Source organism: Schistocerca cancellata, chromosome 1, assembly GCF_023864275.1.
Source record: "Schistocerca cancellata isolate TAMUIC-IGC-003103 chromosome 1, iqSchCanc2.1, whole genome shotgun sequence".
Taxonomy (NCBI): Eukaryota; Metazoa; Arthropoda; class Insecta; order Orthoptera; family Acrididae; genus Schistocerca; species Schistocerca cancellata.
The window spans coordinates 476,640,396-476,928,753 of record NC_064626.1 but is presented as its reverse complement, the minus strand read 5'-3'; the positions used below and the strand labels follow the sequence as shown (position 1 = coordinate 476,928,753).

Below are 288,358 nucleotides of genomic sequence, written 5' to 3'. Positions count from 1 at the left end.
AAAAGGACATTTTACTAATAACTATATTTGCACATTCATGAACAAAAAAATTTACATCGAACACAACAGAGTAATTTGCACATTCATGAACAAAAAAAATTTACATCGAAGACAACAGAGTAATTAGCGCACACAAAGAGTGTTAGGCAATGCCAAAGAGGTCTATTTTACACAGTGCACTTTGCGCCGTCACACATGAAATATATTGTTCACACAATTCCAACACCCCTCCTTGAACTTATATTTTGTGTGTTGCTTCCACAAGATAAACCAAATAGTCCCACAATCTTCTCAAACTTCTCCCTTTCCAAGGGTTTGGTCAGAAGGCCAGCTAACATGTCTTCTGTGCACAGATAGCCCACGGCAATGTTCTGTGTCTCTGTGGTCCCGAATGAAATGGTGCCGTATATCAGTATGCTTTGTCCTAGCACTAGTAACATCATTTTTAGCTATGTTTATGGCTCCCTTATTGTCACAGAAGATGGTTGTAGGTTCCTCAATTAAATTGGGTTCTATTTCACTTATTAATGTTCGTAGCCATAATGCTTCCTGTGTGGTGTAAGATAGTGCCATATACTCGGCCTCTACGGTGCTCAATGCAACAGTTTTTTGCTTTTGACAGGACCATGATGTGAGGCCCCCCATTAATTTAAAACAGCAGCCAGTGGTGGAGTATCTGTCTCCCAATTTGCTTCCCCAGTCCGCATCGCTATATCCCTCTAGTTTTGCGTTACCATCTCTATGTTATTTTAACTCATAGTTTGAGGTTCCTCATAGGTATCGGAATATCCTCTTTACAGCTTTCCAGTGCTTTTCCTTAGAGTCTCTGCAATATCTGCTCACTGCATTGGTGGCAAAAGCAATGTCGGGTCGTGATGTTTGAGACAAATATAACAGACTCCCTACTGCTTCTAAATAAGGAACATTCTTGTCACATTCCACATCAGTCTCATTTACACTTAACTTCACTCCTACTTCCATTGGAGTACTTATGGGTTTGCAATCACTCATGCCAAATTTCTCTAATATTTTTTCCGTGTATGATTGACTTATGCTCAATTCTTGTCTTTCTTCATCCTTAGTAATCTGCGTACCTAAATAACGTTTGACTTCTCCCAAATCATGCACCTTAAACTTGGTTTGCAGCTATTTCTTGAAAATTCTCATTTGGCCTTCACTTTCAGTCAGGATAAAGAAATCGTCCACCCATATCGCCATTATTATTATTTCTTCTTTTCTCCCTTTATAGTAAATGCTGGGATCTGCCTTGGATTGCTTCATATTCATATTTATTAGAGTTTCATGTAGGCATCGATTCCAGCAACGTTCACTTTGTTTAAGTCCATAAATACTTTTCTCAAACGCCAAATCTTTTTACTTTCTGATCTGGTTTTTATGGCTTCCCTTGGTGGAATGACATACATCTCCTCCTCCAATTTTCCCATTTAAATATGCCGTTTTAACATCCATATGATGAATTATTAAATTTCGTTTTACTGCCAAGGCTAAAAGATATCTCAGTGATGCATACTTGACTACAGGTGAAAAAGTTTCTTTGTAATTTACCCCTTGTTTTTGTGAATATCCTTTTACAACAAGTCTTGCTTTGTATTTTGTTGATGAGCTTTCAGTGTTCTTCAAATTGAATACGCATCTTGCCTGCAGTGGTTTCTTATCTCCTGGCATATCTACCCATTCAAAGGTTTCGTTCTGATATAGAGATTCTAATTCTCTCTTCATCACTTCTTTCCATTCTTGAGAGTTTGGGCCACTCATTGCTTCTTCTGCTGTTCTTGGCTCATCATTAAAGGACTGTGCTGTATACATCTCAAAATCCGGATATTCCTTCGGTTTTGGTACATGAGAAGAATGCCTTACATTGTTTTCGTCATTTTTTTCATCCTCTAACTCATTGTCATCATAAATTGTATCCATTTGTCCTTGGCTGTCGTCTTCCTCTTCTTCACTTTCTATTTCCTCACACAAGGTTTCACCTTCTGAACTAGGTGCAGTTGACTTAGTGGTTTTGCTCTCTTTTGAGTCCTTTCTATTTTCAAAGAATATTACATCTCTACTTATGACAATCTTTTTAGTCAATGGATCCATTAATCGGTAGCCCTTTGAATTTTCACAATAGCCTACAAAAATATACTTTTTAGCTTTCGGATCCCATTTTCCCCTTAGCTGTTTTGGAATATGTGCCATTGCATCACACCCAAAAATCCTTATATTGCTTAGATCAGGTTTCTTTCCTATCCATATCTCATAAGGGGTTCTATTCTTTAATGCTTTTGTAGGTGATCTATTGTTCAAATATACAGCTGTTGACATTGCCTCTGCCCAAAAATCTTTGGATAATTCAGCATGTCATCATGCTCCTTGCTTTCTCAACAATAGTCCTATTAGCCCTCTCAGCAACCCCATTTACTCTTTCTGTTTAGATGTCCAAGCCTCCGGAGCCATAAAAAACCTTCTGCTGAATATACTGAATCACTAACATTTTTATGTTTACTGTCAATGGTATCCAACTTAAAAATACCCCTTTCGTTACTTGCTGTAGCTATAACTTCACCACTTTCACTGAATACTCTTGCATCCTGCATGTCAAAAGTGACTGTATTTCCTTTCTTGACAATTTCCCCTACAGACAGCAGGTTAGTTGCCACATTTTTCACACAATGAACATTGGGTGCTGTAACCATATCTGATTCACCATTTACACTTACATTTAGATGCAGTTTCCCAGCCAGGTGACACTGGAGCTTGGTGCCATCAACAATAGATATTCCCATATGAGTCTTATCGTTGATGTCATAAAGAAGTGATTTATCTTTAACAATATGCACAGATGCACCTGAGTCTAAAATCCATTCCATATCACGATTACTCATCCCACAAAAAGAATAAAAACATGAGTGCCTTACCTTTGTTATTGGTCCTTCTCTCTGGGCTATCAGTAACATACCTCTTTTGCTGAGTGTCTGATCTTGGGCTTACTTTTTCTTTGCACTGCGACGCAATATGTCCCATCTTCTGACATTTATCCTGCAGGATTTTCACCTTAACACTGTCGCCTGTTATTGGTATACCCGAGCTTTCAAGTCCCATAATCATAGGTGCATACCTTTCGGGCAGTCCTGCCAACAGCAATGTTCCTATCCATTCGTCAGCGATCTCGAATCTGATGTTTCTCAGTAGGTTCGACATGGTTATTAGTTTGTTAACGTATTCGTCTACACTCTTACATTTGTCCAGACGAGTGGTAATTAACTCGCGTAATAATCCTACTTTTCTCGTAAGACCACCATCCTCGAATGCACTTCGTAAATTGCCCCAGACTTCTTTTGCTGTAGCATCTTTTTCAACGTGAACATAATTCACCGAATCAATCAGTAATATCAATTTTGATTTTGCTTTCCTATCCTTATTTGAATAATTCTGATCTGTGGATTTCTTTGCCCCATCTACCACGTCCCATAGGTCGTCTAAACGTAAATACGCTTCTACTGCGAACTTCCAGGTTGCAAAGTTTTCACGACCTATAAGTTTTTCAATCTGTGGAATTTGTGCCGCACTCATTCTTAACGGTAACTTGCTTTTTATTGCCGTAAAGAACACCGAAAAATAGTGCAGAAAAAAATTGCGATCGTCTTGTAAGGATAACTCGCACTTCACGTAAATTGGAACTTTTCCAATACTTTCTCCCTACTATCTTGTTGATATACTTATTCCAAATGCAACCTGGGCCCATAATCTATTGGAATTTGCGCAGCTGAATAAGTATTAAGGAGAAAAAAAGGACATTTTACTAATAACTGTATTTGCACATTCAAGAACAAAAAAAATTTACAGCGAACACAACAGAATAATTAGCACACACAAAGAGTGTTAGACAATGCCAAAGAGGTCTATGTTACACAGTGCACTTTGCGCCGTCACACACGAAATATATTGTTCACGCAATTCCAACACACTTGATCCATAAGAAATTTAATTGCCATAGAGCTTGCTCTATAAGGCTGCATTCATAAATTGACATTAAGCATCAAATGGGGCTACAGTACACTTTTAACAACAACTTAGCACACATTGTACTCTAGAAACCCAAATGCAAAAATCAGTTCATCACTCCTGCCAGATGCTGGTTCATGTAAAACAGACAGTATCATTACCCAAAACATATTCATCATTGTCATCTACTAATCAGAACTGATAATTTCTAATATCACACAGAGAGAGAGAGAGAGAGAGAGCAACTTGATAGTGTCTATCGTGCCCAATGACATTGGATCCGTCCTTGCATGATGTTTCACCAACAACTGTCTCTTTTTTTTGTGACAATATGTAGTAAATTTACTGTAGTACCAATGCCTGTGCCTGTCATTGGGTGACTGGCAGTGCTTTCTTAGCTCTTCTGACTGCTTTTCTCAATTCTTGGGGATAAATTTTTATGAGCATTTGTATCTTGCTGCTTTTTTGAGTTTTTCTTACATTTGCTGATAACACTTCCTTCCTGCAGCCCTTTTGCATTGTTCTTACTTTTCTGCCAGTGTTACTCCACTATTCTTCTTTTGACAGTTCTCTCTGCCTCTGTCTTACTGCTTCAGTTTTCACTGTTTTTTCTTGACCTGCTTGCTAGTTGTAAGAGACATGGCCACTAAATTTAGCTAATATTTTGGAACGAGAGTGGGCTTGTGTCATACCTAACAAAATGAAACTTACATAATGATAGACCTCATATTTCAGAAACAAACATTATTAGATGAGCAATATTAAGAAAAGGACAGACTGCTACTTATGGTAAAGATGAGCTGTTGAGTTGCAGTCAGTCACAATGAAAAGGCTTCTTCAGCAAAGAACACACACACACACACACACACACACACACACACACACACACACAAGCATGCATGCATAAACACACACATGACCACTACCACCGGCAGCTCCAGTCAGAGCTATAGACTTGTTATATTCAGAACCCTGTTGTATTTTGTTGTTAGAAAAAACAACTTTATTTATTCTCAGTAAGGATCATGTGCTGACAAAAAGTGGCGAGTTTGGTTTTGAAATCCTTAGATTTATTTCTGAATCTAGAGGCACTGTTTACACAAGAAGTCACTTGACCAAGGAGCTTCTAAAGACACCTAAGAGTAAAAGTGCAAGTTCTGTGACTCAAAATAAAAAACAGAGATAAACAAAACATTATGCTCATATATGGTGTTGATTAGTAATTTAACACACAACTTCTTTTTATATATACTAATAAAAAGAATTTACTTTAACACTTTCCCTTGTTACGTAGAAATCAACAAACAGGCAAACCCGCAAAACAAAACTGAGTTTTACAACAGTCCCATTTGATTACACAATATCTTCATACATGTCTTTGGTAGAGCTTTGGTCATGATGTCCGCTACATGCTCTTCAGATGGGATTTGATGAACTCTAATTCTTCCTTCATAAAGTTTTTCACAAATAAAGAAATGCTTGGTGGCTATATGTTTGGTTCGGTGTTGAGATTCTGGATTCTCTGCCAACTTCAGTATGCCTAATGCTGAACTGTCAATTCGGAGATTTGGAATTTCATATAGTCTTGTTGTTTCTGTGAATAGACGAGTTAATCAAATAATCTCCTTGACAGCTTCATTTGTGGTAACTAGTTCAGCTTCAGTTGTAGATGTTGCTACCATGGTTTGTCGCAGACTTAGCCATGATATAGCCCCTCCTGCATAGTTGATGACTACTCCAGATGTTGATCTGCCTGTTTTTGAGCAGCCTCTAAAATCTGCATCACTCCAGAGTTGTGCTCTTTCCTCTTGATTTGTATGTGATTCTATATTCTGTCCTTCCTGATACACAACGAAAAAAGCTTTTTACTCTTAATATGTCTTCTTTGATGGGATTCTGAAGGGATCTTGACAGAACACTTTCACTGAAGGCTAGGTCTGGTCTTGTGCCAAGCATCAGATACATTACTGCTCCAACTGCTTCTCTATGTGGAAAAGACTTTTCTACCATCTCATTTTTTCCTGACTGTGAAACATCTGTAACTTTCAATATTGTGGTAGAAACTGCTTTACACTATTAAAAGTTGAAACATTTTAAAATTTGTTGTGCATACTCCTTCTGGCGAATCTTGATACAGCTGTCCTTGCCATGTTCAATTTGCAGACCTAAATAATAGTTTGCAGGTGCCGTTGTGATCTTGAACCCGTTTTGCAATTGTTGAAAGAAAATGCTCAAATAATTTGAATCAGTGGCAGCTGCCAACCTGTCGTCAACATACAAAATTACCAGAACTTCTTCAGCATTTTTATTTTGAATATACAACCATGGATCTTCTTGGCTTACTCTGAAATCTAGACTGACCAAAAATTCTCTGAATCGCTTGTTCCAGCATCTTGGTGCTTGTTTTAAACTATACAGGCTTTTCTTCAACCTGCAAACTCTGATGGTACCATCTTCATAACCTATTGGTTGTGCTATATAAATGGTTTCCTCAAGTTTTCCATACAGAAAGGCCGTTGACACATCAAACTGTCAGAGATACTTTCTTTTAGTTGCAGAAATACTCAGATTAGACTGAATCGTTGTCATTTTTGCAACTGGACTAAAAGTTTGACTGTAATGTACACCTTCTCATTGACTGAAACCCTTTGCAACCAGTCGAGCCTTAAATTTTTCGATCTGACCCCCTTCATTTGTTTTCAGTCGAAACACCCACTTACATGGTATTGCCTTGGCACCCTTCGGTAAGTCTTCAAGCTCCCAGGTTTCATTTTCGATCAGAGATTTCATTTCTGTGTCCATCGCTTCTTTCCATTTGACGCTGTCTTCATGTCTAAGTGCATCTTCATAGGTTTTAGGAACCTCAATTGTGACAAAGAAATCTTCTGTTATCATTGCATAATCATTGAGGTATTTTTGTCACTTTAATGATGAACGATCTCTTAACTTCACTCCTAGTTCCTCTTTGCAAGTTTCCAGAATGTCATCGTCAGATACTGTGTCTGAACTAGTTTCGTGCTCCAAACTATTTTCAGAGTGTGTATTTTCTTCACTCTCTCATTGATTTTTAATATAATCTGGGCCTGCAATGGGCTTTTCAACATCTTGAAATGGTAGTGTAACGTGTTCGGTACAGCATCTCGGTTTTTCTTCAAATTGCACATCTCTGGACAGTACGGTTGAATTACTTTCTTTTATCCAAGTCCTGAAGTGTTCATCGCCATCATAACCAATGAGATGTCCTTTCACAGTTTTCTTGTCCATTTTCCTTTGTTTTTCACTTGGAATGTGTACATAACATGTTGATCCAATAATCCTAAGATGTTTAGTTCGAGGCTTTTTCTGTTCTCATAACTCATAAGGACTGACACCTTCTACAGATGACTTCCCTATCCTATTCAAGATCTAAATTGCTGTGTCAACCAGTTCACCCCATATCTGTTCTGGATAAGTGATATCTGGATTTGAATACCTAAGTTTCCTGGTCATCTCAACAACTGTCCTATTATCCCACTCACAAATACCATTTTGCTCAGGAGTATAGGGAGCAGTCAATCACTGTGTTATACCATTTGAACTTAAGATGGATCTAACCTCTTTGTTGTCAAACTCCTTGCCATTGTCACTCAGCATCTCTTTAACAGAGTATCCCAATGCCTTTGTACATGAGGGAAAATCTTTGAGAATTTTACTCAACTCTGATTTTTCTGCAGCAAAATAACCATAGCAAAACTTCGTGTAATTGTCTTTGAACAAAACAAGGTAATGTTTCTTCTGGAATAACTTGTGTACAGGTCCACACAGATCAGCCGATATCAACTCAGCAGGCCTTGTTGACTTTTCTCTAGTTCCAAATGGTTGACAATGTGCTTTCTCAAATTTTCATGGTTCACAAATCTGTGCCCCTTCCTTAACATCAGTTATAAGTTTTGTTTTAATATGTCTTGATGACCCCATCTCTCATGATACGGTTGAAGTACATCAAATCTATCTTCCACTGAAAGATACACAGTTGCGCCCTTCTCTGGCACTAAGGGCTTGATTTCTGCTTTGTATAAAGTGCTACCAACTTTTCGATTTCCACATAGTTCACTCTACCACCAATTATCAAAGAGTAATATGTAGTACTTGACTGAAATATATTATTTTTGTTATGATCTTGGGCAGCTAAAACAGAAATAAGGTTTTTGGAAATTTTTGGTACATAACAGCCATCAGTCAGGGTCAGCTCTTCACATCTGCTGCCAACTGTTGACAGAATCTGAATTGATCCTCTTCCTGTTGCTTCTAGAGATTCCTGTCCAGTGGCCTGTATACAGCAGGGATTGTTGAATGCTTCAGAGCTGACAAAGTAATCAGGGCTATTTGTCATGTGTTTCGTTGCACCATTGTCAATCCACCAATTTTTTACATCCACTTCTAATGAACAAGCCTTGCCACAAACAGTAAACAATGCTACATTAGTTACTACAGTTTTGTCCATGTTTTTCTGCACAGTTGTATTTTTAGCTGGTCTTCCATCGGCAATCCATTTCTTACCATATTTGATCCAGTGGCCTGGTTCTTTGCAATAGTTACATTTTCCTTTAACTTTGAATTTGTTAGTTTTTATTTTATTTTGTACACCTGATATGGCTACTAATGCCTCTTGTTCGATTTTGTCACTACTTTTTGTGAAATTTCTCTGAAACATGCACAATTGTCCCTTTAATTCATCAAACATTTTCTTATCATCTTTCGGTAATAACATCCAACTCGATTTAAAGGAATCAAAGCTTGCAGGTAGAATATGTAAAACTTTACATACCAATATCAAATCAGGTAGCACAGTTTCTCCCTTTGTTTTAAGTCCGTGGTTCAGTTCATTCCACAGACTTGTTAAATTCGGTATGTATGTGGAGACGTCTTCTCCCTAAGTCCAATTAAATGCGAAGAAATCTGAACAAATGTTGAGCAGCTGGTCCTTTGATGATGCTTCGAAATTCTGCTTCAATGCCTCCCATGCTCCATGAGCCGCTTATTTGTCCATGATCTTGTGATACACAGTGTCTGTAACTGCACTTGTAATCATCGACTTGGCATAACTGTTCGCTTTGCGATAAAAGTCTGACTTAGCTTTATGATCCTTTATTGCAGCATCATTAGCACATTCAGACAGTGGCTCAGGTTTTACTGCCTTGCCATCAATTACATCTGAAGCTCCTTCATGATTGTCAATTAGATCTCGTATTTTTCTCTTCAACATTGCCCAGTCAGTTTCAGTATTCAATGGCTTGATTTGTTTTACCAAATCCATTTCAACTCTAAAACCAAAAACACATTCTCAAATAAGAGTTAAAATAAAACTGTAAACGTCACTTTTTGCACACGTTTTTAAACACTTAAGCAGTGACTGGGACCCATAACTTGTATTTTGTTGGGGGGGGGGGGGGGACAACTTATTTATTCACAATGGTGCTGACAAAAAGTGGTGAGTTTGGTTTTCAAATACTGAGATTTATTTCTGAATCTAGAGACATTGTTTACACAAGAAGTCACTTGACCAAGGAGCTTCTAAAAACACCTAAGAGTAAAAGTGGGAGTGTTGTGACTCAAAATGAAAAACAGAGATAAACAAAACATTCTGCACATATATGATATTGATTAATAATTTAACACAAAACTTCTTTTTAAATATGTTAGTAAAAATAATTTACTTTTACATACATTGTACTTTAAAAACCCAAAAGCAGAAATTAGTTTGTCACTGCTGCCAGGTGCTGGTTCAGGTATAACAGACACTATGTCAGTATCAGTAATCAGAACATATTCATCATTGTCATCTACAAATTGCACTAAGAACTGATAATTTCTAATAACACACACACACACACACACACACACACACACACACACACACACACACACACCCATCTGCACATATACAGACACAGATAGACATGTGTAAAGGCAAAGAGGTTGGGCAGAGATGTCAGTCGAGGCGGAAGTACAGAGGCAAGGCTGTTGTTGAATGGCAAGTGATGTACGAGGGGCGGCAACTTGAAATTAGCGGAGGTTGAGGCCTGGTGGGTAACAGGTAGAGAGAATATATTGAAGGCCAAGTTCCCATCTCCAGAGTTCTGATAGGTTGGTGTCAGTGGGAAGTATCCAGATAACCCGGACAGTGTAACACTGTGCCAAGATGTGCTGGCCGTGCACCAAGGCATGTTTCGCCACAGGGTGATCCTCATTACCCACAAACACTGTCTGCCTGTGTCCGTTAATGCGAATGGACAGTTTGTAGCTGGTCATTCCCACATAGAAGGCTTCACAGTGTAGGCAGGTCAGTTGCTATATAAACAAAAATGCTGTGACTTACCAAACGAGAAAAACACACACACAAATTTCGAGGTTGCTTCATCAGGAAAGAGGGAAGGAGAGGGAAAGATGAAAGGATGTGGGTTTTAAGGGAGAGGGTAAGGAGTGAAAAGACTTGCCTTAGGGGGGGAAAGGATGCGTATACGCTTGCATGCACACACACACACACACACACACACACACACACACACACACACACACACACACACACACACACACACACACTCCCAACGATCATGTACCATGGTCGTGGAACCCTTGTCAGCCGGAAGAATGATGATGGATCGGTCAGTTTTCAGATCACGGATAGCCTGGGCTTCAGCTGTGGTGATGTTGGGAGTAGGATTAAGGTTTTTCAAGAAAGATTGAGAGGCAAGGCTGGAAGTGAGACAGAACAACCCCAAAAGTGCCCCACTTGTGACAGGTCAGTTGGTAAATCACATGGGTGCTTTCAAACGTGGCTCTGCCTTTGATCATCTACCGTCCGGCTGTTCAGAGCATCCTCCTACAGGCCAACTGCAAATTAGAGCAGCATGCCACCCTCCACCACAAAAAACTATCCAATCTCCTGGTTTCCCACCTCCGGAAACGCAACTCACTCACCCTCCACAACCTTTCCAGCAAACCTCAATCTCCTCTCATTGCACACAGACCCAGTCTCTCCCATCTCCCACTTCCAGCTCCACTCCCTCCAAAACCTCAAAATTCTAATCAACACAATCTGGAACCACAATACCCCAATTCAGTAGTTAACCTTTCCTCCAAACCTCTCTCCCAATCCGAAACCTCTGTCCTATCCAAAGGCCTCACCTTCAGCCTTACTCCCAGATTCAACCAAACAGCCCTCGTCAAAGATTTACTGTCCTACACCCGTACTCTCTGCTGGAAATATCACTTTGCCACAAAGAAAAATAATCCTGATCCTACTCCTAATGATCCAACTCCCCAAGACACTATCCAAATTGAACCCTGCCTGGAACAGTTCCATCCTCCGTCACAGTGGGACCCACCTCCTCTTCCTCAAAATCACCCTCACCAAACCTTCCAGGAATTTCTCACTTCCAGCCTTGCCTCTCAATCCTTCTTGGAAAAACCTTACTCCTACTCCCAACATCACCACAGCTGAAGCCCAGGCTATCTGTGATTTGAAGGCTGACCGATCCATCATCATTCCTCCAGCGGACAAGGTTCCACGACCGTGGTACTTGATCGTCGGGAGTATGTGGCTGAGGGACTGCGTCAGCTTTCAGACAACACCACATACAAAGTTTTCCAAGGTAATCCCATTCCTGATGTCCAGGTGGAGCATTAAGGAATCCTCAGAACCTGAGGCCCCCTAGAAAACCTTTCACCTGACTCCATCAACCTCCTGACCCCAGCGACACCCTGCACCCCTACCTTCTACCTACTTCCTAAAATTCACAAACCCAATCATCCCAGCCGCCCCATTGTAGCTGGTTACCAAGCCCCCATAGAACGTATCTCTGCCTACGTAGATCAACACCTTCAACCCTTTACATGCAGTCTCCCATCCTTCATCAAAGACACCAACCCCTTTCTCAAACGCCTGGAATCCTTACCAAATTTGGTACCCCCAGAAACCATCCTTGTAACCATTGATGCCACTTCCTTATACACAAATATCCCGCACGTCCAGGGCCTCGCTGCAATGGAGCACTTCCTTTCACACCGATCACCTGCCACCCTACCTAAAACCTCTTTCCTCATTACCTTAGCCAGCTTCATCCTAACTCACAACTTCTTCACTTTCGAAGGCCAGACATACCAACAATTAAAGGGAACAGCCATGGGTACCAGCATGGCCCCCTCATACGCCAACCTATTTATGGGTCACTTAGAGGAAGCCTTCTTGGTTACCCAGGCGTGCCAACCCAAAGTTTGGTACAGATTTATTGACGACATGTTCATGATCTGGACTCACAGTGAAGAAGAACTCCAGAATTTCCTCTCATCCTGAACTCCTTTGGTTCCATCAGATTCACTTGGTCCTACTCCAAATCCTGTGCCACTTTCCTCAACGTTGACCTCCATCTGTCCAATGGCCAGCTTCATACATCCGTCCACATCAAACCCACCAACAAGCAACAATACCTCCATTATGACAGCTGCCACCCATTCCATATCAAACGGTCCCTTCCCTACAGCCTAGGTCTTCGTGGCAAACGAATCTGCTCCAGTCCTGAATCTCTGAACCATTACACCAACAACCTGAAAACAGCTTTCACATCCCGCAACTACCCTCCCAACCTGGTACAGAACCAAATAACTAGAGCCACTTCCTCAACCCCCCCAAACCCAGAACCTACCACAGAAGAACCCCAAAAGTGCCCCACTTGTGACAGGATACTTTCCGGGACTGGATCAGACTCTGAATGTGGCTCTCCATCAGGGATACGGCTTCCTCAAATCCTGCCAGGAAATGAGATCCATCCTTCATGAAATCCTTCCCACTCCACCAAGAGTGTCTTTCCGCCGTCCGTCTAACCTTCGTAACCTCTTGGTTCATCCGTATGAAATCCCCAAACCACCTTCCCGACCCTCTGGCTCCTACCCTTGTAACTGCTCCCGGCGTAAAACCCGTCCCATGCACCCTCCCACCACCACGTACCCCAGTCCTGTAACCTGGAAGGTGTACACGATCAAAGGCAGAGCCACGTGTGAAAGCACCCACGTGATTTACCTACTGACCTGCCTACACTGTGAAGCTTTCTATGTGGGAATGACCAGCAACAAACTGTCCATGCACATGAACGGACACAGGCAGACAGTGTTTGTTGGTAATGAGGATCACCCTGTGGCTAAACGTGCCTTGGTGCACGGCCAGCACATCTTGGCACAGTGTTACACCGTCCGGGTTATCTGGATGCTTCCCACTGACACCATCCTATCAGAACTCTGGAGATGGGAACTTGCCCTTCAATATATCCTCTCTTCCCGTTACACACCAGGCCTCAACCTCTGCTAATTTCAAGTTGCCACCGCTCATACCTCACCTGTCATTGAATAACATCTTTGCCTCTGTACTTCCACCTCGACTGACATCTCTGCCCAAACTCTTTGCCTTTACATATGTCTGCTTGTGTCTGTATATGTGCGGATGGATATGTGTGTGTGCCAGTGTATACCTGCCCCTGTTTCCCCCCAAGGTAAGTCTTTGCGCTCCCGGGATTGGAATGACTCATTACCCTCTACCTTAAAACCCACATCCTTTCGTCTTTCCCTCTCCTTCCCTCTTTCCTGACAAAGAAACCTTGGGTTGCGAAAGCTTGAAATTTGTTTGTGTGTTTTTCATTGTTTTTATTGTCTCTATCAACATACCAACACTTTCGTTTGGTAAGTTACAGCTTCTTTGTTTTTAGATATATTTTTCCCACGTGGAATGTTTCTGTGTGTGTGTGTGTGTGTGTGTGTGTGTGTGTGTGTGTGTGTGTGTGTGTGTGAGAGAGAGAGAGAGAGAGAGAGAGAGAGAGAGAGAGAGAGATAGCCAGCCATAGCCATGTAAAATCACATCTGTAAATAACTGAACGTATACACTGAATTAGTCAACCATGTCTGATGACCCTTAATACAAGCTAGTTGTCTAAATAGCACCATGGGCCTATATAATGTAATTTTAGATTAATTTTGTTGGTCTGTATAGTGTCTCACATTTGACAATCCACTTGTCTCACAATTTGTGTTTGTATGAGGCGTGTAATGAGATAATAAAGATTAAATTTTACAACAAAAATAATCAATATTTGTCAATATAATGTAATTGGATAGCTAAAAAAATCTACTCAGCAAGTGTCACCGCTGTGCCACACTTCTCCCATGCCCTGCTTTTTATTCTTAATTAAATTATTGTTGATTATTACTGCCAGTTTACGTAATACATATCATTATGACTAATTAAAAGCCTGTTTCTTGTCTGTCATGCAGGTTTCATTTTCGGCATTTTTGAAGCATTCTCATTGGCCTCTAATACATAATTTTCTTCTTCATATCTGTACTCACTAATGCATGATAAAATGGTGTCGAACATCTCTTAAATGACATTCTGCCATTTCCATTATTGATCAATTTTGGCCGTCACAGGTTTATCAAGTGTAGGCTACAAAGATGTCTCTTCACCAGCATCAGTTTGCGTGTGATATCTTGGCACCTGGACAACTTAGAGGCCTATAATCGCATAAGTCAATTATCACTCGATAGTGGCGTAACAGCTTAAATTGATCAATAGTGGAAAATAAACAATGACTTTGGTTAGTGGTGGAAGTATTGTCATTTCAGAAATTTTATAGGGTTATGGTACCTGCTTGAAGAAAAGTAATATATACTAAGACAGTAGTAATGAAGTTAGTGACTAAGGAATGTCAGATGGAGTGTAAGTTATTTTGTTTGTTCATTGTATTTCATTCATCCCTTCATGATGAGAAACGTTCACGGATGTGAAATGAGTCAAGGTTACATTATCATGAGACAAAGAAATTATAGAAACTTAGTCTGAGTAATGTATTAACAATAAACTATCACTTTACTGCTTGATGCTGTCCATACTTCTGCTGTTTAAATTTAGTCAAGCAAATTAGAAAGAAAGCCATTTTTCAGAGAAAGCAAAATAATGGGTGAGAACTATGTTGGTATAAATGATATTTTTAGCAAAACTGAGTTAAGTGCACTTTAGACCATTAAAACAAGGGATACTTGTGAGTGGCACAAGATCCATGTCCTTACTGTTAACGTCTGCCATCTATTGGCATGTGGTGTATCACAATCGATAGGCAGTGTCAGGACGGTACAAGCAACACCATGTCGGATGCTCCAAAGAATCATGATTTAGGCTCTCAATTACAGACGAAATCACAATCAGAAATGAGTAGTTCTACCTTTCAAGGTATTAAGTGTTGTTCAGAAATGACTGATGAAGATTTATCAGATGATGATTCAGTTGCAGACGAAGATTATGTTCATGTTAAAGGTAACAAAAGTTCAAACATTTTGTGTAACATTTTAGTGACTACGTAAGGATTTGTTTTGAAATTTTTGATGACTTTTGTGGCCATTAGAAATGTCTTAAACTATTTGTGAGTAAGCACACATCAAACTAGCGTAACAGCTTCTCCTTACTGTCAGTGAAAATTAGGTTCCACGTAAAAAATACTGTCATGAAAACATTGTCACTTGCACTGGTATGTCACGGAAATGCTCAACATCTTTGAGTACATTAACATTCCTTTGACACAATTACATTCACCAAAACGACAAGATTTTTTTGGGAATTTTATGTATAAAACAGGTGTTCATGTAGATATTTGCTTTATATCGATGCTTCAATGGTATACTTCCTTTTCTATCCAGATGCACCATCTTCCAATGGAAACGAAGATCATATTAAGCCAGAAAAAAACCCTAACAATAAAATAATCCATAAAACAGTTGAAAAGTTGTGCGTAGAAGCCCCTCATGAAGAAACTCAAGAAGACATTGTTTCGAAAAAGAGAAAAAGGAATGTGGAGTCATGGAAAGTGGATAAAAGAAAACGCCTAAGAAACCTGGGACAGGAATATACATCTACAACAGGAAAAATTATGCATGCAAGAGTCATCCAGCCATTTCAACAAGTCTGCCGATATGAATGCAGGTCTTTCACAGAAGAAATGTGAAGAACTATCCATGAAGAGTTTTGGAAAACTGGTTCTTGGCAATAAAAAATGTCTGTCATAGTAAAATGTGTTTCAACTGCCAAACCAAGACAACCAAAACAAAACTGTAAGAAGTCAAAAACTCAAAGTACTGTCATTATCCTGGATGGTAATAGAGTATGTAAGGAGTTCTTCCTGAGGACATTAACTATAAGCAATCACCGGTTTCCCAAAGCTGCATTATACAAACCAAGAGTGGAAGGCCTATCTCCAGTTGATCAATGTGGTAAACATGTTCCTGGAAATGAAGTACCAGAAGATCGCCTCAATACTGTAAGGAACTACATAAAAAGCTTTCCTCATTACACAAATCGTCATTCTCATAAACATAATCCTCACAGGAAATACCTGTTGCCAGAGTTGTCTGTCTCAAAAATGTATATGCTTGATACTAAGAAGTGTGAGGAAGAAAACATTTTGGCAGTAAAGGCCTGCATTTACCGTAAAGTGTTCAATTCAGAATGTAATCTATCATTTTATAAGCTAAGGAATGCCACCTGCAATACTTGTGACCGATTAAAAAATTTAATCAAAGCAGAGGTGGATACCAGTAAAATTAACAATCTAAAGCTGGAGAAAGAGCTTTACCTTAAGAAAGCTGAGCAAGCAAGAGCCGCTAAGAAAGGAGATACAAAGAAGGCAAAAGAAGGCTCAATACATATACTTACTTTCGACATTCAAAAAACATTGCCGACTCCAATGCTAACAACCAGTGTTATTTACTACAAGATACAGCTTTGGACATTTAATCTTGGAATACATGACTGTAGAACAGCTTATGTTTTCATGTATATATGGCCTGAAAATACTGCCTCACATGGACCTTCAGAAATTGGTTATTGCTTATTGAAGTATGTAAAATCATTGCCATGCGATATTAAACAGGTTATTGCCTACAGTGATAGTTGCGGTGGGCAAAACACAAATCAAATAATCGCCCGAGTTTGGCTCTATATTGTTGCTCATACTTCTATTGAAATTATTGATTGGACGTAGTTACTGTGAAAGTGATGCTGATTTTTCTCACATTGAGAGGAAGAAAAAGCAAACCCAGTTATATTTGTGCCATGAGATTGGATGAATCTTGTAGAAAATGCTAGAAAGAAATGAAGCAAGATGATTTCCTATCTACAGAATCAATTGCAAAACTTCTCATCAACAGAAAAATAGACACTGTGAAGCAAAAGGTCAACTGGTTGACACTGAGATGGATGCAATACAGAAAAGCTGAACCAAAAGCTTTCTTCATCAAGGAGACATTGAATGAAGACACAATTTTGAAAAGTAAATCTTGCATGTCCATGTAGGTCTGGAACAATACCTAAACAACTTCCACTACTTTGACATTGACCAGTATATTTAAAGCAAGTAAAAATTGAAAACTTGATGTCGTCGTTACAGTTTATTCTTCCAGCGTACCACAACTTCTATAAGAGTCTAACACCGATTCAGAGCTCACCAGAAAACCAACCAGGATGTCGTGGTCGCCCTGGTGGTCGTGGCAGAGGTCAGCGTCATTATTCACACTTTTCACAGTACACTGCACAGCCAGGTTATGAAGAATGCTACCCTGACAATTGCAGTAGTGATGAAGTGAATGAAAGTGAGTAAGAGGAAAGAGTTTATTCTTTAAAGGTATAGTGATACAAGTGACATTGTATGAAGACATTTTGAAACCCTAATGGTACAAGTGATATGTATATTTTAAACTATGGTGCCTTACACCAAGGACCTTCAGATACTTATCATAAATATGTCCCTCAAGTGTAAAACGTTGTGTAAATCTTTTATTTCATTTTGTGTAACCTGCGACTTTATGTAACACTGAAATGTTGAAGGTCGTTTTCCTCACAGTAAACTCTCTGCTACTTATACCATTATGATTTTCACCCATACAAATAGAACGCGCGCACACACACACACACACACACACACACACACACACACACACACAGCCAACATCATCTCCTTGTGCTAAGGCCTGACAGTAACTGCGGCTGAGGTGAGTGACACATCTGCAGTGATGAGCAGCCCCATTGTGAATATGCCAAGGGTCTTGCTGAGGCGTTCAAAGACAAAAATTACCCTTCAAACATTGTCTAGAAACATATCTTCTGTCCCTTGTCTCTTGTGTCACGTACCATCCCCCACATGCCCATTGTCTGGCTACAAAGGACCCAACCCCCTTATGACTTGGTACCACCCAGGACTGGAGGAACTGAATAACATTCTCTGTCAGGGTTTTGACTGCTCCTTGTCATTACCCTTCCGCACTGGTGTTCTGCTGCCCACCCAACCTATGCAATATCTGTTTCTTCCCATATCCCACCCTTGTTCCCAACACCTAGCCCCATGGCTCATCCTGAGCTACGTCGCACAGTCATTAGCACACTGGACTCACATTCAAATTCCCATCCAGCTGTCCTCCCTAAATCACTCGAGGCAAATGCTGGGATGGTTCCTGTGAAAAGGGTACAATCTATTTCCTTTCCTATCCTTTCATAATCCAGGCTTGTGCTCTGTTGCTAATAATATAGCTGTCGATAAAACTTTGAACTGTAATTTTCCATTTTTTCTCGTTCCATGCCTCATATCCTTGTAATAGACCTAGATGCAAGACCTGTTACACACACACACACACACACACACACACACACTCACACACACACACTACCGTGTACTCCAGTCCTATCACAGGTACAGGCATCTGCTAACCCATCAAAGGCAGGTACACAGGTGGAAACAGGCATGTGATCTACAAACTTAGCTGCAACCACAGTGTCATATTCTACTTGGGCATGACCACTCACAAGCTGTATGCCCACACGAAAGGCCATTAACAAGCTCGGGCCAAAAGACAACTGCACTAGGCAATTCCTAGGCATGTGAGCATGCAACTCAACATGAATGCTTCACAGCTGTCACCTTGATTCTTGCCACCATTACCAGTTTTTGTTAATTGTGCTAGTGGGGATTCTTCCTGCAACATAGCCTTCATTCCTGTACACCCCTCCTGCACCACACTTAACCTTCACTGGTTCCTGTCCGCCACGCGTCTGTCCTCTTCCCTGCTTCCCTGCTCCCACTTCAGCGCTCCTCTTCTCCTCCTGCTCCCCTTCTCCAGCTTCCATATGCACTTAGCAGCACACTATCCTGTCCCTGCATGCTCCCACAGGCAACACAGCATCTTCCCCCACACCTACCCCACTCTGCCTCTCCTTTCCCCTCCCTGCCCCACATCTCTTCTACACACACCTGCAAAGAGTTTTGCTCACTGCAAATGCATTTGCAGTTGAGCCTAGTACTGAGAGACGACAGTGGCCACGTGTGTTAGAGTTTTGTGTGTGTGTGTGTGTGTGTGTGTGTGTGTGTGTGATGGAGTTAGAGAGTTAATATCTAGCAGTAACTTTTTTCCAGTGTGCCTGTCTACCACCCAAAGCATCCTGTGTGTGATGAGTAGCATCTATCCTTCTCATATTGTTGTTACACCATCCTAGATTTTCAATTGTTTGATAGTATGAGTCTTAATGAGATTAAGACTGAAAACTGTTAGCTGTGATCTTGTAGCCATATTCAGCTTTCACCCAAGCAGTGTGTGCTAAAGTTGAATTGAGACCTCTTTAGAATGCTTCTCACCACCAAACGTTAGGCTACAGTTCTGAACCACACTGTATAGTCTTTGGAAGATCTTTACAACAATGGACCAAGTACCAACCCTTTTGGCACTTAACATATCAAGTTCATCCATTCTTAGGCTATTTGTATGCTCAAGATAGTATGTTAATGAGACCCTCTATTTTATGTTATAAAGCTAAAAATCCATCCATCCATACAAGAGGGAAGTCACTGTTGTAAAACTTCAGTTTGTCAAACAGAATTTTGTGATCCACAGTATCAGAGGCTTTGGCAAGTTAAAGAATATACTATCAGGTTAATTTTCCTTTGTTTAGCTCTGCTATCACTACATTTGTAAGATTTCGTATTGCTTTATATGCCAAAAATCATTAATGAAAGCAGTATTATATCATAGGCCATGTTCTCAATCATCTTTGAAAAGACTGGAAGTATAAGGGGTAGACAAATGTAAACCAGACACCTGCAACAACAGGACCATGGTATGGTTCCATTCCAAAGTAATCACCATTTGCGTTAAGACAATTATTCCACTGGGAGATGAGATAATGAATTCCTGTTTTGTACAATGCGGTCAGCTGCTGATGAAACCACAATCGAACCCACTTTGGACTTCCTTGTCTGACTGAAACCAACATCCATGCATATCTTTCTTCTGATCACTAAAGATGTGAAAATCACATGGTGAAAGATTGAGGCTGTAAGGAGGATACAGCAGTGTTTCCCAAAAAAGTTGCTGAAGCGTAGCCTTCATCTTTTCGGCATGTGGAGGTGGGTGTCGTCACCCAACAGGATGAGTCCATCCAGCAGCAGTCCTGCGTGTTTTGACTTTACAGTGCATCACAGTTTCTGCAAGGCCTCTCTGCGGTGCTGCACATTGACTGTGATTCATGCTCACAGAACTCAATGTGTGTAAAAAAAAAAAAAAAAAAAAAAAAGAGGCATGTGAGGAGGGCCTCCCGTTGGGTAGACCGCTCGCCTGGTGCAAGTCTTTCGATTTGACGCCACTTCAGTGACTTGCGCTTCGATGGGGATGAAATGATGATGATTAGGACAACACAACACCCAGTCCTTGAGCGGAGAAAATCTCCGACCTAGCCAGGAATCGAACCCGGGCTCTTAGGATTGACAGTCCGTCACGCTGACCACTCAGCTACCGGGGGCGGACAACGTTTACATGACCCCTGCAGTTGAAGGAGGTGGTCATCTTGACCTCACAGAACCTGTGTGAACAGTTTTGAATTTCTTTGATGGAGGCGTTATGGGATGTTTTCACTGTTGGCTTTGATGTTTACCCTCGGGCTGTTAGATGGAATCATCCTGTTGTACAATAATTCCACCCTCACACTGCCTATGGGACCAAGGCTATGCTTCAGTGATTTTGTTGGAAAACACTGCAACATCCTCTGTACACCCCAGATTTCTCATCGTGAGATTTTCACATCTTTGGAGACCTAAAGAAAGACATGCATGGATCTCAGTTTCAGCTGGATGTGGAACTGCAAGAGAGTGTGGTTGTGGATCCGTCAACAGCCAACCGCATTCTATGAAACGGGGATTGATCATCTTGTCTCCCAAGAGGATTAATGTCTTAATGTGTGTGGTGATTACTTTTAATGGAACCATTCCAAGATCCCACTGCTGTGGGTGTTCAGCTTGCATTTGACTGCCCCCCATATTACACTTGATGAAAGAAAGAGGGGGAGGGAGGGGAGGGGAAAGAGGAAGCAACAAAGCAATGAATTATGTGCAAAACGTTACATTTGATAAAGAAAAGGAATTAACTCAGAAGAGGAAATAAATTAAACTGTACAAACACTTAAATCACTAAATTACAACTAAAAGTACAGAAGAAAAAAAGAAAACTGTGCTAAGGTAAATGTTGCTTATAGAAACGAAGATTACAAAATAGAGAAGAAAAAATGAGCCTTAGCAAAATTAGGATCCTGCAATATAATAAAATGACAAAATCTTAATCAAGGGAAAAGATAGAAAATTACTCTTGAATAACCATTCAGTGGAAACTGCACACAGTAACCTCTTTAGTTACTAGATATCAAAATGTAATATTTCTCAGCAACCTTAAATAAACTGAAGTAAGTCCATCTATAAAACTGGGGCCTATGTGACTTGACATTGTATTTTCCTGCATGTCACACCAGGAACATGTGGGTGACACCCTTCACCCTCTGATGGATGTGATTGTTTTGAAAATACACCTACTGGTTCAATTTGGTTTATAGTCTGAAACTTGTTGGTAGTGTTTGTAAATTTCACACTTCTATGATCTTTAAGCAGTAAATGTAAGTAACTGAAAATGTTAGCCACTTATGACTGCCATGACTTAATAACCTGACGGTGTCATTGCATGGCCACATTAGAGGTACCTGACTGACATTGTGGCGTGCACATGTTGCCTAGTAGGATTGAAATTTTGAAACTAGTTTGTCGTTGGACACAGCCAATTACGCGGGTGCTCACTGCCAATGAAGTTCAGCACAGATTGCACCTTCAGCGTTTTCATATCTTTAGTGTCAGCAAGATGACTGATTCAGAGTTTACTGAAGAGGGTGGGTGCAATATTTGTAAGCTAGTAGTGATGAGGAAGACATTTCTTCTGATGGATATTGAGAATTTAATATGGAGTCAATGTGAATCAAAGAAAAAGGAAATACTACTGTTTGGACACAATAAGTAGACGCTGCATGTGATGGCTGTTGGGAATGGCAGGAGGAGTGCCTCGCCTGTGCATGAAGACTGCTGAGGGGAGAGGAATGGTCAGGGGAAGACAGTGCCCACTTCTTTTTGGAGTGCTGGCACTATTACCGGTGTTTTGTGGTTATAAGAAAGCAGAGGTGACTCATGAAAATATTGGCAGTGCTTGGAGACAGGTGATTATTTTCCAACTAGTGCTGATTTTCTCCACTACTGGCATAACCAGAAAAATAGCCAACTTCTTTTGGCCAAAGAATAAAGTGGCCACTGTAATTGTTGTACATCAGCAGTTGGAAACAGGAACAATTTTTATCAACTACAAAGTAGCGGAAGTTGAAGACACCCACAAAATTAGAAGTGTGGACTGTGTGGAATACAAGGTACATCATTTGCATTCAAAGACATGTTGGGTTGACAAAAAGCTATTTCAAAAACAGTTCACCATTTGGGATATCTTTTCGCTGTTGGTGGATAAAATAATTTTAGACCTAATTGTACCAGAAACTAATAGATAAGCAGAACAACTTACACATAGCACTAGAATGTTACACCATAGTGGAGTCAGTAATTGGATCTCAAAATGCGGAGAAGAGGTAAAGAAGTTTTTAGGAGTACTTATGTTGAATGGGTTTGAGTAAGCTTTGCCCTATTCAGTCCTATTAGTCAACCATACATATTTACCAGAATACTACAAAGTAGCACTGCACCATTGACAACTGCACTTGTTCTTACTGCAGAAACACTTGAAGGATTTCCTGGTTTTCACTACACTTTGCGAAATATTGCTATGATAACTTCCAACAACACCACTGAAATTACTACTACTACTACTACTACTACTACTACAATTCCTAGCTACACAATGCTTTATTTTTCCTTGGACTGGCATTGAGGGGGAATTTATGCCTGTATTCCTAATCAGTCATTTGCTTCTTTATGTGATGGAACAGAAGAATTTACAGATCAGGATGATGTCCTGCTTTGCATGGACTTCAGGGCATGCTGTTTCTGAGTTGCACTTTGGCCTCGCCTAAATCAACATTAAATATGCGTTGTTCAGCTGAAAAATTAACATTGGATGCACATTCTGCTGCCACTGCAATTTCAAATGACTGAACAAAGTGAAGAACCTTGCTTAAACTAAGATCAGACTTTCTAAGAACAGTAGCCTGAACTCCCTAGTTTGTAACTAGACTCACTGTGATACTAAAAATTAAATATTTGGTATAAGATGTTTTAAATTCTGAGCCAGAAAATTGCAGTGTAGGTTGACCAAACAAGATTTCTATGACTGATTCGCTTTCTTCTGACTCTGATTCATACTTAGTCTATTCGCCATTACATTGTTTTGTATCTCAAAGTTAATGGACAACAACTGTACAAGATGTTGAAGGAAAGGCTACAGGTTTCTTTGGGTAGTCATAAGAAGACAGCAGATAAAAAGCTGAAGTATTAAAACTCTCATTTAAAATTGTATTTAATCAAGAAGTTTCTACCATACCAGTACTTGACTGCCGCACAGACTAAAAAGATGAGAGATTAAGATTAGGACTCCCAGTAAGTGACAGTTATGCTGTCACCATGGTATATACCTGTTGTAGCCCACACATGGCTAGCTATACAGTAACCAACTCTGTCATCATTGGTGTGTGGTGTGTGAAGAAAATATCGGCTCCCAAGTAGGCAAAGAGCAGGGTTTATTTATAATGATATAGTGAACACTTCACAGTAGATTACAAGAAGAAAGACTCTTAGCCAGTTAGTGTCTGTATTCCTGGTTTCCCTATATGAATTACAAGAGTAGGTAACACTTGTCAGGTAACGACAGTTCTTTAGTCAAATACAAGAAGAGATAACACCTGGCAAGTAACTGCCTATTAATCCACTAGTCCGATTAAAATTACTTGATTGCTGACACTTCATGTATTGCAGCTGGTTTCCTCCAATCAGAGCACTCAACGTCATGACCCAGCTGTTCATTGTTGCCAACCCTTCACAACAATTAGTTCACTTGAAATTACTTGTCTGGCTTTCTTTTTTGATGTGTTTGGATCCCAAATTGTGGGTCAGGCCCTTTGATTAACAATGCCAACGAAATATGCACTAACCAAAGAAAAATTCAGCATCATTTATGCAGTTGTTATAACCATAGAGATTGGCTTACATTAGATAAACTTTGTATGACAATGCGTGAAGCCAAATTTTTGAAGGATGTTTTAATCATTGTGCTTGAGTCACCAGAGTCATAAATACAACAGCATTTTGCAATGTAGAGTCATAGTGAAGCTGTTAGTTTATAAATCTCATGCATAGAAGGTCAAAGGTTCAACTCTCATCAAATACAGCAAAACTTTTTTATTTCTGTAAATCTAATCAAAAGATTTTATCATTTTTATTCTGTTACTTGGTTTAAATGTAATTTTTTTTATTTCTAATACTTTGCTGTGTCATTTTCTTCATCGTATTGACTTTATTTGCCCTTATTTTTCTTCCTATCACTCTTTTTTTTTTGTTTGGAATCTGCTTGTGTCGCCAGTAATCTGCAACCAAGTGTCAACCAGGACTGCTCATCAGCTGGTAATACAGCATCCCATGTAGCCAGTGTGAGGACAATGTCAGGCAAGAAATTAAAGTTTGCATTTACCACTAAAACTGAAATTTTATTGCTGAATATACAGTATTGTGAAATTTTTCTGCCTCGAGTTTGCTAGGTGAGGTTAATCTTAATGCTGTGAACAAAGGGATTGTGATTTTAGTTCTACCACAGATTGTTGATTGCTCTTTTCTTGGATACATTGCACATCACAAGGTTGTCATTAGGTTAGGATGTGAGTTTAAATTCAGGGCTACAAAACCCATCATTTGCTGCAGTTTAGCCATTGGTCATTTGAAGTCAGTGCAATAGTGAAGCTATGTAAATCTGCTGTACCTCCACCCAGAGTCATTGTTCAGTATCAAGAAATATCCCTACAAGGTGCTGTCTGTGAAGCAAACTTCCCTGTAGACCTATCTGCAATAGGATTAGGTTATTTAGAGTAGAATGCTACTTTTTGAATCGACATTAGAAGTGGCTTATGAGTTTCTTCCTCTTAACATCCAGAGCAGGTGACAGCCTTCCTCACAAGGTAAAACATAACATATTCCCCTCCATGGATCTGAGTGTAGTACCTATGACCACATGTAGCTGAAAAGATTTAGATGGTTTCGTTATATTCATTACAAAACTGAAACAGTGTGCTGTATGTAATAGTGTCTAGTCCTGAGGCAGTATCCTTAGTAGCAGACAAGGCAGTCTAGTTCCTACAGAAAGAAGGGGCTCTTAAATCCTTCCTTGTTGTCAGAACTAAAGTACAACCACATTATCTCTGCAACTTGTTTCAACTGAGGGGTGAGAGATCTTTAGTTTCCATGTTGCGTTATGGAAGTAACTAACAACTTTCTACACTATGAATATAATGAAAGATCAATGGCTGGGAATGACACGATGCCTCAGTGAAATGTGTCACTTGGCAGGTGGCTTTGGAACCCAGAGTTCAAGATATCCATTAATAGACCCAACAAGCAGAAATGACCAGAGGTTGACCAATTCAGATTTTTATCAAGTGCATAATGAGGTGGGAAGTTCGCTATGTAAAAGGTGATTTTCAGCGAAAAAGGAAAGACAGCAACTAATGCCTGCTTGCTGGTGAGCATTGGTGTGTGTTTCTAACAAACAATATGACTATCAGCCATAGCTCTGTGACCTTTTCCCCCCTGCAGGTCCACGTGTTAGAATAGGCCTGACGTATTCCTGCCTGTTGTATAAGGCAACTAAAAGGAGTTTCACACATTTTGGCCTTTATGTGATGGTCCACTGTACGGTTTGACCTACATTCTTCAAAATTTTCTTGAAGAACAAGCCAATTGGGGAAGGCCACCTTACAAGATGCATCGTGTCCATCGTGCATTGAGACCTTTAGCCCACTTTCTCATCGTCGCATTGCAGTCCTGCCCAGTCTCCATCTCTTGAGCAAGGACACCTGCCTGGGTGTGTTTTCCACCATGCACTATGCAGTGTCGATTTCTGCACCAATGATGACCATGGGCTTCTTTGCACCTGATCTCCAGCACGGTAGCCAGTCCATTGTGGTGGGGTCGCCATGTACCCTATTGGTTGTAGCCCCCTGACCACACAGGGATCGCTCTGCTGATGCCTGCGCCGTTAACTCCCCATGTGTGCCAAGGGGTAGATGCCCATCCCTTTGGAGCATCGGGTCTCCTGGCAATGGCCATCCTGCCAGGTGGCCTTTGCTGCGGCTGGGTGGCGCCCGTGGGGAGGGCTCCTGGTCGGAGTGGGTGACATCAGGGCAGACGACACGCGATGAAGCGTAGTCCATCATCTCTTGCTGGTGGTGAAACACCAGCAGTGTCTAAGCAATCACGAGCTCAATTCAATGCACAGAAGTAAGAGCCCAAATCATTCCCCTCCCTGGCCACATCCTGGGAGGAACGTCAGGCTAAGGATGAAAGTGGATCTTATTTGTCCTGGTACCTTTTATGTCTGAGAGCTGATGGGGGAATCTTTCATGACGACGAAGCCTCAGTTTTTTGTTGAGCATTTAGAGGACAAGTTCAGGGAGGTGGAGGGTTTGTCCAAAATGAGATCGGGGTCAGTCTTGATCAGAACAGCATCCTGTGCCCACTCACGGGAGTTACTTACTTGTGACAAGCTGGGAGATGTTTCTGTGACCATCCCGCCCCATAAGAGCTTAAATATGGTCCAGGATATCATCTTTCACAGAGACCTTCTTTTTCAGTCTGACGATGAGCTGCGCGCCGATTTAGAGCGGTGAGGTGTACATTTCGTATGGCGTGTCCACCAGGGTCCGAGGATAATCTGGTTGCCACCGGTGCCTTCATCTTGGCCTTTGAGGGTGATACATTGCCCGAGAAGGTAAAGGTGGTCTACCAGTGTGATGTAAAGCCCTATATCCCTACCCTGATGCGGTGCTTTAAGTGCTGGAAGTTCAGCCATATGTCTTCCCACTGTACTTCCAGCGTCACATGCTGAGACTGCGGACGCCCATCACATCCCAATACTCCATGCGTTCCGCCTCCCATCTGTGTCAACTGTGAAGAGCACCATTCGCCTTGCTCGCCTCACTGCAGGATTCTCTAGAAAGAAAGGAAAATCATGGAGTACAATACCCTGTACCGACTGACCTACACTGAAGCTAAGAGTGAATTTGAACACATGCATCCTGTGTGTGACATCGTCTTACGCCGCAGTTCTGGCACCATCAGCTCAACCAACCCAGGTCAACTCTCAGAGCCGGAAGACTACACCTGCCCCCTTGATGGTGGGGGGCATTTCCCTCCCTGTTGCTCCTGCACCACCTACTTCGGGAGCAACACTCCCCCCCCCCCCCCCCCCCCCCAATCATCAGGGATGTCTGTCCCCACTTCTAAGCCAGAGAAGTGTAAGTCTTCTTTGGCTTCTCTCGCTAGGAAGGTGTTCCTTGGGTCACTCCCTTCCCAGGTTTCTTCTGGTGGGAAACATTTCCGAGGTTTCTTCTAGTGGGAAACATTTCCGAGGTTTCTTCTAGTGGGAAAGACGACACCCGCCATTGGCTGAAGAGCCCAAAAGCAGCTGGTTGTAGGGCTTCACGCTCATCCTCAGTCCCAGAGACTGAGCCAGTGAAGTCCTCCCAGCCAGGGAAACACAAGGAGCAGCGACAGAAATCCAAAAATAAAACCCCTAAGACCAAGGAAATTGCGGTGGCACCCACACCAACGCTACCTACAAGCTCTGCAGCTGAGGATGGGGTGGAGATTTTGGCGTCCGCTGAGGACCTAGATCTCACCAGACCCTCAGACACAATTGATATAGACTGCTCAGGTAATAAATCGGTGGCAGCAGGTGACTCTGAGGCGTAAACTGCCTCATTGAATGTTCCATGCCATCCCAGTCTCACGATGTCATCCTCCGGTGGAATTGTGGCGGTTTTTTCCACCACCTGGCTGAGCTACGGCAGCTGTCAAGCTTTCCACCTGCTATCTGCATTGCCCTCCAGGAAACCTGGTTCCCAGCAATGCGCGCCCCTGCCCTCCACAGCTATAAGGGATATTACAGGAACATGTTCACTACAGACCCAGTTTAGGACTCGAGTGTCAGGTGGACTTTGTGTTTATGTCCTAAACTCGGTCTGTAGTGAACATATGCCCCTCAAACCCCTCTTGAAGCTGTGGCTGTCAGAATAAGGATGTCGCAGGAAATAACTGTCTGCATTGTATATCTTCCTCCAGATGGTGCAGCACCCCTGTATGTATTAGCTGCACTGATTGATCAACTCCCTAAACCTTTCCTACTTCTTGGAGATTTTAATGCCCGTAACCCCTTGTGCGGTGATACCATGCTTACTGGCCGAGGCAGAGATGTCGAAACTTTACTGTCGCATTTCGACCTCTGCCTCTGAAACACTGGGGCCGCCACACATTTCAGTGTGGCTCATGGTAGTTACTCAGCCATTGATTTATCAATTTGCAGCCCAGGACTTCTCCCATCTATCCACTGGAGAGCACATGACGACCTGTGTGGTAGTGACCACTTCCCCATATTCCTGTCACTGCCCCAGTGTCGGGCGCATGAACACCTGCCCAGATGGGTTTTGAACAAGGCGGCCTGGGGAACTTACACGTCTGCTGTCACTGCTGAATCTCCCCCACGCGGTAACATTGATGTGATGGTTGAACAGGTGATTAGCACAATTGTTTCTGCGGCAGAAAACGCAATCCCTCGCTCTTTAGGGTGCCCAAGGCGTAAGGCTGTCCGTTGGTGGTCACTGGAAGTCACTGAAGCAATTGAGAAGCATCAGCGAGCTCTACAGTGTCATAAGCGGCACGCTTCCCTGGAGCACCTCATAGCCTTCAAACAGCTGTGTGCCTGTGTTCGCTACCATATCAAACAATGGAAGGAGTAGTTTTGGGAGAGATACGTCTCCACCATTGAGTGCCACACGTCACCTTCCCAAGTCTGGGCAAAGATCAAACGTCTTTTTTGGTACCAGGCCCCAATAGCTGTCCCCAGTGTTACCATAAATGGTGAGTTATCTACCGACGCAAACGCGATTACTGAGCTCTTTGCTCGAGCCTCTGCGTTGGAGAGTTACCCCAGGCTTTCGCACACTCAAATGGCGGCTGTAAGGGAACATCCTTTCATTCACTACACGCTTCAGTGAATCCTATAACGCCCCATTTACAGAGTGGGAGATCCTCAGTGTCCTTGCACATTGCCCCGACACAGCTCCTGGTCCTGATCGCATCCACAGCCAGATGATTAAACATCTCTCATCTGACTACAAGCGACATCTTCTCGTCATCTTCAACCGGATCTGGTGCGATGGCATCTTTCCATCGCAATGGCTGGAGAGCACCATCATTCCGGTGCTCAAACCTGGTAAAAACCCGCTTAATGTGGATAGCTATCGGCCCATAAGCCTCTCCAACGTTCTTTGTAAGCTGCTGGAACGTATGGTATGTCAGCAGTTGGATTGGGTCCTGGAGTCACGTGGCTTGCTGGCTCCATGTCAGGGTATCTTCCGCCTGGGTTGCTCTACCACTGATAATCTTGTGTCCTTCAAGTCTGCCATCCGAAGAGCCTTTTCCAGATGGCAAAACCTGATTGCCATCTTTTTTTACTTGCGTAAAGCATAAGACACGACTTGGTGACATCATATCCTTGCCTTGTTTCTGCGGCAGAAAACGCGGTCCCTTGCTCTTTAGGGTGCCTGAGGCATAAGGCAGTCCCTTGGTGGTCGCCGGAAGTTGCTGAAGCAATTAAGGAGTGTCGGCGAGCTCTACAGCGGCAGGAAGTTTTATCCAAAACTTCCTGTCGCTTCGTGCTTTCTGTGTTGCAGTTGGTGACTCCCATAGTTTCATCCATATCCAGGAGAATGGAGTCCCGCAGGGCTCTGTATTGAGAGTCTCTTCATTTTTAGTGGCCATTAACGGTCTAGCAGCAGCTCTCGGGCCCTCCGTCCCACCTTCTCTGTATGCAGATGACTTCTGCATTTCGTACTGCTGCTCCAGTACTTTTGTTGTTGAGCAGCGCCTCCAGGGAGCCATCCACAAGGTGCAGTCATGGGCTCTAGCCCATGGCTTCCAGTTTTCAGCTGAAAAGTCGTGTGTCTTGCAGTTCCGTCGGCGTCGTACCATTCATCCGGAACCCGCACTTTACCTTAATGACGATCCACTCACTGTAGGGAGACCTATCAATTTCTAGGAATGGTTTTCGATGCTCGATTGACTTGGCTCCCTCATCTTTGTCAGCTTAAGTGGAAGTGCTGGCATTACCTCAATGCCCTCTGTTGCCTGAGCAACACCAATTGTGGTGCAGATCGCTCTATGCTGCTGCAGCTCTACAGAGCCCTAGTCCAATCCCGAATTGACATTGGGAGTGTGGTTTATGGTTCAGCAGCGCCTTCAGCATTGCATTTACTTGACCCTGTGCACCACTGTGGGGTTCGATTAGCAACAGGAGCTTTTAGGACGAGTCGGGTGGTCCTCCACTGCAAATCAGACGTGCGCAACTGCTCACCAGTTATGCAGCACACATACATAGTTCCCCTGAGCATCCGAATTACCACCTCCTTTTCCCACTCGCGGCAGTCCATCTCCCACATCGGCGGCCCAGATCGCGGCTAATGATTGCGGTTCACGTGCGGTCCCTTGTCTCCGAACTGGAGTCCTTCCCTTTACCACCTCTACTTGCGCTCCGTTCACATACGCTCCATGGTGTACGCCTCGGCCGCAGCTTCGTCTGGACCTTTTGTATGGCCCTAAGGACTCTGTTAACCCCACCGCTCTCCGCTGTCACTTCCTCTCTATCTTGACGTGTTCCGGGACTCTGAAGTGGTTTACACCGCCAACTCAATGGCTGATGGTCACGTAGGCTTCGCAAATGTTCATGGAGGACATATTGAGCAGCACTTCTTGCCAGTTGGCTGCATTGTTTTCACTGCAGAGCTGGCGGCCATATCTCGTGCCCTTGAGTACATCCACTCATGCCCTGACGAGTCATTTCTCGTATGTATTGACTCATTGAGCAGCCTACAAGCTATCGACCAGTGCTACCCTCGCCACCCTCTGGTAGCATCCATTCAGGAGTCTATCTATGTCTTGGAACAGTCCTGCCGTTCCATGGTGTTTGTGTGGACCCCAGGACATGTCGGAATCTCTGGCAACGAACTTGCCGACAGACTGGCTAAACAGGCAAACTTGGAAACTGCATCTGGAGATACGCATCTCCGAAGCTGACCCCACTGCAGGGTTTTCTGGTTTTGGGAGATAGAATGGGATAATAGCGCGCACAACAAACTGCGTGTCATTAAGGAGACTGTGAATGTGTGGAAGTCTTCCATGCAGGGAATCTTTTGTCCTCTGCGGCTCCGCATTGGCCATACATGGTTAACCCATGGTTACCTACTCTGTTGCGAGGACCCACCTCAGTGTCGCTGTGGCTCTCAAATGACAGTCGTCCACCTCTTGCTGGACTGCCCACTTTTAGCCATTCTGTGGCAGACTTTTAACTTTACCAGCACCCTGCCTTCAGTGTTGGGTGACAATGCCTCCACAGCAGCTTTAGTTTTACGTTTTATCCATGAGAGTGGGTTTTATACTTCTATCTAGGTTTTAGCAGATGTACTTTGTCCCTCTGTGTCCTCCACCCTAGTGCTTTTAGGGTTGAGGTTTGAATGTATTGCAGAGTGGTTGGCTTTCCCTTTTTATTCTTGTGGTTGGCCAGCCACTGTAATCTGCTTTTATGTTTTACTCTCTTCTGTTTCTAGCATCTCTGTTGTTTTCTTGTCCTCTTTTGTTCCTTTTAGTGTTCGTTGCCTTCCCTTCGTTCTTGTGGCTTTTCATTTCTTTCCGTTTGTGTTATATGTTTCGTCCGTTTTATTCTCACACTTGTGGAATTGTTTTATTAGGAACAAGGGACCGATGACCTCGTAGTTTGATCCCTTCTCCCACCTGTAAACCAACTAATCTGTGACCTTTAAATTCATATGTCCTGTGAAACAGAGTTTATTACTGCTGTGGGGGCATCAGATGTTTTAAAGCTTGTCTCCTCCATGTGATTACTGAAACCACTCATGTTCCAGTGAATTAAAGCAGTCACTGTTCAGTGAGGATTTTCTCTTTCTTTCCCACTGCTGCGATGATGTGAAGCAGATCCAAATTTTTTTGGCAGAGCTTTATATGATCGTCAGCACCCCAAGGCCTACTTGCCTCTATGACAAAAACATACCCAACACAGTATGACCATCAGATCGGACAGACCGTAAGAGCTCTGTGTGATTTTCTAAATAACTCTCCACATTCAACAGTCTTCTTAAAATGATAAAATTGGCTATTCACACAAGATCAGTGCACAGCCAATATAAGTAATATATGTTGAAACATGCCCCAATATCCCACCATTCTAGTGCTATGGAGACAGCTTGAGAGGGTGGTGGCTCTCTATTTAGCTGGGAGTTCGACTTTCAGAAGCTGGAACTCCGGGGCACACCACAAACAGATGACATAGGAATGGTCATTGATCCAATACAAAAAATAAGCTTCTGGTCTGGCAGCTGGATCACTAGTTCTTGCTGATCAATCTCTACACAGACCCTGAAGCTTTCTGGACCTGGACTTAGATTTTTGAACTCTGTGTGTGTTGTTAAGATTATTCTGGCTTTGTTCCCTTGTACTGAATTTTGGTTCATGTTACTTTTATTTGTAAAATTTCTACTTTGCCACATTTTCAGATACCAAATTTGCATTGATCTTTGTTTCCAATGCTGTGTGGCTTGTGGCACTAACCTGGCCTGTCTGTGTTAGACTATAACACAAAAGTGGTAATGAGGAACTCAAACCCTTGCATGTTACTAGTGCATCATGGATGCAAAGTTTGTAGAATAGTGGCAACAGGTGGTGGTGTTGCAACAGCAACAACTGCAACAAAGGAAAATTTAGAGTGTTTGAGTTATTATGGAAATACCAAAGCTACTTTCTGATGAGTAATGTAGCACACAACAATGACCTGCCTGCAATATCAACACCTCTGTTATTTATGCCAGCTTGTACATTTCTGGCATATGACTTTTATGAGTCTAATAACATTTCTCTCACTCATGTTCAGTCTGCTGTTTTTATTGTCTTCTAATAGTCTCATTTATGAGCTGGTTCGCCATCTAAATGTACATATACACTCTGCAAGGTACTGTACGGTCCACGATGAAGGGAACATCATATCAGTATTATTAATACTCTGATCCTTTCCATTCACATATCAAGCAAGGGTAAAACATTGGACATATGCCTCTGTACATGCCACAATCTCTCTTATGTTAGTCTCATGACCTGTACAAGAGAGTGCCATGTTTATGGCTGTTCGCCGACCATTTCAGTAGCAAAACACACTCCTGTGTCCTAGTGTGTTGGCAAGCTCCAGTCATCCATCAGAATGAGTCCATGTCCCAGCAAGTCTGTACCAGCCAGCACATGCTCTACACTACGTAAACATTCTGGACAATGACCAAAACAAGCTGCCTTGTTGTCTCTGGTATCTCCAGCAGTGGCCATATGAGGCGCCAGTCTCACTGCCAGCAGAGTTCGCCTCATATGCTGGAATCAGGTCAGGTGCTCCCCATAGAAATCCTTCTGCCTTACTGTTCAAGACATCACTCATTGACTAGCAGCCAGCATTCGCTTATGCTCCAGGCTTTATGCCGGCCATGCCCAGAGGCCCAGCCTTTGGAGCACAAGGATTCCTCAGCATCCTCTCTGGACACTACATTGGACACGCTCAAGGATTTCTAAGTTGCAACACACAGCACTCAGCATTTGCTGAGTACATTTTGAGTTTCACCCTCGCCACCCCCAGCAATGCATTCTTACAAAGTACATGCTGAGCTTGTGGTAGTCATTCCATGTTGACTCCAACACTATAGTCTGATTAAAATTAGTTGGTAGTCGACGTCTGTCACTTGCCTCTACAGTGTTGCCACATCTGCTGGCAGCTACTGCCCGGTTATAGACAACACACGGACAAAGCTGTTCACTTCACAAATGTTGTTGATGGATAATATGGAGCAATGCTGGAAGCAGCTACCATGAGGTGTGATGGAAATGGGAGGAGCTCTCCACAGGAAATATGACTGTAAAGGTCACAGATCTAAGGGTGAAAATGGCATTATTCATTAGTAACACATGCCACAGGCATTAGTCGCTGTCTGCCATTTGTCACTGAAAATCACCTTTTACATAGTGAGCTTCCCACCTCATGATCCACTTGACAAAAATCTGAATTAGACAACCCCTGGTCATTTCTACTTCTTAAACTCTTGGTTCCAATGCCACCTGCCAAATGACACATTTCACTAAGGCATCATGTCATTCCCAGCCATTGATCTTTCATTCTGTTCATAGTGTAGGCAGTTGTTAGTTACTTCCATAACGTAACTAACATCAGGTGTGAACAAAAGATCCCACATCCCTCAGTTGAAATAAGTTGCAGAGATAATGTGGCTGTACTTTAGTTCTGACAACAAAGAAGATTTTAGGAGACCCTTCTTTTTGTGAGAACTAGAAACTGCCTCATCTGTTACTAAGGATACTGCCTGAGTACTAGACACTATTACAGCATACTGCTTCAGTTTTGTAATTAATGTAAAGAGCCTCATCCTGAATCTTTTCAGCTGTACGTGATCGTAGGTACTATACTCAGATCCATAAAGAGAATTTGTTATGATTACCTTGAGAGGAAGGCTGTCACCTACTCTGGATGTTAGAAAGAGAATTTGTTATGATTACCTTGAGAGGAAGGCTGTCACCTACTCTGGATGTTAGAAGAAGAAACTCGTAAGGCACTTCCAATATGGATTCAAAAAGTATCATTCTAATCTAAATAACCTGATTGTATTCAAGGTAGGTCTACAAGGAACTTTCCTGAACAGACAGCACCTTATAGGCATATTTCTTGACACTGTAAAAAATTACTCTGGATGGAGGTACAGCACATTTAAATGACTTCACTATTGAAGTTTCTGTGAAAGATTACCAGTTTTACTGAAATCCTTTGTTGTAGTTATTCTTCAGTTTTTGCTGGGGTATATTCGGTAACAAAAGTACTCTGATAAGTGGCCAGGCTGTCATGGCAGTCATGCACAGTATTTCAACAACAAACTGTCATCATCAGACCAAAGTGCTCATTGTAAATTTTAAGACTCGCCCACACTATGCCATTTCTATGCTTAATACACTCTCTGGTGCATAAAGCAGTGTTTTTCACCACAAGACATTCTGACCTCCAAGCATTAGTTTCCACGTGTGTACTGTCAGAGTTCTGATCCCTGCCTGTCACCGCCAGTACTCCTCTGTGATAACTGTGTGCCTTTCATTCAGATCTGGCCCTGACAATTTCTACCAAGAGAGACGATTAATTCTGCACCTTGTGTCAAACAATCAGATGGATAACCTGGGCCGAGGTAGTGACTTTGTTCATTGCCCACGGTTCTTACTATGCTGCTGTATCATCTATTACCATCACATCTGGAAGTGACTATTTCCTGTAACTATTAATTTTGAGACCATTTCATGTTTTGTTTGTAGTAGTTCATTCATTTCAATGAATGTATTGTTTTCGTAACCACATATGGACATTGATCTTGCGCAGTACCTATCATGCCTTATTTCACAATTTTTGTAATTATTTTAGTAAGCTAGGTAGAGAAATATTCCTATACGGTAACCCAACATGATAAACTCAGGCAACTTAATCTTCAAGTTTGTCATGTTGCTGGCTGCATCGTCCCGTTAGGTGTATATTTCAACTCGCGCAGTACACCAGCAATTTCTGTTTCTGTATTATGGACACTACTGCGCTGCATGCAAAGAACTATTTCCCTTGAGCCTGCTTGGCACATTCAACTGTTGTGTAATGTAGTGTCCATGGTTTCCACCACTGGCCCAGCCGACACCTTGCCACATGCGGCCACATCTCCATTGCTTCATGACATTATCGGACCACCGGCAGCTCAGCCCCCAGTGCCAGACTCCGTGGTGACACCTGCACTGGCCCCTGTATCTACCATCACTTCCATTCCTCCTGACATCATCATGATGATGCCATCTGATCCACTGCCTGCCATTGGCACTCTGTCTGGCTGTGCTGCTGCTCACCTGCCGCTTTTCAAGCCCCAGCACCAGCGCCAGTAGTTTTGGTTGGTCGACACCATCTTCACCATCAACCAGGATGACACCAGCTTCACTAGGTTGACCAGCCAGTTCAAGCTGACATATGCGGTGGAGGTCCCCAATGTCATGTCGTCACGCACCCCCCACAGCTGCTGACCACCTTTGTGATGCAACTCAAGTCTTCCGAAATGCAGCATGTCCAGGTCCTCCTCTCCTTTGAGTAGTGTGGGGACTGGCAACCCTTGCAACTCCTAAATCACCTCCAAAGTCTGACAGTACCACACAGCCGCTGATACATCTGGCTTGCTCGCCTCCCAGCATTGAAACACCCAGCTGAGGCATCCCAAGCCAACCTCTCTCTCATTGACTGCCAGCCTTTCCAACAGTGTGCATGAGACACTGCTCTCCCTGCTTGTGACTGCTGCCACCATGAGCCAACCGCACCCCCACCCAGTGCAGTCAGCTGGCCTTGATTCAGCTAGCCACTTCACCACGAGCTCTCCCTATCCTCTAAAGATGCCACTGGCTGTTCCCCCTCCCCATCAGCCTGCAATACAGTGCCCAGCAGCTGAGTATATATGACATCCTTTCCCATCTCAGTGCCAGCATGGCAACGCTGTAGATGACCATGACCTGCCTCAATTGTGACTTCTGTCATCCATGCAATCCCAGCCCCTTCACAAGCAAAGACAGCTACTGCTGCTTCCACTCCAACTGCCGTGCTGACATCTCTCATACCCTGAGCAGTTTGGCTCAGATGCTATGAACTGCAGGGAGCCCTGCTGTTGGCATACAAATACCAACTGCTGCCGGGGTTATGCACCGTTAACTGCTGCCGAGTCTCACAGCACCTGTTTGTCCGTGATATACGCTCCACCATGCTATTCCTGATCGACACTGGTTCTGAGTTGTCTGTCTTCTCACGGCGGTTTATATGAGAGCCCAGCACCACTTCTGCCATCCTCCAATTGGCAACGAATAACTACCATAGCCACTTCCAGAATACATCATCTCATCCCCAACCTCAACCTGCAATTGGACCTCCTCTGTGGCATCATCAGACTGCTGCCTGTCATTGCCAGCTGGCACCTCAGTGACAGTGATACCAGAAGATCACCAAAGAGCACAACTCATTTTGTTGCTTTTTAATGTGAAGCTGGTTTCAGTTTCTGGCTCATATGCTGACCTTCTGGTGCAATTTCATGCTCTCACACACCTGTCCTGTTGCCTCAGGAGTTCTGCCATTTTACTATCCACTACATCGACACCACTCTTAGATCTGCTGTCTTTTGCCGGCTATGGTCCTTAACACCAGACAAACTCAAGAACGTCAAGGCAGAGTTTGACGAGTTGCTTACTGCCTGCATGCTACAGGCCTTTCAAAAGCCCATGGACATCCACCTTTCGCCTTGCCAAGAAGAAGGATACTGTGTCCAGACCAAGCGCCTGCAACTCTCGCTTCCCACGAAGCAGACCGGTACAGCGGTCCCCGGACCGAGTAGGGGTCAGCCTGGCCGGTCGTCCCGGAAATACAGACGCTTCCCAGAGACCACCAGGAGGCGTCCACGGTGCCGCAAGAGGTCGCTACAGCCGCGGACCTCTTTCCTTCTGCTTGACACGTGACTGCAAATAGAGCCAGCCATATCCATGTGCCAAGCAGTATTTAGGCTAGCGCAGGAGCCTGGAGAGGCAGTTCACACAGAGTGAGCCCACTGGTGTCATCGTAGCCGCCGCATCATCGTCCACCGCCACCAGCGTACCGGAGCCATCCTCACAGGGCCTCTACTTGCCCTCGGACTCAGGTGATGGCAACGTGGACTCCGCGCCGCTCTTCACGAGATGCCTGGGGCTTGGTTTGGTGAAGTTGTGTGGTTACTACAGACAGTTTATGTTTGGAAGAATCTCTGATTTAGTTATCGGTAGGCTTGGAGGATCAGTTCTACCTCACGAATATTGTTTTGTAAATTTTGAAGAAAGACTTTAGTTGAAATAAAAACACTATAATTCACACTCTGAGATTTTCCTAAATGCGGACGGCGGATATATTAAAGGATGGCTCCTGGCACTCTTTCAGTGATTACTGGAAGCTAAATGCCCGTCAGCATCGTCGTCTACACAGTCAAGTGTGTTCTCGATGCCAGCGTTCGTGCTGTAGTTTGGCTTTCTTAATGACATGTGTATGTTGGTCTTTTTGCAATACCTATCGTTTCTTATTTTGCAGTTTTGTAATTATTTTATTAAGTTACAAAAGGAAACATTTCTACACTTCCATGCACTGGCACTTTGTCGACCAGGGTATATCGCATTGTAAAAAAGCATAAGATGCGGCGCACATTCCGTTCATCTACAAGAATTAAATCGCTTCTGGACAGTGGAAAAGGTGATTTAAGCTCCCACAAGTTGGGAGTTTACTTGATCCCTTGCCAGAGTGAACTGTTGTTCATAGCTCAGACTGGTAGAATTATGGATGTTACACTGAACACTGACACGCACATCTAGGTCAGTCAGATAAGTTGCCTGCATGGTAATGGGACACTCCGTGAATTTCAGACAAACAGAGGTGCTGAGTCAGATCTCCAGCCCCTCAGATTCCATAATAAAAGAATGTATTGAAGTTAAAATTACTCAACACCTTATTAAATATGACAAGGACGCATACATTAAGCCTGAAATCCAACCTACTATCTGCTTAAAAAGCAGCAGATACCTAGACCATGGCTTGAGAATGAAAAAGCCAAGAGTAAGCAACAACATGGATAGTTGTACTTAGTGGAACAAGAATGTACCAAGAAAGGCACCAGGCCATTAACAGACAATAAAAGATGCTGCTCCAGTCTCCCATCATCATCATGTGGCTGCTATGACGATCTGACTGTTCACCCAAAAACACAGTTGCTACGCAGACTCTTCATGCAAGAGAATGGCGTCCCTCAAGGGAGCATTTTAAGTGTCACCCTCTTTCTCATGCCTATATATCACATAACTGGTAGTATCATCTGTAGGCAATTTTATGATAGTGCTCATCGTCCTACCTTGTATTCACAACTCATTAATTATGGTTCTATGTCAGATGGTGGAGGACTGGGCACCAAAGATGTACTTTACATTTACAACATATAAAACAGTGGGTCTTTTTTTATTCATGGCCATCATCACTTTAATGAATCAAAACTACTGCTTAATGGCAACATTCTCCATTTAAATCAGTAAGACAGTTCCTATGTCTTGTATTTGATCAAAGGCTTACATGGCTATCACATTCATGGAATCTTAAACTAATATCCCTCAAAGGCATAAATATTTTGAAATTTCTTAGCTGAAAAGTTCAGATCGTTGAAAAATCCTGTTTACAACACTTCTGAAAACATTTACCCAGTCCTATCTAAATTATGGGAGTACCATTTATAAAGCAGCATGAAATTCGTACTTAAAGATGTTGAGTGCAGTATGCCTTGTAGGCATCAGGCTGGCAGCAGGGTCTTACAGAACAAGCTTTATCCCTAGGCTCTGTACCGAAGCTAGTGAGCTCTCGCTTATCCACTGGCACCTTTGCCATGCCACTTGCCTTTAAAGCCAAGTCAATCAAAGAGTCTCCAGCATCATTGCTCATCCTCCAGCAGGGCAGCTGTTTCTCTTGAATTGTCCATTGGAGGTACTTCCACGGTGTTGGAGCACCTGCGAATTTTGGATGATTGAGAGATGCACGAAAAACTGTAAAAAAAAACTTGCATATAACAAGCTGAGTACTCCATCCTTTGGGCAGCCATCCAGGTCTGTATTATTCTTCTTTCGATATTTTGGCTGACAACTGTACAGCTATCTTCAAGGTTAGTTGGCAACACAATGAAAACCTCTTTGACCAGGGTTCATTTACTTCACAGAATTGAGGCAAGTGGTTTTAATTTTGTCACTGACACACCTTGAAGATGAAGATGAAGATGGATGGATGTATGGTTGTCAGCTGAAATATCAGAAGAAGAAAAAACACTGTCCGGGATTCACATCTGAAAGATGATGCAATATTCTCCCTCTGTGAAATTTCAAGAAACAAGAGGAATTCTGCTGTATTTATCGACATATGTTCCTTTCATATTTTAAAGGAGCACTGTAACAGCCATGCTTTACCCAGATGACTTGAAATAAAGGTACTTAGTTGCATGGTTCATAGTTTTCTCAGGCAGTTCCTGAGAGGGTATTCTGCCCCAACCTGTATGTGATGCTGAAAACTCAAGTTGATGAAATTTACCCATACAAAGAAGCCTTTCCGCATCTGCTCTGACATTAAGTTCAATCCCTTTTATAGTTTAAGTATTGCATAAGTCATATCCACTGCCCAACAAAGGTAAGTTAGGCATCCAGAAGATGTGATTGGATGTCAGTTGTAGCTTCGTACATTTAAACACCATTAGGGATTTGGAGTTTAGTGTTTCCATGGTTAGCATTTCTACCACTCCTTGTAGGGCATATAAGGGCATGAACAGTGTCAGATGTCAAGTGCTCACTGCAAAGGACACAGAGATGCCGCATACTTGTGTGAGAAAAGGGTACCAACACCTGACAAATTCTGAAAAGGATCTCAGTGTGTGTCCCCATTTGGCCATTCAAATCGTGTGGAGATCCAGATTTGTGGGACATTCAGATGTGACAGTGGCCCGATATTGGACAGCATGGGAATGTGCAGGATGGCATACTCATCACCAAGGTTCTGATCAGCCACATTTTACCATCACAAGGGATAATCGCCTTATTGTTCACTAATGAGAGCGGAGCCTGCCGTACAAGAACAAGTAATGGACTCGCTGCAGCAGTCTGTGTCATTTCGCATCATTGGCCAGAGGCCACACTCCCCTGAGAGTTGCCATGCCATACACAGGGTGCTTAAAACGCCACAGTACAAATGCCCACATTGGGAGTGATGCCCTGACAGGGAAGCATGAACTGTTGATGAATGCTTTCAGCACTAAATTGTGGCTCTGCTCTAGCCCGATGGCCATTGTCAGTGAGTTTGGTGATGACCTGGAGAGAGGTCACTTTCTTCCAACGTTTTGGAGGTGAGCAATAGGGTTAGTCCTGGCATTGTGGTGTGGAAAACCATTATGTATGACTTCAGGTCATGAATGATAGTGACTGAGGAAACTGATACCCTCAGGAGCTTAGCATTCGTTTGCTGGGTTCGGGTTTTGGGTGACCGCAGGGTTTCTGACCTGGAGACTGGTTAGTGTTGCCAACACACCACAACCATAAGCTCTGGGCATACTTCAGTGACCACTGTATGGTGCGGTGATGGTACTTTGGGTGCCACAGGGAACAGGCAATACCACCTGCAGAGGAGGCCTGAATCAGTAATTGTGAGAGTGTTGTGTTTAGTCTGTCTGCTTACCAACTGGTGCTACGCATGCAATGACAGACTGACTGTGAAGCTTCAGCAGTGTTAAATTATGGAAATTTCTCTTGTTCATTTTATATGTGACACTGTTATCAGCAGTTAAAAAACCTAATTATTTCTCATAATAACATCAACATGCAAAAACTAACGTAAACAGCACAGTTCAAGATCACTAATAACGTGTGTCACCCTATGATATTTTACTTCAAAAATGTAATCCCACATAAGTGATTTACAAGGAATGAGTTCAGTTAACAAATGAACGACAGTGTGTAGGCAAACAGTTTATTGCTCTGTTTTTATTACAGAGTAAGTAGCTAAATGATATATACAACAGGTATTCTTGTAAGAATTTTTTGGCCTATTGTGTGCCATTTTTACTTAAAGAATTGCATAGTTTTGGCACTTTCTCTTAAATAAACATTGCCTCTGTGAAATACGAACTATATTTTGCCTCTTGTTCAAAATTTGGTTAACTCTTGCTTTTAGCTGCAGGCATGTATTTTGACCTCACCTGGTCCGTTTGGTTCATAGCAAAATTATTTAATACAATGTTACTTGCAATGTGCGTAATTCATTCCTGGATCACACTTGCTGAATGAGCAGGGCAAGAAAGTCCCAATAAACTATTAAGCAAACACCTTCCACCCAAAATTTTTAAGATATTTCACTGATTCTCTCTTTGTAAGAACTCTACCCTGAAATGATTGAGTAACATGTTCATCACCAGCATATATCTTAAGATGCATATAGCCCACAACATCACGTGGATAACAGAGACCATCTCTGTCTGCTGCATCAATTAAACTGGAGGATGACATGTTTTCTATGTACAGTCAGAAATACTGTACAATAACTGCACATTGTCTGTTTATTACATGCATAGAAACAATATTCTGCTATGTGATAAATGATAGACCACATTCATTAGAAATTTCATTCACATCATTTCTATCTACTACACAGTAATTAGATTCTGACACGTCTGTCACGTATAATCTTCACAGGTAGAAAAAAATTGCAGGGTCACCTGTGTCCATCAAGCCACAGATTCTAATGTTGTTTTCTGCCTAAAAAATGTGTTGAACTGAAATATTATAATTGAAACCAGCCAGCTGTTGATACTGCACAAATCAAGCCTCCAAACTGACTGACTAGACTTTCCCTGGTGGGAAAAACTGTGTCCACAATCAATAAGACAATGCTTGGACAACTGTATCATTGTTTCTGTTGAATGGCTCAAAACAAAGTGTTCCTCTTGTCAGTTTGTTGCCAGTATTTAGTTCCTTCCACTTTTTTCAGCCACTGGACAAGCTCCTGAAGGAATGCTAAATGAGGAGAGTTTCTTGTATTAATTGGCTCATGAATGGATTTCTCAGTCTCTATCCAAAAAAGGCACAAAATAACATATGGGAAACAACCCAGTCTCTCTTCTTCTATCATTATCAAAAATATTTGAAAAGGTAGTCAACATAAAAATTCAAAATTTCATAGAAAAATTTAAAATAATCTCAAAATCAGTATGGATTTCAAAAACGGCAAAACCACAGTAACTGCTATAAACCATTTAGTAGATCACCTCTGTAGAAAACTCACTGCATGCTACAGGAATCTTTTGTGTCCTATCAAAGACCTTTGATAGTGTGAACCACTCCTTGCTACTCTGTAAACCAGAAAAGTGTGGAATTATGGGCATAGTATTAGAATTGTTTAAGTCCTTTCTAACCAACCAAAGACAAGGAATGGTTACATCATCAAAGAGAGGAACTTGTACTTCAAAATGGAAAACCATTACAAATGGAGTACCCCCAAGGTTCTGTCTTAGGACCCATTCTGTTTCTGTTTTACATAAATGGTCCATCACTTAATTTTGAGTGTCACTCAGTTTTATTTGCAGATGACACATCTGTAATCATTGAAAGTAACAGTACTGACCAAATTCCCCAAACTCTATTAACTACTTTAGAAAAATTAGATACCTGTTTTGATTTAAAATTAACATAGAAAAGACTCAGTTAATGCAGTTTAAAACAAAACAAGCAAAATTAAATGATATTCAGGTCAGTCAGAGAAACCAGGATTTGCAGGAAGCTAGCTGTGTGATATTCCTAGGAATGCAGCTGGATAAAAATCTGTTGTGGGACTCACATATACAGCACCTTGCAAATAAATCAAATAGCCTAGCATTTGCAATGAGGATTTGTAAAATGCTATCAATATCGGCATAAGAAAAGTTGTATATCACAGCTGCCTTGAGTCAGTAAAGAGACATGGAATTGTATTTTGGGGTAACTCAAACCATGCGTGTCGAATATTCTACAGGAAACCATTAATAGAAATGTGCACAATGTAGGGCAAAGAAAATCATGTTGCCCACTCATAAAAAATCTAAGTATATTAAGTGTTCCCTCAATGTACATCTATGAGCTGATTATCTTTGTACACAGTAACCCTGATTTATTTGTAGCAAATCATTTTCATCATGATTACAACACCTGAAATCAGAATAATTTTATGCTACCCACCCATCATTCAAAACATTATACTTAAACTCTACATTATATGGCTATGAAAACTGATAACAAAGTGAAAGGAACAATTGCTCAGCTTAACTTTAGAAACACTGAAAAAAACCTTATATGAGAAACTTGTGCAAAATATTACTATTCAGTAGAAGAATTCGTGAATGACAACCTGAAAATTTGAGCAGTAGAGAGCAAGTACTTAGGGCTGTTAATTTTTAAAAGTTTGTTACCTTTGAAGAAAAATTATTAATTGCTTAATTAATTAATTAATTAGCCAGTATGGTATATTGTATTACTGATATTATAAGGAAAATTGTAAAGCAGTTTTTGTATTCTGATGAGTCTCCTGTGCATTAAGTCAATGACTTGAAACTGTATGCTAATAGACAATAAAGTTCACTTCTATTCTGTTCCCTTTCCACAATATTTTAACACTAATCACATACCAACACTTACAAATTATCTCTATGAATGAAACAGTGATTTGAGATTGTGTATAGCTTTCTCAGTGCTACTTTAGTGCATTCGCGAAATATTCTTAAAGCCAGAGAAATATTTTGTCCTAAAATGCTATAGATACATTGCTTTCAGAGAAAGAGAAATTCCATATTTTTGAAGTTGGTTTTTCTCAATTGAATGTACAGATTTTAAGGCACCAAAGAAAGCTACAAAGATAAGTAAATAAAGACAATATGGGATATAGTGAGGGAAGGACTGGTAGAACCAGAGAGGAGCACATAGCATTAAGAATAAATGATAAAACGGGTGTGTGCAGTGTTGCTGGACATTTTAATAAGCATTTCATAACTGTTGCTAAAAAGATGGGGTTGTCAGGTTCAGTAGATGATGCCGTAGAATATGTTGGATCATTCACTGCAAATAACTACAGTAATATGACTATGACTCGCAACATTGGTAGAAGTAATGTCCACCATAAAATGCTTACAATCAAAAAATTGTAGTGGCTATGATGATATAACAACAAAGTAAATTAAACAGTGTGGCTCTGAGTTTAACTACATTTTAAGTTATTTGTGTAACCAGTCTTTTATCAATATAACATTTCCTGGAGGATTGAGACATGCTGAAGTTAAGCCTTTGTAAAATAGAGGAGATAAGGAAATACCATCAAATTTCTATCTGATTGCACTTTTGCCCAGATTCACAAAAATTTTGTAAAAGGTAACATACTACAGTCTTCTTAACCAGCTGACCACAAATAAAATATTATCCAAGTCACAGTTTAGATTGATATTGAGAAGGCTATCTACACACACAGTGAGAATGTACGTAAATCATTACACAATAAATTACTGGCTACTGGTGTATTTTGTGATCTGTCAGAGGCATTTGACTGCGTAAATCAGGATATTCTTTTAAGAAAATACTGTGGTTTAACAGGAAATGCCGAAGAAAAATGATTCAAATTCTATATCTGTGGCTGAAAACAAAGAATGTCAATAGCAAAGAGATGTCTATTAAGCTATCAGGCATCACCCGTCACCCAAATGGGAACCAGTAACGTAGTGGCCCCCCAAGGTTCCATCTTAGAGCCCTCACTTTTTCTTGTGTATCAATGACCTTTTTTAGTAACATTATCAGATGCCAAGAGTTTGTTTTGTTTGTGGATTACACAAACATTGCAATAAATTGTAAATCAAATATAGTCTTGCAAAGGTTGGCTAATGAAATTTTTATGTATGTTAATAAATGGTTCCTAGCCAATTCTGTGCCACATAAAGCTTGAGAAAACATACTATATGTAGTTCAGGACTTCTAAAAGGTTTCCTGCCAGCATATGCCTAAAATATGACAACAAACAGACAACAGTTGACACTGTTAAATTCTTGAGATAACAGCTAGTCTGTTAGCTATGCGAATGTTGTCAGACATAGGTGATATAAAAATAAAGAAGCTAGCATACTATACTTACCGTCATTCCATAATGTCATATAGGATTATTTTCTTGGATAGCTCATCAAGCTAAGCTAAAGTTTTCCAAGCCCAAAAAAAGTGCAATATGAGCTATTTGTGGTGTGAACTGAAGAACATACTGCAGCTAGGGCTGTTTAAGGAAATGGCGATACTATCAACTGCTTCCCAGTATATTTATCACTTAATGAAATTTTTCATTAAAAATATATCTTTCCTTCAAACCAGTAGCTCAGTTCATGGATCAGTTCTAGAAATAAGAATAACTTTCACAACGATTTAAAGTCACTTTGGTTCAGAAAGATGTCTACTATTCAGCAATAGACATTTTTAATAACAAGCCAGCAGCTATAAAAGGTTTAATTAATAATAAAGTTCAGTTTGCGAAGATTCTGAAGGCGTTATTGATGGCCAATTTCTTCTACCTCATCGATGAATTTCTCAGCAGAACTATTTGATGCATGTAAATTAATAATATCAAATAGTGTGAATACTGTGTGCAGTCTGACTTCAGAACAGATTTTATGCAGTAACTTGATCATTTTAAATAAATGCTGTAATTTTTTTTTAAATTTGATCATGCATGGTTATAATAGTCTAAGAATTATCATATGCACCTAAGTATATTGAAATTTTAATATTTGGTGACAAGTTTTATATCCCTTTAAATGTAAATATGCTTAAGATTATTAATTTACTGATTCCACAACCACAAGGGCAGTTTCATTTGGGATCTGTGGAAGGTACATTAGCATACCTGTTCTCATTTTGTAAATATTTACTGTGTATTGCTGTTTTCCGACATGTTCCACATCCCAGAGAATCTCCTCACTATGGATCAACTGTAACGGAAAGTACACATAATCTAATATGATCTAATCTAAAGCTTTAGCAGTCCCTTTGAATTCTGGGAATATTATTTCCTGATCAGAAGCATACAGCCAAGAATTTCACACACAGTTTAAGACATGAACAGGGTCATCCACAAAAATTAATTTTCTGCTTGGATATTTTGGTTGTGTGTACTACGTTTTCAGTTCTGGTGGATCACTTAAATAATAAATGGCCTTTCTATTTACATCACTATTATCAACCAAAAAAGTAAGCACTATGAATCCTGTGTGTTCCAGGCCAATAACATTGCATTTAACCATAGAGCACAGCTGAATACCAACAGCATTTGGAGCTGGTAAGATACAGACAGCATTTAAAAAAAGAAGACAACAAGCTTGAAATCATAAATACATAAGCTGATTTTGCAGATTCACTTTTGTGTACAGCAGGACCTATAACGCTGCCCTTCTTGTAATCCATCTGTGGCGTTGCATAAATTTCATATGTTAATAATAAGACCAGTTAGTCTTCCTGAGATAACAATGGAAATTTTCTTTTTACATAATGAAGAAAATTTTCATTCTGTTGTCTTCTGATCTGTGTTTAATTTACCTCCTTGTGTCTGGCGATGGAAGAATGGGATTACAAGAGTTCCTGATAAATTTTTATGCATGTGGTAAAATAGAATATACCAAGGAGGAAAAGAAACTATAGTCTCCCAGGAATAACATTTGACATTCACCTTCCTCACAAAAATAATCTGTTCTTTGAGGAAAGCTAAAGCATGACTTTTTTCAGGAAATCTTTCTCCAGAATGATTAATTACCTTTTCCACTGCAACTAAACAATTTTCAACTGACTGCTTGCCAGATAAATGCTCCACAAATATGCAGTGTATATTCTGGATGATTTTTTTCAAATCCGTGTTAATACATGACACAGCTACTAGATATGCACTTTTTACTTCCACTTGATCGAAAAAGTTAACAAATTTAAATCCTTACTAATGTTGACACAGGATCTCATTCTTGGCTGTGGTTCCTCAGTTATAATTATAAACAATAGCATTTTCTCTCTCTGTGCAATAAACCAATCAGGGTGCAAAGTTCTGGAATTTAGTTTCATGTTTAGTTCTTTGATAGCTTGCCTAAAAGCTTCAAAACAATGTCTCCTCAGTTTCTTCAAGTACAAAAGCTAACTGTTCATTTTCCTTCCTTATTCTGTTTTCTGGTCCTTCCTTTCTATAGTTTTTGACATATGCTAAGGGCATTTTGGAAACAGTGATGGCACAGCTCCTGTAATAACAAAAAATTCATAATTTCATTTGGGCTATTTATAAACAGCGTGCTCAGGCAAAATAGATCTAACATAAAAACATTACTAGATTCTGTAGATTATGAAATTACTTTCTATTGGAATGCTTACAAAATATCAAAATGACTTATATTTAACCAATCTAGGCTTCTATAAGGGTTTTGTTAACAGCCTTCCCATTTTACTATCATACATACTGGTTTCTTGTTCCATATCCTGGTGCTGAAAATGTGGTTCACAATCCTAGAAGATAAAAATAGCATAACATTTTTTTCGATCTCTCTTACAAATACATAATATTAAAATTGTATTAAAGTACTGTGGGTATATTAACATATATTACTTCCCTGTAATTACTCATTGGCTGAAAATCATCTCTACAGATAGCTTGAATCTATTTCAGCTTCTGGGAAGGGAATAACACTGACCTTTGGGCCATTTATATAATTCCCTCTGCAGCCATGCACTGAAAATCACTAATGTTTTTTCAGCAACACCAAATGCTACAGACGATTAAACCTCTCACACTTTGAAAATGCTCACACATATGAAAAAAAAAATTTAAATAGCACAGGGGTGGAAACTCGCAGATCAACAGACCAAACATGACAATGGCAGTGCCACTCTTAGAGTTGGCATTGACAGGCCTGTTCTGTAGGTGGCTTTGGAACAGAAACTTTGCTTGACCACACAGGTAATGAGGATGGTGAAAACCCCTTTAAAAATTGGGGGGGGGGGGGGAGGAGGGAAGTACTGCTGCACCTCAGTTGTATGGGGCTTTCCTGCACACACAGGGCTCTGTCATGGTGGACCTGTATTTCCCTAGCTGCTCGTGGGACTGAGATGGAACCCTTGAATTTAAACTCGTCTGCTCCCAGAGGAATGAGTGTACTGCTAGTGAATATCAACACTTGATCTACCAAGAAGGCTTGTGTAGCCAGGACTCCTGATTCAGGGATCATTCAGAGTACTTCAGCTTATTGTCATAAAATGCATGCTGCTCGTCAGAATGTGCTTCTAATTGTTACAAGGAAAGGGGGCAACTATGAGAAAGTTTCACCCTTCATATTTAAAAGGATGTAGAGGACATTGCTGACACTTCAACATCGTTTAAGTGATTGCAAAATGGAACACTTTTCGTTAACACATGTAGTCCTCAACAAGCAAAAAAACCTCTTAAAAGCTAAATGCATTGGGGAATATGTCACTGAAGCGGAACTGTACATCATGAACTACAGCAAAGGTATTAGGTCATGTAGAGATCTTGTTGACATTCCCAAAGAAAACTTAAAAAATGAATGGGCTCAAGAAGATATTGTGGACATGCAGAATATCATGTAAAGGGTGGATGAGGGATCTGGTAAAATCCTGACTCCTTAATCCTTACCTTTAACAGCATGAAACTCCCAGAACATATCAAGACAGATTGTCTTCACCTGAGGGAGTAGCCTTATATTCCCAACCCAGTGCACTGTGCACTGTTTTAAGTGAGAGTGTTTTGGGCACACCATCTGGGGTGTAAAGGAGAAGCCATTTGTGGCGCGTGTGGTAAGCCCGCCCATGAAGATGTCATTTGTTCGTCTCCTCAAAGTGTGTAAATTGCTCTGGGGATCAATTTGTCTGGAGTAGAGACTGCAGCATCTACTTTGAAGAAAGAATGATATGGAAGATTAAAACAACCTCATATGATGAGGCCAAGAAGGTCTACGAGGCCATGCAACCTCCCACATTCACACATCTTTCGCTTCCGCCCTTAAGAGCATATTCTCTGACAGACAATGCCACTACACAAATGGAGGTCACTAATGTCAACACTACTACCTGCTTTTGTTGGTGCACGTATAAAACTGCAGTTGTTCCAGAGCCCACAGTTCTCCCCACCCCGCCCCAAGAACATCAGATAAAGTGACAATTGACAGCACCGCAGAGCTCGACTACCACAGTTCTGGTAATTCCTACAAAGCCAAGTCTGGTAAACAATCCAGCACTTTTCTTATTGCTGCTGCAATAGTTCCTACAAAGCCATCCCTGTCCAAAACAGCAAACAAAAGGCTTTCATTATAGATGAGAATAGCTAGTAAACTGTCAGTCCATGTTGACATCATTCAACCTAATGGTTGTACTGCTTCTGCATCAGAGCCAGTAGAATGTGAAGACTGACCGGAGCAACCATCTCACCCCAAGACTGATCCTCCACGCATTGCAGGCTCCCCACTCTGGCGAAGAGACAGAACGACAGTGCAACCCTGTGATAAATGGCTCTCATACTACAATGGAATGTGAAAGCATTCAGGACTTATGTGGACTAACTTAAACACCTTGCACAAACACATCCCCTGTGCCTGTGTTTATGAGAAACCTTTTAAAGCCACTGACACCCCTGTGCTTTGGGTCCCCACAGCAAGAATGACCCGACTGCAGAAAGAGCAAGGGAAGAGTTGCAGAGTTAGTCAATAACACACACCACTCCTCAGCTCTCTCCTTTGTTACTGACATCAAACAGTAGCATTGAAGTTCATAGGGGTCACAAGATCACTATTTGATCACTGTATTTGCCTCCTCATGTGCTATAGACTGTGAGATTCTAATGGACCTTTTAGAACAACTTCCTCACCCATTTCTCGTCCTGGGTTACTTCAGTGCCCACAACACGTTATATAACTCAACTTGCCCTAGGAGTCGAGTTTTGAGAATCTCATGATGTCTGGAAGCTGTGCATTCTCAACACAGGCAATCCCACTTATTTCTTGGCTTCTGCTGGGTTGTCCTCAGCCATTGACCTCTCTTTGTGCTGCCCAGTGTCTGCAGGAAGCAACTGGTGTCCTTCATTCAAGTGACCATTTCACTGTGGATCCCTCTACCAGTTGACCCTTAATAGAAAGCAAGCTACTGAAATGGGTGGTCAGCTGGGCAAAGTGGCTGCTGTTCAGCCTGCCGGCTGTGTTTGAACACTGAAGCAAGGTCCAGAAATGAGTGGACCACATCACACTATTGAGCCACCATGCCACCGACTTATTCATCCCAAAGTCCTCAGGTGGTCTTTGAAGGCAACCTGTAGCTAGGTGGACCATTGAGTGCTGCCCATCTGTCCAGGCCAGACATGTGACTGTATGGCAGTATAAATGCCACCCAACAGCAGACAACCCCATAGCCTTTTGAGTCGTGAGAGCCAAGCTTGACATATCATTAAGGAGAGCATGGCAAGCATTTCTGGACTCTATCAACCATTCCACTTGTTCTAAAAAAGTATGGAAAGCCATCAGGAAGATTTACAGAAAATACAATCATTTACCGATAGCAAACAGTGGTGCCTCCACCATAACACATGGAGACATTGCCCATTTTGCACTGACTACTGCCAATGCCAGCCAGGGCCTGGCATTTCACCACTGCTGTGTGACCACTGAGAGGGGCCAGTTCGGCTTCAAATCCAATAGTTCTGAGTCTTACAATTGCCCTTTCAACATGTGGGAGCTGGTTTCAGAACTGTCTGAGGCTCGTGATACTGCACCTGGTCGTGGCCAGATCCAGTACAGCATGCTTCAACATTTGCAGGCAGCATCAAAGGAAATCCTCCTGAAATATTTTAATTTGATATGGCAGACAGGCAACTTTCCCGACTCATGGAGAAAAGCCATTTTGATACAACTCTCCTCAAATTAGGAAAGGACAGAATGTGTCCCTACAGTTACTGGAGTGTTGTAAAGGGCTGTGTTGGAGAGATTCTGGAGTGAATGGTTAACCATTGTCTAGACTGGATGTTTGATACCAGGGAACTTCTTAACTGCTCCCAGTGTGGTTTCAGATTTGAATTCATTGTTGGCACTGTGACACTGCTAGAGGTAGCTATCGAACATGCTTTCCTACTTAAACATCACCGTATCACAATGTTCTTTGACATCACTACTTGGAGGCACAGTGTTTTGGGGCAGCTTCACCAGCCACCTCCCAATTTTCATGGTTCTTCCTGTCTATGCAGTTTTTTAGGTGCCAAGTTGGTGACTGTTGAATCCTTCTGAACAGGAGAATGGTGTTCCTCGGGGCAGTGTTTTATGCCCTTCACTGTAGCCATAAATAGTATAAAGTCCACTGAAAGGAGTACTGTACAATGTTCCTTTTTTGTGGACAATTTTGCGGTTTTTTGTTTCGCCTCGCGTGTTGCATCAGCAACACATCGATTGCAACTTACAGTGCAGAGGTTAGAGGAATGGGCTGAAAATAAGGGTTTTCAGTTTTCTGCAGCTAATATATATATATGAAAGATGATGAGACTTACCAAACAAAAGCGCTGGCAGGTCGATAGACACACAAACAAACACAAACATACACACACTCACACACACACACACACATATATATATATATATATATATATATATACACATATATATATGTATATATATATATATATATCCTGGTGGGGCAGCGGTTTGTTGCGAGAGCTTGAATTTTGTGTGTATGTTTGTGTTCGTTTGTCTGTCTGTCGACCTGCCAGCGCTTTCGTTTGGTGGGTCGCATCATCTTTGTTTTTGGGTATATATATATATATATATATATATATATATATATATATATATATATATATATATATATTTTGCAGCAGCAATAAGAAAAGTGCTGGATTGTTTACCAGACTTGGCTTTGTAGGAATTACCAGAACTGTGGTAGTCGAGCTCTGCGGTGCTGTCAACTGTCACTTTATCTGATGTTCTTGGGGCGGGGTGGGGAGAACTGTGGGCTCTGGAACAACTGCAGTTTTATACGTGCACCAACAAAAGCAGGTAGTAGTGTTGACATTAGTGACCTCCATTTGTGTAGTGGCATTGTCTGTCAGAGAATATGCTCTTAAGGGCGGAAGCGAAAGATGTGTGAATGTGGGAGGTTGCATGGCCTCGTAGACCTTCTTGGCCTCATCATATGAGGTTGTTTTAATCTTCCATATCATTCTTTCTTCAAAGTAGATGCTGCAGTCTCTACTCCAGACAAATTGATCCCCAGAGCAATTTACACACTTTGAGGAGACGAACAAATGACATCTTCATGGGCGGGCTTACCACACGCGCCACAAATGGCTTCTCCTTTACACCCCAGATGGTGTGCCCAAAACACTCTCACTTAAAACAGTGCACAGTGCACTGGGTTGGGAATATAAGGCTACTCCCTCAGGTGAAGACAATCTGTCTTGATATGTTCTGGGAGTTTCATGCTGTTAAAGGTAAGGATTAAGGAGTCAGGATTTTACCAGATCCCTCATCCACCCTTTACATGATATTCTGCATGTCCACAATATCTTCTTGAGCCCATTCATTTTTTAAGTTTTCTTTGGGAATGTCAACAAGATCTCTACATGACCTAATACCTTTGCTGTAGTTCATGATGTACAGTTCCGCTTCAGTGACATATTCCCCAATGCATTTAGCTTTTAAGAGGTTTTTTTGCTTGTTGAGGACTACATGTGTTAACGAAAAGTGTTCCATTTTGCAATCACTTAAACGATGTTGAAGTGTCAGCAATGTCCTCTACATCCTTTTAAATATGAAGGGTGAAACTTTCTCATAGTTGCCCCCTTTCCTTGTAACAATTAGAAGCACATTCTGACGAGCAGCATGCATTTTATGACAATAAGCTGAAGTACTCTGAATGATCCCTGAATCAGGAGTCCTGGCTACACAAGCCTTCTTGGTAGATCAAGTGTTGATATTCACTAGCAGTACACTCATTCCTCTGGGAGCAGACGAGTTTAAATTCAAGGGTTCCATCTCAGTCCCACGAGCAGCTAGGGAAATACAGGTCCACCATGACAGAGCCCTGTGTGTGCAGGAAAGCCCCATACAACTGAGGTGCAGCAGTACTTCCCCCCTCCCCCCCCCCCCCAATTTTTAAAGGGGTTTTCACCATCCTCATTACCTGTGTGGTCAAGCAAAGTTTCTGTTCCAAAGCCACCTACAGAACAGGCCTGTCAATGCCAATATATATATATTAGAGGGAAACATTCCACGTGGGAAAAATATATCTAAAAAGAAAGATGATGAGACTTACCAAACAATAGCACTGGCAGGTTGATAGACACACAAACAAAAACAAACATACACACAAAATTCAAGCTTTCGCAACAAACGGTTGCTTCGTCAGGAAAGAGGGAAGGAGAGGGAAAGACGAAAGGATGTGGGTTTTAAGGGAGAGGGTAAGGAGTCATTCCAATCCCGGGAGCGGAAAGACTTACCTTAGGGGGAAAAAAGGACAGCAAATGAGACATGTTTTGAGTGCTAAATTCCTCATCTGTTCTGATTGCCTGAGTGTCCTTCACTCTCTACAATGCTTGTATCCAGCAGATAAAGTAGTCCAGAATATCCAGGATGCCCTCCAACTACAAAGGCTGGTGAAGGAGATGTGTTTCAGCCGGGGGCCAGGGCATATGGGTATTATGGGAAATGAAAGGGTAGATGTATCATCCAAGGAAGTATGTTGCAATCCTTAGTTACTTCAGTGTGCCATCTCCCTGCATGCTATTGACTCGTTGTTGAGGTACACAGTCACGCAGTGATCAGGCGAAGAATGGCTGAAATTGAAAAACAGTAATCTGCATCTAGCGAAGTCCACAAGACAGCTATGGTGTACCTCTTTCCAGCCACACAGACAGGATGAGGTACTCCTTACACATCTTCACATAGGCCACAGTTCTATGACACTTGGCTTCTTGCACCATGAGAGGACTCTTCAATGTGTGGTGCTTGTGGTGCACAGATCACAGTGCACCACATTTTACTAGACTGTTTGATTTTCAGACCAAATGGCGGCAGCTCATTTGCCAACAGATTTGATTTGACCTGTATTTTAGTTGAAAATCAAATGGATGTGGTACAAATTTTAACGTTTGTAAATTGTCCATCTTGTTCCCTGAAATTTTAGGGCAATGTTTTTAATATGTTATCAGGGTGGCTGGCTCATCCTTGCTTTTGGTAAATGATCAGCCAGTCACGTAATTCTGTGTATCTGTTGTAGTGGCTTACGTAGTTTTACTTAACAGTTTTAGAACATCTGAACAATTTCAATGCTACCTTCCATGATATGACCTAGTGTGATTGTGCTGGTGATCATGGCTGGGAGTGAGTGTGATTTTATATCAGATTGATATTTATCTCTCTTTTTTCATGTTTTCTTCAATTTAACCACCTTATTTTTTAGTAATTTCATAAGGATGCTGATAACATCATCACTGAGACTGAGTGCCTGTAACCCACAAACACAAACACTGTAACTCTGATAGCACAATGGTGTGTCATGGACATCCTGCTTTTTCATGATGTTATCTGTCATGCGCAAGTGTTGTGGTGACATTTTTCAGTGGGACAATGCTCATCCACACATGGCACATATGTCTGTGAATTGTATGTATGATGTTGGGGTACTCCTCTGGCCAGTAAGATCACCAGACGTCTCCCCAATAGGACGTGTGGGGCCACGTAGCTTATCAACTCTGTCCCGTAGCCAGTCACGTCCCCATCTGACAGATAAATCACCTTCAACAGTGTCACGTGAACTCACTCCATGAGACAATCAAACATGTGGAATTTAATCCAAGATGTTGACACAGAGACTAGTGGTGAGCAACTTTGCACTAACACCTCACCTCCTCTTGACAGCAAAATTTCTTTCATCTTGATTTTAACCTGTTATGTACGAGTCGAGCATCACCACACTGGTGTGTGTTAGTAACCTCAGCTAAGCAGGTGGGTACTTGATATAAAGCTGCAAGGAATACACAATTTAAAAGAAAAAGATTTTTTTTCTATATGTTGGTCTTTGGGGACATGAATGCAATCATGAAAGACAGATGACTTCATGTGTGGATGTCGTGGAGTTAAAGAGAGAGTGAATATATCGGAGGAAAATGTGTGGGATGTTCATTGTTTAAGGGAGGAGTGGCTATTTTAATGAGTCTGTAGCCAAATGTTATATTCTGCACAGTAAAAGTCTGTCTTGGGCAAGATACTGAATATAGTTTTCACATGCACTGCCAATATTATAAAAACATTTTTTCATTTTATTTGCAGGACATGATAGATGCTTATCTAACAAACGCATCCTGCTTTTGGAAGGCAGTCCAAAGAAAGAGTGGCAGCTTACTCCACATTACAGCAATCGCGTTTCTGCTTTGAATGGAGGTACTAAATCTCTGCTAGAATCAATTGGTGCTTGGGAAAATATATATAAAACAAGATGTAAGGCTGTGAAGAAAATGCAAGTGAGTAATAGAAGTAATTCTCAGAAGAAAACCTAATTAGTTCTTAATTTCTTACTCTCTTGTGTATTGTGTACCTGTAGAAATTATAGTAATGTGAACTCACAGTATTTTACCAGCCTAATAACTACAGTTGGTAGTAGCTGAAGCATGTGTGAAATTAATCCCCCCTTCCTCCGCCTAGAGTGTTGGCAAAACATTTGTGTGTACACTCCACTGCCTTCTGTTATATTCTTAGTAATATATGATGTGGTTTCTTTTTCTTCTGTATTCCCTATAAACACATTAACCTCATGTTTCATTGATTGTTCTATATAGGGCTCATGGGAGTCAAGAGAGGGAGATCCATGTAATTCAGAGTAGCAGTTTCAAAATTAGGATTGAATAAGGTAACACTTTAAAAAATACAAGGGGGTGGAGCATGAGAAAAGTGAGAGAATGTGTGGAAAACAATGGGAGAGAAATGAGTGTATGCAAGAAGTGTGGCTGGGGCAGCAGAGGAAAGTAGCTGGTAGATGTTTAATCTAGAGGGATTACACTGTGTAGCATGTTCAACAAATAGGTGATAGTTTGCTGTTAGCTGCAGTTTGACAGTGGGCATACACACAGGTAAAGAGCTGATTGTCCCTATGTAAAATTCTCCTTCTTCCAATGCATATCTAATAATGGATGCTTGCTATAACATTTTCTGCAGCTTGTGTGTTCTTACAGTGCTTATCCCTGGTTGAATGCTGCACAGTAATAGTAGGACAGTTTGTATATGAGGTAACTAGTTTCATAGGTGGTGTTACCTCTGACTGAATAGGAAATAGTTGTGACTGGGCCTATAGTCGGTGCTGGTGAGTTGGAGTAGGGGAATGTGGAAAAATGCACACAAGAAGAAAAACAATTCTTTAATACTCCAATATTGTATTAGTGGTGTTCTCCATGACACAGTCACAGTGATTAAATATCTAGGTGTAATATTGCAAAGTGACATGAAATGAAATGATCATGTAAGGTCAGCAGTAGGAAATGTAAATGATTGACTTTGGTTTATTTGGAGAATTGTAGGGAAGGTTAGTTTGCCTATAAAGGAGACTACAAACAGAACACTTCTGCAACCCGTTATTGAATACTACTGCACTATGAAATAAATGCATCCAGAGTATTTCTGGAGAAGTGACACATGCCCCATGGGTTCTAGATGGTGAGCACCTCAGTGAGCTCAGTCTTAGTTTGCTGGGTACAGGCTTGGTGGACCCATATTTCCTGAACTGGGGACTGGAAAGCAATACCACACCTTTGTAACTGTAAGCTCTGGGCGTGCTCCAGCAACACCACTATGTGATGCAGTGGAATGACATTATGCATCACAAGAAACAGGATGTTAACTGCCAGGGCTGCAAGGAACATATAAATAGATGTCTGGCTGTTGGGGCAGAACAGTCGTTAGGAGGCAACCTCTGTGAAACCTGTCGCACCTCAGTTGTACAAGGCTTACCAGGCATGTGGGGCTCTCTCTGGATGGGCCCTTATTTCCCTAGCTGCCTGTGGGACCGAGATGGAACTGTTGAACTTTTCTCATACACCATTCATTGGAATAAGTGTACTGCTGGATGATATCAACACCCAACACTGCAAGAGGGCTTGTGTAGCCAGTCCACTTCGATACAGGTATCATTACAAATGCTTCAATTCATGACAACAGAAAACATGCAGTTGGAATGTGTTTTTAATTAACTTTTCCTCTTAGCACGTTCACGCTACATAGCAGTGGTCTTGCTATTAGCTGACTATAACACGTGTCCTATGCTCTGAATATCTGCTGTCATCGGCTGGCAAGATCACGCGGCATGAGGTACAACTGGCTTACAAAAAGACATCCCAATCGCTCCGGAAACTAATATGCTGTGTTTGGTGCAATTCGAATTTATACTTGTGTAATACAAAAATATGCAGCGTAAATGTTGTTGCACATCAAATGTCTTTCCAAACCTTCTCTCCTTTTTTTTCATCAAAAGTCTTTCCAAAACCTCTTCCCCCCCAGGAAGTTCTATGCAAGTGTATAAAACATTAACCGTTCAAAGGATTGATAAGTTTTACAGTTCTGAGGGCAAAAATATACAGAAAACTTACAGTCACTTAGCATGGAAAAAGTGTATTTTCGCCCAGTGAAAAGTATATTTTTTAAACGGGATATCAGAGAAAAATCTGGAATTTTTTTTCCTTGTCCACGTACACACCCTGTCTTGATGCAGGGATTATTACAAATGCTTCAGCTTATAACAACAGAAAACATGCTGTTGGAATGTGTTTTTAATAGTCAAAAGGAAAGAAGTACCTTTGAGAAAGTTTCACCTTTCTTATATAAGGATTTATAGGGCATTGCTGGCACCTGTAATTTATGAAGCAATTGAGGAATGGGATACTGTTGGCTGAAACATGTAGTTGCCAGCAAGCAACAAACCTCTAGGCACCTAAATGCTTCTGGAAATATGCTATTGAAACAGAGCTACACAGCATCTTGAACTATAGGAAGGATGTTGTATCATGCAGGGATATTATAGATATTCCCAAAGAAGAGCTGATGTGCAAAATATGATGAAAGGGTGAGATGATGAAGTGGCAAAATCGGATGCCTTCATTCTTAGATTGCACAACACTTCCAGAGCGTATCATTTGCTTAAGCGTGAGGCCTTACATTGGGCACGCCACTCTAAACTGTGAGAGAGAAGCCACTTTTGGTAAATGTGGTAAGGCCGTCCGTGTTAGAGTCATTTGTTCATCTCCTCCAAAGTGTGTTAATTTGCTCTAGAGACCACCTCATCTGAAGTAGAGACTACAATGCGTACCTTGAAGAAAGAAAGGCACAAGAACCAAAAATAATTAAGCATACTCCTTATGGTGAACCATAAAAGATCTATAAAGTAATACAGCTTTCCATTGTCACTGTTTGTTTGCTTCAGCTTTCAGAAAGCCTATTCAAAAAGCTGATGCCTCTATAAGAAGATTGGTTAATAATGCTAGCTCTAGTACCTGGATTTGTAAGTGTAGTTGCAATGGTGCTGTTACTAAGCCTATAACTCCCACAGAACATCAAAAAAAGCCATGGTTGCTGACTTTGAAGTGCTTGCAGTACTCAAAAGTCATACTCCACACAAAACAGACCAACAGTGCCACTGCCACAAATGTTCCCCTGAATCTCCTCTGGCAAACAAACAAACAAACAAACATGGAAGTGTTAACCACAGTATAAGACATGTTGTGAACAATCAGACCATGTGGATCTCATTCTGCCTGATTGTTCTAATGAGACAGTGGATTACAAATTCTGCCTTGAGCAACCATCTAGCCCCTTAATTAAACCTCCAAACATTGCAACATTGCCAACCTGTCAGAGAGACATGGATAAAAAAAAACCTCATTGATAAAATGGCTCCCAAATTACAGTGGAATGTCAGTGGGTTCAGGAAACATGTGGAAGAAATGAAACTCCTAGCACAGGAACACATCCCCTGTGTTTGTGTTTACAAGAAACATTTTAAACTTAATTTCGTCCAAGTGCTATGAGACTATATACCCTCCACTGCAACTGTGACCTGAGTGGGAAAGCCCCAAGGGAGGGGTAGATGTGTTTGCGATAACACATATCACTCCCCTACTCTGACCCTAGTTAGTGACCTGTCCCTAGTTAGTGACCTAAAAGCAATTGCAGTTGAAATCCATGTGGGTCAAAGCCTCATTATATGTTCTCTGTACTTACCACCACAAGAAGCAATAGATTCTGAAGCTCTTGCAATTCTTGTAGAACAGCTCCCCCTACTATTTCTCTTACTGGAGGACTTCAGTTCCCATAATGTATCATGGGGCTAAAATTCTACTTGCCACAGGGATCTATCTTTTAGAGAACCTAATCAAGTGTCAGGAGATGTGTATCCTGAACACAGGCAGTCCCCCTCATTTCAGTGCTTGCTACAGGGTCATCCTCAGTCATAGACCTCTCTCTTTGCTTTCTAACCATTACATATTCTGCTCAGTGGCAAGTTACTAATGGCCTTCATTCCAGTTGCCATGTCCCATTCTGGATCTACCTACTAGATGGAGAAATCCTTGAAGAGAAGCTGCTGAGATGGATGATCAGCAGAGCAAATTGGTTGTTGATCATATATGTAATCCACCATGCTGCCAACTTTTCCTCCCCAAAGTCTTCAGATCTTCTTAGAAGACAGCATGTGCCTTGGTGGGCTGACAAGTGCCATACAGTAAACGGTGTCAAGCATGCAGCACTGTGAGGATTTAAGTGCCACTCAGCAGCAGGGAACCTCACAGCCTTTTGAGTAACAGCCAAATCTTGATGCATAATCAAAGAGAGCAAGAGAAGGTCGTGATAAGTCTTTATGGACACAGTCAACTGCTCCACTTGTTCCACAAAATGTTTGGTGACCTGTCAGCAGTGATGCTGAAGCAGGGTTTTCTCTTAGCAACACCCAGATAATGATGGAGCGTTTTGCAATGACTACTGGCACTGCCAGCTAAGATCTGGTGTTCCGCCACTACTGTGTTTCATGCGGAGTGGGGAGTCAGTCTTCAGATCCATACATACATACATACATTAATCCTTATTCCATAGATCATGAATACAACATTTCATGATGATGTGGAATGTGTCACTTAACATAAGTTTTCTTTAGACAAAATAATTAATTAAGGAGTTGTCATTCAGAATTTTTTTAATGTGCTTTTAAATGTTGGTTGGCTATCTGTCAGACTTTTAATACTGTTTGACAAATTACCGAAGATTTTTGTGGCAGCATAATTCACCCCTTACTGTGCCAAAGTGAGATTTAATCGAGAATAGTGAATATCATCCTTTCTTCTAGTGTTGTAGCTATGCACTGAACTGTTATTTTTCAATTGGGATGGGTTATTAATGACAAATTTCATAAGTGAATATTTGTCTTGTGAAGGTACTGTGAATATCCCGAGTTCCTTAAATAAATGTCTGCAAGGTGATGTTGGGTGGGCTCCAGCTATTATTCTGATTATATGCTTTTGTGCAATGAATACTTTCTCTCTTAATGATGAATTGCCCCAAAATATGATGCCATATGAAAGCAGTGAATGAAAATAGGCATAGTAGGCTAATTTACTGATATGTTTATCACCAAAATTTGCAATAACCCTAATAGCAGGAGTAGCTGAACCTAACCATTTTGGTAGATCATCGATGTGTTTCTTCCAATTCGATTTCTCATCAGTGCACACACCTAGAAATTTTGAGTATTCTACCTTAGCAACAGACTTTCGTTCATAGTGTATGTTTATCAATGGTGTTATGCCATTTACTGTACGGAATTGTATAAACTGTGTTTTCTCAAAATTTAATGAGAGTATATTTGCAGAGAACCACTTAACAATTTTCTGAAAGACATTATTTGCAATTTCCTCAGCTGATTCTTGCTTCTTGGGTGTGATTACTATACTTGTATCATCAGCAAAAAGAACTAAATTTGCATCTTCATGAATATAGGGTGGCAAATCATTAATATATATTAAGAACAATAAGGGACCCCAGTTAGAGGACTGCTGGTTTTTGTAGACTATCTGTACTGTTAATTTCAACCTTCTGCATTCTTCCAGTTAAGTATGAATTGAACCATTTGTTCACTGTCCCACTCATACCACAATACTTAAGCTTATCTAGAAGAATTTCATGATTCACACAATCAAAAGCCTTTGAGAGATCCGAAAATATCCCAATGGGTGGTGTTCAGTTATTCATTGCATTTAATATTAGATCAGTGAAAGCATATATAGCATTTTCTGTTGAAAAGCCTTTCTGAAAACCAAATTGACATTTTGTCAGCACTTCATTTTTACAAATATGTGATACTACTCTTGAAGATATTACTTCTTCAAGAATTTTGGATAAAGCTGTCAGAAGTGAGATTGGGCAGTAGTTGTCAGCATCAAATCTATCCCCTTTTTTATGCAATGGTTTAACAATAGCATATTTCAGTCTGTCTGGAAAAATTCCCTATTTCAATGAGCTACTACATATGTGGCTGAGAATCCTACTTATTTGTTGGGAACAAGCTTTTAGTACTCTGTTGTAAAGGTCATCAATTCCATGTGAGCTTTTACTTTTGAGTAAATTTATTATTTTCCTAATTTCAATAGGAAAGGTGGGTTGAATTTCAATTTTATCAAATTGTGTAGGTACTGCCTCTTCCATATACTGCCTTGCATTTTCTAATGAATAGCTGGAACCTATTTTCTCTACCACACTTAAAAAATGATTATTAAAAATGTTAACTTCTTGTTAACAAACCTTTCATTGTGTTTGATAGAAATACAGTCTTCCTGTGCTCTTGGTTGCCCTGTTTCCCTTTTCAAAATATTCCAAATTGTTTTAATTTTATTATCAGATGTGCTAATCTCAGACATAATGCACGTACTTCTGGATTTTTTAATAACTTTCCTTAATACAGTGCAGTAGTTTTATAATGTTTCATTGTTTTGGGATCATTATTGCTCCTAGTTACAAGATACATTTCCCTTTTCTGTTTACAGTTCTCAGTCATACAACAACCCTTTCTCCATGTGGGTACTGAATTCTGCACTGTCGGACGCTAGTGATACTGCACCCGGTCATGACCAAATCCAATGCAGCTTTGGAATATCAAGTCTTTTCTGTCTTAACATACACGAATGAAATAAAGAGTGATAAAAACTATGCTGGTACACTATGTAATCTCTGCCACACTGTATGGTGGCTTGTGGTGTACATGAGATAGCTCCCAGATCTTAGTCTGCTTCCCAGATCTTTTAGGCGCCTCTTCTGCAATGGCAGCTATACAAGAAGTGTGGGATGTATTTAATCCTTGTGTTTATAATAAAAGTCTTCTTTAGAGTAGGTGAGTTTCATCCTATCTTAAAGCATCTTCAGTGGTCACTCTAACAGTTGAGGTTTACCTTACAATCTTATATTACCCCAGATATTTATTTAATCCCCCATAAAACAATACTACTGAAAACCAGCCTTTCCAGAGTCTCAACACTATCAACAATTGATCTTCCAAGCACCTGCAAAAGTCTTGTCTTTTCAGGAGGCTTTGACTTTTGTCCCAAACTCAGATCTACGAGGGGGATTTGAAAGATCTGTGCAAATTCCATCGGTGCATATCGAGGTCATGTTTAGTTAGTAGCATCTTTGGAAAGAATGCACACCAAGTTTCAGCCATATTGGTCTATTTCTTTGTGGTTGGCATTCGTGTGAATCAAGGAAGTTGAGTTATTGTCAAAAAATGGATGAAAAAGAATTTCGTGTGGTGATTAAACATTACTTTATGAAAATCAAATGCCTCAGGGGACTAAAGAGAATCTTGATAAACATTATGGTGACTCTGCACGTTTGATTAAAACAGTTTATAAGTGGTTTCAAAATTTTCGGAGTGGTCATATGGACACAAGTGAAGCTGAATGTTCTGGATGCCCTGTGGAGGTTACAACTCCAGACATCATTGATAAAATCCATGATGTGGTAATGTATGACAGAAGAGTTAAGGTGCATGAGATTGCTAGTGCTGTAGACATCTCGAATGAATGGGTACATAATATTTTGTATCAACATTTGGACATGAGAAACCTATCTGCAAGATGGATTCCGCAGTTACCCACACATGACCAAAAACAGAATCGTGTAAAGTGTTGCAAGGATGGTTTGCAACTGTTCTGGAAAAATCCTCAGGACTTTAAGTGTCGTTTCGTCACTGTGGATGAAACATGTATACATTACTGTACTCCTGAGACCTAACAACAATCTAAACAATGGGTTACCAAGGAAGAATCTGCACCAAAAAAAGGCGAAGACCATTCCTTCGGCTGGAAAGGTTATGGCGACTGTCTTTTGGGATTCATGAGAGATAATCCTCATCGACTATCTGGAAAAGGGTAAAACTATTACAGGTGCATATTATTCATCGTTATTGAACCATTTGAAAACAGAGCTGCAAGAAAAATGCTGGCGATTGGACTGCAAAAAGAGTCCTTTTCCATCACGATAATGCACCAGCACACACCTCAGCAGTTGTGGTCACAAAATTAATGGCAATAGGATTCTAACTCATTTCACATCCCCCCTATTCTCCAGACTTGGCTCCCTCAGACTACTATTTGTTCCCCAATTTGAAGAAATGACTGGCGGGACAAAGATTTTATTCAAACGAGGAGGTGATTGCAGCAACTAGTAGCTATTCTGCTGACTTGGACAATTCCTATTATTCGGAAGGGATCAAAAAATTAGAACAGTGCTGGACAAAGTGTATAAGTCTAAAAGGAGACTACGTCGAAAAATAATAAAAGTTGGTTGGTTTGTGAGATTGAAGGGACCAGACTGCAATGGTCATCGGTCCCTAATAAAAAAGGTTTACCCCAAATACGTAAGTAGTTTTTATTTTTGCACAGACTTTTCAAACACCCCTCGTAGCAACACTGTTCTTGTAAACTATTTGCTTTTAGTTTGTTTCAGCCTCCCTCCAAACATTTCCCCTCATCCCTCTTTGCCTTCATTTCAGTACATCCCCCCCACCCCCTCCTCTGTAACCTGCAGGGATTCACATCTAACCTGGATTTCATGTACCCTTCCTGTGTACACTAGCATTTGTGATCCAGTCCTCACTACTTTTTGTGATGTACATTATTGTTTTGTATATATACAACGATGAAAAAGTTAAGATACCTAAATTCTTGCAACAGTTTCTGCATGTTTCAGAGGTCTTTCTTCTTAAAATGGTCCTAATTGCTTTTTTTTGTAATGTGAACACTCGTTTTGTCTCTTGTTTGTTTGAGTTTCCCCACACAGTCACTCCATACTCTAAGTATGGTTCGAAAAGTCCATGATACACTGTACACAGAAGGTTCTTGTCTGAATACTGTGATAGCTGCATCATTAAGAATATGACAGAGCTCAGTTTCTTACAGACGTTATTAATATGTTTTTTTTTTGTTTTTTTTTCCAGTTCATTATCCACAAGAATACCTAAGAATCTAGCAGATTCTACTTCTTCCAGTCTTGTTCCATCAACCTCTAAATCCATGTCTACAGCCTTTTCCTTGTTTTTAAACACTGCATACATAGTCTTTTTTAGATTTATAACCAGTTCATTTTCCAACAGCCATTGAGCTGTGACATTTGCAGATATGTATGCTCTTCTCTCAAGCTGTTCCATATTTTGGTCACTATTTAGTATTGTCATGTCATCAGCATTAACAAATACATTAAATACAGGGCTATTACAAATGATTGAAGCGATTTCATAAATTCACTGTAGCTCCATTCATTGACATATGGTCACGACACACTACAGATACGTAGAAAAACTCGTAAAGTTTTGTTCGGCTGAAGCCGCACTTCAGGTTTCTGCCACCAGAGCGCTCAAGAGTGCAGTGAGACAAAATGGCGACAGGAGCTGAGAAAGCGTATGTCGTGCTTGAAATGCACTCACATCAGTCAGTCATAACAGTGCAACGACACTTCAGGACAAAGTTCAACAAAGATCCACCAACTGCTAACTCCATTCGGCGATGGTATGCGCAGTTTAAAGCTTCTGGATGCCTCTGTAAGGAGAAATCAACGGGTCGTCCTGCAGTGAGCAAAGAAACGGTTGAACGCGTGCGGGCAAGTTTCACGCATTGCACACGGAAGTCGACGAATAAAGCAAGCAGGGAGCTAAACGTACCACAGCCGACGGTTTGGAAAATCTTACGGAAAAGGCCAAAGCAGAAGCCTTACCGTTTACAGCTGCTGCAAGCCCTGACACCCGATGACAAAGTCAAACGCTTTGAATTTTCGGCGCGGTTGCAACAGCTCATGGAAGAGGATGCGTTCAGTGCGAAACTTGTTTTCAGTGATGAAGCAACATTTTTTCTTAATGGTGAAGTGAACAGACACAATGTGCGAATCTGGGCGGTAGAGAATCCTCACGCATTCGTGCAGCAAATTCGCAATTCACCAAAAGTTAACGTGTTTTGTGCAATCTCACGGTTTAAAATTTACGGCTCCTTTTTCTTCTGCGAAAAAAACGTTACAGGACACGTGTATCTGGACTTGCTGGAAAATTGGCTCATGCCACAACTGGAGACCGACAGCGCCGATTTCATCTTTCAACAGGATGGTGCTCCACCACACTTCCATCATGATCTTCGGCATTTCTTAAACAGGAGATTGGAAAACCGATGGATCGGTCGTGGTGGAGATCATGATCAGCAATTCATGTCATGGCCTCCAAGCTCTCCTGACTTAACCCCATGTGATTTCTTTGTGTGGGGTTATGTGAAAGATTCAGTGTTTAAACCTCCTCTACCAAGAAACGTGCCAGAACTGTGAGCTCGCATCAACGATGCTTTCGAACTCATAGATGGGGACATGCTGCGTCGAGTGTGGGAGGAACTTGATTATCGGCTTGATGTCTGCCGAATCACTAAAGGGGCACATATCGAACATTTGTGAATGCCTAAAAAAACTTTTTGAGTTTTTGTATGTGTGTGCAAAGCATTGTGAAAATATCTCAAATAATAAAGTTATTGTAGAGCTGTGAAATCGCTTCAATCATTTGTAATAACCCTGTAACAATGGCCCCATTACCGAACCGTGCGGCACTCTATATTTGATGGATTTGGTTTCTGATTGGTACGAGTTTCCTAATGATACATACTGCTTGCGGTTGCACAAGTACGATTTTATCCATTCACCTGGTTGCCCTCGAATGCCATAGTTGCTTAATATTTGTATCAGCATTTCATGGTCAATGGTGTCAAATGCCTTTGAAAGATCCAGAAACATTGCAGAGACAACCTTTTTCTCATCTAAGGACTGTAAATTGTATTCTGTTAGACTGACAATTGCTGATTCTGTAGATTTACCCTTTCTGAAACCATGTTGTGAGGGCATGAAAATGTTATGTTTGTCCAAATAGTTAACTAATCTGGTATACATAAGCATTTCTAGGATTTTTGAGAAACCTGATATCAGTGAAACTGCACTGTAGTTGTTGGGATCATCCTTACACCCTTTCTTGTACACTGGCACTACCTTCGTTATCTTCAGTTTTTCTGGAAAAATTGCATCTCTGAAAGAACAGTTTCTATGTTCAACAGTGGTGTTATTATCTCCTCACATACCAGCTTTATTACATGATTTGATATTTCATCATCACCAGCTGATTTCTTGGACTTCAGTTTCTGTATAGTTTTCCGCAATTCATCTTCCGTGACTGGTCTTAAGAACATAGTACTGCATGATCTTTTTGGCACCTTAATAGCCTTCTGTTTTTGACTATTTCTTTCCAATTTTAGGTTTTCTACTACACTGATATAGTTATTATTCAATATGTTTGCTATTTCCATACCATCTGTGACCACTGTGTTGTCTATTTTAATTGACCTAATACCTTCTTCTTTGTTTGACCCATCTTTTTCCTTTCTTTCAGCATTGATTGCATTTCAAGCTGCCTTTGCCTTGTTTTTTGAGTTCGCTATAGTGGTGTCAATTGCTCTTGCTTTTGCTTCTCTTATTGTTTTTCTATACTTCATTTTTAACATTTTATAGTTTTCAGCTTCGCCCATCCATCTCACATCCTGAAGCTTCCTTCACTGTTCTAGTATTTCACTGGTAATCCACTGTTTGATCTTGCTGCCTTTCTTGTCTCTTTACCTTGGGAAATGCTACATTAAAATGGTTCTTAATTGTTGAAATAAATGCATCATATTTTTCATTTACACTCTGGGCCTGTAGGGTTTCATTCCAGGTTTCCTTACGTAACATTGTTCTAAAGATGTTAATATTTTGTTCACTGATGATCCTAATTTCTTTGGTTGTTTGTTTTGGTTCTGATACTGTGTCATTACTTCTGCAAAAGCTGATTAGTTGCCCATGATGATCAGATATTTCTGTCTGAACTACATGTGACTCATAGTTACACATATTAGTAATTATGTTTTCAATAATTGTCTCACTTTCTGAAGTCACTCTTGTTGGTGCAGTTATTGTCACTTTCATGTTATGCTGTATTAACAATTCTTCAAAATCCTGTCTTATTTTTGTGTCTTTTTCCCATGTCAATGTTGAAGTCTCCACATATAATAAGATTTCTCTTCATATTCTTTCTCAATAAGCTAGCAATTATTTTAGAAAGATGCTAATATTGCCACATGGTGACCTGTACACATAAAACACTCTAAAATCCTCTGCCACTAAACCAGTAACTTCAAAGTCTTTTTCTCTAGCTATGGGAAATGTAGCAGCTTCACTGTTTACATTCTTTGATAGAGTGCCTGTTTTAATATATATACAAATGCCACCACCCTTATATTTAGATCTGCAGAAGTAACTAGCTAGTTTGTAGTCCTTTATTGCTGCCACATTATGTATTTTACTTTCAGTTAGTCCATGTTCACTTATGCATAATATGTCTGGTCTTACTTCACTCAGGAGTACTTCTGCTTCTAATTTTTTGTTACCAAAGTATTGAATATTTTGATGAAGTACTTTTATGTAATTTTTCTTTTGTTGGTTTACATGTTGTGAGCTGTATTCTTGGGCAAATTCTTTAGTATCGTCTTTTTTTGTATGGTGCTTATATTTTTCTTTTCCAGCTGGAGTGTATGATTTTTTACCCCCTTCAGGCCATATTAGTTTCCCTTGCATCTAATGATTTTGCAGACATTTGCAAACATTCTGCTGAACGTTACAGACCCCATTCGCTAGTGAGTTTTCGCATAGAAATTTGTTTGGGTCTATGAAAATTGCCCCAAGACGATCACATTGTCTGGGAACCCATGTCTATGGCCCTCTGAGTCTCATGGACGAATAGCGCGAGCTGGGTTTCACATGATCGTCTTTTTCAAAAACCATGCTGATTCCTACAGAGTAGATTTCTGTTTTCCAGAAAAGTCATTACACTCAAACAAAATACGTGTTCCAAAATTCTACAACTGATCGACGTTAGAGATATAGGTCTATAGTTCTGCACATCTGTTCGACGTCCCTTCTTGACCTGTGCCCTTTTCCAATCCTTTGGAATGCTACGCTCTTCTAGAGACCTACGGTACACTGCAGCAAGAAGGGGGGGCAAGTTCCTTCGCATAGTCTGTGTAAAATCAAACTGGTATCCCATCAGGTCCAGCGGCCTTTCCTCTTTTGAGGGATTTTAATTGTTTCTCTATCCCTCTGTTGTCTATTTCAATATCTACCATTTTGTCATCTGTGCGACAATCTAGAGAAGGAACTACAGTGCAGTCTTCCTCTGTGAAACAGCTTTGGAAAAAGACATTTAGTATTTTGACCTTTAGTCTGTCATCCTCTGTTTCAGTACCATTTTGGTCACAGAGTATTTGGACATTTTGTTTTGATCAACCTACCGCTTTGACATAAGACCAAAATTTCTTAGGATTTTCTGCCAAGTCAGTACTTAGAACTTTACTTTCGAATTCATTGAACACCTCTCGCATGGCCCTCCTTACATTACATTTCGCTTTGCATAATTTTTGTTTGTCTGCAAGGCGTTATCTATGTTTATATTTGCTGTGAAGTTCCCTTTGCTTCCACAGCAGTTTTCTAACTCGGTTGTTGTACCATGGTGGCTCGTTTCCATCTCTTACGATCTTTCTTGGCACATACTCATCTAACACATATTGTACGATGGTTTTGAACTTTGTCCACTGATCCTCAACACTATCTGTACTTAAAACAATACTTTTGTGTTGAGCCATCAGGTACTCTGAAATCTGCTTTTTGTCACTTTTGCTAAACAGAAAAATCTTCCTACCTTTTTTAATATTTCTATTTACGGCTGAAGTCATCGATGCAGTAACCGCTTTATGATCACTGATTCCCTATTTTGTGTTAACTATTTCAAATAGTTTGGGTCTTTTTGTCACCAGAAGGTCTAATATGTTATCGCCACGAGTCGGTTCTCTGTTTAACTGCTCAAGATAGTTTTCAGATAAAGCAATTAAAAAAATTTGACTGGATTCTGCCACTCATTATGAACGTTTGAGTCTCCCAGTCTATATCCGGCAAATTAAAATCTCCACCCACAACTATAACATGGTGGGGAAATCTACTCAAAATATTTTCCAAATTATCCTTCAGGTGCTCATCCACAACAGCTGCTGAGCCAGGGGGCCTATAGAGACATCAAATTACCATGTATGAGCCTGCTTTAACTGTGACCTTCACCCAAATTATTTCAAATTCGGATCTCCGTCAATTTCCTTCGATACTATTGCACTTCTTATCACTATAAACACACTTCTCCCTTCACTGTCCAGCCTATCTCTGCGGTATACATTCCAATCTGAGTTTAGAATTTCATTACTGTTTACATCTGGTTTCAGCCAACTTTCTGTCCCTAGTACTAGGTGGGCATTGTGACCGTTTATTAATGAGAGCAGTTGTGGGACCTTTCTATAGACGCTCCTGCAGTTTACTATTAGCACATTAATATTGTTATTCCCTGTTGTATTTTGCCTACTCATACCTTTCCGCGTCTCAGGAGGCATCTTGTCGGGCCTAGGGAGGGAATTCTCTAACCTAAAAAACCCACATGTGCACTCCACACATACTCCGCTACCCTTGTAGTGACTTCCTGTGTGTAGTGCACGCCTGACCTATTCAGGGGGACCCTACATTTCTCCACCCAATAGCGGAGGTCGAGAAATATGTGATGGTGACGGGAACAAAACAATTGAAAGGTTTGAGAAAAAAATGGGGCCCACTATGGAAACTAAGGTACTAAGCAACACCTCAGTAGGGAAAAAAAAAACCTCAAAACAGTATGAATTGTGACCTCAGCCAGTGTAGATGCTAACCATAAAATGTAAGGAAACTCAAAAAATGCGTTCACAACCAAGAGGCAATAAGAATTCAAAAAGGGTCCCACAAAGTCTTCATGAATGTATTCCCTTGGCTGTTGTGGAGGGGCCAAGGGGACAGAGACACTCTAGGAGCTGCCTGTTGTCATGCACACTGCTCACAAGCTGTGACAAAATTCACAATTTTGCCATCATTTCCTGGTCAAAAAACATGTCTCCTAGTGAAAAGTTTAGTGTGTGAAACTCCCCAATGGCCTTTGACAGAGAAGTCATAGAGCCTCGTGCCGTATCACGGCAGGAATGTGACTACTCTGGGAGAGAGGTGTTCTATGGTCTCTTGTCAAAAACAGAGGGGCAACACTGCAAGGAAAAATAGTTTCACAGGGGGTTCATAGCCCAACCTGATGGTTTTTTGGCCAGGCCTGTTGAAAAAACCAAACTGCATGATGGAGAACCGGGTCGGAGGCAACAACAGTTGCAATGTGCAAGCTTGTAATTGGGGAAAAAAACCTGAACTTCCCGGAAGGCATAGACTACGGTGAGGGCCTCTTTTTCCACTTGAGTGTAATGCTGCTGGGCAGGAGTGAGAGATTTTAGATGCGAAAGCAACAGTTCTTTCAGTTCCATTGGAATATCAGTGGTGTAGGACCATCCTGAGGCCATACTGTGAGGTGTCACTCATAAAAACTATGAGCTGGTCCAGAGAGAATGTAGCTAAACATGGGGATGAGAGTAGTTTGGATTCCAGCATTTGAAAAGCATGTTTGCAATCTGGGTACATTCTTGCATAACAATATATGCACCAGGTAGGCCAATGTGGCCACCCTGGCAGGAATTTATAGTAGCAGGCTACCTTCCCTAGAAAGGCCTGAAGCTCCTTCGTAGGTGAGGGGAGAGGCATAAACAAAACAGTGCAGTGTTCTGGCAGAGGGCGAACTCCACCCCAAGAGACCTCAGACCCCAAATAAACAGGAGAAGATTGAAAACACTGAGATTTTGTGAGGTTATACCATAAGGCTGTGGATTGTAAGACAGAAAACAAAGTGCTCAAATTTTTCAAGTGATCAACCGTGGAAAAGCCCATTACAAGAATATCATCCAGATAATTAATGCAAGCGGGCACAGGCATAGTCAATTGCCCTAAAAATCATTAACCATTTACTACTACAACAGCTGAACATACAGCTTAAACTCTAGAATCTGTAAGACCAACATTTCAGCTGCAGCACTTGAGCACGGATTAGGTCAAAGAAACTAACAGTCACATGAATCTCACCTGCCTAAGACGGGCACATGGGTCAAAGCAATCAGATAGATCATGTATTTTATGATTTTTGAAAAGAATTTAACTCAGGACCTCACTAACACTTATTAACAAAAATAAGATCATACTGATTATCAAACAAAATTTGTCACTATGTTGAGAATTTTTTGGAGGGGAAAATGCTATGTGTGATATCTTGGATGGAGAGTTATCAGAGATGTAGAACTAACTCATCTTTGTTGTGGTCTGGCAATTGAATGATAACAATATTTGTTATGAAGGAACTTTGAAGATACGATTGAACATTTTTTCTCTCTGTTTGCTGGAGACTATTTTTTGTCTCATTGGCAGCCTGAAAACTAAAATTAGCTATTTTTTTATGGAGATACTATGATAAAAAAAGTTGAGGCTTCTCACATTACCTGAGGAAGTACTTGTCATGACATATTAGTGCATAACTGTTCTCCGACCTTGTGTTGCGACATGTTCAGTCTAAATTAGTCAATCAGTGGCAGTGGATGAGCAGTTTAAAACTGTCCTTTTCTTGCACTCTCCTGGAAAATGCCCCGTACAAGGTGTTATATTGAAGATGTAAGAATTGTGCTGCAAATTTGTGTACCTAACCAGATATGTTGAGTTAGTTATGATCACTTCCTAGATAGTTTGTTGTTTGTTGAGTTTACACATATCTGCATTCATTTCTTCATCTGCTCAAAACATTTCTGCTCATAAATTTTTATGATGCTGCACAGGAACCATACCATCCTTTCCATCCAGCAGAGCACACAAACAAGGCTACAGTAAACTGCTCGCCCACTACCACTGATGTGATCATCATTTTTTAAAACTTGTAGCACTGCTACAACAAATAATACTAGCAGCCATGCCATGTTTGTGGTGAGACTGTATAGCTGTGATATTTCTGACACTGCAATGTGGTAGGCAGGCAGGCAGGCAGGCAGGCATGTTTCAGTTAACATATGCTTTTTATATACATATGTTCTGTGCTGGCCATAGCAGCCAGATGCCGGACACAGTAGTGTGTGTGTGTGTGTGTGTGTGTGTGTGGGCGCGCACGCGCGCTACTTCAGAAGAGGCCTTTTGGCCGAAAGCTAAAATGTATAGCAGTTTGTTTCTTGTGCCTGCCTGCTACAGGTGAGCAGCAATCTATCCTTTTCACAATACTGATTTGATACTCTTTGATACTCCACACCTGTTGCACTGTTAGCACTGTTTCTCAAAAAGCTTCCTGATTTATTTTAATATCGAAGATGCTCTCTATTGTGTGTTATTATGTTAGCTGCATACTTTCTTAAAGATTGAATGTCAGTGGAACTTGAGCCTCAGAGTTTCTCTGTATGTTTAATGGTCAAATTGAGTAGCATCTCTGTTAGAGATGAAGTAACTACTTTCTGGTCCTTTTTACTTAAAATATAGGCTTTTCTTCTTATATATGTAGCTCTTTCTGTCTTCATCACCAGTGTTACCTCAATTGCATTGTCATCGTTGTGTGAAAACATCCTCGCATAGGTAGGGTTTGTTTAGCACAAAGAACTGAATGCATTTTCTTAGTAGATAGGGGCGTTATTAATCTATTACAGGTAATTTTGAGAGAAAGCCTTTATTATGTTTTCACAATTTTTTTTTTTGTTTCTTAGACCTCATATTAATTTTCATCGTGTTATGAGATGGTAAATATCTCAAAATATCATGCCATTACTTGAGAATGTAGGAGTTGTTCCAGGAAGTAATGTAAATGTAGTAGAAAACATTTTATTCAAGATCTTGTTAAAGCTATTACAGATGTTTGAAAGACTTTGAAGTAACCCTTGTTGGCATCCACACATTTTTTTTCCAGTGACTTTGGCATGCACTGTACACTTCTTGCAAGGTGTTGACAAGAATCTCATTTAGAATCTTCCACAAGACAGTTTGCGTACTTCGGTGGCCACAAAATATGGGTTCCTTTCAGGCCTGATTTGACCACCTGGAACATGAAAAACTATCGGAGCCAGATCAGGCATGTAAGGAGTTACAGGAATTACAGAGCAGTGTTGTGAACTTGTTCTCAGCAAGGAATTCCTGGATGCAAAGAGAGCCTTGGCTGTGACCTCCTTTTTCTTACTATCTTGAACACATCTACATACTATATGACCTGTGCTATAATTCACTCACTAAGTCAGGGCTCAGTGTTTAAAGGGTCCTGAACATGAAACATATTTTTGTTACTTTTGTTGGCTTATGGCAGTCCAGAGCGGGCCTCTGGGCCCTCCGTAAATAGCTTCAGCCACCTACAAACTTGAAAATTCATCGAAATGGGCTCTGCATTGACTTGCTGAATCAGGTGGTAGATGTTGGCAAGAATTTTGTGAGTATAGTACAAACTTAATCATGTACTGTTGTTCGAGTGTTGATTCCATTGCATGTTGTGACTCATGCACTGTCTTTAAGTTAATGGAAACGGCTATTCTTATGCTCCCAGAGCTCAGAGCAGACCAAGATAGGCAATATTGAGAAGCACCAATTAATTTGACTGGTCAAAATGTGCTGAGAAAAATTGGAGCACCATGAAAAAAAAAAAAAAAAATTACCAGTACATCACTTTATGGAGATACCTTATACATGTATAGAATAACATAGTGATAATATCCAAGACTTAGTTGGGAAACATTTCATGTTGATAAATACTTACCCTCATTCTTGACTTTTGTATGCAGTACTGCAAATTCTCCATTTGTAGATTTGCTATGAGCATAATAGACCAGCAGTTCTCACTCACCTGACATCCTCTTTGCTGAAGGTGTTAGAACTTCAAGTTTAACACATATATTTCGGAACGACACAACAACACATATAAGTCACAGAGTAAGTTGACAAGTAAGACATGTGTACACGTTAGCATTCGAATGAGCACTGAGTCCCAGTCTAGCGGCCGCTTCTCGGCTGGCCGCTTAGGTGGCGCAGCTGCTGCATGGCTGGCAGACAGCGCCGCACGTAGAGGACGCGCGTAATTGCGCAGCAGCACTTTGAATGATCGGCGAGTCACAACACTTTTCCCCCCTTTGAAATTGTTGCACTGGTCTTGATGGAGGTGTCCTGGAGATGGCTAACGTCCATAGGCGTTGTTTGACTCGCCCTTAAGTCTCGAGGAGGAGGCTTCCCGTATGGACGGAAGTGTCCCCGATGATAACGGGTCGAGATGACAGGAGACGTAGGGGTCGAATCTGCTGGGGCCCCATGCACCAATCTGCCCGTTGCAGCAAGTCCAGTTGATATGACAGGAGAGTTGTGAGTATTGAGAGATGCCAAGATCCCGAGCGTCAGGTAGAGCCAAAGGTGGTGTGGCGGCATTCGGAACAGGCGTTGCTGGCACCCGAGGCCGAAGCTGGTCCGAATGACGCACTGCAACACCCGTGTCCGTCTGGATTTCATACAGGCGTCTGCCACGGTGTCTTAAGATGCGGCCGGGCTCCATTTTGGCCGCCTGCCATATCCCCATACCCAGACGAGGTCGTCAGTGGTGAACCGGCCAAGTGAAGGCACCCGCGGCCGTGAGGTGGGAGGCCGCAGAAGATGAAGAAGCGTGCGGGGCTGTCGGCCATGTAAGAGCTCAGCCGGGCTGTGGTCGCCCATGGGGGTGAAATGGTAAGACACCAGAAACTGGAGAAGCGCATCATCAGCAGCAGAAGAAGTCAGAAGTTTCCGCATCTGAGCCTTAAATGTGCGGACCAGTCGTTCAGCCTCACTGTTGGATTGTGGATGGAACGGCGGGCTGTGTCATGCGTAACGCCGTGACGAGCACAAAAATCCGCCAATTCGGAAGAGGCAAATTGCGGACCATTATCAGTAACAAGAGTAGAGGGGAGGCCTTCCAAAGAAAAAATGCGGGCGAGAGCACTGGTGGTTGCCGCGGTGGTAGGTGACGTGCAACGTACAATGAAAGGAAAGTTAGAGTAGGCGTCAATTACGAGGAGTCAATAAGTACCTAAAAAGGGTCCCGCAAAGTCAGCATGAATGCGCTCCCAGGGCTTCTCAGGCGAAAGCCACGGTGACAAAGATGACTTCGGGGCAGCGGCCTGTGACGCACAAGGGCCGCAGGCAGCGACCATGTGTGCTATTTCAGAGTCTATGCCAGGCCAGTACACATGACGGCACGCCAGAGATTTTGTGCAAGACACACCCCAATGTCCTTGGTGAAGGAGGCGCAAGACCGAAGCACGCAAAGACGCAGGTACCACAACACGTGGCGAAGCATTGTCAGTGGAGAGCAGGATAACACCATCCCGAGCCGTGAGGCGGTAGCGCAAAGTGTAGTAGTTCCGCAACGAATCAGAAGTCTTAGTGGACGGGCGATCTGGCCAACCCTTCTGAATACAGCGTAAAACCTGGGAGAGGGTAGGGTCAGAACCCGTTGCAGCCACCAGCCTGTCCCCAGTGATGGGGAACCCGTCCACAACCCGCTGCTCGGCAACATCCAGGTGGAAACACAAAAGTTTGTCCCTATCGAATGCCTGATCAGGACCCATGGGAAGGCGAGACAGAGCATCAGCATTCGCTTGTTGAGCTGTTGGCCGGAAATGAATCTCATAATTGAAACGGGACAAGTAAAGAGCCCAACACTGGAGGCGGTGTGCAGCCTTGTCGGGAAGTGACGTTGATGGATGAAACAAGGAAACAAGTGGTTTGTGATCCGTAACAGGATGAAATTTTGAGCCATAGAGAAAAACACCAAACTTATGAAGAGCATAAATGATGGCCAAAGCTTCTTTCTCAATTTGAGAATACTTTTGTTGGGCATCCGTGAGCGTTTTGGAGGCATAAGCAATGGGTTGTTCCGAACCGTCAGAAAAATGGTGCGCAAGGACGGCACCAACTCCATATTGAGAGGCGTCTGGGGCAAGAACAAGATGTTGGCCAGGTCGATAAGTAGCCAGGCACGGGGCCTGTTTCAGCATAGTCTTCAATTTCTGGAAAGCCGCTTCACATGACGCGGACCAGTGAAAAGGCACGTTTTTATGCAACAGGCGATGCAACGGCTGAGCCACCAAAGCTGCAGACGGTAAAAACTTGTGATAGTATGCTATTTTCCCCAAGAAGGCCTGCAGTTCCTTAACAGATGTAGGGCGAGGAAGGGCATCGATCGCAGCGACAGTTTGTTGAAGCGGGCGAATACCATCCCGACAGAGTTGAAACCCCAAGTACGTGATAGATGCCTGAAAAAATTGTGATTTCTGAAGATTACACTTAAGACCGGCAGTCTGTAAGACATGAAAAAGTGTGTGGAGATTTTGAAGATGTTCTTCAGTGGTGGAGCCAGTGACAACAATGTCATCCATGTAATTGATACACCCAGGGACAGGGAGCAATAATTGTTCCAAGAATCGCTGAAAGAGAGCAGGGGTGCTAGCAATCCCGAATGGCAAACGTTGGTATTGATAGAGGCCGAAAGGCGTGTTAAGGACCAGAAACTGCCGGGAAGCAGCGTCGAGAGGAAGTTGATGATAAGCTTCCGACAGGTCAATTTTAGAAAAATACTGGCCTCCAGCAAGTTTAGTGAACAGTTCTTCAGGCCGGGGCATAGGGTAAGTGTCGATGAGGCATTGAGCATTTACAGTGGCTTTGAAATCGCCACAGAGACGAATATCACCATTGGGCTTAGCAATTACAACGACAGGAGAGGACCACTCACTGGAAGTGACAGGAAGCAAGACCCCTGAAGCAGTGAGACGATCCAACTCCCATTTTACCTGATCACGAAGGGCCACAGGAGTGGGCTGAGCCAGAAAAAACTTAGGCCGAGCAGTGGGTTTGAGCATGATATGAGCTTCAAAGTCGTTTGCACGGCCTAACCCAGGAGAAAAAAGGGACGAAAATGTCGTCCACAAGGAATCCAGTTGAGCATAAGGAATAGCATCAGAGACAATATTGACAGAGTCATCTATGGAGAATCCAAAAACGCGAAAGGCATCGAAACCAAAAAGATTTTCTGTGTTGCTCTGATCGATCACAAATATGGGAACAGTGCAAATGACGGATTTGTAAGATACCTCAGCATTAAACTGTCCCAAGAGAGAAATCTTCTGTTTATTGTACGTCCGTAATTACCGAGTGACAGGGGACAGGAGTGGAGAACCCAGCTGAAGATACGTCTGAGAATTAATTATAGTGGCAGCAGAACCGGTATCCACTTGCATGCGAACATCTCGACCAAGGATTTGGACAGTGAGGAATAACTTCCCCGAAAGGGAAGTAGTGCAATTGACAGGCAACACAGAATCAGAAGCAGCATCATGTTCATGAACATCATGTATGCGGTCGGATTTGCAAACGGAAGACACATGACCTTTCTTTTTGCAATTGTGACACACAGCCCAATGTTGGGGACAATCCTCGCGTGTATGTTTCATAAAACACCGCGGACATGAAGGAATTTGCCGGGGGTTTTGCTGCAGTTTCTTAGCGGGTTGTTCACGGCTAGGCCGAGGCTGCGCGTGGGAGCGCACTGCGGCCACGTCGGCCGGCGGGGACGCGCCGCATGCGTCGTCAACAGCGCACAGAGGTTGTATTTCCCCGACATCACCCCACACCTCTATTTGCACCCCAGCGGCGCGAGAAATTTCAAAAGACTGCGCAATGGAGAGAACTTCATCTAGAGTCGGATTCGCCAACTGAAGGGCACGTTGCCGAACTTCTTTGTCAGGCGCCGACCGAATAATAGCATCTCGTACCATGGAATCGGCATAGGATTCTTTGTGAACGTCAGTAACAAATTGACACTTTCAACTGAGGCCATGAAGTTCAGCAGCCCAAGCGCGATAGGATTGATTTGGTTGTTTTTGACAACGATAAAAGGCAACACGAGAGGCTACCACATGCGTTTGCTTTTGAAAATAGACAGACAGAAGTGAGCACATTTCAGCAAAGGACAAAGACGCAGGATCCTTCAAAGGAGCCAATTGTGACAACAACCGATACATTTGAGGTGAAATCCAGGAAAGGAGCAGAGACTTACATGGTTGTTCGTCCGTGACATGAAATGCCAAGAAGTGCTGTCGAAGACGTTTTTCATAATCAGACCAGTCTTCCGCCATCTCGTGGTAAGGAGGAAAAGGAGGTATAGCCAATGACGAGAAACGCCCCGCATTTGACGCCGCGACGAAATCGCGAATTGCCGCTGTTAGAAGCGTTTGCTGTTCAAGGAGATTTTGCAATAGTTGCTCGACAGTAGCCATGGAACCCTGTGAGTCAATGGTGAAAAGGAAAAAATCCACTACCTCGTCGCCAATTGTTAGAACTTCAAGTTTAACACATATATTTCGGAACGACACAACAACAAATATTAGTCACAGAGTAAGTTGACAAGTAAGACGTGTACACGTTAGCATTTGAATGAGCACTGAGTCCCAGTCTAGCGGCCGCTGCTCGGCTGGCCGCTTAGGTGGCGCAGCTGGTGCATGGCTGGCAGAAAGCGCCGCACGTAGAGGACCCGCGTAATTGCGCGGCGACACTTTGAATGATCGGCGAGTCACAACAGAAGGCAACGGAAACTGCTGAGGTGACAGAAAGACTTCTCATTGCTTGATAATCTGTAGCAGTAATATTATATGATTGATCTAACTGCTTTTGTGGTGTGGGAGTTGAAGCAAATTTCCACTTCATTATATCACCAGGAAAGCTCATCTGAATAATTCCAGAAAGTCTGAGGCCTTCCTTGTTGGCTTGTTAAAGTGATGGCATCTAAAGCCTGTCAATTTTGAAGTCTTTATGGCAGGTTTCATTGCTGTATGTGCAATACGTTTCATGGTTAGTGCACTTGACCATCTGAGTTCTTTGTCTATACAGTATTGTTCCAAATTCTAGTAAATCATGCTGAGATTGTGGCTGCTTATCTTCTTTATTCTGTTTACATGCTATAGATTTTTATAATGTAAGGCATAAGAAATATAGACATACAAAATGGCAAAAACGTTCTTGTATCTTTGCAAAATTGTTTGATATTAGAGGTCTTTTCCTATGGAAAATGTTACTACTTCCTTATAATCTCTGAAACAAACCTTTCATGATACAGTGCACTTATAACAAGGGCTTGGAACCAAAAGATCATTATAAAATAAATAAATAAATACTCTTCAAAAAGTAACTCCAAATCAATACTAAAATTTTGACAAACTAACTGGTTCATTTAAAAAGCATAGTTCTTTTGACTTATGTACAGTAAATGTAGACTGCAAAATATTAGATGTTGCTGCTCATTTATTTCATCACCACCACCACCACCACCACCACCACAACCACCACCACCACCATCACTATCACCATCATCATCATTATTATCTTTTTATACTAACAATCACATGGATTGATGTATTTGTAGATTCAGTGTTAGATTAAAAAAAAACTAAAGGTTTGGGGTTCAGTTACTGGCAAGTTTAACAATTTGCCTGTGACAGTTAATTTTACTTTCCTAGAGATGTGTTGTGTATTTGTAAAGTGCCAGGTTGCAAAGTTGTTCAGGTTCCATATGCTGTAGGTATTCCTGTAATTGGGTGGGGAAGTTAGTTCGGAGGTTGAAGGGTGAAGAGCGTGACACATCCAGTATAACCATGCCCAGTGGAACCATTGTGAAGATCAAACAAACTCTGTAACTGTTTTTTTTTTTAGAATTATTTGCTTAAATTGCATCTGATGGTTCTTGATATATGTCCTAGTCATTAAGTTGCTTTGTAACATTTTGACTTTGCCCACAAATGCAGTTGGTGCTGATGCAGTATACTTAAAATTTGATGTATATTGACTTAAAATAAGTAATGTGTTGTGCCTATTCTGACTGTTCACTGTTGATTCATTTTCCTACAATTGCCATCCAGATGTTATTGTATTTCAGGCTAATATCACCTCATGAAGAAGTTGGTTATAGAGAAATATGGCATTCTACCTCTTTTGTTGCAATATTTTATTTTTCCTCTGCATATTTCTGAGTGGTTGATTTTCATAATTGTTTTTTGCATGAGTTACGATTTCCCATATGTTCTAAATTTCCATTTTCTGTCTAGAAATGTGAAGTCAGTGGTATTAATATTGACTCAAGTAGAACAAATCATTTTGGATTCCTGTGATTGAATACAGCGTTTTACTTTTTGGAATGATTCTATTTTGTCTCTGCTACTTGTGTTTCCATTTATTTATCATGTTAAAACTAGAAAGTTTTATATTTCATCTTTCTATTCTTAGGTTTGGGATGCTCTGTCAGATGCAATGATAACATTCAACAATGATGGGATGGCAGAAGAGATTGCATACATAGTTGAAAATGACCTTTTAGTAGACTCAGTTAGTAAATGTCTGGAAGAAAGAACCTCCAATGTTGAAGTCATCTATGAAGCAAAAGTTAAAAATTGCAAATTACCATCAAGTGATGTTTTATCTGGTGCACATGACCTTGCACAGATTGAAATGGAAGATGGTACTTCTTACAGCTGCAGATTACTGGTGAGTCACAGCAATCTTTTATTTCATTGCTGATTTCACTTAAATAAACAATACTGTGAGTGAAGACCACTACTTACCTTGCATAGGAATATTTAACAGTTCAGAAAACTGATTAACTTATGATTTATTTGTCTATCCAATGCTCAATGTTTCATCTATATGACGAGTGACTGAAGTGGTTGGGACCCTGAACTTGCATTCAGGAGCAGAGTCAACTCCCTATCTCTCCATTCACATTTAAGTTTTATGTGGTTTCCTTAAGTTACTTCAGTAAAATACCAGAATGGCTCCTTTAAAAAGGTCCTATGCAATTTCCTATCTGGGCCTTGTCTGATCTAAGATTGAACTCCATCTCAAGTGAAGTCTCTGTCAACATGACATTAATCCCTTACTTTACTTTACTTTCATTTCCTTTCATTTCATTTCATTTCCTTTCCTTTCCTTTCCTTTCCTTTCCTTTCCTTTCCATTCCTTCCTTCCTCTACACAGATGGTGTTGTCTTTACACATAACATTAATTTTATATGATATTTTGCATTTTGAGTAAGCAGTATGGAATGGAGATATTTCAGTGTTGAAAGTTACATATTAGGTATTGGAAATGTATGAAATAAATTTATGATAGTACTTCCCACCAAATACCCAGGGGTTTGTAAAGTGAAGGGGGATGACTGCTATCAGCTCAGCGGGACATTAAGCGGTATCAGCAGCAACGAGCGAAAATGTGTACTGGACCGGGATTCGAACCCGGGATCTCCTGCTGGCTAAGCAGGTGCAGTAACCACTGCGCCATCCAGGACGCAGCTTTATTGCAACTGCACAGACTATCTCAGTACACTTCACAGTTGATCCACACTCCCACTGAGTGCCACCTATCTGCAGTCGCCATTGATATTACTTAGTGTCCTGCTGCAGCTGATAGCAGTCATTGCTCTTCAGTTTACCCCCCCCCCCCCCCCCCCCCTGCAAACACAGAGGTTTGTCTAGCTAGCAGCTCAGAAGAATGTGTCATTCCTGTTCACTCCACAACAGCCCCGAAAATATTGTCTTACCCATAAACTTCATTTTTGGTCTTCTGTTGCACTCTTCTTTTGTAGTGAAACTTGCAAGTGAGAAATGGGTGAAAGTAGTTCACCATTGGCAATGTTTTAACTGAATAAAATGGTGTACAAAAATGAAAAAACACATTTCAATAGTTGCATGCACAGTTTCAGTATTAAGAAATTACTGGTGCCACGTAGCACACACAAATGAAAAATTTGAAGAGACCAGATGATTTAACATATTTATATATCCTGAAACTCTTGAATTCAGTCTGCACTTGAGAACATGTGTTTAGAACAGTACTTAGTATTCTGTCTACAGGACATAAGAATGTGGCAGCAAGTTGACTGTGCATTCTGATCACATTCATTCTTCTCAGCTGCAGACCAGAACAAAAGGCACTTTTTCCATGAAGATACTAAGTGCAGGTAGTCAGTGTCTTTACCACCCAAAAAACTATGGGGAGCCATATCACCACATGGTGTTAGTCTGACAAACTGCTGTTCTTCTGATATGCACAAGATAGAGTTTTGTGTTTTCATAAGCTGCAATTTACTTTGGAAGCTTCATAGAAATCTTGAAGAGTACACCAAATACAGACCAAAGGAAAGTGCTTCAGAGCCTGATTACAGTCTAGACTTATATTGCAGCTGAATTTTGGTTAAACTTTCCATAACTCTACATAACTTTGGTGGACTATAGCATTTTTAATACCTTGCGTAATGGATGAATTTCATTGTCTTCTGTTATTGCATTTGCCATCGGTTCTTGCACTGCTATTGTCTTTACAGCTCTTTTAGCAATTGGATATTTATGAAACAGTAACTGAGAAAATTAGAATTTTGCAGCGTATGTACCTTATAAGGAAAATTCTGAAAAAGGTAAACAATAAAGGTTTTTCGCACTTCCAGCAGCATCAAGTGGTTTAAAATCCATGAGCTTTCAGCCGAATACTTGCGAGCTAACATCACATAGATGTTCAGGCTCACATGGGGTTCCTCTTCTTCTAAATGTTTTGGCTCAAACTCGTCTGGGGGTTGAAACACATGTGTCATATTACGTGCCCCTTTGGTTAAATTGTCTGGCTGAGGGCAAGTTTGCGAAATACAAAGTTAACATAACATATAATAACAATAATAATAATATCGGGAACTAAATTAACAAACCATAAATTATGAAGGCCACACAGTTGCAATTTGGTTAGAATAATGTTTATTCAGAAAGAAAACTAATAGCAAAAGTGGTCATATTTAGAATTACTATTACACTCGAGTGCATATCCATTTGACACAATTCGATCATTCACAAACTCATCGCGAAACACAATACTCCACTTCGATATTTACACGAGAAGTCAGAGTTCACTCCAGGTGTGTGGCTGCTCACCGCTCAGAGACTAAGTCCCGCAATACCACACAACGCGAAGACTCCAAGGAGGACTCAAAGAAGTATGCGGTCTTGACATTCTGTGGCTCAATAACAGGAAAGATAAGCCGGCTCCTAAAGAGGAATAAAATTGATTTGGTCTTCAGGGCCCCAGCAAAAATTCGACAACTTTTGAGGTCTGTGAAAGATGATGTAGGCCTCATAATGCCAGGAGTATGTAAAATACCATGTGGATGTGCACGGTTCTATATTGGACAGACTGTGCGTACTGTTGAACAGTGCTGTGTAGAACACGAGAGATGTTTACATCTACAGTACCCAGAGAAATCAGCGGTAGCAGAGCATGCATTAGAAAAAGGCCATCATACTGCTTTCTACGAGACATCTATTATCACACGGACTAACAGTTTTTGGGATAGCATAAAAAAATAAGGCATTGAAATAAAAACTTGTGACAGCATGCTCAATAAAGACGGCGGCCTGCAGCTAAGCACAGCGTGGGACCCGGCCATTGGAAGGCTGAAGCAGGCGAGGAAGCTGCACAACGCAAACATTACCATATATGGTGCTGGAGTGGGTACCAGTGACGTTATGGGAGGGAGCACGGCTATATAAGGACGGCAGCAGCAACCAGAAGACAGTCACCATTTCACAGTGGCTGAGGAGTACTCAGCAGAGATATTGTGGATTTTAAACCACTTGACGTGGCTGGAAGCCTGAACCTTTATTAGTACATATCGCCGTGAAACTATGCACTCCTATAAACATAAACAAATAAACTGTGAGAGATTGTTCAGAATGTGATTTAAATGTGTGAAAACTGCACCGTCTTTAAAAGTGAAAATAAATTCTCTTTAGGTAGTGATTTTAGCTCACCCTATTTTAAAGGTTAATGATAGCAACTGTTAAAAGGAAAGTTTAATTGTGGAGTAACTGACAGCACTCTTATGTGTACATTCAAATAAATTAACTGACATGCCTTCATTTCATTTCCATACAAATGTTGCACTTCACTTAAATTTCACTCACCTGAGACATGTATCAAGACCTGTTACAATTCTGATGGGAAAGATGAGGCCAAGGCACTGGTGAAACATCCTGACAGCCTGAATGCCAAAAATTCTGTATAAAATTTGTTTTCAGGCTGGTCATTATGACAATGCATTGTAGATACGAACTGACTGTGCAGTTAAGGAACTATGCACTTAACACATTTCTCCAGGCCCTTGACTTTTCTACTTCTAGGAATGCTAGATTGATGATTGTGATTTTATAGTCTGTGTTCCGACTAATAGACTACTCAGGAATGGGAAAAGGGGGAACAACTCAAGACATACTAGATATACAAATGAAATCATTTCAAAATTTTACTACGTAATATCAGATAACATGTCAAATAAATAAATAAGTAAATAAATAGAGTACCAGTTCCAAACACAATCTGGACTTCACATTTTAAAATTTGGTTTAATATTCCTTTTTTATTTTGGTAGAAGGGAAAATTACTTACATATTAGCACGATCAGCATGTTAGGAAGATGTGTTATACCATGTGTTTGTTGTTGTAATTTTATTATTAATGTGCTGGTGGTGCTTTACATATTTGTATTTTAATACAGTGTTTGACAGAACATTAATACTTGTGTTGTTCATCTGAATTACTCTTTTCCCGCAAGGAATTTTGCAGTTCTTCCAACTGGCTGGTAATCTTATTGAAACGTTCTTCAGACAAAGAATTTTGTCGCCGTTGTTCAGCATGCATTGCCTTGACATGTGCTATCATACGGTCTGTAGGTGCAGAAGCCACTCGTCTAAGGGTACACAACTCATCATCATGCTCTGTAGGATCAAAAAACACTGAGTAGGCAAGTTCATGTTTGTTTATTCGTCCAGGATGTTGAAGCAGTGATTTTCTTTCTGCAACAAGCCGATACGCAGAACGTGCTATTTCTGCAGGTAATCGATCAGCCTGCAATTACAGTGTACGTAATCAGTTCAGAATATGTGTTAGACTTCATGATTGATAAATAATACATAACTTAAAACTTATGAGGTATTTACAACACAGAGGGAAATGGGGATCTAAACAGTTTACTTTTTCTTCCATAGTTTAGTTTATATCAACTGTCTTTCTTTTTATTTTTTTTTTAAATTATATGTGCAGAAAGAGACAACAGTTATTAAGAAAAAAAATGTTCAGTTGCATATTTTATATTCTAGGCAGATATTTACTGTCAACATTTGTTGAGTGAGACATTTGTGCTTCATAGCAACTCAACTAAAATGTCATTTGTTGTCTGCATTAAATGCATGCCATGTCTTGTCCTGTAAGACATATAAACAAAATTAGTGTTGAATTCCACTATTTTTTACTCTTTGTCTCTTAGACATAAATCTTCCAGTCTTTCTACTACCCTGTTTGACAAATGGTACAGAACAACAAAATTTCTATTTCTGTTAAACGGAAGTATCTGCATGAAATTATTTGTTGATTCAGTGAAAAGTGCTCTATTCCAGAAGGATACATAATGTTGTTATTAAATCTCACTTAAAAAGAAAAAATTCTGGTTTATGCAGTCTGCAGTATAGATATCACAAATTTGCTGAATATATATAGTCAGTCAATTACAGTGCATTGCTACCAGAGTGAATAGTTCTCCTGGGGGAATGTTACAGAGAATTATGAATTAAAACAGAAACAGGTTAAGTAATGAATGTCATGAATTGGCCTATGTATTTGATCTTGTGGTGTAGCCTGCTAATGTGCCCTTCCTTTCATTTTTTTACTGAAAGGCAAGGCTCAAGAGGAAAAAGTAGGATGATGCTGTGGTAAGTATGTTTAAAACCACCATACAGAAATGGCTTACAGAAAGAGCATTTTATAAAGTAGAAGAATTCAAATTGTGCCGTAAAAGTACTAATGTAGTTTCATGTAGATCAAACTTATATATGTGAAAATGTTGAATATATTGTGTGCGGTATGATGGACATTTTGTGTTTTGATAGCCAATTATCATCTGAAAATATCTTTTAGACCATGGGTTTTATTTATGTAATTGTATGTGTGTATGTTCACAAAGAACAAATTTACTGCTTTGCAATGCGTAAAGATGGATAGTAAATAAATACAGTCACATTGTTCCAGGTAAAATTGTATGAACTGGACAAGTAAACACTTAGGTTGTATCATCAAAAATACTTGTGGAATAATTGTTCATTTTCAAATCATTTATTTCCAGAAAACTGGGTCTCTCCATGTTTCATCTCTGATTTAATGCAAATACAATTGCATGCTTGTTTTATATGCTGCCTGAACTATGAGAGCAACGTTAGTATGAGGCAGCAGGGATCACTTACAGCTTGCACAGCATATGAATGGTATTGCTGTTGTAGTGTCTGCCAGTCTGCTTGTTTCTGAGTCTACAGATGATTGTGAGGTAATTGCTGAAAGAACACATGTGGAGACCATTCAATACTTAGAACATACTCCTGTCAAGAAGAGCAAACATTAAGTGACATGTTGTAGTAGTTAACACATTGTTCTTATATTCAGGATGAAGGTGTTTAATTTTCCATTTGGTCATTCAGATTTATGTTTTCTATGATTTCTCCAAATTATTTCTGTTGCACAAAGTGACAGTATGTTTTTTCACCACCATTGGCCAGTTGTTCCAGCACTGTGTCTATAATGAAAATACTATAGGTTGTAAAACTCAGAACCTTCCTCCTGTCTTCAAAAGGAAGCTGCTGCTGTTTCTTTTTCATCAGGCTGTTTACTGAATCTTGCAGAGTGTCACTTTCCTTTTGGTTTGTATTTCTTAATTTTGATTGAAATACATTTCTTTTTATTTATATTTATTCATTTTTATTGAAATACAAACATAAAGGAAAACAAAATCATACAAGACTCAGGATAAATGAGAAACGTTACAGCCTATAAGCAACAATTCTAAGTTATTTTATTCAATACCAGTACATTAAGATTTTCCTATTCCCTTGATCTGGGTGTTAATAAGTTCCAGTTTTATGTATTTTTCATGGTATTTCTATTATGCCATACACACAGACCAACTTTTCTGCTTTTTATTTATTTTTGGCACTTTATCTAGAAGTAGTATATTTTCTGAAACCAAGTTGAAATGTCTAAACTTTTAGCGGTAAATATCCATTGTCATGCAGGAAAATTTGATAAGCAGGTGATAATGCACTAATGTAAATGTAATTAGAGATTATTTAATCACCTGTGGATGGTTGGGCCGGACGTAAACTGAACTGTGGTATGGAGAAGTGAGCAACAGTGCACTTTGATGGGCCATAGAGAGAAGTCGTGGTGGCAGCCATGTCAACAAACGTGAAAAGAGGGCACTCTCCAGATGGGCCACCAGTTCAGCCTGTCGTACAAGACGGTCCAGACCTGCTGAACGCTGTAGACCCTGATGTGTGTAAAAGAGAAATCTTGTGAACTGGAGTGTAGGAAAAGGCTTAGCATTAGAGTATTTCATTTAAAAAGAAGAGGTTCACATGTAACTCGCCAAGACCACTACCATTATTAATTGTTGCAACTTCTGAATTTTAATTCAGTAAACCCATTTTGTAAGTTGAAATATGTTTTATTACTCTCATAAAGAAAGTAATTTGTATCTTGTAGTTGATACAGACTTCACATCTACCAACAGAAATGACTTCCTTGAGGACATGCTCACATTTGGGTGTAATCAATATATAATGAAGGCATGCTCCACAATACTGGATGAATATTTCTGCATCTGGAACAGTTTTAAGCTAGTTTCAGTTAACTTCGCCTTAATAGTATTCCGGCTGAAGAGCTGCGGAAGCACACTGGAAACACTTCAACTCAGTTGATTTGTATTTATAGAGAGTTTTTGAGGTTTACAGTACTGGAAGTAAAGATCTAGTTTTCATGTGTCCAGTAGAATCTTGTGATTAGTATTCAGAGATAAGTATAGATGTTTTTGAGTCTAAATAGTTTTTCCCTTTATTCTTATTGTTGTTGTGTTTTGAAGCTATGATGCATGTTCTGAGCTGATTAAAGGAAAGATCAGTGCCACTAAAAGGAATGATATCTGTGAAATTTAAAATTTTCCAGTGAATTAATTGTTCAAAGAAATTTTGGGATCGCAGCCGGTCATCGTAAACTTCACTCCACCATATTTAAACTGGACACGTGACGATCATCTTCAAATGTCCAGTTGAAATATCGTAGAGTGAAGTTTATGATGACCAGGGGTTATATCTTTCAAAAGACTTCATAATACTTGAAATACCTGATGCTAGATAAGCAAGCACATTCAGTGGATAAAATTGAATAATTGAAGGAGTTATCATTACTATCAATCATGTGGTTCCTCCAGCTTGAAAACTGACAAAATTTTGCCAGTGACATCCAAATTAGGAATGCAGATTAATAGTTGATGCACCTCATATAGACTTGACAGAGCTCTCTAATGCACACGCATGTGCATGCACATGCCCCCCACCCCCACCCCCACACACGAGAGAGAGAGAGAGAGAGAGAGAGAGAGAGAGAGAGAGAGAGAGAGAGAGCGGAGGTGGGTGGGGTGAGTTATTTTATTTTACTTATTTTGCGTATGGCATTACGTATGAACAGCAACTAGCAATTGTGGATTACATAGTTTTACAAAATTTTACAAAAATATATTACTTTCATAATTTATAATTTAAAAAATAAGTCTTTAAATAAATATCTAATTTGTCGATGCATTCAAGGCCTGCATCTGTCACTTCAAATAAATCTTCCAAGTTCCCATGGTAGGCTCTTCTCCTACAGCTTGTTACAATGTGAGGGATCGTCTGGTGTTCATTTCCACAGTCACACTGAGAAGATGAAGCCCTTCCCCATCAGTAGAGGTTTTCAGCACAGATGCCATGGCCTGTGCAGCTTTGATTGTTTGATTTCCAGGCACATCGCATTAGTTCCATACTGGGTGGTCTTGTGTCAAGTCTTTGGAAGGTCTGATGTTCTTCATGGGCAATAGTGTTCCACATTTCTGTCCACTTTTTGTTGATACTGTAAGTTGCTGCCTGTAGTGATTCTGCCAGTAGGACAGATGGCTGCCTAGACTTTAATTGGTTCATTCGGAATGCAGGAACGTCAGAGTGCATTGGAAGCTCGGGAATTTTAAGTAAGTTTTGGTATTCCTTGAGGAGGGCGTTCTGTCTTTGGAGGTCTGGTGGAGCAGTGTTGCCAGAGGTGGTAACCAGTATAGAGGAGGAGATCTGATGTAGCCTGTTATTGTCCTCATTGCTGCATTTAGCTCCACATTAATTTTTCTCACATGTGTGCTATTGAACTACCCTGGGGCACAGTATTCAGCAACAGAATAGACCAGCCCTAAGGCAGTGCATCGCAGTGTCGTTGCTCTTGCGCCCAATGAGATACCAATCAGCTTCTGTATGATATTGCATGATCTTAGCTTTGATGCAGTTTTTTCTATGTGCTTCCTGTAAGAGAGGGTTCAATCAAGAGTCACTCCTGGATATTCTGGAGAGTCTTGGTGGTGAAGGACCTGACCATTAAAGGTGACATTCAACTTCACATTGGCCATTCTGTTGTTATGGTGAAAGCAGCTGACTTTAGTCTTCATTGGATTTGGTATCGGTCTCCACTTTTTGAAGTATTCATCTATTGTGCTTAGATCTGCGGATAGGATCTCCCCATCACCTTCAAGAATGTTCTCTGCTGGGTGGCCAAGGCCAAATCATCTGCATAGATGAACTTCCTTTGTTTCAGGGAGGTCAGATGTATAGAAGATGAACAGGATTGGCATCAAACTGAGCCTTGAGGAAGACCATTATCAAGTTACTTCTGTCTGCCTAGTTGGTTGCCAAGGCCTACTTGGTAGTATCTCTCAGATAGCATGTTGTTCATGAGCCTGATTGTGGTTTGGCAGTGTGTGACACTGGCAAGTTTGTACAAGAGTCCTTGTCTCCATATTGTATCATAGGCAGCAGTAAGATCAATAAAAGCCACTGACATTTTAAGGCGACGTTGGAATCCAGCTTCTATGTGTGTATTTAACCTGAGCACTTGGTCAGTGCAGCTTCTATTTGGTCTGACTCCTGCCTGTTCGATGGGAATAACTTCATGTGTCTTTGGACCGATTCGGTTGAGGATGACTCTTTCCAAAAGCATGTTCGAGCAGCTAGCAGTTTTGTTCGCTGGTTTACCCGGCTTCAGTATTGATATGATTTTTGTTTTTTTGGAGGCTTTTGGCATGCTCCCTGATAGCATAATATTAGTGAAGAAACTTGCAAGCCATCTACGAGTCCTGTTTCCACAATTGATGAGGAACTCCGGCTGTATCCCGTCAAATCCTGGAGCTTTGCCTTTTTTCATTTCTTTGATTTCTGCAGTGATCTCATCTACAGTGAAGTCTCTGTAGTACTCTGATTTGTTGGGTGCCTTCTGCTTCAGGTTTTTAAGTTTTTTGTTAACCATTCTTGTGTGTAGCTTATTGGGGAAGGGGGGGGGGGGTGCTTTGGAGAGAGAACTTATTCTGTTCACAATCTGGTGTGGTGTTACTTCAGGATATTTTCGGGTGGGTGGTCGACTTCCTCCCAGTTTTCTCAAGAGGTTCCATGTCTCTCTGCATGACCTCTTAAAAATCCATACTTTCTGTTTTTTGCTCCCAGTCCTCTTTACGAGCATTATCAAGGTGTTTTAGGAGTTCTACAGCAGTTCCGCTATCATTGGTGGTTAAATAGGACTGATACAGTTCTTCACAGTCATTACTCCAGGCTGGTATATATTTTCTCTGGAACCCTCCAGGCATGCATTTTTTTGCTGTTGTTAGAACTGCTCTGACGAATCTTTCATAATTTTCACTTAATGGGGGGATCCATCTGATCACTTTATCAAGTTCTCTGGAGAATTTAGTCCAGTCTGCTTTTCTGAAGTTCCACCTTGGTCTAGGCATTGATCTATTACAGGAATTTGAAATCCTATGTCTATAATTACTGGCCGGTGTTGGCTTTTTGGGAAACCTCCAAGGACTGTCCTTACTGTATGTAGAAGTTGTCTCTGGGAGTCCTGTGTTACAAAACATAGGTCAAGATTGGAATCCTTGTTCCAGGCTGCAGATTTAAATGTTCCCTTGTCCTTTGAGTCAAAAGCTGGGCTAAGGTTGGTATGTTCAGCCCAATTTGCCAGATCCTTACAATTTTCATCAGTATCACTGTATTGCCAATTGCTGTGATGGCTGTTGAAGTCGCCAATATATCCGCTTGGATGCGATGAAACGGGAAGAACATGAGCTGGCCAGTTATCTGCTGGAGGCTTCTAGACATTTGTTACAGTAACATCTTTAACTTTAACTGAAACAGTCTCAATATTTTTTATGGAGTTTGCAGATATCAGATGCACATTTTCAATGTTGCTGCGTATATGGGTAGCACAGCTGTAGCTCTGGTGGTATGTAGCTCCCAGGACTTCATAGCCAGCTACACGTCCTCTTGGAATACAGTCTTCATTCGTAACTATATGAGTTTCTTGAATGACTGCCACATCTACATTGTTTTCGAGTAGCATACGGGAGAGATGTTGTGATTTAGATCGGCTGAGCCCTTCGACGTTGAGCTGTAAAATCCGAATGTTGTGGCTTAGGTGTGTGGTTGGTTGGTTCTGAAAAGAATCGTTGTGAAGTAGTCTCATGTTCATGTTTAACCCAGGAGATCTGTAGTAGATAAATCTAGATGCCAGCTCCAATAATCATGTAGCACCACCCAGGAGGCTCAAAAAACTTTAGAATGAATGTAGTGAGTCTGTTGGCAGGAGGACACTCAGGAAACAAAAACTGTCTCTTTGCAAATACACATAATTTCAACAGTATATTCTAACCACTTTTTGTGAAGAGTAATAAAATTTCGTTTATCATCTCAAAAAAAAAAAAAAAGAAAAAAAAGAAAAAAAAGTTACATAGTTAATTTTTTTTTGTTTGTTTCTTCTTTGAATTCCCTTGCTCTATACAGGGTGAGTCATAAATGAGCCGAAACATTCCAAGGACTGTATGCTGATATGAAAAGCAACTCAATAATGATTGTTGTTAATTTTTCTCCTGTTGATAACATTTACAAGATAAAGAAAATAAGTTAATCACGAAATGAGGCACCAGAGAACCTCAAGATTGTGACATATTATCCTCCCACAGATGCATTACATGACACACCAAAGTCCTGATTTGCATCACCCAGCACTGAGGAGATATGGGAAAAGCTCATTTCTTCTGTGTGAGTATGCAGTATGAGAAATTACGTAAGAACTTGTGAACCAAATGTTGCTGACTGGCAGAGTGTACAGTCCCATGTCACATGAAATTTGAGCTGCGGCTAATGACTTGAGGCAAAATATGGCACATGTGTCCTGTTCACAACAGCTCTGCACCGTGCCAGCAGCTGCTAAGGATATTTCATGATGTTCTTTACATGGCAACTTCCACAAACGAGTAAAATGGTGTCATGAACATCATTTAGGGCATTGCAGATGGAAGAGCAGTAGTTGGAAGATAACTCTGCCAATAAAAATTTCCTAGTACATACATCCCATCAGCACCTAGACATTTGATGGAGTATAGTGCATTTGTGGCACCTACAGCATCTAGTGCCCGGGGTAAGCCAGTCATCGAAGTATAATGAAGATGTTGAAGAGAATATGTTGCTGCACTCTGTTGCTAAGAACTGAAGAGTAAGCACCAGGTCTCTTAGCACTGTATTAGAAATGTCACAAAGTACTACACTGAAGCTAAGTCATCAGACAAAAGACTAGAAGTTTTAAGTATGAGGGTACTAACAAATTTATGGTGTCAATATCTGATGGGGGAATTATTGCTTGGTTCCTTTTGGGACTAAATGTGCCATCACCAAGATTTACAGAAGAGCAATGATTATCTATTGGAATATCGGAAGAAGTCAATTACACAAAAAATGATGTAGCTTGTCCACATGTGGTTTACACCGGAGCAGACAGAAGCAAACCCAATCAAGCAAGTCTTCACAGATAATTTGCCACTGTTCGCTACCTTTCGCATGTGTCTGTGAACAACTGCGAGGGAACAAAAGAGAACTCGAGATAACAGGTATAGCCTGTGAACATTGTGTTATTGTTTTCTGGCACTAATATTCACTGCACAGGATACAACACTACAATTAGAGCCACAGTGCAAAACTTTAAGAGAGAATTGTTTTGCACAGGGAGTGCATTATTTTTGATAAACTGACCAAAATGGCATAGGAAAATAAGAATGTAGGTCTCTGAATTTGCACGTAAGATTGAAACACATGGAGATAGTGTACTAAACATTGAATTGCAGCTTCAGTTTGTTTTGGCATTTATTTCAAACTTTGCTGATATGCTGGTTGATGCTTTTCCGTTTCTAATTCATTGCAAATGAGGAGGAAATTTATAAGCAGAACACTAATCATCATCAAACAACATAACCTGAAGAAAGGTTAGCATTTACACTTGATTTATTGTTGACCTCCCATCACTTAACTTGCTGACCACATTCAAAGACTTTGAAAACCCCAGACATTTGAATCATGTCAGATTATTTTCCCAGACGCATACAGTCTGTTGATAATAAGTTGGTCTATGGCCACAGTGTCCTGGAGGGCAGGACATGAGAGGAGGAATGTTTCCTTGTTGTCTCTCAGTGCTGAAAAAAGTTGTACCTCGTATCAAAACAGTCTCAAAGATTAAAATGTTGAATCCTGAACTTTCTGAAAGTGCAGTTAGTGATGTCAGGCCACAACATACCTGGTGCTGCTGCTAAATGTTACCCTCATTGAGTCTTTCACAAAACTGTGGTTGTTCTTTTCAAGACTTGTAAAAATGACTGCAGTGTATTTGAGTTATTGTTGGATTTTTATGCACTGTATATGTGTTTGTGCTCTAGCGAGACAGCAGGTTGTATAGATTTTACTACTGTGTGCCTAAATATGAGCTTGTATCTGACAAGAAGACCTTATCGAAAGGCCTAGTTTTGATTTTTTTCACATATACTAAGAGGATTTGAAAATCTGTGCCCAGACGTCAATATCCTAAAGCAATGCTACATAATTTTGAAAAAGAAAAACTTGAAAAGTTGCCTCTTAAAAATGGGATGATTTCTGAGCACTGTTACCTGCTAAACATTTGGCAGATGTTTCATAGATGCCTGTAGCTGAATGGGTACCCCACACATAGTGAACCCACTGCCCCTTTTCCCTCACGCTAAGACCAATGCTGTGACATAGATCAAGAGAATGTTGATATCTTATCTGTTGCACAACAGTGACAAGAACATTCTTCATTTTTGGGCTTTTGTACAGGAATATTTTACTCGTCTCCAGCATCACCCGTGCTGTTGACAGTAGTATGCCAATTTTTTGGCCAGTGTTTTCTTGGATCCTCCCTGCAGCTGGGGTGTGCTGCACATAAAAAGGTAACTTATAGTGAGTGTCTAATTCTCAGTGACAGGGAGACATTACATTTTTCTTCGAGATGACGTGCGCGGACCTCGTCTGCAGGATGAGGGGATCACCTTGTAACCACTCACATACATCTGAAAAAGATAGCATCGAAGACTGGTGATGAAAAGACACTAGTGCAGATCTCCTTTACAACATTTTTTTTCTTTTTACTTTCATTTAAATTCTGTATTTTTTGTCAAGTAAAAATTGTAATAAGTAAATATTGAATCACAGTTTTCTAATGAAAATAACATTTTATTTTTAATTATGTGTCACATGAAACAAAAATGAGTTATATTCATCAATAATACATTTACTGCTAATGCCCACTAATTTCTTCTTCCGTCGTTTAGTGGAGAAACAAGCATACAACATGCACCAGTTTTATTGATGAAACTTCCTGACATGTTAATCTGCTTTTAACCTGTGTGGAACTTTCATTTCTGTTCACACACTGCGGCAGAGTGAAATTTGTTCTGGATTAGTATTGATGTATTCACATGTCCATGTCAAATTTTAATTTGTTTCATATGAATGACCTATAGTTGAAAATAAAATACTATTGTTATTAGAAAATTATGATTCAGTGTGTAACACGTCCGTATTTTATGTATCCCGCTCGTTCGGGATCTAATAGCAGCCCAAATAAATTATTAGTTAATGTGACCGTGTACCTAATGGGGCTGGCAATCGGAATGGACTGCTACAGAGTTGTTACATTCCATTTTGTCCTTCTCAAATGCTGTAATAATGAAATGTCTGGTGACAAGAATAACGCCAACACAGCTTCACTAATCAAGACCTATATTCGTCTCAAAAACACAAGAAAAAGGAGACAGCCACTGCCTTCGTCATACACTTTTAATAACGGCTAATCTCAGCACAGGTTTCTTCGTTATTCACATTCGTCACACGCTGATACAATCACTGCAATCCAACACTACAAATCCAAAATAATGCTGGCGCGGTAGACGCGAAATCAAAAGAACGCCACAGAAATATCACTGATCACTCTCGTAATTATACTTTATCACTTTCCCGTATTATTCTAACACAAAGGGGTTAAACCGCGGCGATGGCCACTCCCTTTGTCGGTAAACCTTGCATTACCACAACTGCTGGCTTCCGCACAGCTCGGCCCGCCACACGGGACTAACTCAACTCTACACTCGCTCTCGCAACACGACACACTATCGATAGTTTGCCCTGTCGACCTGTGCCGAGTGCAAACTTATAGTAAGGGCCTACGCACCCCTTACAAGTGTTTCTTTATTACAGTTTCCACTTGACAGAAAATATGGAATGTAAATAAAAGTAAAAAAAAAGTAATTGTTGTAAAGGAGATGTAAACCAGAGTCCTTTCTATTACCAGTCTTCAGTGCTACCCGTTCAGTTACCTACAAAACATCTGCCAAATGTTTGGCAGTTAACAGGGTTTAATGTCAAGTCTCGAAGATGGTTTTGCTCATACCTGCGTGCAATTGTCTGGCAGATAGGGCGGCACTGTGGTGCAACTAATTGTCAATTGCCGGAGCTTCTCATTGTCCTCAGTAAACAAGTATGGAAAGCATATGCGTGGGAGACCATCTAAGTGTGATGGTTTTTAATATAAAATGTATGAAATTGCCTTCACGCCTGTCCTCATTTAGTGAATTTTCACTAAGACGTATTAAAATCTATTTGAATTACTCCAGACAAAAAAAGATCTGGGCATACCCCAGACAGCCCAGACAGCTGTATAAAAAATCCCTCCAAGACACCCACAGATGCACTGAAAATTAGAAAAAAATATGAAGAAATCAAGATATATGGCAGTTATTATTATTGGCAGCTGTGAATTTACATTAATGATTGTTGCACATTTCAGTAACTGCCATGTCTCATTGGTTCTGCTGGCTGCAGCAACATATGTATAAGGAAGCTAATCTTAATAAAATATGATTAATGAAATGACATTAGAGGGCAGATAATGTGAGCCCAGGTGAATTGATTTTATTTATTATTAAAAATCTTGAACATAACACTTGTAAGTCAGCCATATAATTACAGATACTGTGAACACAAGTGGTGAGAATATATTTTTAATTTTAATCAGTGCAGCATAAACAAAGATCATGTAACTTACCAAACAAAAGCGTTGGCATGTTGATAGACACACAAACATACACACAAAATTCAAGCTTTCGCAACCAATGGTTGCTTCATCAGGAAAGAGGGAAGGAAGGGAAAGACGAAAGGATGTGGGTTTTAAGGGAGAGGGTAAGGAGTCATTCCAATCCCGGGGGCGGAAAGACTTACCTTAGGGGGAAAAAAGGACAGGTATACACTCGCGCGCGCGCGCACACACACACATATCCATCCGCACATATACAGACACAAGCAGATATTTGTAAAGGCAAAGAGTTTGGGCAGAGATGTCAGTCGAGGCGGAAGTACAGAGGCAAAGATGTTGTTGAATGACAGGTGAGGTATGAGCAGCGGCAACTTGAAATTAGCGGAGGTTGAGGCCTGGTGGGTAACGGGAAGAGAGGATAGACTGAAGGGCAAGTTCCCATCTCCGGAGTTCTGACAGGTTGGTGTTAGTGGGAAGTATCCAGATAACCCGGACGGTGTAACAATGTGCCAAGATGTTCTGGCCATGCACCAAGGCATGTTTAGCCACAGGGTGATCCTCATTACCAACAAACACTGTCTGCCTGTGTCCATTCATGGGAATGGACAGTTTGTTGCTGATCATTCCCACGTAGAAAGTTTCACAGTGAGGCAGGTCAGTTGGTAAATCACGTGGGTGCTTTCACACGTGGCTCTGCCTTTGATCGTGTACACCTTCCGGGTTACAGGACTGGAGTAGGTGGTGGTGGGAGGGTGCATGGGACAGGTTTTACACTGGCTCGGTTACAAGGGTAGGAGCCAGAGGGTAGGGAAGGTGGTTTGGGGATTTCATAGGGATGAACCAAGAGATTACGAAGGTTAGATGGATGGCGGAAAGACACTCTTGGTGGAGTGGGAAGGATTTCATGAAGGATGGATCTCATTTCAGGGCAGGATTTGAGGAAGTCGTATCCCTGCTGGAGAGCCACATTCAGAACAACCCCAAAAGTGCCCCACTTGTGACAGGATACTTTCCGGGACTGGATCAGACTCTGAATGTGGCTCTCCAGCAGGGATACGACTTCCTCAAATCCTGCCCTGAAATGAGATCCATCCTTCATGAAAGCAATTTAAGCTGTCCTCTTAGGTTCCTGGCATGCTCTGAGATCACCATGTGTAGGGAAATAAACAGCTAAATATTTATTTTGTCCTTTGTTTTCTAATCTGAAAGAAGTGTAAATAACATTAAATATTGCAGAATATACTTGTATTACAATTATAAGAAATAATCAGAATGTGTTAAAACACTAAGACAAAAAAAAAGAAACAAAGAAAAAAAGTTAGCATATGGCGGAATGCGTACCCACTTTCTTCGACTCTGCAATCCACGTCTTTATCCAGTATGTTGCGTCAAAGACATGTGTTTTTTGTCTTTTGTATCGACTCTCATAGTATTTCTTAAAGTTTTATATCATTGATGTGTAATTAAGGGACAATTAATTATAAGGAGTATGTGTTTTTGATCAATGTTCAATGCACTGTTGCCTTATCACAGCATACTAGTAGATGTTCAGGCCTTTGAAGCAGCATACTACGATGAATCACAAGTCCGTATGCCATCTCTGTAGTTTTCAAAAGTGCAAGTACAGCAAAGACCATCAGCAGAAATATACTACTCTTTGTGAAAGGAATGCATTAGGTCCCAAAATGTTTACCGTGGAATACTAGCAAACTGAATATGACAAAATGAAGAGCACTCGCACTTGCCTGCCTTTTTTTATGCCAGTGGGAATGTTTGTTTACTTGTGTTCCCTTGTAAACCATGCTTTAATTACATTTCTGAGATTCTTCTTCTTGTTTGCTTTGTCTGTATGCTGTTTTTTAAGTGATCTCCCTTTCTTATTTAGCTGGAATTTTTTACCTTTTTAGAGATCTTTTTTTCTGTAATCAGTGGTCTCTTTTAATCATTCTCTGGTCTCTTTTCTTTATCTGGCAACTGTTTTCTCTTTATTTACCAATCTTTTGTAGTGTGTACCTGTTAATTTTCATTGTTTGTTAATAATTTATTCCATTATTAGATGATCTACATCCACTGTTGAACCATCTTCAATCTTTGCCTGGTAGCTGTTTCTCCTTGTTTGTCGACCATTTTCTGTCTTTTGACTATTGGTTTTCTCCACTTAGCAATTGATTTGCACTGTACATTTCAGTCCAGTTGTACATATCGTTTAATGTCTTAGGTTTAGCATACTGATGATTGGATTTAGTACTTTCCTGATTCTTATAATTGCACTGGCAGCACTTGTACATTTTGTGAAATCTGTCGTATGTAATTACCAACTTAATGGACTTTCACTATCATAGTTCACTGTGACTTGCTCAGTTATCTTTGTTCATTCATTTAGAGAGAAAGCAAATTTACAATATTGGTGCATTGTGCCAGCACTTTTATATCCTTTGGTGCATAGTCCTACATCTCTCAGAAAACATCAGTGGAATATCATGAGATTTTGGGCAACATATTTTAGCTTCTTAATGTTATATTTGAAGAAAGAAAAAGATGAAATGAAAAAGAGAGAAAATGAGTTCTGAAATATTAGTTTGATATGTTAGCCTTATAATGTTTTCAAACAGAGGAAAGTAGAGGTTACAGTATTAACATTATTACGGAAAGGATAGATTGCTACTTACCATAAAGGCGACATGTTGAGTTGCAGACAGGCACAACGAAAGTAGTGTTACACATTGAGCTTTTGACTAAAGTCTTCTTCGAAAAGGAAAACACACACATTCTGTCAGGAATGACTGAAAATAGCAATCATGTGTGGGTGAGGTGTACCTGCTTGTGTGAATGTATAGGAGACTTTATCTGAAAACGCAATATGTAACAGTCATTTCATTGTGCATGTTTGCAATCAGCATGTCATATTCATGGTGAGTAGCAGTCTATCCTTTTCCTTGTAATGTTTAGTTAGTTTGCTGTGTGTTTGCATCTTTAGGGCCCACAGTGAAATTTGTTTTAAAGTATTGATACTTTCTGCCCATCATTTTATGAGTGTGCACTGCGTACATGCACTCATGTAATTCCTCTTACTGTGTCACCTGCTGTGTGGAATATATTAGCACATAGTTTTGATATAAAGTGAGTAGTCAGCACTTATTTATTGTAATTGTTATAGCTCCATAGGAATTATTTCTTGAAGCTCCCAATTTTTTTATATTTCAAATGTCTGCAGAATGTAGTAAAAAGTGGTTAATTTTCTTCTCTTCGTCTCTTGTTCAATGTGGAAGATTTCTCTGCAATCTGTGTGCCATGTGCTTGACAGCCTGAATATATGGCACATTTTCATTTTTAATTCAAATCTCTTAATCTTTGTGGATAACTAGGATTGGAATAGTAACCAGGAAACATATAGATTCTAGTGATGAGTCATAGATATCTGTGTCATTTATATAGAATACACTGCATGAGAAATGATTCATGTGACCAGAATAAAGACAGATGGTGGTACCATACCTGTATATCACTGACAGCGAGTCCAACAAGCAAGTTTGTCAGAATGACTGTGACGAGAAGCACGAAGCCGAAAAACAGCAGATGTGCAGTCCCTGCATACTGCAGTGGCTGGTCCGCATCATAAAAAATGTCCTCGAACTCCAGCTCTCCAGACATCATCACCACAGTCTTGAGTACACTGCGCAGCGCACCTCTGGATGCACAGAACGTCATTCTGTTGAGAAGTGCAGCTCAAGTGTACTTCTGTTACAATGATAATCATGACCAAAATTAAAAGTACATTTGAGAGCAGAGCTGTAGGCCAGAAAGTATTATGTTTGTTTGACATTGTGATAAATAGTAATTTATTAATAGTCATACTCAGCTCTTCATAAAGTAACCTAAAATTTTACAAGTATATAAACAATCCTGGTAGTTGCTACAAGTAGTTTGTGATGACAATGGGTAAAATACCCTTGTTTTGAGGGTTCTCTCATGTAATTAATTGAAATATCTTATGAGATGAACAATTGTATTCTGCATTTCCCTGAAGAAACAATACATAATGAAAGTAATGTTTTATGACTTAAATCAAATGGATGCTTATTGTCTGCAAATTGGCTTGTTAAACAAAAATTAATCAGCTCCCTCTACATACCTTGACAGTATATGTGATTTGCTGTGACAAGGACTACAAAAATGTGTAAGATGGCCAGATGGGTTGGATACTGACAACAACATTTGAAGCATTATTCCAGACTACTCCAAAGACTTGCAGTAGCATTCAAATACACAGACTTTGCAGACTAGTCAAGGTATGTGATTGCTTCCCTACATTTCCCATGGGATGGAGTTGCTATTTTATCTTGGTCAGTATCTACGTTAACATCTCAATTGGCAGTGTTAGTAATGTTGCAGTCATTAAGATGAGAGAAAAACAGTAAAATCTGGGGCCATTTACTGTGATGTTGGTGGACGATACATATCACCTCAACTGAAGGGTCAATTTTTGCACAATAAAAAATTCCAATCAGTATCACACAGCCTTCCTCGATGTACGTGCAGATTCCCCAAAAGGCTTGCTCAGGTTTTGAGTACCCTGTGTTATCCACATATATCTGCAACGTGTAACTTGTTTCCTGTTGTCCATGGTCCTGAGCTGGTATCTCACAGCTCACTGACATCAAACAATTTTGTGGGCAAGAGCAAGAAATTCTGTTCCAAATAACCATTTAACCATATGATATAATTCCTTCCCACGTATTCATTGGGAATGGGCCAGGAATGACCAGTGGAGACTTCCTGCTGCAATTCCTACCATGGAGGCAACAGTGTTTTACCCATGAGCCATGATAAACATTGTTTATATTTTAAACAATCTTTCTGCTGCAATTCCTTACAAATTTTTTATAGACAGGGATATTTCCCAATGCAGGTAGTCAATACCAATGATAGTATGAAAATAGTGATAAGTTTAATTAGCAATCCTTCCCATTGTTTCCAAAAAAAGCAACTCAAATTTGTGTTCTATGGTCATTCAAAGTAGCTTATATGTTAAACTGTTTACATTCTGTCATTACTGAAGGGGCTCAGTGCCTAAGACACTGGGCTCTAAAATGGGATTAATGAAGTTGAATTCATTGCCTAGTTACTTTCTCCTCGTTTTGTTTATACATATCACTGTACATAGGGTGTTATTGGCATATGGGTCTTAACTGAGAAGAGCAGTTTTAAAATAACTTTTGAATCACTAACAAATACTACCTATTTTTATTGCTAGTCATTCAGTTTTGAGATTACTGAGAAACACCTTATGTTCACCTGATGATAGTTATGTGTGTCACTGTGATCCCACCTTTTGGAATGATTCTCTTGAATAAATGCACTTCCAATCTACAATGCAAAACTCAGGAAAGTTAGTTCTGCACTTCTGTTTCATTTATGATAAGCTTAGCGCCGACCTGCTTGTTTTCTTTCCCACCTTGTTAATTATTAAGACAGCTCTGCGATATTGTGGGAAGTGGTTTCCTGTTAACTTATTGTTACTGTGCAAGGAGGAATGACTGCCCAGAATTATGTCAATGCTTTGGGTGAACAAGTGCATTCCATGGTTCACAACATTCACAAGATGTTCAAGAACAAGGAAAATGTCTTCCGAGATGGCAACGCCAAAATGCACACTAACTATTCTGTTTAGACAGGGTTTGATGAACGCACATTTCAATCCCCCTCCTGTCCCACACAGTTTCGCAGTATGCGGATTATCAAAAATTTCTGATTGCTGTAGATTCCCTCCCTCATTACTGCTAATGAAACAAAGTACTGTACAAAATTGCTCTTGAACAATTGGTGACCTATTACCATTCATTCTACGAAGAACTAGAGCTGTATATATTGCAGGTTAAATAATCTTGTTCATTCATGTGTTATTTTGATGCCAATCTGTGCAATTCCTATACAATGTAAGTTAATACAAAACTGTATATGTACTGTGTTTCAAATTGTGGCAACTAGATGCACTGAATATGGGAATAAGGAACTGAAATCAGAAGAAATATGCAAGTTTCAGTGGTTAATTAGTTCTAGTCATTGCATAAGGGCTGTTGTGTTATTACTCTGTGTCACAGGCTGTGGAGGCTCTTTGCTACAGAATGAGCTGCATTGAGCTGCTTTACTTAAGTCATCACAAATAAATTTCGAGTCTCTTCCATCCTGATTTTCTCAAGTTACTTTGAATGTTGTCCAAGTATTTCCTGTGTGATGTCCAAGAGATCATCCTCCAATGGGAAACGTGGCTTTCGTCTTATGGTGCTCTGTAAGTGTGCCATATTATTTGGTTTTAATTTCGGCTACTATACTCAGTTCATTAATAAGTTCATGGTTAAGTAATATTCTCCAATCATTATTAATGTGTCTTCCATAAGATTTCACATTCAAGTAACTTTCTTTTTCTTTTTAAAGTCCAAGTTTCAGATCTATAGATTAATGATTTTTCTATGTGGACTTCTGAATTCCTAGAAAATAACTCCTTTTGAAAACTGTCATAAGATTCCATTTCATTATTTACAGAGTTGTCCGAGGTTCGCATGGAACTGATACAATTAAGTTCTTTGTTCCAGTATGAGATTTTCACTCTGCAGCAGTGTGTGTGCTGATATGAAACTTCCTGGCATATTAGAACTGCGTGCCGGACCGAGACTCAAACTCATGACCTTTGCCTTTCACGGGCAAGTGCTCTACTAACTGGACTACCCAAGCATGACTTACAACCCATCCTCAAGCTTCAATTCTGCCAGTACCTCGTCTCCTACCTTCCAAACTTCACAGAAGCTCTTCTGCGAAGAATGTAGGAGATGAGGTACTAGCAGAATTGAAGCTGTGAGGACGGGTTGTGAGTCATGCTTGGGTAGCTCAGTCGTTAGAGCACTAGACCACAAAAAAACAAAGGTTCTGAGTTCAAGTCTCAGTCCAGCACACGGTTTTAATCTGCGAGGAAGTTTCAAATTCTTTGTTTTTTGTAGAAGCTTTGTTATTTATTTGTCGTGCGTTGTTATTTAATGAAAAGTGGAGAGTTGTACCATTGATAGCATGTATTACTTGTGCTGTAAGAACATTTAATTCATTTTTATGATCGGTGAGTACAGTAATATCACCACAAATGTGAGGATATTAATGTTGCTATTTAATTATTCCCTATTTTCTAATAAATTTAATTTTTCACTTATTTTGCTGGTCGTAATACTGTAAATAATGAATCCACCCTGTTGATTCCTGTTTTGATATCTGTAGGGACTTTGGTGTCAACTTTTATTTTACATATTGGGTTTAGAGTGCAGAAGTTTGTTAAATTTGACATTTCATAGTTATACCAAGATGCCTTATGTTTTTCCATAAAGTCACTGTTACTATTGCCAAATGATGTTATTCAATTGATGAAAAGTATTATCTAGGGGAATGGCAATTAGTATGAGCTGGTGAAAAGTAATGGCCAATTAGTTTTTCTCAGATTTGCCCTTAGACAGTGAATACATGCAGCGCTTCGAATAAATCATAGACATCAACACCACTCCTCCATTTGCTAGAACTTAAATGATGTACTTGTTGAATCTGTTTCTGTTAGCTTGGGCAAGTTCAAAAGAATGCAGAATCTTCAGCTGTGGTACATATTACATAAATTGAAGGTGGAGGGGACAGAAAGGAAATGAAAGTAAAGGGAAGGAACTGGTGATATCAGCTGCATGGGGACTTTATGTGGAATCAGCAACGACGAGTGAAAATGTGTTCAGGACCATGACTTGAACCCAGGATCTGCTGCTTACTAGGCAGTTGGGTTAACTACTGTGCTACCTGGACACAGTGTTTATTGCAAATGCGTGGACTTTTTCAGCATGCTCCCTGGCTGACCCACACTCCCATCCAGCACCACCTGTCTGCAGTACCCATCCATGGCCTTTATGCTCACTAATTTTAGATTCACACTAGAAGTCAAACGTAAATGTGCATCTGCACTGCAGGTTGTGATTCGCTGCCCATCAAGATGAAGCAATTATATGAATGCAAGGTGTCTGTTCTTTCAGACGTCTGCACTATGCAGAATCTGCAGCTCTGATACATATTATGTAAACTGAATTTGGAGGAGGGAGAAAAGAAAGGAAAGGGAATAGAAGAAACTAATGATATTAGCTGCATTGGGACTTCATGCGGAATCAACAGTGACAAGTGAAAATGTTTGCTGGACTGGGACTCAAACCGAAAATAGTTGATGCATTTGCAATAAAAACTGTGTCCAGGTGGCTAATTGATTAATGCAACTGCTTAGAAAGCAGGAGATCCTGGATGTGAGTCGCAGTCCATCACACATTTTCACTTGTCGCTGCTGATTCCGCATAAAGTCCCGATGCAGCTGATATCATTAGTTCCTTTCCTTTCCTTTCCTTTCATTCCTCCCCCCCCCCCCCCCCCTCCAACTTCAATTTAGATATTTTTTTTGTTTTTAAAATTCAGTCTTAATCACACCACGTATGTTACAAGCACATAGGTGACCAGTTTCGGTCATATCTCATGACCAACATCAGACCCATGGCATCCATTGAAGATGGTAGGTGGAGCACTCTTCTTAGCTGCTGTGATGTCAAGTGGTTGGATGCCATGGGTCTGATGTTGGTCATGTGATATGACCGAAACCGGTCACCTATGTTCTTGTAACATACGTGGTGTGATTAAGACTGAATTTTAAAAACAAAAAATTTAAAAAAATTTTAATCACTGTTCCAAAAATGTTTATAAAAATTACATAAATTTTATTTGTTTCTGAGTGAGTGTGGAGGCTGGAGAATGGTCTAATTTTCAGCATCAGTTTACAGTGTTAAATGTGGGAAGTAATATTATCAAAGTAACATTAACCAAACAATGGAAAATCCAGGATGGAATGTAACAATATTATGAGAAGGAAAGTTGCTACTCAACAAATAGCGGAGATGGTGAGTCGCAGATAGGCACAACAAAAAGACTCTCACAATTAAAGCTTTCAGCCATTGAGGCCTTTGTCAAAAAACACACACACACACACACACACACACACAAGCTCAGGTCGCATACACAACTGTAGTCTCTGGCAACTGAAACCACACTGCCCACAGCAGTTTTGTGTGTGTGTGTGTGTGTGTGTGTGTGTGTGTGTGTGTGTGTGTGTGTGTGTGAGTGGGCGCACGTGCGTGTCTGTTTTGTTGACATGGTAGCATTAATGTTTAATTAGTCCAATGAATGAATAATGAAATCCTACCCACTCAATCCAGTTTCTGTTTCCACCATATTTTAATCTGCAGTGTCATTCAGGTAGTGTGGGCTAACCAAGATTGGATGGTATAGGCCACATTTTTTTTTTTTTTCTTTTTTGGGTACTGGTGAGGGTGGGGGAGTGGTCTGAAACTGCAGTGATGCCTCCAGTGTTTTGGAAGGTGAAATAAACAGAAAGGTCTGTTGCTGATTGTTTCAGTGTTCCTAGAACTACACTGCAAAAGAGATTAAAACTGTTATAGATAATGAGCAATGAAAATATTTATTTTACTTTCAACTTTTAAAATTAGAAAAGTATTGTTTAACTCACGTGCATTGTGTGAAAAAAAAACGAAACTATTGTTTTCTGTTGTAAAATTTACATTTCTGTTATAAGTTTTCACTTTGATTTTTTATTATATTGGTTCACTATGTTTTCTGTCCGTCTGGGTGTCTGTTAAGACTCCTTTTTCTGAAGGATGGGTAGAAGTATCTGGCTGAAATCTGTGTCACAAACTAAGGTGTGAAAAGTTTCTAAGTCAGTGCAGTCAAATGATATCGCTATTTATATCACACATTTCGATACTCACAAACTCGCTTGTCAAAACATATAGAGGACTTCCTGTTGACTTACAATCATGACATTTGACAATAAGCAAGGTTTCACAGTACAAGTAAAGGGAAAAAATCCGAACATTGTTGGTTTGTAATTATATCACATAAAAATATTTTGTTGCCATTTGTTGCTTGTCTGTCTGTTGAGACCCCTTTTTCTTAGGAATGCGTATAAGTATCAAATTGAAACTTATGTCTAATACTGAAGTCTGTTTTTCCTTGAGAGTGTAAGAAATTTAAGCATCTAGCTTGATGCAATCAAAAGATACAGCAATTTGTAAAGACCTTTTTTTTTTTTTTTCACGAGCAGGTAGAGGTATCAAGTACCGTAGTGTCAAATGTTAAGTTCTGTGGCCCTTGGTTGTATAAATAATTTAAGCTTCTAAATCAGTGGAATCGAAAGATATGGCCATATGTCACATATTTTGATACTTGCAAACTCGCTCATCAGAAGCTATAGAGGAACTGCCTGCATATATGTGTTGCCCCTGATGATCTAGTGCTAAAGCACAGTCCTAGAAACTGAGGGTCGCAGGATTGAATCTCGGTCGGACCACTGGTTTCTTAGTCTTCGTTTTGAACTAGCCTTCACGATCTCATGGATACCATATTATACAAGTTCTCATCAATGAAATTTGAAACATGTCATGCAACTCTGCACATATCCACCGACAAAGCGTAATGAAAAAATAGATTGAAAAAGGTAGAAAAAAATAAAGACTTGCATCTGGCCATTGAGCCATAAGCCCATACTAGCCGCCATTTTCCTATATCTTGTTCTAAGTAAGATATGCATAAGAAATACCACATATTGTTCTAAGAATGCTTCGAACCAGTAAAACTGGGGAAAAAAAATAACGAGATTCGGGAAAATCTGAGGAAGCGAAGGTCGTTACACGGTGGATTAAGGACGGAAAAGACTCACCATGATTTAATAACGAGATTCGGAAAATACTGAGGAAGCAGAGGCTGTTGCACTAACGGTTCGAAAGAGAACGCGCAATCAAAGGTTGGTACAGAATCTTACGTCTGTGAAAAGATCTATGCGCAAAGCGTACAACTACCATTATCATACGTTAGCGAAAGATCTGGCAGAGAACCCAAGAAAATTCTGGTCCTGTGTAAAATCGGTAAGTGGGTCTAAGGTTTCGATCCAGTCACTTGTTAAACAATCTGGTGTGGCAGTTGAACATAGCGAAACGAAAGCCGAAGTTTTAAATTTCACGTTTAAGAAATCGTTCTCGCAGGAAATTCGTATAAACTTACCATCGTTTGACCATCAAACGGGCTCCCGTATGGATGACATAATAGTAATTTATAAGCTTGCCTGACGTGGGGAAGCAACTGAGGGATTTGAAAACAAGTAAGTCGCCAGGTCCGGGTGGAATCCAATTTGGTTTTTCAAACAGTACTCTACAGCGTTAGCCCCTTACCTAGCTTGCATTAATCGCGAATCTCTCGCCCAGCGCAAAATCCCAAGCGACTGGAAAAAAGTGCAGGTGGTGACTCCAGTATTATAAGGAGCGCAAAAGAACAGACTCGCAAAATTACAGACGAATATCCCTAACATCGGTTTGCTGCAGAATCCTTGAATGCATTCTCACTTCGAATATGGTAAATTTTCTTGAGTTCAAGAATCTTATGTCCACGAATCAGCATGGATTTAGAAAGCATTGCTCGTGCGAAACTCAGCTTGCCCTTTCCTCACATGATATATGCGAACTATGGACGAAAGGCAACAGGCAGATTCCATATTTCTAAATTTTCAGAAAGCGTTTGACACGGTGTGCCATTGCAGGCTGTTTAAGAAGGTACAGCATATGGAATAGGTTCACAGATATGTGAATGACTCGAAGACTTCCTAAGGAATAAAACCCAGTATGTTTTCCTCAATGGCTAGTGTTCATCAGAAACAGGGGTATCGTCAGGAGAGCCTCAGGGAAGTGCGGTTGTTTGCTAATGATACTGTGGTGTAAGATAAGGTGTCGAAGCTAAGTGACTGTAGCAGGATCCATGATGATTTAGATAAAATTTCTAGTTGGTGCGATGAATGATAGCTAGCTCTAAATGCAGAATAATGTAAGTTAACGCAGATGAGTAGGAAGAACAAACCCATAATGTTCGGATTGGGCGTAATGTTACAGAGCGATATGAAATTCAGCGATCATGTGAGGAGTGTGGTTGGGGGGCAAATGGTCGACTTCGGTTTATTGGGAGAACTCTAGGAAAATGTGGTTCATCTGTAAAGGAAACTGCATATAGGATGCTAGTGTGACCTATCCTTGATTACTGCTGGAGTGTTTGGGGTCCATACCAGGTCGGATTAAAGGAAGACATTGAAGCAATTCAGAGGCGGGCTGCTAGATTCATTATTGGTAGATTCGAACAACACGCAAGTGTTACGGAGATGCTTCAGGGAGTCAAAAGGGAATCCCTGGAGGGAAGGCAAAGTTCGAGGAACGCTATTGGGAAAATTTAGAGAACCGGCATTTGAAGCTGACTACATAACGATTCTACTGCTTCCAACATATATTTCGCGTAATGACCAGAAAGGTAAGATACGAGAAATTACGGCTCATACGGAAGCACAAAGACAGTCTTTTTTCCCTCCCTGTATTTGCCAGTGGAACATAAAAAGAAATAACTAGTAGTGGTACGCTATATTCTTCGCCAGGCGGCATACGGTGGATTGCGGAGTATCTATGAAGATGTAGAACTCGTTTTCGATAGCAACAGAAAAGTTACAGCCGTAGCAGGAGAATGCAGATGACTTCTATAGCCGTCTAGACTGGCCTGCCACAACTGCAACATTTTCGTTTATGCCAAAAACAAGTTGCCGCACGGTATTCCCATTTTATCACTGTGCTGTTTCATTTTGTATGTGGCGCTGTAGCGGCGTGCCACGGCACTCTGGTGCGGGGATTTCAATGTTCGCTTGGACAGCAGACATGCCCTGATCAGCCAGAACATTATGACCACCAACTTGACTATTAATGTAAAACTCGTCTAGGCGATGTCAGCGTCACCTGGCGAAGAATCGTTGTTAGTGACACAAACGCACGGTGCCTGTAGTATCAGTGAGCGTGCTGTCCGTGTTTAGAATGGGGAAGGCGCGCGATCTATCTGAGTCTGAACCGAGGGCCGATTGTGACGGCCGGTAGGAGCATTTCGGAAACTGTAAGACTTGTCGAGTGTGTGGTGAGTGTCTTTTATACGTGGCGAAATAAAGGTGAAACCACTTCCAGACGTCATGACGTTGGGTGGCCACCCATCGTTACAGATGTACGTTGTAGGCAGGACAGGTTGGTAAACAGGACAGGAGGCGTCGAACTGTGGCGGAACTGACATCAGACTTTAATGATGAACAGAGTACAAATGTGTCTGCACACACAGTGCACCGAACACTCCTAACGGTGGGCCTCCATTGCCGACAATCCATGCAAGTGCCAATGTCAACATTACGACATCGGCAATTGCAACTGAATGGGCACGCGACCCTCGGCACTGGACGTTGGCGTAGTGGCAGAGGGTGGCGTGGTCTAATAAAACATACCTTCTCCGTCATGCTGACGGGAGGGTGTGAATTCGTGATCTTCCAGGGGAACAGCTCCTTGACATCTGTACTGCGGGATGGAGACAAGCTGGTGGAGGCTCCGTTATGCTCTGGGGAACATTCACGTGGGCATCCATGAGCCCAGTGGCGTTCGTGCAAGCAACATTGGCGGCCAAGGAATATCGTATACTGGTTGAAGATCACGTACAACCCTTCATGACTACGATGTTTCCTTACGGCAGTGGTATTTTTCAACAAGATACGATATACGATGTGCTGTGCCCCCCCCCCCCCCCCCCCCCCCACAAACACACACTCGCCAGATCTGAGCCCGATGGAACACATCTGAGATGTGATTGAACATGGCGTCAGAACTGATCGCCCCCTTCCCGGAATTTACAGGAATTAGGTGACTCGTATGGGCAGATGTGGTGCCAGCTCCCTCCAACGATCTACTAAGGCCTCATTGCTTCCATGCCATGATGCATCACCATTGCTATCCATGCCAGTGATGGACATACCGGCTATTATGTAAGTGGTCATGATGCTCTGGCTGATCAGTGTATATCTGCAAACAAGCAAATAGTTAATTCTTTACGTTTTCGAAGTGATAATTAAAACTTTGTGTGTAACCGTGGTAATTGCGTGTTATTCGATGTTGTTGCTTCAGCGACTTCTGATTTGGCAGTCTCTTAGATTTGTTAACCCTGAAACATTGATTGGTAGTATACAGATGCAGAAATTTACGGATAAATAGCTTTGTTAGTATAAAAGACAAATTTCCGCGTTTTAAAATAGGTTTTGTCGGTTTTAGCCGTGTGGGCCAGTGTACATACCTTGTAAGTGGCACGTCACGAGTCGTCTTATTAAGTTGCGACTATTGATGTATATCCTGAAATTGGCTGGAAGCGTATAGATTTTCTCAACCGCTGAAAGACAGCAAATTCGAGAGAGAAACTCCGTGGCTGTAAACCGGCGTGGCCGACTTACTTGAAAGGCGCGTGGTGGTGGAAGATGACGCCGAAGCTGAGGCTGAAGGCGACGAGCAGGCAGCAGTAGGCCATGAGGAACTTGGCGAAGTTGACGGCGACGGTGGTGAACATCTGGACGTAGAGGCCGAAGACGGGGAAGCGGCCGACGAGCAGCATGAGCTCGAGCCAGGTGAGGAAGATGCCGAGCGCGAGCACGTGCCGCTGCCACACGGGCTCCTCGCCGGCGCCGCCGAACCAGCAGAGGAAGGCGCTGGCGATGATGAGCCACTGCAGCCAGTTCTCCCAGGAGCGCAGGTAGCCGGCGCGCGAGTGCACCATCTGGAAGAGCTCCTTGGCGAGCAGCAGCGTGTTGAGCGCGAGCAGCAGGTAGCCGGCGGGCGCGTGCAGCCACAGCCAGGCGGAGGGCCGCGGCGCGCCCGTCAGCACGAACACCGTGTACGCGAACACGAACACCGCGTGGAACAGCAGGCTCAGCAGGAAGAACTTGCGGATGCGCCGCCACTTGAGGCACAGGAACGCCTCGCACAGCGGGTGCTTCAGCAGGTGCCGCAGCCCCACCTGTGGCACACGTACGTAAGTAATGCAACACATTTTTTCCCATCAAACCAGCTTGGTTTTATTCAGGATTCCAACACACACATTATTCCCCATTCCCTTGGTTGCAAATGCCTATTTTCAACATAATCTCCGTTCAATGCGACGCTCTTGCGCCACTTTACTGGGAGGGGCTGTATGTCCACATGGTACCACTCTACTGGTCGACAATGGAACCAACATCTTGCTGCATCAATGACCTCCACATCATCCACGCGCTGCTTCCAGCGGAGTGCATCCTTGATTGGACCAAACATGTTGAAGTCGTAAGGTGCGAGATCCGGGCTGTAGGGTGGATGAGGAAGCACAGTACAATGTTTTGCGAGCACCTCTCGGGTGTGCAGTCTTGTGTTGTCATATAGGAGGAGGAGGAGTTCGTTTGTAATTTTGTGTCGACAAACACGCTGAAGTCGTTAATTCAGTTTCCTGGCGGTAGTCAGTGCTGTGTGTGGCCGGGCCGGCACGCGGGAGTTTGGACAAGTTTGCAAGACCGTGTTGCAGCAATGACAGATACCGTGCTTTTGTTTACTGCCAGCTCTCCGTATACATTCTACAAGCGCCTATCAATATCTGCGACGCTCTGGTTTTCCTCCAAAGAAGTCCAGTGATAGCTCTCTGCTTGGAACGCACCTACATTACAGACGCCTTTTTGAAGGCTACATATAAGGCCGCCACGTATCGGAACTTCATGAAAATACAGGGGCTGAAGCGGGAATATTCCACGATCTCCCACAACCCATTCTACATTTTTCACCGAAAAGTGGCCGAGAAAAAAGGGTTGCACTACTTAGTGGACGTCCAACGTACTTCATCGTTTATTTTCGTTTGATTCGTGTTCGTGAATGGAACTGTGGTGCCTATTTACAAGTCCGCAGAATTGCGTAGACTGCCTAAATTCGATGCCTCCCACCCTGTTTCTGCGTGTTGCACGAAACTGAAGGGAAATCTATTGGCTTGTTCAAGCAGCACATCAGCGGGCGATGAACAGCTAAAGGGCGCTGACGATTTTCGCACCCCTCGAGCCTTGGATAACAGATAGATATAGACCCCGCATAGCTCTATCTCTACCGTATTGATGTTCGAAAGCAGGAACTAGGCACTCACATGACGGGGGGGCAAAAAGCCGAGTCTCTGTCACTACGCACTATGCCAAGTGGAGCTGACAGTTGAAGTTTTACTCATTTAGAGCTGAAATCAGGCATTGATTTTACTACTGAACGACGTGTTGTACTAGTATTACAGAAGTAATAGTACAATTCGATTTTTCCGAAATTTCCAATGCTAATGCGGTGGTTATCCTTTTCACCGTTACTTAGGTGATATGGTAACAAGCACTTTGGGACATTGTATTAGCGGTTCTTTCTTTTTACAAACGACGGAATTACAGTTCTTCAGTGAATTCCTTTATTTTTTGTACTGCGAGTCATTTAATTCACAGCGTCCACAGGAGTATAACACAAAATATTTTTTGATATTCACCCTCTACCTCCACCACATTTTAATTCTTTCTCTCCCTCCCTCTCTCTCTCTCTCTCTCTCTCTCACACACACACACACACACACACACACACACACGCGCGCACGCGCGCGCGCTCAGAGCAATCTGTCGGCTGATAGCGCGGTCTGTGTGTAGGTCGCACTTGTGAGGGCAGATAGCAGATCACAGTGATCAGTAGCTGGCTGCTCGGAATTCCCACGCAATCTGATGAATCGCATGCGATGTTTGAAAATATGGCTGCCTGCCTGCGACTCGTTTACTAGATACTAATCGTAGTTACGCAGTTTTGTTTCATTTCGTGTTTTTGTTTACTGCCAGCTGTCCGTAGACATTCTACAAGCGCCAAGTAGAGTAAAAAATGTACGTTAGAATTTATAGTTAATGAGGAAGCACGAATCACATTGAAAAGTGGGACTATTGCTGAAGTTCCGACTTACATTTAGAAAAAAAATACAAATATAAATCCGGCTGCGGTGGCAGACCGGTTCTAGGCACTTCAGTCCGGAACCGCGCGACTGCTACGGTCGCAGGTTCGAATGCTGCCTCGGGCATGGATGTGTGTGATGTCCTTAGGTTAGTTAGGTTTAAGTAGTTCTAAGTTCTAGGGGAATGATGACCTCAGATGTTAAGTCCCATATTGCTCAGAGCCATTTGAACAAATACAAAATCATTCACACTCTCCGATTTCGCAGTGACTAAAATTTTGCAGCTTGTGCTGCAGAATTAAGATTTCATAGGAAGCTCATGGCAATAGTCACCATAAGCAGTGCTCCATCTTGTGACATCCATTTTTTTTATGAAACAGTTAGATGCTTCATTAAAGTGCGTAATTTCTGAACAGAAGGAGGTAATATTAATTGGACATTTTAATATAATGTTTAGAGCATACCTGTCATTTCGTGTAATTTTAACTCTCCCTCATACATGTAAACCAGCAGTGCTTCACTTGACAGTTTTTTGCAGACACATACAGATTTCTAAGCGTAGCGTTTTGAAAGAAGTTAATAAACAACAGCTCCATTTTTTAAATTTACTTCATTGGGAGTATTAGTGGACAAAAGAGATCAAGTGCAATTCATTTTCCACAGCGGAACCTCACGAGAGTCGCGTAAGAAAAAATACTGGTTGCAGAGGTGTACAAATTCTCCTTCCAGCCTGCCTGCCCCTATCTCCGCCGCAACCACTGAAGCAGCTGAACCTGCCGCAGCGGAAACCCGAGAGTACATGTTTACTGAAGGACAGCGGTTAAAGCAGGCCAACTTTGGTTTCCGCAACCTGGCAGGCTTCGCGAGACCTGTCCAGCCTGCTACACCTGACAGCACGTTGCGCTGTCGATCCGACGTGCCTAGCTGGCCAGGTGTATGTTTGCGTAGCTAGTTTCACTGCAGCTCGTTTATCGAAACGGTGGGAGCAGCAAAATGAATGAAATAAACTTAAAGGCGATTGAGAAGAAATTAAGAGTTTGAAATATATACCAGTCATGAGACAGAGTTGACCCTAGTTGTTTTTGCGCCCTAAAACAAAATCAAACCGAAACGAAACAGACTCCATGACTAGAAGGAAACGTTTTCGTTTGTTTATGAGGCAGTTTCAAATAAATCGGTAAGTGTCTCGCAATGCAAACTGTTTACAGAGCTACTAAACATTCATTGTGGGAACTTAGAGTATGTTACGACGTGTTTGCAAATTAGATCAGCAGTTCCTCACCCCATGTTTCGAAAAAGGACAAAGACTTATTGGCCGACAAGTGTGTGGAAATGTCTGCCAAGGACTTGAGGCACGTTAGCAGTGTATAGGCTTTCAAAATTCAGTGCGAACATTGGTTGAAGCAGGAAAAAAATGGTTCAGTGGATATTAAAAACCGCCTACCATTTGTATACAACGTAGCGCGCAGACAGCATAGTATGAAAGCAAAGCTTCTTTTTGATTAAAATAATATGAAAAAAGAGCTTCGTGTTTGCTAAATTTTATTTGGGGAGTTCAGAATGAACTATTTTGGCCACTTAGAATGAATTCAGCGAACCTGCAATAACTACACATCCTGGAAAAAGAAATTAATAATGGTATAAATGGGGTCCCATTTGGTTGGTAGAAACACACTATGGTTGTAGAAACTAGACTTACAAACCATTTCTTTAGTTGGCTTTGCAGTATATTAGACATCTTGGGGTTCTTAGGTGCAAACGACCGCGAATTTCAAAGATGGTTGTGCTTACTACAGAAAACAATTATTACAGGTCATCTGATGCTGGTTGGATTTGAGAACAGCCAACACTAATCGAAAGAGGGTGAAATTGCAGAGAAACCCCTTCATATCGACATAAATCTAAAATACGCCGGAAAGGAAAAAAGGACAAATAAAATCCATTTTCTGGCCTACAGTGACACGAAATGAATATGCATTATATTTAATTGCGTGCCGTCTTGTGATACTGGAGAAAAAAAGAGCTCATCATTTAAGAACCTTACTCATAACTTTCCAATGAAAAGGTAAAGAATAAACCGCTACGTAGCGTAGCATAGCGGGAAGACGGACAGGAAAGCAGGATTCCTTTAGCCTGCTTGGCTTGGGCATGCCGGTGCGTTCTGCTGATAACATGCGGTAGCTTGCACACCTGACTAACAGGCAAGAACGGACAGTTTAAAAGTGGGCTGGATGCCGATTAAATTGTTTGGTAAATCGATCGTGTACGGCGCGGTTGAAGCAAGCGACCGATTGCAGTCGTTATCGTTAGCGATCCGTCGCTCGTATGTGGAGAGCTAAAGCGGTCCCTAGACTGTCAATAATTTTGGGCGGTTGACTCTAGACAGCGAAGTGATATTGCCCAGCCTTCATGTTTGATCTCGGAGGTGCAAATATAGCTGATTTCGACATCAGCCGTTATTTGTCCCTCGGGCTGGCTTTATGAGATCATGCATATGGATGGAGTGAGGCAAGGTGTACGAAGAGTGGAAGACTGACACGTTACAATGTAATAAGTGACCTGTGTATTAGCGACACAAATGATAATCGGCACTTGTAGAGGATGGACGCTCAATTTGATGTGCTTTTGCGTATCAGCACAATCGGTAAGCCTAAAGGTACGTTTACACCTTAGCGACTTTCTGTGTGCACCAGGCGCACGAAGAGACAAGGAGGCGCATACACCCTGGCAAAGTCGCGCATGCCTCTGAATTGTGCGCACGGGGGCGCGGGGGTCTTCCCGTACCAGACGGGGAGATACGTGCCTCTGCTTGCTTGTGGGGCAAGGACATCCGCACGGCTAGTAGCCGCAAGGCGCATGGGTATAAACGCATCTTAATGGTGATCGAAACGTGCGCAACTGTCACAGAAAGCTGAAAACAATTAATAAAGATAAGAGACGGTGTACGGACGTATTTAGTACTAGAAATGTTGTTGGATTTGAATAAGAAGGAATTTCTTGCCCTTGCAATAAGTTCATGCCATCGAAAGTACAAAAGTTTTGGCTCCAGCAACCTCTTGAGCTCCAGCTCTGTGTTTCATTGCACTTCCTATTATTAATCTGCATTGAATTTAAGTTCTTTGCTTATTGTAAATTACCAGCTTCCGGATGCATTTTTTTATATTTAGACAACAACTAATGGTATTGCTCGGTTTGAACCGCGTGACCGCTACGGTCGCAGGTTCGAATCCTGCCTCGGGCATGGATGTGTGTGATGTTCTTAGGTTAGTTAGGTTTAAGTAGTTCTAAGTTCTAGGGGACTAATGACCATAGATGTTAAGTCCCATAGAGCCATTTGAACCATATTGCTCGTTTTTTTATGGTTACTATACTATGTTGATTTTACATAGAAAAAAATGGTTCAAATGGCTCTGAGCGCTATGCGACTTAACTTCTGAGGTCATCAGTCGCCTAGAACTTAGAACTAATTAAACCTAACTAACCTAAGGACATCACACACATCCATGCCCGAGGCAGGATTCGACCCTGCGACCGTAGCGGTCGCTCGACTCCAGACTGTAGCGCCTAGAACCGCAAGGCCACTCCAGCCGGCAATTTTACATACAGTAAGAGTGGCAATCCCCTAAAGACGTACAATAAATCTAAGCTGGAAGTGCGTTCCGCTGATTTTGAAGCCATGTCCAGAATTTGGTTTACAAACACAACGAATGGCGGAAAATAAAGTTTGAATTACGTGATTGGGTTGACGAAGACGAAAACTAATGGGTAGGGGCTTTAGAGTACAACCATTTTGCGCAGTAAGAGTCTAATTTTAGCTGTTCCGTCAATATCTCGTATAACCTCCAGTTTCATCCAAAGACGATCAGGAACACTGCACAGTACGAAATATTTCACAGTATTATTGACCGTCTAGAGTTCTGCTTAAAGCTGCGTTTACACGGTCTATACATTTGACAATGTGTGGCTTTCTGCATCGCTATCATGTGGTTGCAATACATGGAAATATTGCAGGATGGCCGGCCAATATTTTTGTTGAATCAGATAGTTGCAGGTAGTAGTCGACATATTGCTAAGGTTTTGTCGGTGTTTTCCACTAAGTGTGGAGAATATTTCGTATTGCCGGGCAATTTCTCTCTCTGTACGTGTTTGGAAATGCTTCCCTAAAATATCAACATGAACATTGGGTTGATAGTCTATGCTGCTTAAATCATTTGCTTTTAAACGATATATTCAGCATAAAATTTTAGCATTTTGTGATAGAAATGGTATGTATACAGCACCAGTTCACGAGTTAAAATTTCGGGAGCCGTTACTTAAAAAAAGAACGCATCGATAAAGCACGCCGCGCGGGATTAGCCGAGCGGTGTAGGGCGCTGCAGTCATGGACTGTGCGGCTCGTCCCGGCGGATGTTCGAGTGCTCCCTCGAGCATTGGTGTATGTGTTGGTCCTTACAATAATTTAGGTTAAGTAGTGTGTAAGCTTAGGGACTGATGACCTTAGCAGTTAAGTCCCATAAGATTTCACACACATTGAACATTTGATAAAGCACGATTTCACTTTTTCATGCTAACTTTTCTCCTCGTGGAATACAAGCGCAGGAGAACCGTACTCACTGACCCTAACTCGCTTTCGTCCATTTCGCGGCCATAGCCTGGCCCGTGTAAACACTTCTCGTCAGAAAATGTATTGTCGCAAACATTACCGGATAGCAGTGACTGACAATTGTGCCAAACATGTGGCTGGAATTCGAATGGGCGGCAATGCGGCCAGGCAACAGTGCTGGGTCCTGTCGTCATCAACGTGCATTTTTAATGGCCCGTTTAAAAGTGCCTTTATCCTCTAACGCATACCCTGTTTGTTTCGTTGTTTGCTCACCTGTAGCTCTACTACTTCATATGCCATGTCGGATTCAATCGCTCTGAAGCGAAAGTGTCGAGTGTAGCTTACATATTGAAATCTGCATGCTAAGAAAATGACATTCTTAGGTGGAGTGACATACAAAAGGAATAGCAAAATCACACCATTATTCGTGCAACTTGATGTAGTTAAAAGTCGGGAAAAACGACGTCGGTGTATAAATGTACTACCTTGAATCTGTTTCTGTTTGCAGTTCAAAAACTGTTAAAGTTGTAAGGCTAAAATTTTAAATAAAGTTCTGTCTGAAATTGCCCTATTTTCGAGTTATGATGCATAATGTCATTTGTGGTAGGCATTACATCATGAGTGTTAAGAAGATGCGGGAAATGACAGATGAAGATCCGACAGGGAGTACCAGCCGTATAAGTGCCACTGTAGAGGGTCCTCAATCAGCTGTATGGTGCCTGCAAACAATATAGCAATTCCACCCTTTCCACCTGCAGAAAGTACGGGAGCTGACACCTGTAGCCTGTCCTAAACGTCAGAATATCTGTCAGTGGTTACCCGGGCGCCATGATGCTAATCCACTGTTTTGTCGTCAGGTATTGTTTACGGATGAGAGCTTGTTTACCCGTGCGGGTATCGTGAACGCTCATAAAATGCACGTGTGGGCGTATGAAAATCCTCGCGTAACTACATCACGTGGAGATCAGCATCATTTTGCAGTGAACATTTGGTGTGATATACCGGACAGTCACTCGGACCGCATGATGTTCCACTGTGTCTGACTGACAAGAGTATATAGACAGTTTTTGGAAAATGAATGGGGTGGTCTACTTCATGATGACCAACTCGCTACACGAATCAACTTATGGTTTACGCCCGACGGTGCCCCTGCACACCTCAGTTGGGAGTATTTCAGTGTTGCTTGTCCCGGTTCGTGGATAGGTTGTTGTGCAGGGCCAGTTGCTTGGCCCGCCAAATCTCCGGATCTTAACCCCCCTAGACTTCTACCTTTGGGGCCGTGTTAAGGAGCTCGTGTATGGTGTTGCAGTTGAGAATGTAGCACAATTAGAGCAGCGAACTGTAAATGGCTGAGCACTGGGAAGAATGAGATGAAAGGAGCCAGCATCATTCCGAGAGCTGAAAGTCGTCGAGCACGTCACTGTCTTTATCTAAATGGATATCAATGTTCGTGGGCAAATTTAAGGTACGTAGTTGTGTTGAATTTCGGGTCCATTCGTGTCGTTGCTGTCACAGAAAAATAAATTCTGTGTTGTGTATGTTGCACTTGTGAGTCCTCCTCTGTTGCATTTCTCGGAAATAACTGTTTCCAGCAAAACTTTATTTAACTTTAAGTCTTATTTTGATACGTACGTTACTCCCATGAAATGTATGTGTACAGTTGCTTTTGAGTCACCAACATGTAATTTTGTGTTGTCTGTAGCTCACTTGTGATCCCTACTCTACTTCATACCTCGTAAATAAAGCAATTTCTTTAACATTGTACTCCTATTTCGATGCACACATTACACACACGAAGAGTGTACAGTTTGAATCACCCTATTTAATAGAAATCGATCATGTTGTTATTTCTCTTTTGATATACTGGCTGATGCCTGCTTGGTATATTTCTAACGTGTAGAATTCTCAGGCGTCTTTATATATATTGCCTGAAGATAAAATTGTGTAATTTCGAAATCGATCACGTGCATGAAATATTTCTAATAAAAACAGCTGAATGAATTATCAAAGACCAGTATATAAATAATTTATGTCTTTATGCTACGTCCCACATCCTCTTAGAATTTGTTGAAGGGTAAAACAGTGATTTAACCGGGGCTGTAAACTTTTCCTCGACATTAAAAATTTATTGACGTTGTCGACCGGATTCTTTCGTCTTGTAAGCATTATCAATTGATAACTGCCATATGCATTCTGCCCCGATCCCTTTTTCATTTCGACATATATACACATTAAAGGACATGTTAGTATATGTAATTTCGTGTGGGCCTATTCGTCAAGAGGCAATTCCTACATTGTAAAATCAAAATTTTAACAGTTGGTTGCTCAGAACTGGTTGGCATGTGAACTAAGTTGTGTAAAAGGCAGATCAAGATACTTATGAACACACGTGGTGGTACATGTTCGTGCCCATGTTCAATCCCTTAGTTTTCATTAACACGCATATTCACACATACCTTCACCTGTCTTTTATAAAGGTCACTTGTCAGTTCGTTTACAAAGCATACTATTGTTAAATTTTTTGACAGTCAGTGTAGGAACTGTAGAAGAGTTCATAGATGAAAGTACTTACCCACTGTTTAGTAAGTATTAGTCTCATTACACCACCTGGTTTTTTTTTTGTTTTTTTTTTTTGTGCACTGGTAACACATAAGACGCAGGAAGTCAAACTGACGCTCTTCAGTTGTCTGTCAACGCACATGTCCGCTAATGCGTATCTGCTAACGTTTCCGTTGATCCATTCGTTTGCCAAGTTGAAGAAGTGATCATCGCGGAAATGGTGTTTGTGCACACAGGCAGTGTTTGACGAGACAGTACTAACAGTCTTATGGGGTTTCTAGAGAGCGTCATGAGGAACAGCTTCAAGATAGGAGCACGTCCGGCAAAATTATCCAGTGACGCTACAGAGTGGGGACGTTACAGGGACCAGCGCGTGCAGCTAGGCAACCATTTGGCAGCACATCTGAGGTTTGTACGCTCTACACTCCTAGCATTCGTTTAGGCATGGACGTGTTCGACGCCATCTAATGGACCCCCTCACAAGCTCAATATTTATTGAACGATAATGTGTATTGTGCGCAGTAGTATTGACTGTCTGTGGTCGGTATTGACGGTTTGCGCGATGTATTAAAACAAGTGTAGAGTTCCAACAACATTGTGTAAAAATGGTTCAAATGGCTCTGAGCACTATGGGACTTAACATCTGTTTTCATCAGTCCCCTAGAACTTAGAACTACTTAAACCTAACTAACCTAAGGACATCACACACATCCATGCCCGAGGCAGGATTCGAACCTGCGATCTAGCGGTCACGCGGTTCCAGACTGAAGCGCCTAGAACTGCACGGCCACATCGGCCGGCTCAACATTGTGTAATATACTATACTGTGTAAGAGTAATATTGCGCAACACGCGTCGGTTCCTGCAGAGACCGAGAAAAGTCACTTCACTCCGGACGAATTTCCGCAAAGATCTGAAAAAGTAGATGGTAAAAAGTCAGGGAATGGGCTGGAAATTGCATGACAGCACCATGTGGTACTTTGAAGAAAGAAAGATCCCGATTCATGGATTGAGGGTACTCATAATCAAGGTTATTACCGTGATTGATCACGACATGCCTCATACCTCTTTATCCACTACATAAGAGGAAACTGAAGATCATGGCATCATGACATTTAAACAGAAACATTTTACCTATACCAGTTCTCAGAATTAACAAATAAGGTCAGGTCAGCTGTCCAATGAGCTTAGATGTTTATTTTTCTTCCAACTGTTGTCCCGGTGGTAACACACATAAGATCGTAGGATTGATTGTGTAAGGTTTTGATCAGCATAATTATTTTATTTCGTTTGCTACAGTAGTTACGGTAGAAAACTAGAAAACACCACAGCTACACGATAAATTATGGAGTTCAGTTGTTTAATTTGTAATTAGTTGTTGTAGTTTACGGATCTGTGCTGCCATAAGAGCCAATAGTCCAGTGAAACTGTCAGAAAAAAAGCCTGTACCTTGCAAAAGGTGGGGTAGAAGATTTTATTTTTTTAACTCGTTCATATTGTTGGAAAGGTTAGAAAACCAAGTTTTGCCAACAAAATTTCTCTTGGGAAAACTTTCTGCAGTCAAAAAACTTCGAAAATTTCGGACTTTTTTCAGTTTTTTCTTAATATCTCAGTTTCATTTGCTCCTATCGCTTTGACGTCTACTTTCTTTTTTAAAGAGCACAAAATTCTCTACAAATTTGATTCTTACCATTTTTTTCTACTTCCAGTATCTAAGGCGCTACAGCGCGTCAAAAAATACCAATTTTTCAAATTTCGAGCAAAGAATAGTTGGTGACAATTTCCACGATGTAAAGTTCCGTAGAAGAGATAAAGTTGTGACTCTCCTTTCTGCGTTCAATTCTGTAAAAGTTGGGAGCACTAAAATTACTCCTGTTGATCCTTTAACTCTTTTCCAAAGGATTTGTTTAATGAAACAAAGTGAAGAAGAGTTAAAAGCCTTTCTGAAATATGAACTTGCTCCTTACCCAATGTCCCTATTCTCAGAAAAAGGCATGCGAAAAGGAACAAAATCTTCATTCTACAATGCCTTCGTTCCAGTGGAAGATGTGAAGTCAGGTGGACCGAGTAAATTTTTTGTCATTGATGGAGGGTACCTTATCCACAAAGTGACTTGGACTCGAAATGTTTGCTTCAAGTCAATAGCTCAAAGCTATGCTTCTTACCTGCAACGTCACTTTGGATCTCAATTTGCTATTTAATTTGATGGGTATCCACGTGAGGGAGACAAATGTAGCACAAAGAGTGCTGAGAGGATTCGTAGGTCCAAACAACATTCTTCGGTTGACATTGTGGTTGAATCAGAGATGGTGAACCAAGTCCCTAAGGACAAGTTCTTGTACAATGAACGAAACAAGATGCGTTTGATCACACTTCTTAAAATGGAATTTCTGGGGTGTAGCATTGAAGTGCACCAGGCACAAGAAGATGCTGACGTTATAATTGTAACATCTGCCATTTCAAGAACCAAAGATTTTGGAAGTGTTGTCATTGTAGGAGAAGATGTTGACCTGCTTGTGCTCATGACCGGTTTGGGGCAAGGCATTGAAAACTTACTTTACTTAAAGCCATGAAGAGGAAATGCGGAAGACAAATGGTTTTCCACTGCATCTTACAAGTTTGACAGTGAACATATTCTGTTCACTCACGCCTTTAGCGGATGTGATACAACATCTGCTTTTTTTGGTCAAGGAAAAATTAAGTGCTGCAGTATTGTTGCGAAAAATGAACACCTAACCTCAGCGCTTTGCACGTTCAATAAACCACATGCTACCCGTGAAGAAATAATAACTGCAGGAGAACAGGTTACTATCGCATTGTATAGTGGAGGTGTCAGCAGTTCCCACACACTAGACCATTTGCGGTACCAGCTATTCGCCAAGTCTGCCACAAAAAGCAAACTGAATCTTGCACGGTTGCCACCTACACAAGATGCTGCACAACATCATTCGTTGCGGACTTATCAACAAGTCCAAAGTTGGATGGGAAACTGGGAACCTCCTGAGAAATGGGGCTGGAATCACAGTGACCACGGTCCAATACCCGTTATAATGAGCCAAGATCCAGCACCTGAAGCACTTCTTCACATTGTTTCATGCTCATGCAAGCTGAACTGTGGCAGAGCGTGCTCCTGCAGAAAAGTGGTTTTGAAATATTCTTCAATTTGAAAGAAATGTATTGGGGTCAACTGTGAAAACGTGCCAAAATTTTTATATGAAGACAGTGAAGAAGATGTTATGGAGGATGTTGAGGAAACCGCTTATGAAATCAACGAACTCTTGCTAAGGCTGACTCGCTGTTTAAAGAAGAGGTCAATCTGGGATCAACTCTTATGTACAGACCCTGAATCCGTAACTCAAGGTATTTCTGGTGACACTGAGGAACCTGGCCCATCAAAACATTGGAAGTGATGCTCATATCTGTCTCAAGTGCGCTTAAGTGCAATATTACAAGTATTACACACCCAGAACTGTCAAATTTTTTTTGTAACTGACAATGCATTTTAATTGTAATAAAGCTACTTATTTTTAATGTCAACTGTGTGGCTTTTATACAAAAGCATAATTACCTACCTAATTAGGTTGCCTATTGCAGCTAATAATAGTTCAGTTTCCTGAGACAATTTATTTTGTGTGTGTGTGTGTGTGTGTGTGTGTGTGTGTGTGTGTGTGTCTTAATGATGTATTTTTATATTTATAGTTTTACAAATACCAGGGCTGAGGTGGCCCATAGTGAACTTCAGGCAGTGATGTAAGAATCACAATAGTTGGGTGCCCAGCAATCCTCATGTTGCATACAGAGAAATTGAATACCTGAAAGTGAGGTGGTAAATTCCAACTTATAACATGATGTATAATGTATTTATACTACACAAACAGAAAATGAAAAAATAGTGTTCAAAAATAAGGTATCTTGCCACTATGCTCAAAACTTGAAAAATTGGTATTTTTTGAGACGCTGTAGCGCCGTAGATATTGGGACTAGAAAAAAATGGCAAGAATCAAATTTGTAGAGAATTTTATGCTCTTTAAAAAAGAAAATAGACATTAAAGCGATAGGAGCAAATGAAACTGAGATGTTTTGAAAAAACTGAAAAAAGTCCGAAATTTTCGAAGTTTTTTGACTGCAGAAAGTTTTCCCAAGCGAACTTTTGTTGGTAAAACTCGATTTTCTAATCTTTCCAACCATATGAACGAGTTGAAAAAATAAACTCTTCTACCCCACCTTTTGCAAGGTATATCTACTATTTGACTGGATTAAATGGTTCATTGATATATTTAAAGAAAGCTCCTGGGACATGTTTTGCCCGTTCTGCATGACGTCTGCTTGTATTATTGATTTCTTCGTGGCAGTTTCAGATCCACTTGAAAGTGGCCTGTATGTGAAGGCCGAGACCGGTCGTGCACATAAATCAAGAATACATCAGAAACTCAAGGGGCCTTTCATTAATTTCTACCTGTGTTTTCAAGGCAAGCAACTTAATCGCAATACTTTCGAGTTACACATCGTTGAGTGCCGACATGTTCACTGTGAAGACAGAGTGCTGACTGACGTGTCCCAGGTGTAATTACTGCGCAGTTAAATTGTGTTCTCCTTACCCTCACGCTATATTGTCATAGTATTGTTGTGACAATGATACTGAGCCTGTGCGGGGTGCTTTGGTAATGAAAGTTGTCAGATTCATTACCAGTAATACCGTTTACGATCAGTCAGCGTACAGACTCACTTTTGCTGGCGTAGGAGCAGCCTAGCGGCAGGCGTTGTTGGTCCTTGTTACTTCGATGTTCTGCCTGGTCTTTGGTTGGTCATCACACACATCCATACCCGTGGCCGGATTCGAACCTGCGACCGTAGCGGTCGCGCGGTTCCAGACTGAAGCGCCCAGAACCTATTGGCCACTGCGGCCGGCCTTGACTTTTCCAGACATACCTTTCCAACCTGGATTTATCCCTCAAGTTATCCTCTACAAACCCTCGAATTGTGTAGCTTTCGTTTTGTTACACCCCGTATATCTAACTATTACTTGACAATGCCTTAAAAGTCGAAAGAGGCGTTGAGTGAATGTCAATTTTTTTTTATGTTTACAGTTGCTGTTGAATCACGGTTCTAATCTTCGACATAAGAATATATTTCTGATATTGTTTTTGCATGAGGTCCATCTGTCTTACTAAATAAGATTCCCCCAGGAATTTCACTTCATTTCTTTTCTAATCGTCCTCCGTGGCCTACAGTAGATCTTTGTCATTTACTACACACACACACACACACACACACACACACACACACACACACGACATCTGAGCTTTTTCACACCGGAATTTTGATCTTATCGTTTGTTTATAGACTTTAAGTAGCTTTTGGCGTGCACGCTACCAGACTATTTTTGGAGTCCTTGCATGCACATTTTAAAATTGTCACGTGTCACCATTTGTATGTCAAAGTGCATTTGTTGCCACTTTTCAGGCGAGTAATGTTGCCTGCTGTCCCATTATGCGTTTCTATTTTTTATTTTTATTTATTTTATTTTTTTAAGAGTTATGTCAAATGTACTTTTGAACCTTATTCATGTATTTTCTATATGTGTGCGTGGGGGCTGGATGCTCTGTGCTGTGTTTCTAGCAAGTTTGCCGGATGTATTTATTTAGAGGGTAATATCTAAATTGAAGCAGATGGAACACACACACACACACACACACACACACACACACACACACACACAGCGCTGCACATATGTGACACACACACACACACACAGCGCTGCACATATGTGAGAGATTCTCGTAGTAAATCGTAACTAGAATTAACAAAATTTAAAAACAAGCTAATGTGTGGGCAAACAGCTGTTTGTTACCTATAAATAGAAACTAACGTCAAAATCCTGATATAAAAAAGTATTCAAGACAGTTGCTTTGCACATCTAGTGCGTATTAATCACGTATTACAGGGCAATGAGCATACTTCAAAAATAAATGAAGCGAAGGGCTTATGGCTATCTCTTAGAGTCTTTTGAATAAAATCTTCTCGTGCTTCCAGCCGCGTCAAGTGTTGAAATATCCCGAGCTTTCGGCCCGTGGTCTTCGGTGATTTTCGCGTGGTAACCGACTGCCTTCTGGTGGCTGGCCTCGTCTTAATATCTCAGTGATACTGGCTGTGACGCCACAGGTGTTCAGCCCATCGCCGTATAAGGCAATGTTTTCGTCCCACGTCTGGCAGGCCCGATTTGGCTTTGCGATCGCAGGGTTCCTTGCTTTACTTAGCTACAAACTGGTGTCTTTATTTTGGTTATACTATATATTTTGATCTCTATAGCTTCATTTTTTGCGCCGTACAGTAGACCTTTAGCCGAGGTGGTGGTAGAGCTGTCGTTGGTTGCAATTTTGTGTCCATTTTCCAATGCACGTTCAACAAGCGCTACATCTACGTAATTTTAAATGATGATGCTTTCACGTTCTGGCTGCAAATTACTCTGCTACCTGAACAAGCCGTTCATAAAAAGTCGGTTTACCGTGAAAATAGAAAGTAATGGTATGTTGTTTTCTTTGATGTGGAAACACATACAGCACCACTACACTTAGCTATAGAATGTACAGCGAACTACTAACACCTGTAGATAGCTGCTCTTCACCTTCATCCACCCAGAAGAGATGATTTGCGTTCTGCACACGTTAAGCAAGGGTGGACACCAGGTCTGCGACGCAGGACCATTGAAATTTCGATTGAAAGAGTCACACACCATTTTCAGTTTCACTTGTTAAGTTGAGAGTCTTTTTGTGACACCAAAGAATAAACTCAGCGAGAAAATCGACCGACTACACATCGTCGTCCTATCGGAACTGCAAAAAGTCAGCGGCTGAGTGCAAAAGTTCTATGAGCGGAAGACGGTGCACAGTGGAGCACAGTAACAAGAAAATCGAAGACCATCTGCCAGTAAGTTTCATATCAGCGCACACTCCGCTGCAGAGTGAAAATCTCTTTCTAGAAATACCCCCCTAGGCTATGGCTAAGGCATGTCTCCGCAATATCCTTTCTTCCAGGAGTGCTAGTTCTGCAAGGTTCGCAGGAGAGCTTCTGTGAAGTTTGGAGGGTAGGAGACGAGGTACCGGCGAAAGTAAGGCTGTGAGTACGGGCTGTGGGTCGTGCTTGGGTAGCTCAGGTGGTAGAGCACTTGCCCGCGAAAGGCAAAGGTCCCGAGTTTGAGTCTCGGTCCGGCACAAAGTTTTAATCTGCCAGGCAGTTTCATATCAGGGCACACACCACTGCAGAGTGAAAATCTCATTCTTCAAGGTGTCACTAGTTTGAGACCTTGTGCACTCGAGTACACAATGCACATTGTAGCACTTCCATTATCAGTGACATATACACCTTATTATCCTTGCATTTAAATGAGTATTAGCCTTCAAGACAGGTGGAGCTGAAGTACACAGTGCTCAAAACGAAGTGAGTGTGCAGCAGGTTAGAGATTGTAAACACAGTACAAAACACTGCATAGACATTTAAAGACATGGCAGAGTCGGTAACGTGGTAAACAGACAATTAACAGTGGAGGAAGCCAGTCGTGGAGTAATTCTATTGCAGGAGAATCGTCCACTACGATGTGTAGCAAGAGAAGTAAGTGTAAGTCAAAATACGATATCTAAGTTGTGGAGACGATAGAGTGAAATGTATATTCTTTCTAGACAGCAAGGTTTGGGTTTTAGAAGGAAAACAACAGCTATTCGAGATAGCTGTATTTGAATTCTGGTATCAAGCAGCCGCATAAAAACAACACGTGAACTAGAAGAAGAGTTTCGCCAAGCTATCGGACAGCTATTAATTGATCAAACAGTCCGTAATGAACTACGCGAGAACCAGTTTAGGTACAGAAGGCAGAATAAAGTGACTCGTTTAACCAGATTACATAAACAAAGGAGATTGTGCTTTCCCTAGGACCACAGACAGTGGAGGCATTGGAGGAAAGTGCTGTTCTGCGACGAAAATAGAGTGAACTTAACATGGAAACTGTGGTGCATCGGGCTATGGAGAATTAGGGGGAAACGTAATATGGAATTACAGAGTCCTCAACAGTCCCTTTTGGAGGACGCGCCAGAATGCAGTGCGAAGGAATTACAGTGGACACAAGAACAGAGCTGCTTGTGATCCACAGAAGGAACAATAGAGGTCAAACGGGGGAGAAATAAATCAACGCAATGCTTGATCCTCGCGTACGACCTTTGTCACAAGATCTTGGGGAAGAGTTTCTTTTGATGCACGATAATGCTTGTGCCTGTGGTGCAGCCTCAATGCAAAATTTTCTTCAGCGACACAATATCAATGTTCTGCTGTATGTACCATGTAGTTCCGACGTAAACCCCATTGAGTAAGTATGGGATTGTCTGAAGAGAAGAGTTGTGCAGATCCTCCAGAAACGCGGGGAGCCCTACTAGAGGAGTGGCAAGAAATACCACAGCATTTTATTGAAAGCTGAACATCGAGACGCTGTGCTGCCGTTATTGAAGCAAGAGGAGGCAAAACGAGCTACTGACGTGCATGAAGTGCTAGAAAACGTGTGTGTGTGTGTGTGTGTGTGTGTGTGTGTGTGTGTGTGTGTACAGCAAGATCCACTGCAGTTTCGTGCTTCTTTACGGTATTTTATACACAGTAGGAAGGAAAGCATGTCCCTTCTTTGGGGTGTATTCATTTCCGTGTAAGAAAATGTGGACAATTTTGTAAAGTAAGTTTTCGTTTGGGAAAAGTTAATATTTTGAAAATTTCATGCATTTAAAATCGTGACAACTTCTTTTTAGTAATGTAATTCCATAAAGCCAGGTACCGTATATCTCTGAGCAGTTACGTTAAGAGGACGATACGGGAAAAGGGTCCGCCGGCACGGTCCGCGATCATGTTTACAATTTCCCATCAACCTGCCTGCAGCAACAGCCGGCCGGCGGGCTGGCAGTATTCGCGCGGCTGCACAATCAATAAGCATTGCAAGTTAATAAACGCATTGACAATCTCATCCGTCACCCAGATCATGAGCAGTTCCATGCCACTGCCGCGCCTCTCGTCTTATTCTGTAACATCGCTTAATAAAATTAGATAAAATTCGCCATCAATAGAGTATCTCATTCGCCACACTCTCCGCTACCGTATTCCAGTCAGGAGAATATTTTATGTCATTGCCTTGTAACTACAGGGGTAATCTTCAAGGTAGAACAAATCCTTATCTAAGGGTGGAAAGAACACAAATTTCGTTTTTCTTCCTCTCTCTCTAACAATGGGCAATTTGCTGAAATCTGATTTATCACGGATAAATACATCTGAAAAAAGACAAAATTAAATATATGAGTGTGTTAAGCTGTATTGTCATAGAATTAGTAGTGTACATTGTCACTCTGATAAAGGTCATCTGGCATGTGGATGAAACGTTGGAGCATCATACAACATGACATGACCATACATCAGAAGATTCCGGGAGAGCTTGCACAGTTGATCCTTTCATATCAGTGGCTACAGAAATAGAAATGTTTGTATGAAATTAGGTGTCTGTAAAGCGAAGGCTCACGAGCCGCGGTTTACTTCAGGCCGACATGGAACTTCTTGCAGTTGACGTATCTGGGACGCTATCATTTTACTAGTTGTGGACCTTTAATAGGGTCGTAGCATTTTCCAGAAACTGCACTGTCACTTTTACCTTTGTCAGGATTGTGGGGGATGGGGGAATGTTACAGTTCAGGACGCAGGAATAGGCGAATCAATTAACATCTTTTTTCAGTTGCATTCCTCTGATTTCTGTGTTTCCCTTATTTCTGTCATTATGCGACCCGTAATATAATTGAAAGCTGGAGACTAGTAACTGCTGCTGATGTGCTTGGGATTCCTATCGGGTTAGACTAACAGAACACGTCAAGCGTGTATAGAGAGAGACAAGGCGTGGCTTCTTTGACTCTCGGGAAAGAAAAAGAAATGCACTGTCACATTTTACCTACAGTATCACAGGTGGTAAATACTAGAAAAAAGCCACCCAAAAATCTCACCAAAACCTTCATAGCAATTTTCAAGACAGGTTTTATAAAATGCTCTTCAGCTTTTATAGAGATCACGAAGAAAAAACATGTACGCATGACATTTCGTATATAATCAGCCAATCGTTTCACATGTTATCCGTAAATGAAGTGGGGGAAAACCCTTAAAATATGGTACAATAAAAAGAGTGAGTCCCCATTCACCAACTCAATATTGAAACAAGTTGAAAGATGGAAGAATACGATACTGTGAGAAGACTTTAACAGACCTTAGTCAAAACAAGGTAAACTATATGATCAGAAGTATCCGGACACCTGGCTCAAAATGACTTACAACTTTGTGGCGCCCTCCATCGGTAATGCTGGAATCCAGTATGGTGTTGGCCCACCCTTAGCCTTGATGACAGCTTCCACTCTCGCAAGCATACTTTCAGTCAGGTGCTGGAAGGTTTCTTGGGAAATGGCAGCCCATTCTTCACGGAGTGCTGCAGTGAGGATAGGTATCCCAAAAGAATTCTATATGATTCAGCTCAGGACAGTCTATTACAGTCTATTACAGGGATGTTTTTGTCATGTAACCAATCCACCACAGGCCGTGCATTATGAATAGGTACTCAATTCTGTTGAAAGATGCAATCGCCATCCCCGAATTGCTCTTCAACAGAGGGAAGCAAGAAGGTGCTTAAACATCAATGTAGGCCTGTGCTGTGATAGTGCCATGCAAAACAACAAGGGGTGCAAGCCCTCTCCATGAAAAACACGACCACACCATAACACCACCGTCTCCGAATTTTGCTGTTCGCACCACACACGCTGGCAGACGACGTTCACCGGGCATTCGACATACCCAAACCTTGCCACCGGATCGCCACATTGTGTACAGTGATTCTTAACTCCACACAACGTTTTTCCACTGCTCAGTTGTCCAATGCTTACGCTCCTTACACCACGCGAGGCGTCGTTTGGCATTTACCGGCGTGATGTGTGACTATGAGCAGCCACTCAACCATAAAATCCAAATTTTCTCACCTCCCGCCCAACTGTTACAATACTTGCAGTGGATCCCGATGCGGTTTGGAATTCCTGTGTGATAGTCTGGATAGATGTCTGCCTATTACACATTACGACCCTCTTCAACTGTCGGCGGTCTCTGTCAGTCAACAGACGAGGTCGGCCTGTATGCTTTTGTGCTTTCATTATCACACTATCACATCGGAAACAGTGGACCGAGGGATGTTTAGGAGTGTGGAAACCTCGCGTACAGACTTATGACACAAGTGATACCTAATCACCTGACCATGTTCGAAGTCCGTGAGTTCAGCGGAGCGCCCCATTCTGCTCTCTCACGATATCTAGTACCTGGCAGTAGGTGCCAGCACAATGCACATAATATGAAAAATGTATGATTTTGCGGGTGTCCAGATACTTTTGATCACATAGTGTATATGAAGCAAACGACATGTCCTTACAATTTTTGACATTCTTGGGAGAACATACTTTGTTAAAATTGTTTCACCTTGTGTGCGAGATAAATTACCGGCTCAGCGTTTTGGCCCTGGCAAACCTTTCAGTACCGATCGGCCTCGTGTAATCCCCTGCGTTAGGCATCATTTAAATGCGATATGGATGGGCCTAGGGTTAGAATACTGTTGCCTCGATCTTTGTCAATTTCACGGACAATGAAGCCGCTACTTCCCTTAGTTGGCATCACAAGGCTGAGAGGACCTTGTTCAGTCCTCCGAGCAAGGGAAAACCTGTGGCAATACCGAGAACTGAACCCGAGTCCCTCGCGTGTCAATTAGACACGCTGACCGCTTATTTACGGAAGCGGACATGAGACGTATGAGACAAGCGAGATACCTTCAGGTTTCACGAAAAATGTAATAATTCTAATTTCAAGGAAAGCAGATGTTGGCAAGTGAGAATGCCGTTGGTGTAATAAAAAAATGGAAATGTCGTGTGGCTAGGGCCTCCCGTCGGATAGACCGTTCGCCTGGTGCAGGTCTTTCAATTTGACGCCACTTCGGCGACCTGCGCGTCGATGGGGATGAAATGATGATGATTAGGACAACACAACACCCAGTCCCTGAGCGGAGAAAATTTCCGACCCAGCCGGGAATCGAACCCGGGCTCTTAGGATTGACAGTCTGTCACGCTGACCACTCAGCTACCGGGGCGGACGTTGGTGTAATAATACTGCCACTTACTTACAGCAGAATGGGGGGAAGACCGGCAGTAGTTGGCTCAGGGGAGATCAGTTTGGGTTCCAGAGAAATTTAGTACGCATGAGCCAATACTGCCGTACAACTTATTTTAAACGAGAAACTGAAGGAAGATAAACATATGTTTAGAGCACTTGTATATTTAGAGAAATCTTTTGAAAATGTTGCCTGGAGTACACATTTTGAAATTCTGAAGATAGCAGTGGTAAAGTACAGGTATTAATGGGCATCTACAACTTGACCAGAAACCAGACGATAGGTATATAAGACAAAGGACGTGAAAGGGAACCGGTACTAGAAGGAGAGAGTAGCCTGTCCCCGACGTTATTCAGTCTGCACATTGATCAACCAGCAAAGGAAACCAGAGAGAAGAAATGAAAACTTTGAGATTTGCAGATACATTATTGTAATTCTTCCAGAGACGGAAATATCTTGGAAGAGCAGATGTATGGGATAGGTAAAGTATTGAATAGAGTTTCTAAGATGAATATCAACAAAAGTAAAACAAGAGTAATGGAACGTTGTCGAATTAATGCAGACGATGTTGGGGGAAATTAAATTAGGAAATCAGACACTAAAAAATAATCGATGAATTCTGTTATTTAGAAGTGAAATACCAGTGATGGCCGAATTAGAGAGGATCGAATAGCTAATGAGGCAGTGTTGAATGGAATGAAGGAGAAAATAAATTCTTGACACAACTTGATCAAAAGAAGAAATCTGTTGGTAGACTCAACCGGAGGCATCTGCGAACCATCAATTAAATAATGGAAGGGAGGGCCGGAGATCAAGATATGTAGTCGCAGGTTAAGTTTTTACTACAGAAAGCATAAGTTAATGTCATTGTAGTGTTCATGCATAGATGAATAGGCTTGCACGGAATAGGCTTCCGATGAGAGCTTCATCAAACATGTCTTCGGACTGAAGACCACAGCAACTACTACACTCCTGGAAATTGAAATAAGAACACCGTGAATTCATTGTCCCAGGAAGGGGAAACTTTATTGACACATTCCTGGGGTCAGATACATCACATGATCACACTGACAGAACCACAGGCACATAGACACAGGCAACAGAGCATGCACAATGTCGGCACTAGTACAGTGTATATCCACCTTTCGCAGCAATGCAGGCTGCTATTCTCCCATGGAGACGATCGTAGAGATGCTGGATGTAGTCCTGTGGAACGGCTTGCCATGCCATTTCCACCTGGCGCCTCAGTTGGACCAGCGTTCGTGCTGGACGTGCAGACCGCGTGAGACGACGCTTCATCCAGTCCCAAACATGCTCAATGGGGGACAGATCCGGAGATCTTGCTGGCCAGGGTAGTTGACTTAAACCTTCTAGAGCACGTTGGGTGGCACGGGATACATGCGGACATGCATTGTCCTGTTGGAACATCAAGTTCCCTTGCCGGTCTAGGAATGGTAGAACGATGGGTTCGATGACGGTTTGGATGTACCGTGCACTATTCAGTGTCCCCTCGACGATCACCAGTGGTGTACGGCCAGTGTAGGAGATCGCTCCCCACACCATGATGCCGGGTGTTGGCCCTGTGTGCCTCGGTCGTATGCAGTCCTGATTGTGGCGCTCACCTGCACGGCGCCAAACACGCATACGACCATCAATGGCACCAAGGCAGAAGCGACTCTCATCGCTGAAGACGACACGTCTCCATTCGTCCCTCCATTCACGCCTGTCGCGACACCACTGGAGGCGGGCTGCACGATGTTGGGGCGTGAGCGGAAGACGGCCTAACGGTGTGCGGGACCGTAGCCCAGCTTCATGGAGACGGTTGCGAATGGTCCTCGCCGATACCCCAGGAGCAACAGTGTCCCTTATTTGCTGGGAAGTGGCGGTGCGGTCCCCTACGGCACTGCGTATCCTACGGTCTTGGCGTGCATCCGTGCGTCGCTGCGGTCCGGTCCCAGGTCGACGGGCACGTGCACCTTCCGCCGACCACTGGCGACAACATCGATGTACTGTGGAGACCTCACGCCCCACGTGTTGAGCAATTCGGCGGTACGTCCACCCGGCCTCCCGCATGCCCACTATACGCCCTCGCTCAAAGTCCGTCAACTGCACATACGGCTCACGTCCACGCTGTCGCGGCATGCTACCAGTGTTAAAGACTGCGATGGAGCTCCGTATGCCACGGCAAACTGGCTGACACTGACGGCGGCGGTGCACAAATGCTGCGCAGCTAGCGCCATTCGACGGCCAACACCGCGGTTCCTGGTGTGTCCGCTGTGCCGTGCGTGTGATCATTGCTTGTACAGCCCTCTCGCAGTGTCCGGAGCAAGTATGGTGGGTCTGACACACCGGTGTCAATGTGTTCTTTTTTCCATTTCCAGGAGTGTATTATGGGTACTGTACTTTCCAGTATTACACGTACAACATTCATCATTTTTCTATCTTAGAGAAACAAGTTAGATTTATCACTTTGTTTCTGCAGTTATACCAGCCTGACTAATCAAATAATATTCACGTTGGTGGAGCTCTTTGGAACTGCCATGGCATTCCTGAGCCTCGGACACTGGCATCTTACAGCCTGGACTGGAACTTCGCCAGTGTTGTCGCCTCGCTTACTTGATTTATAGTTGTTTCTGTTTGGGTGGTCTCCCGGATTTCAAAGTGGTTTCTGTGGAGTGTAGCCACTCTATATTTTATAGGACAGGGTTAGATGGCTCAGATATAAAAATAAATACTATATTTTTATTTACTTTTTCATCGCTGATTGTCACACAAAATATTTGATAGATAGTTAACAGACGACAGATGACTGTCAGTGATGTTTCAGCTGATTCTGCAGTTGTTGCTACGCTACAATACTATCTGATAGGACAGGATGACAAAACTTTGTTCGTCCGGTACCGTACTCGGGAACCGAGAGGCAAGTAGAAAGTGCGCGGTAGACAATTATTGCGATCGTTCGTGAACAGTGGCTACAGAAATACACGCAAAGGATAGCAACATTAACAAGAAAGTTGGAAGCGTAAAAAGAAACATTACATGGATGTCACTTTGATGTCTAATATTCTTTGATTGATGTTCTATACCAGTTTATTTTCCATTTGGTATGCTTGTTAAGTGAGGATCGATAGGAGTAGGAAGTGATGGTGCTGCGGGTGAGTAACATTAGTTATGGACGAATGTCTCCATGTGGAACGTGTAACATAAGGAGCAGTCAAAAGATAATTATAGAGATGGAAAATAAAGTAAGTAAACTGTTCATTATTTCAGAAGTACTCGCCATACTGTAAACACATTTATCCCATTGAGAGACAAGATGGTCAGAGCCTTCATGGGAAAATGTTTGCGGTTGCCTACAGAAGCACGATTGTACCCAGGAGTGCGCCTCTTCGTCCGAAGCAAATCGACGCCCAAGAATGCCTCCTTCATGACTCCAAAAATATGGAAATCGCGTGGGGAGAGATCGGGACTGTACGGAGGATGTCTAAGGGCTTCCCAGCGGAACTTCTACAGCGTAGCCAAAACAGCCTCGGCAACATGCGAGCGGACCCACGCTGCAAAAATTTCAGGTGGAAAGCCCATACACATCCCCCGTCCAGTCCCAATCTCTCCACATTTGAGTTCTATATTTGGGGCCCTGAAGGAGGCATTCTTGGCCGTTGATTTGCTTCGTACGAAGAGGCGCACTCCTGGGTACAATGGTGCTTCTGTAGGCAACCGCAAACATTTTCCCTTGGAGGCTCTGACCATCTTGTCTCACAATGGAATAAATGTGTTTACAGTATGGCGAGTACTTTTGAAATAATGAACCGTATACATACTTTTCTTCCATATGCCTCGTTTTCATTTGGCCTCCGCTTATCGATATAGCCATCTGGTACCGGAATGTGTAGCGACTACTGCAGGTACTTTGAGGAATACCCATAGACGTTCTGCAACTTTCCGGAGGGTTTATTATCAAGTTAACGTGCAAAGGAAGAATGTAACTATTAAGATCGATCTTGTATGCAATAGCTTGGCAGTGGAACAATGAAAAATATCTTTTTTTGTATATGGGAAACAACGTAAGCGAACTCGGTTCGCATCACGTATATTAGATCCGCAGCTAAACAGACGGATTTTCGAAATATGTCACTAATGAAAATAAATAGTTAATAGGTAAAACATTTACAATATCGACGTTTACCAAGAAATACACTCCTGGAAATTGAAATAAGAACACCGTGAATTCATTGTCCCAGGAAGGGGAAACTTTATTGACACATTCCTGGGGTCAGATACATCACATGAGCACACTGACAGAACAACAGGCACATAGACACAGGCAACAGAGCATGCACAATGTCGGCACTAGTACAGTGTATATCCACCTTTCGCAGCAATGCAGGCTGCTATTCTCCCATGGAGACGATCGTAGAGACGCTGGATGTAGTCCTGTGGAACGGCTTGCCATGCCATTTCCACCTGGCGCCTCAGTTGGACCAGCGTTCGTGCTGGACGTGCAGACCGCGTGAGACGACGCTTCATCCAGTCCCAAACATGCTCAATGGGGGACAGATCCGGAGATCTTGCTGGCCAGGGTAGTTGACTTACACCTTCTAGAGCACGTTGGGTGGCACGGGATACATGCGGACGTGCATTGTCCTGTTGGAACAGCAAGTTCCCTTGCCGGTCTAGGAATGGTAGAACGATGGGTTCGATGACGGTTTGGATGTACCGTGCACTATTCAGTGTCCCCTCGACGATCACCAGTGGTGTACGGCCAGTGTAGGAGATCGCTCCCCACACCATGATGCCGGGTGTTGGCCCTGTGTGCCTCGGTCGTATGCAGTCCTGATTGTGGCGCTCACCTGCACTGCGCCAAACACGCATACGACCATCATTGGCACCAAGCCAGAAGCGACTCTCATCGCTGAAGACGACACGTCTCCATTCGTCCCTCCATTCACGCCTGTCGCGACACCACTGGAGGCGGGCTGCACGATGTTGGGGCGTGAGCGGAAGACGGCCTAACGGTGTGCGGGACCGTAGCCCAGCTTCATGGAGACGGTTGCGAATGGTCCTCGCCGATACCCCAGGAGCAACAGTGTCCCTAATTTGCTGGGAAGTGGCGGTGTGGTCCCCTACGGCACTGCGTAGGATCCTACGGTCTTGGCGTGCATCCGTGCGTCGCTGCGGTCCGGTCCCAGGTCGACGGGCACGTGCACCTTCCGCCGACCACTGGCAACAACATCGATGTACTGTGGAGACCTCACGCCCCACGTGCTGAGCAATTCGGCGGTACGTCCACCCGGCCTCCCGCATGCCCACTATACGCCCTCGCTCAAAGTCCGTCAACTGCACATACGGTTCACATCCACGCTTTCGCGGCATGCTACCAGTGTTAAAGACTGCGATGGAGCTCCGTATGCCACGGCAAACTGGCTGACACTGACGGCGGTGGTGCACAAATGCGCAGCTAGCGCCATTCGACGGCCAACACCGCGGTTCCTGGTGTGTCCGCTGTGCCGTGCGTGTGATCATTGCTTGTACAGCCCTCTCGCAGTGTCCGGAGCAAGTATGGTGGGTCTGACACACCGGTGGCAATGTGTTCTTTTTTCCATTTCCAGGAGTGTAGATCAGAATCAAAACTAAACCAGGACACTGTGGTATAGTTAAAAAGTTGGGAGGGCTGTAAGCTACCTAATATCCAGTGGAAGACGACGAGGAAATTAATGGGGAAGGAAATAAGTCGTGCCCTATTTAAAGGAACAACCCCAACAATTACCCTAAGTAATTTAGAAAAGTAACACAAAATCTAAATATGAATGGCAGGACGAGTATTTGGATGGCCGTCATCTGGAGTAAAGTCTAATGCTTTAGAACTGTGCAGCTTCGCTAGATAATACCCAAAGGGTTACAAGAGAACAGGCAGTGAAAAAGTACCCATAGTAAGCTTTTTGGATTTAGTTACGTAGAAAAACACAAGCTGAGTGAATTATTTTTCTTAAATCGTAAGATATCGTGGAACAGTTGAGGGAAATTAGTTTTGTTGAAATCATCTCGATATCAATGAAATCATCTCGATATGAATGAAATATGCAGCACATCAATAGGCATCCAGAAAGGCAAACAGTCCAGTCAAATGATGCACTTCATTTTGGGAAAAGTGAGCACCGAGACAGAGATATGTGATCACAATGAAATTTATTCCACCGACGGCACATGAGACTACGCAAATGATTAGCATTACAGACTTGTACATGCACTATCATTCTGGAAATTCAGTGCAGAGTAGTGCTATCACGTGCTGCAATCAGAGGCGCTAAACGTCGTGGCATGGAATCAGAGAGTGCCTGAATATGCTTCTTGGTAATACTCTGCCACGCGGTTTGTAGGCGCGTCCACTAGGCATCAACTGTTGCTGCAGGGGGACCTGACTGAACAAGTTGCAGACACGCCATATCCCAGACATGTTCCGTGGGCGACATGTTAGGCGAACATGCATTCCACGGAAGCAGTAGTACCCGTCGTTTTTCGAATGAGGCTCGCACATTTCTCGTCATGTGCGGCCGGACGTTGTCGTGTTGAAATATAATATGTGCAACGGCCTGCAGGAGAGGCAGTGCCTTGGGCTGTAAAACCTCCTTGATGTAGCGGTAGCTGTTGAGATTTCGCTCAAGACGTAGAAGGCGAGATCACGTCTTACACGCAGTGGCGCTCCTAACCATCATATTTGTCGTTTGTCCGCGATACCTTTTAACATTACAGTCTGCCCGACTGCGTTCACCGCGGCGGCGTCTAACTCGTATGCAACCATCACTGTGTCACATGTTGAAGCGGGACTCGTCCGAAAACGCTGCATTTTGCCACCCAGCACGCCAGTGTCGGCGTTCATATGTCCATTGCAGTCTGCGGCGTTGATGGGTTCGTGTCAATGGAAGCCGACGCCGTGGCATGCGTGGCACCAGTCCAACACGCAGATGATGTCGCCGAACCGTCGATGCAGACATGCTCACACCCGTTGCAGTGCTCGAATGTCGCGCCAGCTCTGTGGACGAAGCTGTTCTGTCCGTTACTGCCAAGGGAATGAGATGTCATCTCGTGTTATAATTACATTGTGGCGTCCAGTACCCTTTTTGTGCTGTGTACGACCCTCATTTCTCCATTGATTCCACATAACGTCTCAATGTTGAAGCTGCGTACCTTGTACGAGTCGCAATGTTACGGAACTACAGACTCCACCTCCCGGAGACCAATTACCCTGTCCCCCTCCAAAGCACTCACTTGCCGATATTCCACCCTGTGATGTCGGCGAGTCATAGTGGCACTTGGTTGCGCATTTCCATTTCGTATGACGGCTCCGCACCGACTGAACGTTGCATAACACTGACATGTCCAGTCACAAAAAAAAGAGGGCGCAGTTGGGTCTACGCGCATGCCACCTCTGTGTCATTTAAATCACTTGTTATGATTCCGCTGTTCTGTACATCTTCTTATCGTGGCACGTTTTAGACCATTGCTTATGAGTGTTTCACTTTTTACAAACAGTAGTGTATAAGACATCGAGGTTTCCGAAACGGAAAAGAGAAACTAACCACTGTACGTCTTTTCAAAAGTTATTATTCTGTGATTCATAGACCCTGGCTGAAGAAAAGGTCGCTTGGGATGTAAATTATAACTGACCGTGTCAGCGTCCCGCAACTGAGCTCTCTAAGCAGTATCATGGTTGGAAATCTAATTTATGAAGTGAATTATTGTCTTTGAAGGTACCTTTTGACTTGTCAGCTTCTAAAGCTGCAGCGAATGTTTCAACGCGATGTGGGGTAACTGCGGCTGTATACGTAGTGAAGACAGAGTCGTTTATTGTGACGGCGGCTTTACGGGCGCCGGCAGTCGTCTGCAAAACAAACCCGCGGCGCTGAGAATGACCGCAGTCGGCGCTCAGCTTCTTGGGAGACAATTTACTGTTATGGTTGCGTTCTGAAACTCTGTGCGTAGCCGATTTCTTGTCTGTTATCTCGTCATAGGCCTTAGCGTAACAGCAGGAAAGAAGGCTAGAGAGTAACGCCCCATCGAATTGAAGTCGTTAGAGATCGAGCACTTGTCACGTCTGGAAAAAGGACAGCAGAGGAATCGACTGTGATCGGTTAAAGGAATCATCCCGGCGTTCGTCTGAAGTAATTTAGGGAAACCGCGGTCAACGAAAACGTGGGTGGCTGGAAATATATCTGAACGGCGCTCCAAAATTGTTGTATGCTCTAATTCAGTGCTCTCCAAAGCCTCTATCCGTCGTACAGTGGAATCAGGGATGTCTTCACTCACTCGCCGCTCGCTTAATCGTCTCCTTCGTATGGGTTCCTGGACAAGTCGGGAAAAGAGGCTGCTGATGTTGCTAAGGCAGCAACTCTGCTACTCAGGCCTTTTAGCAATTCTGTCGCGTCGGACTGTCTGAGCATTGCTATACATCGGAACATTGTACCACTCTTGACACCAACACTGGTCGTCTTTCCTTGGCAACAAACCCAGGGAGATCAAACCCATCCCCATGGCTTGAATGACTTACTCTCCTTAATTTTGCACGGAGGAGATAATTTCGAGTAGACTGCGTATTGCACACTCACTGTTTAGCCATCGTCATCTCGTAAGTAGCGAGCCCGCACCACTTTTTCTCACTGTGACACTGCGCCACTCTCTGACTCATTGCAGCTTTTTTAACCTCACACGCTTTAATGTGTGTTTATCAACAGAGTTACCCGAGATTTTAGTAGAAACAGCACAAGCTGTAAAACGCGTCCTACTCTTTACTCGTCATAGCAGCATAGCGAAGAAAATTTAATTTTCGCCTGCGGACACCGGTTGTTCTAGACAATCATATCAACGGCCTTTAAAAAAGTACGTTTGTTTTGATTGTTCATTTTACCTTTCAACTATGTATGTTCGTTTTTAACTAGCGTTCCAGGTGAACTTCATTCTTCATTATAATTTTACCCACCTACTAATGCCGTTTAGTCCCCCTATGTGTTACCTAACTTCAAGAACCACGTAGTGCTCTCCCTAGAAAAGGTCAATTTTAAGTCATGATTTTGTCGTTAATGACTTCAGCTCTTTAGCTTCCCAACGCCCCAATAAACAAACTCCATCCGAATCACTGGCACTAAGTGTTTTTATAAAATGAAATAATGGTTCAAAAATGGTTCAAATGGCTCTGAGCACTATGGGACTCAACTGCTGTGGTCATAAGTCCCCTAGAACTTAGAACTATTTAAACCTAACTAACCTAAGGACATCACACACATCCATGCCCGAGGCAGGATTCGAACCTGCGACCGTAGCGGTCGTGCGGTTCCAGACTGTAGCGCCTTTAACCGCTCTGCCACTCCGGCCGGCCAAAAATGAAATGACTAACTCGTCCTGACCAGTATATCTCTGCTGTAGAAACTGCAGTGGATGAACAGCACAGCGTTAAGTTTCCGCAATCATGATTTCTGTTTACTTACGACGTATAAGCCGATCGTAATAATATGGGGTTTAGTAGGTGAAATAGACTTGGTATTGTGATTGATACTGAGCTTTGTCCAACCTGCAAGTTGATTTTTGTCGTCTTTGCGAATCTTCTATGCAGATGCTTGATGCACGATTTTCACTAATGGCTCCCAATAAAATGTTTTGTTTGCAACAGCAGCTTCCGTTAACTGGCATTACCAAGCTTGCATTGTCGCGACCCAACATGGGTCCTATGACCAACATGAGTGAAGGTGTGCCCTGTCTCTGTAGTGCAGTCGCGACGAGTATTTTTTATTGTGGGCTGAGGCGTACTAAGTCACATTTAACGGAGTGAGGAGGAGGTGGTCTAAAAATGGTTCAAATGGCTCTGAGCACTATGGGACTTAACATCTATGGACATCAGTCCCCTAGAACTTAGAACTACTTAAACCTAACTAACCTAAAGACATCACACACATCCATGCCCGAGGCAGGATTCGAACCTGCGACTGTAGCGGTCACGTGGTTCCAGACTGAAGCGCCTAGAACCGCACGGCCACAGCGGCCGGCCGGAGGTGGTCTCCTAGGTTTCTTATCACCTTTGATTCTAGAACGGGTTGGAGAGGTTATAATTTGTAGGAAGTGAATAAAGGTATGAACACTTAAATATTCAATTAAAAAACAGTTTGTTTTCTCGATAGTTTAATCTTACTTGGAGAGGCTTCTTATGCTGCCTTATAGCTTTGTAAACCAGTAAGTATACCCTAATACTATATATATTACCTGCCGGTTTCTTAGTTTATTATTTATTTAACCTAATCTAATTAGGGCCGTCAGACCCTCTCTTACATGGGACCAGGGTTTAACTCTTACACTATCTTTTTTACGCCTTTGTTATGTAGAGAATGTTGTTGTTGTGGTCTTCAGTCCAGAGACTGGTTTGATGCAGCTCTCCATGCTACTATATCCTGTTATCCTGTGCAAGCTTCTTCATCTCCCCGTACCCACTGGAACCTACATCCTTCTGAATCTGTTACGTGTATTCATCTCTTGGTTTCCCTCTATGATTTTTACCCTCCGCGCTGCACTCCAGTACTAAATTGGTGATCCCTTGATGCCTCAGAATATGTCCTACCAACCGATCCTTTCTTCTAGTCAAGTTGTGCCACAAATATCTCCCCAATTCTATTCAATATGGTTCAAATGGCTCTTAGCACTATGCGACTTAACTTCTAATGTCATCAGTTGCCTAGAACTTAGAACTAATAAAAACTAACTAACCTAAGAACATCACACACATCCATGCCCGAGGCAGGATTCGAACCTGCGACCGTAGCGGTCGCTCGGTTCCAGACTGCAGCGCCCAGAAGCGCACGACCACTCCGCTCGGCCTCTATTCAATACCTCCTCATTAGTTATGTGATCTACCCATCTAATCTTCAGCAGTCTTCTGTAGCACCACATTTCGAAAGCTTCTACTTTTTTTTATTCTAAACTATTTATCGTCCACATTTCGCTTCCACACATGGCTACACTCCATACAAATACTTTCAGAAAAGACTTTCTGACGCTTAAATCTATACTCGATGTTAACAAATTTCTCTTCTTCAGAAACGCTTTCCTTGCCATTGCCAGTCTACATTTTGTATCCTCTCTACTTCGACCATCATCAGTTATTTTGCTCCCCAAATAGCAAAACTCCTTTACTACTTTAAGCGTCTCATTTCCTAATCTAATTCCCTCAGCATCACCCGACTTAATTCGACTGCATTCCATTATACTCGTTTTGATTTTGTTGATGTTCATCTTATATTCTCCTTTCAACACACTGTCCATTCCGTTCAGCGGCTCTTACAGGTCCTATACTGTCTCTGACAGAAATACAATGTCATCGGCGAACCTTAAAGTTTTTATTTCTTCTCCATGGATTTTAATTCCTACTCCAAATTTTTCTTTTGTTTCCTTTACTGCTAACTCAATATACACACTGAATAACATCGGGGATAGGCTACAACCCTGTCCCATTCCCTTCCCAACGACTGCTTGCCTTTCATACCACTTGACTCTTATAACTGCCATCTGGTTTCTGTACAAATTGTAAATAGCCTTTTGCTGCCTGTATTTGACCCCTGCCACCTACAGAATTTGAAAGAGAGTATTCCACTCAACATTGTCAAAAGCTTTCTCTAAGTCTACAAATGCTAGATACGTAGGTTTGCCTTTCTTTAATCCTTCTTCTAAGATACGTCGTAAGGTCAGTATTGCCTCACGTGTTCCAACATTTCAACGGAATCCAAATTGATCTTCCCCGAGGTCGGCTTCTACCAGTTTTTCCATTCGTCTGTAAAGAATTCGTGTTAGTATTTTGCAGCTGTGGCTTATTAAACTGATAGTTCGGTAATTTTAATATCTGTCAACACTTGCTTTCTTTGGGATTGGAATTATTATATTCTTCTCTCGAAGTCTGAGGGTATTTCGCCTGTCTCATACATCTTGCTCACCAGATGGTAGAGTTTTCTCAGGCCTCTCCCAAGGCTGTCAGTAGTTCTAATGGAATGTTGTCTACTCCCGGGGCCTTCTTTCGACTTAGGTCTTTCAGTGCTCTGTCAAACTCTTCACGCAGTATCATATCTCCTATTTCATCTTCATCTACATTCTCTTCCATTTCTATAATATTGTCCTCAAGAACACCGCTCTTGTATAGACCCTCTATATACTCCTTACACCTTTCTGCTTTCCCTCCTTTGCTTGGAACTGGATTTCCATCTAAGCTCTTGATATTCATGCAAGTGGTTCTCTTTTCTCAAAAGGTCTCTAATTTTCCTCTAGGCAGTATCTGTCTTACACCTAGTGATATACGCCTCTACATCCTTACATTTGTCCTCTAGCCATCCCTGCTTAGCCATTTTGCACTTCCTGTCTATCTCATTTTTGAGACGTTTGTATTCCTTTTTCCTGCTTCATTTACTTCATTTTTGTATTTTCTCCTTTCATCAATTAAATTCAATATCTCTTCTGTTACCCAAGGATTTCCATTAGCCCTCGTCTTTTTACCTACTTGATCCTCTGCTGCCTTCACTATTTCATCTCCCAAAGCTACCCATTCTTCTTCTACTGTATTTCTTTCCCCCATTCTTGTCAATTGTTCGCTAACGCTCTCCCTGAAACTCTGTACAACCTCTGGTTTAGTCATTTTATCCAGGTCCCATCTCCTTAAATTCCCACGTTTTTGCAGGTTCTCAGTTTTAATCTACAGTTCATAACCAATAGATTGTGGCCAGAGTCCACATCTGCCCCTGGAAATGTCTTACAATTTAAAACCTGGTTCCTAAATCTCTGTCTGACCATTATATAATCTATTTGAAACCTTTCAGTATATCCAGGTTTCTTCCGTGTATACAACCTTCTTTAATGATTCTTGAACCAAGTGTTAGCTATGATTAAGTTATGCTCTGTGGAAAATTGTACCAGGCGGCTTCCTCTTTCATTCCTTACCCCATTCCATATTCACCTACTACTTTTCCTTCTCTTCCATTCCCTACTATCGAATTCCTGTAGCCCATGACTATTAAATTTTTGTCTCCCTTCACCTGCCTGATTAAGGGATCTGACATTCCACACTCCGACCCGTAGAAAGTCAGTTTTCTTTCTCATGATAACAACGTCCTCCTGAGTAGTCCCCGCGCGGAGATCCGAATGGGGGACTATTTTACCTCCGGAATATTTTGCCCAAGAGGACACCATCATCATTTAACCATACAGTAAAGCTGCATGCCCTCGGGAAAAATTACGGCTGTAGTTTCCCCTTGCTTTCAGCCGTTCGCAGTACCAGCACAGCAAGGCCGTTTTGGTTAGTGTTACAAGGCCAGATCAGTCAATCATCTGGACTGTTGCCCCTGCAACTACTGAAAAGGCTGCTGCCCCTCTTCAGGAACCACACGTTTTGTCTGGCCTCTCAACAGCTACTCCTCCTTTGTAGTTGCATCTACGGTACGGCTATGTGTATCGCTGATTCACGCAAGCCTCCCCACCAACAGTAAGGTCCATGGTTCATGGGGTGGGGGGGGGGGGGACGTAGAGAATAACAATTTTAATATAAACAGATAATATTAAAATGATGCCGCGCGGGATAGCCCCGCGGTCGCGGGCGCCTTGTCCTGGTCTGTGCGGCTCCCCCCCCCCCCCCCCCCCCAATCGGAGGTTCGAGTCCTCCGTCGGGCTTGGGTATGTGTGTTGTCCACAGTTAGTTTAAGTTAGATTACGTAGTATGTAGGTTTAGGGACCGATGACCTCAGCAGTTTGGTCCCGTAAAACCTTACCACAAATTTCCAAAATTTATTGAAATAATTTCAGTGTCTGTAGTGACGTGAGGTTATAGCACTGATTGTGAATTAATAAAGTTAATACTGGCAGTGCTTCTACCATTGCTGCTGCTGCTACCACTACCACTAATAATAATAGTAATAATGCCAACTCATTCACCTACTTCACAAAAAAGGAGACACCGAGCGAGGTGGCGCGGTGGTTAGACACTGGACTCGCATTCGGGAGGACGACGGTTCAATCCCGGGTCCGGCCATCCTGATTTAGGTTTTCCGTGATTTCCCTAAATCACTCAAGGCAAATGCCGGGATGGTTCCTCTGAAAGGGCACGGCCGACTTCCTTCCCTAATCCGTTGAGACCGATGACCACGCTGTCTGGTCTCCTTCCCCAAAACAACCAACAACAACCAACAAAAAAGGAGACAAATCTGATGTGAATAACTACAGAGGAGTCTCCCTCCTTTGCGTTCCTTACAAAGTCCTCTCCGCTTGCCTCTTACAACACGCTCAAGAACAACTCGAATCCGTGATAAATGATTATCAAACAGACTTCAGACCACGCATATCAGACATCGAACAAGTTTTTAACATGAAGTCTATGCTGAAAATTCGAGATACATGAAGTGTCCCAATCATCTGCACATTTGTCGACTTCACGAAAGCTTACGACTCCATCGACCGACAGTTCCTGTTTAATATACTCAATACAATCTGGATCCAAAAACATAACGTCTCATCCAACAATCCCTAACAGACCCAACTTCCAGAGTCAAATTCAACAGAGAAATCTACAACCTCTTTCCATTAAGACTGGCGTCCGGCAGGGCGATAGCCTCTCCCCACTAATTTTCAACATCGTTTTAGACAAAGACATCAAAGAATGGGAACAAGAAGTGAAAAATCGAAACATCTGAAGACCCATAAGGCTATGAAAAGAAAAAGATAACATCGACGTCACATGCCTATCCTTGCTGATGACCTCGCGGACCTGTCCTGTGATGAACAAACAGCAATTCATCAGATTGAAGTCCTCAAAGAATGTGCCGAGAAAGTTGGACTGCAAATTTCTTTTTCTAAAACCGAATTCATGTCTACAAAACACACAATTTAATATTAAAATATGGCATAGTAAACAAGGTTAACCACTTCAAGCACTTAGGAGAAATTATCGAGCCTACAGGTACAGAAAGGTTAGCACAAAAAACACGGGAACTCAAAATTCGGAAAGCATATGGGAAAGTTGCGAGCATCTACAGTAGAAAATGCATAAACATCAACACAAAAGTTCGACACTACACGACTGTTATCAAACCTGAAATACTCTATGCCAGCGAGACTGTAAACCTTAATTACAGAAGAGACCTCGAAAATATCAAAAAGGCTGAAACAAAAATCATCCGAAAAATCCTTGGCCCAAAACTTACAGACCAAGAATACGGTCTACAATCACACACAACCACAGAAAAATATTCCAACATCGAAACCGATTTCCGCAAACGACGACTGAAAATCTACAGACATATCTTGAGACTAACAAAGAAAATTTTGACGTCCTTATAGAAACTGAAAACGACAACAGTTTGGATAAAACAGGTCCAAGTTGATCTAAAAAAAATGCTAAAATCTCACCGATAGACATCGAGGTCGAAACGTCTTCAGACATAAGGTCTACAGCTGGGAAATTTCATTAGAAGACAAACCCAAGGTACCTAGAAGAAAGTGGTCAGATGACGTCGATCTAAGCACTGCGAGAGGATGAAATAATTCTGGAAGAACAAGAAAAATAACAACCACAGGTCATAATTTCGTTTATGTGCTTCTCTATGAGTCTAAACAATGTAAATAAATAAATAAAACGGCATTCTCTATTGTATTGCGGGAGCTTATTCGAGCGTGGGGCTCCTGCTACTGAGAAGGACTTCGAGAAAGTGGCTGAACGATGAAGTGGGACAAGGAGGATTTTGCTTTCGTAGGAACGGTTGTTTCTGCCATGTTGTTCAGACAATAGCGTTAAGGTCGAGGAGAGATATGGGGGACAGTGTATTTTGATCAGACAGTAGAGAAGACAGAGGGTATGGAAATCTCTGTGCTTGTCTCCACACAGCCGTCCGTCTTCCACGTTGGTGTGTATTTTAGCATAATAATTCTATTTGTATAGTTTTCTTGTTAGGTAGAAGTTCTAGCTCCGAATCACGCAGTATTGAGTCTTATAGGGGGGCCTCTTCATCTGAAATTAAGGTCCTGTGTTTTTAATGGTCTCGCTCTAGTGGTATATGATACGTAAAATCTGTTTAGGTACTGCATCTGTGTATTGTATTATACACCCTGTTTTCTCATTTTAAATGTACCGCATTCATTTGTATTTTACTTCGTCAAAATTTTAGGATAAGTTATTGCACAGGTGTTGCTCCTAGTAATTCCATGTTATTAATGTTTTATGTGCAGTACATTTAAAAGTTTCAGTGGCTATGTTTATCCAGTTTACGATCTCTCTGTCTTACCAGCAGCTACAGGCTCTCTACCAGCAGCTGCATGGCAGCGCCACCTACTGAGGTGATTCTGTATTAGGCGTCAGTACTAGTACACGACGGCATCCGCTATAGTTTTACAACAGGCCACACTTTACGTTATGAAAGGCAAGCAGTTATTTGTATTCGCACCCTGCAGTAAGTGGAATGTACATTTCGTATGTAGAACTAGAAGAAGAGAATAAAGTAATGTAAGATGAGGCATGGCTGTGGACGGACTAGAATAATTCAATTAATTGCTTTGCAGTGGGAGAAGAAAATGGCAAATGCCAAAACCCAATAACATTTATAGATGTTTCCATGTCTAAAGCTAGAAATACACAAAATGTTCGTTTTTAAAATTGCGCTGTTGCAGTTCTGGGAAACTGTAGTACCACAAGGTGTAAATAATTATATACGTTAGATCGATCCTATCTCCACTCCGGAAGAACTTGGCATAGCTCTTAGGGATAGCATTTATTTTAGGAAATTAATGTAATGATACCAAGACTAAGCGGAACTGTCTTTCATCGGACTTTGGCTGGATCATTCGATGGCAAAACTTTTAAGTTCTGTTTGTCTCTAAGGCTTTCCCATTACGATTTTTCTTCTTTACCATGTAAATGAATGGCTGTCGATCGATGTAGATGTATTGTCGGATCCTCATGCATTTGAACTCAACTGAAACGATGAGGTGTGTGTGTGTGTGTGTGTGTGTGTGTGTGTGTGTGTGTGTGTGTGTGTGTGTGTGTAATCTGAGTAATTGCTTTTATCTCATCATACATTTCATCAATCTCTTCGTCACCTGCGGAGCTAGTTGGCATATAAATTTGTACTACTGTGGTAGGCGTGGGCTTTGATTCTATCTTGGCTACAGTAACGCGGTCACTATGCTGTTCGTAGTAGCTTATCCTCACTCATATTCTTTTTTTTTTTTTAATTCGTTGTTAAACCTACTCCTGCATTACCCATATTTGATTTTGTATTTATAACCCTGCATTCACCTAACGAGAAGTCTTGTTCCTCCTGCCACTGAAATTCAGTAATTCCAACTATATCTAACTTTAACCTATCCATTTCCTTTTTTAAATTTTCTGATCTACCTGCCCGATTAACGGATCTGACATTCCACGCTCCGATACGTAAAACGCCAGTTTTCTTTCTCCTGATAACGACGTCCTCCTGAGTAGTCGAATGGGGGACTATTTTACCTCCGGAATATTTTCTCCAAGAAGACGACGTCATCTTTTAACCGTACAGTAAAGCTGCATGTCCTCGGGAAAAATTACGGCTGTAATTTCCCCCTTTTTTTCCAGCCATTCGCAGTACCAGCACAGCAAGGTCGTTTTGGTTACTGTTGCAAGGTCAGATCAGTGAATCATCCAGACTGTTACCCCTGCAACTACTGAAAAGGCTGCTGCCCCTCTTCAGTAACCACGCGTTTGTCTGGCCTCTCAACAGATACCCCTCCGTTGTGGTTGCACCTATGGTGCGGCTATCTGTATCGCTTAGGCACGCAAGCCTCCCAACATACATATATCCTGAATGACTTAATTAAGAATAAAACTGACGACGTGAAATCCACTTGTGAAACGAAACACTAATAATTTCTACACGGGCGAGACCAGTAAGGAACCTGTTTACATTACTAATGTAGTATGATAAGAATCAATTAGAAGGGACTTGGCTGTTACCAAGAATTCAAGAAAGTAGTGTTTCTTTGAAACGGATTTGGTATCTTCGAAACGGATTTTGTATATAGTCTACAAACGTGCGTGGTTCAAGTTCCAAACCTAATTGCTAGGCCAGCTATAAATTACTGACATCGCCTCACAAGCAAGAGACTCATTCTACATATTACATATATCTCATACGTAACTGATTAATAATATAATTAGTGCATGCCTTACACCGTGAGATATATAAGGTTGGTTTCATATTATGAAACTTGAAAGCATTACAAGAAGAATTTTTGACACTGAAAAGTTGTTGGGTTGATAATTGTGGATGAACACGCACGTATGAAATGCTCACGGTTTGTTCGATAGTTGTATTTCCGGCAATTCATTCTCAGCTGATACGTCAGTTCTCACGGCCTTCTCATAATTCGTACCCGCTGGTGTACATGGTGAGCAATCAGATTGAGAAGAATTATTGAAAGAATTACTGGAACTTTAAAATGTTTGTTTTATTTCTTTCTTTGGATTTCTGGCGTAATTATCCGCGTCTTACAGTCGAGCTTTGGCTGGAACAGGGCTGGTGCGACATGGAATGTTTCTAGATGCTGCACCAACCCACGCCCAGTCGGGTACTGCTGACAGAGGACGCTATTTGCTGACAGGGGGACGCGTCTAAAGTACCCTCTACCAGCCAATCAGAGGGCTGGGAACGGTGACATGGGGGACGCCGAGCCGGTTGACCAGGGCGCTCCGGTACTACGCGGTCGCTCTCTTGTCTGCCAGCTCTCGTCCCGACCAGACGTCTTGTCCTGCTCATCTTCCCGGGCAACAAGCTCCTCAGTCTGATTGCGGCTGCCTCCTGCTGTTTCTGTTTTCCTGTATTCCTTAGTAGTAGGAGCTGATGCAGTAAACTCCGGCGAGTGACATGCCTTTAAACAAATTTCCTGACACACTCGGACGCCCACATCCCTCTTAAGCTGTAATCTCAGTCCATTCATGCACTCTACATGAAAAAATACTAGACAGTGAACTGCGGTGAAAGTAATAATGGTACTACATATTCGTAGCCGAAACATCAAACATGTAACGCAGGGATACACTGTATGATTGGGACTGTGACCGTGTGTTAAAGACCACCTCTTGCAGCACCAGATGTGTTGTACTGTGTCCTATCCTCAAATATTTATGCATAAAAAAATGAAATCATTTGTGAGATTACAGTCAGTGTGAAGTGCCTTGCTCCCTTTGAACTACATGGCTAACAAACGAACAGGACATCTACATCAGCGTCTAGATTGATACTCTGCAAATCACACACAAGTGCTTGGCAGAGGGTTTATGGAACCACCTACACAACCACACTATTATTCCAATCTCGAACAGAACACGGAAAAAACGAACACCTATACCTTTCCTTGCGAGCTGTGATTTCCCTTATTTTATTGATGATTATAGTTCCCTATGTAGGTCGGCGTCAACAAAATATTTTCGCATTCGGACGAGAAAGTTGGTGACTGAAATTTCGTGAGATTTCACCGCAACGAAAACGCTTGTCTTAATAATGTCCACCCCAAATCCTGTAGCACATGAGTGACAGTCTCTCCCCTTTTTGTCGATAGTACAAAACGTGCTATTCATTTTTGAACTTTCTCGATGCACTTCGTTAATCCTGTCTGGTAAGGATCCCAGACCGCACAGCAGTACTCCAAAAGAGGACAGACAGGCATAGTGTAGGGAGTCCCTTTAGTAGATCTCTTCATCTCCTAAGTATACTGCTAATAAAACGCAGTCTTTGATTCGCCTCCCTACAACATTTTCTGTGTGTTCTTTCCAAATTAAGTTGTTCGTAACTGTAATTCCTAGGTATTGAGTTGAATTTACAGCCTATAGATTTGACTGATTTATCATTTAACCGTAGTTTAATGGATTCCTTTTAGCACTCAAGTGGATGATATCACACTTTTCATTATCTGGGGTAAATTGCCAGTGTAGGACTAGGTGAAATCATCTGCAGCTGCTCTGTGGGGAAGACAGATAAGGTACTCTGTGTGTGAAAATAACGTTGTGACTGACAAGTGTGAGTAGTAGTGATGAAAACTGCCTGCTCGTACACAACATGCCAAGCGCTCATTCCATCGATAGTTTGCGCGGACCTCCTATCTCGTGCAGCCTGCGTCGCCTGCCGAGGCTCTGTTCCTTGAGCCCGCAGAGCAGCAGCAGGGCGAGATCGTCGAGCCCGATGAACAGCTGTGATTGACTGACGCCGGCCCTTGCCAATAGTCACTACACGTCAGTCACAAAGTTATTTTAATGGGAGTGTAGAAGGGCGCAGAACCTGTGCAGCGATGTTGCACTGAACGAGCGCTCCTCTCGTGAAACGGCAGTTATTGGTGGGATGTGGTAGGAGGTACGGCACTGTGCCTGGGTGTACCTCGATGAAGGCGAGCAGTAGGCCGGACTCGCCGCGCTCGGCGTTGGGCACGAGCACGCGGAAGTCGAGCCGGAGCTCGCAGTCGACGTCGCCGAGCTCGTGGTCGTGCAGCGTGACGGCGCCGTCGAGCTGCGTGACGAGCGCGGGGATGACGTCGGGCACGCGCCGCACCAGGAAGGACAGCGCCGAGACGCCGCCGCGCGTGCGCGCAGTCACGTCGGCGCCGCGCTCCAGCAGCAGCGCCGCGCACGCCGAGAACTCGTTGAGCGCCGCCAGGTGCAGCGGCGTGTAGCCGAACTTGTCTGCGCGGTTCACCGACGCGCCCGCCCCCACCAGCAGCCGCACGCACTCCAGTGACCGCGACACCTGCAATGTCCCCCGTCTCTACCAAAAGCTTCCCGCAGATCCAGCAGACAGTTTCTGCTGCTCATAGTCTGCGATTTGCAGCACTCACCAAATTAACACTTTGATTTAAAAAGTCGGCTCGCAGCAGGCTTTAGGTTTCAAGTGCGTTATTACATTGCCTGCTGTGAGGCGGGCCGAGCAGCTATAGCTCCATCTTCGTGTTACTACGAAGAAAACACCCTCCAAAAATTGTGTAGTGTGCGAAGCAAGCAAGGAAGAAAGAAAGTGATACACGTTACGAATGTGAGAAATACGAGTATATAGTGGCGTTGCACATCCCTGTATTTTTTTCGGGTATACCACAGTAACAAAAACTTCTAAAACAGTATCATCACTCCTCATCACTTCAATAAATACCAAGGATAGATTTTTAAAGAATTCGTACCACAAAAATATATAATTTTGAGAAAAGTATATGGCAAAATATGCTCATTTTCGTAAATATAAATAGTAAATACAGGGTCGACTGTGAGGAAGAATATTACTTAGTCGATGGGTTAATGAATTAACGAATTAAACTAGTGTAATGCTTCGTGGTTATCTGTTGGGAATAACACTGACCTTGAGACTGTTCTACGATAACCATTATCTGCCCCTTGTCTAGTATCACCTTTTGTCATCGGCACCAGACCTAGATTTAACGCTAATTCAACATCTTTCTTTATTGGTTTTCGGGGAGTTATGCACAAAACTGCAACTGAGACCTAAAACAGATAATATTTAGTCTATATAGCTTCATAAAGATTTGACTACATAAATGAATAAAAATGCCCGATGCTCTCAGACTAGGCTTAACTAGGTAGGAAATAAGAGACTGCGTTGCATTGCATTTGCCAGCGCGAGGAGTACTTCTGCTGCCACGTGTACCAACCAGGTCCTTTGTACAGCCCCGGTTCAGTAAGCAAACACTATACCTGTACTTGGCTGTAATGGGTCGCTGGCCTCTGGCATGTGACCGTCATGCTCGGGTGATCCCCGTGGCGCGGTTCTGGCGCGTTTCCTCGGCCTCCCGTCAGCGACTTTTCGTAGAATGACCCTCAGTCTCACTTTCTGTATTCATATAAAAACAGCGAGAAACTTATCATTGGGATTGGTGATCACGAAGTAGATGAAGTTAAGAAATTCTGCAGCAAACCAATACTTGATGGAGGAGGAAGGAGAACATAAAAAGCAGACTAGCATTGGTAAAAGGGCATTCCTGGCCAAGAGAAATCTACTAGTACCAAAACTTAGGTCTTAATTTGAGGAAGAAATTTCTGAAAATGTACGTTTGGAACACAAGATTGTTTGGCAGTGTGACTTGGACTGTGGGGAACAGAACAGAAGAGAAGAGAAGCATTTGAAATTTGGTGCTACAGAAGAATGTTGATAATTAAGTATACAGATAAGGTAAGGAATGACGAGTTACTCCACAGAATGGGCGAGGAAAGGAATATATGGAAAACAGTGACAAGAAGAAGGGAGAGGATGATAGGATGAACATCAGGGAACAGTTTCCATGATATTAGAGGGAGCTGTAGAGGAAGACAGAGATTGTTTTACATCCAGCCAATAATTGAGGACGTAGAGTACAAGTGCTAGTTTGAGATGAGAAAATTGACCCAAGAGAGGAATTCGTGACAGGCAACATCAAACCAATTAGAAGCGGAACAAATTCTCTCGCATAACCTTTGTAAAATCTTAAGGATATCTCATCTGGTCCTACTAAGCGATCGGTTATATCTGCCATTTAGACGTTCATACGATATGTGAAATGAGTAACTATGTTACAGCGGTGAAGCAATTTCGGAAGAACGAATTCAGTATTTCGGCCTTCTCTCTGTTATCTTCCGTTTCGGTGCCATTATGGTCTCAGAGTGAATGAATAGATGATTTCGATTCGCGTACTGATTTTACATAAGAGCAAAATCTCTTAGGGTTTTTACCCAGATCGATTGTCAAATTTCACTTTCAAAGTCATTGACCACTTCTCTCATTGCTCTCCTTACGCTCCTTTCGCTTCGTTCAGCACTCAGTTGTCAACTGGGTTCTCTTGAATCTGAGATGACGCTCTTTTTGTTTATGGAGCAGTTTTCTAACATGTCTATTAAACCACTGTGGGTCTTTCCCATCCCTTAAGACATTGCTCGGAACATACTTGTCTGAAGCATACTGAACGACGCTTATGAATTTTTTTCCATTTGTACTCCACAGCGTCGTCCATATGACTGAATATTTGATGCTGGCTACTCATACACTCCGCAGTTTTTGTAGTCATTCCTGCTGCGCTAAAATATCTTCCTATCTTTCTTAACATTTCTTGTATAAACTGTAGTCATTGTTGCTATCACAGCCTGCCTCAGCGTTAACTGGGTTTCTAGATATGCACTGCAAAGGGAGTATCAGTCTTCAATACACACATCTGTAACTACATTTATACTTTGGAAATCAGTACATAACATTTGCGAGGAGGACCGATTTATTGTAACTTATGGAAATTTCTTCCTTTTGCCTTCTCGGGTGATGCATGATGATAATTCTTGCGTAAATGCCCTGTGCATGTTGTTATCGCTAAAATTTTGTTTTCGTGGTCTCCATGGCTGAGACACAAAGGCTTCAAATGGCTCTGAGCACTATGGGACTTAACATCTGAGGTCATGAGTCCCCTAGAACTTAGAGCTACTTAAACCTAACAAACCTAAGGACGTCATACACATCCATGCCCGAGGCAGGATTCGAACCTGCGACCGTAGCGGTCGCCCGGTTCCAGGCTGAAGCGCCTAGAACCGCTCGGCACATCGGTCGGCGACACAAAGGGAACAACGGAATATTCCAGGAGGTTTTCTCAGGAGACCGCTTACTTTCCTTTGAGAGTCTGTCATTTGAAATTTTTCAGGCTTCCTGCCGTATCACTGTAACACTTCTGTGACCATTAACACTGCTCTTCTTGTGCAAGGTCTTTATTACTCTGTTGACGCGACTTGATATGGACCGCCCACTCTTACGCAGTACTCTAGTCTGAGTTAAATGAAATTATATGTGATTTCTTGCATAAATAATCTGCATTTATCGACATGCATGTAGTAAATTGAAGGTTGCAATGCTTAGCTCACTGAATCTGTGTAATGGTTACACTATACGTGTTGCATCCTCCGCAGACTGTATGAGATGAGTTACTCGAGATGCTAATTCTTAAGTGTAGTCAAACGCTGCTATATATTTACGTTTCGTCAACCCCAAAACTTTACGTAATTCTATATCCCCCCATGAACCATGGACCTTGCCGTTGGTGGGGAGGCTTGCGTGCCTCAACGATACAGATAGCCGTACCGTAGGTGCAACCACAACAGAGGGGTATCTGTTGAGAGGCCAGACAAACGTGTGGTTCCTGAAGAGGGGCAGCAGCCTTTTCAGTAGTTGCAGGGGCAACAGTCCAGATGATTGACTGATCTGGCCTTGTAACACTAACCAAAATGGCCTTGCTGTTCTGGTACTACGAACGGCCGAAAGCAAGGGGAAACTACAGCCGTAATTTTTCCCGAGGGCATGCAGCTTTACTGTATGATTAAATGATGATGGCGTCCTCTTGGGTAAAATATTCCGGAGGTAAAATAGTCCCCCATTCGGATCTCCGGGCGGGGACTACTCAAGAGGACGTCCTTATCAGGAGAAAGAAAACTGGTGTTCTACGGATCGGAGCGTGGAATGTCAGATCCCTTAATCGGGCAGGTAGGTTAGAAAGTTTAAAAAGGGAAATGGATAGGTTAAAGTTAGATATAGTGGGAATTAGTGAAGTTCGGTGGCAGGAGGAACAAGACTTTTGGTCAGGTGAATACAGGGTTATAAATACAAAATCAAATAGGGGTAATGCAGCAGTAGGTTTAATAATGAACAAAAAAATAGGAGTACGGGTAAGCTACTACAGACAGCATAGTGAACGCATTATTGTGGCCGAGATAGATACGAATCCAACGCCTACTACAGTAGTACAAGTTTATATGCCAACTAGCTCTGCAGATGATGAAGAAATTGATGAAATGTGTGATGAGATAAAAGAAATTATTCAGGTAGTGAAGGGAGACGAAAATTTAATAGTCATGGGTGACTGGAATTCGAGACTAGGAAAAGGGAGAGAAGGAAACATAGTCGGTGAATATGGATTGGGGGACAGAAATGAAAGAGGAAGCCGCCTGGTAGAATTTTGTGCAGAGCATAACTGAATAATAGCTAACACTTGGTTCAAGAATCATGAAAGAAGGTTGTATACATGGAAGAACCCTGGAGATACTAAAAGGTATCAGATTGATTATATAATGGTAAGACAGAGATTTAGGAACCAGGTTTTTAAATTGTAAGACATTTCCAGGGGCAGATGTGGACTCTGACCACAATCTATTGGTTATGAACTGTAGATTAAAACTGAAGAAAATGCAAAGAGGTGGGAATTTAAGGAGATGGGACCTGGATAAACTGACTAAACCAGAGGTTGTACAGAGTTTCAGGGAGAGCATAAGGGAACAATTGACAGGAATGGGGGAAAGAAATACAGTAGAAGAAGTACGGGTAGCTCTGAGGGATGAAGTAGTGAAGGCAGCAGAGGATCGAGTAGGTAAAAAGACGAGGGCTGGTAGAAACCCTCGGGTAACAGAAGAAATATTGAATTTAATTGATTAAAGGAGAAAATATAAAAATGCAGTAAATGAAGCAGGCAAAAAGGAATACAAACGTCTCAAAAATGAGATCGACAGGAAGTGCAAAATGGCTAAGCAGGGATGGCTAGAGGACAAATGTAAGGATGTAGAGGCTTATCTCACTAGGGGTAAGATAGATACTGCCTACAGGAAAATTAAAGAGACCTTTGGAGATAAGAGAACCACTTGTATGAACATCAAGAGCTCAGATGGAAACCCAGTTCTAAGCAAAGAAGGGAAAGCAGAAAGGTGGAAGGAGTATATAGAGGGTCTATACAAGGGCGATATATTTGAGGACAATATTATGGAAATGGAATAGGATGTAGATGAAGATGAAATGGGAGATATGATACTGCGTGAAGAGTTTGACAGAGCACTGAAAGACCTGAGTCGAAACAAAGCCCCCGGAGTAGACAACATTCCATTAGAACTACTGATAGCCTTGGGAGAACCAGTCCTGACAAAACTCTACCATCTGGTGAGCAAGATGTACGAGACAGGCGAAATACCCTCAGACTTCAAGAAGAATATAATAATTCCAATCCCAAAGAAAGCAGGTGTTGACAGATGTGAAAATTACCGAACAATCAGTTTAATAAGCCACAGCTGCAAAATACTAACGCGAATTCTTTACAGACAAATGGAAAAACTAGTATAAGCTGACCTCGGGGACGATCAGTTTGGATTCCATAGAAATATTGGAACACATGAGGCAATACTGACCCTACGACTTAGAAAATAGATTAAGGAAAGGCAAACCTACGTTTCTAGCATTTGTAGACTTAGAGAAAGTGTTTGACAATGTTGACTGGAATACTCTCTTTCAAATTCTGAAGGTGGCAGGGGTAAAATACAGGGAGCGAAAGGCTATTTACAATTTGTACAGAAACCAGATGGCAGTTATAAGAGTCAAGGGACATGAAAGGGAAGCAGTGGTTGGGAAGGGAGTGAGACAGTGTTGTAGCCTATCCCCGATGTTATTCAATCTTTATATTGAGCAAGCAGTGAAGGAAACGAAAGAAAAATTCGGAGTTGGTATTAAAATCCATGGAGGAGTAATAAAAACTTTGAGGTTTGCCGATGACATTGTAATTCTGTCAGAGACAGCAAAGGACTTGGAAGAGCAGTTGAATGGAATGGATAGTGTTTTGAAAGGAGGATACAAGATGAACATCAACAGAAGCAAAACGAGGGTAATGGAATGTAGTCGAATTAAGTCGGGTGATGCTGAGGGAATTAGATTTGGAAATGAGACACTTGAAGTAGTAAAGGAGTTTTGCTATTTGGGGAGCAAAATAACTGATGATGGTCGAAGTAGAGAGGATATAAAATGTAGACTGGCAATGGGAAGGAAAGCGTTTCTGAAGAAGAAAAATTTGTTAACATCGAGTATAGATTTAAATGTCAGGAAGTCGTTTCTGAAAGTATTTGTATGGAGTGTGGCCATGTATGGAAGTGAAACATGGACGATAATTAGTTTAGACAAGAAGAGAATAGAAGCTTTCGAAATGTGGTGCTACAGAGGAATGCTGAAGATTAGATGGGTGGATTACATAACTAATGAAGAGGTATTGAATAGAATTGGGGAGAAGAGGAGCTTGTGGCACAACTTGACTAGAAGAAGAGATCGGTTGGTAGGACATGTTCTGAGACATCGAGGGATCACCAATTTAGTATTGGAGGCAGCGTGGAGGGTAAAAATCGTAGAGGGAGACCAAGAGATGAATACAGTAAGCAGATTCAGAAGGATGTAGGCTGCAGTAGGTACTGGGAGATGAAGAAGCTTGCACAGGATAGAGTAGCATGGAGAGCTGCGTCGAACCAGTCTCAGGACTGAAGACGACAACAACAACAACAACAACAACATATGAAAAGGTATTTGCTAGTGCGTGACACACATTTTTTGTCAAGATAAGACAGGATATCACTAAGATTTGCATCCGTTGACACTTTATCGTAGATAACAGCGTTATGTTCTAAAATCCAGAAATTGGAACTCGTACCATTCGGTAGGCATCAATATACAGCGTGATTTCTTCTACGTGTTCCCAAATCAGGTGACGTACGGAAATGAGAAAAGAAATCGAGAAGTTATGTACCATTTTTCCCGCAAACTAATATTTATGGAGCCATCGCTACCTTTTTCGATATTAAATCGGGAGGACATAGAACTAAATAATTCACATGTTACGTAAAATTACCAAATTCTAAAGATTTCATGTAGTTTCTACCTGTAAACGAAACAAGTCGGTCGCAAAAAGTGAGAAAAAACATCAGGAATGAACCAAGAAAAGGGGATCGTAACTTTGAAAACATCGTACTTTCTGCGGCCTGGTTAACGGGCTACTTGGCGCATGTTGTCGAGGGGGTGTGGTATCATTTCCCTCTTCTGTCTGCCATAGACAGTATATACTCAAAAGTATCCAGACACTTACTAGTTGTGGTATCGCGTCGAAAAGTTGGCAGTGGGATTGCAAGTTTCCGTGCGACGCTAATGGCAGTCGTGCGGTTTCTGTCGGATCCAGTGGTGTGCGCCCACTGGGCCACGCCTCCGGTGGCATTGGGCTACGAACGCCCTCTGCCACCGCATTGTAGGATGGCCGCCGGCAGCCACTCGGCCCACTTGCACTTGGAGCTTCGTCGTTACGACACCATCGGTTGTGCTTAGTACAGTGAGCCTCATCCTAGTTGCTGTTGTATGAGCTGGACTCCAATTCTAGCCTTTTGTTTGTAATGAGTCTTTGTATGCTTGGAGACATAAAAGTTAAGTAAATCTTCGGTTTGTTGTCTTAACTTGTTCGCCAATCATTTCTGCTCCTGGGCATCTTTCCTACGGCGGCAGTTGCCGCACCGCTCAGTAGCCAACTTCACCTTACCGTTGTGTACGAAGCTGTACACAACAATTACTGTACATCCTTCGTCTTAACGACGGTTGAATTTTGCTGGGGACACTCCCCCCCCCCCCCCCCCTCATGAGTCGAAACCAGAGAAGGTGGTGACGCAGGATACTGGGATCTGGAGCCAAGTCGATGTTCCAGTTCATCCCAAAGGTGTTCCGTTGGGTTCAAGTTGTTACTCTGGGCAAGCCAGTCATTTTCAGGAATGTTATTGTTCACAAACCATTGCCTCACAGATGCTGCTTTATGACAGGTGGCACTGTCATGTTGAATCAAACAATTATCGTGTTCAAACTGTCCCTCTACTGTATGAAGTACACAATGCTGTAAAAAGTGTTCATATCCACACACATGTAGCATTTTCTTAAGGGCAGCAAGGGAACCACAGCATAACCCCCAAACTGTAACGCCATCTCCTCTGTACATCACTGTTGCACTACAAATAATGTCAATTAACGTTCTCCAGGCATTCGCCATACCCAATCGCTTTTGCGGGGTAGCCACGGGGTATAGCGTGAGTCATCAGTCTGGATCACTCATTTCCCGTCATCATCTGTCCAGTGGGGTCGCCCTTTACACCACCATAGATGTCGCTTAGCACAGACTACAGAAGTGTGTGGTGTATGATGAGCTGCTCGGCCATAGTGCCCCATTCCTTTTAGCTACCTATGCACAGTCATTCTGCAAACTGAACCAGTCGTAGCACTTTGGATCTCACGATTGATTCCTTCCGCTGATTTCATGCAATTTTTTTACAACCACCCTCTGCAATTCTTGGCTGTCCCAGTCCGTCAGTAAATGAGGTCTGCCTACTCTTGGTTTAGCTGTGGTTGTTCCTTCGAGTTTCCACTTGAGAATCGCATCACCAGAAGTGGACTTGGAATGCTTTAGGAGAGTTGAAATGTCCCTGATGGATTTGTCACTCAGATGACATCCTATGACCAGCCCACGTTCCAAGTCACTGAGCTCTGCTCACCGATCCATTCTGCTGTAGCTGCTTCTCTACTGACAACACAGTATTCCTCGCCTCCTTTTACACTAGCGGGACCGCGTTACATAGGAGTGCCCAGAGACTTTTGATCAGCTACTGTTTTGTAAACACGAATTAGGAAGTCTGCCTTGCATTCCCTTGTCCTGAAATCAGGGTGTGGTTACTTCTTCTGGTCTCAGGCGGTTTCCAATGGTCTTTCCTATAAACAAGGAATTCTGAGTTTAAGAGATGGCTAAACCATTTCACTAATGTGATTTCTGGCTGCCTGAAGATAAAACTAGAGCGGATTGAGATCAAAAATCTTTGCTGTTGAATGCAAGTTTACTGAAAACATACGTAGGTAACTCTTTCCATCTCTCTCTCTCTCTCTCTCTCTCTCTCTCTCTCTGTGTGTGTGTGTGTGTGTGTGTGTGTGTGTGTGTGTGTTATGGCTCTGAGCACTATGTGACTTAACATCTATGGTCATCAGTCCCCTAGAATTTAGAACTACTTAAACCTAACTAACCTAAGGACAGCACGCAACACCCAGTCATCACGAGGCAGAGAAAATCCCTGACCCCGCCGGGAATCGAACCCGGGAACCCGGGCGTGGGAAACGAGAACGCTACCGCACGACCACGAGCTGCGGACAGTGTGTGTGTGTGTGTGTGTGTGTGTGTGTGTGTGTGTGAGTGAGAGTGAGAGAGGGAGAGAGAGAGAGAGAGAGAGAGAGAGAGGGAGAGAGAGAGAGAGAGAAAATATGGCCGCTATCTATGGTGCTAAAAGTAAGACTGTTAACATATTCCAAACAAATTCACCTGCAATTTTTGGAACGTATGGACCCTGATGTCGGAGGAAGATCATGAAAGAGCTCATACGATCCGTTTGGTACTTTCACTCCAAAGCTTAACAAAAGAGAATGGCTTGTAGTCGTGCTTCATCTGCATCCCATCCTTCTTGATAGGCTAGTCCATATTTATTTGTGTTACAGCGATAGGAGTCCACAGAGGAACGCAAGAGGGCATTTGCACCTAAGCACCCGCCCTGGAATCTGGATTAAAATGTTTTTACTCATTGTAGAATTCTCATTTACTGCAAGAAGTGAGTGGATAACCATCAATTCTCTGTAAGAAGTTTTTCTTGTCACCTGTTAAATTTAGTTCTTGTGGCACGACACTTCTCGGAATTGACCAATCCAGTTATATAAAAAATGGCAGTTTTACAGACATATATTGTTATTAATGCGTTTCCTTGTTATAATTGTGTAAAACTTACTGATCAAAGCCGTTATACTACTGGCTGAAAGACGTGGCACATCCACAATCTTCCGGCTTTGGTTACGATGGTTGCACTCTTCAGTTACGTGTGACTCTTCCCCAGTTGTGTAAGGCGAGCTATTTAGAAGTTTAATGTGGCACTTGTAGCTTGATTGAAACCGCACACAAGCATGTGGGAGAGAGGCCCAGTGACTGGACGCGCTATTTCTGAAAGCGATCAGCGCGCTGATAGCCGTTCGCCGTTGCTGCGCCAGTTGCGGAGGAGTTGCGTCTTGGGCGCTCCATTGCATTTTTCCAGCACAGTACTTTAATCTGGAAATCAGCAGCATTCACAGAAACACACAAAACTCGACATTCCATATAGCGGTCAGATTTCTGGTTTACTTGTTGTAAATGTTGTATTACCTTGCCTCATTCCAGGAGTTTCTCTTTCTATTGTCGAATTGACAAGGTATAAATAACGCAACAGATAATGATTGGGTAGCCTTGGAGACGAAATAGTGAAAGCAGCAGAGGGCCATATAAGCAGAAAGACAAAGAATAGTAGAAATCCTGTAATAATGCAATTGAATCTTTCTTTTGCTTATGCCTCTATCCCGCGGGTCGCAGGGTTAGGTACGGATTTGGCAAGGTTAATGTTAAGGGGTGGTCAGATGCCCTTCCTGCCGCCACCCCGTACCCCTGGGACAGATTTAGTGTACCCCAGCTGTCTGCGTCTAGTGTAATCCATGGAACAGTCCGAACATGTTGAGGTGTCTGCGAGTCGTGTAATTGAGGCGGGACGTGGGGACGAGCCCGGTATTTACCTAGGGGGATGTGGAAAACCGCCTAAAAACCACATCCAGGGTGGCCGGCACGCCGGCCCTCGTCGTTAATCTGCTGGGCGGATTCGATCCAGCGCCGGCGCACCTACCCGAGTCCAGGAAGCAGCGCATTAGCGCTCTCGGCTAACCTGGTGGGTCAATAATGCAACTCAATCTAATTGCCTAAAGAAGAAAATATGAAAATGCAGCAAATGAAGCAGGCCAAAGAGAATCCAAAAAATGAGATTGACAGTGCTGATCGGCAATGGCTAAAGAACCAATGCACGTCTTTAGAAGAATGCACAACTAGGGGAACGATAGTTGCGACCTGTAGGAAAATTAGAGAGACCTTTGGAGAAAAGAGAAGCGGCTGTACGAATATCAAGCATGCAGACAGGAAGATACTACGAAGCAAAGAACGGAAAGCTGAAAGGTGGAAAGAATAAGTAGAGTGATCGCAGGGCGATTTTACTAAATGGGGACAAACTGCGGGAAACGATTCCTGGGAGGATAAAGGAGCAATAAAGGGTCATATAGAGATACGGTCGCAAATGCGTCCCAGTGTAGATGCATAAACTGGAAAATGGAGGAAGAAAAAACTTGACCGAGTAGGTTTCAGTGATAGAAAGAACACATGAGAACACACCAGGCAATTAGGAATGTTCTCTGTTGTTTTAGCTCCACGGTCAACAGAGCAGAAATGTCTATGACGGTAGCGCGCACACACGTCGGAAATAGGCTCCCTCTAGTGCTATGCAGGGATGATACCGGTACTTAAGCTCTCAATAACCGCTATTTTTCGATACTTGTTTGGTTTCGGTTATAACATTTTTTAAATTTTTTACTAATAACCGAGTAGAAAAACGAAATGTCATTTAGCCATTTATAAATCAACGGCCTTTTTTTTTAAAAAAAAGGAGTACCTTTTATTCGTAAAAATTTGCATTGGTTTAAAATATTGCATTCTTACAGAAAATGGGGAAAGCGATCAATGCTATGTGCCGAGAGAAACGAGCAACAACAACGTGGCATAAGAACTCCGAATTAGTGAAGCTGAATTAGGGTTTAGTTTCGCCGTTCTGGCTTCTGACGGGCTTAGCACAGTTCTTCAGACCTTTGTCGGTATTGCAGAATTTGAAGCTGCTATTTCTCAATCAATATCTCCTAGATTGGCATCACGAGGCTGAGTGAACCTCTTTTCAGTCCTCCCAGCAACGAAAAACTCCCAGCAGTACCGGGAATTGAAGCCGGGTCCTCCACAAGGCAACAAGTCACGGAAACCACCCAGCTGAAGACGCGGACAGTGATGGTTTACTAGTCTTATTTTTTATCTGACGTAATCCTACGTAATTGTCCGCCAGTTCAGCAATTGTAATGTTCTTTGGTTTAAAGTTAAGTTAGACTAAGGATCGTCACATGGATACTCGTTTCGCTTTTCTGGTCATGCTGTCTCTCTGTGTATTACTAGTAACGTTAGGAGCTTTTTGGGGGGGGGGGCGGAAGGGGGGGGTAGAGAGTGGAATTAGTGACTATGAAATATGTACGAGGGTAAGTCCGTTATTATCCGTAAAGCAGGTATAAAATTTTATTATAATCATTTTTCGACATAGTCTCCTTGCGTTTCAGTGCACTTGGTCCATCGTTGTACAAGCTTCCTGACGCCCTCATAAAAGAAGGTTCTCGGTTGACCTGCAATCCAGAAATGCACCGCTTCTTTCACTGCTTCATCCGAGACAAATCGACAGCCCTTTAATGCCTGTTTGAGTGGGCCAAACAAGATAGTCAGAAGGGGCAAGATCGGGACTATATACTTTAAATATGAGTTTCTGGGATGTTTCAGCAGTGTGGGCAGCAGTACGTGGACGGGTATCATCATACAACAACACAACACCTTTTGAGAGCAATCCTCGGCGTTTGCTTCAAATTGCAGGCTTTACCCTGGCGGTAAGCATCTCACTGTAACATACACTGTTTATTGTTGTGCCCCTTTCCCCATAATGTTCCAGTACTGGACCATGTGCGTCCCAAACAACCGTAAGCATCAGTTTTCCTGCGGACGTTGGGTCTTGAACTTTTTCTTGTCGGCGAATCTGGATGTTTCCATTTCGTACTCTGCCGTTTATTCTCCGGCTCGTGATGATGGATCCATGTTTCGTCACCAGTAATGATACTGTCTAAGAGGTTGTCCCCTTCGTTACCATAGCGATCCAAATGTTTTTTGCAGATGTCCAAGCGTGTTTGTTCATGCAACTTTGTGAGTTGTTTTGGGACCCATCTTGCACAGACTTCATGAAACGAAAGTCTGTTATGGATTATTTCGTAGGCAGAGCCGTGACTATTTTGTAGACGATGTGCCACTTCGTCAATAGTTAATCGTCTGTCTAAGGGAATCATTTCACGTGAACGCTCAATGGTTTCTTCATTTGTGGCGGTAAACGGTCGCCCGTCTCCTTCATCGTGCGTAACACTTGGGCGACCATTTCGGAATTTTTCAATCCATTCGCAGACACTCCTTTGTGGCAAAACACTTGATCCCGTACTTTACCGAAAGTTTTCGATGAATTTCGGTCCCTAATACGCCTTCCTACCACAAAAAAAGCGGATCACTGAACTTTGCTCTTCTTTGGTGCAAATAGACAGCGGAGCAGCCATGATTAACAGCACGGCAGCGATAACAAAACTAACCTAGCAGCTTGAAAATTGCGAAGATATAACAAAAAATAAACAAAGCATGCCTCATCAACGTAAAACGTCAGTACTACCAAAATAAACAAAAATATAACCAAATTGCGGATAATAATTTATTTACCCTCGTATTTAGTAGCTACTTACCCAAAGCCCATTGTTAGAATACACTGTTGATTACCAGACTCAAAACCCATTTAGTACTGCGGTCTTTATACAGGAGGTGTAATTTATCGTCTCTTATCTTACTGTATACTGTGTATTGTAAAACTGTCACATGACAAAATGCGGAGGAGGAGATTAGTGTTTAGCGTCCCGTCGACAACGAGATCATTAGAGACGTGCCCTTTCAAAGGAACCATCCCGGTATTTGCCTGAAGCGATTTAGAGATATCACGGAAAAACTAAATCAGGATGGCTAGACGCGTGCTTGAAGTATCGTCCTCTTGAATGCGAGTCCAGTGTGCTAACCACCAAAGTCGAGACACACTATAGGCTGGTCTGCAGCGAGTAAGAGGAGGAAAAAACATTAATTTAAGAGCGCGTGGCAAAAGTACTCATATGCAAAATTAAAAGCCTGCACCTCGCTCGGTTGACAAAATGCTTGATTATTTTCGTTTTCAGTTTGATTTGGAGCATTTTGATTTAGTTTCCTATTACATTCTCTGTTTTACACAGAGCAAAGTCACGCAGATGTATGCTAATGTGAAACAAACAAAATGTGAAAAAGAGAAAATGAAAAGGGAAAAGTTTGGTCTTGTAATGAGGATCGAATCAGGAACCAAAGAGAGACCTGTTTTCCAGATCTCTGTGGGATTTTTTCCCCAAACTTTACCGCGAAGAATTTAGGATTCTTGGTGTTGTTCTTACTTTGCATATAAAGCCTATTATGTCAAGAGCCGCTCCATATTAGCAGAAATATTAGGTATTGGCTACCATGATGAGCTATTTCTCCTAAAAGTAACATGAGTTTTATTATTTGGAAGTAATACCGACATTTTTCTTAGTTAGATGCAAATAAAATTGTATTACTAAAAATTTCTTTCGTCAGAATTTAAAAGGTATGTTAATTGTGTGAATTAAAAGAAGAGCAAGTGATACAAACATTTTCGACGGATAAAAATCGTATTACAGTGTTGTTTCTGTCTGCTATTTGTGCTTATGCCCTATTAATTTATATGACACACAAGACGCTCACGTGGTTTTTCTTCTTCTCTTCTTGTTTTTCCTTTCTTTATGCCTAATCCTTTCTGGCGGCGCCGAGTTTGGTTGTCATTGTTTCAATTTTGTTACGGTTCTTATAATTTCGACTTCGTTATTGTAACTAACCTATTTTTCTTATCCTACTCTTCACTTTACTTCGTGCTAATCCGTGCTGTTCCACATTTTCAATTGTTTTGTTCTGTCTCTATAAGATAGTTCAAGCTTTCTTTCTAAGTGGGACCATCTACCATATATGTAACTTTGGAAACTTTTTCTTTAATTATAGGCTAGAATGTGAAAGAGTAATCATTTACGAAGAAAGTTCTCGCACCCCTCCCCCAACCAATTAGGTAGATTAAGTAGTGTGTAAGCCTAGGGACCGATGACCTCAGCAGTTCGGTCCCATAGGAACTTACTACTTACTCCCCTTTCTTCTTCATGTTTTTCTTTTACGTCGCGGCAGTAACGCGATCTATAATCCAAAGTGTTGTTTCCTGGCCTCCTGAGCTTTACACTCTTTTTCTCAAGTTTACAGAGTTTTTGTTTTGTTTCTTAAACAAACATAAAACTATGATGTGGCTCGTTCTTTGAAAACGGAAATGGAATCAAACTTCGTAATATTTGGAGTTAGAGGTGCCCTATAACTGTTACATATGTAACCATGGAGATGAATGACTTATCTTGCTACCAGTTTCGAACTTGAATGATCAAGCCTTCATCTGTGCAACAGTGTGAGCAAACAATCACGGGCCGGCCGCGGTGGTCTAGCGGTTCTGGCGCTGCAGTCCGGAACCGCGGGACTGCTACGGTCGCAGGTTCGAATCCTGCCTCGGGCATGGGTGTGTGTGATGTCCGTAGGTTAGTTGGGTTTAAGTAGTTCTAAGTTCTAGGGGACTTATGACCTAAGATGTTGAGTCCCATAGTGCTCAGAGCCATTTGAACCATTTTTGAAACAATCACGGCGTCAGAAATGACCGGTCTGTGTCGGATCCTTTAACATAAGTTCAAATCTGCCTGAAAATACTTATTATTTCTCGATACTAACATTTATAAAAGACATGACCTGCATTAACATTCCTTTCGTGTAATAAGTTACTGCTGTCGTCGAAAGCAAGATGAAAATGATGCAGCAGCATCACCTGGGCAAATGTTCAACATGCGAGGTCTACTCAGGATGGATCACCCAAAACTTACACCGCAAATATTACGGGAATGGAAAGTGCTATTGATGTGGGGCAATTTGCACAGAATGGACTGGTTGTCAGTAGCTTGTCTTGTTAGCCCTTCATCAGAGTGTAATAAACTTTGAAAGTGCATTTTTTGTGCAAAGACACACTTTTTAAACACAACAATGCGTATTTTGACATTAACAACCTCGAAGTAGGGTAACTTAGAATTTCAGTGGTGCCTGTTCGTAGGATTCTAGAGCTTGTCGTTTACGAGATATCGCGTTGAGTAAAGTTTCCACAGTGATATTTGTTTGCGTCGTTCAACCTGTTTAGTTGCTAGGCACGATGTTGTTACGTTTGCTTACAGTGTGCTTGTGTGTTCTTTGAGTGTATTGCAGTTTTGTAGTCAGTTAGTTTGTGACAGTCCAAGTAGAAAATCGTGAATGGATAATGGGATTTACCTACGCATAAAAAACCGACATGCTCATGGCGTATTGAGAGTGTAGGAAGAATACAGTTCGTTCTTGTAAGGTGTATGCGGCAAGATATCCCAATAGATGTCGAAATCTTCAAGCATTTACCTGAAAGTGGTAGTGTAACACCTAGACAATGTAACAGAAGGAAACAATTAACGACAGAATAGGAGGAAATTAATGTTCTTGCTGCTGTTGAGTTGACCCTCACGTTAGCCTCGCGCAATTACACGAGGAAGTGTCACGAGTTAGGCAAGCGTCATCCCTATCACATCCCTCTCCGTCATGAGCTGCATGGAAACGATTGTGAAAATCGTGTTAACTTCTGTACAATGGCATTAAGACGAGATACTCCAGATGTATAATGTATCTTGTTTAGTGATGAAGCCACATTTACCAATCACGAGACTAGGAAGAACCTGTGGTACCACTATGATGGCTATCCAGCCCATAGTGGACAAAGTCCTACAGCCTGTATTCACAATTGTTTCCAAATCTTTGGATTGGGCGCAGAGGATCAGTATCGTGGCCGGCCCATTCTCCAGATTTGACGCCTGTGGATGTTTTTCTGTGGGGAAAGTTGAAAGACCTTACAAACTACACTCGATAATACACAACGACGTATTACTGCAACCTGCTGGGACATCCCCACTGAAATGCTAGCATGTGTGCAGCAGTCGTTCCGGAAGTATGTATTGCCACTGCCGGTGGTAATTTTGGACACAATCTGTGATGGTTAATTGTCTTATTACTGGTCAGAATCTCCATAACTTGTGTATGCACTTCTGTTGTTCTGTAGTGTTTGTAGTCTGCGTGCTACACTGGTATTTTATAAGTGTCAGCGTGGGATCTTTTCAAAACGACTCGCACTAGACTCCTGCAACAAACACCACTGACGTTCTAATTAACCCTACTTTTAGTTTGCTAATATCAATAAGCATTATTCCATTTAAAAAAAGCACACATTTGCACAAAAAAACACTTTCTAAGTATTATTATCAACTGTTGTCCGCCTACGGTAGCTGAGGGGTTCAGTCGGCTCTCAGCCGTGGCAGCGTGCGGACGGCCCCGCGCGCCGGCCAGTGCTCCGCTGCAGGCGTTGTTTACTTCCGCGTCGTAGCTTCAAGGCTTGTGTCCGTCCACCATGAACAACATGTCGAGCGCTTACCGCCGTGCGACCCTTAAAGTTTCCTTCCCAGCTGAACATGCGCGACCTCGTGCACATGAAGTTGAAACGTTCATACGTGAAGAAGTTCGTTTAGATCCTAACCACGTTATCGGAATCCATTTTTCGATCATGAGTAGTGTCGTTTATATTAAAATGACAAACACCGAGGTGTGAAGATGTTATTCGCCGCCATGCCAATGGACTTAAGTTCAAATACTCTGATGGTCACGTCGGAGCTGTAACACTTGAACTCGCAGAGTACGGTCAACGTACGATTAGGGTGTTTGAACTACCTTTTGAAGTGCCGAAGGACGAAGTTGTCTCTGCGTTACAACCATACGGTAACGTCATCGGTTACGTAGAGGAAAAATGGCAAACCTTCACGACCTACCACGTCCTTAATGGTGTGCGTCAGGTCAAAATTGAACTGAAGAAACATATACCATCATATCTGACAATTGGCGGGGTGCGAGCCATTGTCGTGTACGACGGCCAACCCCGAACATGTGCGGGTTGTGGGCAAGAAGGCCACGTCAGATCCGCCCGCATGCGACGCCGCCTGATCCAGACGCCGGTCGGCGAGGAAGCGTCCCCAGCGGTGATCACTCAGATCCCTGTCACATATGCCAAGGTTGCCAAGGAAGGTAGCATCTCTCCACAGGGTCTTCCTGCTTCGTTGCCGTCGTCTGATCAGGTAGATGCGATCGCTACTGAGAATCCTTCTGAGGTGCCACAGACGCCAGATCCTGCCCTGCCGAATCTTCGCAGCAATGTGACTGAAAATGCTAATGAGATGGACGTTGATCCGGGAGTGGTACCTACTTCTGCTTTCCTTCAGACTGGTCCGGAGTCAGACGAAAGCCACCCGCAATCAGACTCTGAACGACATGTTCGAAAACAAGGGACGACACGAAAGAGAAAGAAACGTAGCCGTACACCCCCTGATGAATCCATTCTACGGATGGATACCAGGGATGCAGACCCGAAGATGGACGGCAAACCGCTCTTTGATGACCAAAAATCTGATGCGAACGACCCGCCACAGGCGACCACTGGCAGCGACCACCCCTCCTTACTGGCGCCGTCGCCCCCACAGGTCGACGTTGAAGAGAGCCTATCTGCTGAGCCGAAAACTACGTCTCCTCTCCACGTGAATGATGTGCACAGCCGATGCCCTACCGCAGAATCAGTCTCCTGGGCAGACGACGTGGAGATCGACGGGACTGGGGTGGACGGTGCTGATGATGGGGCGCCCCCATCGGTTGCGCCCGCGCCCGCAAACTCTCCACAATAGCCGCCTCTTCAGTGGACCGGCAAGATCGACGACCTCTCGCTCCTGAAGAAGAAGCCCCACCTGTGCCTGTGGGACTCCAACACCAGCATTATCGTGTCGCAACGATTAACCTCGCGACCATTCGTGCGCCCCACAAATTAGCGCTGCTCCGCGATATGATTTATGATGCGGACATAGATATTGCGCTTTTTCAGGAAGTGCATGTCGCCGATTTTTCACCACCACATGGCTTCACGGCTCATCTTTCTCCCGCTTCGGACACCGGTAGTGGTGTTGCCATCATCTTACGCGAAGGTCTTCCAGCCGAAGATGTCCTGTACCTCCCCAACGGCAGAGGTATGGCCCTTACTCTCTTTGGTGTACGCATCGTCAACATTTATGCGCCGTCGGGCTCCAGCTACCGTCGATTACGCAATGCCTTCTTCGCGACTGAAGTTACACCCCTTTTTATGGGACCACACGATGACTGGGTCATGGGTGGAGACTTCAATTGCACCCAGCGACCTCAGGATCAATTGCCGCGTCACTCACCATGCGCAGCTCTGGAAACAGTCGTCACGCGGCTACAATTTGTTGACACGTGGAGACATGTTCACGGTGATCTTTTGGGCTTTACGTACCACACTGCGCATTCCTCTAGCCGACTGGATCGCATCTACATCTCGCGATCCCTTATTCAACACACTCGACAGGCTGAAATCTGGCCTGTTGCTTTCTCAGATCATGAGGCTTACTTCTGTGATGTTGTTCTCACAAGACAGGCAGTATGGCACGGACGTGGTTTATGGAAACTGAACACGGCACTTCTTAATTCACCTGACTGTCGACTTCTAATAGAAGACACTTGGATCACATGTAATAGACGCCGACCCACGTATCCGTCTACCATATCCTGGTGGATCCAGTGTGCAAAACCTGCTCTTCGAAAAACTTTGATCCGGTATGGCAAAGATGTTGTCGCCTGGAGGAAGAGCACTATGGACTTTTATTACAGGATCCTACGAGAATGCTCCACGATGCCAGCCTCCCCTGAGCGCCATACAAGGGTGAACCATGCTAAGGCCCAAATCTCCAATCTCATGCGAAGGCATTTGGAAGGAGCGATAGTACGATCTCGTACTGCTGATCGCATGCCTCATGAACATCCGTCGATGTACCATATCATCCAAGAACGCCAAAATCGACGCCGAAAATTGATTCACGTCCTAACAGATCAAGAAGGGCGTCGCTACGTAACCCAGTCTGCAATAGGGAATGTGCTTCACGCCCACTACCAGCAGCTATACGCCGCAATTCCACATTCCCCAGAGTTGATCGAGGAAGTCACACAGCTCAACTTCGGTGGTATCCCGGGCGATGCGGCGATTGACTTGATGTCAGAGGTGACTGATGAGGAAGTCCGCAATGCGATCCGGGCAGGAACCATCAATCGCTCCCCAGGACCCGACGGTCTTCCCCTCGAATTTTATCGCACCTTCCGTGATTTGTTAGAGTCCACCTTCACCTCCATCTGTCGGGAACTGATGTCTCCGGAAGTACCTGTGCCGGACGCTTTCATGGAAGGAATTATTATTCCTGTACATAAACCGCATGGTGGCAACAATATCAGTGATTATCGGCCCCTCACCCTCCTTTTGGCCTTTTCACTCGCCTTTTGGCAGCACTCGCCTTTTGGCAGCACGACTTAAAAACGTTGCCCGATATGTTGTGTCGCCAGACCAAGCATCTTTGGGAGGGAATAATAATATCCGCACGGCTTTATGCCGCTACAGGGATATGATCGCCGTTACCCAAGCGCAACGCCTCTCTGGGGCACTTGCGTCTTTGGACTTTAGTCAAGCTTTTGATAGGGTTGACCATTCGTTCCTTACGGCCGTTCTCCACCATATGGGTTTCCCAGTCGCCGTTATCACGGTAGTGATGCGCCTTCTGCGGGGTGCCTCGTCCAGGATTATGTACAATGGCAGACTCACTCCACCGATAAAAATAGGTCGATCCGTACGTCAAGGTTGCCCTCTATCAGCGATTTTGTACGCCTTTTCCTTGCAATCCTTGCTATGTGGCCTAAGACAACGTTTGGTAGGGTTGTCCATAGATCGCTACCGATTCTGTTGCACGGCCTATGCTGACGATGTAGTCATCTGTTTACGTAATGCCGACGAGGTTCGAGCTGTTTTGACGTGGGTAGCGACTTATGGTGAGGCGTCGGGCAGCTCTTTAAACGTACGTAAGTCACAAGTTATGTTCATTGGCACGGGACTTCCCGTGGAGTGCGTTACACCTCTCACCACCGTTGATACCATTCGCTGTTTGGGAATAGATTTTTCATCTGATCTCCGGCGTTCAGCCACCATCAACTGCCGACGCCTCCTTTTAATGATCAGAGCAGGTCTTATGGACCATCGCCTTCGATCCCTAGATATTCTCCAACGAGCTCGATATGTCAATATATATATCGCATCCCGAGTTCCCCATGTAGCACAAGTTCTACCTTTCCCGCTTACTGTGGCACGTCGCATGTTGGCAGCGATGGCATCTTTCGTCAGCTCTGGGTTGTTGTTCAAAGTTAACTATGCAACCCTTACTCTTCCCCGTGAACGAGGTGGGATCGGTCTGTTTCACGTGCCGGATAGAGCTCGTGCCCTATTTGTCAGCTCCCAGATGATGGTATGGACACGTTGCCCAACGAGCCTCACTGGTCTCCTCCTGTCAGCATATTCGCCGGTCTCACTGTCAGCCCCAGTAATGATCTCGGATGTTCCGGCCCAGTTCCATTATATACGGTACTTCTTTCTTGAACTCAGTTATCTACGCCTCACCTTACCAAGACCGCTCTTACTCAAGACAAAGGAAGTATACAATGTCCTCCAATTACGTCGTCCACCTAACGCGATTGAACAAAAGTTCCCCCAGGTTGACTGGCGTCATGTATGGCGCGCGGTGTTCGCCTGTTACCTTGACACGAATGTTCAGTCTGTCTGGTACCTAACTGTCAGTGGTAAGCAAATCAACCAATTTCGCCTTCATCGTATCCACCTCGCCCAATCACCTCTATGTTCCACGTGTGGAGTGCCAGACAATGATGAACATCGGTTTGTTTGCGGACCGGCGGCGGAGGTTTGGCACTTGGTTCGACGTATTGTGGCTTTTCTAACGCGGGACATTCCGGATCGGATTACTCCCCTTTCATTATTATTTCCGGAACGTGACTATTTTCCTCGGACAAAGACCAATGCTGTGAATTGGATTCGAGGACATGCCATTCACTACCTATTTGGACAAACTGTAGACTCTGTACTCGATTTTTGGACATACCTCAATGACCGTCGTTATGTCGTTGTCCGTCACCCAAAATACAGACAATTTTTCTCGAACTTCCTTGGGAGTGCTTTCCACGACCCGCCTCGCAGCTGGAATGTGTTAAGCCAAGAGAGAAGAAGGTTTCCTGTTTGAACCAATGAACATTTCTGAACAATTCAACGGAACACATAAAAAAAAGAAAAAAAAAGAAAAAAATAAGAAAAACACTCAAAAGACAAAAAAAGGAGAATATAAAAAAACAAAAAAAAGGGGTTAGTGCGACAGAATGTCAATCGTAAGGGCCGGGTTCGATTCCCGGCTGGGTCGGAGATTTTCTCAGCCCAGGGACTGGGTGTTGTATTGTCCTTATCATCATCATTTCGTCCCTATCGAAGCGCAAGTCCCCGAAGTGGCGTCAAATCGAAAGACTTGCACCCGGCGAACGGTCTACCCAACGGGAGGCCCTATTCACACGACATTTACATTTTTTTTATCAACTGTTTATTCGCTAACAATAAGAGTCCATAACTACAATTCTAGTGTGTGAAAACTGCAAATAAATAGCATTTTGCGATTCCACAACATTTTTCTGTGCGAGTTTTAGGTGATTTACCCTGTATGTGAGTGCAGCCGTTGTAAGTTTTTACGAAATTAAGTAAAGAAATACTTTTTTTTGCACAGATCTTTTGATTTGAGTTTCCAAATAAAGTCTTTAAAAGTCCGCCTGCTTAGCTGGGTGGTAACGTGCTTGCTCCTGTGGAAGCGGGTCCGGGTTCGATTCCCGGCCGGGTTGGAGATTTTCTCCGCTCGTGAACTGGGTGTTGTGTTGCCCTCCTCATCGTCTCATCCTCATCACCGGCGCACAAGTCGCCCAGTGTGGCGTCGACTGAGATAAGACTTGCACTTGGGGGCCGAACTTCCCCAGATGGGACCTCCCAGCCAACAATACCATACGCTCATTTCATTTTTTATTTTTTTCAGTCTTTAAAATTTGCGTGTTTTTACATGCATTCGAACCAATTCTGGAAATAATTTTTACACTCTTATTTGGGACTTAAAAACAGTTTTTGAAGTATTCAACAGTTTCATGACCTGATGAAAATCGGTGTCCTCTCATTATATTTTTATTTATTTATTTATTTATTTATTTGCGACTTAAGGGAACTAAAAGAAGTCATTAGAGAATGCACTAGGCGAATGCGGATAATGAAGCATTGATTAAGGGTTGATGTACACCCTAACGAAGTCGCGGCCAATCCTATTCTCCATTGTCGTCCTCGCTGGCTGTGGGTGGGACGTAGAGGCGGGTCGGCAGGCGGCACGGACCTTGACGATGGCGGAGTGCAGCGGCGTTCGGCCGTCGTCGTCCTCTGCGTCGGGGCGCGCGCCGCGCTGCAGCAGCAGCTCGAGCGTGCCGGCGGCCTGCGCGAGCGCGGCCAGGTGCAGCGGCGTCTGGCGGCGGCGCGACTGCGCGTTGGGGTCGGCGCCCGCGTCGAGCAGCATGCGCGCGCAGTCCGCGTTGCCGTCCTCGGCGGCCAGGTGCAGCGGCGTGCAGCGCGCCGCGCCCACCGCCACGCGCACGTCCGCACCGCCCTCCAGCAGCAGCCGCGCGCACTCGCTGTACCCCATCGCCGCCGCCACGTGCAGTGGTGTCTCCGTGTACACCTGACACACATGACATTGCTCTCATCCCGCAAGTTCCTTTTACACTGACGACTGACTTACCGAAATCGACTACTCCTGAGGTGGTGCACGTCACGTGGCTGAGTGCAAATTAGTCCTCATCCAAATTCATGAGTGCCGGCCGGAGTGGCCGAGCGGTTAAAGGCGCTACAGTCTGGAACCGCACGACCGCTACGGTCGCAGGTTCGAATTCTGCCTCGGGCATGGGTGTGTGTGATGTCCTTAGGTTAGTTAGGTTTAAGTAGTTCTAAGTTCTAGGGGACTTATGACCACAGCAGTTGAGTCCCATAGTGCTCAGAGCCATTTGAACCAAATTCATGAGTGGCTCAGTGACATAAAAAAAGGGAAAGCATACACTGCGGGTAAATAAGAATGTAAATAGATGCTCTTTCTATTTCGGACTCTGTGTGAGAATGATAGTCCCTCATAACTTCGCTTTTACGATTTTTGGCACCAGACTGCACAGCAGACAGTATTTCACAATACATCTAATATTTTTACCGTGATATAAACAAAAATTACGCTTGTGACTGGTGAGACTCGACACAGAAATATGCCGAGGGCACTGGAATTGACTCACTTTCCACGAGAAGTTATTGAGACAAGAAAGTCGCTTTTGTAAAAAGAGATTTTATATTAAGCAGGATGTCGCAGAAGAATTATTAGTATCCTGTTATTACAAACACGTATGTTGAACTCAGTGCGACAAATTATGTTGATATGGATTAAAACTTAGACAGTTCCAGAGCATTTTCTTCCACTTATGGTGGTCGTCTTGTGTGCAGTGGGTTGGACACAATCGACACTTCAGTATAATCCTACCTTCCAAGATGAACCCTTGATCTGCCCGTTCCTGATTTCTACCTATTCAGGAATTTCGAAGTCAGTCAGTTCTCACTGTGACCAGGAGGTAGCGTTTCAGAAACTGTTTTGCACGCCGTTCAACGAGTGAGGTGGCGCAGTAGTTAGCACACTGGACTCGCATCTGGGAGGGCAATCGTTCAAACCCGCGTCCTGCCATCCAGATTTAGATGTTCAGTTATTTCCCTAAATCACTCCAGACAAATGCCGGAATGGTTCCTTCGAAAGGGCACAGCCCATTTCCTTCCTCATACTTGACACAATCCGAGCTTGTGCTCCATCTCTAACAAAGTCGATGTTGATGGGACGTTAAACCCAATCTTCCTTCCTTCCATCCCATTCGAAAACTGGTCCTTGGCCCCCATAGCTCCAACCTGTTTTCAACAGTGGTTGTGAATTTCTTCAAAATGTAAAAGATAAATTGAAACAATGATCTGTGTCAGCTACTTTTATTTTCTACCACGACATGTTTTGAGGTTCTACACCCTCATCTTCAGGTTGATCAGTGCTTTAAAATAAAATTTTGTTTGTTGGATGTAGCCAGTTGTCTGATTAAACTTCATTTCGAAAATGTTACAGCAGAAAGAACCTTGGGGGCCATTATAAATATACATTTTTATCATTAAATACACGCAAACATGAAACAATAGCACAAAAAATATTTCCTGTTTATATGCCATTTAATATTTAAAATCTATATTTATAATTATTCATACATCATTTGTAATTCTGTAACTCGCTAACTGAGAGTAACAATTTAAAATTCTCGTGTGTCTCCTACAGCTCCTATAGATTAACTGCACGAACAGTCGAAATGGAAGGAAATTTATTCCCACTGTGGAGATCTACAGCTTTCAGGCTAACTTCGTTGCAATCTGTGAACGAGCTCCACTCATTTTCTCTGAAATCAGGACCTAGAATCTCCATAACAAACACGACATTGATACACTGAATCTTGTTACATTCTTTGGAATAATATGAAGAAAAAACATCGTGGTTTCAATAAACACACACTTCTATATCTCAAGAATAAGATTCTATGTATTTAATCATGAACCTAAAAGCTCATCTTGTTGCTTCAACAAGTTTAGATCACAAAAAGACCACCTAGAGCCCATTAAGATAAAAAATGTGGCTCATTTGATAACACTTTCCTTGAAATGATGGGTCGCCGTGCATCTCCCCTTCGCTGTCTTCTGCATGTTCGTCACTGATCGAGTTCACGCAAGGTAACTTGGCCCCAGTGCAAAAACACATTCTCATTCACAGCGCGGTGAGTCCACCCATCAGTTACGAAGGGGCAGCCGCCTCAGTCTGGTGGCGCCTACTGTTGCGAGCCGTCCGCTTCGTTCATTATGAACGAAACGTTCTCTGCCCACTTGGCGCAGCAGTTGGCCGACACCCCACACTGCAAGAACGGAGGAGTGCACATGCCGGCTGCAAGTTTTGTCAAACGATTTCAAAGAAACTGTTCGGTAAAAAAATTCGACACTCTCGCATCTCGTAGCTTCATATGCTAGATTCATGGTGAACTGCCTATCATTTCGTTAATTTTCATAGTGTGATATTTTAGTATTAAATAAGTTACTTTGTGAAATCCGAATAGTGTGCAATGAACAATAGGGGTCGTTATGAGTTTGCGTTTGATACATCCTAGGTCATACATTACTGTGTATGAATGTTAGCTAACTAATTGAAGTTTTCTTTAAATTGAAGATCTATCTCCAGTCTCGAGAAAATCGATTGTATGTAGTGCACTCACGTCCACACGGCGGCGCAAACAATGGCTTGAAAGTGGAATATTCATAACGTCCCTCTCATCTCATAAATGGTTCCAGATACCGAAATGAGTTTTTGAGAATTAATAGTTTGCGTAGTGGAGAGATTTTGCCATAGCTGCAAAACTTCCTTGTCTACAGTGATGTACGAATAACTACAATGTTTTTAATGAAATAATGTAATTATTTCAGTGGCAATCAATAGCTGGTGAAATGAGAATAAATATGGGTTTGCAACAAACTGAAGAAGTTACACGTTTATTTTTATACTGAGCATGAGCTTTTCATAAGCTACGACTTGACTTGTCATCAGCTCTTGTGCAATAATTGACTTTCAGGATTATGTCACAATTTCAACTGCATTAGCATGTTAGTGAGGTGAAATTTTGTGAACCTTGCTGTTTTGGCAAATGATGCTAATTTTAAGATGATAACGAGAGAAGGAAAGAGAAGTTTTACAAGTCAGTTGAAAAAATCGCTCCTTCTGTTCCAGCTTCATCTTATTCCTGTAATCAATTGTGTTATTAATAACACATGTCGAATTAATGCTATAACTTGTTAATAAAATCGTTTTCAGGGTCGCTAGCTATAGCCAACAAGTTCTCATGAGTAACCTTCAGGTGTTGAATTGCATCTCCCCTACCGTGCAGTGGCTGACCACAGTGCAAACCCTACCATTACCGTTGTGCCCTCCTCTGTTACACTGTCTGCACAGGTACGGGCCAAGTTATTTTGTACGATCTCTTATCGGCAGTTCTTCGCTGTATCGAACAAGCTTTACAGCAGATGGTAAATTAGGATATTGAACAATTCTACTTGGTTTTCGATGTGATTCCACATATTTTTGTCAGACAAAAATAACAGTTCGGTGAGCCGTCTGTTTGCCCCGTCCAAACCTTGGCAACAGCAAAGGGCGTGTGGCGTGATCTTTTTAACAAACCAGTCAGGAGTGTAATACCTGACGAACAGCTTATTTTAAGGACCCAATTCGTGTCCTGGTCGCAAACCTTACACCCCAAATAAATTTTGTTGTGCTTCTTTACAAGAATATTAAGTTTCCATTCTTGCGATTTCATAATTAACCTTCCACAGATATGACAAAACTAATTTGCTCTGTTTACACAGGTATGAAGCATTTCTTTTCCTGAATTAACACAAAACACAAATCTTTTCGAACTTAGGACAATGAGCACCATCTTCAAACAGTTGTCAGAATTCTCACGAGGAGAACATGGCAAGTACCATCGCCTGATTTCCCAGAAACTTCGCTCAGTGGAAGAGGGCTCGAAATAAGTGAAAATGTGTCTCGGCTTATCTGTAGATAGTCGCCCGTTTCTGAGTAAACGACGGTCTACGTTTTTGAGTATTTTCAAGTAATTTAAGTGCGCTTTACAGCGAAGTATCCTCAGGCGAAATGGTGGCACAGTGGCTAGCGTCATGGCTTCTTAATTTTGCGTCCCGTGTTCGAAACCGGATTATTACTTTTGTTTTTCATTTACCTACTCATGTCTTAGAAGATTACTACACATTGTTTTCCAGTTTATATTGATATACCGTTGTCCTTATTTGTCTACTAGTTGTACGTCAGATGAATGAATTTAAAAAATCAGAAAATTATTTGAAATTGTTTCCGGTTAAATTCCTGTAGTGTATCTTGATACACAATCAGTTTCAAGCACCAGTTTTCGGGAAAGTGATCCGTTATGCATGGTTTGCCGCCAAATTATTTCCAGCGCGTGAAATCCTCGCCCATATTAACGACGTTTCTTTCCTGAGTAAGGTTCATACGAGGAAATGCCACTGTGGCAAATCTACCTTCACACGATGCCTGTGGTGTTTGGAATATCTGCGTTTCAAATGTGTCTACAATCGTTATCATCAAAGGGTACACCAGATCTACCTGAAGAATAAATATATGAGTAAAATATAGGATTTAATATAAGACAATTGACATAAGAATGAAATATTAAAATATTAGAATTTAAAAAAAAAATTGGAACTCCGAACAATCCATACACATATACAGGGTTATTACAAATGATTGAAGCGGTTTCACAGCTCTACAATAACTTTATTATTTGAGATATTTTCACAATGCTTTGCACACACATACAAAACCTCAAAAAGTTTTTTTAGGCATTCACAAAAGTTCGATATGTGCCCCTTTAGTGATTCGGCAGACATCAAGCCGATAATCAAGTTCCTCCCACACTCGGCGCAGCATCTCCCCATCAATAAGTTCGAAAGCATCGTTGATGCGAGCTCACAGTTCTGGCGCGTTTCTTAGTAGACGAGGTTTAAACACTGAATCTTTCACATAACCCCACAGAAAGAAATCGCATGGGGTTAAGTCGGGAGAGCGTGGAGGCCATGACATGAATTGCTGATCATGATCTCCACCACGACCGATCCATCGGTTTTTCAATCTCCTGTTTAAGAAATGCCGAACATCATGATGGAAGTGCGGCGGAGCACCATCCTGTTGGAAGATGAAGTCGGCGCTGTCGGTCTCCAGTTCTGGCATGTGCCAATTTTCCGCGGGCTACGCATGAAACTTGCCCGCACGCGTTCAACCGTTTCTTCGCTCACTGCAGGCCGACCCGTTGATTTCCCCTTACAGAGGCATCCAGAAGCTTTAAACTGCGCATACCATCGCCGAATGGAGTTAGCAGTTGGTGGATCTTTGTTGAACTTCGTCCTGAAGTGTCGTTGCACTGTTATGACTGACTGATGTGAGTGCATTCAAGCACGACATACGCTTTCTCGGCTCCTGTCGCTATTTTGTCTCACTGCGCTCTCGAGCGCTCTGACGGCAGAAACCTGAAGTGCGGCTTCAGCCGAACAAAACTTTATGAGTTTTTCTACGTATCTGTAGTGTGTCGTGACCATATGTCAATGAATGGAGCTACGGTGAATTTATGAAATCGCTTCAATCATTTGTAATAGCCCTGTATATTAGATGATAAATACCAGTATGCTGAAACCAGCTATAATTTTACGGTTAATATACCACTCTTTTTTTCCTAATTTGATAAGAAACATTCAAGTAGTTAACTTCTACGGACTTGGGTTCATAAATAAAAATAATAAAAATAAACTAAATAACAATCGGGTTTCGAATATGGGGCGCACAATTGAGAAGCCACGGCACTTAACACTGAACCACAATTATGTCTGAGGATAACGCACACTAAAAGACACATAGAACATCTCGCAAACTTGATAGTCTTTTCTTCAGCAACAGTAATGTACCGATAAGCCGAGGCACGTGTTCGCTTATCTGACTCCTTTTCCACCGAGTGAACTTCCTGAGAAACCGGGTGATGTCACTTTCGTGTCCTCCTCGTCGGTGCTGAGATTGAAGTGCCAACAAACACAATGTGATGGTTCGACAACTTACAACATGAATCATCGGTAGTGGTGCCAAACCACCTTCATTTCCTGGAGGCATATTTCTGAACTGAGAGTCGTGTGGTAATTCTGTTAACATACTTAGACTATTTTTTCAAGAATTAAATCTGTAGCATATTTAAGTTAAGCCACAAGATAATAACCAACATTCAGCATTGTCAATGATTTCGATAAATGGAGGGTAGTATGTCACAGTAAAACTGAGTCCAATAACCAAAAACTGATTTCATTTTTGACTTGAATACCCACAGCTTAGCTGAAAACACCATTCGCACTGTTTATAACATAATTAGTGTTGACCAGTGTGATTGTTCGCCTAAACTCTAGTCTCATCAGTCTTGGAATTAATATTTTACGTGTCGCTCTTCTTCTTGAGGTATCTATATAGCGTATATGGGGATGGTTTGGTCTTGATGGAAGAGGATTCCTTTACTATGCAGCTTTGAGTGAAACAAAGAAGCTGTGAGAACAGAGTTTCTGTTTGTCTTATATCTGATTCTAAACTTTCTTTTATCATAAAATCTCATGCAAACTTTGGAAAGTTGGCACCCATCGGCGTTTTTCCTGGGTCTTAGATTAATGATAGGCACTAGTATGGTCTGTTACAAAAATTGCCGCCCTCTCGCAGTTAGCAACCATAAAACGGCTGTGAACGAAGAGCTTGCCTCAGTTTACAGAAAGGGGGTAAGGGGAAAATTAACATGCTGTTGGGATCTAAATCACCTTTGTGATCAGTTCCAATCCTGAAAAGCATTGGCTTTGTACCTACTTACAGTGGTCCCTGATTAATCAGAAGACTGAGGGAGGGACTTAGGGTTTGCAGCTGAAATTTAAAAGCACATTAAAGATTAACAGTGAGATGCATACCGATAATAGAAAGTCGCAAAAGTGAACTGAGAAGAGGCTTCACTGATGTTTTAGCAATACACAGCAACACAGGGTATATCGAAAGAAACGTCAAGTAGATATTAATAGCATCCACATACAAAGAAACAATGCTATATGAACCTAACCACCACTAGTACTCTGCTTGCGAGAGAATACATTAATAGAGCATTTCGTGCAAGAGAATGAGTACTGAACCCATTAGCTTGCGATGGAAGTGAAAAAAGGGATGGTTGTGATGATTTCTTGCCACATGGCTGGTACTGTCGGTGTTCAGTCAAGACGAAAAGAAGTCACGCATGCTGAATAACAAATGTGGCATTCTGTGCTCCAGTAACATTATGACATTTTGCTTAAATGAACGAACGCGCAAGCTGTAACTATCTGCGAGGTGGCATGTGCCAAGAACAAAGTGATTTCGCGTCTGTGTTAGCTCGTGGCGATCTTCGGTCTGGATGGAAGTTACCAGAATGGGGCTAGGGGTTATGACCTTAGCACCAGAATTTCCAACCGTATGAAATAGGGCTGTTGCCAACAAAGGGGCGGAGCAGATTACCTGCTGTGTAGTAGGGAACTGACCACCTCATTTTCCTGACAGAGTTTTTAAGTTTTGTTTGAGTTCCAACCTTCAAGAATAGATCACTGTATGTCTGTAACCCTTTGAAGAAGAAGAAAAGAAGAAGAAGCCATTTGGAAGTTTACAAGTTTTTAATAGTTACCATCAAAGTGAGAAAGATATCAATTTCTCTCTGAATCACTGCAACCGTTATCTTGACTGCGGATTTTAGTTCCTGAGTGCTTCTAAAATCTGTTCGTTACAATCTCTCTTCTCTTATAGTTTTTATTAGGGAGTAAATTTGCAATTGAAATTTAAGGAAACTCAGGTAGGATTTCCAAGCTGACACAAATTCACCCCCGAGTTGGTATATTCAGATGGCTCCAAGCACTGTGGGACTTAACATCTGAGGTCATCAGCACCCTAGACGTAGGACTGCTTAAACCAAACTAACCTAAGGACATCACACACATCCATGCCTGAGGCAGGATTAGAATCTGCGACCGTAGCAGCAGCGCGGTTCCGGACTGAAGCCCCTAGAACCGCTCGGCCTCAGCGGCCGGCAGTCGGTCTAGAATGTGATGGCCGCGGGCGTAGGTCGGTGGCGGTAGTGTGTGCGCACTGACCTGCGGCGTGTTGGGGCAGGCGCCGGCGGCGAGCAACTCGCGGACGCAGGCGGGCGCGTCGCTGAGCACGGCGCAGTGCAGCGGGGAGCGCGAGCCCGCCTGCAGGCCGGCGTTGACGTCGGCGCCCGCGGCCAGCAGCAGCCGCACGGCGCGCTCGCAGCCCGCGCTGGCCGCGCAGTGCAGCGCCGTGGCGCGCCCCGCCGCGTCCCAGCGGCGCGCCGCCGCGCGGCCGCCCGCGCGCACCACCGCCTCCGCCGCGTCCGCCTCGCCCGCGTAGCACGCCAGGTGCAGCGCGCTCCTGCCGACACACCTCCGTCTCGTCCCGACACATTGCAACTCAGCTGTGCGCGCTTATCTCAGCTCTCCGAAGACAACTCCATTTTAAATTGCTTTTCTGCTTTAAAATATTGATCCTGGTACGTAGTGCCCTTATGTTGTTTTAAGGATAAAAACACCAGTTCTTCAAGAAATCTCCCAACCTATTCCGCTACGTTCACCACCTTCAGAGATATATATGGGAGAACAGTAAGTTTAAGACCAGAAAGAAAGCTGGTAGTCTGCGTGCCAACTAGCCGCGCTGTGACGCGCAGCAATGCTCACTTACTGCTGTACGTGCAGAACACTGGCTAGCTGCTAGTCAGGATGCAACAGTGCCATTAGGAGTAGACCAATGTCATGTGCTGGCTCTGCTGTCTTTCTAACACGATTTTACAGATACTATTTGGTAATAAAAAACTCATTTTTACATTAGGTACAGCTTTACACAGATCAGTCGCTCTGGATTAGCCGAGCGGTCTGAGGCGCTGCAGTCATAAACTGTGCTGCTGATCCCGGCGGAGGTTCGAGTCCTCCCTCGGGCATGGGTGTGTGTTTGTCCTTAGTATAATTTAGGTTAAGTAGTGTGTAAGCTTAGCAGTTAAGTCCCATAAGACTTCACACACATTTGAACATTTTTTGCACAGATCAGCCAGAACATTATGACCAGCTACGCAATAGCCAATATGTCTATGTCCACCTTCGGCAAAGATAACAGTAGTGACACGTCGTGGTATGGAAGCAATGAGTCCTTGGTAGGTCGCTGGAAGGAGTTGGCACCACATCTGCACGCACAAGTCAGCGAATTCCCGTAAATTCCGGGTACGGGCGATGAACTCTCACACCACGTTCAGTCACATCCAAAATGCGTTCGATCGGGTTCGGATCTGGCGAGTTGGGGGGCCAGTACAGCAATTGTAACTCGCCACTGTGTCCCTCAAACCGCTCAATCACACTCTTGACTTTGTGACATGATGCATTATCTTGTAAAATGCCACTGCCTTCGGCAAATATTATAATCATGAAGGGGTGTACATGGTCTGAAACCAGTTTATGACAGTCCTTGCCTGTCATGGTGCCTTGCACGAGCGCCATGTCACCCATGGATGTGCACATGGATGTTCCACAACACATTATGGAGCCATCGCTAGCTTGTTTTTATCCCGCAGTACAGGCGTCGAAGAGCTGTTCCTCTGAAAGACGATTACTTCGCGACCTCCCATGATAACAAAGGTGTCGGTATTCATCAGACCGTGCAACTCTCTGCCACTTCGCCAGCGTCCAGTGCCGATGGTCACGTGTCCGTTTCTGTCGTAGTTGCCGATGTCGGGGTGTTCACATTGGCACGTGCGTGGGTCATAGGCTGAGGTAGAGGCCCATCGTTAGGAGTATTCGTGCACTGTGTGTTCAGACACACTTGTACTCTACCCAGCATTGAAGTCTGATGGTGTTAGTTCTGCCACAGTTCGCCGCCTGTCCTGTTTTACCAATCTGCCCAGCCTACGATATGCTGTAGTGAGGGGTGGCCGCCCAACCTCACGATGTATGGTCATGGTTTGACTTTGGTTTTGCCATGTACTGAAGACACTCACTACAACACTCCTCGAACATTGGACAAGAGTTGCAGTTTCTGAAATGTTCATAACGGATCTCCTGGCAGTTACAGTCCTCCCTTGTTCAACCTCAGGTAGATCGTGCACCTTCCCCGTTCTATACAGAGACACCATGTTCACTGGTACTAATTGTACTGTGTGTGTGTGTGTGTGTGTGTGTGTGTGTGTGTGTGACTAGCAGTCATTCCTCGCCCATGACACTGCTATCGCCTGGATTGGTTTATTTCGATTGTAGATCGGTGTCACAACGTTCTGGATGATAAGCGTATATATCAGCTTCGTGGTGAAGTGGCCATCATGTTTCTAATGCTCATATATATTGCGATGTGCTCATTTACGTAGGACACTGTGCAAAAACATGGGTCACTATGGTTTTGCGTTTAGTGCGTATTACAGCATATGTTGCTGTATATGAACTTCAGTTAACATATCGAATTTTTCTTTAATTTGGGAGGATCTCTCTATTTGTCTCCAATCTCGAGAAAATTTATTTTATGTAGCACATTCACTTCCGACCATACGCATACGAGAAGGAAATACGCATAACACACCTCTTCTCTCCTACACTTTTGAGATGTCGAAATGAGGTTTTGGCAGATGATAACACGGAAAGAGGACAACATTTTTCGGTATGTTTAACATGTGGAACTTTGTTATCTGCGATGATATAGCCAAAGTGTAGTTTTTATTTAATTTTTTTCAATCCAGTATTGCAGTTTTCAAAAAGTCATCGACAGCTAGTGAAAAGAGAATTTGTCAGTACGAAAATAAACGTGTTATTTCTTCTGTTATCTTACTTCAAACTTACACAGTGAGATTTTCCCTAATGTATTGACCTCTCTGGTTGCCTGTTGTCTGTTTAACAAGTCACTCTGTTTCAAGATTCTGTCGCAATAGCTATCGGAAAGTGCGTTTTTGCAATTTACACTGTGGTTCAGCAAAAGAAACAAACGTGTCAACGCCTCGCGGTGTAGCCTAGCGGTCTAGGGGCGTCTTGTCACGGTCCGCGCGGCTCCCCCCGTCGGAGGTTCGAGTCCTCCCTCGGGCATGGGTGTGTGTGTTGTCTTTAGCGTAAGTTAGTTTAAGTTAGATTAAATAGTGTGTAAGCTTAGGGACCAGTGACCTCAGCAGTTTGATACCATAAGTCCTTACCACAAATTTCCATTTTTTCCCAAACCTGTCAACAAGAGAAATATAGCTGTTACTCGCAACTGATAATGATTCTTCAAACGAGTAATGGTTAACAAATCAGACAAAAATAAGTCGTCAATTCTGTTTCAGTTCTGGCGGAATCCTCCCGTCCCTCATATTTTTAATAGTGAACAACTGGAATGTAAGCTTACCAAAGGATTTTCTCCCTGTTTTTTATCTGAGAACAATGGAAATGGTCAAAGAAGCCAGTCTCAGGGAATATTAGTGTGGGTTCCAGAGGAATAGCAAGGAAAAGGATTTTTGAAAAAGGGAAGCATGTTGACTTCGCATATAAGTATCAGTGTTAGGAAGTTTTTGTTTTATCTCCCTCGACTTTAATTCCTTTTCCAAATTTCTTCTTGGTTTTCGTAAACTTTGCCGTCCGCACGTCTCGTACAAATTTATTCGCTTGGCGCCAGCAGCGATAATTCGGATTACTTGGCTTGTCGCCGGCCGCTTGTCACCTTTCCGTTGATGACAAGCTTCAAACATATTGACTTTTGCGCGCTTTAATTTTTCTGGAAATCCTCTATTTTGCCGTATCGTTCCACAAACACGAATTTTCTTTTCAAGTAACTTCTCTGCAAGTTCTGTACTATTATAATAATTATCCATGGAGAGGTGATGCCACTTTCCATAAGAAGGTGTCAATATTGCCATGACTGTGTTTGCTAAAGGTTGCCCAGCTCCGGAATATATCTTGAATGAGGAAATGTACCCCGTACTCGAGTCACACAGCATCCGAATGAGTATGCCATATTTCGTAATTTTCGACGGATTGTAAACTTTAAAATTTAACTGTCCACGCCACGGTATAATTCCTTCATCAATTGAGATGTTTTGACTTAGATTAAACGTTTCTTTTAAACTTTTTGGAAAAATAATCAAATGAATTGCACTTTGAAAAGCCGGTCGGAATCATACGGTTTATTGTTGTTGCCGGGAAAATGTAAAACTGATAATATTTGTCTAAATCGGACCGGGACATCGTTTTGTGAAATATCGGTGTGTCTAGCAACGGATTCGTTGACCAGTAATTCCCATAAGGATAGCAAGCCAAAACCATTTTATAAGTTCGGGCCCGTAACGTCGACAAATTTGGCATTTTTTTATTCACTTTCCTTGTGTTGCAATTTTGACTGTAATACTTGTTGGCTCCGTTTCTAATATATTCAAATAGATCGTTCCCAACATATAATACTGCGATACCTACGACGCTCTGTGTATCTTTGGGAAATATGTGTGGACCCGGAGATTGTTCAAATTTATTATTGATCCTCAGTAAATCATAGTCTGTCTTCTTCGTCTGATTCATCCGAATCAGTTGCCAACCGTAGCGTTCGCCGAATTCTTCTTGGATGTATTTCACTATCTTCCGACGATTCTGCTTCACTTCATATATCCAATGTCTTCTTCCCAATCGGCCAAATCGTCCGGAACGTCAGACAAGACGTCCGCGCATTCATCATAAACAATCGTCTCTTTCGTCTGCCATGATGAATGTGCACAAGTACTTATAAAAACAAACTTGTTGACGTGTGTAACTTATAGTTACCTAAACAAAACACCGACAGAAAGAAAAGTATACTAAAGTGCTGTCACCGTCCACTGCGCGATACTATGCACACGACACCACTGTTGGCGGTGTCGCCGGACGGAAAAGTGTTAACAGGTGGCTCACTGAATAGATTGAATAAAATCGGGGGTAGCTACACTCCTGTTTCAGTCTTTTCTCAACGTCTGACTCCGTTTCATGTCCTCCAACTCTTATAATTGCAGTCTGGTTTCTGCACAAGGTGTAGATAACTTATTCCCGAAAGCATTTCATCGTTGCTACCTTCAGAAATTCAAAGATTGCATTGTAGGGAGCATTGTCAAAACCTTTCTGTAAATTGATGAACAGAGGTTTCTTCTAAAGCTTTCAGTGTCTTCTAAAGCAAGTCGTAGGGTCAATTTGTCCTGAATGTTCCTCTATCATTGCTTAATATTATTTTCGAAACTCTCAAAAATATCTGATTCCATCACTTTACCTAGGTCACATTTCCTTAATTTTCCACTATTCTACAAATTATTCAGTTCTGAATTTCGTAGCCAATAAATTGGCTACGAATAAATTGTCGCTTGAAATGTTTTGCAGATCATTTCGTTATCAGAAAGTCATGTGCCAACTCTGATTTTTACTCTAACTTTCTCTGGTATCTAGCAGTGCCAAATTATTCCGTGTTTGCCGCAATTAGAGTAATCTATTCAAAGAACCCAGTAAACATCAGGATTATGTCGCCTTCAGTACATTTGCTATTTTATTAAGAAATTATAACCCTAGTGCTGTGACATCAGAATCTGTACTCAACGTTTCAGTAATTTGTCCCATAGACATGAAAATATGTTATCTAGGCACTTGTCATTGGTTATGAAGAGACAATCCAACAAAAGCACAAGACTTTCCTGGCCAGTACATCACTGACTACCTCTTTTTTTAATGTAATCTGTATACTGAATATAGACAATGGCGTGGACATCAGATCTGTAGTGTCTACGTCATAGTCTGTAATCAAGAAAAGTGGCAGTTTCTAACAACGCAGCAAATTATTACAAGTCGTCATCTTGCATTAAAAACGTACCTAGCCGCGGAGCTAGGAGGAGATCAGATTTTGGTTCTCGCGCTCGCGCCAGGCGAGCCATGTATTTGCTTAACGCTGCGTGCGGTACTTTATACATTCACTCTATGATTCTGAAGAAGTACTATTATATACTAAATATTCTTTTTCATGCCTTGTATATAATATTCTATGGATAAAACAACCATACTGTTAAAGTTTCAAATCAGTAACTTCCATACTTTCGAAGATATAAATTTTTAACTGAAACACGTAATAACCGTGATGGCATTGTCAAACTGAATTAGTCACCATAAGGTATTCATCTACAGTATCAATTGAAACTACAACGAAGAAGATAGGTTCATATAATTTAATTTTCTGGAATTTTCTTTAGTTTCATTTCACAGATTTCAGACGAAATTAAAAGTACATTGGAAAAAGTGAATGGAGGACATACGTAAAGTGTAAATGTGATATTTTATTAAAACTATGTAAATGTAATCGTGAGAAAGTCGTTGTGTTACGGGGGAATTTGTCACATATGTCCAAGTGAGGTTGATTTTGTAAAAGGCAGCCGGAAGGGGCGTTGAGTATTAAATTTATTAGTAGCCAGAATGAGATTTTCACTCTGCAGCGGAGTGTGCGCTGATATGAAACTTCCTGGCAGATTTAAACTGTGTGCACTTGCCCGCGAAAGGCAAAGGTCCCCAGTTCGAGTCTCGGTCCGGCACACAGTTTTAATCTGCCAGGAAGTTTCAAATTTATTAGTAATTTACTTTGTGGAAGGAATCGTATTTTATTTTCATTAAATTTTATCTAGTTTCGGAATTACGAGATTTCTAGTCTAAATTGCGTGTGGTAATCTAATTGGATGACATTAGAAATACAGCGAGTAAAATAGAAGTGCTCCAGGTGATCTGATTTCCTAATTATCATACTAGCCAATTTCCCGCGCGTTTGACTAGGGCTTGGTGCCTTTGATCTATGAGTCGATATCGTTGCTCGGGAGGCACTTCTGGTAAACACCTTTGTTCAATCGCGCTGATAAAGTTTGTTCCAAAATGGAAAAATCCGCGCGTTTGATCGGTTCTCGTGTGTTGATGAAAAACAACGGCAGTGTTGAGTATTTTGAGAAGGTTTGAGTCTTGTGTTTAATTTATTTTAGGAGTTTCGCGCGTGAACTTCTCAAGTCGTAAGTAAACTCCGCGTGGCGTGTTTCGTCGAAATTACGAGACATTATGGCGCGCACTTCTGTACTGGAAGATTACTGAACGACTGACTGTGTTAGCTCGCAAGTAGGCGCGGGTCAGTGACTGTTTAGGACGTTTAAAGTATCAGGTTGGACTAAACATCTTCTGGCTGCTTTTGGGTGTGAACTTATTACAGAGACAGTCAGTAACATTTCATAATTAGCGTTGGGATATTAAATAAGGACTTGATAGCCTTTTTCCTTGTTTTAGAGAAAATAAACCAACTAAAAGGAAATTTTAGACATTTTTTCGAACGAGTCATGCAAGAAGTCCAAACATTCTATAGTTTAACTAACTTTCAGCTACTGCCCATGGACTACCGTGATCTCTGCGTGGTAGGCATTTAATCGAATTGTTTTCAAGGCTGCTTTTGTCGACTAAGCTAGTATCTACCATCGCAGGCTCAAGCGACAGATAATCTGAAGCCTATCCAGGTAGGTGGAAAGACTGTATAAAGGAAGTGAGAGGGGAACCCGCCCCGCTCTGTGAACTGAAAATTACTTTCAAGTTTTCCACAAAATTCTAATTTTTTATTCTTTTCAACAAAACAAATGTCCATTTGACAAAAATTTATACAATTTCATTTTCGATGAAACAGTGTGGGTCCTTCTTTTCACATTTACTCTTACATCAATTCCACTCCTGGGTGCTTGACAAACATCAACGTCCAATCATCTGTGAGGTACAAGTGAGTCTCGTGTCCGGTTTCCAGAATTGGCGTATCTACAAAATCCAGTATGTCTAAGCCAAAGAATAAACATTTCTTCCAAATACATTTGTTATTTGTTTCTGGTCATAATGGGTATGTTTGCAAACACACTTTTCTGGCTATCATTGACTATATATCCAGTAGTAACATTACTCCACTAAAGTATTATACTGAATAAGTTCTTTTTCAGAAAAAAACTTTTATTTCTGTAAAACGTGAACTAATCTACACTAATCGAAAGTAAATGGTACTCTAACTACCCCTATCTTTACCCAAGTCAAATTTAAAAACGGCAGTTATTGAAAGGCGTTTCAGACTCAAATATACTCAAGCAAGTTACTGCTGGAAAAACATTCATTCTTCGCTGTGCAAGTTCTTGGCTTCTGATAATATTTTTTTCCAACATTACTCTCAAATACCATTATCTACATTTCATAACTTTTAGAAAATCTTTACATATAAAGGATAACACTTGCTGTTTCATAACTTTTATGTGATATATGTGTGCATAAATACACAATAAATAACAAAGTTTTGAACATTTACAATAAGTGCCTCAGTTGGCAGTTTGCACAAAATACACACGTAAAGTCTGTACTGAATCTCTTGGCTTGTTCATTGACAGTCATAACAGTATTGCCTCTGTTCTGAAACTTTTAAATAAACAGGTAGAAACACATGTCACCACACTTCCATTTTACATTGCCTTATTATACTTTAATGTATTCTTCTCAGTCATTCCTTTAGCATGTTAGTAGCTTTATTTCATACTGAAATTTATTTGTCAATAACTCTTTATCTCCTACGAAAAAATATGTGCACTGTATATAAGATAGTGAAGAAAGAACAGATGATAATAGAAGTTATGAATGAAGAAGAGGTAGGTTGACGATACGAAAAGGAAATAATATTGCTAAAAATTCGGGATGCCTGGCGTTCGTCAAACCCTAATTGTCCCTACTTCTGTCTGTATATACTTCTGTAGGGCAATAACCTTCCTTTCTCCATATTCATTGTTCCACACTATATCCCCTTTTTTCATGCAGCAACGTATAGGCATATCACATTCCTCACTTGCCGGATATCGCTTTCTTCCTGCAAATGGCAGTGCCAAGCGCTTTCCATTTACTATAACGACAGCTTCGATATTTCTAAAATTCGACATCCTCTTTGTATTTTTGCAGAAAAACTGACCCAGCCAACATTTCTACCCTCAACCCGAAAATTATCATGAAATTCTGGTGCAGTTGCTCACCCTGAATCTTTACAGGTAACATGACCTCATGAGTTACTGCTTTCTTACTTTTATCTGTGACTACTAGAATGTTTATTGTGCGACGGACATAATAACTATTTCTTTCCGATTAGGAAATAGCACCTACAAAATTTTTTGATACTGCACATACATCTGAACCGCTAACAAGTAAGCAAGGAACTTTTTCACCAAAAAAAGTTAACCTCTATTATTAGTTGCCCTGATGATCCTTCAACAGTTTCAGTATCTAGTTCTTCCAATAAATCCCGCACTACCTCATGTCTGTCCACTCCTATTCCTTCCACGGAAATAACACACATATTTATCGGGTCTTATTCTAATTTAATTGTGGCAACTTTAATTATTCTGTCTACTAGTGAGAAGTCAAAACATTTCTCCCAAAATTTACCTTATCTAATCCTCTCAGATTCGGCAGCACTTCCTTTTATGTTGTCAGAATTTTCAAAATAACTCCCAGCTTCATATACTTTTGTAGCTTCATCATTATCCCATGAGCTTTCTTACACTCTACTTACACCTTCTTCGACATGTGAAACTGCCTCACCGCTATCGGATAGAATCTACCTAAAAGTTCGTCTGTCGGTGTATCTTCCTCCTCTATTATACTTTCCGTACATACAGTGCTTTCTTCCATGTTCCATATAGGATCCTCTTTAGTACGCAGTGCTTAGTTATGCTAAGATCTTGCACCACAATCGTATCAGCTGTCATTCCTGTTCCTGTCGTAATTTCTATATCCAGTAAAGCCCCCCTCGTCCTCTGCACCTTCCTCTGTGATAGCTCTTTGCACACCTACTCTATTTACTAGCACTTCTCATTTTGCCATGTAGGAGCTCAATAATATCTTTTATTATTGTCCTCTCCTCTCAGAAGATTCTCTACGCGTTCCAAGTAACCAATGAACTCGTTTATGTCGTATCTGGGCGCAGAAACTATTTTATTTCGCCAGTACAAATAAAACTTATTTTCTAACTCCTTTATAATTTGTTCTGTTTCTAACTTGGTAGTCACGTAAAACAAAACAGCCACGTCTGCACAAATCTCTTAAAAGTGTCTTTCTTTAGGTTAAACTTTTTACTTGACCAAAAGCTGTTTAATACTTCCATCTGTTTTCTTTTTCCCCAGAATTCCTGAAATAATGTCTGCTTAAAACTTTCCATGTTGCCGTAATTGTCTACAGCTAAATTTCCCCAAACACATGCCTCTCCCATAAGATTAGATGCCACAAAGCCTGTTTTCTGTCGTCATTCCATGACCTAGGCAACACATCCTCAAAATCACTCCAGAACTCTTTGCGATGCACGCTCTTATTGGGATCAAACCTCCAAAACTGTCTGCGGTTAACATAAGTAATTTAGATGACTCTGCGATACTATTTATTATTACACGACTACTACAGTTCGTAATTTTCTGTCCTACATTTGTTAGTCTAGTGTCGTGCTCTTGTAAGTTACCATTCACTGCTGTACTAAATTCTAACAAGTTAGTTTCTAAAGCAGTCATTCTTGCACACACCTGCCCTCCAAAACTTTTACATTTGTCACTTTCCTCCAGAATTTTATGTTCCTCATTACAAAGTTTTTCAACATTATCTACTCGGGCCTGTATTTAGTCAAGTCAACACTTTAACTGTTCACATAGCTGTTTACTGTCTTCAGCAACTTGCTTTATACGATTAGTTACTCCACCTTTTAGTTTTACGATATCATTCTTGCATTGTCCGCAGCTCGTGGTCTTGCGGTAGCGCTCTCGCTTCCCGCGCACGGGGTCCCGAGTTCGATTCCCGGCGGGGTCGGGGATTTTCCCTGCCTCGAGATGAGTGGGTGTCGTGTGTCTTTCATCATCATTTCATCCTCATTCACTCGCAAGTCGCCGTAGTGGCGTTAAAGAACTTGTAGAGCGGCAGCCGAACCGCGCCGCGAGGGGTCTCCCGGTCACCAATGCCATACGCTCATTATCATCATTCTTGTTTCGCATGGCAAATTTGTCCTCTCACGTTTTCGTTAAGCTGTGACACATCATTTTCTTACAGAATCACTTAAGCCTGAAATTCTGTGATTCATTTCCTCCTGAATTTCCTTTTCAAATTATTTAAATTTATTTTCAAACTTTTCTGATGGTTTAAAAACCCCTGTTTCATATGAGAAACTATTCCACTTTTTTACTATCCATTTTATTACACAGTCCACCTATTTTTGTATTCATATTACTATTAATTTCAGACCCAAGATTATTTATTTTACTATTAATACCCTCCATCTGTTTCATCATCTTTTGGAACATAGTTTCAATGCAAACATTCTGCTCACAAGGTGCCAATGCTGGCTCTATTTTCGCCTCAATGACAGTAAATGGTACTAATTTGACATTATGACCAGGTATCTGTCCCTACTTGTTTTTCTCTCATCAACTTCAAAAAAGATTCCCTCATTTTTCCTTCACAAGACCAGGTGCCAATTTAACATCAGCTTCCCTCGTATTTTTCTCATTAATTGACCCATAAGAATCAGATACCTAATTTGGATAACCAGTGTCATTAATCTCAGACACATCAAAACTAAAATTTCCTCTCATATTATCTGCTCATACTGCATCAGCAAAATCACTAACCTCCTCCTTTCTCTTATTACAGGCTTCTCACTTGCGGGTGCGTTGTCTTGGTGAAACAGCACACGCACAGCCCTTCCCGGACGTTTTTGTTGCAGTGCAGGAAGGAATTTGTTCTTCAAAACATTTTCGTAGGATGCACCTGTTACCGTAGTGCCCTTTGGAACGCAATGGGTAAGGATTACGCCCTCGCTGTCCCACAACATGGACACCATCATTTTTTCAGCACTGGCGGTTACCTGAAATTTTTTTGCTGGCGGTGAATCCGTGCGCTTCCATTGAGCTGACTGGCGCTTTGTTTCTGGATCGAAAAATGGCATCCACGTCTCATCCATTGTCACAACCGACGAAACGAAAGTCCCATTCATGCTGTCGTTGCGCGTCAACATTGCTTGGCAACATGCCACACGGGCAGCCATGTGGTCGTCCATCAGCATTCGTGGCACCCACCTGGATGACACTTTTCGCATTTTCAGGTCGTCATGCAGGATTGTGTGCACAGAACCCACAGAAATGCCAACTCTGGAGGCGATCTGTTCAACAGTCATTCGGCGATCCCTCAAAACAATTCTCTCCACTTTCTCGATCATGTCGTCAGACCGGCTTGTGCGAGCCTGAGGTTGTTTCGGTTTGTTGTCACACGACGTTCTGCCTTCATTAAACTGTCGCACCCACGAACGCACTTTCGACACATCCATAACTCCATCACCACATGTCTCCTTCAACTGTCGATGAATTTCAATTGGCTTCACACCACGCAAATTCAGAAAACGAATGATTGGACACTGTTCAAGTAAGGAAAACGTCGCCATTTTAAGTATTTAAAACAGTTCTCATTCTCGCCGCTGGCGGTAAAATTCCATCTGCCGTACGGTGCTGCCATCTTTGGGAGGTATTGACAATGAACGCGGCCTCATTTTAAAACAATGCGCATGTTTCTATCTCTTTCCAGTCCGGAGAAAAAAAATCGGAGGCCTTAGAACTTGAATGCACCTCGTAATTAGGAAATCAGATCGCCTCGAGCACATCTATACTCGCGGTATTTCTAATGTCAGCCAATCAGATTACCACGCGCTATTTGGACTAGAAATCTCGTAATTCCGCAACTAGATAAATTTTAATGAAAATAAAATACGATTCCTTTCCACAAAGTAAATTACTAATAAATTTAATGCCCAGCGACCCTTCCGGCTGTCTTTTACAAAATCAAGCTCACTTGGACATATGTGACAAATTCCCCCGTAACACAACGACTTTCTCACGCTTACATTTACATAGTTTTAATGAAATATCACATTTTCACTTTACGTACGTCCTCAATTCACTTTTTCCAATGTACTGTTAATTTCGTCCGAAATCTGTGGCAATGAAACTAAAGGAAATTCCAGAAAATTAAATTATATGAACCTATCTTCTTCGTTGTAGTTTCAATTGATACTGTAGATGAATAACTTACGGTGCCTAATTCAGTTTGACAATGCCATCACGGTTATTACGTGTTTCAGGTAAAAATTTATATCTTCGAAAGTATGGAAGTTACTGATTTGAAACTTTAACAGTATGGTTGTTTTATCCGTAGAATATGGTATACAAGGCATGAAAAAGAACGTTTAATATATAATAGTACTTCTTCAGAATCGTAGAGTGAATGTATGAAGTACCGCATGCAGCGTTAAGCAAATACATGGCTCGCCTGGCGCGAGCGCGAGAACCAAAATCTGATCTCCTCCTAGCTCCGCGGCTAGGTACGTTTTTAATGCAAGATGACGACTCGTAATAATTTGCCGCGTTACAAGTTGCTTGATACTCTAGTGAGGAATACAGTTCCAATCACATTAATGTCACCACCGCCTATGTTCGAAGTAAACGTGCGATAACCACTCACTGGCAACAGGTGGTAGCAATAGCATTGGAGGGTATATAAAGCATGTCGGAGTGCTGTGGAAAACAGTGCAATCGTCGCGATGCGGAAACAGTGGTTTTCTGACGTGCAAAAGAACATGATCTTTGGTTTTTTGGGTCAAGTGTGGAGGCATTTCCTAAACAGCTCATTTGTAAACTATTTGCATGTTGCAATTGTTAATGTACGCTGTGTACGACAACATGGCGCTATCCAAACCTGGCGCCGAGGCGACTGTTGTACACCATGGGCAATACATGACAGGGATGAACTGCAGCTGTGGAGATGTGCACGGGCGAAGGCATGTACAACTGTTGAGCATCTGAGCGCCCAGATTAACCAAGGGCTACATTCAAAGTCCCCTCAACGGCCTTTCAGCAAACGTTGCTGCGTGTCGTCCTCCACAGCAAGCACTTGTTTCGTGCACCCATGCTCATTGCTGTTCATCGGCGACGAACGCCGGACTTTTCTTGCCAGTGCTGCAACTGTACGTCCACTGAGTGTTGAAAGGTGGCCTTTTCAGTTGAATCACGTTTTATGCTCCATCCGATAAATGGATAGTGTGAATAGTGTGAAACACCTGAACGTGAAGACCGTGCAACAATCGTCGTACCAGGCCAGAGGAGGGAGCGTTACAGCGTGGGGAATTTTTCCCTGGCCGATCTCTTCATTCTGAAACTCACAGTGGATGAAGACCAGTATGTATCTATCGTTGGAGACCATGCACACCGCTACATGTAGTTTGTTTCTATTCGGTACGATGGCATCTGCCAGCAGGACAATGCATTGTATCACAACTCTCAGTGTATGTGCGTGGTTCGAACAGCACTAGGACAGAGTTTTATCATATTTCTGTGGCTGTGAGACTCCCCGTATATAAATCCAATCGGGAATGTGTGGGACCACCTTGTCGGGCTTTTCGCGTCATAGATCCTCGACCGAGAAACCGAGTGTAGCTTGCCACGGCACTGGAGTCAGCATTGCTCTGGATCCTTGTCAGTACCTTCCAGAACGTCATTATTACACTTCCTGCACTTCTCGCAGTGGTCCACGCTGCAAAAGGTGGTTATTTAGGCTTTTGACAGGTGATCATATTAATGTGACTGGGAAGTATACATCGACAGCTACAGTAGATCAATATCAAAATATAAGAGATCTCGAGGCAATAAATAAGTCAGTAGCAGTCAGAATAGTTCATTAGGTATTATTGATTAACAATTTCTAACAACTGCTGCAGATGGAGAAACGCCATAAGAGGTTGTGACAAGATCCCTTTGCAACACAGCAAGTAGTCAAGCTGTTCTTTTCTCCCGGAACATTCCAAGAGAAATGGCTCCTGATGAAGCCAGTGAGGATGTGTTGTTGGATGCTGAGACAGCGCCACTCTGAAGGTGTAGAACCGTCGATGTGGTACACTATGTGATCAAAAGTATCCGGACACCCAAAAAACATACATTTTTCATATTAGGTGCATGGTGCTGCCACGTACTGCCAGGTATTCCATATCAGCGCCCTCAGTAGTTATTAGACATCGTGAGAGAGCAGAATGGGGCGCTCCGCGGAGCTCAGAGACTTCGTACGTGGTCAGGTGATTGGCTGTCACTTGTGTCATACGTCTGTACGCGAGATTTCCACACTTCTAAACTTCCATAGGTCCACTGTTTCCGATGTGATAGTGAAGTGGAAACGTGAAGGGACACGTACAGCACAAAAGCGTACAGGCCGACCTCGTCTGTTGAATGACAGAGACCACGGACAGTTTAAGAGGGGCGTAATGTGTAATAGGCAGACATCTATCCACACCATCACACACGAATTCCAAACTGCATCAGTATCCACTGCACGTACTATGACAGTTAGGCTGGAGATGAGAAAAATTGAATTTTATGGTCGAGCGGCTGCTCATAGCCACACATCACTCTGGTAAATGCCAAACGACGCCTCGCTTGGTGTAAGGAGCGTAAGCATTGGACGACTGAACAGTGGAAAAACGTTGTGTGAAGTGACGAATCACGGTAGACAGTTATGCGATCCGATGGCAGGGTGTGGGTATGGCGAATGCCTGGTGAACATCATTTTCCAGCGTGTGTAGTGCCAACAGTAAAATTCGGAGGCGGTGGTGTTATGGTTTGATCGTGTTTTTCATGGAAGAGGCTTGCACCCCTTGTTGTTTTGCGTGGCACTATCACAGCACAGGTCTACGTTAATGTTCTAAGCACCTTCTTGCTTTCCACTGTTGAAGAGCAATTCGGGGATGGCGATTGCATCTTTCAACACGATCGAGCACCTATGCATAATGCACCGCCTCTAGCCGAATGGTTAAACGACACTAAATCGCTGTAATGGACTGGCCTGCACAGAATCGCCGGCCGGTGTGGCCGTGCGGTTCTAAACGCGTCAGTTTGGAACCGCGTGACCGCTACGGTCGCAGGTTCGAATCCTGCCTCGGGCATGGATGTATGTGATGTCCTTAGGTTAGTTAGGTTTAAGTTGTTCTAAGTTCTAGGGGACTGATGACCTCAGTAGTTAAGTCCCATAGTGCTCAGAGCCATTTGAACAATTTTGCACAGAATCCTGACCTGAATCCTATAGAACACCTTTGGGATGTTTTGGAACGCCGACTTCGTGCCAGGCCTCATCGACCGACATCGATACCTCTCCTAAGTGCAGCATTCCGTGAAGAATGGGCTGCCATTCCCCAAGAAACCTTCCAGCACGTAACTGAACGTATGCCTGCGAGAGTGGAAGCTGACATCAAGGCTAAGGGCGGGGCAACACCATACTGAATTCTAGCATTACCGATGGAGGGCGCCGCGAACTTCTAAGTCATTTTCAGCCAGGTTTCCGGATACTTTTCATCATATAGTGTATGTAACGGAATAGAACAAGGCATTGCTCAAGTCACTGGACGGAGCACTGGTATCCGACTACTGACCATTGCCGATACAGCAACTCGGCAGAAGCAACCGCCTCCGTGCTGCTGTTTCTGCTTGCAAACGGCATGGGACGTTGATCACGCTGCAGAAAGTTTCTGCAGTTAGACACACTGCCACATGAGAGAAAACAGACGGCAGTCACAGACCCTATTTCAGACGTTGCCATGATGACAGAGAAACGCAGGCCTTCCGGCAGATCAGCACCTAGCAGGAGTCAAGTGCAGTGTACGATTCCAACCGTCTGCTTTGATCAATGGCGTCGCGTATGACGTCATGAGTTTACGTTGCGAAGGGTGTAAGCCGCCGGCATGGAGGGCAGCCTGCTATTAAATGTTATCTGTGGTTGTCTCAGTAGTGTGATCTATGGTGTTTGTGAACTATGCGTAGCTTCAGTGGTTGTGAGTGAAACTAATATTAGTGTTATTTATAATTTTGGTTTTCTCAAGTATATGGCTGTTTTTTCCGTATGTCACATCGTTGAGGTGCTGCGTATATCAAATCGTTTGGTCTTACAGGGTTTTTGTTGTTGCTACCGGCGGCTCACTCTCATGGAACATGTTTGTTTTTGTGATTTGGTCTGTCGAAATAGGATTGACTGTTTGGTATTTTTTCGTTATTTATTTTTTATAGGTTTTGGCCATGTTAATTTTTGTTTGTAGTGCGATTCAATTTTTTTATGTACAGTATTTTCTTTCGGTTCATTCTGGAGGAATATATGTTTATTATTTTTCGATTATGTCGTTTTGTGCAGGTGTTTCTGGTATCGCTGTCTTCGTTTGAGGTATATGTTAAGGGGCGATCAAAAAGGTCCGGAATAGGTATGCGAATCAGGCAAAATCGCCGTTAGCATTGAGGAAGTCATCCCATCGGGGCACCACGTTGAAGATACCCGTTTGGTAAAACGGGCCTGCGTGAACTTGACGGTAAGTGCCTGCTGCACGTCCTCGTCCGACGGGAATCAGCGACCCTTCAAGGCGTTTTCTAAGTGACCGAGGGCGTGATAAACACACGAGGAGAGATCAGGACTATAGGGCGTGTGCTCGAGTGTCTCTTACATGAGTGGATGTAACTTCTGCCTAACGACATTTGCTATATAAGGGGACCTGCATTGTCATGAAACACCAACACCCCTTGTCGCAATTTTTCCTGATTTCGACAGACATGCTTCTTGAAACTCATTCTTCTTTCTGCGATGGCTGCCCGTGGTGTTTTCCTACGGAAGCCAAGAAAAAATAACAGCATTTTGGTCCTGTTTGAACACATTTGCTAACAACGTCACCATAGTTTAAGTTTCCGCATTTACCGCATGCACGGCGGAAAGACAGACGGCTACTCTGGTAATTTGCCTATACAGGGCGAAAAGTATTTAAACCGACAAACTCTGGGAGGTTGTAGGGGATATCAAAACAAATATTTTTCCCTAATGTCAGTTTTTCCTATGAGGATTATTTAAACCGGTGGAGGCCGTATTACGCTCTTCAGTTGCTAGAGGGCGTATTACACTCTTCAGTTGTAGGCAACTGCTGTCCACCAGTGTTGTAGTGCATTGTCTCTGATTATTAATGGAGCGATACACCTGGAGTGAGTACACAGATATGGTTGGTGCGTACTACGTAGCGCACCACAACAGACTATCTGCACAGCAGGTTTATCAACAACAATATCCTAATCGCCGTGTCCCGCATCATATGACCTTTGCTGCTGTGTACCAACGTCTGCGTAAGACCGCGTCATTTAGCAGATTACCTGGGCAGGGACGCTGTCGCACGTTAAGAACGCTGCAATTTGAGGAAGCTGTCTTGCAGCATGTGGAGCGGGATCCTTCAATCAGCACTCGTGCAGTTGCACATAACGTGGGGACGAATCAGACGAATGTAAGAACAGTCCTTCGAGAGCAAATGTTACGTCCATTTCACTTACGGCGTGTCCACAACCTGGAACCAGTTGATTATCCACCCAGAGCACAGATTTCGCAGTGGTACCTGGAACAGTGTGAAATGCATCCTACATTTCCATCCTCTGTGTTGTTTACCGATGAAGCAACGTTCGGGCATGATGGAGTCTTCAACATGCACAATTCGCAAATTTGGAGTGAGGATAACCCACATGCCATAGTTACTAGCGCTCATCAAGTGCGGTTCTTCGTTAATGTGTGGGTCGGTGTTGTTGGGGACTGTTTAATTGGGCCGTATCTGCTACCTAGGCTATTAAATGGCAGGCATTATTACAATTTTCTCGCCAGAGCATTGCCAAAATTGCAGGAAGACGTCCCGCTCCGTACAAGACAACATCTGGTTCCTACATGACGGGGTGCCTGCACATTTCAGTCGTCGTGTGCGTCGATTCCTGGAAAGATAGTTCCCAGAAACGTGGACTGGCAGAGGTGGTCCTGTATCATGGCCTGCTCGATCCCCAGTTATGTCCCCTTTGGACTATTTTGTGTGGGGAGAGATACGCAACATTGTTTACGCAACTCCTGTTGCATCAGAAGAGGATCTGGTTGCCTTGATAGTAGCAGCAGCAGGAACAGTTCAGGATACTCCTGGGGTTTTTGCCCGTGTCAGACAGAACATGATCCGACGGTGTAACATTTGTTTACGTGTCAATGGAGGCATTTTTGAAAATCTACTGTAATTGAAATTGGGTTTTGTTAATGTGTTGTCTCTTGGTCATAAAAAAAATGAAAAATTGTCTGTTGGTTTAATTAATTTGCCACCAGAGAAATCTTCCTCTACCGGTTTAAATACTCCTCATAGGAAAAAATGACATTAGGGAAAAATATTTATTGTGATGTCCCCTACAAACTCCCAGAGTTTGTCGGTTTAAATACTTTTCACCCTGTATGTGGATGCTTATATGCCCTCACCAGAGTCGCGGTACGTCACAATGTGTTGTGGACAGTAGCGTATGACTCCACTGGCAGTGTGGCCTAGTTTGCGCCATATTTTAAATATCTGTGACGATACTGATTTTGTGACTATGCCATTATGCCTTTACTATATTAGGACATGTTATAAAACAGATCTGAAGATGGTCATTGCTGACCGAAACCGTTAGTCTAACGACGAAACATTTTGTGATCATTGACGGAAATAAGAGAAGTTTGTTCTACTTATTCATGTGAGACGTCTTCCATAGGACTCGGTAAAGTAACAATGGACGTAGTAAATCGCTAGGGCTGTGTACAAATGTGTCGACGACGTGGAGCAGTGTGGCGCACCTGCCGTCAGCGTCGGTGGCGGCGAGCATGCGGTCGGTGCGGCCGCGCAGCAGCAGCTGGTGGACGAGCGCGGCTCGGCCCTGCCAGGCGGCGAGCAGCAGCGCCGCGTCTTGCTGGTCGGGCGGCCGCTGCAGCAGCGCTTCGGCGTCGCCTGCGGCCACCAGCGGCGCGGCGGCGTCGGCGCCGGGCAGCGCGCGCAGCCCCGCCTCCACGTCGGCGCGCGCCCACAGCTCTCCCGACCGCGGGCACGCTGGCGCCGCGCCGCCCCCCACCGCGCTGCAGTTGCCACTGCCTTCGCCACCGCCGCTGCCGCCTTCTCTCGCAGTGTGCGCCGGACTGCCGTCGTGCCTGTTGATGCTGACGCCGGTCGCTCTCTGCTTGGCCTCGGCCCCCAGTGCACCGCTCTCGACGTCCTCCTCGCTCGAGATGTCGCCGCAGTCATCAGAGCCGTCCTGCCAATGCACGCGCGTGTCCTAGCGGAAACATCGATAACAGTTAGCGTTTCTTAGCTGCGGCAACATCATCTGACCCTAAATCCAAGTTACATAAGGAAGATCCATTATGAACCTTAGAAATACCAACGTATTTTCCGTAACACGTACTACGAGGCTTGGGGGAGAGGGGGCGGGGGCGGGATGTACTGCATAAAAACCTAAGGAGAAAAACAAATTTCTTTAATTGTTGTGAACTTCCACTAACAACATTCTTTTTACTTAGATACTGACATAAGTAGGTTCCAGAGCCTCAAAATAAGTTTAGCGCAATCTTAGCAGTGTCAAAGCTCCGTTGTGTGTACACAGAGAGGAGTGGTTCTAAATGATCACCACGACTTTTTCAAAAAAATTACAGATTTCGTTAATTATCGTTGAGTTTTATTTGCAGTATAGTATTTAAAGATATATGGATGTGTAAGAAGAGTCCTGAACTTGAAATTATGAATATGACATTTGTTGCAGAATGTCAGTTTTACTGCTAAGACTTAAATTTTTGGCTTATTTTGTTCTGAAAAATTAAAAACAATTACTGAACGTGGCACAGGAAATCATTAAAAACAGTAAATATTTTTTTTCGAAATTTTAATATATAAAGTATGTGACTAGATTACTTTATCCGAAAGGTGGGCATAAGATATTTACACATACATGTACGTAGATACTCCGCAAACCACCGTACAGCGCCTGGCGGAGGGTACCCTGTTCCATTCGCAATTAGAACGAGGGAAAAACGACTGTCTATATGCCTCCATATGAGCCCTAATATCTCGTATCTTATCTTCGTGGTACTTTCGCGCAGTGCATGTTGAAGGCAACAGAATCATTCTGCAGTCAGCTTCAAGTGCCGGTTCTCTAAATTTTCTCAGTAGTTTTCCCCGAAAAGAATGTCGCCTCCCCTCCAGACTTTCCATTTGATTTCCCGAAGCATCTTCGTAATACTTACGTGGTGTCCAAATCTACCAGTAACAAATCTAGCAACCCGCCTCTGAATTGCTTCGTTGCCTTCCTTCAAACCGACCTGGTACGGATCCTAAACACCCGAGCAGTACTCAAGAATAGCTTGCACTATCGTCCTATAAGCGGTCTCCTTCACAAATGAACCATACTTTCCTAGAATTCCCCCAGTAAACTGAAGTCAGCCATTCGTCCTCCCTACCCCAATCCTCATATGCTCGTTCCATGTAACATCGCTTTGCAACATTCCTCTAAGTATTTAAATGACGTGACTGTCAAGCAGGACACTAGTAATGCTGTACATTATAGGTCTGTTTCTCCTGCTCATCCGCATTAATTTACATTTTTCTACATTTAGAGCTAGCTGCCACTCATCACACCAACTGAAATTTTTTGTATAAGTCCTCTTGTATCCTCTTACAGTCATTCAACTTCGACACCTTACTGCACTTGACAGTATCATCAGCAAACAACTGCTGATTGCTGCCCACACTGTTCGCCAAATCATTTCCGTGTGAAGAGAATAATAACGATCCTGTCACATATCACTGGGGCACTCCTAACGATAACTTTATCTCTGATGAACACCGTCAAGGAAAACATACTAGGTTCTATTACTTAAAAAGTCTTCGAGCCATTCACATATCTGTGAATTTTTTTCTTCTTTAACAGCCTGCAGTGACGCACTGTGTCAAACGCTTTCCGGAAATCTAGAAATATGGACTCTGCCCGTTGCCCTTCATCTATAGTTCGCGGCCCTGTTCGCAGTATAACACTTGAGGAAAGTGCAAACCGATTTTCCACGACCGATACTTTCTAAGACCATGCTGATTTGTGGACATCGGCTGCTCGGTCTCAAGAAAATTTATTATATTCGAACTGAGAATATGCTCAAGGATTCTGCAGCAAACCGATGTTAGGGATATTGGTCCGTAATTTTGCGGGTCGGTTCTTTTTGCACTTATATGCAGGAGTCATCACATGCGCTTTTTTCTAGTCACTTGGGTCTTTGCTGTGGGAGAAAGAGCCGCGATAAACGCAAGCTAATAAGCAAGGGCCGAGTGCTGTGGAGTACTGTTTGAAAAACCGCATTGGTTTTCCATCCGGACCTAATGACTTAAATGACTTATTTGTTTTCGACTCCCTCAATTATTTCTCTACGCCTAGGATGGTTATTACAATGTCGTCCATAGGGGAGTCTGTTCGATGGACCTGCGAGGGTTAAAAATCCAGGAATTCTTAAATTAATCTTTCGTACTGTATCGGACTGCGGCCATTACTAAACATTCTGATGTGGAAAAAAACCTGAGCAAACTGGACTTCGGTAAGTGGTCCTATGTATTTCCCAACCAGATGTCTGACTAATTTTACCACCTTGTAACATATCATTTCGTGACCACACCTATGTTGTCGTACTGTGCCTATTTGTATCTTCTAGAGACTGTCGTTGGAAAGGGGTGTTCTGAATCCTAGATTCACAAATACACTCTGCAAACTACTGTGAAATGCGTGGTAGATGGTACTTCCCAATGTACGAGTTTTAGGACTCCTCCTCTTTTGAATGTAGGAAGAAAGATTGCTTAAAACCCTCTGTGCGTGCTGTGCTGTGCTTAACCAAACGTTGTCTTTATCATCCTTACGGTACGTCAGGACTTTGTAGTTCGTCCCTACATTCATCACTTCGCGTTAGTTCGTAAAATTCTGTAAGTACGTCTTCGCTGGATATTTTGCATCTGTCTTAAAGACTTTGCCGTTTAGTTTTTTTCTGCAACCCTCTGACGCACTCCCATGATCAAACAAACCTGTCAGCATTCCTGCTGCCCTTCTGTGCATAAATTCAATACTCCCCGTTATTTCTATTTGATTTGACTCTCACACATGAGCAGTATTTTAAAAGGTGGCACACGAGTGTTTTGTAAGCAATCTTCTTCGTGACCCGCAACCTGCCACAGGAGATTATAGGAAACCTGCGTGCCTGTCTCTACGGCGAATTGTATTCCCAGAGTGGCAGGGGTCTGCCAACACCTGTTGGAAATAGACTTCTCGAAAGCCCTTGTAGGAAGCAACGTTTTTGCAGTGGAGTTTTATTAGTTCGAGTGGGAAATAACCAGTGAAATTTCCTGTGTGCGCCAAATGAGTCTGATTTGCTGAAAGTCATTGATGTTAAAACAGTTTCGTTGAAGGCTTTTGGAGCTCATGAAACCAGAAGTCGGCCAGCAGCCCTCGTTGGTGTAGGATAGGGAGTCTCTTACCCTATCGGGCAGAAGTGACTGTTTAACTGTTTGTAAGTGTTTAAGATTTGAGTTCAGTAGTGGGTGATCCTTATTCTTCTTCTGCTACTGCTGCCTGCTGGCCAGGGTTGTCCCTGTTTGTCTGTCTCATTCCGTGGATGCACTGGACGATCCGCTGTCCCATCTCTTGGGTGCTCGCCCAGGTAGTCGTTTCCCGCCGTCCATGTTTACAAATTTTAGCTCGTCTTGTGGGGTCCACCCTTTCCACATAATCCTTTCAATTTCTTTTTCTTGTCTTCATCCGTGTATATTTTGTATTCCACTCTGTTCCCGTACCGACACATTTGTCCTTTTGTCCCCAATGGTAACTTCTTGGATCTGTCTTACTACCTTCATTTCACCCTAGCTTTTGTTTTATCTTTTTCGTTTCTGCTCTAGTTTTTGCTGCATATGTCAAAACATGGTTCACCATCGTTTTACATATTTTTATTTTATCCCCAGTTATCAAAATTTGTTTCTCCAGGCATCTGGCTACCCTTGCTGCCTTTGTCCTTGATTTTTCACTTCCACGGCTAAGTCTTTATAGCTGGTGATAACAGTCTCTAGATAATTAAAGCTCAATAGTTGTTTAATCGTACAGGTGCTTTCGATATTACCATACTCATAATTTTTATAATGAGATTTCCATGTTATATTGGTCGGCTATTTTATTTAAATGTTGAAGTAACCTTTGTAAATTGTCCTTTGTGAACCATATAAAATTATCTTTTCCATACAGAAAGCTAAAGAGTTAATTTCGTGAGTGCTACCAAACGTAATTTCATCTTTTCAACACTGCAGTCCACAGCCTTCTCTATAAAAAGTTGCCAATTTTATTAGATCTTGAAGTAACGCATGTAAAAAATTTTAACGTTTCAACCGGTGAAGACAATATTTAAAAAATAAAATAAAATACTTCCCGTGCGAGTTTATTAGTGATATGGATACATTTTATTCAGAAAATTGCAAATTTTATAATGATATAAAAATCCGAAAATGTGAGAGAACTTTTTTCGTTCTAGCTCCCAAAATAGGAGTAAAGATCTCACCAGCTCATCGTAAATTGCTGAATGCCGCCACAGGTTCATAATGAGCTCTTTTGAGGCTGCAGTAATGCGAGACTAGTCAAAACCCTAATTTCCACTGAGACAAATTCAGCTGCCTGCTCCAAGAATCCGTTGATGGCCAGTCGTTACCGTTGGACCTTCATGGCCTATTCGGGAGGAGTGTAGTTTTTTAATGCTAATAACGACCGTCGCATGCAAAGTGATTCAACAAAACGCAAGGAGTAAAGTAATTTTGTTCGTCTTAAGCGTAACAAGATAAGTAAACGACTGGGTATGCTATTGAGACAGAAGACAGTTTATCAAGAGCGACGTTTTCCACGTTGACTAGCGAATTTGCATTAACTTACCATGACACTGGCTTGAAAAGTTTGTTTTTAATTTACTTCAGGTGCACATATTATATCCGACCGAATCGTCGAAAAGGGCAGTAAATGTAGCTAGATGTCTAAAGGAAGAAACGTTGATGTCGAGGAATGCCTTCGTCCTCGCACATAAATAGCTGTATTCTCTAAAAGGTCAGTCCTTTTGGGGAAGGAAGGAGAGAATTTCGAAGCGAGGGATGAATTTTAGAAGTGTGTGTGTGTGTGTGTGTGTGTGTGTGTGTGTGTGTGTGTGTTTCTACACTACTGTACTGGAGCTATTCTCTATGCAACACTGTGCGACATTAAAGTCAGTGCATCACCTTGCTCGAATAGGTAGTTACTTGTAAGAAAACTCAGTGGCATGACTAATGGTCGGGGCAAATCCGCTGTTGTGCTATCAAGCTTTTACGTGGAAGTGTATATGAAAGCACAGCTGTTGTTGAATTTGGCGAGCAGCCCAGAAATGTCGGCACTGCTGAGCGATGTAGGCCAGATACTCCTCTAACAGGAACAGCGGCACCAACGAAACTAGTTCAGGCTTCCAGATTCCCGGAAAAACAGACATGGTCGGCACTGCGTTACTTCTCCCTTTTTTAAGTGTCTGACGAACGCGCTAGTGGCGTGAATCGCTACAAACTACAATAGCTTCAACCATTTCATGGAAAGATATCGTCAAAATATCTAAGCTACATTGCATTAAACGACCATTTGCCTTTTAAGTAGAGCTGTATCTCTCCGATATACAGTCGTGCTGAACTTTATCCTACTCATTGATAGCGGTGGGAAACGTGATGTTCAAAATGTTCAAATGGGTGTGAAATCTTATGGGACTTAAATGCTAAGGTCATCAGTCCCAAAGCTTCCACACTACTTAACCTAAATTATCCTAAGGACAAACAAACACACCCACGTCCGTGGGAGGACTCGAACCTCCGCCGGGACCAGCCGCTTAGTTCATGACTACAGCGCCCCAGACCGCTCGGCTAATCCCGCGCGGCGGGAAACGTGATCTTTTTAGTAAAAACATATGTGGGACACTGGGAAGTAGCTGTAAACAACGTTTCCGCCCTTGGAAGTGAAGAAGTGTAACACTACTTCGTGCCAAGTTTTTTGCTGATTGTCGCTGGAACTTATTCCTCCACAAAAGGAATAGGCTATGACCGATTGCGGTAGGTGATTCTTACATGAAAACTGGTTTGAACTAATAAGTTTGATTAGAAACACAATAAATACACTTTTTACAAGAACAAAAATTTTCTGAACGTTATACTATTCAGATCAACGCATTTGTTCCAGCGAGATACTCCTTTCTTCAGTTCGATTCAATATATCGTGTGTTGTTCAAAGATTTCTTGTGGGCCGCGTTTTTTTTTTTTCTTTTTTTCTAGTAGATCTTCTGCTGTCTATTTTGACTTCATTGTATTCTTTTCTCGTGTTTCAGTCAACCATTGGCTAATGCTCCCTTTGAAGTTCTAACATCCTCCTCTTTTTTCAATTTATCCAAGTCCCATTTTATTCTTTTCTGCAATTTTCTTCAGTTTTAATCTGCACTTCCTAACCAATAAATTACGGTCGCTGTCGACATCTGCCTCTGGAAATACTGTACAGTTTAAAATCTATGGTTTTGAAATCTCCATCTTATCATTATATAAGCTACCTGAAACCTCTCTGTGTCTCTAGGCCTCTACGACATATATAACCGTGTTTCATGATTCTTAAACCTAATATTAGCAATGATTAGATTGCGCTCTATCCAGAATTCTACCAGGCGGCTTGCTCTTTCATTCCCTTCCCCCAGTCCATGTTCTACTATCTTTCTTCCTTTTCCTTCTGTCGAATTCCACTCGTTCTTAACAATTAAACTTTTGTCTCCTTTAACTATGTAAATCATTTCTCTTAGCTCATCATACATTCTTTCGACCTATGGAGGTGGCGCAGTGGTTAGCACACTGAACTCGCGTTCGGCAGGACGACGGTTCAAACCCGCATCCGGCCATCATGATTTAGATTTTCCTTGATTTCCCTAAATCGCTTCAGGTAAATGTCTGGATGGTTCCTTTGAAAGAGCGCGGCCGACTTCCTTTCAAGTCCTTCCCTAATCGGATGGGACTGATGACCTCGCTGTTTGGTCCCCTCCCGCAAATCAACTAACCAGGTACATAAACTTGTACTACAGCTGTAGGTGTTAGAGTTGTCACCTTGGTTGTGATAATGTGTGCGCACTATGTTGCTCATGATAGCTCCCCAGTTTTCCTATTTTCTTATTCATTGTGAGACCTATTCCTCCACTACCCCCCACTTGATTTTTAATTTATAACCTTGTATTCCCCGGATCAGAAGTTCTGTTGTTCCTGTTGCCATATTTCACTAATTTCCTCTATATCTTTTCACATGTCCATTTTCCGTTTTTAAATCCTCTAACATACTTACCCAATTAAATGATCTAGCATTCCACACTCTGACCCATATAACGCCATTTTTTGCCTTATGACGACATCCTGCTGAGCTCTCCCAATCCAAAGATCCCAATAGGGGACTATTTTGCCTCCAGAATATTTTAACTAAGACGACGCCATTTTAACTATGCCATACGACAGAGTTCGATGCCCTCGCGGAAAATAGCAGCTTTAGTTTCCACTTACTTTCAGCCGTTCGCATTATCATAATGGCAATAACAGTTTGGCTGAAGTTTCAAGGCCAGGTCCGTTAATCAACCTGGCAGTTGCCGCTCCAACGCCTGAAAAACCAGCTGCCTCACTTCAGGAACAAAAGGATAGCGCGACCTCTCCGAGGTGATTGCATCTACTTTTCGGCTGTCTGTATCACTGAGTTATGCAAAACTACCCCACCTCGACTCTGTGCATGGTGGCCAAGTCATTTATTCCCTCAGTAACAGTTTATTTCAAATGGCTCTGAGCACTATGGGACTTAACTTCTATGGTCATCAGTCCCCTAGAACTTAGAACTACTTAAACCTAACTAACCTAAGGACATCACACACATCCATGCCCGAGGCAGGATTCGAACCTGCGACCGCAGCGGTCGCGCGGTTCCAGACTGCAGCGCCTTTAACCGCTTGGCCACCCCGGCCGGCTAACAGTTTATTTCTGAAATGTTCAAATGCGTGTGAAATCTTATGGGACTTAACTTTTAAGGTCATCAGTCCCTAAGCTTACACACTACTTAACCTAAATCATCCTAAGGACAAACACACACACACACACGCCGGAGGGAGGACTCGAACCTCCGCCGGGACCAGCCGCACAGTCCATGATTGCAGCTCCCCAGAACGCTCGGCTAATCCCGCGCGGCAGTTTATTTCAACTTTTCGGAATATTCGTTTTCAATACAGATTACTCGTGAGAGTTTATTTCCTTCGATCTATGTTTTAAGAGTTAGGAATCATAACGGAAGTCACTGGTTCTAAATCTGGAGAATATTAGAGGTGAAACAATAATCTGAAACCTCAAGATAGTAACGGTTGGTGCAAGAGCACTTTTGCGAATCAATCTTTGTCGCTTCTGTTTCCACTCCCTAATCGAATAACCTATCATGAAGTTTCTCAATAAAAGCCAATTACTTTTTTTTACCTTGTTCTAAATAATCAGTTCACGCTGATAAACAAACAGCAACCTTTTTTTTCGGTCTCAAAACTGTTTTTGTTTTCCTCGGTGCACTTTCATTATTTTTGCTAACGCATTGTTATACTGCGATTTTGTCTCCAGTGTGTAGCAGTTGATCCACTGTGTAGGAAATGTGGGCCCGGATTGATGCAAACACATCCTCAAACCTGTACCCTAGAGTTTTCCTCCTGGCAGACGTCGATGCTTCGTGGCGAACTTGTAGCCGCTTATTTATTCCTTTGTACTCTGGTCTTGTAACTTCTTGGCGAACACATGTGACCCACAACAGAAATAGGGCGCAATATACCGGGAAAACGACCTTAAATAACAGCAATTTCGTCGATTCGAAGAGAAAAGTCAATCGAAAAGTTGATTTTTGTTTTGTAATTGCTGTATTTCATTTTACTTAACGACAAGTACTTTATTAGAAGAATAATTCAAAAAAATTTTAATTTGTTTGGCGGACATACATGTCATTACATGATTCTTCTAAACTAGGATTTCTGTAGGATCTGCGAGAAATTGAAATACAGTGGATTTACATAAAGAATTTCACGAACAGGTGCAGCCCCTGCAGTAATCAGGAATTCAGTGGTGCTCTTACGGGGTGACCGGCTGTGGGCTAACATACTGAAAATGTCGCACATATTTGTCGCTGTTTTGAGTGCTTGAATTAGTTAGTACTTGACGGTTTTTGAAAGAGTACTTTTGCGTTGTAAAGGCTTTGCTCATTTATTGAATTTCTAATACATTTCAAGGCCTGAAATGATTCACATACACTGCGTAAGTGCCTGGTAGAATATAAGAATAATTCTTGATGTTTAGCAAAGACTTTTATTTATTGAGTTACCGGTCTACGGCCTCACAGCCATCACAACATTGTACAGAAGTGAGTTTTTATTTGACGATAGCAAAAGAAGCGGAAAGCCATTAGTGAATAAATATAAATTGTTTCGAAGGTCAAAAAAGTGTTTCTTTGTTGTAATATTGTGACTCTTCTAATTCGCCTTTCCACTGAGGTATTATCTAGGCAGAACATGCTAGCTTTTATGTCCTTCTGAATTTTTAAAATCATTTTCCCACAGTGGTAGATCCCGCCACTGTCCAAGCGTCGTCACCCCAGAAGAACAGTCTCAGTATCCGATTAGATTCGAAAACAAAGTCTGTATTTGGATTACACATAAGACGTGGGTTATTGTTACACAAATTCAAAACATAAAACCGAACATACTTTCCGTTGTACTATTGGGGCCAAATCATGCGAGTATTACTCGCACAAACATGTACCTGAAGAACTGAATTCAGTATGAAGCAATGTACATCTACATGCGTACGCACTTTGGACAGTATCGTGAACTGAATGGCAAACGGTACTTAGCATGGTACCACATATTAGGATTTGTTCCTTTTCCAATCGCGTATGGAGTACGTGGAAATGACAACAACCACATCCGCGCCTAGGGCTATAACGGAAAAATTTAAATTGTGAAACTGTCCGCTGACACTTTCATGCTGCTGAGTTTCATTTCCGCAAGGAAACCATCAGTATGTCTTGCCATCAAAAAGTATGCATAGCGCTCTGTCTCCACTACTTTCCAGCTGGCAAATACTTCTAAGAGTTAGTGGTGTCACTGTCCGAGAAAAAAATTTGTTCCGACTAGAATGGCAGACGGTCTTCAAACTTCTTTTCCACTGCACTCAAACTGGAAGGATACATTTGGCAGCCTGGGCTTGGATGACTTTAACTCTGGTAAGAGAATTGTTTCAAGTTTCATCCAGGATGGACCCGGAGGAAAACGCTCACGTTGTAGAAGAATGTATACTGCCAACTGACCTCTCTCTTTGTCTAGCAGAACTGGTGCCTATCATCCACAGTGTGCACATATATATATATATATATATATATATATATATATATATATATATATAAATTGAAAACCGACTGAAAATACATACTCAAGTAACGGCGCTAGAGTGACCCCAAAAGTCTCCAAACTTAATTGCAGTGTAATATGTCTGCGTGTTGATTATTATTCAAGATTGGAAACTGCGTTAGAAACGTTTTGCAGCGTGTATTTTGAATCATGTATTTAACACGTGGGTGAACATTCGGTGACGTCAGCGTAGTTGTAGCCCCGTTCTCTCTCGATCCGTCGTAGACGAAGTGTTGGGTGTATGGTGTAGGGCGCACTAGGTATTAAAAATAAAAGAAATATCTTTTTTAAATTTAATTATTTATATAAATCTGTTTTCTTCAGTTTTATTCGCAAACAAAGCAGTGATTCCCACATCAAATTATTTGATGCCACCCACATGCTGCAAGCTTATTAAATATATGTAAAACAATCGTTCGAATTATGGATAAAATTTCAGAGTCAATCAGTTATACGACTTATTTTTTGTAAAGAGATCAGTTTGGTGGGCTTTTGAGTATAATGCCCGCTCAACTTAACATGACATTATATTTAAGAAAATTACATGCATATTAAAAATATGAGTATTTATCTAATAAATCTGTTATTATGTTCATATTTCAGACTAAACATGGCTTTTTCCGATGATAAATGAAATAATGCTACTTTAATGTTTGCGGATGTTTGTGGAGAATCGTGTTGTATCACTGTTTGCAGCCACGAAATTCTCAGTTATTGGTACTAGTTTCGATTGTCAGTAATCATTGTAAAACACAAAAGTGACAATTTAAACTGGTAGCAATAAATAAAGGTTTTTCTCACCGGGCGAGGTGGCGCAGTGGTAGCACACTGGACGTGCATTCGGGAGGACGACGGTTCAATCCCGCGTCCGGCCATCCTGATTTAGGTTTTCCGTGATTTCCCTAAATCTCTCGAGGCAAATGCCGGGATGGTTCCTTTCAAACGGCACGGCCGACTTCCTTCCCCATCCTTCCCTAATCCGATGAGACCGATGACCTCGCTGTCTGGTCTCCTCCCGCAAAACAACCCAACCCTTATACAAAGGTTTTTCATTGCCACCCGCAGCTTGTGTTGTTTGACATCGTCATCCTGACCACTGACCTAAGGGCTGTACACTGGCGTGCTGTTAAGGTACCAGGCTCAGTTTCCAGCTGTATTAGGACAGTGCCTTTAACTGTACAGCAACGAGGTGTCACGAACAGAATGACCTGCTTCGTACCAACCAGCATAGTTTCATAAAACTTCGATCATGCACAACCGAACTCGCACTCTTCTCATACGGCGTCCTAAAAGCTGTGAATCAAAGCTAAAAGGCAGATGCAGTGTATCTTCATTTCCGAAAAGCATTTCACTCAGTAAATTAGCGCTTGTCAACTATGGAATCTCAAACAAAATTCTGGACTGGACTGAGGATTTCTTGGTTGGAAGAGGATTTCTCTTTCGAATGCGTAAATATTTTGTTGACACCCACCTACATAGGGAGAAATGATTATAATAATAAGAGTAATCAGAGCTCGAACGGAAAGATTTAGGTGTTCCTTTTTCCCATGCGCCATTTGAGAATGGAATTGTAGGGAAGTAGTATGAAAATGCCTCTGCCAGGCACTTAAGTGTGAATTGCAGAGTAAACATGTACATGTGGATGTAGATGAAGCACGCAGAAAGTTAAAACTTTTATCCATTCTGGATTTGGAATACTACGACTGTCTTGTTAAAGGTTTCAGGGATTACTGGAACCAATCGCCGTTTTTTCTTTCTTCAATTTTTATTTATTCATGACCGGTTTCGAATCGTCTGGCAATTCATCATCAACTCAGACGCATAAATGGTACATTTTCGCCTCACTGGCCTAGACTTTGTGTACTGGGTGCAGCAGACTTTTCGCAGATGACGAAGTTATCTAATATGAATTACTGGCTGAACAAGTTGCACAAATATCCAGTCTGATCTTGAAAAGAATTCAAAGTGGCGCAGAGGTTGGCAACTCACCTTAAATGTTCATAGATGTCAAATTGCGCACTCCATCAATAGAAAAAATGTAGTATCCTGTGACTACAATATCAGTGAGTCACAACTGGAATCAGTGAACTAGTACCTGGGATTAGCAGTTTGTTAGGATTTAAAATAGAAAGGTCGCATGGGCAGGTGGGAGGTACACTAGGTGAAAGACTTACATTCAGTGACAGAATACTGGGAAAATGCAATGACTGTATAAAAGAGACTACTTCAAAACACCATGCGTACCATTCAAAAATATTTCTCATATGCATTGACGCATATCAGGCAAAACTAACATGGGGTAATGAACTGGTTCGAAGGAGGGCAGCACGAATTGTCATATGTGTATTTGACGCACGAGAGGACCGTTGTGATACTTCAAACCCTGAACTGAAAGACACTTGAAGATGTGCAACAACTATTCCGGGAAAGCCTAATTGTAATGATTCGAAAATCAGTATTAATTGGGGATCTAGAAATATACTACAGCTCCATACAATTGCTCCCGTAGGGATCTCGAAGACAAGATTAATCTAATTACAGCGCACACAGATGCTTTTAAAGTTTTTCTTCCCACGCTCATACGCGAATGGAACGAGAAGCTGCCTGAATATGTGATACAATGGTACCTAACCACTTCCATGCATTTCACTGTCCTTTGCAAAGTACGAATATAGCGATAAAGGCAGTAAGTATACACCAGTTGACAGTGTCCGCGGAGTACGTGGCTGGAAAGTTCCAGAACATTATTAGTTAAACCACAGTGATTATGGAATTCCTTCGTTCTCATATTTCGGGAAAAAGATATTCTTATTACGCAATGTTAGGAAAAAGAAGATGCTACTGTGCCCAGAGATGTGACAAACAAATGCTGCAGGATACACAACACTTTAACATCTGATGTCCCCACGATGATGTGTAATTTATACTGGTGTTGAAAACAACGGAAACGAGGTCGTCTGCGTGTGTTGTATATTGTAGCCATTTGCTTCAGAGGAGCGCCGACGTGCACGTATTTCTCTCACGCGAGGAGTCGGTGGAACACGGCGGAGCTTACTGTTACCTCTCACTTCCTGCACTATAAATAGGCTGCCGGCCAATGCAACGCTGCTGCACCCAGTACACCAAGTCTAAGCCAGTGAGGCGAAAATATATCAAATCTGCGTCTGCTTTTGATATCAAAGTTGCCACAACGCGCACCGACGTTACGCGTTTGCATAGTGTGGCTGGCACAAGCAATTTTGTTGCGTGGCCCTTTCATCGCGATCTGTTAACTATCGGACACCGGCGAATCTTACGACAATAGATATAATTATGCCATTGCTTATCTTCGTCGGAAGTGCGACACAGAACTGATAGCCAGTCATTCATAAATCTTTCTGAATCTCACAACTGAAGAGTGGAAATCGAAAACGTTCTTAGTTCCAAATCTGGCATTTGTCTGGAGAATAAAATAAAATATATCCCTGTTTTTACATAACTGAATTGTATCCAAAAAATTGAGAAGGTATCCTGACACAACAACACATCCCGGCAAAAAAGAATGAGACTAATTATAAAATAAATAATTTATTATGAACGTTGTGTCATACCATGCCTCATTGTAAGTGCCAAAAGAAAGTGCATCTTCAGACGGCTGTTCATTTTTATATTGCATTTGTTGTTGTTTGTATTAGCTGTTGAGAAAAAACAGCCAGCAACTAATGTGAACAACAGATGTGATATAAACTTGAGAAACCGTCTGAAGGTGAATCCCTCCATCCGAAACCGGTAACGGCGTTATTTGTGTGAATAAAGAGCGTTATGTAACATGGCTGGTTGCTGCTTTCTTCTTTGTAAGAATCAACTTGTATTTTGTACACAGCCACAGGTGAAAAAGTTTGTTTTCGACAAAATAGTAGGAAGAAACGTTTTGTCCCGAATGTCATTAATACCGAGGCACTACGTTTTATTTGTTATAATACTTATACACAAATACAGCATTAGGTTACTAACTACTAGAACTGTAGTCAAGAAAAACCACTTCTTATACCTTTTAAATTTTGGAACTCTCGAGGGAAGTACAACAAGGCGGGGAAATCATGCGCCGTCTACTAACGCATGTTTAAAAGACTTTCTCTGCGTTTTCAGTTTGCACTCTTCTCTTACATAGTATCTCGTAAATAGACGGCCCTAAGCGTCTAATTTCGTTTCATTTATACAGGGCAGAACTGTGACAAATTCTAAACCACATGACTCCATAATATCACGCTTCGTTCATTATTTTATATTTTTTGTGGCATTTCGTATTTGACAATCGCAGAATACTTATGTAATATGAAGAGTTTGTCACAGGAGAGGAAGTCATGGCGGGCCGCATCAGTCAGAGGACTGGTGATGAAAAAAAGTGCCATCTTCAAAATTCAGAACTGAACTGACCAACGGAAGCATATACATTCTCTGAATCTGAATTCATATAAAATACTGGAGCAATTATCGTCGTAAAGCACATTTTCCTATGAATCGACGTGTCTCTCAGTCCCGCCAACGACAAAGTCAGAAAAAAAGCGCAAGATGGGATTGAGGAAGATTATAGGCAAGGTCCTTTTTAATTTGGCGTAAGTAGTTTAGAGAGGCCACGAAAAACATTTTTTTATTTTCTCCGTACCTAATACCCATATCACTTTGAGCTACGTATTTGATCCAATGAAGGTCAATTTCCTTACAGATGTATCTTTATGTTAGTTTCGCGAGACGTAGTGAGACCAGTATATGCGCTCCCTTGATGGAACGACAGTTACGGTGCTTTGGCATTCGATTTATGGAGCACTCCTGACAGGCACCTGAATATTAGACACTATTTTCTCGAAATCTATTGTACGTACTGGATATAAACATCAAAATAAAAGAGAAAAGCACAGCTGTAAGTAAATCTGTATGGTCGGACGTGAATTTGAACCGCTGCCCTCCCCACTACTCGTCCGTTGTCTTACCGTAGAGCCAGTTGGCTCGGAAGTGACTAATGTGAGCTGAGAATCTATTAACAACTATTTTTGTTGTGATTTCGACCTTTCTTCCATGTAGTGATCTGCACAGTGGGAACAAATACTTTCAGAAAGGTCTGTCTCTCGATCTGATTCTTCCCTGACAGTATAGAGTACCAAAATGCTTGCCGTAGTGTGCGGCATAATCATCGCGATATTTTGGGAAAGGAAGGCGACTAGAGGCGGCGGCAAATGAATACGTGTGAAGGACCTCCCGTCCAGTGTCATAGAGGGCAAACTGTGAAAACACTCCTTAAGTAATACTCATTTTGAATTCTTCGGTGTACGCTGTTTGGAATAATCTGGTTTTGAGCGCTCTAACTAATCGCCTGCTAGTGGCGGTAGTCTGTTCACTGCAACCGAAACGTTTGTTCTGATATAATACATTTTCGGCTACAATGTAAAATTGCTTGAAATTATCCGCTCTTTTCATATGAGTTTTTTAAAATGTTTATTAGTTTTCTTCGTGTCACTCATATTTTTTCGTTTGGTTTCGCATTTAGAAATTATCCACAGTATTAGTAACATTTATTAAAATTCAGAAGCACGTCTTCAGTTCGTTGTGACGTAACATGTTTTGTGGGGAATAGGAGCTATGAACTAATCCCACGAAGCCTGATATGAGATCAGTGCTCATTGTACTAATTGACGCTTTGAAAAGCATTCTGAAGCTACTTAGTATCATTATCCATAAAGGATGTCGAAATACGTCTATACACGTAATATTTTCATTTAAGAATTGTGTTTTTAATTGATATTAACTAATTAAAACATTGGTGCAAATGCATCTATAACTGTGCATCGAATCCAGTATTTTGAGACAGAGCGATGAGCCAAACGCTACGCCCTCTGCCTACAGCGAGATCGGATGCCGCCTGATGGCGTTGAGGTCACGTGACGCGCTAACGAAAATATGCAAGCTGAGCAGAGACGAATAGGGAATCATTATAGCGACCATACGGGCCGCAAATGGGGAAATCCACTGACATGAGAGACTTTGGTAAAAGGAGGACTGTTATGAACCGGCGCCTGGAAACGAGCATCTCGAAAACGGCGAAGCTGTTCAAGCTGTTCGCGTGCTGCTGTGAGGATTCGTGGAAAGTGGTTGAATGACAATGGAGCCACAGGTAAGCAACAAGGTGTTAGACGTTCATGCCAAATGACAAAACGTGGACGTCGGAGGCTTCCCCGCTGTGGCAAGCAGCATAAACGGCGATCTCTTGGCAGATCTGACGATAGAATATAATGCTGGTGCAGGCACAAATGTTTTGGAGCACTCTGTTCAGCGCACATTGTTGGACTTGGTCCTTCGCAACAGACGACCCACACGTATTCCCATGTTAACCCAACGATATCTTCAATTACGCTGCGTTGGGTACGGGTTAATCTAGATTGGACCATGGGTCAATGGAAAAGTATCGCACGGATCTGTTGTAGCAATCGAAGGCCCCATGATAGCTGTGGGCTACGTGAATTTTACTGCGGACCATCTGCATCGCGTCATGCTTGATATCTTCCCAAATGGTGATGGCATATTACAACAAGATAACTGTCCCTTTAAAGAGGCCAGAATCGTGCTACAGTAGTTTGAGGATAGTAAAATCTCTTTGATGTCTTGGCCACTAATTCTTCTTATCCGAACCCGATGGAACACATGTGGGATGCTATTGGCCGCCAATTCCGTGCCTACAACCTACCAGCCCATAATTTGCGACAATCGGGTGAGCTATGCGTAGGCATCTGGAGACATGTGCCTCAGAAAACGTATCAAGGAGATATCGAATCCATGCCAAGCAGAACCGTTACTGTATTACGTTCCAAAGATCGACCAACATACACTGAGGTGATAAAAGTCATGAGATTCCTCCTTTTGCCCGGCCTAATGCAGTAACTCTGTGTGACATGGACTCAACAAGTCGCTAGAAGTCCTCTGGAGAAATATTGTGAGCCATGCTGCCTCTGTAGCCGTCCAGAATTGCGAAAAAGTTGCCGTCGCACTATTTTGTGCACGAAATGACCATTCGATTTTGTCACATAAATGTTCGGTGGGATTCATGTCGGGGGATCTGGGTGGCCAAATCATTTGCTCCAATTGTTCAGAGTGTTAATCAAACCAGTCGCGACCATTTGTGGCCCGTTGACATCATTGTTTCGGAACATGAAGTCCATGAATTCAAATATCCATTTTCAGCCTCTTAGCGGTTCAGTAGGATCAGAGGACCCAGTCCATTCCATGTAAACACAATCAGCACGATTATGGAGCCTCCACCAGCCTGCATAATGCCTTGTTGACAAATTCGATCCGTAACTTTGTGGCGTCTGCGCTACACTCGAACCCTTCAGTCAGCCCTTACCAACTGAAATCTGGGACTCATCTGACCAGGCCACGATTTTCCAGTCGTCTAGTGTCCAACCGCTATGGTCACGAGCCCAGGAGAGGCGCTGCGGGCGAGGTCGTGCTGTTAGCAAAGGTACTCGCGTCGGTCGTCTGCCACAATAGCCCATAACGCCAAAATTCGCCGCACTGCCCTGACGGACACGTTCGTCGTACGTCCCACATTGATTTCTGGGTTTATTTTATGTAGTATTGCTCAGCTGTCAGCACTGACAACGCCATGCAACGCCGCCGTTCTCTGTCGTGAAGTGAATACCGACGACCATTGCGTTGTCCATGGTGAGAGGTAATAACTGAAATTTGGTCCTCCCGGCACGCTCTTGACACTACGGATCTGGGAGTATTGACTTCCCGAAATGGAATGTCCCATGCGTCTAGCTTCGACTTCCATTCTGCGCTCGAAGTCTGTTAATTCTCGTTGTACCACCTGAATCACATCGGAAACCGTTTCACATTAATCACCTTAGTACAAATGACAGCTCTGCCAGTGCACTGTACGCGATACTACCGTCACCTGTGTAAGTGCATAACGCTATCCCATGACTTATATCACCTCATTGAACTATTAAACAGGTGGTATCTATGTTGTGGCATACTACTGTGTGCATCAACTGTTTTTAACAGAACCAGCAATTGCAGTGATTCATACAGAAAACTGGCCGTCACTGTCATTTGCCGGCCGTTGCGGCCGAGCGGTTCTAAGCGCTTCAGTCCGGAACCGCGCTACTGCTACGGTCGCAGGTTCGAATCCTGCCTACGGCATGGATGTGTGTGATGTCCTTAGGTTAGTTAGGTTTAAGTAGTTCTAAGTCTAGGGGACTGATGACCTCAGATGTTAAGTTCCATAGTGCTCAGAGCCATTTGAGCCACTGTCATTCGAAATTGTGCAGCTAGTATTTTGATTCATAAAACACTTCGTAATTCTGACCTAGGGGGTGGCCGGCGCCCTGAGTGATGTCATAAGCCACGATAATAGAAGACACTGTCTTAGCTGAAAGTGGCGGCACTGATAGAGTTTTGTACTGAGTTTAGGCTGCTGGGAGCGACGTCTTCGGATGAGACTATGCATCTTCGACTTCGATAAGTGCTGTGGTAGCAACAATGACGACTAACATATTGAAGTGGAGCAATATGTTTTTATTTTGCGTCGAATGGCAATAAGCAAATATTACACAGAAGTTTTGTTTGCCTTTCAAACTTCTGTGTCATACCAAACATCAAATGAATCTGTAGATGTGCAACTCTGGACAAATCAACAAACACATGATAAACCTATCCACAGGAGTGGAGACTTTGGAGACTAGTAGATGAGAGCTCGAGTTTTATGCTAAAACATTAAAACGAAGGTACATCTCAAATCGTCCTGTTGGCTTTCCTTGTAGCAGAGATCTAGAGTAACATTCTGAGAAGACATAATGCTTACGAAGAATTTCGTGGAGGCCGTTCACACAGAAATAAGGCAATAAGACGGCACAAGTAGCTTTCAGCTTTATTGAAGGTAAACAGAATATGTGAAAGGACCTAACACGTGACGCTGATAACAGAGATTTGCAAGAACACGGGTTGCAGCAGCAGCAGCGCTACACTCACCTGGCCGGCGCCCCTTTCTGAACCCCCGCCGTGTTGAGGCATGGTTGTTTTCTGTGTCCTGCAATGAGACGGATTCCAGTTAAATACTTAAAACGCCGTATCAAATCATGACTTACTTTCAATTTGAATATTTTTTCAATTTTATTTCTATTTGTTAATGCCCTCTTCCTTATATTTATTTAGGAGACGCTCACACAGGCTGAGTGGTGGGTAAGGTATCAGACTTCAGCTCATTGGTACAATCTGGGGAAATGCAGTCAATCTACCTCAAAGGAGATGTCTTACAAAATACTCGTGCGATTATTGCTCAAGTGTGTGGGACCCGTACCGTATAGGACTGACTGCATATAACGTACACAGAGAATAGCAACACAAATGGTCACGGGTTTTTTGGCCCGTGGGAGACTGTTACGGTGATGCTGAAGAACCTGAACTGATGAACACTTGAAGAGAGACGCTAAAATTCCGCTGGGACCTACTTAGAAAGTTTCAAGTGCCTACATTAAGTAATGAATCTATGAGTAGGCTATAGACCCAAACGTATATCGCATATCGCTCCTGCAGGCTTCGCGAAGATCATGCTAATTACAGCGCAGACTGTGGCATTTAAGCAGTCATTCTTCCTGTGATCATCATATGAATGGAACGGGAAGAAGACCTAATACTGGTATAATGGGATGTACCTTCTTGCCGTACATTTGACAGTGTTTTGCAAAGTGTGGATGTACCTGTAAATATAGATGATACTCTTAGTTAGGTTTGAAATGGCTGTTTTCCTGTACATCATTACGCATTTTTACGTCGCTTGAGTACAGTTTTCTACGTCTATATTCATGTTGCTCTTGCCATTCAGGGATTACTTCTGACCTTTATTAATGTTTGTGATATTAGCTAATAAACTAACAAATAAGCCAAAGTTTCATCTAAAGCTTGTACTTTAGATGTGTTGATTTAGGTAGTTTGGTATCATGATCGCGAAGTGGCACTGTTCAAAGATAATCATTTGTCAGGCATTTCCAGACACTCTCGAGAACGTTGTTTCCATTCTGTTGTGGATTACTTGTCAGAAAAGGAGCTACAGTTGATGAAATCTTATTGTTTAGTCGTGATTTTACAAGCACTGTGTGTTGTATTATACTTGCTCTTGTAGAAAGGGATCTCAGTGAAGCGTTAGTTGGGAAATATTGGTATCGTGGATACTGCAAAAGCAAAACATAGATTATACCACCAATGACTGTAAGATGTTTCAGCAATCAAAAGCAGCAAATTAAGTTAATGGTGTGAAATTAATCTTCCAACCGGGGTATTACTGCTGGCGCCATTGATTGCCGTCTGTTACACTCAACAATGCACAGTGTCGGGCAGGCAAATTAGTGGGTCAAAGCACATTGTTCCTGGCAGTATAAGATGAAATATGGTCAGTTGTGTGGCCAAGAGTGCAGTACAGAGGAAACTCGATTATCCACATCTCATTTATACAGAGCCGCGAGCAGATACCTCTCAAGTCCAGACCGTACGTGCACGGATGTCGCGCTGGCACTACGCGTCCGCGACGCAGCCGATCTCTTGCCATGCGCACCTCATTGCTGTTTCGAGTTAGTTGTCAGTCGCTATGACGCTGCGCCGTGTCGTGTCTGTGCTGAGAAATGACCAAGTGTAAAAGAGAGGTGACGTCGGTCAAGGATGACATAAGCGTTGTTGTTTCATTAGAAAAAGAAGAAACTGGTCGTAAATTAGCCGGTAAGTGTAGGTACTTCTACGATAAGCGATAATTCTTAAGAAGAACGCCGATTTAATTTTAAACTACACCTGCATTTATAGCGAAGACGGAACTGAACAACGGAAAGTGATGAAGATTCGAAAAATGAACTTTTGGAAGAAGCTTTATATTGTTGGTTTTTACAAAAACGGTCAACTGGGCAACCGATACCCGTTCCTTTGCTCTTTGCATTTAGTTAAATAATAAAAAAAAAGAACAAGTAGAGATGAATCAATTGTGGCAAGTAACGGGTGGTTGCACAAGTTTAAATCTCATCGGGGAATTCGCGAATTGTAAATACAAAGTGAAAAATATTAGCTGATGTATATGCAGAAATTAAAAAAAAAGTTTAAAAAAAGAATTGGACGTAAATGACTTTGACTGGGACTTTGTTTACAACGCTGATGAAACCGGGTTAAATTTGAAATCATTGCCATCAAATTGATTTGCTTCTCGGCGAGAGAGTTTAGTTCCGGGGTGTAAAACTAGTAAAGAGTGAGTAACAATATTAGTTAACGCAAATGCTACCAGGAGCTCTAAAATGCCGTTGCTCCTCATCGGGAAATCCAATTACCGCCTGTGGTTCTAAAATTTCAGGGTTTCCTTAATTAATAAAAAGCGAAAAACCGCATGGATGAACATGGAAATATTCGGTGACTGGTATGACAGCACTTTTATCCCTAAAGTAAAAAACAAAAATTCAAAACGTAATTGGCAAAGAAGCCAAAGTCCCACTTTTAATGTAAAGTGCGGCAACCCATCCTTCAGCCGAACTTTCAGAGAGAGTAAATGCAATGTTTACAGTAAATTTTTGCCTCCTAATGTGAGATTCTTGGAAAAACCAGTTGATCGAAGAGTTACTGAAACATTAAAACGACTTTATAGAAAACAACTTCTACGTGTGTTGTTATCTGTTGATGAAGACATCATAGAAGACTTTTTGTCATTTTTCAAACAAATTAATTTAAAGGAATGTTGTTGCATGGTTCTAGGTGCGTGGAATTTAACATAAAGGAAGGCTCTGAACAAAGCTTGAAACAGAACACTAAAACAGGAGCACGAAAATTCAATAACCCATACGGGTGACTCTGTTTCGGAGGATATAAATGAGTTGTTGACAAACATACAAATTTGCCAGGAATGTGATGCCGATGATATGAATGAGTGGCTCATTTATGACAGAATGATTAAAGTTTTCAAATGGTTCAAATGGCTCCAATGGCTCTGAGCACTATGGGACTCAACTTCTGTGGTCATCAGTCCCCTAGAACTTAGAACTACTTAAACCTAACTAACCTAAGGACATCACACACATCCATGCCCGAGGCAGGATTCGAACCTACGACCGTAGCGGTCGCGCAGTTCCAGACTGAAGCGCCTAGAACCGCTCGGTCATAACGGTCGGCAAAAGTTTTCAGATCATGTAGGATAATCAAATTGTTGAAAACATATTGCATTCATAAGAACAGTGGGAAATGCGAAGAGAGGAAACAGAAGAACATGTGGATAGAGAAAACGACGCAGGACTGTCTCCTGCATAAGCATTTCCAGCTCTGTGACCAGAATTGAAATGGTTCGAAAAACGGTGTATGACACCGTCAATTCAGTGCAATTAAAACGAAGTCGTGATGTGGCAGCAACGAAGAGAAAAAATTGTTTGTGTCAGATGCCAGTTATCAAATATTTTTAACAAAATTAAACTACTGTAGCTTTTATTAGGTGTATCATGACTAAGGTAATCATAAGAAAATATGTATATACATACGAAAATGTGTTTCTTATGTCTTAGTAAACATTGATTTTTGTTGATTTTAATAACTTGTTTTTTATTTTCAGTAAACGCTTAATATTATGCATTGACGCTAGAAAGATAACTATATGACAACGTACCTAAAAGATGACCATAGGCGGGCGATTCAGGTTATCTTTCTATAGTTAATAATACAAAAAAAGCTTCCTTCGTAAATTCAGTTATCCGGATTTTCGATTATCCGAATGACTTACTGCAACAATTAGTCTGGTTAATCGAATCTCCACTGTATTATACTCCGATAGAGGCCAGAGTGGTAGGCCGCTATGGGGGGGGGGGGGGGGAGGGGGGGGGTGGAATCGAGTTGGCAGACGTCTGGAGGCCAGCAATCCATCACCCTGGGCAGGGTAAAGTGGAGTGGTAAATGAATGCTTGGAAGTCGTCCGAAGCGTTGTCATGAAAACATCATTGTTGCTCAACAAACGGTAACAGTCATGACGCTATTCAGACAAGCCAACATCCCCTGGAAGCAAGCTGTAGGCACCATGTGAAAGAGGTGCTGCTGGCAGAAGCTTTATGCTATCTATGGGGTGACGATGGCAGCGAGTCAGCAAGGACACTGACCACAGCAGCGGTTAATACGGAATTTGCCCACAGTGCGGACTAAAGGGTGCCTTGCTGCACAGGAGGGGGCGTGCTGAGATGCGCAGAATCACGCCGTGGACGCAGTGCGGATGAGATGGCTCACAGTAACATCAGTGTCTGTCCACACGGCCAGAAGCAGGAATCAAGGAGATTTGCGCACAAGCGATGGCAGCAGGGCGGCTGCATGGACCCAGGCTCAAACAGTAGATCTCCCGGGGTAGGAGGCCGGCAGCAGCTGGAGTAGCCTCCTTTGTGGCTTGTCAGTTGGAGGAGGCTGCAGCATTGGGCTCAGCAGAAACTGTAGATCCGCATCTAACAATGGCAGAGTCCATAGGTGGTGACTTGTTGATCCATGTAGACTCTTAGACCGTTGTAGGTCCTCCCATGTAGCTGGTCACTGGCAGACTGCAATGCCTGTGACTCAAAACGAACAGTATTATAGGGGCTTGGCCCGTCCTTGTTTTACTAAAACATTGGTTTCTATCATGTAAGCCATAACAGAACCACGGCCTGAGCGTGAAGCAACCAAGTCACCCACGCGGCAGTCGCCCTGTCTTTCTACTGTGTAAATGCTATTATGCTTATGGTTCCCGTTTCTGACCGTAGTATGTGGTGAGAGCTTCGACGCCTAAGAGACAGTACTGCAGTATCAACAGATAATATGAACTGACCCGTTTCTGCAACCTCTTGCATTAGCCATGGAAGGTGTCTCAATTCTACTCAGCCTTGCCCGAAAATTATTTGCTGTGCAAAGAAAATTATTTACTGTGCAACAAATGTTTTCAGCAGTTGTTATATACAATAACTTGCCACCAGCTACCTTCACTTCCTGGTAAATTGCTTGAGAAACGAAATGTTCCAAGTGACAGGAAAAATATGAAGAAATGTCTATTTTCAAGAAGGGTTATCAGATAGATGCATACAGCTACAGGTTTACACGGATCAGCCAGAACGTTATGACCACCGACCTGCTATGGATATAAACCCTTTCAGGCTAGAGCAGCAACACCTGATGAGGAATAACTGCTTGTCAGATACACGCACGGTGCGTGTGGTATCAGAGGGCGTGGTGTCCATGTGTAGAATGGGGAAGGCGGTCGATGTGTCTGAGTACGACCGATGGCAGATGATGATGGTCTGAAGATTCGGCACGAGCCTTTCGGAAACTGTACGACTTGTCGGGTGTATGATGAGTGCTGTGGTGCGTGTCGTGAGCAAATGGCGAAACCAAGGTGACACCACGTCCAGACGCCATGGGGCTGGGCGGCCACCTGTAATTACAGATGTTGCTGGTGATGACGATGCCGATGACGACGACGACGATGATGATGATGATGATGATATTTGGTTTGGGGAGCCTCTCAACTGCTTGTTTATCAGCGCCGTAAAAGTTCCCAATCTTTTCACAGTCCAGTCACGCCACTTTTTTCCGAATGACGATGAAGAGATGAGGACAACACAAACATCCGGTCCCTGGGCGAAGAAAAGCCACGACCTGCCCGGTAATCGAATCCAGGACCCCCGTGATCTAGACAACAAGACAGCAACGCTGGCCACTAGACCACGAGCTGCAGACACAGATCTCAGACGTCATAGGCTGGGTGGACTGGTAAAATAGGATAAGCGGCGAACTGTGGCACAACTAATATAAGACTTTATTACTGGCCAGAGTACAAGTGCACTGAACACGCCAAACGATGGGCTTCCGCAGCCGACGACCCAGCATGAGGAAATATTAACACCATGACATCAGCAACTACGACTGAAATGGGCCGTAATCATCAGCACTGGACGTTGGCGCAGTGGCAGAGTGTTGCATGATTTGATGAATCCTGATACCTTCTTCACCATGCTGATGGGACGGCGCGAATCTGTCGTCTCCAGGGCAACAACTCCTTGACCTGTACTGCGAGACAGAGACAAGCTGGAGCAGGCTCCATTACGCTCTGCGGAACATCCACATGGGCATCCATGGGCTCAGTGGATCAAAGGATGGCCAAGGAGTATCGTACACTAGTTGCAGACCATGTGCACCACATCCTGACGATAACGTTTCCCGATGGCAGTGATATTTTACAACAAGATAATGCGCCATGTCACAAGGCCAAGAGTTTAATGGAGTGATTTGAGGAACACAGTAGCGACTTCCAGCTGCTGTGCTGGCCTCCCAACTTGCCAGATCTGGACACCATCGAACACATCTGGGATGTGATTGAACGTAGCGCCAGAGCTCCTCGCCCCCTTCCCCGGCATTCACCAACTTGTGTGTGTAGATGTAGTCCCAACTTCCTCCAGTTACCTGCCAGTGTCTCTTTTCTTCCGTGCCACGGCGTCGCCACTGTTATCCGTGCCGTAGGTGGACATATTGGCTATTAGGTAGGTGATCATAATGTTCTGGCTGATCGGTGTATATCTCTGACGCGAATCAAGTGGTTCAGTGCCACACTTCCGCCTGATTAAAATGACACAAGCGTATGGAGTGTCAGGCAAGCAGTGTGATTGGATTGGAGAGCTCCATAAAAAATTCTGAACGGAGAGAAATCTTCACAAGAGAAACTAGCTTCATTCTGAACGGAGAGGAATCTTAGGACGATAAACTATCTTCGAGCGCACGCAAGAGAGTGTTACAGGATCATTAGTGTTAGCGATATATACAGATGTACTGAATAATGTCGGCAGCTCGAAGAGATTGCTCACGACACTGTTGTATGTAAGAAGCTGCAAAGCTCGAAAAATGTAGCGAAATGCATGAATAATGCAGAGCATTGTCGCTTCGTGGAGAAATTGGGAACTGACCTTCAACATAAATAAATGTAATACCTTATGCACAAATATGAGAAAAGACTTGTTGTTTGAGTTCACGATTGGTGAACAATTACTAGAAACAATCACAGCCATTAAAGATCTGAGAATATGTATATAGAGCATTTAAATCGTAACGGCCACATAAAACAGGTTCACAAAGAACGGGTATTAGATTGCGATTCTTTGGAAGGTTTTCCATGGAACTGTAGTCCACCCAGGAAGCCGGTACCGTACAAAAGCCTAGGTACACCTATGTTTGAATATTGTCTTCATTCAACCTAGGACCCTTACCAATAAGGATTGCTACACGAAATAGTGAACAGAAAAAGAATAACAGTGCGAAAGTGTCAGGGAGGTGCAGCTAATCCAAGCTCGGTGACATATGCTGCCAGAAGCATTGTCCATCACAGTGTAATTCGCCTTAAAATGGGCCGGATAAGTACATGAAACACAAAAGATGCCAACGAGAGCAATGCCTTTCGTCAAGGGTTCGTTTAAAAAGCGCGAAAGTGCCAGCCAACTCCAGGTGCAGATGCTGCGAGGGCGTTATTGTGCATTACGGTGTGGTTTTCTGTGAAAATATCGAACGTGTACATCGTTAGAAGAGTATAATTTAGACATATTAGAGCCCACGTGGAGTCTTACCGACAGTCGTTCTCGCCAAGCACCATTTGCAGCTGGAGCAAGTAAGAGGGCAGCGAAAGTGCGGAGTATAGATGTGGATGTAGATGTACATGTACGGCGATCATCATCGCTGTCATAGTTGATTGACTTCGACCGATTACACTTTCCTCTTGCTTGCAGTGAGTTTATCTTTACAGTCATTAATGATTTCAGTTTGCATTTGTTACTCCACTTTTATAAAAATGGTTCAAATGGCTCTGAGCACTATGGGACTTAACATCTGAGGTCATCAGTCCCCTAGAACTTAGAACTACTTAAACCTAACCAACCTAAGGACATCACACATCCCATGCCCGAGGCAGGATTCGAACCTGTGACCGTAGCGGTCGCACGGTTCCAGACTGAAGCGCCTAGAACCGCTCGGCCACAACGGCCGGCCCATTTTTATCACTTCGTTTGAAATAGCTTTTGCACTTGTTACTTCGCTTTTATCAGTTCGTTTGAAATAGCTGTTATCCGCGGTTGCTTCTCAAAAACTGGCAAACACGCGAACCACAGTGCACAAAACGAGCTTTGCAGTCCACAGTACTTGGTGTCTGCTGTTGAAGTATGCCCTGGTCGTTCCTTCCTGGGTCTTAAGCTCACCGTATGAGAGGGTAAACACTTTGTCAGTTTGATAGTTTTTGTCCCCTGAGCATTCTGTTCGTGGCAATAGCAGAGTCGGTATATATCAAGGTTGTTAATCCGCAAAGAGAGAGAGAGAGAGAGAGAGAGAGAGAGAGAGAGAGAGAGTGCCGGCCGCGGTGGTCTAGCGGTTCTGGTGCTGCAGTCCGAAACCGCGGGACTGCTACGGTCGCAGGTTCGAATCCTGCCTCGGGCATGGGTGTGTGTGATGTCCTTAGGTTAGTTAGGTTTAAGTAGTTCTAAGTTCTAGGGGACTTATGACCTAAGATGTTGAGTCCCATAGTGCTCAGAGCCATTTGAACCATTTTTTAGAGAGAGAGAGAGAGAGAGAGAGAGAGAGAGAGAGAGAGAGAGTCTAGATAATATTATTATTACATGTGTTTGCTGATGTACTGACTAAGACTAAGCACATCTTCCTTTTCCTGTGCCTTTATCCCGGCACAGGATCGGTATGGTCATTAACGGGTTTGACATGGTTAGTTTAAGGAGTGGCCCAATCCCCCTCCTGTCGTAACCCTGTAACCCGCACTGGACGGGTTCGTTTGAAAGTGAGCGCAAGTTTTCTATATGTCTACGAATCGTGTATCAGCCCGGTTTTAACCAGATGGTTAGTGGGAAACCGCCTAAAAGCGGTCTCCAGGTTGGCCGTTATACCGACCCACGTCGTTAATCTGCCGGGCGGAGTAAAACAGATGTGAAACATTACCTCTACTGTGCCAGTTTCTAGTCACTTCTTAGCGACGATTTTGAGTGCATCACATAGCGCCCAGCACAGAATAAAGAAGAACTACCTTCACGGAGCTATGATGTGACGTTACCAGCGTGTATTTATCGGCTGGAGCTTATTCATTCTTGCATGAAGACCAGCGCACGAACGAGCATAGCTTGTAACTCCCGGCAGCCAGCCCTGAGGGTGTATTCCTGGCGAGGACATCTGTTACAGCAGATAGCTGGGCGCCCTAGCAGCGCTCTTCCCGTCACGTTCGGGAGCGCTGCCATTCGTCACCCTTCTTTCGAGAGTTACAAATATACAGCGTCGCGTACAAGAGTAGGGAACTTTTGACTTTACGCTCGACAACGTGGCAGTGGGCGATAATGTAGTGATCATTCCTCTCGGCCACCAAGCGCTTTTAATACAGACACACACACTGTTTTGTTCCTCTCCTCTATATTATGCGACCAGAGATTGCTATGCGTGGCGTTAGACTGTATAGCCAAGAGAAAGTCAGTGTAAGTACATTGCTTCTTCGCCATAGACGTATAACGTATAATGTGGCGGAAGGAGTCGACGAGGACATTTTAGTGGTTTTGAACAGAACGTGATTATAGGCGTCCACGAGATCATCTATTCCGTTAGAGATTCTTAAAAAGAGTTGCGTAAGCCCAATCATCGATGTGGTACGCCCAACACATAATCTGATAGCGACCACCGAACTCTCCAACTTACTGTACTCGTAGGAACCAGATATAAGTGTCGTTGCAGTTCAGGTACTGGAGTCGGTGAAAGGATGATTTATCGAGAGGCGTACGAAGTCCATGTTCATGGGATTTCTACTGCCGCGACGTTACTGATCGCAAAAACGAGTACACGATGTCGCTTAGCGCCTCAGAACACAATGTCGCCATTTATCAGTAGCACATTGGAAGAAGGTTTTATGGATGAGTCACGATTCACGAAGTGACCCCTCAACTGGTAATGCCGGAAACTGGTAGGTACCTGGCGCACTGAATTTAGATAATTTTATGCGACCAAGGTGAAATTCGGTAGGCGATGTTATGACCAGAGGATGTTATCTCTAGTTTCGCCTCCAGCCGTTATGTATTTTCGGTGGCAGAATGAACATGTTTATAAAAAAAGTTAGATAATAATAGCATCTTGTCAGTATTGTAGCAACTGTTTGAAATCTGACTTTTTCTGTATCAATGCGACAAATGTCCAGTCCGGAAAGTGACGCATCGTCAGCGAGCTATATAATAGGTTTCCTTACTTCGATTAATGGGAATGTCAGAATGTTTCCTCTGAAAAGATACAGCCGAGTTTCATCCCCATCTTTGCTCTACCCGAGTATGTTCTCTGTCCCTTATGCATCATCTTCGACTGGATTTAAAAGATAATCTTCGTTTTCCTTCTTATTGGACCGTGGTTAATAATAATAAAATAATAACTGAAAAACACATTGTTACTCTGTATTGACTTGCGTGAACCCATCGAAGATCTTGTCTGTTGTGTGAAAATCATTTCACCTTAAAGCCCTATAGCAACTACTCATCACTTTTCAGCAAAAGTTTAACGAATTACGTCTTCGGTGTATCATAATTCATTGAAATATTTCCGCAAAATTTAAACGGTGCAACATCACAAAAAAACGCTCTACACGCCCTTCAGACCGTTAAGGTACGTTTACTCCACGCGAAACAGCCTCGTGCAACAGTTTAATGATGCAAGTCTCATGTCCCCTAGTCCCCCCACGCCAAACGTGTGCAAGGTTATTCCGTGGTGACAGGAACCCCAGTCTGTTTTCAGGAGCTCATGAAAGAGCTTCGCTTCCCTCCATATTTTCAGGGAGGAGGGGGGGAGCAAAATTTAAAATTGCCATTTTCAATATGAATAAGTTTGTCAGTTTCGAGACATGTTTTGTGACAAGAATTAAATTTTATAAGTGACACAAAAAACTTGTTATGTCCCAGAGAATTTATGTTTAGCCCCTCAGTATTTGTTATAGACAGATTCCGCTCTGAATAAGAACTCTGTATTCCGGATTCCAGAGAAGGGAGAGGCAGCAAGTGCCCGTCTTGCCCCCGCCCTCTCTCGCGGACGCATGTGCTTCTCTTTTCACATAGTGTAAACGGCGCTACTTGTTGCGCTGAGCGGAGTATGCTCCGAATTGAAACTCGTTATCCTCGGAGCCTCGACGCAAGGGAAGTCCTTCATGGTGCTGTACGTAGAGCTGGTTCAAAATGGTTCAAATGTCTCTGAGCACTATGCGACTTAACTTCTGAGGTCATCAGTCGCCTAGAACTTAGAACTAATTAAACCTAACTAACCTAAGGACATCACACACATCCATGCCCGAGGCAGGATTCGAACCTGTGACCGTAGCGGTCACGCGGTTCCAGACTGAAGCGCCTTTAACCGCACGGCCACACCGGCCGGCTCGTTGAGCTGGGACTTTGAAAACCCAACGTGGTGGCCGCTCCTGTATCCAGTGTTCTCGTTGGGCGAACCATTGTCGGCGCACCTCTCTCTCATGCCGCGTCGAGGGAAACTGCAGGTATCGTCTCCGTGCTGAGTCCGTAGTGTTCCGGACGGCATCGCTGTGCCCGTGTCTTGTTGCGGATGAGTCCGTTGTCTGACTGTAAGAGCCTGCACGGCCGTGCAAACAATACGTGGTCCGTCCCTAGTCACGCGTGGCCACTGAGATCCTGCATGACCGCCTCCTGAACCCATCGATTTCATGTTCGAATGAAAATCGTGGGATTCAGATCAGCAAGCAGCAGTATCGTGGAACGATATACCGCAGTCTCTATAGGACATGATCCTGCCGCTGTCGAGTTCTGACACGCGCTGTTAAACGTCTCACCTTCTAAAGCGACGCATAACATACAAGCTGGCGAAGTACTTGGCGAGTCTCCTCACTCCACGTGTGGCACTCTGTGAACACCACATTAAAAACTCGGCCAATTTTACCAGCTAAATTAACCATGTTCGACGTAGTGAGGGTGACATTATGGCCAGTTTCGATGTGGCGCTGTTAACGAATGTGCCTGTCAGACTTTGTGGACCTAGTATCGCAGTTCTTTGTAAGCGAGCCATTTAGACACTCGTACGTCTTGTTATTTTTGTACGACGGTCAGTGTTATAACGATCAGACGGATGGCGTAGCGATGGGAAGCCCGTTAGCTCCAGCAATTGCAGACCTCTTCATGGAGAATTTCTGGGATAATGCCTTCTACCCAGCGCCATTAAAGTCTAGTTGTTTCTTTCGGTACGCTGACGACACCTTCGTCGTTTGGCCCCACGGACGTGAGGAGCTTAACAAGTTTTTGAAACATCTCAGCAGCATTAACAGTAACATCCAGCTCACCACGGAGATAGAAAGAAACAGTGCATTGCCATCCCCCGACATCGTCGCCCGCCGCAAACGAAATGGATGTTTGGCCACAGCGTCTATAGAATATCTATTGACGCTGATCTGTACTTGCACGCCATCAGCCATCAATACCGGTGCAAAAGCGGCCAGATTCTTACGTTGTGCAAAAATGGTATCAGATGCTGATAACCCGCCCCATGAGCTGAGGTTTTTAAGAACAACGTCTACAACGCTTATCAAATAAATGAAGCGATTTCAAGCAAGAATCGCAATAAGACCTACCAACGAGGAACAGGTAAAGAAACTTGCTTTGTTGCCTTCCTGTTGCTCTGTCTTGGGAAAGGTAAGCCACCTGCTGAAAAGATACAAGATCAAATCGATCTTCAGGCCTCTTTCAAAAATCCAGCAGTTACTGAGATCCGTTAAAGTGCAGCAGGCCTCACAACACCTGAGGTCTACAAGATACCTTGTAAGGTGACCAGTCGTACATCGGACTAACAAAACCCACTGTAGAGCAACGGAGGAAGAAGCATGAAGGGTTTCACCGCCTACCGTACCCCGAGAAACCGGCTTAGCTGAACATGAGCTCACGCGAATAGTAAACGGTTGTGAAAACATACTAGACCTCGTAGCAACACATAATCCTGAGTTAATAACGAGCATCAAAACCGATTCAGGGATTAGTGAACACAGGTCTGTTGTCGGAAGATTGAATATTGTAATTCCCAAATCCTCGAAAAATAAGCGAAAAATATACCAAATAAATTAACAAACGACGGAGCTGATCCTCCTTCGTACACAAAACGGGTTAGAACACTGTTGCAGAAACAACGAAACAAACATGCCAAATTTAAACAGATGCAAAATCCCCAAGATTGGCGATCTTTTACAGAAGCTCGAAATTTAGCGCGGACTTCAATGCGAGATGCTTATAACAGTTTCCACAACGAAACTTTGTCTCGAAACCTGGCAGAAAATCCAAAGCGATTCTGGTCGTATGTGAAGTATGTTAGCGGCAAGAAACAATCAATGCCTTCTCTGCACGGTAACAATGGGGATACCATCGAAGACAGTGCTGCCAAAGCAGAGTTACTAAACACAGCCTTCCGAAAAGCACTCACAAAAGAAGACGAAGTAAATATTCCAGAATTCGAATCAAGAACAGCTGCCAACATGAGTAACGTAGAAGTAAATATCCTCGGAGTAGTGAAGCAACTCAAATCACTTAATAAAAGCAAGTCTTCTGGTCCAGACTGTATACCAGTTAGGTTCCTTTCGGAGTATGTTGATGCATTAGCTCCATACTTAACAATCATATACAACCGTTCGCTCGACGAAAGATCAGATCCGTAGCCAAAGACTGGAAAGTTGCACAGGTCACACCAATATTCAAGAAAGGTAGTATGAGTAATCCACTAAATTACAGGCCCATATCGTTAACGTCGATATGCAGCAGGATTTTAGAACATATATTGTGTTCTAACATAATGAATTACCTTGAAGAAAACGGTCTATTGACACACAGTCAACATGCGTTTAGAAAACATCGTTCTTGTGAAACACAACTAGCTCTTTATTCACATGAAGTGCTGAGTGCTATTGACAGGGGATTTCAGATCGATTCCGGATTTCTGGATTTCCGGAAGGCTTTTGACACTGTGCCACACAATCGGCTCATAGTGAAATTGCGTGCTTATGGAATATCGTCACAGTTATGTGACTGGATCTGTGATTTCCTGTCAGAGAGGTCACAGTTCGTTGTAATTAACGGAAAGTCATCGGGTAAAACAGAAGTGATTTCTGGCGTTCCCCAAGGTAGTGGTATAGGCCCTTTGCTGTTCCTTATCTATATAAACGACTTGGGAGACAATCTGACCAGCCGTCTTCAGTTGTTTGCAGATGACGCTGTCGTTTATCGACTAATAAAGTCATCAGAAGATCAAAACAAACTGCAAAACGATTTAGAAGAAATACCGGAATGGTGCGAAAAGTGGCAGTTGACATTATATAACGAAAAGTGTGATGTCATCCACGTGAGTGCTAAAAGGAACGCGTTGAACTTAGGTTACACGATAAAGCTGTAAATTCAACTAAATACGTAGGTATTACAATTACGAACAATTTAAATTGGAAGGAACACACAGAAAATGTTGTGGGAAAGGCTAACCAAAGACTGCGTTTTATTGGCAGGACACTTAGAAAATGTAACAGACCTACTAAGAAGACTGCCTACACTACGCTTGTCCGTCCTCTTTTAGAATACTGTTGCGCGGTGTGGGATCCTTACCAGATAGGACTAATACATCGAAAAAGTTCAAAGAAGGGCAGCACGTTTTGTATTATCGCGAAATATGGGAGAGAGTGTCACAGAAATGATACAGGATTTGGGATGGACATCATTAAAAGAAAGGCGTTTTTCGTTTTGACTGAATCTTCTCACGAAATTGCAATCACCAACTTTCTCCTCCGAATGCGAAAATATTTTGTTGACACAGACTTACATAGGGAGGAACGATCACCAAGATAAAATAAGGGAAATCAGAGCTCGTACGGAAAAATATAGGAGTTCATTCTTCCCGCGCGCTATACGAGATTGGAATAATATAGAATTGTGAAGATGGTTCGATGAACCTTCTGCCAGGCACTTTTGTGATTTGCAGAGTATGTGTGTAGATGTAGATGTAGCATGCTTTAGAAGACGGTCACCGGATGAAGTTTGACGGAACTTCCGTTGTGGCTCGCACGAAGTGCTTCTGGGACTGTATAATTAAAGAAGCTATTGGAATAAAAATCACAGATAACAGCCTTAAGGGTAGTGACGGCGGCTTGTAGCTCAGTACGGCGTAGAATTCAGCGATCGCGCGACTGAAGCGGCATATCAAACGTCGAGTCAACGTATGCCATTATATGGCATGTCGCTAGCGACAGTGACGCCAATAAGGGCGTACCAGCAGCACACTGGCAGTCATACCACTGAGCAATGGCCAAGAATTGCTTGGCGGAAAGCTCGCGTAAATTTAATCACTTGACGCTGTTAGAAACCCGAGAACTTTTTATACAGAGCCACCACCACCATGAGACTCTGCATTCCTTGAAGTATGATGATTTTGTGCGTGTCCTTATCCGTTTTGACTTTGCACTTCCATCCTGTTTTGTTTACATAGTAGATGCTAAAACCAGTTCGAGGCAGTGTAGTGAGTGTCTACAATGCTCGTTTTCCAATCTAGTGGCCGGATCTGAGAGATGTTTGAAAATTGTCGGAATGCTACAGGGCATTGATTATTTGTGTAGGGGTATTGACTGTTGCGACCCCATCTCGCACTTCAAAGCGAGATTGACGACTCTTATTTAAACAGACCGTATAAATGTAACTGTGCAGAGAAGCAATTAAGTTCCACCATTAAACGTGTCTGATCAAATCAGCGGAGCAGTACATCGTGTAATTTGTCTCTTGCGCCGGCCTGTGTGGCCGTGCGGTTCTAGGCGCTTCAGTCTGGAACCGCGTGACCGCTACGGTCGCAGGTTCGAATCCTGCCTCGGGCATGGATGTGTGTGATGTCCTTAGATTAGTTAGGTTTAAGTAGTTCTAAGTTATAGGGGACTGATGACCACAGATGTTTAGTCCCATAGTGTTCAGAGCCATTTGAAATTTTGTCTCTTGCGCTGCACATCGCGCAGCGAGTGTAGCCATTCTGACCGCGACTGCTGTTAGAACTTCGCGATCCGGTAAGGAAACTCTGTGGACGAGACGGAAGGAACGTTTCACGCCGAAATAATAATCATTTGCTTATCCGTGCATGGAGCACAACTTGACGTTTGTCACATGCCACCATCATGGTGGTGCAATTTTAATGGCCAGGAGCGCAGTTTTTATCCTAAGTTTCCACCGAGTCATTTCTTTTTGTAAATGAATAATCAGGCCAAGGTTCGCAGTGATTTGTAACCGCATCTTGTCAGCTGAGTGAACGCAGTGGACTTTCCGTTATTTACATGGGTTGAACGTATGCCTTCTGACATTGATAGACCGTACATATTCAGATTCGTATTGCGATAACTGTTGCATTCAAGCTTGAGACTGTGTAGAGTTATATAAGAGACCACAAGAGATTCTGAGTAATGTACATGATGTGACAATCTCTTCATATTTCACACAGTCACGTAGTTCAGGAAATCTAGAATCCTTGGATAATATTAACTGCAAGGCAAATGTAGAAATTTTGCAGAGCTTATTCTCAGATAGCCCTTCCCAAATGAGCGCACCAATGTCAAGGCCCCAAGATGTAAGGTATTGGACTAACTCAGGACATTTGTGCACAGTCTGGTGATCGGGAACTTTACATCATGAACTGCCCTCTCTCGGACGGTCATCCTGGAGATGGAAATTTCTTCCACCAGAAGTATACCGCCGGGTCGAGCGCCACAACACTCTCGTGCGTTAGCGATGTCGTCCACGGAATCGTGTTACGTCTGTTCTAATTCTGTGTTTGTATCCTGTACACCCAAGGACTGCGAGAGACCAGGGTTTCGCGGCTCGTCATGCGGAGGCGGCCCACATCTGTTGAGACAATGTGCCCTGATATGAATGTCTCCTGCATCCAGGGAGCACAGGAGAAAAGTGTGCTGACCAAGACTTCTGTTCATACTGCAGTTCATGAAAAGTTGACATTCCTACGCGTGCTGTACAGTGTCCACAGAACCTACAATACACCTACGGATCGGGGTGTGCCTGAGTAACGGACGAATCTCTGATAGTGAGTCGCGCTGTCTAGGGTGCGTTGTCACGGTTTGCACGGCATCCCCCGTCGGAGGTTAGAGTCCTCCCTCGTGCATGGGTGAGTGTGTTGTCCTTAGCGTAAGTTAGTTTAAGCTTAGGGACCGATAATCTCAGCAGTCTGGTCCCCTGAGATCTTACCCCAAATTTCCAATTTTTCTGATAAGGTACTGTTAAACAGCTAATTGTGATCGTGTTAGTACAGTCGGGAAAAACTCTTTTCTCCGATCCATCATAATAGTAGTAGAAATAATAATGGTGTGGAGGCAGACGTGTAGACGTAGTTGTATGCTCACCGGACGGAATATGAGTAACCTGCATGAAAGTGCCACAGACGTGGGTCATGGCAGTCCAAGTGCATATGTGCCGGGTGGTCGCATGGAATCAGCGCAGTTAAGATGAGTCTACCTGGAGTTATCGTATTCGGACGTGCACGTGCCACACCATGAATGAAGTTGGCCAGTTTATTGGTGTGTGACCGCGGACTGTCCAACATGTCTGCAAGGAATGGTGTACCACTCGCGGCGTAATAATAGCGGTCGTCTAGGGATCCTAACCGACAGAAGCTCGACACGAGTATCACGCCCTGTCAGTGACGATCGGTTTCCAACTGTCGATGAATGCAGGTCCTTTTCAAACAGTTTTTTCGTGAAAATTGTCAAGAAAATTGCAGTAAATTGACATTTGGAGTCGAGTACAGCGCAAAAAGCCATTGCTCACAGCGATGCATAAAACTTTCCGCCTTCAATGGGCCAACACAGAAATTGCACAGTAGCTGACGGAATGCTTGTAGTGTGGTTCGATGGCAGAGATTTCAAAAGATGCGTGGTATCGAGTGCACGGACAACCCTTTGAGGTGCTTAAAGTGTCGTATGAGTGGGGCGTAATTCAGGCCAGAATTGTTCTGCGACGTTTTGAGGGCGGTTTTCAACTATGAACAAGTGTTGCCCGTTTTTCTACATCTTCGTGACGAGTATGCTACGGACTCTCTCGTCTTGGAAGACGACTACATCCGCATCCACGCGGTTGCACGTGTACTTTTCTGGCTTGAGGAACACACTAATCAGGTATGCGACCACACCTCGACGGGCGCGCTAAATCACCCTGTCATAATTCCATACGATGTCTACGACTATCTGGAACAGTTGGTGAGACGCAGCTGTCAGCATCCTCGCAGTCTGGTAGCTCTAGTCTAGAGATCCGATCATCAGTGAGTGGCTTCGGCTGTGTATGGCGTACCTGAAGAAACTAGTCGCCTCGCTTCCTCACCAACTGTGAGGCCGTTCTCTTGGCTAGAGGCCGTGCTACACGATATAAACGTGATCTCTCCGGGGGCTGATTAATTTTTTTTTGACTGGTGGCTTTAGTAATATTGATTGTGGCAGTAGTTGTATTAACAACAGCAATTTAATATTCTACTTTATTTTTACACGTTTCGTCATTAGTGCATGGTGGGAGAAATAAAATTGGCCAGGAAAACATTTACAATGCGATGGGGATTTTCTGATGCATAATAGTTCTCGTGTTCTGTGAGTTCACATGCTCTGACAGACTGAACAGGGCCTCACATGAAGAAATGAAAGACTAAGGACCCAAATGTCGTGTTTCCACTTCAGTTTGAAACTACCGCCAAAATCAATAAACGTAGTTGTGTGGACACTTCAACTCATGCACAAACGTAAAGATGTAGATGCAGGTCCTTTTTATTAATGCTTCGACATAACGCCCTCTTGATTACCACTTGCAAAGATAACCAGCGCTGAGATTTCGTCGGACTTTGTTCCAGGCATTCTTTCACTCGAACGATGTTGTTTGGTGTTGGAATGCTTATCGGATAGTTACGGTTTTCATTCGCTATAGAGCTCGTTTCGCGGCTTTTTATCACTAAGTATTGCTTTTTAGACTTTTCTGGTGGGTTTTCTGACTTCCAATCTTCAACTCTTGCGCAAACAGATCGGCATAGGTTTTCCAAGATTTGTGCATCGCATAACACTAAACCATGAACAGGTACTGTTTTATCGTAAGCACCATTTTTTGTTATATTCTACTGGTGACTAAACACGTCTACTTTTCTCACTCTAACGTAACGACACAGAGAAGCACTTAGGACAGAGCAGGCGGCAGATGCGCGTGTGCAGACATGTGACAACATCCGATTGTTGCATCGAAGACACGGTTTCCACCATTTTCTGCTATGGGCAGTTGTGCTGATCATTAAAATGGGTCAGTTCTATGTCAGTCTTATAAGTATTTTCGGGGCCAGTTTTATTTTGCCAGCTTGTATTTAATGCAGAGTGAACGTAGAAATAGAATTGTAAACAGAAAATTCGAGACATATCAAATAATTAGAAAATTATCTATATCTACACATATTATAAATTAAAATTTCCCAGACGCGGTTTCTCTCTGTATGTTCAGGCTGATCTCAGGAACTACTGCCGAGGTCCACATGCAGCAACCTTCGCTGAACAGTCGTTGAGGAGTCACTATTGATAACCCCTTGGTTCACCTAGACGGTCGGTTATTCAGAAGCTGCACGCCTATTCGCCCGTATATATCTACACACCTGTCATTCACCCACGTCTTCTATCGTCCGTGGCGCACCATAGTTGACTCGACGCCGGTTTTGGATAGCGCCATTTTTGCCATGCACATTATCCTTTAACAACTGTTTCGGAAATGCTTCCACCCTTGTCCTGAAAGCCAATGACTATGCCCTTTTGGACGTCAGATAAACCACTCCATTTCCACATTACAACGACTGCACATTTTCCGCGTCCCCCGGACATGCTTTATACGCCCTCCACTGCTAGTGCTGCCACCTTCCGTCTGAGAGTCGTTATTGCACGTTGACTTTAAACATAGGCTGTGATGACATTTATGTGACTGACCGTGTAATTAATTCAGAATCGTCACAAAGGGACAGAGGGACGAGTGATAGGTTTGTATATAAAAGGGTTTAGAAGTCAACCTGATCTGATGTATTACGAATGGTGCATAGAAATAACTAACTGTTATCGGACTAAACACATTGGCTACCTCTCCCGAGGAGCAGTGTGGTCATTTTCCCCATCAGGCGCTATGTTGGCATTAGTGGTTCACAGGTGAAACTAGCAAACCAAAAGAAATAACAAGGGACTACTTTTGCAGGGCAAAAAGCGTTGTTTAAACTTTAATAATGTAAGGAAGTGTTACTGTATCCCCACTCCTTTTCAACAGCGCCTTGAAAAGGTCTTTCGAGAGCGGAGGAAGTTTTTAGCCCAAGAAGAAACAAATGAAGAGCGGTTCGGACTTGGTCCTAAGAAGAAATGGGTGTACATTGGTTGCTTGGCCTTTGTGGATGACCTGGCCATTTTTGCTAACAACATAGAGTCAGCAGACAACAAGATTAATAAGCTGTCAGAAATTGCTGAAAAAGTTAGACTCCAGGTCTCTATTCAAAACACAAAATATATTACGAACATCTGTGATAGACGTGAATCGATGATCACCAATCTGGGAAAATCGGACGTGTTAAGAATTTCAGGTATCTCGGTGAAGTCATCCAGAACAATGGATTAGCAGAAGAAGCAATTAATGGCAGGATGAGGAAGTTAAACCAGGCATACCAGCTGACAAAGAATTCCTATAACAAAAAGTCTTATGAGTATAGGGGCCAAGTTCCAACATTATATTTGTTGTTGTTGTGGTCTTCAGTCCAGAGACTGGTTTGATGCAGCTCTCCATGCTACTCTGTCCTGTGCAAGCTTCATCTCCCAGTACCTCCTGCAACATACATCCTTCTGAATCTGCTTACTGTATTCATCTCTTGGTCTCCCTCTACGATTTTTACCCTCCGCGCTGCCCTCCAATACTAAATTGGTGATCCCTTGATGCCTCACAATATATCCTACCAACCCATCACTTCTTCTAGTCAAGTTGTGCCACAAATTTCTCTTCTCTCCAATTCTATTCAATACCTCCTCATTAGTTATGTGATCTACCCATCTAATCTTCAGCATTCTTTTATAGCACCACATTTCGAAAGCTTCTATTCTCTTTTTGTCTAAACTATTTATCGTCCTCGTTTCACTTCCATACATGGCTACACTCCATACAAATACTTTCAGAAACGACTACCTGACATTTAAATCTCTACTCGATGTTAACAAATTTCTCTTCTTCATAAACGCTTTTCTTGCCAGTGCCAGTCTACATTTTATATCCTCTCTACTTCGACCATCATCAGTTATTTTGCTCCCCAAATAGCAAAACTCCTTTACTACTTTAAGTGTCTCATTTCCTAATCTAATTCCCTCAGCATCACCCGACTTAATTCGACTACTTGCCACTATCCTCATTTTGCTTTTCTTGATGTTCATCTTATATCCTCCTTTCAAAACACTATCCATTCCGTTCAACTGCTCTTCCAAGTCCTTTGCTGTCTCTGACAGAATTACAATGTCATCGGCGAACCTCAAAGTTTTTATTTCTTCTCCATGGATTTTAATACCTACTCCGAACTTTTCTTTTGTTTCCTTTATTGCTTGCTCAATATACAGATTGAATAACATCGGGGATAGGATACAACCCTGTCTCACTCCCTTCCCAGCCATTGCTTCCCTTTCATACACTTCGACTCTTATAACTGCCATTTGCTTACTGTACAAATTGTAAATAGCCTTTCGCTCCCTGTATTTTACCCCTGCCACTTTCAGAATTTGAAAGAGAGTATTCCAGTCAACATTGTCAAAGGCTTTCTCTAAGTCTACAAATGCTAGAAACTTAGGTTTGCCTTCCCTTAATTTTTCTTTTAAGATAAGTCGTAGGGTCAGTATTGCCTCACGTGTTCCAACATTTCTACGTAATCAAAACTGATCTTCCCCGAGGTCGGCTTCTACCAGTTTTTCCATTCGTCTGTAAAGAATTCGTTTAGTATTTTGCAGCCGTGGCTCATTTAACTGATAGTTCGGTAATTTTCACATCTGTCACCCCCTGCTTTCTTCGGGATTGGAATCATTATATTCTTTTTGAAATCTGAGGGCATTTCGCCTGACTCATACATCTTGCTCACCAGATGTTAGAATTTTGTCAGGGCTGGCTCTCACAAGGCTATCAGTAGTTCTAATGGAATGCCGTCTACTCCGGGGGCCTTGTTTCGACTTAGGTCTTTCAGTGCTCTGTCAAACTCTTCACCAAGTATCATATCTCCCATTTCATCTTCATCCTCTTCCATTTCCATAATATTGTCCTCAAGTACATCGCCCTTGCATAGACCCTCTATATACTCCTTCCACCTTTCTGCTTTTCCTTCTTTGCTTAGAACTGGGTTTCCATCAAAGCTCTTGATATTGATGCAAGTGGTTCTCCTTTCTCCAAAGGTCTCTTTAATTTTCCTGTAGGCAGTATCTATCTTTTCCTGTCGATATCATTTTTGAGACGTTTGTATTCCTTTTTGCCTGCTTCATTTACTGCATTTTTGTATTTTCTCCTTTCATCAATCAAACTCAGTATCTCTTCTGTTACCCAAGGATTTCTATTAGCCCTTGTCTTTTTACCTACTTGATCCTCTGCTGCCTTCACTATTTTATGTCTCAAAGCTACCCATTCTTCTTCTACTGTATTTCTTTCTCCCATTCCTGTCAATCGTTCCCTAATGCTCCCCCTGAAACTCTGTACAACCTCTGGTTTAGTCAGTTTATCCAGTTCCCATCTTCTCAAATTCCCAACTTTTTGCAGTTTCTTCAGTTTTAATCTGCAGTTCATAACCAATAGATTGTGGTCAGAGTCCACATCTGCCCCTGGAAATGTCTTACAATTTAAAACCTGGTTCCTAAATCTCTGTCTTACCATTATGTAATATATTTGAAACCTGCCAGTATCTCCAGGCTTCTTCCATATATACAACCTTCTTTAATGATTCTTGAACCAAGTGTTAGCTATGATGAAGTTATGCTCTGTGCAAAATTCTACCAGGCGGCTTCCTCTTTCATTCGTTACCCCCACTCCATATTCACCTACTACGTTTCCGTCTCTTCCTTTTCCTACTATTGAATTCTAGTCACCCATGACTATTAAATTTTCATCTCCCTTCACTATTTGAATAATTTCTTTTATCTAATCATACATTTCATCAATCTCTTCATCATCTGCGGAGCTAGTCGGCATATAAACTTGTACTACTGTGGTAGGCGTGGCTTTCGTATCTATCTTGGCCACAATAATGCGTTGACTATGCTGTTTATAGTATCTTACCCGCATTCCTGTTATTTTATTCATTATTAAACCTACTCCTACGTTACCCCTATTTTATTTTGTATTTATAATCCTGTATTCACCTGACCAGACGTCATGTTCCTCCTGCAACCGAACTTCACTAACACCCACTATATCTAACTGTAACCTATCCATTTCCCTTTTTAAATTTTCTAACGTACCTGCCCGATTAACCGATCTGACATTCCACGCTCCGACCCGCAGAAAGTCAGTTTTCTTTCTCGTGATAACAACGTCCTGCTGAGTAGTCCCTGCCCAAAGATCCGAATGGGGGACTATTTTTCCTCGGGAATATTTTACCCAAGCGGACGCCATCATCATTTAACCATACAGTAAAGCTGCAGGCCCTCAGGAAAAATTACGGCTGTAGTTTCCCCTTGCTTTCAGCCGTTCACAGTACCAGCACAGCAGGGCCGTTTTGGTTAGTGTAACAAGGCCAGATCAGTCAATCATCTAGACTGTTGCCCCTGCAACTACTGAAAAGGCAGCTGCCCCTCTTCAGGAGCCACCGGTTTCTCTGGCCTCTCAACAGATACCCCTCCGTTGTGGTTGCACCTACGGTACGGCTATCTGTATCGTTGAGGCACGCAAGCCTCCCCCCCAACGGCAAGGTTCATGGTTCAGGGAGGGGGGGGGACAGGTTGTAAAACCTGAGGGCTTTTATGCGTCCGAAACATTGACCATGAATAAACAAGGTGAAGCTGAGCGGCTGAAAAAGCGAGAGCGGAGGATATTAAGGATTATTATAGGTAATAGATGGGATGATGGACAATGGCGCATGGGAGCAAATGAGGACTTGTACAGTAGGACAGAACGTAACACAACATCCATTAAGAAGAGACGGTTGTTATTTTACGGTCATCTCCTGAGGATGTCCGTTGACCGACGAACAAAAAGAATATGGAGTTTCATCCAATCTAAGAAAACAAGGCCGATATGGTTCGAAGAATGTGAAAAAGATCTTAAGGAGATTGGTATCTCAGAGAGAGAAATTCCTGTCAGAAACAAATTTAGAAAATTGGTGAACAACCACCAAGGTTTGGAAATGGCATCAACGTCGAAAAGACGGAGAGGGCCTTTGTCCGAAGGGCATAAATAGGCACTTCTTGGTGGGCTCAGAAGACACTGGGAAGAAGTCGAAGCTGCAACAAAAACAAGACCTAGACACTAAAATTGTACAACGCAGTCCATAGAGGTTCAACTCGAAATAAAAAATAAAAAAACCTCTTACATGTAATTGAGGCTACAAGAATGGTATAAATGACTAACCTTACATTAGACGACTGAAAATCTGAAAAGCTTTTATTAAAAAGAAACAGAACATGGCTCCCTGTGCGAAACTTACTGACAATCAGTGATGATGTGTATCAGTTTGACCATTTCTCGGTAGGTTGAAGCATTGTTTACGGCCAAAAATATGTAATGGCCACTGTCCTCACAATGGCCACTCTAACCCACCTTCTCCTACTGTACTGAAATTGTTGTAAAGGATCAGCGCCCCTCAAATGTCTCATGCTATCAGGCGATAATGATACAAAAACACTTGTCTAGAGTGGGAGATATTTCAGATAGAGAATTACCTATAGTTATCGACAGCAGGAAGGTGGAACAGTAGACGAAAATGGCTCAGATTAGTCGCCCGTGAGGAGACAGTGAGCCGGGTGTGCGAGTCCCGCCAGAAATGGAGCGTGGCGCAACAGGTCCTCGTGTACCAGCGGCGTCACCAGCAGAAATAAAGTCCACCCACAGAAGGCGCCGTTAAGGATTATCAGCCCGCAGTCAGCTCCTCCCGCCACGTTCTTTCATAGTCTGTGTCGATTATGAAAACTGCTATCACAACTCGAGAATACTACTGCTCTGTTGAGCGTTCCAACTCGTCAACTGGTTGCTGAGGCCTCCCAGCGTTCCCAGTTTCGCCGTTTTCATCTTAGTGCCGATATGGCGCAGTTTGTCGTCACGTACATCCTGCAAAAAACCATGTCCTCTTCCTTTTCATTTTTTATACACTAGTTTCCACAAATCAAAGTAGGTGAGCAAGTAGTGTGTGAAATATGAAGAACTTTAGTCTAAAGGTTTAGAGGAGGAGGAGGAGATTAGTGTTTAACGTCCCGTCGACAACGAGGTCATTAGAGACGGAGCGCAAGCTCGGGTGAGGGAAGGATGGGGAGGAAATCGGCCGTGCCCTTTCAAAGGAACCATCCCGGCATTTGCCTGAAGCGAGTTAGGGAAATCACGGAAAACCTAAATCAGGATGGCCGGAGACGGGATTGAACCGTCGTCCTCCCGAATGCGAGTCCAGTGTGCTAACCACTGCGCCACCTCGCTCGGTAAAGGTTTAGAACGCGTAACATAAAAGAAGAATGCACAGCTCCTGAAAATAAATTTTTCTTCGAGCTTAGGACATGTTTGAAGTGCGCAAAACGCTCTTTTCAGTTTGGTAGTAGCGTCAGTACCGAACGTGGTTAGTCAGTGCGATATGTGATGCTGTTAATGACGTTTGGTGACTATGAGATCCGAAGGAACACAATCCTATTCGTGGTGGAAAGCATTTGCAAGTACGATAGCGAGCAAAAACACGCCTCATAAGAGTATGACAAATATATTAACGGGTCTCACGTGTGTAAACTCGCTATTACAACTTGCGTATAGTTTGCTGTTGAAGATACTCGCGTCTGTGGGACAGACATTGCATGATTGAGCGCTGTTGTCTTTTAGCATGAAAATGTCAGCTACATTGCTGACGTAACGCCAAACATAAGCATCAAGCATTCCATCTCTACAGCTCGCAGTTCCGCATGCGAAGACGAGGTCTGTCGGATGACCTTAAGATATAGCACTCAATACAAAGACAGTGTCCTGTTCAGAGACATTACCTTCGTGGGTGTCTGATGAATAACAACAGATACCAGTCTCAGATCAAAAGGGATCAGCTGTCGCTTTGGAGCTTACACACTACGACTCATCATTGAAGAGATCAGTGAGGAGACCAGTCTTCCATTGTTCTCTGTGGCATCTTTTTATATATGTTTAGGCATGTTTCATTTTCAGTGCAAAAGATACCCTGCAGACAATTCTGTCAATGCTAATTTCCACACACAGTAACACAGCTGAAGACACTTTTAACATCTGCGCAGCTATTGGTACTACATGCTCGTAAGATACTATTTGTTAAAATGGCTAAACAACTGGAGCAGCCTACTAGCGATCCATCCCGGCTTCTCGTGTGTAGTTCTATCTACGGTCGATTTACAGTTTTAGAATAAGTAGCGACATACATAAACGTCCCTCCTTAATGTCTATCTCTTAGTGAAAACAGTACCAAATCCCTATAACAGTTCCTAAGATTAGCCTTCACAAATAAGCATAAAAACGTGACGGAGCACATTAATTTGTAATATGTATACTCTCTGGTCAACATCCCTGCTCTCTGGTGCTGCAACGGCTTTTCAGCGATTTTCTCGCTACATAAGACCACCTCTCTGGCTGACCAGCTTGTAGCTCCCGTCATTGCCACGAGATATCACTCTAAATGCCAATTAAACATGGAACAGATATGAATACGTGTGTTACACACTCATAATTATTTAACCGTAATTTATTATATACACAAACTTTCCTCCTGAATCGGTGTATCTATTAGTGAAAACCGTACCAAAAACCTTACCGCAGCTGGACGTCCACTGAGTGGCGACGGGTGACATTTTCAGGCGAACCACGTTTTAAGCCCCACCGGCGTGATACGGCTAAAACCAAGCTCCCAGCAACCACCATCGGAAGGATCCAGGCAGGAAGAGGGAGCGTCATGGTCCGGGGACTGCTTTCTTGGCATTCTTTGGGTGGTCTCGTTGTTCTGAAGGCACAATGAATCACCACTAGGATCCCCCGTTTCATTAGATGCTGAGATGCTATTCCATTAGAGTTGGAGAGCCTCTGCAATGCTGCCCGATTTTAGGGGGAATGCCGAGTGGGCTGAGATTTGAACGGGAATTTCGATTGAGGAGGGAGGCGTGCTAGGATATTCCGTGCAGCTGTGCAAAGCGACTGTGCCAGGGGGGCTTATGTATAGTGTGCAGGAGACACGCAGTCGAATACTTCCGGCCTTCGTACAAATTTTCATTCCTCGCTTCAGTCTGCAAATATACGTCATAGATGTTCGAACCGTATAGTTTCATTTGATTAAAACTATTTGGTGTGATACCTTGTAGTATGTAGATCAAAATGTGTAAGCGGCAAACTTCCAACAGTGACCATGGTTTGGTGAAACTTCAGTTCCCTTAGAGTGGTCATTATACCCCACCTTCCCCTATGTGTCTAAAATGATGCAGGATGGCTTATAAATGACACGACAATTGCAGATCTCTGTTATTTCTGTATCAGAAAATACATTTGCTTTATTCATTGAGAACAGACGGTTGAAACAATAAAGTGGGAACTGATAAATAAATTGTTTATATTTCATCGCAGATTTTGGTAGAAAATCCGAACTTTGTTCCGGAAGGCCAGTAAAGTATCAGCAGAGGCGAAGATAACGACAGGAATGCATTTTGATAATCTGTCATCGTACAGTTGTTTGTGGGCCATAGTTCTTAGGAGCCAATATCAGTTTTAGTCCTAGACTGCTGCGGACGATGCAGTGTTTCTCGAGGAAGTTACTGTCACACAGCTTGATTTTAATTACATCTTTTGGCGTGGATGTAAACGGTCATGTCCAAAGAGTTAAAACAGTCAGCACTTTGTTGTAAGCAAGATAAACTCTTCGTAAGCTCCTCTCCCTGTGTGACTGGCTCCGTGTTGAGCTGCCATGTGTGTTGTGTGGGTTCCATACGTAAACATAACAGGCAGCTGTTTTTTGACGCGCCTACGAGGAGGCACACTGGTCGACTGTGGAGCACCGAGGTACATATCGGCATCATCCATCCCGATTTAAATTTTCCGTAGTTGCCCTAAATAATTTCAATATTACTATGTTTGCTTATGGAGGACAAGGTCGCTTCCATTTAACTATTGGCTTGTTGCTAATAATCTCGATGGCGACGAGATTTTTAACGTGAGCCTCCAGTTTTTCGTGACGAAATGATGAAGAGAACAGCCTGTCATATTTGAATCGTGTGGGAAAAAAAAAAAAACTGACAGACTAGAAGTGATCATAATATGCGAAACATTGGGTGATATTTAACTAAGATGCTGTAAATGTTCTGAAGTCTCAAACTTACCTACATTACTAAAAAACAGATTTTATTAGAACTTTAAACTATCTTTCAATTTACAAGAAGCCCAGGTACTATCGTTACTTGCGTCAAGTGCCGAAAGCCGTCCAAGGAGCACGAAACCTGACCAGGCTAGGGAGCGTATGTCGATGGCACTTGTCAATGTTATATCGTCCCTGATTGGCTTGGGGCGCAGTTCATTATGTTTTTATCTGTGCTGTGTTTCTTTAGGCTATTAAACTTGCCACAATTTACAGACTGTTTTAAAGCTCCAAATACACATTATATGAGATTTATTATTCTTATATGGAAATATGGTATGTCTTCCCTCACTAAATTTTGTCTTCTGTAATTCCACTCTGCGTAATTTAACATCGATAAACACAATTGCTGTCAGTCGTACCAGTGCCGAGAGTTTTGTAATCAAATTTCCACAGCAGTTTTTGTTGGCTAGACTCTTACTAAAGGTGGTTTACCAATTAGAGCCGGTATGTATTACATAATTGTAAACGATTTAAACTCATGTCCTGTTCTTCCACTCTTAGATGGAAAAGATGGAGTGAAAATGGCTTCCTAACGCCAGTACTTTCAGCAAATAAAAGCGGAAATAGTGAGCAGTTATAATTAATATGGAAGACGGAAATCGTAGGGCCTCCATTACAGCAAGAAAGTTATTAACCACAATGATACATCGAGCATTCATTGTGTGGAGACTGTTCATTGTGTGGAAACGGGGAGAAGATCTTCGAAGCTTAATCGTACCAAGTTAAACGATGAATATTCAAGCAGTGAAAGCTAAATGCGTTTCAGTCTCTCTGAAATGAAGGGTTTTTTATAGGATTATTCTAGTTATTTCTAAAACATCGTTTTATGTGACTAATCATTCACTAATTTTGCCGTTCGTCGGACATTTACACTGTTTCGCGGCAAGCCGTTTATCCTGCATTTAAATACATACCCATACAGTAATGGCGTTTTCTTCAATATCGTATCAAATAATATCTTAGAAGTGCTGCGTAGGTGCCACTTGTCAAATCCATCTCTTGTTAAATCCTGTAGGTGGCTGTATTTCTTATTGTGACGCGCGCAGCCTGGCAACATGGGGGCCGCTGGACGATTTGCCACTTATCTAAATTCCGTAGGCTCTCTGCCTCGATGTGTCAAGGACTGAATTGCGTTTTATGTGGCTAAGTCATTCCTGACATTCTCCTTCTCCGAACCTGCACACATGCCGTAATTGTCATGTTTACTATTGACGATAGCGTCACCTTTGATGTAAATTTGGGCTGAAGACTTTCAGCTAATTAGTGAACCAGTTAGACTGCCTGAAATGGACCTATCTATGTGTCTGACACTTGATTTGTACCCAGAATCCTCCACAGGTTACAAATATCGAGGGTGGTCATAAACCGTCTGAAAATCTTGTAAGGATGCTGCAGGGTAAGATGTGCTGAGAAATAAATGCTAAGAAAATATTCCATACGTTGCGCCGTTTCCAAATTAATTAACATTGAAGTTGCCTAGAACCAAACAAGAGAGCGATACAAAAACTGGACACGGGCTGGTAGTAAGGATCGAACCCGAGCGAAAGGCTCACCAGTCTGGAGCGCTGTCATCTACGCTGTGAGAAAGACTGTCACTAATTGTGCCTGGCGGCCGGGTTGGCCAACTTCAATGCTAATTAACTCGGAAACGACGCAAAGTATCGATTTTTTTGTTAACAAATATTTCTCAATACAGTGTACTCTGCAACAACCTTACTAGCCTTCACCCTTTCTGATGTATGTCCAGATATCGAGACGACATTACAGTACTAACCTAGTAGCGACGTACGCCGAGGTACATAGACTAGCCATAGTCTGAGGCCTCAAAGCTATTTCTGTATAATACACACATCAAAAAATTTTTTGCATCACCTCGGTTCCGAGAGTTCCGGAACCTGCGCAGAAAATTGGAATAGAGATCAACATATACATCATTTCCGCCCTTTTTATTGCTCATGAAAACCACACATTGCATGTTGTACCACCATACAGCGAGAACTTCAGAGGTGGTGGTCCAGATTGCTGTACATACCGGTACCTCTAATACCTAGCAGCACGCTCTCTTGCACTGATGCATGCCTGTATTCGTGGTGGCATACTATCCACTAGTTCATCAAGGCACTGTTGGTCCAGATTGTCCCACTCCTCAACGGCGATTCGGAGTAGATCCCTCAGAGTGGTTAGTGGGTCACGTCGTCCATAAACAGCCCCTTTCAGTATATCCCAGGCATGTTCGATAGGGTTCATGTCTGGAGAACATGCTGGCCACTCTAGTCGAGCCATGTCGTTATCCTGAAGGAAGTCATTCACAAGATGCGCACGATGGGGACGCGAATTGTCGTCTATGAAGACGAATGCCTCGCTGGTATGCTGCTGATATGGTTGCACCGTCGGTCGGAGGATGGCATTCACGTATCGTACAGCCGTTAAGGCGTCTTAAATGACCACCAGCGGCGTACGGCGGCCCCACATAATGCCACCCCAAAACAGCAGGTAACCTCCACCTTGCTGCACTCGCTGGACAATGTGTCTAAGGCTTTCATCCTGACCGGGTTGCCTCCGAATTCGTCTCCGACGATTGTCTGGTTGAAGGCATATGCGAAACTCATCGGTGAAGAGAACATGAGGCCAATCCTGAACGGTCTATTCGGCATGTTGTTGGGCCCATCTGTACCGCGGTGCATGGTGTCGTGGTTGCAAAGATGTACCTCGCCATGGACGTCGGGAGTGATTTTTGCGTATCATGCAGCCTATTGCGCACAGTTTGAGTCGTAACACGACGTCCTGCGGCTGCCGAAAAGCGTTATTCAACATGGTGGCGTTGCTGTCAGTGTTCTTGCGAGCCATAATCCGTAGGTAGCGGTCATCCACTACAGTAGTAGCGCTTGGGCGGCCTGAGCGAGGCATGTCATCGACAGTTCCTGTCTCTCTGTATCTCCTCCATGTCCGAACACATCGCTTTGGTGCACTCCGAGACGTCTGGACACTTCCCTTATTGAGAGCCCTTCCTGGCACAAAGTAACAAATGCGGACGTGATCCGCGGTATTGACCATCTAGGCTTGGTTGAACTACCGACAACATGAGCCGTGTACCTCCTTCCTGGTGGAATGACTGCATCTAATAGCAAGTTAGTGTTGCCCTTTTAGAAGATTTATCACCAACTGATTGAATCCCTATCAGATGCTACACGCATTTTTTTCTATCCTAGATTCGAACAAAGAACATAACCTGAGGTCGTACCCGTTTACGAGAAGTATAGCAGAAGTGGTCCACAAAACTACCGCCCAGTATACTTGACAGTCATTTGTTGTAGAATGTTGGAACGTATCCTGAACTCAAGCATAATGAGGTATCTAAAACAGAACGACCTACTCCATGCCAACCAGCATGGATTTCGCAACCGTAGGTCATACGAAAAACAACTCGCATACTGAAAGCCATGGATCAAGTCAGTACGTAGATGCAGTATTTCTTGATTTCCGCTCATTATCAAAAGTACGACGATTTGGGGTTGAAGCGAAATTTGTGACTGGATTGAGGATTTCTTGGTAGGGAGGACGCAGCAAATTATCTTGGATGGAGACTCATCGACTTATGTAGAAGTAACTTCGAGTGCATCTCAGGGTAGTATATGGGGTTCCTTGCTGTGAGGATTTCTTGGTAGGGAGGATGCAGCAAATTATCTTGGATGGAGACTCATCGACTTATGTAGAAGTAACTTCGAATGTATCTCAGGGTAGTATATGGGGTTCCTTGCTGTTCGTAATGTGTATTCATGACTTTGCGAACGATATTAATGGTAGACTTTTAGCAGATGCAGCCGTTATCTACAACGAAGTACACCCTGAACGAAGCTGCACAAATATTCATTCAGGCCTTGATGAGATTTCAAAGTGGTGTAAAGATTGGCAACTTGCTTTAAATGTTCTGAATTGTAAAATTCTGCACTTCACAACACGAAATAATATCAATGAGTCACAGTCGGAACCGGTATACTCATACAATTACTTGGATGTAAGGGACATGAAATGGAACGATCAAGTAGGCTCAGTCGTGGGTAAAGCAAATACTAGGCTTAGACTTACTGGTAGAATACTATGGAAATGCAGTCAGTCTACGAAAAAGATTGCTTACAAATCACTCGTGCAATCCATCCTACAATATTGCTCAAGTGTGTGGCCGCGTGCCAGATACGACTACTAGGGGATATTGAACGTATAAAGAGGAGGGCAGCAAATTTGAGGTAGTTTCCCGACTTGATCGAACACAAGTGTCGCGTATCAAACTGTTCATCTCAACTTGCTGTACATTACTGTGGTACATTGTAAATCTCAAATTGGCCTACAAAAACTACTTAAGCTACAGCGCATGCCCGTCGAGCGAGTTTTTCAACATTCTCACGCTCTCTTCGCACACGTCGCTCACGTAGGACACGGCATTAGTTCTGTAGGTCATAATCACGATAAACATTATGATGTGAAACGTGCCAGTTTAACCGAAGTTATATTCATGTATCAGGTTATGAAGCCAATAGCTAGCTGAAGGTGGTTAAATATGTGGAGTTGGGGAAATCTTATGACGCCAGTAAAAGGTGTTTATTTCCCAAGAAACTTGAAATGTTTCGTTTATGGCTTAAGCGATATATTTTTGAGCTGCCACCCTGATTTGTCTTTGCGGAGATAACGGCGGGAGTTTAAGGAGGCAGTTGGGGTGCTACCGGTGCGATAACAGCCGACAGTGGTAATGGGGGGGGGGGGGGGGGGGAGACCGAGAGACGAAACCGGAAGCACAACGTGATGCTGATGAACATACAGTAGAAACGAAAATACTCTTGTAAGTAGGCTGTTTAGGTTTTCTTATTGGTAACGCCACGTAGCGCTCTGTATGAAAAATCACTGGCTGTGCTGTGTGCAGTCTGTGGCTAGTTTGCATTGTTGTCTGCCATTGTAGCGTTGGGCAGTTGGCTGTTAACAGCGCGTAGCGTTGCGCAGTTGGAAATGAGCCGCCAGCAGTGGTGGATGTGGGGAGCGAGATGGCGGAGCTCTGAAATTCGTAAGACTGGATGTAATGAACTGCTATGTATATTTTGATTTTTCAACACTATTAAGGTAAATACATTGATTGTTCTCTATCAAAATTTTTCATTTGCTGACTATGCCTATCAGTAGTTAGTGCCTTCAGTAGTTTGAATCTTTTATTTAGCTGGCAGTAGTGGCGCTCGCTGTATTGCAGTAGTTCGAGTAACGACGATTTTTGTGAGGTAAGTGATTTGTGAAAGGTATAGGTTAATGTTAGTCAGGGTCATTCTTTGTAGCGATTACTGAAAGTCAGATTGCGTTGCGCTAAAAAATATTGTGTGTCAGTTTAAGCACAGTCTTGTATAATTTTTCTAAGGGGACGTTACATATGGCGACCCTGCCATATGGCGAACCTGTGGCAGTCGATTTCCGATCACTGATGTACAGTTGCCAGTGATCAAAGCCAGGAAATATGTGATTACTGCAGTTGAACTGCAGTCTTTTCTCTTTGGGATTTCCCTTTTCCGAAGATACTCTCGATTATCCGATTCCATTATGGATATTCTTATCACAGGACATGCGCCCACCACGCTTTACAGCGTTAACCACAGATGTTGACCGCTCGCAACGCTTAAAGGTGGCGCGCAGACCTTCCGGTCACAGCGGTTTTAAGGAAGCTAGCGACCGTTGTGCAGTCTGTTTTGCAAGTGTAGCTGGGTCGAGAACTGATCTGCGTCTGCCGATAAACGTTTCCTCGCTAGTCAGTTATGCAACACGTCACTTAATTCGTCTCGCGCGCCGCCATCGCTAAGAGCCGTTAGTTCCGGCCGGAGACACCCGTGACATTTAGTTCGACGCCACGATGTTATCGAGGGCGAGACGAACGGATGTTTCAACTTCCGAAGGAGCTAGGCTATTCTCCTGTTTGGAAACAGCATATCTGATCACTGGGAAGGACTCTGAGAAAGAACTTCTCAGTTTAAGATCTTCATACCGCATACGGCTTATGATTAAGAATACCTCAAAGTTTTGCGAGAATAGGCGGAGGTATAATGTAAGTCCTCGATCAACCTGCCTCCGTTACAGTGCAAGATTTAATAACTCTGCGCAGCCGTTCAGCTGATTTCGTTGTCCTGTCACTTCTCACATCAGGGTGCCCATCATATGTAACAGTTTCCTTTCCGCCATACCAGCACGTGACGTAATCTACATGCTTTGTAATTAGGGAAGAAAAAATTCTTTGGCTTCCTATGACACACTATCTAACAGAAATCCTCCACCTACAGTGAACTCGGCTTTTTCAAAGTCAGTTGGGTCATTAAACGCATCAAACAATTTGTAAAACACAATTTTTTCTGTTTCCCACAGTCCTACGTCGTCAGACACAGAGGATACGGAGCCAACTAGTAGACAGAATAGTGCTGAAGCTCTTCATTGGAATTTTTGTCGAAGGCAAGGCTGCGAAAAATCGTTTCAGCGTTGATAGCAGTTACGTTGTCGTGCATTGTGATTTTGAACGTCGTACACCTGAGAGGTAGGACTTGATTTCTTCTTCGAAATTTCACAGTGTCAAAGTTACTATCAATAATCTTTAATGTACCACCACAGAAATGCTGAACTTGGTCAATGATGTCAGCTGCTGTAGGCAGCGAAGTAATCTATTTGGCCCCAGTGATATCTGCTAATCTTCTACCATACACATCACTGTAAGAATTAAAGTTTGTTCGGTTGTCAGACCTTCGGGTTGAAAACTTGTTTGCTAGAAGCTTCTCGAGTAAGTTTCGTTTCCAATTCGGTCATGTCCCGTTGTATTGTATTACCTCAACGCAATTTATAAAATCATATTTACTCAGTTTTTGTTTAATGGGCGAAATTTCCTGATTCCTGATACAACAATAGTAAACCTATCATATTTCTTTTCGCTAATATCCTTGTAATCAGTTTTTTTGGTCGTCTACATGATATTGTTCTGCAAATATCAGTTTTCAAAAGTATTATCTCGATAACGTCTTTGTTTGGGACTCCGTAACTAGTGAAAAAATAAAAAAGTGAATGTTGTAAAAATTCACTGAATGAAAAGTAGAAAGTCGTTCGTTAATTATGTGATTCACACGTGATTGAATAATGGCGATAATTGTGTACCACCTAGGTTTTTGCCACACTTTCTTTTACTTTTGAAAACACAATTTGATGCCCTACAATTTTTCTTCTACAAAATTTCGCGTATAATTGGCCAATTCTTAGATGCTTCGCGTTTTATAGCGATGAAACCAGTGTTTTTTTCCGAAAAGTTCAGAAGTTTGCCGTTTTTCGACTTACCTTTTCTATAGGAAAATTTAATCAAATACAAAAGCGTCGGTTCTCAATCTACTGCCTGATGATAAAACTTTATTTGAAAGAATATGCCGTCATTTGACTGTATATTACAGTATTTATCTTCTGTACTATCTATATTTCGGCTTTTATGCCGTTATCGAGTACAAAGCTAAAAGTTCTTGGACCATTAACAAGTCATATCTGGTAAAGTCTATCCAAAGCAGGTGACCTACTTTGGACAGGCCTTATCAGACATGATGTGTTAATGGTCTAAGAATTTTTAGCATTGGACTCGATAATGGCGTAAAAACCGGAGAGTAGCTAGTACAGAAGATAAGTACTGTAATATACAGTCAAATGGCGATTTATTCTTTCAAAAAATATTGCATAACTTTGGCTGAGCACCTTGGAAAACTTTGATAAGCTTCGCTTTTTCAATCAAACACAAGAAGTACAAAATTTTAGTGGTTTTTTTTTCATGACTGCTGAAGCTCCACTCAGAAATCGCAGCAAACTCAAATTATTCAAATCAGAGACCTGTGTGGTTGATTAAAATGGTTTCCAGAACTCCACTAATTTTTAGAGCTAAATTTACTGACCCGTTTAGCTGAATCGGCCCTGTTGCAACGGAAAAGACAAAACGCTTTTTGCAATTCTTCAGGCTTTTGCGGCGATCAGTCTTGATGTGTCAGGTGTTTGCCACGTATCAGCGTCGTTCATGCACAATATTTCGTCAATGTGACTCGATGTCTTCATTAGGCGCTACCTGAGACTGCTAGACGAGTGGAACGGGACCATTATTAATACCTTCTGCCTTCGCTGTCCATGGTCAGTTCTTTTTGCCACTGTCTTATTAAGCAATGAACGCTCGACTTAGCTGCATGCGCGATGGAGACCCCTGTCGGCAACCACATGAACCAGCAACTTACATCTTGCACCAAAGTAAACTTTTAGGTTCGATGCATAGAAATTCATCCAAAGTTTGTATCTTCATCCTTTTGAAGATATACTCTTATAGTAGTAGTAGTGGTAGTAGTAGTAGTAGTAGTAGTAGTAGTAGTAGAAGCTTTGTTCATCCATATATCTCTTTTTATAATGATATAGGACATTTCAAAGTATTTACAAGTTTAGACCAATTTGAAATAAGCCAATTCGTAAAAACATACATTTACAGGCTTCTAGTTAGGTGTGGTCGGTCATGACGCTGGAACAGCTCAACAAAGTGTACCTTGGTGCCATGAGTCAGGGAAGCTAACTCGTCCAGGTCACCACCTGTGTCATATGCCCCATCCCTGTCCAAACTGTTTCCCACACCACCCACTGTCACTACATGGTCCTCTATCACATGACTTAACCCTGCATTTAGTCTGGTACGCTGCCCTTAAACTTTACTGTTACTGAGGGCCTACACCTCGCCCATGGCTACGACCTAGCAACAGCACTTTCTTCTTCCTTTGAACAGTCCAAAGCTTCTTGACCTCGGTTGAAGTGTGGTGCACATTTCCTGCTCCTTTCCTACCTGAGGCTCTTCCCCACTTAACTCTAGCAGTGGTAGATATCTGTTTGTGGTGCTGATGATAAAACTGTCAGATCGCGTTCTCTTTCTTCCTATCCTCCTACTAGCTGCCAGTTCCCATCCACCCTCCTCCCCCCCTTATCTCCCTTGATTCTTATCAGCCCTGTCCTTGCTTCCTCCAACTGTGCCTGAAGGACACAGATTTTCCTTTCCTGTTGCCCAGTCAAAATGTTCCTACTGCATACTCTGCAGCTCCTGGAGAGAGCCTCCTCTGTTCTTCCAACATTCTCCCCACTGCATCCCCACCCCAGTGAAAATATTTCCTACAAGATTGGCAACAAATCCCTCTACTCACTGCCTTATAACAGCTCCCACATTTCTTACTCATGGTCAATTTCGAAAGACTGACTAAGATTAAGGAATGTTTTTAATTTGTCAAGGACTCGAGATTGGCTCTATATAAACAAAAAACGACACAAAGATCTTAAGTGCGGTTGTTGTTGTTTTTGTACTGATTTAGAGATACAATAACAAAAGAATGAATTAGTAATTACTTTGTTTATAGAGAATTTACGTTATAAAGCGGGTTTGGTCAGGTTTTTAAACGTTTATAGCTCGGAAAATTTAGGCCTGGATCGCGTCTATCTAACGTTTAAACAATACGAAATGTGTTAAATACGATTTAGAAACGTTTAATTAATCTTTTATTGCGACAATAGACACCGATGAAACTAGTAGCTGTCTTTTTTACCGAATTTTGCACTACCAACAAAACTTGAATAGTATTTTTTGTGTTTATGTCACGCAAAATTTCGGGTCATATCGCGATTATTGGGACTTCAGATAACACACAGTTTTTCCGAGAACAATCTCTGCTGGGACGCTAATATTCAGTTGTGTGACAAGAACGGACACTACAGCAAGTATAGGAAACAAAAAAAATTTAAGTTGACACTATTTCCTCTTAAATAAGTTCTTTTAGCGGACGAAGAAAATACCTGTGATCCCACTCGGCGGCCATCTTGGAAATCTTGTGAAATCGGGTGAATCTTTTTGAAACACTTTCTACATTGTGTACCAGGAGGAATGATCAATACTCAGGGACACAACAGGAACGGGCCTTTGAATTGTACTGTCACGATCAATCCAGTGTTAGGGTAAGTGCAGTTGAGATGTTCTCCCTCGCAGGTCTGGTAAAATGTGGAGCGACTCCGTCATACTGGAAATAATTGCAGTACGCGTGACCAAAGGAACTTCCTCACTGTGAATTTTCCATAAAATGCCGTAATTCACAAGGACATATGCCATATTCTTGAGGTTTCCAAGACGGAACACATTTAACATTCATTGTTAGTTATTTTCTGTATTATTCAGTGCATTGTGAGGTTTATGCATATACAACAGTCATTTTGTAACATTACAACACGCGTTTTAGGAAGTATCAATGGAAAATACGCATTTTAATACATTTTTACTTCTAAGAATTATTGTAAACTTTACGTTACAGCTGTTGTTCAGTTCACAGCAAATGTTCGAACATCCCACCGTCAACTTCAGTGAATTTCTACACTCCTGGGAGAACATGTTGTAATGGTTGACCGAGTGCCTGACAAGTTCTCTACCGAAGACAGCATCGTCCACGATGCGACCAGGCAGTTCATCTTGCGTCTGTACATCTCAGACTTCATCCAACCCCGTAAACAAAAATCTAACGCCGTTAGGTCTCACGCCAGACATTGATCGAAAAACGAACTTGGGATTTGGTTTTCACTGAAGTGTACGGATTTTTTTGTGACCAAATATGATTGTTACGTGTATTGTTGATTCCATTTCGTGTAAACTTGGCTTCATCCGTTAATAGTATTAATGGAAGCAAGTGGTGATTGACATTCAACCAGTGACAAAATTCGTCGTGGGTCATTTTCACCAAAGGGAAGATTGTGGATACGCTGTATGTGAGGTGAGTACAAGCTTTCCGCATGTAATGTTTGCCGTACACATGGTCATGGGACAGTGATACGTGCAGGAAGTCGCCGTGTTGGTAGTACTTCTTACACGCAATGTGCTGAAAATTCTGCGAAACACACAACGACCAAGAATTTCACGTGTCGGAAAGCACCGATGATATTCTTCGACAGCATCTGGAGCACTACCATCTCAGAACCCTTAAACATGCGCCATATCTGCGTATCCTTCGTTACTGTAGATGTGTGGCATTTTAATCAGCGCGTTTACAAACACAGTTAACCGACGCTTCTCTCTAACGCGCTCTCAGTCCGTCGCACTACTTCACTCACAACACACAATGCTGAGCGTTCATTGAGCTAGTTTAATGGCACAAAGATATCCCGAGCAAAGAATTTGAAAGCAAAGAGGTAGGTTAGGCTGAATAAAACATCAAAGCGATTGGCAGTATAAGACAAATACGTAGCCGAAAAACAGATGTTCATTAAATGTGTTCTGCCTCGAAACCATTCAGAATAGGGCATTTGTCAATATGCGGTTTCTTACTTCAAATGAGCTCTCCTGTCATAATCAAGAATATTGACATTTCCTACGGGGATACCCTGTATATCCAACGGGACACTAAGTCTGAAATAGACGCAGGTGTCATCACATATGCGAAGACTAATAAGAGACGAATTGAGATTGTTTTAACTGACTGTGGGCTTGTGGTATTTTCAGAAGAACGACGCATTATTCGTCTGAAGTGATGTAGTGCCACTCAACGGAAAGCAGCAAGTGTTCTAGAATGGACTAGATTCCGTCCGATCATCTCACTCTCATGCTCAGCGACGGATAGGTCTGGTGATAGTTGCGCACCAACTGAAGCGACGAAAATACAGGAGAACAGGCTGTATATAGCGAGAACTGTGTACGCGGGCACTGTCGTACTGGAAGATGCTTTCTCAATGATTTTGTAGGAATGGCAACGGAATGGGTTTGGACGATGGTCTTGGATATATGCTTCTCCGTTCAGTGCTCTGTCACGACCACCAGACTTGATTGCCAATGTATGGCGATCCACTGCAGTTTGAATGCAGTCGGTTAAAAATTTTTGCCGGCCGAAGTGGCCGTGCGGTTCTGACGCTGCAGTCTGGAACCGCGAGACCGCTACGGTCGCAGGTTCGAATCCTGCCTCGGGCATGGATGTGTGTGATGTCCTTAGGTTAGTTAGGTTTAACTAGTTCTAAGTTCTAGGGGACTAATGACCTCAGAAGTTGAGTCCCATAGTGCTCAGAGCCATTTGAACCATTTAAAAATTTTAGTGTCGCATGTGGCTAGAAGACCCCGGATGGGAGGTTCAGCTGTCTCGTTGGAAAAGTTCCCTTATTCGCACACAGCGGCATCCTTCATTCGTGAAGTGTGTGTTGGCCTCACTGTTTTCGTTGTAAGTATCTGGTAACTACTTCGTTCGTAGCACAAGGCTCAGCAATTTGTGTTTGTAGTGCCCGCTGTTTATGTTCCAAACTTTTGTGATGTTTCCGCGTCGCATCTCTAGAAGTACTCACTTTTGTGTACTCCCTGTTGTGTATATTTTGAAGTTGGGCGTTGGCTGGGAGTTAACGATGATTTGAATATTTAGTACCGTTCGTTCCTCATACGTTATTGCATCTGGCTGCCCTAGATGCCCTTCGTATTCAAGTAACGATTTGGTTACCCTTTTTAGTTAAGGGATCCTTGTGGTACTGCTTATGCATGCACTGAATTGTGTAGAGCTATTCATTGCCCGAATAAGAGAGTCTGCAGGCTGACGCTCGCGAGACAGCATTGCTTACGACGAGAACAACCGCGCTTAGTGTGTCTTCGCCAGAAGAGGCAGCAGCTGTGCCCAGAGTGGAACACTTCCTAGCCGCCACTGTTATCACACGTGGTTTGCGTCGTACTCGCCTTTCCGAACAACACAAAGGCCGCGTCGAGCGGAATGTTTGTGACGTTTGAGCTAAAGATGGAGGCACATACGGATGATGCTGCATTCGGTTCCCGTACATTTCACTCGTTCAAAGGTTCCCCATCTTCTTCTGCACGGCACCTCCTCCTACGATAGAGATTCTAGTAACGGCATTGTGTGTTCTTTTATACACGGTGGTCAGAAGCAGTCTGGAAAGCTTGTAATAAGGGTGTTGCGTGGGGCTGTGCTGAGAAATGATTGTTACGAAAAAAATTGTGTGTTGTGCCGTTTACGAGTTATTTAGCATCGAAATTAGTCAATCAGGTTATTGCGCGCGCAAATTAAAGCACTTGCACGTGCTAAAATGCGGTAATGCATAGACATCTATGGGCCAGTGAGTGAAATGCTGATTATCAGTTTAATTGTGCCTTTTTCAGAAGTGATAAATTAAAGCTACGTGAGCAGAAGCTGCAGGTGAGCAGCAGCTACGTTTGATCGGTTTGAGGAAACCAAACGAAGACGACGTTTGGCGACACCGCCTCCGGCAGGCTGCTTCAATTTGCGCGCGCGACGACCTGATTGGCTAATTTCAATACCGCCTAACTCGGAAACGGCGTAACTTATCGAATTTTTTTCGTACCACTTATTTCTCTGCACAACCTCCTCCGCAACACCCTTACAAGCTTTCCAGGCCGTTTCTCACCACCCTGTATGAACAACTCAGCAGAACTATTCTCTGTTGCACTTTGGTTGCCGGCCGCTGTGGGCGAGCGATTCTAGGCGCTTCAGTCCGGAACCGCTCTGCTGCTACGGTCGCAGTTTCGAATCCTGCCTCTGGCATGGATGTGTGTGATGTCCTTAGGTTAGCTAGGTTTAAGTAGTTCTAAGTCTAGGGGACTGATGACCTCAGATGTTAAGTCCGATATTGCTCAGAGCCATTTGAACCTTTTTTTTTTTCACTTTGGTTACTTACTTTGCATCCAGATTTGTATGATTACATACGAACGCGAGGTGCAGAGTCCCGAAGGAGCTAGTTCTTTTGAAAATACTTGATCGTTGAAGTTACTGATATTCCTTAGATGTGATAGTAGAATCCATGCGACATAAAATCACATGGTTGTTTCAGAATGTAAAGCTTATAGGTATATACCGTATCGTCTTTTTAACCGGTATTGGAAATAACAGATTTTTCTTAATTTCAGGATACGTTCGCTAACCAGGAATCTTGTAATGGGAGTTAGTCATACGAAATTTCCTTATTGTTGTCACAGGCAACCGAAAAATGGTCTGCTTACGACTTTTAGCAACAAATAAGTGTTAAATGGGTTACCACATTCGATTACCAGTTTTTTTTCTCCAAAACCGGAAACTTTTGAGAAATTGTTTCCATATATTTTTCTTGATGACGAATCAATAATATTGTTGTGTTTGTGTTTTGCAGGTTAGAGTGTTTCGAGGCCATTTTGACCTATATGAGACCTGCGTTTATTTTTGCAGATAGAAGCATCGACTTTTGTCCTCGCATCCCGAAAGGACAAAAGAAAACGAGTGTTTAACATTACGTCATCGAAGGGATAACAAGAGAACACAGGCTCGGATTAGGGAAGGAAATCAGCTGTGCCCTCCTTTTCACTGGAGCCATACCGACATTTTCCTTAAAGACTTTTGGTAACCACGGAAAACGTAAAACTGGATGTCAGTACGGCAATATCAATTGCTGCCCCCCCCCCCCCCCCCCCAAACGTGGGTCCAGTGCAAGTCACGGTGCCACCTCGCTCGCTGGACCAGATGGAAGCTGGAGGGGCGCCTTTTCCGTGATCTGCAGTACCAGAGCGATTTATTCTTTCTTATTTTATTTTTAGTCGCTACTGTACAGCGTTGCTGCAAGAGGGACCAGTTCTTCCGCATATTCTATACAACAAAATCTAACGGGACTCGTATCCATGATTGCCTGAAGATCATTTTTACATTCAAGCTACTTATCATTTAGTACTCCCTCCCACCCCTTTTTGCATCGAACATTTTCACTCGTGTTAGTTTCTGCTACTATCTGTAATACGCACTGTGTTCGTATACAAACCTTGCATGGCGGTGCCCTTAGCGCCTCTCAGTTTGGCCGCCCCAAGTGGCCGCCAATAATTGTGATGCGCCATGTATAGAAATCATAACAATTGTAGCGCTTCTGGCGCCCTTTTAGCTTGGCACCCCAAGCGGCTGTTACTGTCACTTGGGACTTAAACCGGCCCTGACCGTATCAGGCCCCAGTGACCTGTTATCTATCGAACGTAAAAGATGTTTTTCATTTCCGCGCTCTCTTATTTCCACATCAGTCATTTTTGCATCCCCGTGAGGGTCAAAAGTAACACCAATGTTGTGATTTTCTTCGGCGGAGATTTCGGTGAATATGGAGATGAATTACACACAACACGACAGAACATCTACATCTTTACTCCGCAGCCTGCCTTTTGAGGCGTGGATGAGGGTCAAAGTGTATGGTGAATAAACTGATGGCACGATTCCGAATAACCGTAGTGCAAACTACGGAATTCCAAAGTGAACACCGTGCAGAACAAATAAACAGAGGAGACTATAGGCTTCTGGTTTTTGATTCTGGAGCAGACGAATGTTGTCCATACCCACGGTAACTTGAACCACTCTTGTTCAGCGCCATCTCCTATGATCAACGTTTGCTACACCGTACGACGGGTGGACTTCACTGAGCCTGAGAAACGTCAAAGAACAAACGCTCTACAATCATTGCTGAGAGGACGCATAAAGTGGGAGCAGCTTTGTGATCTGAAGAATATTTGCTGGCAGTCTCTGGAACCAAAAGGGACCACCTCGGTTAGCATTTTAGCTACAAAAATTGTACCCTAGCTATCCTTCAGCAACTGTGGGAGAAGTGCCCTTAGACACACTTGTAGATCTCTTTGTGCCCGATTCGGTCACCTCCGACTCCTCTGACTGCTGTTTCTCTGAATACCAACGGGTGCCCATAATACAGTATTAAATGAATCTCGTCGTACAATGTTAAGAGCACGGGCATGGCCTAAACACATTTCTTTCTAACGTTTTAATACTACCAAGTAAACAGAAACCCTTCGCTAAAGAACGTCTTATATATAAAATAAATAGCAACGTTAAAGACGGTGGTGTTGAACATGCTGTGTGTCAATTTTACAAGGCACCACAAGTTAACAGACAGAACGGAAAATAGGAGCGCTAGAAATACAATCGTTGAGAGCATAAATTGAAATAACTATACATATAAAACACATATTAACGTAACAGTTAACGTATCCCCAAGTTCTGGCTTACTATTACAGAGATATCTTGGTAGCTTGTAAAAATTTGAAAAGTGCTTTGGTATATGAAGCATTATTCAAAGAAAGTAGAATTGTGGCACTTGTAGGAAATTCTAATTTCTGACGACGTAATTACGCGTTTGCAACAAGCGACATCACGTTATTAATGGTAGTAGTTAGCAAGGGCTGCTGTAACAAACATCCTAAAAAAGTGGTATCGTCTTCTTCACTTGACCTATGTAGCTCAGCTGAGGAATAGGATAATATTGCAAAAAAGAAAGAAAAAAAGGGACAGAAGTAACGTTAGCATGGAATACATCAGTTGACATATGTAGGTTGTACCCCGAAACTCAGTTTATCTGTATAGATTAACTGCAGTACGGGATACAAAGTTAACGTATGTTGACTTTTTTCCTTTCGCTAGCACTAGCATTCTATTCTTGAGATGACCTATGTAGGTCAGCTGAAGTACGAGATACAAATTTTACAGGTGTTGCTTTTTTCGCCCCCGCTATTAATGGCATCCTATTCTTCAGCTGATACTAGTACTAGCGAAGACAAAAAGACTGACATACGTAAAATTTATATCCCATACTTCAGCTGACCTATATACGTCAACGGAAGAGTAGGGTACTAATGCTAGCGAAGACGAAAAAATCGACGTACTTAACATTGGCATCCTGTACCTCAGGTGAACTACGCGAAGGCGAAAAAAAGCGACATACATAAAATTTGTACCCCATATTTCAGTTGACCTATTTAGACCAACTACATATGTCAACTAAGAACAGGTTTCATGGTTCAACTGAGGTATAGGATGCCAGTGTTACGTATGTCGCTTTTTTCGTCTTTGCTAGCACTAGCATCCTATTCTTCAGTTGGCCTATATTGGTCAACTGAAGTACGGGTACAATTTTTTTGTGTCGGTCTTTTCGCCTTCAATAGTTCTAGTATAGACTGAAAAATATCGTAGTAACACTAGTGCTAGCGAAGGAGAAAAAAAAGCGACAACTGCAAAATTTGTATTCCGTACTGCAGTTCATGAATCCTGTCTTCCATATTCAGGGGAATAGATAAATCCATACCTACAAACGAAAATCAAAAAGTAAAAATTGTCCAGAATTAAAAACAATTCATCCAAAATATCTCAAACTCAAAGAACGGAAATAAGTACCGAATGAAGTGGAACGAGCAAATGATTTAAATTAATACGAGCGACAAAAATGGTACATATTGTTTAGCACTATCTTTTACAAACACATTAATTTATTTCAATTTACAATGATGACGCGTCGCCAAAGAAGGTAACCGATTTATTATCTATGGCTCGTAAATAAAGACATTAATATCGATGAGTAAACTATGACGTCATTGATCAAAGCCGACGGATTGTGTTCCATTCTTCAGTTGACCCGTATTTCATACTAATACATCACTATCCCAACATGGATCGACCGCGCAGCCACAGTTCCAATTTATGCATACGTTTTGCCGCCGATCAATGTGTCTGCCGCTTGTGTACAACAGATTACTACCAAGACATATAAAATCTCTTCCTAAACGAAAGAGCTTTAAAAAGTCTGTGGCAACCTATCTTCTGAAAAACTAGTACTATTCAATATCGCAGTATCATATGCAAAAACAAATATAATTTGTATCTTTAATTGTAGAAGTAAGTTATAAATATACAGTATTTAATAACATTTGTAATTATTAACTATATAGATTAAATTTGTTAGAAAAATTTAAATGATGTATGTTTGATGTTTGAAAATCCAATAGATAAAAAAGGTTTTCTGTCCAATATCTTGTGTACAACATATATACCGAAAAAGAGATTTATATGGACAAATAAATAAATATATGTGACCGCATAAGCAGTAGTGCGATTCCCGTGTCGACACTAGTGCTGCAGCTTCAATTTGTCTGTTCATTTTGAAGATAAGCGAAATATTAGAAAAAAAAATATATGGTTTAGCGACTGCGCTCCTAAAAATAATTTCAGGCCAGATCAACCATCGACGACATCAGTATAACAGTCAAGAGCCGGAAGTAGATCTACTAAGCAAGTCGATCGTCGTTAGAATTGGAAACTTACTCGTATCATCCTCGACAAAAATTATTGCCATTAAAGCGATGCTAACAGAACTAGTGGACCTGGTGAAGATATAATTTATTACGTTACAAAATTCAGTTTGATACTGTTTTGAACCTTTTTTATTGAAAATATACCATTCACACTCACAGTTAACACGTGGAGCAATTCGGCTTTCAGGAGACTGATTGATTAGCCTCCAAACGACAATTCATTTGCCATACCACAACTGAAGTATCTTAGTTCATCTGCGTTTGCATGATTACGGTTATAGGTGATTAAGAAATGAATAAAGTGGTTTATACTGCATATCTCCATTCACTAATTAGTTATGGAATCTTCTTGATACAGAAACGTGTTATAAGAATTATATCTGGCGTTATTAGTAGGACGTCTTGCAGGGATTTCTTCAAAAAGTTTGATATTTCGACAACTGCATATGTAATAATAATTAATGTCCAATGTTGTTGCCAAAAATTCTTTTTTCTCAAAAACTAGCAAAAATTATTACCGTAACATTAGAACCAAAAAACAACTTCTACAATAACTTCGAGGGTTAACGACAGTACAGAAAGACATAAGATACATGGGTATACATGTATTCATCAATCTGTCAGACTATTTTACATGTTTTATGTGGAAGGAAGGAATATTAATGTCCCGTCGACAACGAAGTCATTAGAGTCAAAGTACAGCCTCAGATTATGGAAGAATGGGAAAGGAAATCTGCCGAGTCATTTCAAAGTATCTATCCCGGCAACTGCCTACAAGTGATTTAGGGAAATCGCTGGAAACCTAAACTTGGATGACCGGACGGGGATCTGAACCGTCCTCCCGAATGCTAACCACTGCGCCACCTCGCTCTTTAAAATGTGTTATTGGTAATTGGATGGAGTTTGAGACTGAATTCAAGGATATTTTCCTTGAGTAACTCCTTTTACGTCATTGAAGAGTATCTACACAAATCTAGAATGGTAACACAATAATCGTCCGTAATGTTAAGTAATTTTATTGCCTTGTACTCAAACTAAATGTACATCTTTGACTTATTTTCGCTTTCCACTAACTTCTCTACATTGATCGATGGAATACTACTAGCGACTTTGAGTATCCATTTTCAACAAATCCAATGATTTCTGTGAAATACGACCCACTGGTTGTTGGTTTGCAGATGGAAGTTTGCAACACTCTTGTCGCAATTTGGGAGTCACAAAGTTTTGATGTGCACCTGCGTCCAAACCCAGTGGCGTATCTTGAATTAGGAGATATGTCGCTGGAATTTCACCCTACTTCATTTCGTTGACACACAATATCCTCTTACATACAGTTTTCCGTGCATCGGCCTGGTCCACACACTACAGTTGAGTGCCACATTTGCAGACTCACAACTTTCTTCCTCAGCTCTACAGATCAGATACGGCGTAAGGCAATTTTCGCACCGTTTTATGACTCTCGCGAGTCTTTCGAGGAGTCCCACGGCGAAGAAAAACCGAATTCTGTTACTCCTCGACGGATCGTTTTGTCCAAAGCAGTCATTGATACGAATATTGGTATCTGACGACTCGTATCGTACAATAACCTGTAGAGTTGGTTGATCCTATGAGCTAATTTCTGTGTCTAGCCAAAGTGATCAGTCTTCTACCAATTTTCTGTCGTTTCCACTTTACAACAACAATTACGACGGTGAAACTGTGCACACGTGATATCTGTGGAAGCTCTGTGAAGGAATGAACGTGCTTGCAAATCCTACAACGCATTTAATACTAGAAAGTGTATGTTTATCAGCGGTTGTACAAGTTAAATCAACATAAATATTGCGATTACTAATTACTGTAACTATTTAATGCATAGTAATTCTTCGATAAGTACTAGAGACAATGTAAAAGAAAATTTAATTTATTTACGTACTTAATAGGTTGTCTGTATGACTCAGTTTCGTCATGCGGGCAACATCCTAAACGATAAGTTATTTTACGCCATATATTTTGGATCCTTTTATAGTTTCAGCAACACGAGCGCAATACAAATGCGCATTTTGGCTTCTGGAATTGTTTTTGGCAACGGAGACACATACACAAAGTCTTTAAAGCAAACTGCTTAAAAGAAATCCGTAGATGTCAGTTCAGGAGATCTATGTAGCCAAGAACAGAACACAGCGTCCTCTTAATCCAGTACGACCGATCCAGCTGTTTGGAAGGTATTGATTTTAAAAAAGTGCGAAACTCTATACCCTAATGTTGTGGTGCTCCACCTTGCTGAAAGATGTAATCCAAAGAAACCGTATCAACCTGTCAAATCTGCCATTGCTCTAGCATGACCAGGTAAACGTTTGTTGAAACGCGTAACTCAGTGAAGAAAAATTGACAGTACACTTTTTGTACTGACATCGCAGAGCGCAGTAATTGTCGATGAGTCACGGTGATCTTCAGTTACATACGAAGGCTTTTCTGTAAGCCGCATTAGTGTGTTGTGCCGGTTAACGTTGCCACTCGCGTGTGAGGTTACCTCATCGCTAAATATGAGACGCGCAGAGAATTGTTTCTTCCTCTGCGGCTTCCAGCATTGTCGTGGGGCGCGTCAGCTTCCGATTCACAGCACTTGCACACCGATCGAAATTTTGAACTCTCTGTTTAATTCTCAGTAATTCTTATTGATGTATCGCTTTGGGTCAAACCAGAGGTATCCAACCTTTTAGCGTACCTGTCCCACACTGGAAGAAGACGAGTATTTTTGGGCCGCACATAGTATACTTGACTCTAGCAATAACTGCTTAGCACTAAAAAGATGTAGAGCAATGATAGAATAACTCTGCGTGGCGCGAATTTCAAGTCGAAAATATTCAGTGTACCTTAACATTACATAAACAGAATTTTATGGATTTTTTTTTTACCAAATATGTGATGGATGCCCACTTTTTGGGCAGCATTGATGCTGGCTTTGGACCGCATGCGGCCTGCAGGCTGGGAACCCATGCGTTAAACGGTAATAGCCGGTTATGATGAGAATTTGCCTGCACATATTGCTGCCCTGCAGGACTCAGGTTAGCGGGTGGTACAGCGAGCGACTCACCTTACTGGGAGCTCCGGCCGCGTCCATCCAGCTTGCGGCAGGGTCGCGCCCCGAATGCGCCCCAGCCTTCGGTCTCCGGTGCAGGAGCGGCGATGGAGACTTGCTCTCCTATTATTAGACCCGCCTGCTGCCGATAAGCGTCACACGGAAGGCGAAGCCGCGTTCTCGTACCGCGGGCCTGGGATTCGCGAATCTGGACGCACCATGCGGCGGGCGGTGCTGTTGTCCTCTATAGACCTGCTCCACGCTGTGGCCGCCGTCAAGCTCACGAACAGTCCACTTTATGTAAAAAACTATAGAATGTGTACTGTAATTAAACATTACTTGCGTTTTGGCACTAGGCAGACAGTCGCACAAACTGTATCAGACTCAACAGTTCTTCTCCTCATTCTCCTTCACTTTTCGTTTTTGCGTTATTTACTGATTGTTATGATTCTCATCTTCAGGAGAAAAGAGAAGCACCGTTTGAATATCAAGAGCTGAGATAGCAACCCAGTATCTGGCAAAGATCAAAAAGTTGAAAGGCGGATGAAATGAATGATAGAAGGACGATACAAAGGAATTGAACTTGAAGACTGTACTATAAAAAGGGAAGAGGTAGTTGAAGATGAGATTGGAGATACGGTATTGCGGGAAGAATTTGACAGTGCACTGAAAGACCTAAGTGGAAAGAGGGCACCTGCAGTAGACGATATTGCCTCGAAATTATTGAGATCCTAGATACAGCCAGTTATCACAGAAATGTTTCACCTGGTGCGCAAGGTTGTCTGACTGGCGACAGACCCTCACACTTCAGTCAGAATGTAATAATTCCAGTTCCAAAAAGGGCAGATACTGCAGGTGTGAATACTATCGAACCATCAGTTTAATAAGACATGGTTGCAAAATACTGACTTGAATTATTTACACGAAGCTTTTCAGATGGAAGCAGTAGTTGAGAAGGAAATGACACATGGTATAGCATATCCCCGATGTTATTCAGTTTGTGCACTGAGCAAGCTGTGAAGGAAACCGAGGAGAAATTTCTAAAGGCACTTATAGTTTAGGGAGAAGAAATTAAAACTTTGAGGTCTGCAGACGACATTATATCTGTTACAGACGGTAAAGAACTGAGAAGAGCATTTGAATGGAATGAACAGTGTCTAGAAAAGAGAGTATAAGGTGAACATCAAAGAAAGTAAAACAACGCCAATGGACTATAATCGAGTAAAATCAGGCCATGCTGATAGAACTAGTTTAGGAAATGAGACACTAAAGGTAGTGGACGCGTTTTGATATTTGGGTAGCAAAATAAGTTGCTGAGACCGAAGTGGAGAGCATCATTATAACATGCGTACTGGCAATAGCAAGAAAATCATTTCTGTAAAAACGGAATTGGTTACTATAGAACATTTATTAAATGCTGAGAATGCCTTTCTAAAGTCACTTCTATTCGTGTAGATCAATGGTCGCCAAACTGGGGGCCCAATCAAGTATTCTTGCGGCCCGCTGTTCTTAGCTCGATTTTATAGTTATAAGTGTCTAGCAACTAACATCCGAATCCAGAAACGCCAGCAAACGACAAGAGTTTCGTAAAAATGCAGTTTACCTGCTCAATAAGAAACAAAAGCACGTACAGAGTCAGTAATATTTTATGATGTGCTTCGTTTTAATTGACGTTGGTGAATTCGCCGTCAGCTGATTTAAGGTGGCCGCTTACCTCAGAGGCATAGTGGTAAGTAATGTGGCTACTGCACGGTTAGAGGATGTGAGAGGCGAAATGTTTCTTTGTCTTGCAGTACTGACAACTCAGGGGTGAGCGCGACTCGTACCGATCACCTGTTAATGGTTTACATTTCAACAGAAGTAACACAAATTCGTGAATGCGCATTAAGAGACATATATCTTCAAATGCAGTACTTACTTGAAGTAAGGACAGTTAAAATAAATGCAATGAGTAGAAGGAAACTGGCATTTAAATGATTTATCACTTTTGTGGTGATGTCTCGTATTCAACTGTGCATTTAAATCTAAGTACAAATCCATTATTAATCAAAGTCATTTACACACATAGTAAAATAAACAATGCTTCACCAAGTAACTGTAGACTAAAAACTGTCAGATCGCTGAGGTTGCCAGGAATCTGAAGCAGGCCGCAGTCAACAAATGTTCCAAATAGTGTCGACTTTCAACGATCAGTACTTTGTTACCGATGGCAAACTTATCACACCATTACTATAGCTAATCTATCGAGGGTGTTATAACATACTACTTTATGTATGTTATCAATTAATAGTAAGACCAGTACATATGCTGCTTGAGGTGCCTCCCCATAGTGTCACTATTGGCTCCTGAAGAAAAAAAAACTTGGACGGCCACTGGTGTATATGTAGGTTTGCAAGGAAGTGAAACGTGGTTGATAGTCACTTTAGACAAGAAGAAAATAGAAACTTGTTGATACAAGAGAATACAGAAGACTAGATGGGTACATTCAGTAACTAATGATGAGTTATTGAATCTAATTAGAAATAAGTCATTTATAGCCCAACTTGACTAAAAGAAGGGATCAACTGATAGGACACATTCAGGGACATCAAGGGTGTAGTTCATTTCTTATATCAACATTTCAGGTTGGGAGGAATGGAGTAATCTGAGTTCTAACCGGAATGGGTAGGGAAGAACCAAAAACACTGCTGTGCAGAATAGAGTTTTGGCCCAATGGCTGATATCAGTCTCGGTCCTCCAGGTTGAGGGTTCAACAAATGGCTAGTAACCAGATCTTGTAAAAACATTGATACTTTCATATAAGTGCATAAACTTTATTGGCCAGTGTGAGTTTGAAAAAAAACCTTTTACACATTAAGCCACAATATTTTGAAACTAAGAACAACTATTAAAACCAATGTTTTCGTCATCTCAGCAGCAGTCCTCTTCAAGGCAACTAAACTGCTGGTTCTGGGGATGGTTTCCCTTCCCTTCTGTTAGTGTTGTCATGTGACAATCGATGTCACTGTACTGGAACTTAATTGAACATTTCAGAAACAGTCTGCCCATGGAGGGATGATTGTACAGAATCCCATTTTCCAATCCCACTCTGACAGATGTCTGGTGAAAAAACAAGAATAACCAACTTGTACTCATGGGCTGGGTCTTCTAGCATAAAGATTTCACTACCACATGGCAATTCTGTTGTTGCTGCCCGAGTCGTGGCTGTTGAACAGACGTAGCCCATTGGACCAGGATTGCTGGTAGCCAGGCCTTCATTAACTTGTAGACTTCCTTCTCTGTTAATGTTGATGGCACACTGAATTATTTCAGCAGCACCAAGAGAATTGCCTGAGGCACTGTTGTCTTGCTATAGAAAAACAGCTCTTGGGTACAAGCATCCGGTTCACTGTTGCTTGCCAATCATTTGCCTGAGTGGGACAGGAAAATAACTGTCTGTATAACCATCCATCCACAGGAATCTTGATTTTGAACTGTCCAGTGCTGTTCCTGTATAGTGACATCAGTTGTCATGTGACAACCAAAGTAGGATGGTATAACACCATCCCAAAAACAAACAGTTTACTTGCCCTGAAGAGGATCGCTCTAAAGATAGTCAAAACATCAATTTTAATAGTTGCTGTTGGTTTCAAAATGATGAGGCTGAATGCTCAAAAGGAACTGATTAAAATTGAAACTTTTATTTCTAAGGTTTGCCTCAGGTTCCGTGATACACATCTGTCAACACCTGCTTTCTTTGGGATTGGAATTATTATATTCTTCTTGAAGTCTGATGGTATTTTGCCTGTCTCATACATCTAGCTCACCAGATGGTAGATTTATGTCAGGACTGGCTCTCCCAAGGCTGTCAGTAGTTCTAATGGAATGTTGTCTTACTCCGGGGGCCTTGTTTCGACTCAGGTCTTTCAGTGCTCTGTCAAACTCTTCATGCCGTATCATATCTCCCATTTCATCTTCATCTACATCCTCTTCCATTTCCATAATATTGTCCCCAAGTACATCACCCTTGTATAGACCCTCCAAATACTCCTTCCACCTTTCTGCTTTTCCTTCTTTGCTTAGAACTGGGTTTCCATCAAAGCTCTTGATATTCATGCAAGTGGTTCTCCTTTCTCCAAAGGTCTCTTTAATTTTCCTGTAGGCAGTATCTATCTTACCCCTAGTGAGATAAGCCTCTACATCCTTACATTTGTCCTCTGGCCATCCCTGCTTAGCCATTTTGCACTTCCTGTCGATATCATTTTTGAGACGTTTGTATTCCTTTTTGCCTGCTTCATTTACTGCATTTTTATATTTTCTCCTTTCATCAATTAAATTCAATATTTCTTCTGTACCCAAGGGTTTCTACTAGCCATCGTCTTTTTACCTATTTGATCCTCTGCTGTCTTCACTATTTCATCCCTTGAAGCTACCCATTCTTCTTCTAGTGTATTTCTTTCCCCTGTTCCTGTCAATTGTTCCCTTATGCTCTCCCTGAAACTCTGTACAACCTCTGGTTTAGTCAGTTTATCCAGGTTCCATCTCCTTAAATTCCACGTTTTTGCAGTTTCTTCAGTTTTAATCTACAGTTCATAACCAATATATTGTGGTCAGAGTCCACATCTGCCCCTGGAAATGGCTTACAATTTAAAATCTGGTTCCTAAATCTCTGTCTTACCATTATATAATATGTCTGAAACCTTCTAGTATCTCCAGGGTTCTTCTATGTATACAACCTTCTTTCATGATTCTTGAACCAAGTGTTAGCTATGATTAAGTTATGGAAAATTCATTATACTTTAATTTTTGACAATACTTGGTTGTAACAGCCAAGTAACTATCTACTGTGTGAATGATGGATGTATGGAAAGCAGATGTAAGTCTTAAGTCTGTAAATAGCGGAAGTTTAATTTTAAATCTTGTACATAATCTGACTGTTCTTAACTGAGGATCACTGAAATGAATAATTTACTTTAATTTTTGACAATACTTGGTTGTAATAGCCAACAAACTAGCAGATGTCTGGATGATGGATTTAATGAAAGCAGATGTATGTGTTAAACCCGTAAATATTAGAAGTTTAAATTTAATTCATGTGCATAATTTTACTGTTTATTGACTGAGGATCATTAAAATTAATGAAACTCAAGTTTTTGTAATTACATTTTTGTAATGTGTTTATCTGACATGTTCCACACCCAGGAGGATTCCCTCTTTTATGGGTCTATGGAATACATAATTAATCTAATATAATATAATCTTACTGAGACACTTTTTTGTAAGAATAAAGCTTAGTGACACTTTTTCAGCTACTTGAAAACTCACAAAGCTCATCCACATGAGGCTGTGCTCTGCAAACAGTTCATCATTAAAGAAGGGATTCACATGATAGGTTGTGTAATACTGAACAAGTATTCAGTAAGATCAATTTAAGTTCTGTTTCAGTTATTCCTATTCAGTTTTACTTTCATAAGAGTCTTCAAAAGAATACAATAAATGTAATTGGAATTTAGAGATTTAGAAAATTAGATTTGAAAATGATACTGTGGTAGCCCCGTTCGTATGTCCAACTGTTTCAATGAATTCTTTTTATAGCAAGACTAGATGGAGATCTGACACCGTATCAAGGGAAGGTAAGTTTCGTAACCTTGGAAAACAATGAGAATATACATTTTAAACCGTTTGAAAAAATTACCCAGAGAGATGTGGAAAATTAATATTTGTAATCAATATGTATGATGTCATTTCAATACCACTATCAATTATAATAAACCTATCTTTTGGGCAGGGATGTTTTCCAAATACACTGAAGTACCAAAGAAACTGGTATAGGCGTGCATATTCAAATACAGAGATATGTAAACTTGCGGAATACAGCACTGTGGTCAGCAACATCTATATGAGACAACAAGTGTCAATCATGGTTGTTAGATAGACTACTACCCCTAAAATAGGAGGTTATCAATAATTGAGTGAGTTTGACCATGGTGTTATAGTCAGCACATGAATGATGGGACACAGCATCTCCAAGGTAGTGGGCATTTTCCCATATGACCATATCACGAGTGTACCATGAATGTCAGGAATCCGGTAAAACATCAATCTCCGACATCACTGTGGCCAGAAAAAGATCCCACAGGAATGGTACCAATGACAACTGAAGAGAATCATTAAATGTGACAGAAGTGCAACCCTTCTGCAAATTGCTGAAGTTTTCAATGATGGGCCATCAACAACTGTCAGCATGCAAACCATTCAAGGAAACATCACTGATATGGACTTTTTGAGCCAAAGGCCCACTCGTGTACCCTTGATGACTGTATGACACAAAGATTTACACCTTGCCTGAGCCCGTCAACACTGACATTGGACTGTTGATGACTGGAAACATGTTGCTTGGTCGGATGAGTCTTGTTTCAAATTATATTGAGTGGATGGACATGTATGGGTATAGAGACAACATAATGAATTCATTGACCCTGCACATCATCAGGTGGCTGGTCAAGCTGGTGGAGGCTCTGTAATGTTGTGGGGCATATGCAGTTGGAGTGATGTGGGAACCCTGATACGTCCAGATATGACTCTGTCAGGTGACACATACATAAGCATCCTTTCTGATCACCTGCATCCAGTTGTGTCCATTGCGCCTTCCGATGGACTTGGGCAATTCCAACAGGACAATGCGACACCCTACACCTCCAGAATTGCTAAGAGTGCATCCAGCTACACACTTCCAAGTTTAAACACTTCTCCTGGCCACCAAACTCCACAGACATGAACATTATTGAGCATATCTCTGTTCAGAAGAGATCTTCACCCTCTCGTAATCTTACATATTTTTGGACAGCCTTGCTGGATTCATGGTCTCAGTTCCCTCCTGCACTACTTCAGACATTAGTTGAGTCCATGCTACATCATGTTGCGGCACTTCTGCATGCTTGCAGGGGCCCTACATGATATTCGGCAGGTGTACCAGTTTCTTTGGCTCCTCAGTGTGAAATGAAATACGCCAAGATAAAAACATTATTCAAGAAGGTATTGATAGAAGATAGTGTGGTGCTTATTAGATTCACTGAATCGCTCCTTACTTCTACACAAATTACAGGTCTGTGGAATCAGGGACACTATTTTACAATGGTTTAACTCTTGCACAACATATAGGAACCAAAGAAATTCTAACTTCAAACACAAGCAATTAAACTTCAAACTGGAAAACTGTTTCCCAGGGAGTTCCACGAAGTTTGGTATTGGGTCGCTATCTGTTCCTTTTCTATATGAACTGCCTACTGCTGAAGTGTTTTTCTTGTAGCTGAAAGCATCAGAACACTTCATGAGATCTATCATCCGACATAGCATCTAACATACTTACCTTTTCCTTTTAATTCAGTCACTGTAGTTGATTCTCTTGAAGTAGAGGTCCTGCTAAGCAATGCCTCTGAAATCCCATGTTAGCTGAGCAAAGACTTGACTTTTTCACATTCTGTACCTGTTACTGATGCAGAAGAAGATAAATTCTACTCAATCATGGAAAAGTATGACCACTGCCTTCCTTTTACAAACATATATTTCTTTGAGTGGGTCCACAGATCATTAGAGTGACTCATGAATTTGAATAGAACACTACTTTACATATGAGGTATGCCCAAAGGCTCAACATGATGTACAAGATTACAATATTTCATTCATCACAAAACAATCATGTGTTTCATTGTCATTCTTGGAGAGTGGGGTTGCTCCTTCATGGTCAGATCGACACCAAACCGTGATGCCAAAACGCAAAAGGCTCTGACCACAGCAGATGAAGCCATTTACTTGTCGTCACACCTTGGCGATTTCATTGCACACTTCCCGTTTACTGTCTGCACATACGAAAAACAAACATCTGCATGCAGTATATGTGCTGTACCGTACTCCCTGCTTAATACTCTTCTGTCATGATCATCATTCCTGGCACTACACAAGGGGTGTGAAATGTTGTTTGCCTAAATGGCATTTAACACTTCATATTCCCTCACTTGAAGCAAAGATGCCATGACCTCTCACAATCTCATAAAAAAATTAAAAAACTATTTCTCATTAACATACAACTAATTACTTACAAGCACTAGATCTGATTTCCTTCTTCAGAAAGGAATAAAACTTCATTTTTAATAACAACTCTTTTCAGTTTTAATTTCAGGTAAATTGTGCTAAACAGTGTAAGTCTACTTTTTGTCTCTCCATCTTATTTACTTCATGTCCTGTGTGATGCAAGAAATTGTACTGTAATGACTAGTTTTTGTGTATAGCAAGATATCACTTTAATATATATTTTTATTGTGATCAAACTTAAATAAACTTCTTCAACTTACTTATGGTTTTTATATTTGTTATTTATTTAACAATGCATTGCCTTCAAGCCAGTATACTCTAGAATTTCTTGTTTACTTCCTATATATGTATACAGTTAGTTACCTTTTATCTTTTCTCACATTATTATTACCCGAGTAGTTGCTTGTTGGGTATATGCCCACTTTCAGTCTCTAGAGTCAAATCTCAGTACAGGCTCTGGTCAACAAGTGTAGAACATTACTACTCCAACTATTTTTGTCTCTACTATTAGGTAAGTCTATTCGAATATAGAACTAGTTTGGAGAAAACTTCCATGTCGTGACCACAAGTCATTAGACAGCTTCATACTTTTGTATTCAGTGCACTTACACTCCTAGGAGCAGCAACTGTGTCAAATCTCTATACCATTATTTAAAAAAAATATGGTACAGGTCATTCCCTCAATGGATTCACCTGACCAATGTATAGACCGTCCCTTCTATTGATGGTCTAACTGTACCTGTCTCCTGCCTACATTAAATGATACTGGTCATTCCTCCAACAGATTCACTTGACCAAGGTAAAGGCCATTCCTCCTACAGATCTGCCTTCCCTTTTTCTCTTCTACACCTCATCTGCTATTTGGGTATGCCCCATGTTAACTTTATCAGCAATCACAGTTACTAGCCCTCTTTTACTATATTTTCTGCCTCTAAATGATAAGTTTCTCCCATAACTGCTTTCTGCTGCCATTACCTGATTACTCTCTACCTAAGTATGTTAACTCCTCTCTTCTTACTTCTTCTTTTTTTCTGGTTTATAATGCATATAATGTCACTATGTACACATACTTCTCACACTTACGTATCTTGCTTCTGCATACATACACACATATAACTTATCCTTTACTTTCTCGTAATTACTAGATTTAGACAATATGAAAGATTTTATCCCAGTTATTTCTTGTGAATACACTAAGATAATGTCAGCACTTTGTCTCCTGTTATTAAAATTTATTCCTCGTGGTCCTACTCCTTGTTGAAAATTAGTTATCAAACCTTCTCATTCTCTTGTTAACTCTTAAGATCTTGCTTCTTATTCTGCTATGCATGTTTCCATGCTATCGGTTTGTCTTGCCTTTCTACCTGGACTCTTCTCCTCTACAACATGTGGTGTGACTAAGATATGTCATTTACTTAACCCTTAAAAATGTCCCACTGGTCTGTTGTCATCGTCATGTAATCCTACTATTATAGGTTGTAAATTCTACTATATAGACTGTAAAAAGGAGAGATTCTATTGTAGGAACTTTGCACATGGTCAGAGGGAAGATAAATTTGGTACTCCTAATGGAGAAGTAAGAAAAGGAAATAGTGATACAGGTGCGTTAGGATTGAAGAACAAAAGATGACAGTACCCCATAGATGAATTCCCTTACCATCCCTCACCCCAGGGATCCAATCTGCTAAGTTACTTTACTGTGGTGTTGGAGAGAGAAGCTTTTACACATTCCCTACAGAACAGATTTTCCATGGATTCACCGTCACACACACTCCTAAAATTGTTTCTAACAAACCCCTATGAAATACAATGGAATAGGCAAGTAAATTCGTGTAAGTCGTCATCAGTTGTCAGTGTAATTTCTGTGGTTGGTCTGTTCATCGGTCAATACTCGACAGAGGTGATATCACTACCTATGATTAACCTCCCCTAAAAAAATTCAATTATAAACCCAACCATTTTATTCATTTTTCTTTATGTTTAAAAATGTGCAAAACCAGTAACTTCTTATTCTAAATTTCAGAATATTTAGCTTACTATATTCATAGCTTGTGATTTAAAGCATTTCTGTGCAAGTGTCGTAGTGCTATAACTATCATATGATAATAGAGCTAAAATCATTCTCATTCTTTGCTTTTCATGTACTACATGTACATTGTATATGAGCTGTGCATGGCTCACATTTATCCTCTTTATTGTTTGTCATCTTCTACATGTGTGCTGCTGCCTTGTTTTCTTATTTCATTTACTGGCATCACTAACGTCCTGCCTTACTTGCCCGTGAGCGGCAGCAGCAGCGCGTATCGATAAGTGCACTGTCGTGCCGTCTCTGGAGCAACCGATAGTATTTCCGGGTCATCGTGTGTCTAGCAGTCAGTTCGGCATGGACCAGCAGTGGAGTCGGGATGCAGCAGTAGTGAAGCTGGTGAGATGCTGACAGCCAGTGCTCGCCGACTGCTGGCGGCACACATTAACTGTCTGATGGAGGGAGATTGGAGTGGGACGACCGTTGGTTGGTCGTTTGATTGGTCGTCTCATTGGCTGACGTATATTTGGTCCTTTCACTGTTTCCGGGCCTGGGTACTCGGTCAGTTGACGTGGAGCAGTGAGGAAGTCTCCATGGTGCATGTGTAGCCGGGCCTGGCTGCGTCCACGCGCAGTCGGAGTTTGAGTGGCTGTTCTCATTGCTATGAGGTCAGTGGTTCACTGATCCTGGACACAGAAGTTGAGGCTTTACTTAATCTACCAGCCAGCCCCAGCTGTTCACATTGTGTTGTTTAAATGCTTTCTACATTGTTCCATTGAACTCCCTGGTATGTGCCAGTTGGGTGGAGCGGAAGTTATCTTGTTGGTGGGTTCGTTGACTGTCTGTCAGTTGGGTTGTCATTGGGTTGACAATGGTTGGGCCGACTGCCTGTCTCACCTAAGCAAGCGTTAGTGTTTGAATTCCGGGCCGACCCTCAAACATCGGAGCATCCTTGGGGGTGTATTGCCTTTTTTTTATTTGTTCTTGTTGTTTGTACTTGTATGGCTTCTAGCTGTTTTTTTTTTTTTTTTTTTTTTTTTTTTTAAATTAAGGTTGTTTTGCCCTTAAGGCATAAGATTTAAAGAACTGTTTCACATAAGGCGTTTGGCATTTTAAAGGTTTTAATGTTGTTGAATTTTAAGTTTTGGGTATTCAGCTGATTTTTAGTTTGTGTTGTTTTGCTCTTAAGGTCTTCAGCCTTGTTCAAAGAACTGTTTCACGTAAGGCCTTTGGTATTTAAAAAAAATTAATGTTATGGAGTTTTAAGTGTTAGGTCTTCAGCCAATTTGAATTTAACTTGTTTGCTCTTGAAGTGTCTGATTCTTTGGGCCTTCAGCCTAACTAAAGAACTGTTTTAAGATAAGACTTTGCCTCTTAAATTTCCGTATTTGTTGAGTTTTGCCTAATTAAGAACTGTTTTATGAAAGGCTTTTTCTTTTAGCCTTAAGTGTTGGGCTTTCAGCTGATTTTGAATTCAAATTGTTTGTTCTGAAAATCTCAGATTCTTTGGGCCTTCAACCTAAAGAAAGAACTGTTGTAAGATAAGGCTTGCCTTTTAAATTTCTGGGGCTCTTGTAATGTTTGATCAAATAATAAAGTTGTATGTTCGAGAGTAACTGACAGCCCCTTATTTTGGCCCCTTTCCACAATTTAAACTACCTGTCCTGTCCTGTCCTGCGGGCTAAGCAGGGCGTCTCAGTATATCTTCACAATTTTCTTTTAAATATTAATTTATAGTTATGTTTATTAAATAAGCTCATAGCTCTCTTCCTAAACACACTGATGCAGT

At 42.3% G+C, this 288,358-nt stretch overlaps 2 protein-coding genes across 2 annotated transcripts; one reads left to right on the top strand and one right to left on the bottom strand.

The window, feature by feature from the left end:
* Positions 1-55,725: 55,725 nt before the first annotated feature.
* Positions 55,726-86,079, top strand: LOC126183901 (ubiquinone biosynthesis monooxygenase COQ6, mitochondrial). Its single transcript, XM_049926275.1, has 4 exons — positions 55,726-55,735; positions 56,684-56,874; positions 82,223-82,480; positions 86,053-86,079. The coding sequence occupies exons 1-4, from the start codon at positions 55,726-55,728 to the stop codon at positions 86,077-86,079; spliced, it is 486 nt and encodes a 161-aa protein (XP_049782232.1).
* A 229-nt stretch (positions 86,080-86,308) lies between these two features.
* LOC126183844 (transient receptor potential channel pyrexia-like) lies at positions 86,309-276,554 on the bottom strand. Its single transcript, XM_049926153.1, has 10 exons — positions 276,489-276,554; positions 226,642-226,699; positions 206,932-207,404; positions 187,315-187,612; positions 178,841-179,179; positions 155,201-155,566; positions 112,917-113,476; positions 102,005-102,197; positions 89,151-89,342; positions 86,309-86,878 (listed from the first exon to the last, which is right to left on the bottom strand). The coding sequence occupies exons 2-10, from the start codon at positions 226,681-226,683 to the stop codon at positions 86,543-86,545; spliced, it is 2,799 nt and encodes a 932-aa protein (XP_049782110.1). The 5' UTR covers positions 226,684-226,699; positions 276,489-276,554; the 3' UTR covers positions 86,309-86,542.
* Between the last annotated feature and the right edge of the window lie 11,804 nt (positions 276,555-288,358).

Excerpts from the sequence above, each read along its gene's own strand:
- LOC126183901 (XM_049926275.1), top strand. Across the intron at positions 56,875-82,222 it reads AGGCTGTGAAGAAAATGCAA|GTTTGGGATGCTCTGTCAGA; the intron begins GTGAGTAATAGA and ends TTCTATTCTTAG. Across the intron at positions 82,481-86,052 it reads CTTACAGCTGCAGATTACTG|GCTGGTCATTATGACAATGC; the intron begins GTGAGTCACAGC and ends ATTTGTTTTCAG.
- LOC126183844 (XM_049926153.1), bottom strand. The coding sequence starts at position 226,683 with ATGCCTCAACACGGCGGGGGTTCAGAAAGGGGCGCCGGCCAG. Across the intron at positions 187,613-206,931 it reads GCCACCGACGCTGACGGCAG|GAGCGCGCTGCACCTGGCGT; the intron begins GTGCGCCACACT and ends GTGTGTCGGCAG. Across the intron at positions 102,198-112,916 it reads CACCACCACGCGCCTTTCAA|AGGTGCGCTGCGCAGTGTAC; the intron begins GTAAGTCGGCCA and ends CTGTGCATCCAG.